Source organism: Parasteatoda tepidariorum, chromosome 5 (assembly GCF_982258835.1).
Source record: "Parasteatoda tepidariorum strain Cologne lab strain chromosome 5, Ptep-v5.0, whole genome shotgun sequence".
Classification (NCBI taxonomy): Eukaryota; Metazoa; Arthropoda; class Arachnida; order Araneae; family Theridiidae; genus Parasteatoda; species Parasteatoda tepidariorum.
The window spans coordinates 81,552,715-81,787,765 of NC_141759.1; the positions used below are offsets into that span (position 1 = coordinate 81,552,715).

At 28.7% G+C, this 235,051-nt stretch overlaps 8 protein-coding genes across 13 annotated transcripts; 5 read left to right on the forward strand and 3 right to left on the reverse strand.

The window, feature by feature from the left end:
- Positions 1-50,738: 50,738 nt before the first annotated feature.
- On the reverse strand, positions 50,739-126,295 carry LOC139426428 (thyrostimulin alpha-2 subunit). The gene is made up of 4 exons (XM_071185292.2): positions 126,173-126,295; positions 94,432-94,587; positions 74,997-75,172; positions 50,739-50,925 (listed from the first exon to the last, which is right to left on the reverse strand). Exons 2-4 carry the CDS (start codon positions 94,535-94,537, stop codon positions 50,833-50,835), a joined length of 375 nt encoding a protein of 124 aa, XP_071041393.1. The 5' UTR covers positions 94,538-94,587; positions 126,173-126,295; the 3' UTR covers positions 50,739-50,832.
- LOC122268864 (zinc finger MYM-type protein 1) lies at positions 117,548-118,780 on the forward strand. The gene has a single exon (XM_071185845.2). The coding sequence runs from the start codon at positions 117,548-117,550 to the stop codon at positions 118,778-118,780; it is 1,233 nt and encodes a 410-aa protein (XP_071041946.2).
- A 6,160-nt stretch (positions 126,296-132,455) lies between the features above and the next one.
- Positions 132,456-147,736, forward strand: LOC107447709 (putative GTP-binding protein 6). 5 transcript variants are annotated; one of them, XM_016062702.4, is made up of 9 exons: positions 132,456-133,091; positions 136,000-136,181; positions 139,485-139,574; positions 141,417-141,528; positions 142,548-142,668; positions 142,788-142,996; positions 145,125-145,273; positions 145,783-145,938; positions 147,557-147,736. In XM_016062702.4, the coding sequence occupies exons 1-9, from the start codon at positions 132,669-132,671 to the stop codon at positions 147,717-147,719; spliced, it is 1,605 nt and encodes a 534-aa protein (XP_015918188.2). In that variant the 5' UTR covers positions 132,456-132,668; the 3' UTR covers positions 147,720-147,736. The 5 variants fall into 5 exon arrangements, with proteins under 5 accessions (XP_015918188.2, XP_087020524.1, XP_015918190.2 ...); XM_087164398.1 differs by lacking the exon at positions 147,557-147,736 and adding an exon at positions 146,761-147,075 and having other exon boundaries at positions 132,502-133,091; XM_016062704.4 differs by having other exon boundaries at positions 132,503-132,846.
- Positions 147,737-158,395: 10,659 nt separating this feature from the next.
- On the reverse strand, positions 158,396-177,259 carry JMJD6 (Bifunctional arginine demethylase and lysyl-hydroxylase PSR). The gene is made up of 8 exons (XM_043039576.3): positions 177,013-177,259; positions 174,430-174,650; positions 171,957-172,109; positions 170,175-170,371; positions 168,146-168,293; positions 166,671-166,859; positions 165,737-165,918; positions 158,396-160,639 (listed from the first exon to the last, which is right to left on the reverse strand). Exons 1-8 carry the CDS (start codon positions 177,086-177,088, stop codon positions 160,594-160,596), a joined length of 1,212 nt encoding a protein of 403 aa, XP_042895510.1. The 5' UTR covers positions 177,089-177,259; the 3' UTR covers positions 158,396-160,593.
- A 1-nt stretch (position 177,260) lies between these two features.
- mRpS18B (mitochondrial ribosomal protein S18B) lies at positions 177,261-178,295 on the forward strand. Its single transcript, XM_016062709.4, has one exon. The coding sequence runs from the start codon at positions 177,536-177,538 to the stop codon at positions 178,217-178,219; it is 684 nt and encodes a 227-aa protein (XP_015918195.3). The 5' UTR covers positions 177,261-177,535; the 3' UTR covers positions 178,220-178,295.
- A 2,903-nt stretch (positions 178,296-181,198) lies between these two features.
- Positions 181,199-199,312, reverse strand: LOC107447710 (queuosine 5'-phosphate N-glycosylase/hydrolase). Of its 2 annotated transcripts, XM_016062707.4 has the most exons (9): positions 199,052-199,312; positions 197,650-197,736; positions 196,577-196,801; positions 193,865-194,014; positions 192,616-192,739; positions 192,427-192,541; positions 185,587-185,657; positions 183,383-183,450; positions 181,199-181,563 (listed from the first exon to the last, which is right to left on the reverse strand). In XM_016062707.4, exons 1-9 carry the CDS (start codon positions 199,076-199,078, stop codon positions 181,408-181,410), a joined length of 1,023 nt encoding a protein of 340 aa, XP_015918193.2. In that variant the 5' UTR covers positions 199,079-199,312; the 3' UTR covers positions 181,199-181,407. The 2 variants fall into 2 exon arrangements, with proteins under 2 accessions (XP_015918193.2, XP_042895509.2); XM_043039575.3 differs by lacking the exon at positions 196,577-196,801 and having other exon boundaries at positions 199,052-199,300.
- Positions 189,037-189,677, forward strand: LOC147809607 (52 kDa repressor of the inhibitor of the protein kinase-like). The gene is made up of 2 exons (XM_087164399.1): positions 189,037-189,351; positions 189,459-189,677. The coding sequence occupies exons 1-2, from the start codon at positions 189,177-189,179 to the stop codon at positions 189,638-189,640; spliced, it is 357 nt and encodes a 118-aa protein (XP_087020525.1). The 5' UTR covers positions 189,037-189,176; the 3' UTR covers positions 189,641-189,677.
- A 237-nt stretch (positions 199,313-199,549) lies between the features above and the next one.
- ergic53 (lectin, mannose binding protein ergic53) lies at positions 199,550-229,557 on the forward strand. The gene is made up of 15 exons (XM_016062691.4): positions 199,550-199,803; positions 206,505-206,561; positions 207,532-207,629; positions 208,807-208,914; positions 209,999-210,060; positions 212,219-212,318; positions 213,765-213,888; positions 217,507-217,565; positions 217,734-217,822; positions 218,489-218,552; positions 219,814-219,970; positions 222,158-222,278; positions 223,597-223,771; positions 225,587-225,693; positions 226,924-229,557. Exons 1-15 carry the CDS (start codon positions 199,656-199,658, stop codon positions 226,958-226,960), a joined length of 1,506 nt encoding a protein of 501 aa, XP_015918177.1. The 5' UTR covers positions 199,550-199,655; the 3' UTR covers positions 226,961-229,557.
- The last annotated feature ends 5,494 nt before the right edge of the window (positions 229,558-235,051 follow it).

Genomic DNA, 235,051 nt, shown 5'->3' on the forward strand with positions numbered 1-235,051 from the left:
TGGATGAATTAATCTTTAGTTAAGCAAGGAATAATTTGGTGCTATAGAAACATTCCCACTTATTTATTCATTCTTATATTCTATTTATTTATTTATTCATTTTTGATTTTTGCTTACAGTCGAAAAAATTAAATATGCTTCAGATTCAAACTTATACGTTTATATCGTTCATAAACTAGTTTAACGATTACAATCTTTAATATCTTTATTTTAAGGATCCAACTACAAATTCGTAATAATAGCAACAAAAAAGTACTTCATTATTAATTAATTTTTGGAAAAAAATACTTTAGCATAAAAAATTTCGGTAACGAAATAAAGCAGTTGATTTTGGGTTTGGAAAACTTATTTCTCTTTTGTTATTCCTCATTATAACTTTAGATGGGAGATTTTAATAACAAATAACAGTATCACAGCTTTTGAACATGATAAGAAACATACTTTTGTCAAGCCACACTTACAAATAACCATTTTAAGCAATGTAAGATCTTGCATAATGCCGAGTTGTTGCAATGTGTAGATAAAATATTATTTATGTCAAGATATAAGTACGATTTGTGTTCAAAATTTATTCAGCATTTATTAGTCATTGCTAAGAAGGTCTAATTTTTTTAACTAGCTTGGTACTGATTATAAACGGGAAGGATGTAATGCTTAGTAAGTAAATGTTGTTTATTGATAGCAAATTACCCTGAAGTCTCTGAAAATTGTTCAAACATAATCGTAAAAACATCAGTATCAGTAATCAGTAAGAAAATATTCAAATGTAGCAACTAATTTGGGAAAGAAGGAGTAATTCTTATGTACTTTTTTCATAATTACAGATGTCTTGCAAATGCTGTTTCGTTGATTTTGATTTTCAATCATTTTCAATTTTCTAATTTCATATGGTTACCGGACTGAAACAAAAATAGATCTACTGATTATACCACCAACAAAATTCCTTCAAAACAAATTTTAAACGTACAATTAAAATGTAATTTTATGAGTTTCTAGCAACCACGTATGTTATAGTTTGTTTTTCTTTATCGATAGTTGAAATAATATCTTCATAAACAGTAGCTCTTCCATTAAAACACACAAACATAGTACATTTATTTCTTCACAAAATGCATTGTCCATACGTATTTTGTAAGTTTTATGATTAATGTTTCAAAAATCTTCAGCTCTTAACATATTTTTAATAATCTTTATTGCGAGACAGAAACAGGCCACAAATAAACAAAGTTGAAAGCAAAAAATTTGTCTCTGATATACTTTAGCTTCAGTCATTTAAATTTTAAAGAAAAGCTTACCAGAAAAGTATTAAATCTAAGTTATGAGTTCTTACATTACAATTATAGTGTCTGTTATATGTGGTTAAAATTAATTCAGTTCATTTTGAGAATTATTTAAAGATAACCGGTTTAACCATTTAAACCCCTATGATTCATTTTTAGAACATGCCCCTTTTTCAAAATTTTAAAGAAAATCAAACCGAAAAAAGGTGTAAATCTAAGTTATAAGTTCTTACATTAGAATTATAGTGTCTATTATTTGTGGTTAAAATTAATTCAGTTCCTTTCAAGAATTCTTTAAAGATAACTGGTTTAACCATTTAAATGTCTATGTTCCATTTTTAGAACATATCTCTTTTTCAAAATTTTAAAGAAAAGCAAACCAGAAAAGGTATAAAAACAAGCTATAAGTTCTTACATTGCAATTATAGTGTCTGTTATTTGTTGTTAAAATTAATTCAGTTCATTTTAATAATTCTTTAAAGATAACCGGTTTAAACGGCTATGTTCCATACCTCTTTTTCAAAATTTTAAAGAAAAGCAAATCAGAAAAGGTTTAAATCTAAGTTATGAGTTCTTGCATTACAATTATAGTGTATGTTATTTGTGAATAAAATTAATTAAGCTCATTTTAAACCTTTTTTTAACGATAACCGTTTAAAAGCCAACCAGTTTAACGATTTAAACACCAATGGTCCATTTTCAGAACATACCTCTTTTTCAAAATTTAAAACTCGGTAACTTAAATCTTTCCTTCTTAGCTTTCACAACTGGAGAAGCTGAACATTCTTATCCACAAAGATATTTTAATAATACTAAATTATCAAAATCATAATAATATAATCAATATAATAATATATACAATCAATCATAATAATATAATTAACATTATAATATAATCAATATAATAATATAATCAATATAATAATATAATGAATATAATAATATAATCAATCATAATAATATAATGAATATAATAATATAATCAATATAATAATATAATCAATATAATATTATAATGAATATCATAATATAATCAATCATAATAATATAATCAATCATAATTATATAATCAATATAATATATATATCAAAATCATAATTATCATAATAATATTAATAATATAAATTATCAAAAATCAAGCATTCATTGTGTTTTAAAACCTAACGAGAAATTTTTGAATTAAGTTTCCATTTAATTTATAAACAAACCATATGCCACTCGTTTTTACAACGGCACTGTTTTCATTAATGTTAAATAAGAGTCCGGCATGTAAATGGTTAAAATAAAAGTATTAGGTTATAAAAATTTTAAGTTCTATGTTCTTTTCCTTAGTTATTTCACTCGTTGCTCAAAAAATACTGAATCACAAAATCAGTTATTTATATTTAAATAAACGAAGTACCTGTAACATTTTATTCGCTAAGAATAAATACATACAATCTATTAAAAATAAAATTGAAAAAAAATTGAACATTTATTAGAAATGCGTCTTAAGAGGTATGTGTTCAAATATAATTTTATGAACACTTATGGCGTCACTCTAAATCGTTAAGTTCCAGTCTCTCGTGATTTTGCTTCAACATAAATGTAAAACTTTCAACAAATAAATAAATAACATAGTGTTACATTTTTAGATATAATGTAGCAGTAGCCTTTTTTCAATATTGTTTTGAAGTACTCATTATCTTTTCCGAAATCGTTTTTTCAATAAGCAGCTATAGATAAATAGACTTCTCAATAAACAACTATATCGCTTCAAACTTCTCAATAAAAAGATATCTCAATAGAAACCTCAGTAAACAGTAATTAATAGACTTCTTAAAAGGTCTATATCTCAATATCTCAATAGACTTCTCAATAAGCAGTTATATATCTCAATCGACTTCTCCATCAACAGCTATATCTCAATAGGCTTCTCAATAAACAGCTAAAAGTGAATAGACTTCCCAATAAGCAACTATATCTCAATAAACAGCTATATCTCAATAGACTTCTCAGTAAACAGTTATTTCTCTTCAAACTTTTCAATAAACAGCGGTATCAATTCAACCTTCTCAATAAAAAGCTATATCTCAATAGACTTCCCCAAAAAGAGCCTTATCTCAATAGACTTTTCAATAAACAGTTATATGCCAATAGACTTCTCGATAAACAGCTATGTCTCAATAGACTTCTCAATAAACAGCTATAGGTGGATAGACTTCTCAATAAGCAGCTATCAATCGAGAGCATGATAAAGCAGGTAAAAGTTCAAACACGAAACAAAATATATATTAATTCGAAGTTTTTCCTCGTTTCTAAGTTTTCTAAAATAATTATTGCATTGCACTTGGTTGGGGTCGCTACCGCTGAACAAAAATATAGTTAGGAGTTGATCCTATCTACAGGTTGATTATTAGTCAATGAATACTAATATTGTTACTTATGAAAATTTAGTTAATTATCTAATTGTATCATAAAATGTAAGGACACTCTAATAATTATTTTATTTATATTTATATATTTGACTTATATTGAAAATGTTAAAACACAAGATTTTGTTAAATAAGGATCCACTACATAAACAATTACATAAATCTCTTCAAATTCTCCATCCAAAAATATAAAAAGGAAATAATAAATTTATTGCTTAAAACGTCAAAAAATTTTCTCTTGAATTGAAAGCTTTCAATAATATATATTTTTATTTTATTTTAATTTAATTTTTTCTTAAGAATACTAAATTAGGTTGCTTAGCTCCAAATTTTCCTTTAAATTTGAGAAATAACAGGATGTACAGTTCAAGGGATATAACAGGATGATCAAAAAATGATTCAAAGCGGTAACTTTAAATATGTTATCAGTTAGATAGTGCAGGCGATATTTGAAGTAAAAAAATGAAACACAAAAATGTACTTTCTCTGAATAAACATTTCTTTTCGATTTATTCGAATTTCTAAACCCCCAAAATATAGTTCCAGAGAAATCGAATTTTAAAAATAAGAATTTTTAAAAAATTCAATTTATCAGGAACTATTCGACCAATTACAATCAAATTTTGTATATTAACACGTGGAATTGCATTCTTTAAATAAACTAATAAACTAATAAAATAAATAAACTAATAAAAAATACTAAATATTTAATAAAAGCTATTTTTAGCAAGGGGTTGTCCGTGGGTAAACGAATTTTATAACTGTGTGCAAAAAAATTTCAATTCGCTTAAAAAATTATCAAGATATGGCAAAATACTCAAAAAGTAAAATTAACATAAAGGGGTCGTAAATTTTGACCACTAAAAACTACTGAGATCATGTTTTTCAGATTTCGGCTACCCCAGTATTTTGAGGGTCAAAAATCCTAATACGTCGAAAAAAGGGTATGTTTATTCAGAGAAAGTATATTTATGGGTCTTATTTCGTAATATAAAATATCGTATGCACAAATTAATTAGCATTTTTGAGTTCACCTCCTTGAACCATTACGATTGAGTCTTAAAACGTTAAGATCCGATCATTAGATCAAAAGTTATTCTGGTTGGTCCTTTTTTTTTAGCACTGTACTTGAAATTAATTATAGATTCTAGTGTCTTGGTAAATCTACGGCAATTTACCAAAAATTTTACTTCTTATGACAACATTGGCAATTTATATTAAAAGCTGTTTATACTATGAGGGTAAATTTACGAATTACAATTACAAATACTGGTTAGAAGACATGGTTTTACACTACAAACAATTTAAATACCTTTTGAAATTATCACGTTTAATTCTAAATTTTATTGTAGACTCTTATATAATTACCGATTAGGAAATACAAGTTAATATTGAAAGGGGAAAAGGGCAGGCAGAGTTCTGAAATGAATTTTAATTGAAGCCCATTAAATATTTTCAGCAAACTAATCTTCATATAATTCAAATTTTCTTTACATGGGAAGGATTCTAACTAAACAGATTCTGAAACATTGTAACAAGTGCAAATTAACTTTATTTCAGGAAATTAAAATTTGTGGAATGTTAAAACATATAAAGTTTTTTAGTTGTAAATTCTTAAGAACACTTTCTCAACCTTTACTGTTACTATAAAAACAACATATAAAAAATAAAATGTTGTAACGCATGCTACATATGCTTTTATGAGTAATGCTTTATTTTTATTTTTTATGGATTAAAAAACGATGTAGAAATTATTATAGTATGAATAAAATATTTATGTTACAATTTTTTTATTTCAATTTTTTTTCTCATTATTTATCTTATTGTCTGGATTATAAAACAAAAGCTTACTACTTTATTTTCAACATATTTTATCATTAATAAAACATATAAAGTCCCATTTCCATTCATCTGTGTTGTTATAAATGTATACATTTTTAGAGTATTAGAAAAATTTAAAGTGAATATTTGTTTCATTATATGTATAGAAAATGTATAATGATATTTAACTAAATATAGTTATGAAATTATTAAAATGTTGAATTTATTTCAAAACATCATTCAATAATACTTATAAAATACGGCAGCAAGAATTCAACATTTTTTTATAATTTCATATGACAATCATATTCTTTTAAAATGTCATGTAAAATTCTTAAGTAAAAATTTTATTTATATACAATAGTATCCGTGTATTTATTTATGTTATTATTATTTTTAATGTGTACTTCTAAAATACACTTTTTATTTTGTATTGTTGAATAAAATGCAAATCTTTAAACTTGATTTTATTCTTTTTGAAAAAAATTAACACTGGGGAACAAATGTTTTGTTGCGTGTATACAAGTAATAATTCTTGCCTAATTCGGGTGTTGAGATTTAAAATCTGAAATTAGTTTTGCTCTTGAAGCTACAGATTTCTTTCAGATGACATTGCATAGGAACCCACGCCTGAAAATGTCCTCGGACGCTCCTAGGGGCGCTTTCCTTCTATGGCCTGCTCAAAAGCGCCCTTAGCGGGGTATGACGATATTTCTTTGTATAATTTCCTACACAATTTCTATCCTGATGTATATATATATATATATATATATATATATATATATATATATATATATATATATATATATATATATATATATACATATATATACATATATATATATATATATATATATATATATATATATATATATATATATATATATATATATATATATATATATATATACATATATATACATATATATATATATATATATATATATATATATATATATATACATATATATATATATACATATATATACATATATATATATATATATATATATATATACATATATATATATATATATATATACATATATATATATATATATATATATATATATATATATATATATATATATATATATATATATATATATATATATATATATATATATATATATATATATATATATATATATATATATATATATATATATATATATATATATATATATATATATATATATATATATATATATATATATATAATCAGGGAAAAAATATTGTTTTCTCAATTTGAAATAATGATATTTATAAGCTTTAAGATCTTATTAACTATTAACAACTTTTCTTTTGCTAATTTACACTTCAAAATTTTTTGTTTCGATCTTGTAAAAGCCAAAATAAGTAAAACTTCACCAAATGAATTCGGGTAGTTTATATTTTGTTATTACCTTTCAAAACCCTATTTTTGATTTGATTAAATCTTATATTTGTAGAAATTTAAAAAATTTGTTCCCATCAAAAGATTAAAAGAGTTTAACATAAGCTATTAATATGATAAAACTCATGGTAGAATTTATTATAATGATATTATTAAAATTAATGGAAAATTAATATGTCTGATTATGAATGTTACAGTGAAGAAGAGAAATATTTTGAGTTTGTTGATAAACATCATATGCATATTATTACAGGTAATTTTAAATGTTATAGAAATCTTAAAACTAAGAAATGTAATGTTAAAAGACACAAAATTTAGACTCATTTATCATGTATCAGTTAAAAATATTCTAAAATACTTTCTTGATGATCTCAATAAATTTTGTAAAACTTTAACAAATCGTTAACAGGGAAATCGAAAGGGGCAATACTTTAAAAACTTTATTTTTATTAATAAATAAAATTTGAATAACAGTTAGAATTCCAGAATTTTTCCAAAATTGATCAATCAAATAAGCAACGATAAGAAAAATATTATAATTACCCCCATAGACAAAGCTAATAATATTTACTAAATTTTTTGTAAAAAATTCTATATTTAACTTTTAAATTAGAAGTTAAATAATAGTAACAATTTTAAGCTTTGTAATTTAAATAATAATATTACCATTAAAATAATTAGCTTAATGTAAGAGAGTTTTAAAATTAAAACTAATAATATACAATTTTCATACTTAATAATAAGTCCAAACTTTCATAAAATTCCTATTACGTTTAGAACAGGGATGGACAAACTTTTTTGGTCGAGGGCAAAAAATCGAGGGAAAAAAGATTGGTGGACTAAGTAAATACTTCTAAAATAAAAATAAAAAGATGTACAAGTTTTAATTTAAATATTCAATGAGATGGATGAAAGCGCGATTTCCTTTTTAAAAGTTCCTTACATTGAGGTTCCAAGTGAGATATACTTATTTTAAGGAACGAGGCTAAATGTTTGCTTGTTAGTCTACTTCAGAATTGATTTTTTTTAAGGCTCATAGTTGAAAACACTTGTTCACATATGAAGCAAACATAGCACTGATTTTCTGGGCATGAGATATTAAATTTGGGAACGTAGCTTTTAATAATGGTTTGTAAAACTGAAACTATGGCATATTTAAAAACAACTGCTTCAGATAACGCCAATCTACTGCTATTCCATAAAGAACTTCTGCTTTCAAAATTTTAAGTATTGAAGCTGTTTGTGCTAGCTATTTCCATCAATTATGTTTTGCAGAAGAGAAATAGAGAAAGTAAAAATGTCATCAATACTTTGTTAAAAAAATAAAGAACAAAAATAGCTTTAAACAAAGTAGATAAGAAAATGGATGTATATTGTTTATATTTGCCACTGATCGGCAAGTTAAAATTCTACTCGCGGGCCTGATAAAATCTTGGTCCGAGGCAGTAGTTTGCCCTTCCCTGGTTCATAACAATCACTTATGGGTCTAATTCTTAACTAACTAAACCTGCCACCATTTTCTCTCACTATTTAAATGTTGTTGTTTTTGTTGTTGCTTATGCCCACTTGACCAACAGAAGCATTAAATCAAGTCCATGAACTCATCCAAAAGGCTCCCAAAGCTACGTACTATTGCAGCAGGGTTGGAGACCAGGTGGCTCTTCTGGCAGCCAATACACAATAGGATGTGGGCAGGAGCAGGCTGGTTCACATTGCACTTAGAGCAGGGTGGATAGACTTTAAGGCCTGCAACGTGACGTTGGGATCGAGTGACTACTATTGCAATGTAATATAAATGGACTATGTACGGCAGCCACAAGAGTGACACTTGATCAGTTGCTGGACTTGGCAAATCAGCACCACGCGGAAATTATTGCAATACAAGAGTCAATACCTATCAAACACTGGAGGAATAAGTCTTTCCAGACGTGTACAGGATGTCATCTATCTAAAAAGGGAACCAACATCATGTTAATATGCTCCTCGGGAAGCTCTATGTCCATACCATGGTGTGTGCGGATACTTTTGAAAAGATAGTGTAGCATTACCCTTTCTAAAAAAAGATGTTCTTTTGAGTTATCACAATGATTATAAAAACATCCTTAATTGCGATTTTAATTATTGGGAAATTCTAATTAATTTTTGTCTTTTTAATTAATATCTTTACAATGGAAAAAATAGTTTTGCTTAAATTGATGGAATACAACAAGGATCTAATTATTCATCACTATCACTCTTGGCTAAATTATTTTTACACTATTGTGAAAAAAATTATACTCCTAACATTAAATTTGTTTTTAGATTTGTTGATGATTTAATTATCTTTAATTTTCAGAATTATGCAAATTCGTTAAATAATATTGACCCCGTGGAGTTAATCTTGCTTCGTAATCCTTGACGATGATATTAATTTTAATTTTTTGGGATTCGAGTATTAAAAATGAAGAAAATATCTGCATTGTTGATTTATACGATAAAAGAAATGATTTTAATTTAATTTAAGTAAATCAATTACATGGAATTCTAATATTTCAAGACACATTTATTTAAATACCATTTTTTATTCAAATGAGTGGAATTAAAAGAAATTGAAATAATTTTTATTTATCGGAAAAACAAATAGACGAACTCTTCTTGTTACGAAAACATTTTAAATTATTTTCTAAAAATGTCGGTAAGTGTGAGTACATTTGAATTCACTACTCGCTGTGTATATTACATTTTGTTTTTCATTCTGCATTTTCATGATTTTTTTATTTTATATGTTTTGCTTGATTGTTTTATTTTGCATTTTTTTGCCTTATAATACATTTTTTGCTGAGTATAAGTTCTTAAGTTCTATTTTCGTTTCAGTTTTTGGCGCTCCTCTTACTGTTGTATTCATATATTTCACTTTGGCTTGATTAATACAGTATTGGAGAGAATTTTTTTCAGATATAATCATGTAAGCTGATGACGATATTATGTACTTTCCTTGCCTTGTTTCTCCGGGTTTTTTTTTCATAAATTTTTTGAATTTTTTTAAAATAACTTTTTTCTTTTAAAATAACTATTTTCTTTTAAAATACTCTTTTTCATTTTTTTAATTTATATTCATATATATATGTTGTAGTTGCACTAGAGCTGCTCAATGGGCTATTGGCGACGGTCTGGGAAACATCACTGTGGATGATCCGAAGACATACCATCACAATTTTGATCCTCCGCAGAGAGGATGGCAGCCCCGCTTCGGTAACCCGATGGCCTGCACTCGAAGTCGTGCACTTTACGGTAGAACAGTTTAACGAGGACCAATACCGCAACCCTCGGTCCCTACGCAGACTGATCCAAGTGGTCACGTACCCGCACACTGACCGCAGCCAGTAATGCTTGATTTCGGCGATCTGCTGGGGACCGTGTCTTAATGTTAATGATCAGTCCACTGCGGGACTATATATATATATATATATATATATATATATATATATATATATATATATATATATATATATATATATATATATATATATATATATATATATATATATATATATATATATATATATATATATATATATATATATATATATATATATATATATATATATATTAATTACGCCTGTTTGTCGACTTCTATGACCGACACGTGTGATTTCATCATTGCTCCTTTGTCATTTCGCCTTTAGGTGTAACTTCCTTCTTCTCTAACTTTTCCAAAAGTCAAAATATTTCCAAAAGTCAACATAAAATTTAAGTTGGGCAGAAACAGGCTCGTCAAGAACATTAAATTTGTGGAAAAAACAAGGTCTTGAATAAATACAGAGTCAGCCTCGTGACGAACACATTCCCACATTAACCATCATGCCTTTGCTTCACTTTTAATTCCACCTTCCCTCCTTTCCCACTTTGCTCCTAAAGAAGCGATGGCGTCTCATCACAGCATTTTATTTTTAATGCCGGGCTCTTCATTTGATGTTCGTTTACCAACGTTTTGAAAGCCTCACTACAAGAGAAAAACATATACCACTGCAAGAAATTTTCTTTAAAAGCTTGGAGATTTGGCAGCCATGCGCAAGTGAGTTAGGCCTAATGTTTCCTTACAAACATATTCAAAACTACATGATTTTTTAATTAGAACTTTTTATAAAATTAGGAAGTAACTTAGTCTTGAATTGTTCTACCCTAACGAAATACATTTATCCCTACAGTTTCAAGCGTTCTCAAAACGCTAAAGACAGGTAGCAAGATTTTTAGAGCAATATTCGAAAACTCTCTTCTTTACATTCTTAATCTAAATATATATGTATTTGTAAAGAATATCTACGAAGATATTTCTATTCTAAGAACAAAGATGCCAACTGCTCCGGACACGCCAAAATAATTTTAAAAAAAACGGTAAACAAAGTAAATTTTGCAAATATTTGACTCTTGCTTGCTTTTTAAAAGGTATTGCATGACATAAGTACTAAAAAGTGGCGAATTACATAAGCCTACAAATTACTTAGAAATAGTGGTGGATAAAAATCTACTAAATTGAATTAATTAAACCAAAAATCACAATTGATTAACTACCACTTCAAAATATATATTTGCAGTCTGGAGCAAGTTGGCATCTCTGTAAGAATATCAATTTAGAAAGATAAAGCAGTTTATATTCCAAATGTTTGCATAAAAATTTTATTAGTTTTTTAGTTTCCTATGGGCATTTTTTTGGCAAATGATATTTTTAAAAGGAATAACATACAAAACTTCCAATTTTCTAATCTTTTTGTGAAATTTTATTTAAGTGGTAACTACGTTTTTGGTTTTTACATAGTAATTTTTGTTTTGAAATTTTGATAGTTATTTCCACACCACTGTTTGTAAATGTTTCAAAAAGTCATAAAGAGCCGCGATCAATAGTCAATAGAGCATTCGCCTTCATATGACAAGTCATAAAGAGCCGCGATCAATAGTCAATAGAGCATTCGCCTTCATATGAGAAGTCATAAAGAACCGCGATCAATAGTCAATAGAGCATTCGCCTTCATATGAGAAGTCATAAAGAGCCGCGATCAATAGTCAATAGAGCATTCGCCTTCATATGAGGTGAACCAAATTCGAATCCCATGAATGGCTGGGATACGAATTCCGCAACCGACTTGTAGTGCTGACGTGAAATATAATCAGTGGTAGATGGATCATGGGTTGGAGTCCCCTTACCGTCAAGCAAACCGTGGGAGGTTCTCGTGGTTTTCCTCTCCCTGTAACTTAGTTCCATCAGAAAGTCCTCCACGAAAGCAAATTTCTCCCAATACTTGATGCAGGAGTTCCCTTGTCTTCTCGATTAGGTTCAAAATTACATGGCTACGGAGTTCAACATTAGTAGTCGTAAACCCAAAATTGGGTCTGCTGTTTAACGACGGTTATAAAAAAGTAATTTGAAAATTAAAATAAAATAAAAAATAGTTTATAAGAAACGCCACTTTCTTCAAGCACTCTGATGACAAGGTTTTTAATACGTTAGATAATTACCAAATATTCTGAAAACTTTCGTCTTTAATTGTTTACCACTCTATAAAATATTTCATAAGAAGCGGAACAGTTGCCAGTAATGTATATGTAAATTTTATTAAGTTTAATGTTGAAAAGATTACGATTCATTTACTATTTAATTCGATACGAGGTCAAAAAACATGTTTTTTTTGGAAATTTTTTTTTTTTAAATGAAAGCTAGAAGTCCAAATTTTTCAATGGTATAATAAAAATTAACAATATCTAACCCCTTTGTGCCCGTACATCGCGTCAAACTTCACAAAAAATTAATGCATAAAAGTAGAGATTTTAAGCTTCAAAATGAGCTAATAAAGCAGAAGCATTTTTGATCATTTTAAAGAAGTTATGACACTTTGAATTTTGCCATTTTTTTATAAGTTTCTATGTGTACTGATACTTTTGAGCGGTACTGTATGAGGCATAAAATGTTTAACATCATTTTAAAGAATGTAACTTAACAAAATACAAAATTGCAGAGATATCTATGGAATGTTTCCTGAAGAATTGAATTCTTAAAAAGTCGTATATTTAAAATTCGATTTTCAAAAAAGCGTATTTTTCCTTTACCATGTGCTTAAATTTGTGTACCTTACAATTCAAACTTTTTTTTTTGACTATTATCAAATAAAATAATAAATATAACTGAAATTTACTTCCTGCATGGAATTTCCTTGAGATAAACGAATTTTATAACTGTGGAGAAGCGTTTTCGAATCACTTAGCAAAGTTCTCCAGATATGGTGAAATACGCAAAAAGTAAAATTAACTTTAAGATGTTGAAACTTCGGTCCGGTCTCCTAACCAAACTATTAGGACTGCGGCTATGCCCTTTATTTTGGGCATCAAAAAATCGAATCCGTCAACAAAAAAAAGTTATGTTCTTTTAGAAAAAGTACGCTTTTGTAACTTAAAATTTCGACTGCACTAGCATATTTGAGGTCACCCCCTCGAACCATTAAGATTGTGCCAAACGCGTAGGTCCGATCATTAGATCAAAAGTTATTCAGGGTGGTCTTTTTTTTGGGGGGGGGGGGCATTGCACGTGCGCTTTTGCGCCATATATGCTTACTTATTTAAGTTAGGCATTACCAATAAGTTAAAGAGACCTTAAATTACATTATGAAATACTGTAGAATGAGACGTATTGCTAGCTTGGTGCAACATCTCTACATCACTCCTTAAAAAACTCAAAATATGCCAGAACAAAATCCTCAGGAAAATAACAAAAGCAAGATGGTTTATCCGCAATAAAAACATACATAGCGACCTCAACATAGATTTTTTAGATCATCACATTGCAAAGCAAAACTTCAGATTTTTTGAAAAGACCATATATTGTGACACCGCAGGATTCAACGAAATTTTTACTTTCGAAAACTTAAGAGAAGACATAAACCTCAGGCCGATTGCAGCTCATTTTTGTAGTGACATAATTTTAACTAAAATACAAAATATTTGATTTCCTTTTATTCCAATTACCAGAAAGAACCACCTTAAAGATTAAATACAAGATGAATGGGGAAAAGGCCGCTAACGGCCCCAGGCGCCCAGTTATATTTCGATGATGATGAGACGTATTGCTGTTATAGTGTATTACTGTAAAATGAGGCTTGTACTTTCGCGGAGAGAACTTTCCAGTAGACATAATGTTCACAAACGAAACGATATTTAGAAACAAACTCCGAGAATTAAGAAAACATTTTATAAATTTTTTCTATTTTTCTAAGAAGCTTAAAAGAGATTGAGGAAATTCTTTTATTGTTTTCTAAATTTGTTCTTAAATAAATTTTTGGTGAGGACATTAACATTACTTTTGTGCAATTAATTTTTTAATTATTAATTTTTATGTATGTATTAATGCTAGATTATTGAGCTATGAAAACTATTAATTATGTGTTAACGTTTTGTTATGTCACTTTTTTTTTCTCTCATCTCAGAGAAATCGATAGCTGCAAGTACGATTTGAAAGTTTAGAATAAACAATTAGAATTGAATATAATTAAATTTTGTGGTGCCTCAATTTTAAGATAAATATAATCTATATATTTATTTAAATCGAAAACAACTCAAATGATATGTTGTTTTTTTAATTTTAAGATTTCGCTTTGATATTTAAGGAACAGTGTAAAATCATTAAATGTAAATGTTTTGTAAACTTTTCACCGTTAATCAAATTAACAATCATCCTAATGAATTTTTATAAACCTGATATTTCACTTTGTTTATCTCATTTGCAGCTATTTACATTAAACTCTACCCTTAATGGTTAAATGCCCATAAATTTCTAAAACCAAACTTCCGTTCTAAATTTAATTAGTTTGAAGTATTAAATAAAATCCTAAAAGGAAAATTCTTGGAAATTATTTCTAAAAATGGTAATTGGCTTTTAATGCATTTAAAATATTTTTCTTCAGTTGAAAATTCCAGAGATTACATATTTTTGGAGCAGGAATAATTTCTTATGAAGACTTATTATAATTATATATAGAAATTAATTTTATTTACTACGTATCACTAATTCGTCTAATGTCTTTTCCTTGAAAAAAAGCATTTAGTTCTTAGAAATTCATCTATCAGTTTCTAAAAATATTAAATGCTACTGACCTTAGCAAACTATGCATTCTTATAGCTAAACATAAGTTGTTACGAAATGTTATTTCTTTGTTAAAACTAAATTATTTCACTTGTAGTTAGAGGGAAAATTGGCGAAATAAAATATTGCAAACTATTTTTCTCTTCATTATTATCACTTCATTGTCTTGGGTTCAAGAACAAAAAAAAAACATTAATTTTAGTTTATGCTTTCAGTTGTAATATTTTTTCTCTCAATTATAGTAGCTAATAAAAGTAGTGGTAATGTAACTAAATAAAAAACATTTTCCGGTATTTACCTTAATATAACTTATTGTCAAATCTCATTTCTTTCTTAAATTATTTCGCTTTCATTAATAATTTCACTTAATTTCCTCAAAACCAAATACTTTGATACATTCTTACTATCATGTTCTTTAAATAGTTTTTTCTAATATTAATCGAATTTAGTTATCAATTTATTTAATTTTCCCGCATTTTTTTCTATATCAGGGAAGTTTTTCAAGAAACAGTAAGGTATTTATTTCCGTATCGGAGTTGCTGTTAGATATTAAACTAAACTCAATGGCGCGACAGCCCATAGAGGGCCAAGGCCTACTGTGCCCATCTCAGCTTTCTTGACCTTGGGCTCTGGTGTGCAGGAGCAGATGTTCCGGTCAGGTGGTCAGCCGAACGCGGAAACCCCAGTGTTTAGTTCAAAAGCATGCTTGGTACTCATTTATCGACCCACTGAAGGGATGAAAGACTGAGTCAACCTTGCCCGGCCCCAGGATCGAACCAGGGACCTGTGGCAAGGCAGCGCGAAGCGCTACCGCTCAGCCACCGGGCGTCGCTGTTAGATATTAAGTTTGTAAAAAATAATAATGGGATATATATAATAGTAATGGGATATAAATGTTACTGTGATTGACCGAAATCAAGAGAATGTCGACTTTCACCGGTGAATGTCAACAATCACGTAGTCGCTTTGGTGAATGTCCGAAATATTTGTTATATTCGATTTGATATTAATTCAATTGTTGATGTTATTACATTTATTCGATATTTTAGGATGGATTAGGATAGTGTTCGGATTACCGATTAAATGCATACTGGACTGTGGCACTTGACCTTAAAAAAAATTGATGTAGGACTTACCGGGCAAATGTATACCGGTTGGGGCACCGAACCTTAAAAAAACATCAGTGTGTAGGGCAGTGTTTCCCAAACTTATGACTTTTGTATACCCTTTCTATATATTTCGTAACGCTGTGTACCACTAATAGAAAAAATGAATGTATTTTTTAAAAACATATTTATTTTTCTTTTTTGATACAAATTTTTTTAATAAGTTTATTTGCATCAGTAAGAAGGATGATATTGTTTTTGCTATGATAACAGTTCATCATGATTTGGTTCTCTTGTGGTCAATTTTAGTCTGAGATGTGATTCCACGTCCAATAATCAATTTCCAAGAATGCTGAAAAGGCGACTTATACATAAATATGAAGCTGGAAAAGGCAAAATATATTTCACAACTTTTTCTGTTAAGACTGGATACATATTTTGCATTTGCAGCCAGAATGATGTTAAAGTTCACTCCTCATGTTTATTTTTCATGAATCCGTCTGAAGCCAATTGCAATAATTGGTCTTCTTCCGCCTACGACAGTCCTTCTGGCATGGATGTTGTATTAATATTAAACGGATATCTTATCCATTTAATACTTTTTTTTTAAATCGGGGCGATAGTTTTTCAAGTTTAGTTGCAAACTCTCCAAACGCTGTGTTATGCATTTCAGAGTATCAGCATATCCAGAATAGACAGTAACGGAACTTGTTATAAACTCATGAAGAGAGGGAAACGAATTTATTTCTCCATTAGTAACTCTTCTTTGCCATAAACTTAATTTTGCGTTTTCTTTACCATGCACATTGAACAATGTAATTTCTTTACCTTGTAAAGATAAATTCAAACAATTTAAAACTGAAAAATATCAGCTAAATATGACAGTTTACTGAGCCACTGAAAGTCATATAAACAACTCCTTAGTTCCAAATTATCTTTAAGGAAACATTGAAGTTCATGTCTCAATTCAAATAGTCGACTTCAAATTTTTCCTCGTGATAGCCAACGAACATCCGTATAAAAAAGAAGCTTATTTATTCGCACATTAGCGAAGAAAGTCGTGTATTCAAAGGACAAATTCTGATAAAGTGAGCTATTTTCACGCTTTCATCCAGAATTTTCTGTAGATCAGCGGTCATTTTAATTGTGGCCAAAGCCTCTCTGTGTATGCAACAAGGTGTGGATATGACATTTGGCGCAACATTTTTAATTCTCGCAATAAGTCCTTTATTAATTCCGACAATACTTTTTGCTCCATCAGTATTCCTTATTCCTACGTATCTATTCCGAGCTATTTCGTTCTCTAGCATAAATTTATTGATGCCATTAAGGATATATTCTCCTGTTGTGTCACCTAATAAGGGCTGACAAAATAAAAAGTCATCATGAATTTCTTGTTGTTGTTGTTTTTTTTTTGGTATCTAACAAAGTCCATAAGATTTGCAAAATTCATAATACAGTGGACTCATCGACTTGTAAATCATAATAACAACTTTGAGAAATATCAGATATTAACATCTGTTTCGCATTATTAGACATATCAATGATTCGTCGGTGAACTGTATTATTTGAGAGAGAAACGCGATCATACGCTTGTTTCGCTTTTTCTCCTATCATTATTTCGGCCATTATCTTGGCTGCAGGCTTGATTAAAATTTCACCAATGGTTTCTGCTGCACCACAGTTCGCAATTAATAGCGACACACGATAAGAAACTTCTAATATTTTTTTATTGTCACCTCCTGTCAAAATCAGCATAACTTTTTGAGATTTATTCAAATCCTTAAGTTTAATTTCAAAAAAATCTATCGATTTATCTTTGTACTTATTATGGTTAGTTTAAAAATGGCGCTTCAAGTTGGACGGTTTCATGCGTTTTTCAAGACAAATGATTCTAAGTGGAATAGGCTCATTTTCATCTCCACTCCATGAGAATCCAAACTGAAGATATTCTTAGTCATACTTGCGTGTTTTCTTCACTTTTTTTCTTCACAGGTTCTTTCAGTTGATTGTTACCATCAACATTACGTGTTGTAGCTACTAACCAGCGATCCATATTCTATGCTAGGGATAAAAGTTATATTTTATGAAAATAATCAAACTAAGACGAATCTATATATATATTTCTCTTACACGGCGATAAAAAAAGCCTCATTACAACTCCCAGAATGGCAACGCTAGAAAATCGACCAATGATTGCCACTAAAAATGTCACATGCCAAATTTAGGTGAGATGGCTCAACATATAGCGCTTTTAAAAACGGAAACTGAAATAACCAGAGATAGCATAAGCTAGGCAGAAGTGAGTATGTCGACAGATCTCTATTTTAGTATTTTGTCGAAAGCGCTTTTTTTCACGAATTTATATATTACGAATTTATTTAACGATTTTTGATTTATATCTCGAATTTATTTGTTTTAATTCACTTATTTCAATTTTTAATATACTTAATTATAGCCAAAATTTTAACCTTTTTAAAGAGATATCAATTTTAGAAATTTTATCTTAAGATTTTATATTATAGCGCATTTCTAATAGGTTTAGTGAATTACATGTCATTTATTTGAATTCAAATTTATCTTAATGACTTAATATTTATTAAAAAGATGTAATTAAAAAAAAAAGTTGTTATATGGATTTGAATGATTGTTTTGAATTCTTAGAATTTTGTGCATTTGTAATGCACCTAAGTTAGTAGCGAGCGAAGGCAATTTCGCAAATCGTCAAATATTTGCGAAATTAACTTTGTAGTTGTTTACCGTTTTTTAAATTATTTTCTCCGTGTCCGGAGCAGTTGGCATCTCTGTTCTCTAATATGTTTGATGGAATTGTGGAAAAGTTGACATGTGTGGATGCAAGCCTTCCTATTACTACGCTTTCTGTAAATTTTTTAATAGAGTGGCAGATATTTACAAAAACAAAGCTTTCAGAGTGTTTTGGTAATTTTGCCAGCATTTCAAAAGCCACGCCTCGAATACGCCGGAACAAGGTGGCATTTCATATAAACGTTTGAATTTATTTATCTACAGTGGGATGGAAAATAAGTTTAAGTGAATAAAAAAATAATACATTAAAACGTAAACTTAGCCACCACTAGAATAAATTTTAACGAAAAGCTTGAAAAGTTAGCAGACCTGTGGCTGTATAAAAATGTTAATGTCATAAAAATAGCTTTAACCCCTTGGGGACGGGTGATTCAGAAAAGCATTCGTGCAAAATCAGAATCAAGTTGTATTTAAATAAAAAACGGTAACTTAAATGTAGTCGTTGCTGATTTGACAGACTTACTTTGCTTTTACTTTAATTATTGTTAGTTTAAACATATATATAATCAATGTTAATTCAAAGTATAACTAAATAGTTTTATTTTGAACAAAGTAATGGTGAATTAAATAAATCAAACAATTATAACTCCGCCCACAAATAAACTGCTAAAGAAATACTTTGATTACCAGTTTTATATTTTTACCCTGATTGATACGGTCTTATGCTGTCACGTATTTGTGACAGTCGGCGCGAAAGGGTTAACAGTAAAATCTCATTTACCTACTCTTTTAACGGAGAATTTTCACTAAACATATTTTTCATTCTACTGTATTAATATATATCAAAATAAGTGAAAAACATTGTATTTAGCATTTAATACAGCATCGGACACCGGTATGCTTTTTTGCATTAAGAGTAAAGTTTTTCGAAACTGACACACTTTTAAATGATAATTTTATTATATTATAACTTTTGAATTACTTTTTTTTTAGATTTATGTTTTAAAACAAACCTAATACAGATAAGCTAACAGTTTTTTAGTACATATTTTATAATTTTATATTGTTAATGATTTATATTTTATATTGTTTTATAACTATCATTGAAGAGCCGACCCAATTTCTTGGATTTCCGACTACTTGTGTGCAACTCCGTAGTCTAGTAATTTTGAACCCAATTCAGAGGACAAGGGAACTCCTGAATCAAGTACTGGGAGAAATTAACCTTCCTGGAGGGCTTTTTGATGGAACTAACCCGCATTTGCGTTACATGGAGAGGAAAACAATGAAAACCTCCCACATTTAGCCTGACGGCAAGCGGACTTTCACCCATGATCCGTATACCACGGAGGATATTTTTACGTCATCACTGTGGTCGGTACAAGCCGGATGTGGAGTTCGTATCGAGCACCCATTTCTGGGATTCGAACTCAGTTCACCTCAATAGAAGTCGAGCCTTTGATCCATCAAGGCTGTGCTTTATATAATTAAAAATTACCAGGATTTATTTTTATTTTTAATAAGAGCGTCAGAAAAAAAATCCGTAAAAGTGTCCCATCTTCGCCAAAAGGTTAAAATAAATACCTCTATTAACCAAATGGGTTAAAAATAAATATTAAGATTTAGCTAAATATTTAAAGTATGATTTGCAAGTTATTTAAAGTGTACATTAGTCAGGAATTAATGATGCAACTCTTATATGATAGTTTGATGTCGATAATATTTACTTTGAAGTCATCAACCAAGGTATTAACTAATTGTCGGAAACTTTTATTTACACTCTGTTGTCTTTAGACTCCATTCTAATTAGAAATTATTTACAGAGATGTAAATTTGAATTAGTAAAGACGTAATGTGCGAAGATCGCTAATGAAAGATTGTTTCTCCTAAATCAGATAAATAGATGGGACATCATTTACTCGATGGAATATTAAGAGAATCTTTTCTATTTTAAAATTCAATTTTAGACAGAGGTCGAGTCAGATTATTTACTGTTTACCTTACTTGGTCCTCATTGGATCAGGAAGTTTGCGCCAAATCAATAAGCCTTGGGTGTAAAGAAATCGAAGATGAAAATAACTTCGCCTACTTTCAGGAAGAATCTCATTCCGAACTTCATCTACAAATATTGAAATTTTTTTTTTCTTCCTCTTAAAAAATGATGTCTTTTTTTAACTGTTTTTAAAGTCAGAAGATATTCCAGTTTTTTAAATTTGTATTTTAAGTTATTTGTAATTATTGTTTAAATTTACTCAATTATTTTTCAACTTATTCGCCTCTTTTTACGATAATCCAAACTTCATCAACAGATATTGATATTTTAAAAGAAATCCTTCACTCATTTTAAGTGTTTCATGTTGTTGCTGTTTTCGTATACCTGTTAAGTCAGAGGGGTGCGATAGTTCTTGTTTTCCAGTGGCGCCATCTAAGGCGGCAAGAATTCGACTTCTGCCACACCCATACTCCACACCCGTTTATAGGGCGGACCCATTCATACATCCATTCATCCACAGATCGTAATTTTGACCTGAATCAGAGAACCGTTAATCTCCAATTCAGTACCTCCAGAGGTATTGATTTGTTATGGGAACATGGAGGACTTTGCGACTCGACAGATTTAACTTGAATCAGTCACCATTTACTACACGGGAATTCTTCGGCCGGTGGAGTGCGAACCCACGAACTCTCGGACATGGGCCCAGCGATGGTGGTATTCCAATTTTAGTCTTTACTTTATAATTATTGGTAAAAATTTACTCAATTTATATTGCTTGCTTTATCCCTCTCTGGTATAGAATATCCAGCTTATCGTCGCTGATTCAAAAAAATGCTACAAACCATTTGAAATGTAAAACTAATTACTTTTAAACGTTTAGCAACCACTATTCTTTAGCAACAAAGTGATAAACTATGTCACTTAGAATGTTCTGTGCATGCTCATATTTCACAGATGCCAATTTGCACCAGACAGCTGATAAATATTTTCAAGTGGTAGACTTTTAATGTATGATTCTGGGATTAGTAAATTCGATTTACAGGATTTTTACTTACCACTACTTCTAAATAATTCAAAGGTCCATATTCCACTTTCTTACGGTAACAGAGATGCCAACTTGCTCCGGACAGCAAATAAATATTTTCGAGTGGTAGTTTATTAATGTATGCAGAGATGCCAACTGCTCCGGACATGCCAAAGTTATTAATAAAGCGGTAAATAATTACTAAGTAAATTTTGCATATAATTGACTATTTCTGCTTGCTGTTTAATAGGTATAGCATGACTTAAGCAGATATGCCAACTTGCTCCGGACAGCAAATATATATTTTAAAGTGGTAGTTTATCAATTGTGATTCTTGGTTTAATAAATTCAATTTAGCAGATTTTTATCCACCACTATTTCTAAATAAATCGTTGGCTTATATAATTCACCTTCTTTTAGTACGTTAATCATGCTATACCTTTTAAAAAGCAAGTAAAAATAGTCAAATATTTGCGAAATTTACGTTGTAGATATTTACCACTCTTTTAATTATTTTGGCGTGACCGGAGCAGTTGGCATCTCTGCTTAAGTACCATAAGGGGTGAATTATATAAGCCTACGAATTATTTAGAAATAGTGGTGGATAAAAATCAACTAAATTGAATTTATTAAACCACTAATCACAATTGATAAACTACCACTATAAAATATATATTTGCTGTCCGAAGCAAGTTGGCATATCTGATGTATGATTCTTGGTTTAAAAAGTTCAATTTATTAGGTTTTACAATTCGCCACGATGTGTTACTATAGATGTGCTATACCGTCTAAAAATAAGCAAAATTAGACAATTTTTAGTTTGTAGTTGTTTACCGTTTTTTAACCCTTTCGCGCCGACTGTCACAAATACGTGACAGCATAAAACTGCATCAATCATTGTAAAAATATAAAACTGGTAATCAAAGTATTTCTTTAGCAGTTTATTTGTGGGCGGAGTTATAATTGTTTGATTTATTTAATTCACCATTACTTTGTTCAAAATAAAACTATTTAGTTATACTTTGAATTAACATTGATTATATATATAATTAAACTAACAATAATTAAAGTAAAAGCAAAGTAAGTCTGTCAAATTAGCAACGACCACATTTAAGTTACCGTTTTTTATTTAATTACAACTTGATTCTGATTTTGTACAAATGCTTTTCTGAATCACCCGTCCCCAAGGGGTTAAATGATTATGGCTCGTCCGAAGCAGTTGGCATGTCTGCGTTAAAGCCGTTTAGAACCCTTTAAAAAGTTCGCCAAATTATCCGTAGAACTACGAAATAGACGGCAGCAGTAGATGCAGACAAATCTCAAATCCTAATCATACAAAAAAGAAGAATGAAAATACTACCACAATGCAAACTAAACACGTTCAATAACCGAACACCAATAGTCAAAAAAATCAAACTACCTCGGCCTTATAATAAACAGCAAGCTCAACTTGAATGACCATATCAAAAATATAATAGATAAAGCAAATGCATCAATCCACTCATCTACAACCAGAATGTTTTATTAAAACTAAGAAAACTGCTATTTACATCAATGATCAGACCAATTCTCACATATGCCTCACCTGCCTGGACAACCATACCGGAACATCTCATGAAAAAACTCAACCCATGCCAGAACAGGATACTCAGAAAAATCACCCGTTCCAGATGGTTCATCAGAAATGCAAATATTCACAAAGACCTCGAGATCCCTATCTTATCCCAATATATCCACAAATTAAATGTAGATTTCTTTGATACAGTGAACTTCAACCAGATATTTAACTTTGAAAATTACAAAAAAGATATAAAATTCAGACCAACAACTTCTCTATTTACATTCGACGCCTCATATCACAAACATCAAAATAAATAAAAACCTCAATAAATTAATCACGGATCCACCCATAGTATCAGATTCAACTACAACGATACTGACAACTCTATCAAGCGTTTCCCCACGTTGACCATCAATCTACATTCAAAGCCACACATAGTTTTATTTTATAACCGTCGTTGAACAGCCGACCCAATTTTTGGGCTTACGAATACTAGGGGAGAGTGGGGTCAATTGTAACAGGGTACGATTGTAACAGAGCAAAAATTTCGAGTGTCGGGTTTTAGATTTGGTTCTTAGGTGGCGCACAAGGTGTATTTAATAAATCTACATGTACACCCCTACTGGCAACCATTTCTAGGTACTTTTGAAAGAGTTACATCACAAAAGATATTTTCACGCTACGCAAGTAATTTTTTTTGGTATTAGAATATTATATTGCAACAAAGTAATTTTGTTTAAATAAATAAAAATTATTAACCGAATATGTAAGTGGACACCTTAATTAACATTTCAGAAAAAAAAGGATTAGTTTTGTTAATTAACTAGCATTGTTTTTAACAAATGAAGCTGAAATGGCGTCTTGGGGACAATTGTAACAATAAGTGAAGGGACGATTGTAACAGCTGAAAATAAATAATCTTATGCTTACAAACAATTACTTAACTCTTTAAGAACCACCAATAGTTTCCTATATCACTTATATTATGTTGCATGTGCATTGTTTTATTTGTCACCTTTCACAGCATAAATTAAAATTTTTAACCCCTTAAAGTTAAAAGTTTAACCCTTTAGGTCTCTGCTCATTATTATTTTTACTCCTAAAATATCACTACTATTTTGATCAATAAAAAAATATATCACAACTATGATAATATGTATAATTAACTATGTTTTAGTTGAATTTATGAACTGTTACAATTGACCCCGTAAGTGGGGACAATTGTAACAAGTGCACGACTGTCGAAAATTGTTAATTACTAATATAATAACATTTAAAATAAGGTAATTATTTTTTTTCTAGTAGAGAATAGTCTATTTTACTCGTCTGTCAATTAATACTGATAACATATTGGATTTTTTGTTAGTTAAAAATAGTTAAGTAAAAAATGTTACAATTGACCCCACTCTCCCCTAATGTTCAACTCCGCAGCTCTGTAATTTTGAACCCAATCCAGAAGACAAGGAAACTCCTGAATCAGTACGCCCAGAGGTATTGATTTGTTATTTGTTCGACTCGACAGATTTAACTTGCATCAGTCACCATTTACAACACGGGAAGTTTTCGGCCGGAGGGGATCGAACCTACGAATTCTTGGACATGGGCCCAGCGCCCTGCCGACCAGGCTATCCCGGCCCCCTTACATAGTTTTTTTTTTATAACCGTTGTTGAACAGTTGACCCAATTTTATGGGTTTACGACTACTAATGTTCAACTCCGTAGCTTTGTAATTTTGAACCCAATCCAGAAGACAAGGGAACTCCTGTATCGAGTACTGGGAGAAATTTGCCTTCGTGGTGGACTTTTTGATGGAGCTAATCAGCATTTGCGTTACATGGAGAAGACTACTAATGTTCAACTCCGCAGCCTTGTAATTTTGAACCCAATCCAGAAGACAAGGAAACTCCTGGATCAGTACGCCCAGAAGTACTGATTTGTTATTTGTTCGACTCGACGGATTTAACTTGCATCAGTCACCATTTACTACACGGGAAGTTTTCGGCCGGAGGGGATCGAACCTACGAATTCTTGGACATGGGCCCAGCGCCCTACCGACCAGGCTATCCCGGCCCCCTTACATAGTTTTTTTTATAACCGTTGTTGAACAGTTGACCCAATTTTATGGGTTTACGACTACTAATGTTCAACTCCGTAGCCTTGTAATTTTGAACCCAATCCAGAAGACAAGGGAACTCCTGTATCGAGTACTGGCAGAAATTTGCCTTCGTGGTGGACTTTTTGATGGAGCTAATCAGCATTTGCGTTACATGGAGAGGAAGACCACGAGAACCTCCCACGGTTAGCCTCTGCTTCTTTTAATTTCCGTTATTTTCAATTACTCAAGCAAAGTGCTTGAATCCTGTTAACGCCTATCACATACATCGCTGACCACCAAGAACTAAATCAAAAAAGAAAAATACATGATAGATGGGATAGGAGACGCTGCGCGGTCCAGATGTCCAGCTCACAATTCAGGACAAGAGAAGACAGTAAAGCCGTGTAGAACCCTTTAAAAAGCTCGCCAAATTATCCGGAGAACTACAAATTTTAATTTGTATTTTCTCTACCGTTTTTAAAAATATTTTGTCGAAACCGGAGCAGTTGGCATCTCTGATTTTTGCTAATGTGCTTGCCTTACTAAAATCTTTACTCCAAATTTGCAGTTCCGGAAGCTAATTTACAATCCGACAGCCTTTGGTGATTCGCTTTCTTTTTTGGAAATTTTTCCTCTAGACTGTAGTTTATCACAATCATAATGTCAGATTTTATTTCTATTAAAATTTGTTGCCTGAACTAAAAAAAAAGGAAAAACTCGTAGATTTCTTTACTTAAAAAAATGCCAAACAGGAGAACGGGTCGCCAAAAGCCACTGGATTGGAAAATCGCGTTCCGGAAGGGTTTAATGAACGTGACAATGCAGGACAAAACAATATGGCTGTCTTTCGATTCCAGCCAGGCATGAGGCAACAGTTTCACTCAAGAAAGAGTGAAATCGAAAATCAACAGACCAGAGGGCTGACGACAAGTACCAAATCTTCCCAATAACTCGTGAAAAAGCCCTGGAACCATTGTAAACAAAATCCATTGCTGTTGGAATAATGAAGCGCTGTTGAAATAATGTGTAGTGAATTTCCCTGGAGCTTATTTTAAAGTTCAGTTGTCCTCTGAGTTGGCTTGAAAATTTTGAAGACACGGAGAGGAATGTTACCAATTAAAATTAACTACTCGAAAATATTTTTTTATTAATTATAAAAACTGTGTAACACTAATAACAACAGAAGCAATAAATGTCTGTTATTTTTTTTAAAAAAATACATAAAAATTAGTTATAGTCCATTAAAAAAGAATAATACTTTAATAAATTAATGATGAGTAAAATCAATAAATAAAATAGATATAGGCTAAAGAAACTATATTGATTTTCAATTTATTCAAATGCTGTATTATTAAACGATAGGTTCGAACTTTACACAACACCCACATGAACTGCATCCTTTTCAAGATATATCCAAAAACTAAAATAATTTACGCCTTAATCAGTTTTCTAATTTTGCGAAATTCAACGAGATAAAATTTAATGAGGTATTTGTAAATAAATCCTTCAAAGACTTTGAAATCAAATGATGATTAGTTGAATAATCATTTACCAACAAAAGTTCAGAAAATCAATACTGTAAATTGAATTTAAGGGTATTAACCATTTCTAAAACTTGCCGCCGTTTTATGATTTAATACGTTTTCAGTAAGTCGGTAAATGAGTTACATAAAACAGAAGAAACCAAAAAAACTCGTATTAATAATTTTAAATATTCTCAACTAAAACAGTTCTTTTAAAAAGGATTTAGAATTTCATATCATTAACTGAATCGGAATTAAGTAACTGATATAATAATAATAATTGTATTTATTATCTAGTTATTTGAGTTTAGATTAATATTTTTAAGGGTTTTGGAAAATATGCAGGTCAATGACAAATATATATCATATTTCAATCCCGTTTAAGCTCTCAATTAACCTTTTAATGAGCCATTTATTTCTAGTAAAGGTAAATTAAAGTATTTTTAGAATTGAAATAGTTATAAGAATAGTAATTGATGTAAGAAAAGAAACTCATTTAGTTTATAAAAATGCAATTTATTTTGGAGGACAAGTACATTTAACACGACCTATTAGGAACTTATTGACTTTTATTTTTTTTTTTTTTTTTTTTTATAAAATAAATTTTACAAATGTTACAATCTTCAAAAGGAATAATGCGTTTTATAACTTTTATACGTTTTCTTAAACTAACAAATGGTTGTCAATTTTATTCAAACGCACTTCAAGCAAGCTAAAGTTATCAACTAATGAAAACCTAAATTTAAAGTGGTAAAAAAGTTCACCATAGACTTTAAATGGTGGTAAGTAAACTTACCACGGCTTAAGAAGGGGTTGAACTAAAAAAAAATAGATGGCGTTGGTTATGATTCATTAATTTTAGTTATAATCGCAGAACTATTTGCTCTGATATTACAGAGATGCTTACTTGCTTTGGCCAGCGAATAAATAGTTTCCAGAGGTAATGTTTTAATGTATAATTCTTGGTTTAGTAAACTTGATTTGTAGAGATTCTACTCACCATTTCTTCTGAGTTATTCAAAGGCTCATGTTTTGTGCTAAAGTGTTTGTTTATGTGCTATAACGTTTTGACAAAATAAATCTTAAATTCAAAAAAAAATTTCTACCTGCCACAACAAATCATTAATTTTAAAACAATATGAAGATCCAGAAGTACATATATAGTGTTTTACACAACTCAAGACGAATGAAAAAAGCCGCTAACGGCCCCAGGCGCCCAGATAAATATTGATGATGATACAGTGTTTTAATGTATGATTCTTGATTTAATATACTTGATTTTTATAGGGATTTTACTCACCATTACTTCTGAGTAATTCAAAAGCTCATGTGTTTGTGCTATAGCATTTGTTTATGAGCTATAGAGGAGCTAAAATTGAGCTAAGAAGGCATTCCACAACCTCATCGAAGCACCACACAGATCAAGCTCAAGATGAATAGGAAAAGGGCTGCAAGCGGCCTCAGGTTCCCAGATATTTTACACAGCTCAGTTCAAATTTAAATCTTCAATTGAAACATTCGAAAGAAATTTTCTACCCACCACGACAAATCAATAATTTTAAAAAAATATGTAGATCTAGTGGTAGTGTTTTTAATGCATGATTCTTGGTTTAGTAAACTTTGTTTATAGGGATTTCAATCACCACTACTTGTAAATAATTCAAAGGCTTGTGTGAAACGCGACTTTATTACAGATTTATCATGTTCAGCTTTTTAAAAAGCTGGCAAAATTCACCAAAATTTTGTGAATTTCAATTCATAGTTCTTTATTGTTTTTTCTTTTATAAATATTTTATCGAATCTGGAGCAGTTGGCATCTCTGATATTATTGAGCTACTCTCCATCTACACAGCTATGAATTCTCTACGACTTTTAGAAAAATTTCTTCTAGTAGTAGCTTATTTCATGTTTTGATTTTATTGTTCCTTGTTTTGTAAATTTGATTAAAAGTTATTTTCGCTTGTGCATGTAAATGATTCAAAAGCTTATATGAAACTCACTTAATCCTAGATCGTGTGGGGAGACTTTTAAAATGTTGGCAAAATTAACAAAAATTCCAAAATCTTCAGTTTTTAACCGTTTACCACTCTATAAAATATTCTACAAAATTCGATGTTGTTGGCTAAATTGCATCAATAGTAGTAGTACATACCTGCCAACTTTTAATCCTTTCCATTATCATTTTTCCCAGTGGTATTAAAATGGAAATAAAACTTCAATTTTAAGCTAACAAATACGTTGTATTTGAGAAACCTTAAGTTGACAACCATAATAGTAACGCATATTAATATATGTGCTTAATTTTTGTAAGAATAGTGGTGATCAAAATCATTTAAAAATTAAGTTTATAAAAGGAAAAAAAGTATATATTTACTATCACTTTAAATATAAAAATAAAATCTTCCGGAAAATCCGGAAGAGTTGGAAGGTATGGTATTATAAGTAAAACTAGGTGTGCTAATGCCTTAGTTTTGTCAGCACTTAAAAACTTTATATTATGACGAGGTCTGTTCTGGTATGTATAACTGGGTATCTGAGGCCAAAATTGGCCCTTTTCCCATTCAACGTGCGTAAATGAATATCTGTAAAAAACTGGTAGCATAATGGAACACAAATAGCAAAACAGAGAGTTAAATGAGAAAATGGCACTTGCCACTGTAATTACTGAATAAAAATATGAAAGTACAAAGAGAATTATTTACAGAAATACGAATAGAAAAACAAGTAGAAATTAAATGCAGAAGTATTAAAATTACAAAATTCAGTAATTACCATTAAAAATAAATACAAAAATATTTACGAATGAGCCAATCAATACATAACTGCAATTAAAACTAGTAATTGCTACTTGTGCCGCTTTGCTCCCTACCAACGCCTCCTATAGTAAATAGCCTCCACACGGTTATTTGTAGGTAGTTCGATCGAACCACTATGAAGGTAAACCAGTTTAGTAAGGAGTCCTTTAATATAAAAACTAGTAAAAATAAGAAAGTGGTAGTAAATCTATGTCTAAAAATTTTTTTAATTTATGAATAGGATTGGTATATCTTATTTACTTGTCTACCACTACAGATTCAAGTCTCAAATATGTATGATAAATTGTTACATTTTAAACAGCTTGCGCAGACTACTTATAACAAATCTGTGAAAAAGCAGAGATACCAACTGCTCCGGACACGCCAAAATAATTAAGAGAACAATAAATAACTACAAAGTAAATTTTGCAAATATTTGACTATTTTTGCTTGCTTTTTAAAAGGCATAGCACGACATAAGTACTTTACTTACTTTATTTAAAATAAATTGGGTGCCTAGGCCGCGCAGCGGCCTCTAACCCGTCCATCATGAAAATAATACAGTGTATATAGTCATTTTGAGTTATATGATAGTATGGTTACATAATAATATTGCCATGACTAGAAAGTACAACTAGATCGAAGGTTTACATGAATTGCAAAGAAAATTGAAAATAGCCATGATTAGATATGAAAACATGATATACAAACTTCATCTGTGATATTTACATTGATGATCAGTAGAAATTTGAAATTGAGTGTTTAATGTTGATGATAGCGTAAGTATATATAAAATCGGGAGACAAATTGATGAAAGCATAAATATTTACAGAGCCAGGAATCAGAGTTGATGATAGCAAAGAATATACAAAATCGGTAATCAGAATCAGGAAGAAATTACAAATTTTGCGAAGCCTTAGTGGCGTAATCTAGTGTGAAGCATTCAAGATTATTAAATTGTAATTTATAGAGATGCATATTTAAAGTCAGAGAAGAGTTCAGTTTTAGTCCTAAAGTGAAATTATTCCGTAGTAGTCTCCCTCATAATTGTTTGCAGCAGTTGAAATACATCTCGGTTTTTTAAGAGTTCTTTAAGTTCTTTGATAATTGATGCAAGTCTATGGGCTTGACCTATCGTTCTTGATGGGATTGTATCAGGAGTTGCAGGAAGGCCTCTCCTGGGGGGACGGTTGCTGCAACCTGTGTAATTTGCAGTATGTGCGTCTCCGCAGTTGCAACATTTAGGTGGTGAAGTTTTATCCTTATGGCACTGATAGGAACGGTGGTCGGCGGCACATTTTAGACATCTTGGTTGAGATTTGCACATTCGTTGTGTGTGGCCGAAATTCTGGCAGTTATAACATTGTATTGGGCTATTCCCTCCACGAAATCTTTCAATTTTCACGGGAAGGTCACAAATATTGGTTACTGAGTAGATTTGACGACATAAGTACTACGAAGTGGTGAATTATATAAGCCAACGAATTATTTAGAAATAGTGGTGGATAAAAATCTACTAAATTGAATTTATTAAACCAAGAATCACAATTGATAAACTACCACTTTAAAATATATATTTTCTGTGCTTAGCATGTTGGCATCTCTGAAGAAACACCAAGATAGTGGAAGAGACACCTAGACGAGACAATTATATGATTGTTTTAGTTATTTATTTAAAATGGTGGTTTAAATTATTTATAATTTTTATTATATTTATAAAAAAAACTGAAAGATGACATGAATTTCGCAGCTATTTTAAATATAAAAATAACATCTTTTGGAAAATCCAGACGAGTTGACAGATATGTGAGAGTAGAGTTGACATAACTACTTCTCATGAAGTTCTAATAAATTGGTAACGAATCGAATTGCAAAACGTTTAGAACGGGGGATGATTACTCCTACTTACTAAAACAATAGCCATGAGATACATGCCTGAACTGAACTGTATAAAACATCTGGGCACCTGAGGCCACTTGCGGCCCTTTTCCTGTTCATCATTAGCTTGAACTTTGTGGTGGAAGGCAAATGAAATAATGAGATGCATGCCATAAAGTTGCATTTTATATGATACTTCAAATTTCGATATGAAAAAAACTAAACTAAAAACAATTAAAATATCCTTACCACTAGAAAATATTGTTTTACGATGTTGAGCAAAGATTGGTATCTCTGCTGTATTGTTATATTTATTTTGGTAACACTATGCACTACCTGTTTTTCTGTTACGTTATGCCATCTTATTTCATTGAACCTCGTAAAAACATATAATGACACATTCTTTCATCTAAGCACTCCTTTCATTTATAGCTACTATAGTCGTTAAATGTTAATAAAACATGTCTCAAATATAATAATATTACCAATTCATGAGAACATATTTAGACATTATTTGAATTAAGGTACAACTTATGAAGGATTTTCAATGAGCGACGCTTTCATGCTCATACAATTCATTCCTATTTAATTTTAAAATTTTTACTCCTCCGGCTTTTTTCAGGGCTGCTTGTACACTAGAAGAAGGAAATAAGTGGTAGTAAAACCATTTTATTTCTAAATTGCTTTCGCAAGAAATAAATGGTTCCTGGTTGCAAGACTTATTAACGTTATTTTCTGCTGAAGGAAACATTTATTTTCAGGGAAAAAATGGTAATTCAAGAAATGGTAATCGAATAACAAAAGTGATATTTGTATTCAAATTTCGTCAATGCCTAAAATTATTCAAATGAATCTCGTTTCTATTGGTTTTTGTTCAAAATTCGTAAAGTCAAATAATCAACAATTATTATTATTGAAAAAAATCAACTGTTCCTGTCGACATATCTCTCAATTCTTGCCAACATATATATACTTATACAACATATATATATATATATATATATATATATATATATATATATATATATAGTAGATCGCCGATTATCCGAACTGCTTGGGACCGAACATGGTTCGGTTAATGAAAAGTTCGGATAATTGGAAAGTTGTTTAAAATCTAGTGTAATAAATTATTATTATTTATTCACTAACTTCCCTTCGCACTTTTTGTAGGCTTAGGACTGGCAGTACTATCTAAAATAGTTCTGTCGTGTTTCAAAGTTTTTTTTTTTTTTTTTATTTAAATATTTATTTATTTATTTTTTTTTTCAACTTTTTTTTTCATTTCGAATTTTTTTAATCATGTTTCTGCTTTTTATAATTTTTTTGTCAATTACTGATTTTACCACATTTTTCTTTATTTTCCATGGCAAAAGAAGTCCAGCAAAGACTTTTGTTTCAAAGAAGATGCTTTTTTTTAGCAGCCATATCCCTTATTCTTTTTAAATAAATCAACTGAACTGGATCAACATCATTTTGACGTTCAAGCCAATTCATTGCAAAATCTAATGAATTGCATGCCTCTATATGAGAAGGTCAACTATCTTGAACTTGATCACCTACCTCTTCCTCTTCGCCTGTGGAATTCCGACTTTCATTCAAAATTTCAGCAACAATTTTATCATTTTCACCCGAGAGATCTACTGGTTCAGAAACTTCAGTTTCGTTTGTTTTTCTGTTTAGAATTTTATTCCAAGATTTAAGATTCCAAGCACTGTAATCACTAGTCTTTAACCATAAGTGACAACTACCTATCCCCCAATTGTAGAACTTCAACACTTATCTATTTATAAACTCCTTCCGCATTCCAACCATTGTAGGCTGTCAAAACGAAGCTCGAATTCTTGAAAGATAATTTTCAGTTGTTTGAAGAGGGCTAAAGGTGTATGTAGATTTTACTCTATCACAATACATGTATGTATGGCTACAACAAGAAAACTGCTGAAAAAGGTTGTAAATTAAATATGGTCTTCAGATGTAGGGGATATTATTTATTTTTCTAAATTTAGAAAAATTGTCGAAAGGTCAAGAAGTATTCAAAACTTTAGAAAAAACGAATTCAGACATAGTTCGGATAATTAGACGTTGTAGAACAGTGGTTTCCAACTGGCCGTCCGGGGGCCGCATCCGGCCCACGAAGTCTTTTTTTGTGGCTCGCGAACTAAAATATATTAATAACTAAAATATATTTTTGCGGACAATTTTCGTAAAAAATCTGTACGGGTTTAAAATACTTTTCTCGTTAATAAAAACCTAATTTCTTCGTTTCTGTGAAATTTAACATACCAACGGTGCAAAAAAATTTATTTCTCAGGTTTTGCATCCAAGAAAACTTTTATTCAAATACAAAAATAGTCGTGTATGTTGTTCTTTTTTATTTCGTGTTATTTTGTGAATATAATTTAGCATGTGCGTATCAGAAATTTTCTCTAAGAAATTCTCCGATTTAAGATTTTGAAACCACTCATTTTGGACGAAAATATTAACACACACATTTGTAAATTTTAAATTTAAAATGTAAATATCTATTCTCCGGTGGTTGCAGCAGACAAACCTCAATTTTCTCATTGAACATTTTGTGGACTACTACGTAAGTTTTAAGACCAACCTTTTTAAAGTTTTATATCTTAACAATTAGATATCTGTTGCGCATTAATTGTTTAATACATTGTGCACATTTGAGTTATTGTAGCTCAAATTTTTTAATATGCAATTAAATATTTTTAAAATCTACTTATTATTTTAATTTGTAATTCAATACTATTGTTTTGTACAACTTGTTAAAAATCTGACAGTAATATTTAACGTTCCTTCAAACATAAAAGAGTCCTACATAAAATTTTGATAAAGTTGCGGCCCGCCATTTGATTTGTGTTTTTAATTGTGGCCCCCGGCCTCATGCAAGTTGGAAACCCCTGTTGTAGAACTACGTATAATAAGGGTTCGGATAATCGGCGCTCTAATATATATATATATATATATATATATATATATATATATATATATATATATATATATATATATATATATATATATATATATATATATATATATATATATATATATATATATATATATATATATATATATGTCGCAAGTCTTATCCTTATGCGCATTGTTCAAAACATAATCAAGTATCTATATGTATATATTTGTCTTACGAATGACTAAAAACAAAAATTCTTCTTCGATGTAAGTTGACAACACTTCAGTTAGGTGTAAACATGACTACTGAGTAATACGTCTTTTGCCTTTTGCGAAATATTGGTAAACAGTAATGAAAAAAAAAATCTTTCAGAATTTTTGGTCATTTTGTCATTTTTGGTAGTTTGGTAAGCATGTTAAAAACCTCACCATGAGACAGAATCAATGGTAATTCATGCGAAATTTGAAATCATTTATACGTATTGGTGGGAAAAATAATTTTAATTCATGTTCTTAAAACGAAAAAATCATTCATTAAGATTTAAACTTAGCCGCACCGTGGAATTTTCCTAAACAGCTTAGTTAGTTTTCAGACCTAATTATGGTTGCAAAAACTATCTTGTTTCCGCAAAATAAATTCGGTTAATAATATACAAAAAAGCATAAAAAGTTTGCATCTCCGTTCTTCCGTATTTTAAACTTTTGTAATTAAAGATAGTAACGGAAAGTTTACTTTTTAAAAAAAAATTAGCTGAAAATAATAATAATCACTTCATACTTTCCGAAATGTTTATGGAAATTGACAACCCTGCTTTGATCCTGCTTAATATGTAATATCACTGTTTCTTTCAAATGCTGATGTGCATTCTTCCGACAAATGTCAGTCTAATTTTAGGCATTTGAGGTAATTTTAGTTTTAAGACGGAAATTAAAATGCATAGCTGCTGTCTCGTGCTCACCTTACGTCATTTCCGTTTCTACTTAATTTCCCTTTAAGTCTGGTCATTCATAAATACTTTTACTTCTAAAATAAAAAATGCTACTACGAAATAATGAAAGAAGTTTAAAGTTAAGCATGGTGGATTTCAAAGGTTTCTGTTTACAAATCGATAGGACAGCACGAGTTCACGAGTGAAAATTTACTGTACGAAACAAAAAAAGTTTTTATTAAAAGTTATTCGAATAATCTTTTACAACAAAAATAATGATAAAATCGATTTTTTTTTTTTAAAAATGATTGATGTCTATTTTATATAATTCAAGTACTACCTAAACTAAACAGAGAGAAAAAATCTCAGTCTAAATTCACTTTGCTTTCTTTTAAGAAATCAAGAGATAATATCTCTTGATTACTGGTATTGTGGCAAAATGGAGCTATCCACAATGCCAACCTGTGGCATTCAAATTTTATTTCAGGATTGGTTTAGATTTAGCAAGTTTTATATAGTAATGTTTAATAATGGTAGTGGTAGTTACACCACAGTATTATTTAATTTGAAACATAAGCAGGACAGTTTATAAACCGGGAAAGATTTAAAACTTCTAGTAAAATCATTTCATATATGGCTTAGTTTTGGAAAAATTATAGAAGCTTGACTACCAGGACGTATTAAAAGCTATAATAATTTGCTCCAGACAGTGAATAAATATTTTCGAGTGGTTTTTCTATTAGTGTATGATACTTGTTTTAGTAAGTTCGTTTCATAGGGTTTTTTCTCACCACTTTGTTACAGTTTAGCCTTCTTAGAAAATGGCAAAATTAAATTAAAATCTGCAAATTTTAGTTTGTAGTTCTCTACTGTGCTTTGAAACATTTTGTTGTCAATTCGCTATCCGGAGCAGTTGGCATCTTTGTCTACTTGCCGGTCGAGTGGTTAGCGTGCCTGACTAAGAGTCGAACGGCTGCTGGTTTGAATCGCACTTAGAGCATGGATGTTTCTCTCTGTGTGTTGTCTTCTGTTGTGTGTGAATGTAACCTATCCTATGATCGAGAATATAAGGCAGTGGGGCGTGGATAATGTTGCTCAAATCCGTGACTTTGGTCACAAGGTGCTTACCAGACAACGCAAAATGAATTATTAAATAAATAAATAATATTAAATAAATAAATAAAATATCCGTTTACTTTGTAAAAAGATATCTTATTGTGGTAACTAAGTTACTTTTAGTTTAGCATTTTGCATTTTAAGTAATTTTTCCGCCACTACATATCAATTATTTAAAGTTCCATATGAACAGAAACTTTATTGCAATTACCTTTGGGCATACCCTCCAACTTATGAGGATTTTGAAAATAATTCTTTCTGGTGGTAGCAAACCAAAGTAGAAATTTTTAAAGCAAATGGATCTCTCATAAAACTTTTATCAGAACTTAAGAATCTAGCCATATGGCCTGCACTTTTATAAGTAATAGTGGACAAGTTACGCTAAAATTATTTTTTTTAAATATTAAGACATTAATCTTGCTACCGTCTGAAAAGAAGATTTCTGAAACTACGGAAATTCCGTAGCAGTTGGAGGGTATGCCTTTGGGTAACACTTTTAAAGAGTAGACATAATTTCCCTTATACTACAAGTTTAACTATTTCATTCGCTACCAATTTATTAAAGCTTTTGCAGATAGCGGAGCATTTGGCATCCCTGTTAATATCATGGGGAGGACAATATTTGAGTTGCATTTGTACAAGCTTCTGATTTTAGCCATTTGGAATCAGGTGTGAAAGCGAGACGGAAAAGCTGGTAGTTAAACTATTTCGGTTACAAATAGTTTTCGGGAGAGTCAAATCTATTCTTTTTAATCAAACTATTGAACATTATCTATTTATTCGCGAGAAAGAAGCAGTTTAATAAATATGCTATAATTGTAAAAAAAATCTTGTAGTCACGGATATTTCATTTTTCTCGAAAAATAATGCTACAATTAAATGTCTTTCGTACCAATTTATGCTCTTTTCCATCTTGATATATGCCTTCAGCCCTGATTGGGGTGTTGGGATTTCAAATCAAAAAGTAGTTTAGTAACGAAAGTTACAGATCTTCACAAAATGATACTTTTTGTTTAGTAGAGATTCAACTGGCACCCATCTTCAAGACTCGCTAGACCCGAATGAGGAAAATAAAGGTGATTATAAATTAAGGTGAAAATAAAAGTAAAAGATTTGAAACTAAAAACAATAAGATGCAAACGAAAGAAGTGGAAAGTAAAGGTAAAAAACAAAGCTGGGAAAAAAACGCCATAGAAGCTAAGAGTGATACGGAACATAATAAATAAATAAATAGGAAAAAAATAAAAATAAAAAAACCTCAAAATGATAGCAAAAACGCATTTTCAAGTGCTTTGTAGAGGTGGTGTGGAACTCATGTGGTTAAGTAAAAAAATCGGTATTCATATGAATGAGACTATCATCAATTTTATATCAAGTATATCTTTCCGGTTCAGATTCATGAAATCGTTCATGTAAATATATCAACTCTTATAAATGATTTACTTTATAACCGGCGAGGAACAGCCGATCTAATACAGAGTTTACAACTATCAGTGCTCAACTCCATAGCCTTGCAATTTTGAATTCAACCCAGAAGACGAAAGAACTCCTGGATCATGCATTGCAGGAAACTAGTCTTCGTGGAGGGCTATTTAATGGAACTGACCCGCAATTGCGCTACGTGGAAACACTCGAAAAACTCCCATGGTTAACCCGATGGTAAGGGGATTCTAACCCATGATCCGGTGAGGATATTGCACGATAATTGGCAGTACAAGCTGGGAGCAGAATTCTCACCAGCCAGCCATCGGTGGAACTCGAACCTGTGTCACCCCTTTCTAAAACAAACACTCTATATCTAATCTACTAAGAAAAATCTACTAAGTGCGACAAAATCTACTAAGTGGAACAAAATCTACTAAGTGCTACTCACTCCCATCTTCCCACACATTTACTTCAAGCCAGCTTGACTCGGAAATGTTAAGTAAAAAATTGAACCTTTAAAATATTCTTCATTTCTCAAAAATATAAAAACGTGGAAGGTCAAAATTTCTGAGAATTATAAATAAATCATTCAAAAACTATGAAATCAAAATAAAACAAATTCACCCTATGACTTTTTAACGTAAATGAGATATGTCTGATGTGAGAAAAAACTTTCAACATTTTTCGGTAAATTGAAAGCTAAAAATTAATATATTTCGATACAAAGTAATAATGGTACCTTAATGAAGAAGCTTCGAAATGTTTTTTTGGAAATTTATTTTATTTCGTTTTAAAAAATGTTAATGATTCTGAATAATGCTTAAAAAAATTAATTATTTTTGTACAGTATCGATTATAACTTTTTGTACTCCTGTAGTTCTTTTTTGCACTTTTATACTCCTTTTTATTCTTTTTATTTATTAATTCCATTAAAAAAAAACTTTTCTTTACATTTAGATAATATACGCGGTTGAACGCACATCATGAAAATTTATCCTTAATTTAATACTTTTTTAAAATTTTAACTAATAGTATATACCCACCAAATACTACATAATTTCCGCTGATTTCAAAAAATATTTTTCCCAGATATAACAAAGTTAATGTGGCTTTAATTAAAAGAATGTTGAGTAACATTACGTATAAAAACATTTTAATGAACATCCGAAAGTTCAAACAGACCAAGTTTGATCGGAAGTTTTGATAAAAGGATTAAAAAATATTTATTTACCTTAAAACTTATGTACTTTTCCCTATCACCTGGAAAATAATTTCTCAATTATTCTTCGATTAAAAAAGTGGTAACCATCTGTGCTCATCCTGAGTGGAAAATTTCTATTATTAGTTACCACATTCAGTTTTCACAAATTGCAACGTCATTATGTGAAATCAATGTATTAAATTTTATGCTAATATCACATCTTAATTAACACGATCACATCTTTATTTTTTGAAATAAATGCTAAAAGGGAAACAATTTAGTTCCCTTCTTTATATTTTAAAAAACGAACATGATAACGAAAAAGAGAACGATTTCTTTTTAAAAGATAAATATGAAACTATTTTATTTTTATTTTATATCCGGCATTGAACAATGGACCTTATTCTGAATTCACCACTCTTAATGTTTAACTCCGTAGCCTTGAAATTTTGAAGCCAATCCAGAAGACAAGGGAACTCCTGGATCAAGCATTAGGACAAACTATTCTGCTTGAAAGTCTTTTTGATAAAACAAACCCGCATTTGCGCATTCTTTTCAAGCATAAAATATCAATCTTTAATTTATTATTATGAATATAAATTATTATATTATCATCATCATCATCGAAATATATCTGGTCGCCTGGGGCAGTTAGCGGCCTTTTTCCCATTCGTCTTGTTAAATCATTATATTAAAAGAAGTTGAAGCCTTAATAATTTTATTTTCTACCAAATTAGCGGTACAAAAATAGATGTTCCAAATATCATGACACATTTTCCGAAGACATATTTCTTTTAAAATATAAAATATCAACTATTTGCTAATTTTATTACAAATTATTATATTAAAAATATAAAACCTTAATATCTTATTTTTAGAATAATATGCAATAATACATAACTGAGTATTTAATCTGATCAGTAATATTTTTGAAAATTGTAATTTTTAAATTTCACAATTTTAATCAACATAAATAAAGTAAAACAAAAATGTCATAGTCTTATTTATTCAAACACAATATTTACATGAAAGTTCTTATGTAAAATTTTAATTTAATATTACTTATTAATAATTTATGGTATAAACACACCAAACCTTTTAAATATTTATCTTTAAGTATTTGAGTCTAGGTATATTTCCATATTTCCTCTTTCTTAAAAAAAATGGTTTTTTCAAAATATTGATGAATTTTCTACCTAATTACTGAAATTGATGCTTTTTTATTTCAGAAAAAAAGATTCTCTGAAACGAGTGGGGAAACGGACTATTTATATCAACAAAAGTAGGGAAACATTTTAGAAGAAAAGGACATTTTTACATCTTGTACGTGCAAAATTTATTACCCAATATTTTATACTGACAAAACTCTAAATAAAAGACATTAAATTAATATACGAAGAAATGAAGATTTACCTTATGACATTTTTTAAACATGAAGATAAATTTGAAAATTTTTTTTAGTAATTTATTAGTTTATTTTTGGAAATATTTTTTACAGTTTTTATTTAATTGAGTTTTCGTTATATTTCATATTTTAACCTTTGACACAGATGGGAATACTATGTCCTTTTTATGTATTTAATTTCTAAAGCTCTAAATGCAAGCAAAAATATATTTTGGTGCTTTTTAATTGTAAAAAACAATCTAATAGTTGATAAAAACAAAATTTTAGATTATTGGAATTATATTTGTACTAAAATATAAAATCTAAAAATAGTAGTTTGAAATTTTGTTTCATTTTTATTCAAAACGTAATCAATAATTGATTTGTTTTGTTCAAGAATTTTTACGAAAATAGCCATTGGAACGACAAAATATGAGAAAAGTTTCGATTAATATGAAATGCCAATTACTGGAAGAGCCCACTTTCAGTTTAGGCACAAAAGTGAAATGGAATTAACCCCTTAACGCTTAAAGAAACCGGCCAAAAAAATCAATTTTTTTATACAAAAAAACAAATTTTAGAACATTGTCTTTTCTTTTGGAAGACAATTTTGATATACTGCGCTTTTGTTCCGTGGAAAAAGGCTATATATTTTATCCTTGAATAAATAAGAGTTATATCTTACAATCCTATGTAAATGATAAATATCAATAAAAGATTCTTATTCTTAGCTTTCCCACTGTTATTTTCAATTCTCGATTATATTCGAGTGTGAAAAATTATAGCAGCATTGAATACTACGCCGCTCGAATTATCTCGAGTGTGCACAGTTTGGCCTGTTTAGCGCGCTCTTAAGGGATTAATCACAAGCAACAGTCCACGATTTAATTCAGTAATTTACATATCTTTTGATAATATCTATTATAATGATGATCACGATTTTAAGTATTGGCGAAATAGTTAACGCTATTCGACACACTAGATTTGAAAATTCTTCCTTCTCTAATTGTTATTTTGCTACTACTTTGAAAAATGGAAGTTGGAAGCTGTACTACCACTAACAAAAACGTTTCTCAAAAAGTACAAAAACGAACATATGTTTTGGCGAGCAATAGTTTATTGTATTTAAGAGTTATCGTTTTCTGTAATAACTAATAACCGGAACCATTGTCAATTATTTTTGGCATCAATTTTTTCTTCAAATAAAATCGATAAAAAATGGTTGATTATAGAATTAAAGCCAGAATCAAATCCTTAAAAAACTAAAACGTGTACCAGCTGTTGAATGACTTTACAATAAAATAATACTTCGAAACGTAAAAAAAGTATTTTTACTGAAACCATTAGCTACGCCTTTGCTGTTATGTTGAGGAATTAAAAGAAATTACCGAATATGGGAAAAGTTGCAACTAATACGAAATGCCACATAAATTCCTGGAGAAGCCCACATTCAGTTTAGGCACCAAAGTGAGATGAAATTAATCACAAGCAACAATTCTCGATTTCATTCACTAATTTACGTATCTCTTGACAATATTTATGAGATTGATAATTACGATTTTAAGTATTGACGAAATAGTTAAAAGATTTGAAAATTCTTCCTCTTCTAATTGTTATTTTGCTACTACTTGGCAAAATCCGAGTTGGAAGCTGTGCAACCACTAACAAAAACGTTTCTCAAAAAGTACAAAAACGAACATATGTCTTGGCGAGCAGTAATTAATTGTATTTAAGAATTATCTTTTTCCGTAATAACTAATAATCGGAACCATTGTCACTTATTTTTAGCATCAATTTCTTTTTCAAATAAAATCAATAAAAAATGGTTGATTATAGAATTAAAGCCAGAATCAAATCCTTCAACAACTAAAACGTGTACTAGCCGGTTGATTAACTTTACCCTAAAATAATAAAAAATTCTAAAATAGCCAAAGTGAGACGGAATTAATCACAGAAAACAGGCCATAATTTAATTTACTAACTTATATATCACTTGATAATATCTATTATATTGATAATTACGATTTCAAGTATTAAAGTTTTGAAAATTTTTCCCTTTCTAATTGTTATTTTGCTACTACTTTGCAAAATACAATTTGGAAGCTGTGCTACCACTAACAAAAACGTTTCTCAAAAAGTACGAAAACGAACATATGTCTTGGCGAGCAATAGATAATTGTATTTAAGAGTTACCCTTTTTTTGTAACAACTAATAACCGGAACCATTGTCACTTATTTTTAGCATCAATTTCTTTTTCAAATAAAATCAATAAAAAATGGTTGATTATAGAATTAAAGTCAGAATCAAATCCTTCAACAACTAAAACGTGTACTAGCTGTTGATTAACTTTACCCTAAAATAATACTTCGAAACGTAAAAAAGGTATTTTTACTTAAACCATTAGTTACGCCTCTGTTGTTATGTTGAGGAATTAAAAAAAAATTACCGCTGTAACGACAAAATATGAGAAAAGTTGCAATTAATACGAAATGTCACATAAATTCCTAGAAGAGCCCACATTCAGTTTAGGCACCAAAGTGAGACGGAATTAATCACAGAGAACAGCCCACAATTTCATTTACTAATTTACATATCCCTTGATAATACCGCAAAAAATACTACCTCCCACTTCTAATGAATTGCTGTGTTCTAAGTTCTAAATGAGGAGAGCAAAAAAAATTATTCTGTTGTTATTCTTATCTCAAATGTAAAAGTTAAGTTTGGAGACCCGCTTTCCGTAGTTTTTTTTTTTTACCTTTTTTTTTACTAATCAGAGTAGTTTTGTGAATGAGTTTAGTTCAAGAGCTCCGTGTTATATGCTCATGCGTTGAGAACATTGTTTAAAAACGTTTATTTAAAAGAGCAGAAGCTGTTAGGATGATAATTGTTTGTCATTAACAACCTGCATTTAAACTTTTATGACAATGTACTTCTATCATCATAAATCTTTCCCAGTAATTAGTTCAATTAAGATTATCTTTTCTAATATTTTGTGGGGTTTTCTGCTAAATTTGAAAAATATTAAATAAAAAATACGTCTATTTTTTTGAATGTAAAAAAGGACATTTCAATTCGAAACAATTGTAGAATAGGAGTTTTTGTAAAATATTTTGGTTAATGAAAAGCTTTAAAAAATCATATTTTATTATTTTTTTTAAAAAAGAAAATTCGAGAATCTCGAATCTATTTAGAATAAAGTATTCTAAATTCTTCGAAAAAAATCCATTAATATATCTCGCTTGATTTAATTGCAATAGCGAACAAATTTTTTGTTGCATTTTTGCCAGTACATGCACGATCTTACAGGATTTCAAAATTTTGAATATATATATATATATATATATATATATATATATATATATATATATATATATATATATATATATATATATATATATATATATATATATATATATATATATATATATATATATATATATATATATATATATATATATATATATATATATATATATATATATATATATATATATATATATATATATATATATATATATATATATAGTACACTGAAAACAGAACCGAACCAAAAACAGAAACAAAAAGTAATAGTAGATAATATCAAGCGCTAAAGCTGCTTTAAATATAATCACTATAACATAGCACAAAAAAAAAAAGAGAAAAACGAAGAAAATTAATAAGTTTTATTAACTGCGCATAAGCTGCAAGTATATAGAACTCATAAAATAAGCTAAAATATTGAAAAAATATGGAAAATAATAAAAAATAATGACAAGGGACGAAAATTATTAAAAATAATTTTTCAAAAGTATTTAAAAAAATAATTTCCGATATAAAAAAAAAAAATTTAAAAATCTGGAAATCAAAACAAAGAAAAGATATATACTCTTCATCAGCCCACACGATTATATCCGCAAAAAGGAGTGCTTTCTAATATTGTATTAATATAGCCAAAGCAAAATATATCAATACAATAGGGTGAGGAGCACTCAAAAAAAATTCAATTTTTTTTTCAGTGCTCCTCACATTATTTTTGTTTGTATCTTTGTTTTGATTTCCGGATTTTTAATTTATTTTTTTATATCAGAAATTATTTTTTAAATACTTTTGAAAAATTATTTTTAATAATTTTCTTCCCTTGTCATTAATTTTTATTATTTTCCATATTTTCTCAATATTTTAGCTTATTTTATGAGTTCTATATACTTGCAGCTTATGCGCAGTTAATAAAACTTATTAATTTTCCTCGTTTTTCTCTTCTTTTTTTTGTGCTATATAAATATATATATATATATATATATATATATATATATATATATATATATATATATATATATATGGGTCATTCTCACGAAAACTGTCATTTTTCAGTTCATAAAATCCCAAAAAAGTAAAGTGAATAAAAAGCTCTGAAACTTTTTATATTAATAGAAATATGTAATGGCATTATAAAGAAAGTATATATCCTATAAATTATACTTAATATTTAAATTAATTAGTTTTTTAAATAATTAATTTATAATTAATTAATTTATAATAATTAATAATTAATTAATATTATAAATTAATTAATTAAATAAATTAATTAAATAATTTAATAAATTTATTTATTAATTTTTTAATTTATTTTTCAAATTAATTAATAAGTAAATTAATTATTTTCACTATTTAAAAAGTGAGGGAATGACACTAATAGTGAGGGAATGATATTTTATTTTAATACATGTTTTTATCTAAGTTACATCTACCTAAAGTTTGAAAATTATAACATACTAAGTATATCTAATATTTATTATAATTTAGTCTTATATATTTAATAGTTTTTACAGGTTTGGGAAATAAAATTGGCTGGCACGATTGAACAAAAAAAAATTTGATAATATACTCATCTTGAATCATTCCCTCACTTTATACACTAGTGAGGGAATGACGAATTCAATAAAATTTAAAAATAACAGTTAGGCCTAATTAATTTCTGAAGTCAATCGCATACAATTATATTCATACAAGAAAGCAACATATAATTATCCACTTTCTCGATGAAGTTGTATTTTATTTTACTCTAAAAAATGACATGAGGGAATGACGAATGCAAAAAATTTTACCTGGTTTGATTCATTCAAATTTATTCCACAGCAAAGCTTCTTTAAGTTGAAGATGGAAACATACTGCAATTTTGCTCTATGATGCCAGTTGTTAACTTCTGAAGTTTTTATTAAAATATTTTTATTCTAAGAAGATTGCAGGTGATAAGAACATTGTTGTGAGGGAATGACGCGAAACACTGGGGACAAAGTTTAAAATATTTATCCTTTTTTTTCCCCTGTTGTTTGTTATTTTTTTATTATTATTTTCACCCCCCCCCCTTTTCATATGTCTGTACTTTTCCTTTGTTTTATCTTCATTTCAAACTTTTATAATTTATGTAATGTGTTCAACTTTTCGGGAAATGTGTTGAAATAGAAATATTTTTTGATATATGTCGATACGCGCTTTTCATTCATTTTAACCGAAAAGAATCTATCTTCCAAGTTTTATCGCCAAGAACTCACTTAGCAAAAATGCATTTGCTTTAAATTTATCTCTGTATGTAATTCAACTCGTTAAAAAAGTAATGCCTTAAATAATATTTTTATGTATTTTTTTTAACTTTCATTAATGGTATCCCACTTAGGATTTGACAGAATCGTACCTCCAAGTTTCTGTTGTTCCACACAAATTCTGATTCTTTACAGGTTAATAAAATAATTTGACCGTCTAATATTAATCCGAAATTGTAATATAAAAACCATCAAAATAAGTAATTATTATTACTATTATTTCTATATTGATTACACCAAATTGTAGAATTGCCTCGGGCAAATAAAATGCAAAAAGTAGTGTCTAATAAAATTCGAAATTTTATTAAAAGTGTTTCAAATTAGCAACTTCTTATAGCATATTTGTTTTCAGTTAACTATTGAAAATGAATGTTTTTACTCTAAAAATGAATAATTTGAAGTGTAAGTCACGGGGGTAGTTACCATTTAATAATTAAAGAGATAATAAATAAATAAATATTGAGTCTCTACCACTTTTTACAGTTTAGTCGCCTGCAATTCTTAGAAATTGTGACTTAAATTTCAAGTTTCCTACGCAATCATTTCTTTTCTGCAAAATCTGTATTTGAATTGTTTCATAAACTTTTTCTAAAATAAATATCGTGTAGAAAAGAACATTATTTCTGCAATTGTTTTACCATTCCTCTTAATTTTCCATTAATGAATTTAAATTGAAACTTAAACAAAACATTTGATTTTTTTCTTCTACATTGTTAAAACTGTCTCTTAGATAATCAAAGCATTCATTTGTTTTAAAATTGATATTGAAGTGTTCCCTACAGCATTAATTATCTCATTTTGTTTTAAATTCTTTATTGACTTTGTAAAAATGAATTAAAATATCAACAACTGTTGGGGGGAATTATAATCTTTTTATTCGGAAGTTTTTTTCAAATACTTTACAGTGTTCGGTGATGATGTATTATAGTCTTAGCGGATTTTATGTATCATAATCCCTTTCAAAGCAATTTCTATTGCAGAAAAAGTTAAACCTTCTAATTAGCACTTTTCTAATGAAGATAGGTGAAGGAATTTTAATGATAGAAACTTTTACTTTTGGTAAAAACAAACATTTCTTTTTAGTTAAGACAAAGATTTAATACGAGCTTAATTTCTAAATTGTTTGTTTTGCAGCTGTAATAATTGTGCTCACGAATAATACGAGTTTGCTGTGTTTTAAGCGTGAACAGCACCGGTTTTTTTTTTTTGGTCCCGCAGTGGACTGATGATGAAGAAGCGAGTTCCCAGTAGAACACCGTAGTCAAGCATCACTGACTGTGATCAGTAAACAGGTGGGTGAGCACTTTGATCTGCCTGCGTACGGATCAAGGGTGCGCGGTATCGGTCCTCGTTAACACCAAGAAGGAGTCGTCAAAATGAAACGAAATTTTAAATACGTAATACTTTGATATAAGTAAATGATTGGAAAATCAAAGAAAAACCAAATCTCCATTTCGGCGTACATGATGTGTATAGTTTGTCTAAGCTAAGAGCACCTCCCGCCACAAAGTCTGAGGCAGTCTGGTGCTATGGAAACAAGAATGGCGCACTTTAGGGAGGGTAGCTTCCCTCTAGGACTAACACAATAGACAGAAGAAAGAGACCCCCTTTCTCTCGAACCACTGCAAAACTCTGACCTTGCTTGAAATAGTCATACCTTGTTACCATAGTCACCGCCACAAGTCCAGACGAATGTCCGGAGGAGTTCTTATTTTAGACAAACTATACACACATTGAACCAAATCTCTATTGTGGTGCGGATGACGTGTTTATACACCGAATCAAATCTCTATTGTGTTGCGAATGACTTGTATACACATCGAACCAAATCTCTACTGTAGTGCGGATGACGTGAACACATTGAACATAATTTATATTGTGGTGAGGATGACGTGTATACATATCTAATGGCGTGAGGGCGCGAACATTTTTGTTTTTAGAAAACTGTTCGTCTATTTTAAGTATTATACATAAATTTATTTATAACTATACATAGGTAAGAAAATAAATGTGCATAGGGGAGAGTGGGGTCAATTGTAACATTTTTTGCTTAACTATTTTTAACTAACAAAAAATCCAATATATTATTAGTATTAATTGACAGACGAGTAAAGTAGACTATCCTCTACTAGAAAAAAAAAACCTTATTTAAAATGTTATTATATTAGTGATTAACAATTTTTGACAGTCGCGCATTTGTTACAATTGTCCCCACTTACGGGGTCAATTGTAACAGTTCATAAATTCAACTAAATCATAGTTAATTATACATATCATCATAGTTGTGATATATTTTTTATTGATCAAAATAGTAATGATATTTTAGGAGTAAAAATAATAATGAGCAGAGACCTAAAGGGTTAAACTAATGTATGCTGTGAAAGGTGACAAATGAAATAATGCACATGCAACATAATATAAATGATATAGGAAACTATTGGTGGTTCTTAAAGAGTTAAGTAATGGTTTGCAAACATAAGATTATTTATTTTCAGCTGTTACAGTCGTCCCTTTACTTATTGTTACAATCGTCCCCAAGTCGCCATTTCAGCTTCATTTGTTAAAAACAATGCTAGTTAATTAACAAAACTAATCTTTTTTTCTTAATATGTTAATTAAGGTGTCCACTTACATATTCGGTTAATAATTTTTATTTGTTTAAATAAAATTACTATGTTACAATATAATATTCTAACACCAAAAAAAGTACTTACGTAGCGTGAAAATATCCTTTGTGATATAACTCTTTCAAAAGTACATAAAAATGGTTGCCAGCAGGGGTGTACATGTAGATTTATTAAATACACCTTGTGCGCCACGTAGGAACCGAATCTAGAACCCGACACTCGAAATATTTGCTCTGTTACAATCGTACCCTGTTACAATTGATCCCACTCTCCCCTATATATATATAACATTTAAAATATATGAACAGTTTCATAAAAATAAAAAGTGTGCCCCCCTCATTCTACGCCTATGTATATTGTGGTGCGGATAACGTGTACGCGTGTCGAATTGAAAACTCTATTGTGCTGCGAATGATGTGTACACACATCGAACCAAATCTTCGTTGTGTTACGGATGACGCGTATACTCGTCGAGTAAAATAAAAAATAACCTTTAACTATCAAAACTGGAATTTTCAATCGAATAGAATAAGAATAGTATTTGATGGTATATTTCCCTTATTATCAATAGAGCTGATACTGGGGGCGTAGTTCAGATTCGTAGCCTGAAACCTATCACATACGTAAGCCATGACTTAAGACTGAATAAGTCATGACTTACGCATGTGATAAGTTAAGATTAGCGTAACTTAGGTAGATCATTAGCGTAACTTAGATAGATCGTGATGCGTGAAGTCACAAAACGAGTGTCGTGGCCCCGTGAACTAATAACGCCTCCCTGACCCCGGCCTAAACACATACTCGTAATATTTTGCCAGTGTTAAGTTAGCAGCGCCAGAAATTATTAAAACAAATTGAATTTTTGTAAAACTTTTATCAATACTTAGAAATTACAAAATTTATCTTTCTGACCTTTAATGTACCTGTTTAAATTAATATATTAATGAGCACATTTTGTTTTCTAATACTGAAGCTCAGTATCAGGTAGATGATATTTATTCACTAGTTGCAAATTTTTTATGTTGCATGCATTTATAAAATTAGTTATGAAATCAACTGGAAAAAAATACAAAAAAGTTTTCGAAAATTATAAATTTTATTTTTGATGTTATTAATACTCCACTCCTAAACTTTCCTGAAAGGAACTTGTCTCATTAAGCACGCTCAAAATATACTTTTATTGGTAGGAATTAATCCAATATAGCTGATTGGCGAATTAACCAGTGGTAGTTTGAAGCAGAGCAGTTTTATCAAGCTGACACCGGCTAATTAAGGCGCTTGAACACAGAGGACAGTGCTTGGATGCCGACTTAATCCGGCATTCGTACGCATTTGGATACCGGCTAAACACGACTCTCATACACATAGGATTTTGCATGAATGGCGTCTAAATACAGCCCTCGTACACAAAGTTCATCGCGTAGATGCCGACTTAATACGGCACTCGTAGACACAGGACATCACTTGATGCCGGTTAAATACGGCACCTGTACGTAACGTTCATGGAGTAGATGTCGACTTAATACAGCTCTCCTACACACAGGGCATTGCTTGTATGCCTGTTAATTACAACACTTGTACACACAGTGCTTGGATTCCGGTTAAATATTTCGCTCGTGCACACAGTGGATCATTAGGATGACGACTTAATACGGAGCTTGCACCCACAGGACATCAATTGAATGTCCGGCAAATAAGGTGCTCGTAAAGAAGGGGTTAAATATTTCAAAGTAATATTGAAATATTAACCGTATCCTAAATCTAAGCTAAAAACTAAGTGAACATAATATTAATAATTTTTATTTCAAATCATATAACATCTTTTATAGATAAACAACAATAAATAAGTGTGTTTTGGAATTTCACTACTTGACACATTTTAATTAAGATTTTTTACAGTGATAACAGGAGCATGTTTTTGCTGATTTGAAAACAAGATCTTTCATTCCACCTAAGCACATGACTTGCACAAAAAGCTGAAACAGAGAAAGAAAATTAATGAAATTAAGTCTACATAAATGTTTTTAAATAATTATCAGAAAAATATGCTCTAGATTTTTAATAAAATTAAATTTTCATTCACAAGTTAGATTACACAAGACCACAAAATTGAAAAATAAAATTACTACAGTATTATTTATATGTTAAATAATGCATGTGCTATGTTAAATAATGTGTTTTTTCTTACTTCAAATGTTTTTAGAAAATTATACAAGTCCTCATATGCAAAACAATATATATATATATATATATATATATATATATATATATATATATATATATATATATATATATATATATAACTATATATATATATATATATATATATATATATATAACTATATATATATATATATATATATATATATATATATATATATATATATATATATAACTATATATATATATATATATATATATATATATATATATATATATATATATATATATATATATATATATATATATATATATATATATATATATATATATATATATATATATATATATATATATAACTATATATATATATATATATATATATATATATATATATATATATATATATATAAACGTAAAAAATGCTACATTCGTTTCTGCTTTCAGTGATATAGTGATAACTTTGGTATTTTCAGTGTGAATTTTTGATGTTTTCATGAGTGTCTACCATCCCTCAAACGAGTTAGTGGGTTGAATTCCCATTCTAACGATAGATGATAGCTGAATATGTTGTAATGATTATTTTGTCAACCTCGTACGGAAGCTACACTAATGGGTCATTTGTAACGTTTTATGGATTTCTCCTTAATTATGATCTAAAGACAATACTAGGACGTGCGCACAGTATATTACTGTAATTTAGAGCAGAGAGAAAATTGTATTGTCAGCACCCGACCTTCTCACCACATTCCTCAACCTCCCAACAAACATGAACTTTTCTGGCTCGGAAACTTCCGGGGACATTATACCAGACTTGATTGCGAATTATTAAGAAAAGATTGCATGAAATGCAGTTTGATCAAATACAAAGCCATTACCACGGTGAATGGAACCTCACTTGGTTGACACGGAGTATTGGTAGACCAAGTCTTAACCCACCACACTGGCTGTACGATTAACCCATAATGTGTTGGTTATTCTTTCTTTGTGATGTCCTTCTGTAATTTGCGCAATTCGCCTTTTAATTATTGGTTTATTATTGGCTCTAAATTGGCTTATCAATAGTTTTTTGTGTTGCATTTAAGCTTGCCGATTAATATTAGAAAAATAGTAATTGAAGCTTACTCGACTTCGCAAAGTGGTAAACACGTATGATAATTTTATTGCATAACACTTAGGATTTTAATGATTCAAATAAGCTGTTTCTGGGTATTGTACGGGGAAAATTACTGAAAGAGATATCTAGATCTAGTTAAAATTCTGAAAATTTGTATAGTACCTATCTAGGAAGGATACAAAAGTTTAATGTTGAAATGTCACTCAGATGTCAAAATATGACTACACATAATATCAGCTTAACCCCTTCACTCCAACTTATAATTAAAGTTGAAGTGAATATTCGCTAATAGATGTATCGTAAACTAATAGATTCGTAGATATCGTAGGCTGGTTGCTAATAGATTCGTTAACTAACCAGCGTCCGCAGAAAACTGAAAAAACTGGTCATAAAATTTCCTATAGAACATTGAGAAACTCCCCTCTTCACATTTAAAAAAAATATTTCTATCAGAGAATCTCTGTGAGGGTTTTCTTTTCTCAGAATATTAAATTGGAAGGGTAAAGCAGTGAGTTTTCAAACATCAATTTATATGTTAGTTTTTTTTAAAGCTTTTTCAGGACGATGATCAGCTATTAAATTCATTTCTATTATTTATTATTTACATTATTATTTTTGTATTCATGAACGAAAAAGAAGTGCTAAGGAAAAGGCATGATAAATAATTAGCTTGAGGAAAGTCCATAAAGTTTTATTTCAATAATATTTACACTTGTTTATATACTAATCAAACGTTTCCTTGATAAACACATGCTGTTATTGTCTTATGCCACTTCTCAATGCTGACAAGCCTATTTAAGGTAGAGGGATGGGCTTCCTCTTGCTCTACAGGGGGGCCATCTATGGCCAAGAATTCGAATTTCGCCACCCACACATACGTTACCCCGTTTTATAATGAGGACATAATCACTCATCTCCCATCCACTGGTAGTGATTTTGACCTGAACCAGAGCATTATCAATCTCTGATTCAGTACCCCCAGAAGTAATGTTTTGTTATGGGATTTTGGAACCCGACAAATTTAGCATACATCAGTCACCAGTTTTTACACGGGGGTCTTTTTCCCATCGCGGATCAACTCACGACCTCTTGGACATAGGTCCAACGTCCTATCAACCAGGCTATCTCGGCCTTAATAAGTATATAAAAGCAATGAATAGATAATTATTTAAAATCACTGATGATGATGACCACAAATTCTCCATCAATTTTTTTTTCACAGCCAGCAAATCAGTCACATTTTTGTAAATAAGAAAGGCTTACTGTTTGACAAAGCAAAGTAGCTTTTGAAAAACTGTATTTAACAATAATAATAATTACTATTATAATAATAATAATAATTAGCAGCAAAATTTCTTCCTTTGAAATCAGTTATGTGATAAATAGCGGTATAAAACATTCAATGGCATATTCAGTTAAAAATATTCAGTGAAACTAACGCTCTACAAGTCTCAAAACACCTGTTACCGTTCTTTGTAGTTTGTAGTGCTACGCATTACTTTTTGAAAAAAAATGGATTCGTGAGTATTGCTATACCGAAGAAATAAATGTAGCTTGTTGCAGTTTTTTGTACTATTTTTAATGTTAATTTAATAAAGAAACAATGAGATCCAAACGCAACTAATCTTTCAAATCTGATTGGTGCAAATCTTACTCAGATCCATCAGCGAACGCAATAAAAATGCCCTCAATGCTGTTAATTTTTTTTTCAGTCTAGTTAAGATTTCACCGTTTATGGAAATCACAAATGATTAATAATTCTGCATTCTTTCAATTTTATAACTGATTGTAAATCGAATCCTTCAGCAAAATTCATAACCAATTTTAGTAAATACTATAAGGTCACCAAACAAAAACTTTTTTTAAAATAAAACCGTCCTAAGCAATTTTTTACGAATTTAATCATTCGATACTCATTTTTTCTTTAATTTTGTAATTGAGTCCTAATAATCGAGTAATTGAATCCTAAAGCAAAATTCCTAACCTAAAAATAGCAAAATAGGGTACCACACAATTGGCGCATATTTTATAGGGTTACCACAGCAAGAAGTTAAACCCGTTCTAAGTCATATTTTACGAATTTTATCATTCAATATTCAATTTTTTTTAATTTTGTAATTGAGTGTAAATAGAATCCTCCAGCAAAATTCGTTCCTTTAAAATAATTAACTAGCAACTATATTTTTAATATTCGTAACAATTACAATTTTTTTAAAAAATAGTAGTTGTTAATTACAAAAAATGTAATTCCGATTACTAAATATCAGTGTCCCAACATACTGCCGTGGAATTCAAAAAAGAAAAGGAAAAAAACTGCTGTATTTTGAAAAAAATGGCTCGACAACTATATTCGTTTCGTTGCTAATTATCAAAGTTAAAACGAAATTTCAAAACACTGATAAAAAAAAATTTTGATTTTTAAGAATTTTCTTTTTTGCAATAAATAGCTTATCATACAAAAAAGCCAAAGATGTAAGTATCTCAATTTTTTATTTTTTGTCTGTTACGTGGATTTTACTATAACATAGCAGAACAAAGCTTGTATGCTATTTTAATAATTCCGCCTGTATTATGAACAATTTTTCAGATAATCCTCGCACATCGAAATACTAACAATGAAAACATATGAAATGAAAATCATTTTTGAAACCTAACTACCTATTAGTGTATTTCATGGTTTTGTAAAATATAGAAGACAAAGATCATATGGTGTAAAAAAATATTAAAGTTTATGAGAGATGTTTGTAATACGTATAAAGATAATTTCTCTGTAAAATAATACCTTTCATTTGAGAATATCATTTTCACAGCCCTCACATTAGAAGAATGAGGAGCTTGTGTTTCGCATTGCATTAAGTGAGTAATTCAAATTATGAATAAATTTATTCAAAAGACATATTTGAATTTCAATCATTATTTTAAATTTCTGCAGCTGATAGGAGATTACATGGAAATTTGTACAGTAACTAAATATGGTAAAAATATTTCAAATATAGTTTCAATCATTATTTTAAATTTCAGCAGCTGATAGGAGATTACATGGAATTTTGTACAGTAACTAAATATGGTAAAAATATTTCAACTATAGTTTCAATCATTATTTTAAATTTCTGCAGCTGATAGGAGATTACATGGAAATTTGTACAGTAACTAAATATGGTAAAAATATTTCAACTATAGTTTCAATCATTATTTTAAATTTCTGCAGCTGATAGGAGATTACATGGAAATTTGTACAGTAACTAAATATGGTAAAAATATTTCAAATATAGTTTCAATCATTATTTTAAATTTCTGCAGCTGATAGGAGATTACATGGAAATTTGTACAGTAACTAAATATGGTAAAAATATTTCAAATATAGTTTCAATCATTATTTTAAATTTCTGCAGCTGATAGGAGATGACATGGAATTTTGTACAATAACTAAATATGGTAAAAATATTTCCTAAATCTATGTTCCTAACATATATTTGAGTTAATTTTAGATGAAATCAAATAAATTAACCATGAGTACATCAATCAAATATGAGTTAATCAAATATGATAAATCATACATGAGTATATCAATAAAATATGAATAAATCAAATAAGATAAACCAAATATGAGTATATCAATCAAATATGAGTAAATCGAATATGATAAATCATATGTGAGTATATAAATAAAATATGAATAAATCAAATATGATAAAACAAATATGAGTATATCACTCAAATATGAGTAAATCGAATATGAATAACTTAAATTATGAATATATTCATTGAAAAGATCTTTGTTCTTAAAGCATATTCGCATTGATTTCAGAAATTAAATGCGCATCCAAATATGCGCATAGCAATCAAATATGAGTAAATCAAATATGATAAATCAAGCTTGAATAATTTAAATTATGAATAAATTCATTCAAAAGATCTTTGTTCTTAAAACATGCTTGCGTTAATTTCAAATGAAATCAAATAGATCAAATATAAGTATATCAATTAAATATGAGCAAATCAAATGTGATAAATCATATATGAGTATATCAATAAAATATGAATAAATCAAATATGATAAAAAAATATGAGTATATCACTCAAATATGAGTAAATCGAATATGAATAACTTAAATTATGAATATATTCATTCAAAAGATCTTTGTTCTTAAAACATATTCGCGTTAATTTCAGATGAAATCCAAATATGCGTATATCAATCAAATATGAGAAAATCAAGTTTGAATAATTTAAATTATGAATAAACTCATACAAAAGATCTTTGTTCTTAAAACATATTCGCGTTAATTTCAGATGAAATCCAAATATGCGTATATCAATCAAATATGAGTAAATCATATATGATAAATCAAGCTTGAATAATTTAAATTATGAATAAATTCATTCAAAAGATGTTCGTTCTTAAAACATGCTTGTGTTAATTTTAAATGAAATCAAATAGATCAAATATAAGTATATCAATTAAATAGGAGTAAATCAAATATGAATAATTTAAATTATGAATAAATACATTCAAGAGACATATTTGAATTTTATCATTATTTTAAAAATCTGTAGCTGATTGGAGATTATATGGAATTAAATATGGTAAAAATATTTCCTTGATCTTTGTTCTTAAAACATGCTTGCGTTAAATTCAAATTAATCAAATATGTGGTCATATTTTTATAGCATTCGACTATTTTAAAAAGAAACCTGTATCCAAACTTGACTTTTAATTTTAATAAGTCTTTTTGCCATTTAAGTTAATGTTATTTTACTTAAGCTTCTGATTATTTGAGAAGTATTAGAAAAATTTATATTCAAAGAAAAGAATCACTGTAGCTATAAAAACATTTCTAATCTAACGTTTTTTTATTTCTGCAAAATAGAGATCCTTTTAAAAGAAAAGCTCAAATCGTATTGAATTTATTTGAAATTTTTGTATGTTATTATTAAAAATATTATTCTGGTTTGATATGAGATTTAACTGTATTTTTTAACCTAAAAGCTATTAGAGTAAATCAGCATATGCATTTAAAGGAGATATTAATGTTAGAGAAACTTCAGAAGTACTTGGGTTAATTAAAATATTCGTTTTGAAAAAACTTCTTAGTTTTAATGAAATTTTAAACTATTTAGGCGAATTCGGATATGCTTATTAATTTCAATGTTTGAATAAACTTTAAACAATGTAGGATAAGCTTATTAAAGAGTAAACTTTAAAATTATTTGAGCAAATAAAAACACACGCTCTTTTTTTTTTAGTTTTTTTTTTCTAAAAATACGCTCTAGTAATATCAAGTGCTACTTAATGGATGAAAAGTAATTTAAGAATTAAAATTTTAAATATTTTGAATTTAACCTTTTTCAAAATCTTTGTTTCTCAGTTTCTTTTTTAGAGTTCAATATTGAAATTTTATCAGAAGAAATGTGTTTCTTTTTACAATCATATTTTACTAAAGCGAAAACAAAATCCACAAAACGATTGCGAAACTGAAAAGAAAATTAGTTAAGGTATCTATAAACAGTGGGATGCTTTAAGACTTAGTGACAAATATGAAAAAGAAAATCTAGGATTTCCTACATATTAGTATGAATGAAAAATTAACTATCTAAAAAAATCGATTTAATGACCTCATTTTTTTACGCTGCTGTGGACGATACTCGTGTAATTGGATGATTAACATTTTTTTACAGTTTATCAAAAATTTGCTTTGAGAATTGCTGACCTCATTTTTAACACGCTGCTATTGACGATACGCGTGTAATTGGATTATTAACTTTTTTTTAAACAATTTATGAAAAATTTGCTTTGAGAATTGCTAACCTCATTTTTATCACGCTGCTATTGACGATACGCATGTAATTGGATGATTAACTGTTTTTTAAACACTTTATGAAAAATTTGCTTTGAGAATTGCTGACCTCATCTTTTTCGTGCTGCTGTTGTTGATAAGCATGTAATTGGATGGTTAACTTTTTTTTAAGCAATTTATGGAAAATTCGCTTTGAGAATTTTTGACCTCATCTTTTTCAAGCTGTTGTTGTTGATAAGCATGTTATTGGATGATTAACTTTTTTTTAAACAATTTATGGAAAATTCGCTTTGAGAAATTTTGACCTAATCTTTCTCACGCTGTGGTTGTTGATAAGCCTGTAATTGGATGGTTAACTTTTTTTAAACAATTTATGGAAAATGTGCTTTGAGAATTGCTGACCTCATCTTTTTCACGCTGCTGTTGTTGATAAGCATGTAATTGGATGGTTAACTTTTTTTACCATTTATGAAAAATTTGCTTTGAAAATTGCTGACCTCATTTTTTTCAAGCTGCTATTGACTATACTCATGTTATTGGATGATTAACTTTTTTTTACAATTTAGGGGAAAAATTGCTTCAAAATCAAATTTAATGTTAAGTACTATCTTAATTCTTACTCTTAATTAAATTATATTAAAATATATTTAAAGCCTTTGAATAGAAAGTAGAGCAAATAGTAACAATCATTAGTAAGTAGTTAATTTATAAATATTCTCAATCCTTGGTTTTAAAATTTTCTTTTTCTATAGAATTGCTAACTATTAATACATTCTTAATCGAAGTTAAACATCAATGTTAATGTATAACACTTCTATCAAGCATGAAGACTTAATATTAAGTACTTTTTTATTTTCTAACATTTGAAAGATTTTCCTTACTTGGCATATTTGCATAACATTTAAAGTAAAATTATTCCAACCATGAAAAAAATATTACATAAAAATTCAGGTTTAATGTCACTTGAAAAATAATGTAATATTTCAGAATTATGATGTATTTTTTAAAGAACATTTAAATGAAAATCGTATATTATTCAGTAACTATGTATGCAAATAAAAGAATCAAAAATTATCTATTAAATTATCACTAACATTAGAATAATGGAAATAATTAATCATATTACTTAAAAGTAGCACGGAAGTGAAATATATCTATATCTAAATATACAGTAGGACCCCGATTTAACGAACCCCTATTTAACGAATTTCGCGATTTAACGAATTTTTTTTCTGTCCCAGCAAAACCAGAGTCAAAAACCCCTAATTAACGAATAATTAACCTCGAATTAACGAATTATTTCAGCATCCGGAAAAAATATTTCTCATTAATTTTGATCAGAAAAATATTGCATTTTTTTATAATTGGCAGATTCTAAAGGGAAAAAAATCTTTCCTGGGAGGAATAAAATAGAAAAAGTACATATTCGTCTCAAACAAAAGAAAAGCCCGCAACAGGGAAAAACAAAATTCGTCGTGGGTAGGTGGGCAGAGTCAATAAGACATTACACTTGTAAGGTCATTTTCCGGGGGTTTGTCACGTGGACTATGAGTCAAACAGGAAATTCCTTTCTTATCTTAGATAGTCGTTTATAACTAGTAATTTTTAATAATACATATGTACAAAAAAAAATTTTTTTTAAACCCCGATTTTACAAATTACCCCGATTTAACGAATAAAATTTCAGGTCCCGATGAATTCGTTAAATCGGGGTCTGACTGTATCTATCTATATATAACACAATAAATAGACAAAAGCAATTATACATGCTTGATATGTTCTATTTTCGTTTCAATTTTTTTGATGCTCTTCAAACTATTGTACTGATATATTTCCTTTGGCTATATAAATACAATGTTAGAAAGCACTCTTTTTTGCTGATATAATTGTGTGAGCTGATGATGAGATTATATCTATCCTTTTTTTTCGGCTTTTTAATTTAATTTTTTTATTAATTTTTAAATATTTTTGAAAACCACTTTATTTATTAATAATTTTTCTTCTTCTTCTCTTTAAGACCATATACTTTTTCCCCCATGTTTTCTTTGGTATTTTATCTATTGTTCTATTGTAATAGAGTTTTAAGTATTTTAGATCAGTGACAATGCAATGAGGAATTCAACGTCCAAAAATTTATTTCGACATGCGATATTTATTTGACAAAATATTTTTCGGCCAAAAACTAAATTTACTGTAGAAAAAGTGTTTAAATTGAATACTTAATCAAGTAATCTTAATCAAAGTAATACTTAATCAAGTACTTAATCGAGATAAACGAAAAAGCTTTTTAAAATTTAGGAATGAGACTACTGAGGAAGACTACTTAAAAATATAAAAACCTGTTTAATTGTCAGAAAAAAGCAAAAAAGAGTTGATTATAAGAAACTCCTCCAAATTTTAATAGGTAATCAAATTGATTTTTATGAAAACAATATTCTTACATATTGTACGTAAAATCGTACAATTTTAGATGCGTACGTACATAGTATATACGTGCTATTATCGTAAATTTATACAATGTATGTACTTAAGTACATTAAAGCATGCTAACGTAGAAACATTATTTTCATATATATTGTCTATGTATACGAAGATACAAAACATTGCATTTTCGTACAAACTAACATACATGCGTACATGTATCATAAATGCATAGAAGAAGACTACTTAAAAATATAAAAACCTGTTTAATGGTCGGAAAAAAGCAAAAAAGAGTTGATTATAAGAAACTCCTCCAAATTTTAATACGTAATCAAATTGATTTTTATGAAAACAATATTCTTACATATTGTACGTAAAATCGTACAATTTTAGATGCGAACGTACATAGTATATACGTGCTATTATCGTAAATTTATACAATGTATGTACTTAGGTACATTAAAGCATGCTAACGTAGAAACATTATTTTCATATATATTGTCTATGTATACAAAGATACAAAACATTGCATTTTCGTACAAACTAACATACATGCGTACATGTATCATAAATGCATAGAAGAAGACTACTTAAAAATATAAAAACCTGTTTAATGGTCGGAAAAAAGCAAAAAAGAGTTGATTATAAGAAACTCCTCCAAATTTTAATAGGTAATCAAATTGATTTTTATGAGAACAATATTCTTTCATATTGTACGTAAAATCGTACAATTTTAGATGCGTATGTACATAGTATATACGTGCTATTATCGTAAATTTATACAATGTATGTACTTAAGTGCATTAAAGCATGCAAACGTAGAAACATTATTTTCATATATATTGTCTATGTATACGAAGATACAAAACATTGCATTTTCGTAGAAACTAACATACATGCGTACATGTATCATAAATGCGTAGAAGAAGACTACTTAAAAATATAGAAACCTGTTTAATGGTCGGAAAAAAGCAAAAAAGAGTTGATTATAAGAAACTCCTCCAAATTTTAATAGGTAATCAAATTGATTTTTATGAAAACAATATTCTTACATATTGTACGTAAAATCGTACAATTTTAGATGCGTACGTACATAGTATATACGTGCTATTATCGTAAATTTATACAATGTGTGTACTTAAGTACATTAAAGCATGCTAACGTAGAAACATTATTTTCATATATATTGTCTATGTATACGAAGATACAAAACATTGTATTTTCGTACAAACTAACATACATGCGTACATGTATCATAAATGCATAGAAGAAGACTACTTAAAAATATAAAAACCTGTTTAATGGTCGGAAAAAAGCAAAAAAGAGTTGATTATAAGAAACTCCTCCAAATTTTAATAGGTAATCAAATTGATTTTTATGAAAACAATATTCTTACATATTGTACGTAAAATCGTACAATTTTAGATGCGTACGTACATAGTATATACGTGCTATTATCGTAAATTTATACAATGTATGTACTTAGGTACATTAAAGCATGCTAACGTAGAAACATTATTTTCATATATATTGTCTATGTATACGAAGATACAAAACATTGCATTTTCGTACAAACTAACATACATGCGTACATGTATCATAAATGCATAGAAGAAGACTACTTAAAAATATAAAAACCTGTTTAGTGGTCGGAAAAAAGCAAAAAAGAGTTGATTATAAGAAACTCCTCCAAATTTTAATAGGTAATCAAATTGATTTTTATGAGAACAATATTCTTACATATTGTACGTAAAATCGTACAATTTTAGATGCGAACGTACATAGTATATACGTGCTATTATCGTAAATTTATACAATGTATGTACTTAGGTACATTAAAGCATGCTAACGTAGAAACATTATTTTCATATATATTGTCTATGTATACAAAGATACAAAACATTGCATTTTCGTACAAACTAACATACATGCGTACATGTATCATAAATGCATAGAAGAAGACTACTTAAAAATATAAAAACCTGTTTAATGGTCGGAAAAAAGCAAAAAAGAGTTGATTATAAGAAACTCCTCCAAATTTTAATAGGTAATCAAATTGATTTTTATGAGAACAATATTCTTTCATATTGTACGTAAAATCGTACAATTTTAGATGCGTATGTACATAGTATATACGTGCTATTATCGTAAATTTATACAATGTATGTACTTAAGTGCATTAAAGCATGCAAACGTAGAAACATTATTTTCATATATATTGTCTATGTATACGAAGATACAAAACATTGCATTTTCGTACAAACTAACATACATGCGTACATGTATCATAAATGCGTAGAAGAAGACTACTTAAAAATATAGAAACCTGTTTAATGGTCGGAAAAAAGCAAAAAAGAGTTGATTATAAGAAACTCCTCCAAATTTTAATAGGTAATCAAATTGATTTTTATGAGAACAATATTCTTACATATTGTACGTAAAATCGTACAATTTTAGATGCGAACGTACATAGTATATACGTGCTATTATCGTAAATTTATACAATGTATGTACTTAGGTACATTAAAGCATGCTAACGTAGAAACATTATTTTCATATATATTGTCTATGTATACAAAGATACAAAACATTGCATTTTCGTACAAACTAACATACATGCGTACATGTATCATAAATGCATAGAAGAAGACTACTTAAAAATATAAAAACCTGTTTAATGGTCGGAAAAAAGCAAAAAAGAGTTGATTATAAGAAACTCCTCCAAATTTTAATAGGTAATCAAATTGATTTTTATGAGAACAATATTCTTTCATATTGTACGTAAAATCGTACAATTTTAGATGCGTATGTACATAGTATATACGTGCTATTATCGTAAATTTATACAATGTATGTACTTAAGTGCATTAAAGCATGCAAACGTAGAAACATTATTTTCATATATATTGTCTATGTATACAAAGATACAAAACATTGCATTTTCGTACAAACTAACATACATGCGTACATGTATCATAAATGCATAGAAGAAGACTACTTAAAAATATAAAAACCTGTTTAATGGTCGGAAAAAAGCAAAAAAGAGTTGATTATAAGAAACTCCTCCAAATTTTAATAGGTAATCAAATTGATTTTTATGAGAACAATATTCTTTCATATTGTACGTAAAATCGTACAATTTTAGATGCGTATGTACATAGTATATACGTGCTATTATCGTAAATTTATACAATGTATGTACTTAAGTGCATTAAAGCATGCAAACGTAGAAACATTATTTTCATATATATTGTCTATGTATACGAAGATACAAAACATTGCATTTTCGTACAAACTAACATACATGCGTACATGTATCATAAATGCGTAGAAGAAGACTACTTAAAAATATAGAAACCTGTTTAATGGTCGGAAAAAAGCAAAAAAGAGTTGATTATAAGAAACTCCTCCAAATTTTAATAGGTAATCAAATTGATTTTTATGAAAACAATATTCTTACATATTGTACGTAAAATCGTACAATTTTAGATGCGAACGTACATAGTATATACGTGCTATTATCGTAAATTTATACAATGTATGTACTTAGGTACATTAAAGCATGCTAACGTAGAAACATTATTTTCATATATATTGTCTATGTATACAAAGATACAAAACATTGCATTTTCGTACAAACTAACATACATGCGTACATGTATCATAAATGCATAGAAGAAGACTACTTAAAAATATAAAAACCTGTTTAATGGTCGGAAAAAAGCAAAAAAGAGTTGATTATAAGAAACTCCTCCAAATTTTAATAGGTAATCAAATTGATTTTTATGAGAACAATATTCTTTCATATTGTACGTAAAATCGTACAATTTTAGATGCGTATGTACATAGTATATACGTGCTATTATCGTAAATTTATACAATGTATGTACTTAAGTGCATTAAAGCATGCAAACGTAGAAACATTATTTTCATATATATTGTCTATGTATACGAAGATACAAAACATTGCATTTTCGTACAAACTAACATACATGCGTACATGTATCATAAATGCGTAGAAGAAGACTACTTAAAAATATAGAAACCTGTTTAATGGTCGGAAAAAAGCAAAAAAGAGTTGATTATAAGAAACTCCTCCAAATTTTAATAGGTAATCAAATTGATTTTTATGAAAACAATATTCTTACATATTGTACGTAAAATCGTACAATTTTAGATGCGTACGTACATAGTATATACGTGCTATTATCGTAAATTTATACAATGTATGTACTTAAGTACATTAAAGCATGCTAACGTAGAAACATTATTTTCATATATATTGTCTATGTATACGAAGATACAAAACATTGCGTTTTCGTACAAACTAACATACATGCGTACATGTATCATAAATGCATAGAAGAAGACTACTTAAAAATATAAAAACCTGTTTAATGGTCGGAAAAAAGCGAAAAAGAGTTGAAAGATGATTATTAGAAACTCCTCCAAATTTTTCTTACCAGTGATTCGGTTAATTTCGAATGCGTTTTTGTTTCCTTCAATATTAATTATTAATTTTCGACTTATTTACATGATTATTTTTCATCAGTTTTGATAAAGACTCTACAAAAAGGCCGTAGCTTTGGAACCCATGCATAAAGTTGCTTTTTTACCCAAAGGTTATTTTTAATTTTCAAAAATATATTTATTTTCTCTTTTAAACTGTTTAATTTAAGAAGAAATTTAGAAAGACCACTAAAAATATTTAAATGCCCTACAAATTATCTATTCTTGAAACAATTAAGTTTTCTTTGCATGAGTAGTTGTCTAAAAACTTTCACAATTCTGAAATGAGTATGTAATAGTACAATTTTATTCTGAAGTTATTCTTTTCTACTTGAAACTCAAGATATCTCTAGTGAATGAAAAAGTTTATTATTCTGATGGATTCTGTCCTATTTAAAATGTATTGCAATACAAAAATAAAGTTATCAAAAACTGCTTTATAGTATTCAAATGGTGTGCAAACTTTAGTATGCATACTAAAATAAAACAAAATAATTTGGATTTCGAGGAGATATTTAGCTGCCTTTTTAAAGAACTCACAAACAAACTTCAAAATTCTAAACTAAAGTTTAGTTTAAAAGACTTAAAATTCTTTTAAAGTTTAGAGAATTTCTTTTAAAAAAATAATAAAACATGTGCCCTTAATAAAAAATATAAGTATCTGTTCTAACAAATTGCACCTCTTCAGTTTTACGAGAAAGAGTTTTTTATTCTATTGATTCTCAAAGCTCAATTTTGAAAGTTTGATTAATAAGTTTAATATTATGTTTTCTTAATTGATAAAAATCATTCAGCTATAAACGTTAACGTAAATATATACGATATTCTTTTGCATACTATATACGTTATAGGGCAAAAATTATTTAGGCACCCCAATGGTACGGACACGGAAAGTACTGAGACATTTATTAATATGATGTTGGTCCACTTTTTCTAGCCATGACACATATGGGGAGATTCTTCGCCAGTTTTGATTGGTGGGCATACAGGACAGGTGACCAGTAGTTTATTTCCAGGCAACCATCACACCTGAAGTAAGTGAGGGTGGTTGATTTGGATGGCTATGTAATCTGAATTCTAATTAATTCTAAAGATGTTCTACTCTTCTTAGATCTAAGAAGGCCCAGTCAAGATTTTGAACACACATTTATAATTGCGCTTAGGTTTCGATTTGTGAATGAAGCAATTATCCTGCTGGAAGAAAAATAGACCAGGTCAAATCAAGAAAAGCACCCACCTACACAGGCAGGATCAATTTCTTTAAGTGGATCTTCGGTTATCGGCCAGGTAGTATATATATATATATATATATATATATATATATATATATATATATATATATATATATATATATATATATATATATATATATATATATATATATATATATATGGGTCATTCTCACGAAAACTGTCATTTTTCAGTTCATAAAATCCCAAAAAAGTAAAGTGAATAAAAAGCTCTGAAACTTTTTATATTAATAGAAATATGTAATGACATTATAAAGAAAGTATATATCCTATAAATTATACTTAATATTTAAATTAATTAATTTTTTAAATAATTAATTTATAATTAATTAATTTATAATAATTAATTAATTAATTTAATAAATAAATTCATTAATTTAATAAATTAATTTATTAATTTTTTAATTTATTTTTCAAATTAATTAATAAGTAAATTAATTATTTTCCCTATTTAAAAAGTGAGGGAATGATATTTTATTTTAATACATGTTTTTATCTAAGTTACATCTTCCTAAAGTTTGAAAATGATAACATACTAAGTATATCTAATATTTATTATAATTTAGTCTTATATATTTAATAGTTTTTACAGGTTTGGGAAATAAAATTGGTTGGCACGATTGAACAAAAAAAATTTAATAATATACTCTTCTTGAATCATTCCCTCACTTCAGCGTCATTCCCTCACTTTATACACAAGTGAGGGAATGATGAATTCAATAAAATTTCAAAATAACAGTTAGGCCTAATGAATTTCTGAAGTCAATCACATACAATTATATTCATACAAGAAAGCAACATATAATTATCCACTTTCTCGGTGAAGTTGTATTTTATTTTACTCTAAAAAATGACATGAGGGAATGACAAATGTAAAAAATTTTACCTGGTTTGATTCATTCAAATTTATTCCACAGCAAAGCTTCTTTAAGTTGAAGATGGAAACATACTGCAATTTTATTCTATGATGACAGTTGTTAACTTCTGAAGTTTTTATTAAAATATTTTTATTCTAAGAAGATTGCAGGTGATAAGAACATTGTTGTGAGGGAATGACGCGAAACACTGGGGACAAAGTTTAAAATGGTGCTGTGTTAATATTTTTATCAGAAATTCAATTTAAAATTGATTTTCTGAATTCTATATTTCAGTATTCTGAAATAAAAAACACGAATTTGTAAAAAAAATTTTTGTATTTCAGAAACAATTTTTTTCTTTTTTTAAATCAGCAGTGGGGACAAGTGAGGGAATGACATATTGGTATATTTTAATTACCTAAAATAAATAAAAAATAAAAATTGATAATTTTATTTTTATTCTTTTGTTAGCTTGCATTCTGAAGGACACTTTCCCTGAATTTCTTTTTTTCGTAAGCTGTAAAACAAACTTAAAATATACTGGGGACATGAAAATGACTGTTTTTGTGAGAATGACCCATATATATATATATATATATATATATATATATATATATATATATATATATATATATATATATATATATATATATATATATATATATATATATCGCACAATAAAGACTAAAAGGAAAAAGAAAAGAGAGAAGGAAAATTAATAAGTTTACTCACACTATAGTATTGATATATTTTGCTTTGGCTATATTGATACAATATTAGAAAGCACTCCTTTTTGCGGATATAATCGTGTGAGCTGATGAAGAGAATATATCTTTTTTCTTCAGTTTTTAATGCTTTTTTAAATAATTAAAGAAATATTTTCTTAAAATATTTTTTAAAAAATTATTTTAATAATATTTCTTCTTCTCTTTTCATTAATCTTTTCCATGCTTTTCAATATTTCAACTAACACTGGTGTGCAAAAAAATAAACAAGCCACCCTGAATATTTTTTTCAAAAAAAAGTCATGCTTTTTTAATTTAATTTCTCCGGAACCAATTTCCCCCAAATTTTGTATTTCGCCACGTTTTTAAAATGATGTAAAAAATTTCATGCCTTACAATTAAATTTCTTTCGACTAAATAAATAAAATAATAAAAAATTATAACTGTTTACTAAAAGCTACATTTTGCCTAGAACAATCTTTGGATAAGCGAATTTTATAATTACGGACAAAAATTTTACAATTCATTTAAGTTTTGTCGAAATACTTAAAGGAATTGAAACAACATTAAGGTATCCAAGCTTTGGACCGCTCTCCCGATCAAAGTAATGAGACCATATTTCCCAGATTGCTGCTACCTTCTATATTTTGGAATTCAAAAATTAGAATCCATCAAGAAATAGCTATATGTTCATTCAAAGAAAGTACATTTTTGTGTCTGATTTTGTTACTTAAAACATCGTCTGCATTAATTATTTAGCATATTTGAGGTCACCCTCTCGAACCATTAAGATGGAGTCCTAAGACGTAAGAGCCGATCATTAGATCAAAAGTTATTCAAGGTGATCAGTTTATTTTTTTTGGAAACTGTAAATTCTAAATGTGTAGCTTGTTTTATTATAGTATTTTCGCAATTTTATTTAATTATTTACGGAACTAGCATGTGTATAAGATTACTAGATTTGACTGTTTAAATTAATATAGGCCATTAATGTACGTTATATTAACTTTTTAATGTTATTTTTATAAATTATTTCAACTATTCATTATATTAAATTTTTTATAGCTTTTTGCTCAACCAAGCATACTACAAATTTTTCTATAAGTGTAAAAACTTTATTAACCGTCAATTCTTTTAAATGTATATAAATGGAAATTTTTATATATTTCTTTTTTGCCTTCAATTGTTTAAAGAAATTATTTACTATATTAAAAATTATTTAAACCATCTATTCTATTAAATTTATTTATAGCTCTTCCCTTAGACATGTATACTAAAAACTAAAAATTCTTCTATATAAGTATAAAATGTTTATTCACCTACCATTCTTTTAAAAGTATATGAATAGAAGTTTTTTTTTTTTTTTGCTTTCAATTATTTAAAGAAATTACTTATTATATTAAAAATTATTTAAACCATCTATTCTATTAAATTTATTTATAACTCTTCCCTTGGACATGTATACTAAAAACTAAAAATTCTTCTATATAAGTATAAATTATTTATTCACCTACCATTCTTTTAAAAGTATATGAATAGAAGTTCTTATTTTTTTTTATTTTTGCTTTCAATTATTTAAAGAAATTACTTATTATATTAAAAATTATTTAAACCATCTATTCTATTAAATTTATTTATAACTCTTCCCTTGGACATATTACTAAAAACTAAAAATTCTTCTATATAAGTATAAAATGTTTATTCACCTACCATTCTTTTAAAAGTATATGAATAGAAGTTCTTATTTTTTTTATTTTTGCTTTCAATTATTTAAAGAAATTACTTATTATATTAAAAATTATTTAAACCATTTATTCTATTAAATTTATTTATAACTCTTCCCTTGGATATGTATACTAAAAACTAAAAATTCTTCTATATAAGTATAAAATGTTTATTCACCTACCATTCTTTTAAAAGTATATGAATAGAAGTTCTTTTTTTTTTTTTTTTGCTTTCAATTATTTAAAGAAATTACTTATTATATTAAAAATTATTTAAACCATCTATTCTATTAAATTTATTTATAACTCTTTGCTGGGACATAAATACTAAAAATTCTTCTGTAAGTATAAAAAGTTTATTCACATACCATTCTTTTAAAAGTATATGAATAGAAGTTTTTATATAGCTTCTTGATGCTTTCAATTATTTAAAGAAATTATTTACTATATTAAAAATTATTTAAACATCTATTAAATTTATTTATAACTCTTTGCTTAGACATGCATACTAAAAATTCGTCTATAAGTATAAAAAGTTTATTCACCTACCATTCTTTTAAAAGTATATGAATAGAAGTTCTTATATGTATCTTCTCTTTTCACTTCCAATTATTTGAAGAAATTATTTAAATTATTAGAATTTTTTTTAACTATTTATTCTATTAAAACTATTTATAGCTCTTTGCTTGGACATACACACGAAAAATTCTTCTATATGTGTTAAAAGTTTATTCACTGTCCATTCTTTTAAAAGTATTTGAATTGAAGTTCTTATTTATCTTCTACTTTTGCTACCAAATAAATCTTTAACACATGATCCATGAACTGAAAAAACTCAGAAAGACTTCTAAAATTATTAAGTATACGTTCAATGTCTTCATAAAATGAAGAATCATTTTTGCTTTCAGAGTTTTTGAGGTAAAAAAAAACTACTTGCAGTCAAATGTATACTTAGATGACTTTTTCACACTCTTCTAGAGTTCTTTGAACAAATTTATAAAATAAATTTTGTCGGGGGAGAAACTTCCATTTATTTTTGTTTTGTTGTTCATATTGAAAAAAGATTTCGTATGAATACGTTTGCAGCGCCCCCATGTGGTAGGCTGTGGCATTTGAATAGGAAAATTCATTTAGACTTTTAAAAAAACTGAGTTATTCTATATTCCAGTTCTTATACTTTTTTTTTTGAAATATCTGTGAAAGGTAAAAAAATGGGACAAAAAGAGCAATTGAAATGTTATTTTAGTCGAAAGTTTTTTTTTTTTTCTGGTTTGATAATTTTTTGCTATCTACCCCAAAACTAATAAACTTGAAACTCGCTGGGTAATTTTTTTTAATTAAAGCAATCGCATTAATACGTTTTTCAGAGAATTCAACTTAATGATTAAATTGAAGTAACCTAAACCAATGAAATTAAGTAGTTGTAAGTTTCCTTTAAACCAAATTTTAGAATATACTCTTTTTTAGAGATCATGAAAAAGCAATGTAAATTAATGCACAGGTTTAGCTGGAAGTAAAATTTTAAAAATTAACAAATAATAAAAATAAAAAATTTATATAATCGATCGAAGAGAATTTATTGAATGCTATTGATAGAATTTAGAAAAATATTCAATATAAATTTAAACAAATGTTAAATTGTAAATTAATGTTAGTAGTTAATAAAAATTAGCAATTTTTTATAACTGACTGCAAAAAACTTATTATAAATACTATTTTTAATGATCAGATATTTATTCAAATATAAATTTAAACACGGGCTTAATCAGAATAAAAATTATTATTTAGTAAAAATTAACAGTTTTTATTACGGACTATAAGGAACTTACTCTAAATACCTACTGGAAAGCATAGCATAGAAATATGTCCCAATGTAAATTTAATAACAGATAAAATCGAAAATTAAAATTGATAATTAAAAACTTACCAATTTTTATAACTGACTGCAAAATTTTTTCTCTAAATGCCGTTTTTTGAGATTATATATGTATTCCGATATAAATTTAAAAACTGGTTTATTGGAAATGAAAATTAAAATTCAGTGAAACTTAGCAATTTTTATAAAGAGCAGCTACTCTGCCCCTTTGTTAGAGTTCAGAAATATATTTCAATGCACATTTAATCACAGGTTAAATTGGAAATTAAAGTTAGCAATCAAAAAAAGTTTACAATTTTTATGACTGAATGCATAAAACTATTTCTGGATATTTTTTTTAAAAAATCAGATATGCATGCTAATATAAACTTTAGTCTAGATTTAATTGAAATAAAAATTACAATTTTGCAAAACTGCACTATCTTTATAACTGACTACGACAAACTTTTACTAAATATTTTTTGTAAGAGTTTAGGAATAAACTGTCATATAAATTTAATTAAAAAATCGGAAGTTAAAGTTGATATTTGATAAAAAATAATTTACTTTTTAGTACTGACTATAGGAAACTTTTTGGAAACCTTTTGTGAGAGATCAAAAACGTATTCCAATGTATGTTTAATTGCAGGTTAAATTAAAAACAAAAATTATAACTAATAAAAATTAACTATTTTTAAAACTAACTACAAGATACCTTTTTGTAAAAGATATGATTGATAGATATGACTGGAAGATGCATTGATTTGAAAAGATATTATATAATTTTGAAAGTTATTTCAATTTCAATTTAAGCTGTAAATGAAACTAAAAACTCTTAATTAATTAAAAATAACATTTTTATGCCTGACTTTACGAAACATATTGTTTTTATCTTTTGTGGGAGATCAAAAATGCATTCCAATGTAAATTTAATTGCAAGTTAAATGAAACTAATAATTAAAAATTAATTAAAAATACCATTTCTATGCCTGACATTAAGAAACATATTGTTTGTATCTTTTGTGGGAGATCAAAAATGCATTCTAATGTAAATTTAATTGCAAGTTAAATGAAACTAATAATTAAAAATTGATTATAAATAACATTTTTTATGATTGCCTTTAAAAAAACTAATTCTAAATATATTTTGTTGGAGATCAACTATGCATTCTAATGTAAATTTAATTGTAAGTTAAATGAATCTAAAAACTAATAATTAATTAAAAATAACATTTTTTATGACTGCCTTTAAAAAACTTATTCTAAATATCTTTTGTGACAGACTAAAAATGCATTCCAATGTGCATTTAATTGCAGGTTAAATAAAAATAAAAAATTTTAATTTATAAAATCAAACTGTTTTTCAAACTGACTTCAAGACACTTATTTTAAATATTCTTTTATAAGAGATATAATTGATTGATTTGATTAGAAGATATAGTAATGAGAAGAGATATGTTCATAAAATGAGATGATTTTGAAACATATTTCAATTTAAATTTACGAATTTTTAAATGAAATTAAAAATTAATAATTAATTAAAAATGATAATTTTTACAAATAACAACTGCGTTAAGAGACTTATTCTCAATATCTTTTATGAGAGATAAAAAAATGTTTTTTAATGTAAAATCAATAACAACTTAAATAAAAAATAAAAATTATAATTAATAAAAGTTAACTATATTTAAAACTGACTACAAAATACTTATTTTAGATACCATTTTGTAAGAGATATGATTAATTGATATAATTAGAAGATATATTAATATGATTTTTAAAGATATTTCAATATGAATTTAAACTGGTTTAACTGAAACTAAATATTAATAATTAATTTAAAATAACAATTATGACTGCCTTTAAGAAACCTATTCTAAATGCCTATTTGTTGGTGAATAGAAATATATTCATATCTAAATTTAAGCATAGGTTTAGTTGGAAATGAAAATTAATACGTAATAAAAAGGAAATTTTATATATTAAATTTAAGGTGGAAGTCAACAGGTGAATGTGGTCAGTCTATGAGCTCGGATGCGATTTTCTAATCCAACGGCGTTTGACGACCCGCTCTTATTAATGCCGATTGGAATTTTCTTAGTAAGAAAAATAAAGAAAAAGCTTAATTATTAACTTTTCTTTAGTTCAGATAAAAAATTTAAACGAAATAAGAGCTTGCATTGTAATTGCAACCAACTACAACTAAGAGGGGAAAAAACCTTTAAAAATGAGAGCAAGTTTTTAAAGCAGAGCTCATGATTGTAAACTAGCAGGGCGGACATTATTTTTTGACTCAGGGATTTGACAATCCGCTCTCCTGTTTGGCATTCTTTAAAATAAAGAAAAACATGATTTTGGACTTATTTTAGTTCAGGTTACAAATTTTAAAAGAATTAAAGGCCTGTATTATATTTGCGACCAACTATAATCAGGAAGAAAATCTCCAAGAAAGAGGGCGAGTAGCTAAAGGTCGTTGGACTTTATTATTTCTTATTATATAACCGTCGTTGAACAGCCGACCCAATTTGTGGGTTTACGACTACTAATGTTCAACTACGTAACCCTGTAATATTGAACCCAATCCAGAAGACAAGGGAACTCATGGATCAAGTATTGGGAGAAATTTGCCTTCTTGGAGGACTTTTTGATGGAACTTGCGTTACATGGAGAGGAAGACCACGAGAATCTCCCACTGTTAGTTTGACGGCAAGGGGACTCTTAACTCATGATCCGTCTACCACTGAGGATAAATCACGTCGGTACTTTGGTCGGTGCAAGCTGGATACGGAATTCGTATCGGCTGGAATTCGAACCCAGTTCACCTCATTGAAAGCCAAACGCTCTATCGTAAATTAACAGCCTGGTTGTAAATTCGCCTCGATTATAAATTAGCGGAAAGAACTACTTAAAAAATTGAGCTAAAAAAAGAAAGCTTTTCACTTTTTTTTCGTTTAACTGTAAAAGACCGCACAAAAATTCAAAATTCTATAAATGCCTAGGTATTTTTCAGTTAGTAAGCTTTTGTGATTTTTAAAACAAATTTTAAAAAAAGTCACATTTCTGGAGAGAAGTCCTTAAAAGAATTAACCCTCTTGAAGGCCGTGGTAAGTATACTTACCACCACGTTTTACAACTTTTAATTTTAGGTTTCCATTTTTCAATAACTTCAGCTTTCTTGAAGTGAGTTTGAATAAAATTGGTAACCATTTGTCACTTTTAAAAAACGTATAAAAGTTATAAAATACATAATTCCTTTTGAAGTTTGTAGCATTTAAGGAATTTATTTTATAAATAAAGAAAAATAAAAGTCCGTAAGTTCCTAATAATTCATGTTAAATATATTTACCACCAAAAAAATGGCATTTTTATAAAGTTTTTTTTACATCAATTACTGTTCTTAAAACAATTTCAATTCCAAAAATACTTTAATTTACCTTTACTAGAAATAAAGGGCCCATTAAAGGGTTAATCCTTTTACTGCTTTTAAAATCTGGAGGTAGAAAAATTAGCATAAAAATATTACGAATTTAAATTATGGGTTTAAAAATTAAAACGATAAAAATTTAGGATACAGAATTAAAAACTTAAGAGTTAAACTAAAAAAAAAAATTAAATTGAGGTTTACTCATACATCTTCAGTTTCCATGATATTGCAGCACTGTCCAACTGACCATATAGGTTGCTTAGAATTAGACTGAAGTACCCACTCAGGAGAGGGAGTCGAATAAGACGAGCAGAAACCTCGACATGCATTTGTACTGATGTCAAATTCTACACAACCTGGAATGCGTATTTTTCTCGTGTGACCTGTAAAAAATAAATGCAGTATTTCAATTTTAATGATTAAATAATGAATAAGAAATTTCAAAATATTCGGTGCAAAATATAGTAATTTTAAAATAGAGTAAAGTCTCAATTTCAGATACTGAACTCTCGTCTCAGATACCATCTCTAAATATTTGAATAATGAATAAGAAGTTTCAAAATATTCGGTGCAAAATATAGCAATTTTAAAATAGAGTAAAGTCTCAATTTCAGATACTGAACTCTCGTCTCAGATACCGTCTCTAAATATTTGAATAATGAATAAGAAGTTTCAAAATATTCGGCGCAAAATATAGCAATTTCAAAATAGAGTAAAGTCTCAATTTCAGATACTGAACTCTCGTCTCAGATACCGTCTCTAAATATTTGAATAATGAATAAGAAGTTTCAAAATATTCGGTGCAAAATATAGCAATTTTAAAATAGTGTAAAGTCTCAATTTCAGATACTGAACTCTCGTCTCAGATACCGTCTCTAAATATTTGAATAATGAATAAGAAGTTTCAAAATATTCGGTGCAAAATATAGTAATTTTAAAATAGAGTAAAGTCTCAATTTCAGATACTGAACTCTCGTCTCAGATACCGTCTCTAAATATTTGAATAATGAATAAGAAGTTTCGAAATATTCGGTGCAAAATATAGTAATTTTAAAATAGAGTAAAGTCTCAATTTCAGATACTGAACTCTCGTCTCAGATACCGTCTCTAAATAATTGATTAATGAATAAGAAGTTTCAAAATATTCGGTGCAAAATATAGCAATTTCAAAATATAGTAAAGTCTCAATTTCAGATACTGAACTCTCGTCTCAGATACCGTCTCCAAATATTTGAATAATGAATAAGAAGTTCCAAAATATTAGGTGCAAAATATAGTAATTTCAAAATATAGTAAAGTCTCAATTTCAGATACTGAACTCTCGTCTCAGATACCGTCTCTAAATATTTGACTAATGAATAAGAAGTTTCAAAATATTCTGTGCAAAATATAGTAATATCAAAATATAGTAGTCCCGCAGTGGACTGATCGTTAAGACACGGTTCTCAGCAGATCACCGAAGTCAAGCATCACTGGCTGCGGTCAGTGTGCGGGTGGGTGACCACTTGGATCAGTCTGCGTAGGGACCAAGGGTGTGCGGTATTGGTCTTCGTTAAACTGTGCTACCGTAAAGTGCTCGACTTCGCGCGCAGGTCGTCGGGCTACCGAAGTGGGGGTGCCATCCCCTCCGCAGAGGATCAAAATTGTGATGGCATGTCTTCGGATCATCCTCCGGGATGTTTCCCAGACCGTCGCCAATAGCCCATTGTGCAGCTCTAGTGCGACATAAATTAACAACAACAACATCAAAATATAGTAAAGTCTCAATTTCAGATACTGAATACTCTCGGTATCTCAAAGTGGATTGTTGTAGTTCATTTACGTCACACTAAAGCTGCACAATGGGCTATTGGCGACGGTCTGGGAAACATCCCTGAGGAGGATCCGAAAACATGCCATCACTATTTTGATCCTCTGCAGAGGGGATGGCATCACCTCTTCGGTAGCCCAACGACCTGCAAGCGAAGTCGAGCACTTTACGGTAGCACAGTTTAACGAGGACCAATACCGCACACCCTCGGTCCCTAAGCAGTCTGATACAAGTGGTCACCCACCCGCACACTGACCGCAGCCAGTGATACTTGACTTCGGTGATCTGCTGGGAACCGTGTCTTAACGATCAGTTGACTGCGAGACATCTCAAAGTGGAAGGGACGCTAAAAAAAATTTCGTGACAGCGAGTTTTCGAGATAACATGTTCTAAATAGTGGAAAATTACATTCTAAGACAGTGCTCTAAAAAGTAGAATCATGAAACATAAAAATAACTGTTAATAAATTTGTATGTAATGATAGTTGATTGTAAGTCGAAATACAGTGATGATAATTTCATTTTCAAAAGTAAGACAGAAATAATTATGCTAAAGCATAATTATTAGAAAATATAAAGCATAATTAAAAGAAAATAACTGGCTTACAATAAACTTACATTGTGAGTTTTCTGAAGAAATTCATTTTCTATTTCGCAAAATATTCGGCATAACAACAATTAACAATATAAAAGTCCCGCAGTGGACTTATCGTTAAGACGCGGTTCCATAGGTGAAAGCCCTTATTGAGAAAAACCTGGTACGTAAAACATTTCATTCCAGCATTTTTTTCGAAAAAAATGAAATATCTGTAACTATCAAGATTTCTTTTGTAATTCTGGCATATATATATATAAAACTGCTTCTTTTCCAAGATAAAGTAGATATTGTTGAAAAATTTAAAAAAAGAATAAGTAAACTCCTCCCCAAAACTAGCTATAACTGAAATGGTTTTACTACCAGCCTTTCCTCTTTTCCGTCTCGCTTTCACCCCTGCGCGGTTCCCAGCAGATCACCGAAGTCAAGCATCACTGGCTACGGTCAGTGTGCGGGTGGGTGACCACTTGGATCAGTCTGCGTAGAGACAGAGGGTGTGCGGTATTGATCCTCGTTAAACTGTTCTACCGTAAAGTGCTCGACTTCGCGTGCAGGTCGTCGGGTTACCGAAGCGGGGGCAGGGGTGAAAGCGAGACGGAAAGGAGGAAAGGCTGGTAGTAAAACCATTTCAGTTATAACTAGTTTTGGGGAGGAGTTTACTTATTCTTTTTTTAAATTTTTCAACAATATCTACTTTATCTTGGAAAAGAAGCAGTTTTATATATATGCCATAATTATAAAAGAAATCTTGATAGTTACAGATATTTCTTTTTTTTTCGAAAAAAATGCTGGAATGAAATGTTTTACGTACCAGGTTTTTCTCTTTTCCGTCTTGCTATATAAGGGCTTCCACCCATGAGCGGGGGTGCCATCCCCTCTGCAGAGGATCAAAATTGTGATGGCATGTCTTCGGATCATCCTCAGGGGTGTTTCCCAGACCGTCGGCAATAGCCCATCGTGCAGCTCTAGTGCGACGTAAATTAAATACAACAACAACAATATAAAAACTGAGGGGCCTGGGTGGCCGAGCGGTATCTCCCGCCATACGCTGGGCAAAGCGTAGAGGTAATAGGTTTGAATCCCGCTGTTACTCTGGGTGTAACTTTGTGCTGTGTTTCCTTGTATTGTGCTATTTGTCCTTCTATTGACAAAAGTTTATGTGCCTAAATAGAGCCCACAAGCCTGTAAATGTGTGAAAATCCAATAAAACAATAAAAACTGAATCGATATAACTATATAAAAATTTAGAAGAAACTTTTTGATATAGGAATTCAAATTAACATTATGCGGATAGGCAATGGGAAGGAGAAAAATATTTTTTCGATAAAACAAGGTTTTCGAGATATAGAAGTTCGAAATATCGAGAGTATACTGTATTATAAAACTTTGTTAAAAGGACAATTGCTCAAGTGTTCGACCACGTTATGCTTTGTTATTTTTTTACACCCTTACCCTTTATGAGGTCATGGAAAATATATTTTTCGCCAACTTCATTAAATCTTAAATGTTAAAGGGAAGCTATTTTCCCATCTGTGCTTTATAAGTCCTATGCTGCTAACTTCAGAAAATACAGGGGGGGGGGAATTGAAGGCCTTTGTTTGCATAAATGTGAGCAACAGTAAAGTTTGTGAGTGGTCAAGAAGAGATTATTATCTATTAAATGAACGGTGTTTAATATGCGATAGCTTACTATTATGCAACACTCCTATAGTAGCCGAAGGACATTTGTAGATTGGTTAACATTCTTTTTTCGGAAAACACTGAGATGCTTTTGACGTTTGTGAATTTTGCCGATCCACATACCCGCCAACTGATGAGGATTTTGAAAATAATTCTTTCTAGTGGTAGCGAACCAAAGTAGAAATTTTTAAATCAAATGGATCTCTCATAAAACTTTTATCAGAACTTAAGAATCTAGCCCTATGGCCTGCACTTTTATAAGTAATAGTGGACAAGTTACGCTAAAATTAATTTTTTTTAAATATTAAGACATTAATTTTGCTACCGTCTGAAAAGAAGATTTCTGAAACTACGGAAATTCCGTAGCAGTTGGAGGGTAAGCCGATCCATAATGATTTTAGCACCAGTCATACATACCTGCCAACTCTTCCGGATTTTCCGGAAGACTTTATTTTCATATTTAAAGTGGTAGTAAATATAAACTTTTTTTCTTTTATGAATTTAATTTTTAAATGATTTTGATCACCACTATTCTTACAAAAATTAAGCACATATCTTAATATGCGTTACTATCATGGTTGTAATCTTAAGTTTTCTCAAATACATCGTATTTTTTTGCTTGAAATTGAAGTTTTAATTCCATTTTAATACCACTGGGAAAAATGATAATGGAAGGGATTAAACGTTGGCAGGTATGAGTCATACATGGCTTAAAGCCCTTATATAGCAAGACGGAAAAATACAAAAACTGGTACGAAAGACATTTCATTTTAGCATTTTTTTCGAGAAAAATAAAATATCTGTAACTATCAAGATTTCTTTCTTGATTTTAGTCTATATGTAAAACTACTTATTTTCCAAGGATAAAGTAGATATTGTTGAATAGTTTTAAAAGGAATAAGTTAACTCCTCCCAAAAACTACTTATAACTGAAATGGTTTTACTACCAGCCTTTCCTGTTTTCCGTCTCGCTTTCACCCCTGCAGTCATATTAGATATAATAATGTTGAACAGCATAACAACTGCTAAGTTTTAATCTTAATTTTAAAAGGATTATTCAATATCAGGAAAATTTACCAACTCACATAGCCAATTAAGAATTCATTTACATCCTGAAACCAAAAAGACAATAGTAATCAGCAATTTTGTTGTAATTTAATACATAAATTTGCAGCTTTGCCGTTGTAACGTAAAAATCATTTCACAAACATTCTGTCTAAATATGATTGTAATTTTGATATGCTTCCTTTAACGTCCTATAACCCTTTGACACAGAAATTTTAGTAAACATATTTTTCCTATTACATTATTATTTAATTGCATCTAAATTTTAAAAAAAAAATATTTACATTATTTTTTTTTTAATTTAGATGAAAAATAAGGGGGAAATATTATATTTAGCATTTTAATAATTTTTAGTTATGAAATGCAAATGAAACAACGTTGTCTTTTTCTGCGCTAAGGGTAAAATTTTTCAAATTCTTACTCAAATTACAAAAAATATTTTTTTTTTTAAATTTGCGCTTAGCAGTTATTTAAATCTAAGCAGTTATCGAATTCTAAGAGAAAATATGACACGAATCAAATCACTAACGTGTCTAACATATAAAAGCTTTTACATTATTTTTGAAAGCATGTTTGTATAATTTGAAATAGTCATTCATAATTGAAATTTCTTCAATTTTCAAAATCAACTATTTATAAATTTTTGAATATGAATGAAAAGAAAAATTTTCAAACTGCTTTTTTTGGGGGGGGGGGATTTTATTCTTCAGTACAAATATAAATCCTATATTCTAACAGATTTTTTAGTAACTATTAGACTGTTTTTTATAATTAAAAAAATACTAAAATATATTTTTACTAGTAATTAGAGCATCGGAACAATATGCAGAAAGGGGACATTTGTGTCGCATCTGCGTCTGAAGCTAAAGCTACTATAACACTGCAATGACCTGATATGGGAAAGTTAAATTGTAAAACTTTAAAAAATCAAAAAATTCAAACCTTCAAAAAAATCACTCAGTGTGTAAATTGTTAGGTAAAATAAGATTTAAAAACAACTTCAAAATCAAGTACAAGAATTCAAAATGCTCAAAACAAAAACAAAATGTTTACTTCGCATATTTTTAAACATAAGCTCTCATTTTATTCTCTATTTGAATATACAAAACAAAGAATGCCATGAATAAAAATGATGCTTACTTTAAGAAATTTATAGGAAAGCAAAACGAAATTCAAAATGGTGATAGTTATCGACACTAAAATACGAGCTTAAGTTTTAAGATTCTGGATAAACAAGAAAATGTTTGTTTTTAAGATCATTTCCATAACGCGCAAAGTACAATTTTAATGAAAACGCTACTCAGAAACTGAATGCTTAAAACTATCATAATATTTTATTTTAAACACAGGTGCTTTTAAAAGTAAAACGAAATTCCCATAAAACTAATAAAGATAAAATGTGCCTAGCAAGAAAAAAATATTTCAAAATGATAACTACGATTTTATCATTATATAAATTTAAAAAAACAATAATTTAAAGATGACAAACTTGTTTTTATATTATTTTCTGATAAAATAATTGTGTTTCGCTGGTATGCGAATTTCCTCATTTATTGAAGTTAAACTTTAAAAATTTTTATCCAGTGGTTCAACAATGGAGTTTCGAGGGTTTCTTTTTACAACCAGTGATGATTTTTAAAACCTCAGATTATATTTATATCCAACCTATAATTCATAATTTGTTTAATCTTTAGGTTGCCTTTACGAAATTATTTCAAGTAAAATGCCAAAGAAATAAAAATGGCATTTTTTGATAGAAAACATAATATTTTTAATCAATTGAACAAATTATGAAAAGAGCAAACATTTATGTTGCTGTTGTTGTTTCTAATGCTACTTGCCACACGGACAAGCCTGCTTGGTGAAACCGAGCAAATTTAAGGCAGAGTGTGCGTTTCTTGTTTTTCAGTGTCGCCATCTATGGCCAAGAATTCGACTTCTGCCACACCATATGTCGTACCCGTTTATAGGGTGGACCCATTCATACATCCATTCATTCATTCATCCACAGATCATAATTTTGATCTGAATTAGAGAGCGATCGATCTCCAATCCAGTACCCCCAGAGGTATTGATTTGTTATGGGAACATGGATGACTTTGCGACTCGACAGATTTAACGTGCATCAGTCACTTTACTACACGGGGAGTCTTCAGCCGGCTGGGTTCGCACCATAGAGTTGAAATACTGGGTAGAGAGAGTAGAATAACCCCCGACCCGTGGACAAGATAAAGTCACGTGACTGTAGCCCAAACTCGCCCAAACTTCACTGAGACCGCTTCGATTCCCGTCCATTCGTTTAGCATTGCGATCGTCTGATGCAATTAACTGTCTGTCTTTTTAATTCAGAAATAAGAATGGTACTAAAGTCCTGAGCATTTTGCTGCACGGAGAAGTTTTCTAGGGACTGTCCGATAACTTTTTACAAGAAAGGGCGACATTTTTTTTCCACTTTTTCTATTTTAAAATTGATTTTAAAATTTTTCGATACTCAGTCATACTCTGATAATCATGTTTTATTTGCTTTAATAATCAATTACGCTCGTTTTTGCTCACTTTTTTTGCATTTAACATAAGTTTTTATTGTTTCATAAACTTTAAACTTATAATGTTTTAAGTATATTTCAATATATACTCTATTTTTAGCTGAAATAGCTGCAAAGCTTTGTTGGCTTCCTTGGCGAGATACTTTAGCGCCAAGGAACAGTTGAGTAAACTTTCGGTTTTGTTTTAGTTCTCTTTAAATGTCGATATCATTTCTGCATATTCTGAAGATTTTGTATATCTTTACCTCTTGATCACTAAAACCCAATATTTATCTTGTTCTGAAATGTTTCTTTTAAATATATATATTTAAATAAAAAGTATGGTACATAAGAAATTGTGTTTTTTAAATTACATTGGAATGCTTAAAAAACCAATTATTTATATATTCTTATGTGTTTGATGAATAATTAAATTCTATGAATTTAATTATTCATCAGACACATATTTATAAAGAAAATATACTAAAAATATACTAATATTTTTAGTATTTAAATATAAAATAGTGTATAGTAGTCTTAGTGTTAATTTTTAATAAAATTGTATAATTCTGTTACTATGCACAAAATGAATACAAATTATGTACTATTTAGAAAATAAATTAAGGAATATTTAATATAATCATTAAGTACTTGTTTATCTTCTTTTTATTTAAAAATAGTTGCTATATTGGAAATACTTTATTTTACTAGTGTATTAAAGTGTAGAATTAGTTTGATTTAGTGCAACAAATTTAGAAAACATAACATAGAAGTGGCTAAGTTGTATAGGAGTAAATTAGTGCAGTAAATTAGCTCATGTGATGGATTGTAATGGAATAAACTGTTCAGACGGCCAAGGCTAACAGCTGGCTGTGGTGCAAAGATTTAACATCGTGAACCTTTCTTGTAAAATTTCAACTGTTTTTACCTTTGTATAGATTGTATATATTTTATTTGCTAGCTGGCTAAAAGATGTAGTTTTAAATGCGCTTACTATTTTTAAGAAAATTACGTTTTTTATGGAGGGTCATAGTAATTTTCTTAATGTCCATAAAATGATTATGGTTTCTTTATTTGTAAAATAAATTATTTTTAACTGTTACTTTTTAAGTTACTGGTTTTCTGTATAAAAATTATTAAATATATATTGACCTATAATAGTTGCGTAAATTTACCTCATAAAAAGTTGCATAAATTGCAATTTCTATCACAATAAAAGTAAGGTATTTTAATTATAAGTTCGTTATTAGTTTCAATCTACATTTAGTACAAAGAAAAAATTCTAATTGCTTTCTCTTTTATTTAAGTATTTTTTGTTTAAATTTCGAAAGCTTTTCTACTAGTCGCTTTGTGTGTACAATTCAATTTTCCTTGTAATTTATGGAATTACATTGTACGTGAAATACAAAGTAAAATTTCTAATTAAACTCTTTTATTATTATTTTTCAATTAGTTTAATGCTTTTAATCTTATATTTTTCACTATTCGGCGCTGAAAACTTTCATATTAGAATAAATATTTTATTTCATATTTAGACAAATTGTTGAGTATTAAGTTAAAATGCAACAGTTGTTTATTTTTGAAAATATCTATTTTAAGTGTCAGGAAAAAAAGAAGTCAAAATTCTAATTTACTAATGTAAATAATCTTTATTGTAATAATTAATATTGTAAATAATTTTATGTATTTAATATATAAATAAAATTCTAAACGTAATTAAATTTAATCAAAAATATGTTTTCTAACTAATCTATTCTACTAAAAACGGGTTTTATTTTCCTCGAAGCTATTTTTCCCGAAATTTAATATTACCTCTCGAGCAGTCTCTTCGTGAGCATAAATAAAAATGATAAAAGTGTTGCAACATTAACGTTATTTCTAAGCATCGAAATTTTTTCAGACAATCTGTTTAATTTTACAATTTGTTTTATCTAACAGTGACAAAACTTTTAAAACGTAAAGATCAAATTTATTTTTTAAACGAACTTATGTTTCATTAAAAAAGAAAGGCAACATTTTCAAATTCACATTTTAAACCCTGGTAGGTGTAAAAAAAAAATCGTGATATTTGAATCGAAGTTATTATTTTTTAAAAAAAAAATAACAATAGTTAAATGTAATAATAGTTATTACAATATATGTTGTTAATTTTTTTTAAAAAAATAGGTCTTTGCAATAAAAACATTTACAAATTTTTTTTCTTCTGAATATAGTAAGAAATATAAATGGTGCGGAATATCGTTTTTTATTTTTATATAATGAATAAATTTTAAGGAATAGTGTTAAGGGTAAAGACGAGAACTACTTAAATTTTTTTAATAAAGGCAGTACTTTAATTAAAAATTATTTGTTAAGAAAAAAAAACTCCTTATGTTTTAAAAACCCATTTAATAATATTAAAGAAATGTGATGAACGAAAATATTTTTTTCTCTCTCTTAAATGCTGCGATTATTGTAATAATCGGTAATGCATCGGTATTGCATCGGTAATATCGAAATAAAGCTGTTTAAAAAATTTTGTGCGCCAACATTTGTGATACTGCGCCAAGTATTGCACTCTTTCCATCACGTGATTGTAGCTCTTTGCTTGCTATCTGTGGCGTGTCTTTTCGGAAGGAATAAAGCGAACTTGGTTTCTCTACCTACTATTTCAACTCTATGGTTCGCACCCACGAACTCTCGGGCATGGGCCCAGCGCCCTACCGACCAGGCTATCCCGACCCACAAACATTTATAAAATATTGCATTAGCAAAGATGCCCGCTTGCTCCGGACAGCGGATAAATATTTTCGAGTGGTAGTCTGTTAATGTATGATTCTTGATTTAATAAATTCGATTTATAGGGTTTTTACATACCACTACTTCTAAATAATTCAAAGGGTTAAGTTACACGCACCTTTGCTGCAGTTAAGCCAGTAGAGCTTTTTAAAATGTCGGCAAAATTAACCAAAAATCTTGCAAATTTTAGTTTTTAGTTTTCTACCACTTTTTAAATTATTCTGTCTTGTCCGGAGCAGTTGGCATCTCTGTTTTAGTATTTCTTATTTCTCATTAGTATTTCTCTAGAGGTCTGCAGGAATGATTAAAAACTTGGAATAAAAAATTTAACCCTTTCGCGCCGACTGTCACAAATACGTGACAGCAAAAAACCGTATCAATCAGGGTAAGAAGATAAAACTGGTAATCAAAGTATTTCTTTAGCAGTTTATTTGTGGGCGGAGTTATAATTTTTTGATTTATTTAATTCACCATTACTTTGTTCAAAATAAAACTATTTAGTTATACTTTGAATTATCATTGATTGTATATATGATAAAACTAACAATAATTAAAATAAAAGCAAAGTAAGTCTGTAAAATTAGTAACGACTACAATTAAGTTACCGTTTTTTATTTAATTGCAACTTGATTCTGATTTTGTACGAATGCTTTTCTGAATCACCCGTCCCCAAGGGGTTAAGGCCGATATTTTTTTTTAATTGGCAGAAACAATTTGACGTAAAGAAGCATAAAATAATTGCCATTTTGATAATTGCAGGTGCTGGAAAGCCGTGCCATAAACGTCATTATACTTTTGTCATAAAATCGGCAATGACGTAGGCAGGAAATTATGGCGGAAATAAAAAAGGTGCTTGTGGTTTTTATATTTGAAATTATAAAGCTGGAATCCGATTTCTATGTTACATTGAGCATTTAAAGCCTCACAGTTACATTTGACTGTTCTTTGCAACACATAACCTTCCTAGAAAGAATTATTAACTTATATTTCCACCTTTCTTTAAAAAAAAATTTAACTTATATTTCTATCTTCCTTGAAAGAATTATTAACTTGTATTTAAACCTTCCTAGAAAGAACTATTAACTTACATTTCCACCTTTCTTTAAAAAAAAAAACTTTTAACTTGTATTTCTATCTTCCTTGAAAGAATTCATAACTTATATTTAAACCGTCCTAGAAAGAACTATTTACTTATGTTTCCACCCTCCTTGAAGGAACTATTAACTTATATTTTCACTATCCTAGAAAGAATTGTTAACTAATGTTTTAAAAGATACGAATGCAGTTATGACACATCAAAATGACATTAGACAACTTTAACTTTGGACAGTTATAATAGTTATCAGAGGTCTGTCCAGACATTTTGTGAAGGGTCCTGTTTTTGTAAAATTGTGAAAAAAAAAACTACTCATAATTCGTGAATATAAAAAAAGCGTTAAGTCACATTCTTTCTGCCAGGATCCTGCTTTTGTGAATTTGTGCAAATAGGGTCCTGTTATTGCGAAAATTGCTAAAAACCTTTTCAAGAAGTTTTTAAATTGCAAATAGATACAAGATTATGCTCAACAATTGCTGCTACTAAATTAGAGATGCAACATACAAATATTTGGTATTTAGCCTATACTGTTCAACACAGAATATTCATTTCGGACTAATAATGGTAGCAAATCACTCACATTTTTAATAATTTCAATTGACATATTTTAAATAACACAACTTAGTTATGTTTCACTTTTAATGTATTACGCATTAAGTAAACTTAAACAAAAAAATAGCAAAAAATTTTTAATTTAATATGAATAGGAATGTGGACACGATGTTTGTAAAAGTAGAAATAATTTCTTAGAATACAACATTTTGGATTTAAACTTAGGGAAACTTGGAAAACTTAGTTCGTATCGAACCGGGTTTTTTTTCTCCAGGGGAAGGGTTTATTCAATTAACAAAACAATAATGAAGATAAACAAATTTGTGAAGAGTGTGATTAAAAAATAAATTATTTTGTGAAGGGTCCATTTTTTTGAAAAGATATTTTGTGATGGGTCCGTTAACTTACCCAAATTTCCTCTAAACAGACCCCTGCTAAGTACTATGATAAGTTATGATATGATAACTACGTATTATGATATACTATGCTATATACTATGATAACGTCATACACTATGATAAGATAAACTTTTACTTTATGTACTATGATTAGATAACTTTGGACATTTATAATAGTTACTTTATGATAAGCTAACTAACATTCTCAAGAAACTAAAAAAAAAACTGATAGTAAAATTTCCATAGGAACATTTGAAAACTAACAGCTTCATATTTCCAAGTTAATACTCTTAGAGCAGAGATCTCTCTCAGTGATACTCTAAAAAAACTAAATTTTTAAAAAAAAGTTCACGAGGTGAGTTTTCGAATGTTCTTCTACAAATTTTGCTCCTAGTTTTTTTTACTTTTTAAGGATGTTGCTCTACTCAGAGTGCGTTCAAAAATTCCCCCCTATGAATTGGAAAAAAAGATGTGCTGCTCCAGGAAAAGTATGATTCTCCGCCAAAACAAGCATATACAGCGACGGTTACAGTTTATTATTATCCACTTTACAAAACATTCCCTTGAGATGTTGCCACAGCAGTTTAAAAAATGAAAATCTGACCAACAAATGAAAAATTATTAGGGTGATTTTTTTTTTGCAGCTGTATAATTTATTCGCGTCCACTTAATATTGGAGAAACAGAAAGTCATTTAATTACGCATTATTTGTAAAAACCGAAAGTGATCTCAAATAACACTACTAACAACAAATATTTATTAAGTTTAAGTTAACACTTAATGTTCTTTTTTCGTAGAGGCATTCATGAACTTCAATTGCTGTTGCCAAAACTTAATTTGAAGAGACTATAATTTCGTTTTCATGATCTAATTCGAAAAACGTTTATGTATCCAGTGCAATAAATTTAATTAAGAAGCTAATTTAGCTAGATATTAACAATAAACATTGTAACTATAAAAAAGTCGCAATTAATAATCTAAACTTATTAAATAGCGGCAAAGCAATTGCTTTTATCATATAATAATAACCGTTTTTACTATTAATAAGCCATTTTTGAATTAGTTAGCAACAAGTTATGATCAACAAAACAAGCATTTATCTATACTAAATTGAATTCTTTTATGGCTAAGGCCCCCTAATGTTATTAATTCTTGCAATGTTGTCAAATGAATTATTTTTAATACCTCAAAAAAAAATCAAATAATTGTATTCCTTTGATCCATTTGTTTGTGTATCAATTTCTATTATCATGATGAGTAATCACGTTTTTTTATATAGCTAGCATTGCCAACGATCGTTAAGAAATAAATGAAAATATTCTTTCAGTAGATATCCGATCTGTAAATAGAATCATTTCGGCTTTAATTAATTGAGTTGTAAGTGTTAATCCGAAGGGAGGAAATATATATTTATGTACATGAAAGGATTATTATGCTTCTCTTTCTGCAAAACATTCATCGCAGTTAAAAACATTTAAAAAGTATTATTTGGATATAACAAAATCTAATTAACTTGCGACGCTTAAGTACTCTTCAGTATAGCAAAATGCTTATGAAAAGTAATTACTCTCAAATAAATATTCGATTGTCCTCTCTAGTGTGCAATCGTAAAGTTATTTTGTAAACGTTTTTGTTGCCAACTATTGTCGAATTGTATTTCTGAATTTTATTTTGTCATATTGATACTATCATTGTAATTGCTGTCGTTCATTTACAAAAATTTTATCGTATCATTTGCAAATTTAATTTAGTTGTAAAATTAATACAAGGCAGCAGATAATCCCTTTGATGAACTAAATTTGCATTTAAATTAATTATGTACTTCGCGTTCATAGTAATGTAATTCTTATACCAAACTGCCATTTTTTACTGCAAATTGCTCATTTGGAATTTGTTAAAAGAAAAATTAAGTGATTAATATAAGTGCACCTAAATAATTTTTTTTTTCATAAAGGTGATTTTTCACCATTGGAATATATACATAAAAGACGATTCTTAAACTTTCCCGACGCAGTATCGCCAGTCAGGCAATACTCATACAAAAAATATTATAAACCACTAAAAATTTTAAAATATTTGCTTCTAAACGTCCACCATTTTTAATAGCAGCTCGTGTTTAAGCAATATGAAACTCAATTGAACTTTACTTTGATATGAACTATACGCGGTCTACGAAGGCAGTTGCTACTGTGCTGTCTGTCCAAAATTTTCGACAACGACACTCAATAAACTTGTAGCATTTTTTTTAATTGGTAACCTTAATTCTGCCTAGGGAAAACGAAACGTTAAGTTTACCATTATTGCCGAATCCTTCCCACGCCATTAAAGAGCCTCCATCTTGTTGTCCATTGGAAAAGATTACCTTTTCTTCATCTGCTGTTTCATTTTATATAGCGTATAAATAATTTGAGATATAAAAGAATTTATCGTAAGTTGAAAGTTATCCTCACTCATTAGAGAGTGAAATATTTCTTTGTATGATCTAGACAGCTTCGTGTGCAATTTACGTGGCTGATATTGAAAATAAGAGGATTTTTTCTCCATTATATAGCAAAGTGAGGGCTAATGAAATTTGTGTGAAAGGGATCAACTTAACCTGGTCTCTTTTCAATGCCGCCTAGAGATCATCGATTATTTAACGAAAAAGCTAGAAACCTATTTATTGCCCTTTGTAGAGAGAGTTGGTGCTTAGAGAGAATAGAGAATATTGCGGGATGATGTCACAATTCAATTTACGTTAAAAAATAGTCAAAATGGTTAGTTTTGGATGAAAGTGTACTTGTCGTGAATTGGTGTGTACTTTACCTTGGCCACGTTGAGTGCCATAGGGGTGACCGGCACTGAGTTTGTTCGTAGCGCCACGGGCGTCACCGGTGACCGGCGAAGACAAGATTATTAGAAACACATAATTCGAGTACATTTTTAATTTTTTTATATTATTATCGTTACTAAAATGGTTTGAAGAAATTAATGTAATAGAGAACACCAGAGATGCCAACATGCTCCGGACACGCCATAATAATTAAAAAAGCGGTATTAACTACAAAATAAATTTTGCAACTATTTGATTATTTTTTGCTTGCTTTTGAAAAGGTATAGCATGACTGAAGTACTAACAAGTGGTGATTTATATAAGCCTACGATTTATTTAGAAATAGTGGTGGATAAAAATGTACTGAATTGAATCTATTAAACCAAGAATCACAATTGATAAACTACCACTTTAAAATATATATTTGCTGTCCAGAGCAAGTTGGCATCTCTGGAACACACAAAAATAGTTTTATTTATATACACTGAGATGCCAACTTTCTCCGGACAGCGAATAAATATTTTCAAGTGGTAGTTCATTAATCGTGATTCTTGGTTTAATAAATTCAACTTAGTAGATTTTTATCCACCACTATTTCTAAACAATTCGTAGGCTTACATATTTCACCACTTTTATCAGATACGTCATGTTAAACCTATTAAAAAACTAGCAAAATCTGTCTAATATTTGGAAATTTAGTTCGTAGTTATTTACCATTTGGCCAGACCTTGGCCAAAGAATACCTGTTCGCCAAGGGCCAGACGGGCAAGCCATGTAAAATTTGCGTGGTATTCAACCTGTTAACTTCAATTTTCGAAAAAACGTTGCGGCTACTCTCAATATGGCTGTATATACCAAAAAGGGATAAAAATGAAGCAAAATTGAAACCTGTGGCAGAATTGAAAGCTACCATCATTTAAAATATTGATGGTACTTTCATCCAGCATGGTTTCCCTTCTTTTTAACTTATTCGATTTTTTCCCTTTCGGGAAAACAAGGAGTGATTTACTCTTTCTAAATATGCGTTTGAATATCGACTTACTTAAAATATCCGTTCGTTCATATTGGATTTCTTCGCGTCCTATTATGGCACAAAATCAAGGTGGCTTTATTTAAGTGGGACGCACTATATAAACAAAACAGCTTTAATTGCATTTGATGTTATTTATTTCACTTACTTACTTTATTTAACAAATTTGGGCACCTCTGGGCCGCGCTGAAGGCCCCTATCCCATACATCATGAAATTTACAGAGAATTATAATGAAAAACATTTTGAGTTCAGCAGTCCGTGTGGTGGGTTATTTATTTCAAATAACATAAGTATAAGGAGTATATGAAAGATTTAAAAATGAAATGGTAAATTAATTGTTTTTGCTCTCCGTCTTACACTTTAATTATATTTTCCAGTGTTACTTATCGTAAGGTATTTTAATTAGCACGTTCATGCCGAGGTGACCCACCGGTGGGTCACGCTAGATTGTCTCATCTTGGCAGCTTACCGGAGTAAAAATTAGTAACAAAAATTTCATTTTTTAGTTTTTTTCCGGGAATAATAAAAATTCATAACTACCAATTGTTTTTAACGGATGCAATTTTTATATTGAATTGCTTCTTCGCCGTGATTAATTTCCTTACAGTGAATTGTTATTGTTGAGAATAGATTATCTAATATTGAGATAGTTCGTCTACCAGTATTTTCCCTTTTCCCGTACCAGTATTTTCACTTAAAAGTTACGTGTTAAAAAGTCAATCTCAAACTACTGCTTCAGAAAGTATGTCTGATCAAATCGCGTTAATTTTAAAAACTTTAATTTTTTTTAAAGATATTTTAGGAATAGATGGAGAAAAAAAACACATATTCTAAACATCCTTTACTTCAGTGAAAACACACCAGATTTAAGAGTTTTTACTTAATGTGGAGCGCGATCAAAAACCAATGTGTTTATTTTTTTTCTAAATAAAAATATAATCCGAATGATTAATGAGATGTTTTTAACTAAAACACTTTGAAAAAATTCATTGTTTGAATTTAGTTTTAAAAATTATTAATGGCGAAAAGTTTTGAAAGTGATTCCTTTATTGGCTTAAATACTGTATGGATTATCCATAAACTAAAAAACTTTTTTAAACGGAGTAAATTTTTTAACGCAAAATGACGTTGCCAATAACTTCCATGACATTTTTTAAACGTATAATAATTGGCTGACAATTTTATTTCCCGAAAGGTACAAATAAATTTTCAAAATTGAATAACGAAGCGGAGAAAAAATTGACATTTTAATGACTTTCGGCATCCCCTTAAAAATTAAAAAATGATAAGTCAATTACCTAATTTTTTGCCAATTTTTTTGGATGAAACAAACTTTTCTGATCATTAAAACTTTTCAATTATTTCAGAGATCATATTTAGTGCGAACGCAGACAGTGCGTAGATATTTTAAAAATAAAAAAGAAACAAAAACTGAAGTATTTTGATAGCAATAATTGATAGCCTTTTAAATTTTTTTTTTAGTATTTACAGGATTCTGTGTCTTTTTTAGAAATATCTGTAAAGGCTAAAGCTTTACAGACAAACATTTATTCATAACAATAGTTCAACTTTCACAGGATTCTGCTAACCACGTAACATCTGTAAAGGCAAACGTTTCATAAACAAACATTTTATTATAACATTATTTTATTTTTTACATGATTCTGCAACCACTTAAAAACATCTGCAAAGGCAAATATTTCATAAACATCTATATATATATATTTCTCTTATACGGCACCAAAAAAAAAGTCTCATTACAACTCCCCGAATGGCAACGTTAGAAAATCGACCAATGATTGCTGCTAAAATGTCACATGGCAAATCTAAATTATTGGGCTCAACATATAGCTCTTTTAAAAACGGAAACAATAACCAGAGTGAGCATTATCAGGTTGTTCAAGTGTACGTCTAAGTGTTTGTATTGAATGCATTGAATTTTTTTATATTTCGCGTTTATTTATGCATTGAATTTTTTAAAAATGCAGAATATTTGTGAAGCTGCTAGGGCTTTTAAACGTAATGAAAGAAAACGCGTTCGAAGAGCCCAAGAAAGTGTTGAGGAATGTTATGGAAGAAGTAGATTGCAGAGATCAAGTGCAATAATAACTGTTCAAGATGTAACAGTAGATGTCGAAGAGTATAATATTGGCTCAATGACGGAACAATGTAGTTATTGTAATGCTTACTTCTGGGCCAAAGAAAGAAATTCTTCTGGCATATATACGAAATGCTGCCGCGATGGAAAAAGTAATTTGCCTACACTAATGGACATTCCCGAGTTGCTGCAAAAATTATTAAGTGATTAGGTGAGTAACTGCAATATTTGATAATTTATTTTGCTAATATGTTTCTCATTTAGCTAATGATTTGATTTTTTCACCATGTACAATGCAGATAGCTAATATACTTTTTTAAAAGCCAATAAGAACATTGATAGAATTCTTCTACATAAGTACAATACTATGTCTTTGATGATAAAATACTATGTCTTTGATGATAATATACTATGTCTTTGTGCTAGAAAATTGTGTTCATTGGCGAGCGAGCGCAGCGAGCCATGGTTCACGGCGTGAACCACATAGGATTGCGTAGCAATTCTCGGGGGTTGGCGAGCGTTAGCGAGCAGGGGGCGGAGCCTCCTAGTTCATTTTATAACTCTAATTTATTTTTTACAAGATTCTGCAACCACTTAAAAACATCTGCAAAGGCAAATATTTCATAAACATTCATTTTATAACTCTAATTCATTTTTACAGGATTCTGCAACCGTTTAAAAGCATCTGCTAAAGGCCAACGATTCATGGATAACAATTGGATTATAACTCTAATTTCATTTTTTCAATATTCCGAGACAACTTAAAAATGCCTGCAAAAGGAATCGCTTCACACAAAAACATTTAATTGGGTATAATATGAAAAAAACACAACTACTTCGATTTAGTAGGAACAGCATATGACGCAATGCTAAACGAATGGAATTTAGTTGTTGTTTATTTAGTTATTGTTATTAATATCTGTTGTTATTTGTTTTAGTTGTTGTTGTTTATTTAGTTTCAATAACTTTTCTTTATAATGCAATAAAATCTGGCGAGCAGCTATTTAAACGATCGAACACTTCGTTTGTTTATTTGTGGATTGAAGTTAGGCTCGCAGAAAATGCCGTTCATGGGTTAAATTTAGTAGGAACAACACAACCTGTTACGTAGGCTATATTATACCCAATTTTAACACTAACATTAATTTGCTCAGCAAAAGCTAAAATAAACTTAAATTATAAAACAACATTCTTTAACTTACCAACTTTATGACAACCAGCACTGTCCCATGATGTGGCTAAAGTATTTGATGTGAATAATAATAAAGAAAAGAAGAAGCAGAAAAATTGTTTATTTAAAGAGAGCATAACTTCAGCTAGAATTTGCTAGTTGATTTTTCTCCCGTCAATTCTCCCACCTATAAAAGAATTTAAAACTTAAGGAAAAATTCAAACTATTTGAAAAAACATAGAGAAATATATTTCTTTTATGAACTACGAGCTTAATTTTTATCTAGAAGGGCAATGCAAAATTCTATTAGAAAAATGAACTATATGAGCTGTAGTTAAAAATTACCCAGCCGCACTTAATCCAACTACAAGCTATTCTCAAATCGAAAAAAATATCACATATTGGTAGGGCACTGGACCCATGTCCAAAAGTTCGTGGGTTCGATCCACGCCGGCCGAAGATTCCCTGTGTAGTAAATGGTGACTGATACACGTTAAATCTGTTCCGGGGGTACTGATCCAGGAGTTTCCTTGTCTTCTGGATTGGTTCAAAAATTACAAGACTACGGATTTGAGCTTCAGTAGTCATAAACCAAAAATTGGGTTTGGGTGTTCAACGACGGATATATATAAAAAAAATTTAAAAAATATCACATGGGTCAAAGTTGAGTGCCTGGCCCATGCTTTCGTGTAACTAATCAATTCATGGATGATTTTATAACATAGATAGGGTTGCCAACTACTGTATTTCAGCAAAATGTACTATAGAGATGTAAACAATTAAAAACAAAAGCTTTCAGGTTATTTGGAAATTTTGTTTACATTTTAAAAAACTTACCACGAGGGAGCTGGAACAAAGTGGTGTTTTTTTTAAACTTTTGAATCACTATATGTAATGGTGTGAAAAATAACTTTAAATCAAATTTACAAAACAAAAAAATCTATATTATATAAAACGCTAATACGTACGTATGTATGTATGTATCAATAAAACCGATGATATTTCTTTTCTCGCGCTGGCAACAGTTTTCATTTTTAATTGATTGGATTCGGCGCGCAAGAGCACGTAGTGAGCAACCAGATAACAATAACCAGAGAGAGCATTATCAGGTTGTTCAATTCAGATTCATGCACTAAAAACATGACAATATTTAATTTAAACTCAATTAGGAATTAATTAATTAATTGAAGTGAGAATGCTTTAAAAGGCCGCTGTTGAATTGATATTTTTCTACTGGGAGCTACCTAAACGTCTAAGAAACTTTTAAGTGTTTGTATTGAATGCATTGAATTTTTTTATATTTCGCGTTTATTTATTCATTGAATTTTCACGCTTTAAAATGCAGAATATTAGTGAAGCAATATTTGATAATTTATTTTGCTAATATGTTTCTTATTTAGCTAATGTTTTGATTTTTTCACCATGTACAATCTAAATAGCTAATATACTTTTTTAAAAGCCAATAAGAACATTGGTAGAATTCTTCTACATAAGTACAATACTATGTCTTTGATGATAAAATACTATGTCTTTGATGATAATATATTATGTCTTTGTGCTAGAACATTGTGTTCATTGGCGAGTGAGCGCAGCGAGCCATGGTTCACGGCGTGAACCACATAGGATTGCGTAGCAATTCTCGGGGGTTGGCGAGCGTTAGCGCGCAGGGGGCGGAGCCTCCTAGTTATACATTAAAACATGAACTTAAGCTACCATTCGAAAAAAAGTTTCTCACAATCGTAGAAAGTTGGCATCCCTGTATGGATTTTGTTCGACTTCATGTAAGAGTTGACTAAAATTAAGGTGATGAAACGCATACAAATCTAGAACCAGTAAGGCAACTCTCGACTCCTACACGCTCAAAAACTGTGGTAATAATAACTTTCTGAATTTGGTGTAAAAATTCCGAAAATCAAGTTTATATCGAATCAAACATTAAAACACACTTTTACAGGTAGTATAGTTGAATCTTAACACCAACAATTAACCCTTTCCACTCGAGAGGTGACTGTCAGTCACCTCTGAATATTTAGTTACCTGATATTTAGTTATCACTTCATTGAGTGATATCTGAGTATTATATGGTAAGTTAGTAAAAAATCTTTCAAAATTTTAGTAGTTGAGTCCATCTTTTTCAATTGTTGAAAGGACTTCGAGTGCAAAGGATTAATAAAGCTTACACCAACGTTATATTACATACCTGCCAACTTTTCCCAGTGGTATTAAAATGGAATTAAAATTTCAATTTTAAGCAACGAAATACGTTGTAATTGAAAAAGCTTGAGCTGATATCGTTGAGAGTAACGCATAGTAATATATATTCGTAAGTTTTTTAAAAATAGTGGTGATCAAAATCATTTAAAAATTAAGTTTATAAAAGAAAAAAATAGTATATATTTACTACCAGTTTAAATATAAAAATAAAATTTTACGCCAAATGCGTAAAAGTTGGCAGGTGTGTATGTATATATATATATATATATATATATATATATATATATATATATATATATATATATATATATATATATATCATTGCACGAAACTTTGTATTTTATTTTATTGTACCTTTTAATTATAATATTTTCTTTATTTTTTATCATTTAGAGATAATTATTGCGTTTGTAATTAGTGTTTCCATAGCTGTCAACTTGTACGGTGTTGAAAAATAATTTTCCTACTGGTAGCAACAGTAGCATTTTGGCGTATTAAATCTTGAAGTTTAAAGCTTCAAAAAAATCAATATTCTAAAAAAAAATACGAATCAATAATTTTAAAAAAATTATCTAGATTAGTTTGATTTGTTGGTAAATTATACATATAGTTGTCGTTATAGTTTTGCTTTTAAAAAAATTCTTCCAAACTTAATAGTTGGTTTACTACCACTTTATAAAATCTTTTACAACGTCCGTACAAGTTGGCGGGTATCCGTTTAAATACTGAAAAAGCGAGTTTAAGTGATAATTGGCTATCACTAGAGGGATGCCAATGGCTACTAAAAAAGTTAACAATGGTGATTCATATATAGCAAAAATCTGTTATATGAGGTTCATTCACAAACTTTTTTATTATTCTATTTTTTTATACTATAGAAATTGCTTGAAAAAGATTTTTATAGAATTTTAAATATAATTTATGTTGGTTGTTACGATTGAATAATTAAATAAATAAAGATAAATTGAGTTTCTGCCACTTCCTACAATTTTAGTAACCATGGCATCCCAGCCACTGTGTAAAATTTTCCCCAAAAAACTCCTTATAGTTGACAGTTACGGTATATTCCTTAAACGAGAAAAATCTTTTAGGATAAATTTCAAGAAAATCGTTCCTTACACAACAGTAATTTACAAATCACCCAGAAAGTAGAAAATCAGGTAACTAGTCATCTAGAATTTTGTTTATTTTCCCTTTGTTACCACTTCACGCACTCTATAAAAATCCCCAATTCCCAGACTGATCACAAAAATCCCCCTTTTATCCCTAACCTCAACAACACAATGAACGATTATTGTTATAATACAAGCATGTAAACAGAAAGTCAGCAAAATTTCCGTGTAACTGCTGTTATGCATTGCTGCCATTTTAGGTAGTCCCTTTTTCGGGGGTTGGTAGAAGGGGGTGGGCACTGTTGGTCAGAGCGTGGGAGGAAGTCTTAAGATGTTGCGATTTATTACGTTACCGAGTGGTTATTCATGGTTTGTCAAACATGGGACAAATAGACCGTTAAACAGAATTGACGCTTGTTTGAGTAGAGACAGGTAATGTGGATTCCGAAGATGTTACGATGTTTCCCTACCTCGAATTTAGTCACTGCAATAACAAATATAATTTGTTTTCAACGTATTCTCATAATTTAACTCAAAAAGCACTAAAAAACAGAATTAAATTTTTACTCAAGTCAAACTTCTTGAAATTTTAGATGTCTCGGGACTTAAAATTAAAAACAATGACCTAAGAGTTCATGTAATGAGTACATTAGTTAATTCACTTTTATTTAAGTATATGGCTAGAAATTATTGATACCAATATATAGCATCATACAAAATACTATTAAAAACATTATTCAAAAAAAGTTTCAATCAAATTGAAATCTTAATCTGTCTAAATATTTTTGAACACGAAAATATCTATGTTTATTTTAGGGTTTATGTTCACAAATCTTCATTAGCATAATATTAAGGTACCGTAATTTATTTGAACATATAATATAATGCTATGGTATTATATATAATATTATATTATATCTGTATATTATAATATATATATATATAATATTATATTATATCTGTATATTATAATATATATATATATATATATATATATATATATATATATATATATATATATATATATATATATATATATATATATATATAATTTAAGAGGAAAAATCAAATTTTTCGTCGTTCTAGTCCCTTATAAGAAGTTAAAATGTAAAAATAATACTTTTTGATTCCAAGAATTATTGAAAAATTACAAATTCAGGCCGTCAATTTACATAAGAATAGAGTTATTTTCATAAAAAAATGCCACATTGTTTCCAAGTCTCAAAATATTTCTAAGTAACACTTTTCTAGAATCTTGAACATACTATCTAAAATCTTAATTTTAAAAAAATACTTTAAGAAATTTAATTTTTTAATTTAGTTTTTAAATTTAGCGAAATACATTTGTTATCATTAAATTTTTTGCCGTTTTTTCTAGCTTTCAAAACCAGGATTCGTAACTTGAAAGATTCTCTTTATTATCAATGTTTTATTTTTTTTAACTCAGCGAAAAAATTCGATATTTAACAAGCCCTGTTTTTTTTAAAGTGTTAGTGTATTCTAATGGTATTCTAAAATGATGAAATTAACTATTATCAACTAATAGTTAGTTTTTCTGACGCAAGATGAGAGAAATATACGTTTGTGAAAATTATATCGCCATTTTACAGCGTAATGACAAAAGAAAAGGCTTTTATTCAACGAGTTTATTTCCACAAATTGGCTTTATTAAACTTTCGATTGTGATACGATACGAATAAACTGTTAATTGTGTGATAAAAAGTTAGTTTTCTTGCGAAGAAATCATTTTCAGTGTAAATTTTTTTAAGCAATCAAAAACTCAAGTTCATGTTTATATGTAAAGAACTTTATCTAAACAGCTACAATTTGCTGTACTGTGGGGTAGAGAGCACTCTACTGTGGGGTAGTTCTGTCTCTTACAAGGGAAACTAGGGAAGTGTGACTCGCCAATTTTAAATTAAACTAGTGGGATGTATGCCTTATGAGGAATAATTTTAGGGGGCAACATTCGTTTCGGCCCATAGAAGGTCCTGTGAGAGATAAAAAATAATTAAATATATAGAAAAATCGGTATTTTATTACTTCAATGCAGACTGTTAGTTATTGTAATTGTCTCATACTCCAATTAATTTGTAATTGATTGGTTAATTAATTAACATAATAATAAATTAATTAGCAAATTAACTGATAATTAATTAATTAATTATTAATTAATTATTAAGTAATTATTAATTAATTAATTGCTTTGCAATTACATACTCCAATTAATTTGGAAAATTTCTTGAAAAAAATAATTTAAAAAAATTGATGTTAAATTTTTTTTTTAAATTAACCTAACAGGTTTTTCTGAAAAATTACAGACATATAAAATTTTCGAAATCAATTTTGACAATAAATATGCATTATATAGCACGTGAAAGCACCACAAAATTAATTGGAGTATGAGACAATTACAATAACTAACAGTCTGCATTGAAGTAATAAAATACCGATTTTTCTATATATTGAATTATTTTTTATCTCTCACAGGACCTTCTATGGGCCGAAACGAATGTTGCCCCCTAAAATTATTCCTCATAAGGCATACATCCCACTAGTTTATTTCAAAATTGGTGAGTCACACTTCCCTAGTTTCCCTTGTTAGTTGGAAGAAGAAAAATAAAACGTAAGGTAATAAAATATTGGTACTTTAGCAACAAAGAATTCGTTGTATATTTCAGCCTACGGAATTTCAAAACAGACTATTGATTCATTAATTTTAATTAGCTATACTTATTTCTCATTGTTTCTATTTATATATTGTATTTATTATTATTTTTGTTTTTATTTTCCGTTGAATAATTATGGAACTTGATATTTTAAGCATTTTTCTCGTTGTATTCGTATTAATCTTATATTTTTTTGTGACTGAAATCTTATATTGTCTTTTACTAGAAATGTAAACTAGTTTGTTTCACATTTACTCTTAAGTTAAAAAAAACAATCGCATTGAATTTCGTATTAATCCTTTATGCCTTATTAAATAGAAAAGTCCTGGTTGTTATTTTGAATTTAAATTGAAAATAAAAATCTGAACTGGGTATAGTAAGATATTCTATGAAATAAACTTGTATTGTATTAAATTCTTCTTTAATGATCAATTTTAAGGTTCTTTACTCTACTAAAAAATTATTTTAAGAGAAATTTTCCAAAATTAGTAACTGTTATGCGGAGACAAGAATTTTTAAATATTCTTTTAAAGTTAACTCAAACTCCTGAATGTAGTTTTATTTAATATACAATATAGCTACTTTTATAAGAGAGTAGTTTGCTTGCAATTATATCAGTTTTATTATCGAAATGATAATAAATCATTTTATATATGCTATGCATAGCATAAAATGCTGTATGCTAAATAATGTACTATTGTTAATAAACTGCAGAACTCTAAATATAATGAGTGTTGTTTCTTATGATATATTTTTTATTATCAATATTATAAAAAAAATGTTGTTACTATTTACTTCCTCTTAATTTAAAACTTTTTTTTTTGAATTTTATGACAAAAATATTTCTTCACATTCAGTAAGCACAAGAATATGTGGATTTTTATAGAGTTGTTTCCATTTAGAATTGAAATTTATGATAAAATTATTTGTTATAATGAAATGACAAAAATTTTTTAAAAAAACTATATTTCTTCGCAGCAACTGAAACACATCATTATTCGAGAGAAGTTGAATAGTGATTATCGGCACCACCGTTCCTGTTTTAGGTCTGGCGAAACATTTTATGTCTGTTAATGTTTTAAAGTGGTCTATAAATTTTATTAGCAACATTTACAAAATGTTTGAATTGTCATCATACACATTGCTCCAGTTGAAATTTGAGCACTCTAGCTAATCGGAAAGTGGTCAACATAATTATTGGCTGCAAAATTTATTGGTTTTTACAAATTATGACTGTAGAGGTCAAGAAATGATCAGTGCCAGCTTTATCACCCTACACAGTTCACTTTTAAACCTTTTAGCTAGTTGAAAAGTGGTCGAAATTTTTACTGTCGATAAATTCTTTTTAGTAATAATATAGCTATAGAATCTGCATGTAACGGCCAGGAAATGATTTAAACTTGAGCAGTCATCCACTACAGAGATCCATTTGTAATGTAAGCACTCTAGCAAATCGGCAGTAATTGAAATTTCGATTGCCTATACATTTCTTGTAGCAATAATATGGCAATAAATTAAGTTTCTGGCAAAGTTATCAAAGTCATTTAATTCATCCTCAGGGTCGGAGGTTGAAACACTCTTGTCGAGGTGTAAACACTCAAGTTTTTCAGAAAATGGACAAACTTTTTACCTCTGATCAATCAATTTAGCGAAAATATGGAGATAAATTCCAATTATAACGATCAGGAAATGATTGAAACTTTCATTATCATCAGGCACAGAGGTAATTTTATAAAAAAAAAACATTGTGGTAAATTAGAAAGTGATCGTAAATTATATCACGATAAATTCTCCTTGCCAGGAAATAATTGCAAATCGTATTGTAATCCAACACAGAGCTGCAGTTAAAATTTAAATGATCTAGCTCATTTTAATGCGGCCAGAAAATTTTGGTTCACGAGAAATTCCTTTTGGTATTTATATCTAAAAGTAAAAGTTAGATCATATAAGTTCATTTCAATTTATCATTCATTTTAACCCTGGAAGCGTATCCTTGGAAAGATTTTAAAATTTAATAGCAACTTTTGCATTAAGGTGCTGAAACTTGTATTTTACTCAAACTGACTCTGATATCTGTGTTTCTTAAAATTTTTATCTTATTTTTAATACCTACGAGAGGGCCTGTATAGCCTGGTCGGTAGAGCGCTGGGCCCATGTCCGAGAGTTCGGGGGTTCGAACCCCGCCGGCCGAAGACTCGAAGTGACTGATGCACGAAGTGACGAAGACGAAAGTGACTGATGCACATTAAATCTCTCAAGTCGCAAAAGTCCTCCATGTTCCCGTAACAAATCAATACCTCTGGGGGTACTGGATTGGAGATCGATCATTCTCTGATTCAAGTCAAAATTAGGATCTGTGGATGAATGAATGGATGTATGAATGTGTCCTCCCTATAAACGGGTGTGACGTATGGTGTGGCAGAAGTCAAATTCTTGACCACAGATGGCGCCACTTGAAAACAAGAATAATCGCACCCCCTCTGTCTAAAACAGGCATACGTCAACAACAATACCTACGAGAACGTTTAATCCTATTCTGCCCTTTATGAGAAAAAATAGTTAAAGTTGATAAAAAATCAAAGTTTTTATCATCTCGAATCGGTTACTGAAATTATGCAGGCTGTAACTATTAATATTAAAATAATTTTTCCTATTTCCTACATTTTGACTAAATCTTTACATCAGTCTAAGCCACTTTATATTTCCTCCTTTCTCTTAAATTTTTAATAAGGTGTAAACATCCCTTAACTCCTTACGAGAACATAGAGAGGAATACTTCTAGTCGATTTCATTAATTTTTAAATTTCAATATAAAGCTGTTTTTCCAACTATGATAATTAAGGAATCTGCTGCTGACTTCGGAAAATACAAAAAAGAAATAATAATGTATCAAATAAAAATCTTATTTACTTCGTCTTAACAGTAAAGGTAAGTGTGGGGTCAAGAAGAAAAGAAGTCAACACTGTCTCTCTTGTACGTTATACGATCATTTTTTATCGTGTGTAATTGTAGTTATAAAAAGAGAATGTATAAATTTGATTATTTAAAACCACAGAAGTTTTTATAGCCAATTATTTTCAGTAGATAAAATTTTGAAACTCCCACCCTTTTTTAAACCATAAACTATTTTTAAAACCAAATTAGTTTTAGGCAATCAACCAAATTAGTCACGCGTATTTCTTTTTTAGGAATCAATCTCAATCCCAAAACTCTTTTAACTTAATCAGAAAATGAAAAAAAAAAAAATACTGAACTTGATAATGAAGTATGAATGAGGGTAACAGTAAAGGTGAGCGTTGGGTCAAGAAGAGAAGAATTGGTATTTATAACAGAGGATATATAAATTTGATTATTTACAGCACGGAAGTTTTTATGACCAATTTTATACAGTAGATAAAATTTTATAACTCCCACCGACTAACGTGATTTGTTTCTAAAACCAAATTAGATTTAGGTAATCAACCAAATTATTTAAATGAATTTCTTTTCATGAATCAATCCCAAAAATCTTTTAACTTAATCAGAAAATGCAAAAAAAAAATTTAAAATAATAAGCTTTATTTTTATAAATGAGGGTAACAGTAAATTTAAGCGTTGGGTCAAGAAGAGAAGAGAGTAACAGAGAATATATAAATTTGCTTATTTTTAAGCACAGAAGTTCAAAATTTACGCCAATTTTTGCAGTAGGTAAAATATTGAAACTCTTACCTAATTTCCCAACAAAAAATTATCTTAAAATCATTCTAGTTTTAGGGAATCAGCTAAATAAATTTCTTTTTATAAATCAATCTCAATCCCTAAAATATTTTAACGTAACATTGCTAGACCAAAAAAACAAATGGCGCAATTAAGGGTTATATAACTATATCATAAATTCCTCAACTCGTATTGAAAATATAAGATATTTTGAGAAAATACGAAATATCACTAAATTTTGAAGTGAAAAATATAACTAAAACTTTCAGTTACGAAAGAAACAAGGATATATTCCTTTAAACAAAATGAAAGAGTGAAATAAAATGTTTTACAAAAAATACTGTAGGTTTTCGAGAAGGTATGGGTAAAATGTGAAGAGGAGTTTTGGGCACATCAAGAAATGACAGAGAAATAGATGCCTAGAGTGCGGTTTCGGGTATTTGTTCCAACCTGGGAACAATAATTCGATTTAGAACATCACATTGCACTGTTCTTTTCCTGATGGGCAGAAAAATACCTATCTAGAAAAAAAGAACATAAAACTAAAAAAAATTCAGACTTTTATTTTATTTATTTATTTTTTTACTTTACTTGGGGTCAACAAAATACGCATTTTTCTTTTTCGCTTGTAATGGAGTTTAAATTACAGAAAAGAATTCTTATAAAATATTATTTTTGATATTGAACTTTAGAATTATCAAGGAAAAAGTATGTTTAGATTTAGAATTTTAACTTTTTGTTGAGACATTTTTAAAGTAGTTTTTATTATTATATATCATAACCACAATGTATACTATAATAACAATATATAATAGTAATAATTTATTATAAATTATTATACATTTTTATTGTTGTTATAGTATTACACAAAGTAAACTATAATAGTAATATATATATAATAATAATTAATTTACAATATTATTATATATTTGTATTATCATATATTTATATTATTATATATTTATATTATTATATATTTATATTATTTTATATTATTATGCATTATTACCACAAAATAAGTATTTTTCTATTGGTGCATTTTAAATTACAGAAAAAAGTTCTTATAAAATATTTTTTTTGATATTGAATTATCAAGGAAAAAGTATGCTTAGATTTGGAATTCTAACTTTTTGTTGAGACATTTTTAAAGCAGTTTTGTTGCATAGCATTATTATTATATATTATAACCACAAATTATACATTATTATACATTTTTATTGTTCTTATAGTATTACACAAAGTAAACTATAATAGCAATATATAATAATAATAATTAATTTACATTATTATTATATACTTATATTATTATATATTTATATTATTATATATTTATATTATTATATATTTATATTATTTTATATTATTATGCATTATTACCACAAAAAAAGTATTTTTCTATTAATGCATTTTAAATTGCAGAAAAGAGTTCTTAGAAAATATTATTTTTGATATTGAATCTTAGAATTATCAAGGATAAAGTATGTTTAGATTTAGAATTTTAACTTTTTGTTGAGACATTTTTAAAGCAGTTATTATTATTAATATTATATATTATAACCACGATGTATACTATAATAACAATATATAATAGTAATAATTTATTATATATCATTATTCATTTTTATTGTTATTATAGTATTACACAAAGTAAACTATAATAGCAATATGTAATATTAATAATTAATCTACATTATTATTTTATATTTATATTATTATATATTTATATTATTATACATTTATATTATTATATATTTATATTATTATATATTTATATTATTATATATTTATATTATTATATATTCATATTATTTTATATTATTATGCATTATTACCCCAAAATGAGTATTTTTCTATTAATGCATTTTAAATTACAAGAAAGAGTTACAATGAAATATAATTTTTCATAAAAAATCTTAAACTCAATCAAGAAATAAAAAGTTAAAATTTAGAATTTTAATTTTTTATTGAGACATTGTTTAAGTAATTTTTTGTACATTATTATTACTATTATTATTATTATTACATGTTATTATTATGTATTGTAAGCAAAAGGTAAGAATTCTATAAATGCAATTTAAATTACAGCAAAGAGCCCTTATAAAATATCATTTTTCATATTTCATAATGACTTAATCAAGAAAAAAATAATTTACATTTATAATCTTAACTTTTTGTTGAGACATTGTTAAAATAGATTTGTTTATTATTATTATTGTTATTTATACTGCACTAAAAATATACTATATAATAAAAATATATCATAATAATAATTTATTATATATTATTATACACTTTTATCGTTATAGTATTACATAAAGTAAACTATAATAACAATGTATTATAATAATAATTTATTTCAAATTATTATTATACAATATTATTATTTCACATCATTATATTTTGTTAACCCAAAGTACGCATTCTTCTATTTTACTAATAATTAATTTTAAATTACAGGAACGAGTTATTATAAAATATTATTTTTGATATTGAATCATAAAATTTATCAAGAAAAGAGTATGTTTAAATTTGGTATTTTTACTTTTTGTTGGGACATTGTTAAAGGATACTTTTTGTACATTATTATTAATGTACATAATTACTATAAAGTATATCATAATAACAATATGTAATAATCATAATTTATTGTTTATTATTATTAAATGTTATGGTACATTTTTATTGTTATTATAGTATTACGTAAAGCAAACTAACAATATATAATAATAATATTATTATTATATATTATTTTGTTATAATATAATAAATATATTGTTACACAAAGTATACGAAAATAACAGCATATAATAAAAATTTATAAAATATTATTCATTATCTTATCTACTTAGAGCATCAATAACCGATTAAAATGCTGAATATATGTTTAATAGTAAACGTTCATTAAACCAATAAAAAAAACTATCACACATTGCCTGAAGTTCAAAATAATGTTTCTGAATTGTAGTTTACTTTACGACCGGCGTTGAACAGTCCATGTTCATTAGTCAACATCTTCATTAGTCAACAGTCCATGTTCAACAGTCAAGGTTCCAGTTACATGTTCAACTCCATAGCCTTGTAAATTACCTGGTATCCAACCCAGAAGAAAAGGGAACTCCTGGATCAAGCATTGGGACAAATTAGCTTTGGTGGAGCACTTTTTCATGGAACTAACTCTCATTTGCGTTGCATAGTGAGGAAAACCACGAAAACCTAGTACAGTTAGTACGACGGCAAGAGGATTATAACATATGATCTGACTACTACTGAGGATATTTTTACGTCAGCACAGTTGTCAGTGCAAACCGGGAGCAAAACTACTTAAAAACCAGTCACCGCTGGGATTTGAACCTGGGCACCTCAAGTTGGGGCTAATGCTCTACCCTCTGAGCCACCGCGACTCTTAATTATAAAAATTATTGTTAAAAAATTATTAAAAAATGCTCTCGTTTATCTAAAATGAAATTATCCTACTATTTTGGTCGTCTCATTTGCTAGATTAAAATGAAATACAGGGAAAAACTGTCAAGAAATAATAATGTAGTGACAAAACAGCGAGACTTCAAATTTCATTAGCTCTTTTAAACATCAAGCTATGCTTAATGTATATATTTGAAAGATTTAAATATCTTGGTGATCAATTTTATTTTAAATCAAATGGTGAAACATAAATTTTGCTATCTCTTCAAATATTTTCGAATAATTCGGAGAAGAAAAAAAATAGATGTTGGCAGGTCTGATACCACCAGGTAGTTCGTAGCTAAAATAAATAAGTTTCACGTCAACCAATCTTAAGATATGAAAAAAGACGCTTTATCTAACTTTCCAAGACGAAAGTTTAGAAAAAGTGTTGAGATGTCGTCTGCGGATAAACAAAGAACAAAAAAGAACTCCTTTTTTTCAGTTATGCCCATTCTCATTCATAAAATATACCTTACACTGATTGAAATTGAAAGTCAGAAAAGGAAAAGTTAGTTTTCTTGTATTTTTCTTTGTCTTCAACAAATATCAAGCAAGTTTTGTCTTCTGCTTCTACAGCAAAAGCTTCAATTGAAGGCTATTTCTTATTTTACCAAAAACTTTTTGGTTAGCTTTTTTTTTAAATAAAACATGACCCAAAATACTCTTGTTTTGGTTATTGAAAGGAAAATGTAGCCTTTCTACATTTCTCGAAAAAGAACAAGAATGGGAAACCCGTTACATATTTTGAACTATTTATAAAATTTCTGTTCTATAAGCAATCTGAGAACGTTTATGAAATAATGTTAAAGAAAACTTTTATAATATCAAAGCTACCAACTTCTGCATTTTTTTAAAATATTTACTAAATAATATTTACTTAATAATTGTAAAGAAAACTTTCAAAATATCACATTAGCCAACTTTTGCATTTTTATTAAAAGAACGTTTACTAAATAATTGTAAAAAAAACTTTTATAATATCACTGTACCCAACTTCTGTATTTGTAAAGAACGTTCATAAATTAATTTTAAAGAAAACTTTTATAATATCATGACAGCTAAATAATGCATTTATAATGGAACATTTATTAAATAATTTTAAAGAAAACTTTTATAATATCACAGCAGCCGAATATTGCATTTATTAAAGAACGTTTACTAAATAATTGTAAAGAAAACTTTATAATATCTCAGTAGCCAACTTCTTCATTTTTTAAAGAACGTTGATGAAATAATTTTTAAGAAAACTTTTATAATATCACAGCTGCAGCTCCTGTATTTTTTTAAATAACTAGTCCTAGTGTTTTGATTTTATTGGGCGACCCCTATCCCATTCATCTAGAATTTTAACACTGTTTTGGTTGAGCATTGAGGTAAGCAGGAAGTGGAGTTACTTTTATGAATGTTTCAAGCACTTTGCTTGAATAACTAAAAAGGAATCAAAAAACAAAATGAGCAGCTTGCTCTATAATTGTGTTTGTTTGATTTTGGAGTTGTTCAGAATTGTATCAGCATGAGGAAACGTTATTTTCAGAAAGGTTAATGAAATTATTTGTTTTGATAGTTATGATATAAGGCGTCGGAGGCGAAATGTGCAGCTATTGGTCTGTAGTTCTTATCTTTGATATAATTTTCAAATTTAAAGATTTCATTAAAATTTGCTGTTTTACATTCTATGGCTTTATCGAAAAAATTTGCGTTTAGCTTGTATATATGCTGTGATAGAGTTGGTATTTTGAGGTCTGTATGTATATTGGTATTCCGGATGAACCATCTTGCACAGGTTATTTTTCTAAGGATCTTGTATTGGCATTCGTTTAATTTCTTCAGTAGATGTTGAGGTATCGTTGTCCAGGCAGGTGAGGCATAGGTAAGTATTGGGCGGATCATTGTTGTGTATAGTAGCTTTTTCAGTTTGAGTGACATATTCTGATTATATATTAATGGTTGTATGGCTGTTATTGCTGCATTTGCTTTATCTAGTGTGCTTTTGATATGATCATTCCAGGTGAGTTTGCTATTGATTATAAGGCCAAGATAATTTAAGGCCTTTTTTAACTATTGTTATTGTTATATTGAACATTTTTGGTTGAAGTTGTGGAAGTATTTTAATTCTTCTTTTTTGTATAATTAATATTTGTGATTTTCCAGCGTTTACTGCAGTTTTTCATTTTAAGCACCAGTCTTCTACTTCATATGTATGGTCCTGTAGTTTTTGAAGAGCATGATTTGGGTTTCTGGATTTAATAATAATACCGGTGTCATCTGCGTAATAGGCTGTTATGCTGTTATAATCGGCTTTGTTTATAGGAAAATTATAAGTGTATAATACGTATAAAATCGGTCCCAGAATGCTGCCCTGAGGTACTCCGGCTGTGATGTTTCTCACAGCCGACAGATTTTTTTTTTTTTTTGATGGTGACTTGAAATGTTCTATTAGAAAGATAACAGGATAGGAGTTTGATTATGCCGGGTGGAAAATTTAGCTGTATGAGTTTATATATTGCGCCAGTGTGCCATACTTTATCAAATGCTTTGGATATGTCGATCATCAGGAAGGCTATTGTTTCTTTATTTATGATTGCTCTGCCAGTATAGTCTATTATTCGGAGTAACTGCTTGGTGGTATCTAGTATTTGTCGGAATCCATACTGTTCGTCGGGGAGGGCTGTAAGTAGTGGTTTTAATCTGTTGTAGATGATTTTTTCGTATATTTTTCCGATCATGTTAAGTAGACTGATTGGGCGATAACTCTCAGGGCAGCTTGGGTTCTTGTTTTTCTTGAGAAATAGTATGACTGATGTGTTTTTCCAGATTTGTGGGTAGTAATTATGAGCAATGCAGGTTTTAACCCTTTCGCGCCGACTGTCACAAATACGTGCCAGCATGAAATCGTATCAATCAGGGTAAAAAGATAAAACTGGTAATCAAAGTATTTCTTTAGCAGTTTATTTGTGGGCGGAGTTATAATTGTTTGATTTATTTAATTCACCATTACTTTGTTCAAAATAAAACTATTTAGTTATACTTTGAATTAACATTGATTATATATATGATTAAACTAACAATAATTGAAGTAAAAGGAAAGTAAGTCTGTCAAATTAGCAACGACTACATTTAAGTTACCGTTTTTTATTTAATTACAACTTGATTCTAATTTTGTACGAATGCTTTTCTGAATCACCCGTCCCCAAAGGGTTAAAAATATGCGTGATTTTGCAGATGTAGTTGTTTGGTAATAGTTTAATCATTTTATTCTTTATCCCGTCCTCACCTGGAGCTTTATTGTTTTTCAGTTTTTGTATGATGCTGCTAACTTCTTGATAATTTTTTGAATTTATTGCTTCTGGGATAAGGTACTCAATTTGAAAATTATTAACTTCTTCTGTGATGATTTTGATCAGAGTTGAAAATTGATTTTGAAGTGAATCTGTGAATATTTCGATTTTTTCTGCTAGTGTGTACGCTGTGCCTGATGGTCCATTTATTGGTCTGTCTATTTGAGGAGTTGTTTTCAGTTTCTTGGCCATTTTCAATATAGAGTTGTCGGTAATGCAGAGGGAGGCGACTTTTGATCGCCACAGCTGTTTTTTATATTTTTTACTGTGTTTTTTAATCTGGTTATTGAGTTGTTTTATTTCGTCCAGGTGTGCTGGGTCGTAAATTCTTTGGTACCATTTCCTGTGCGAGTTCCTTAATCTTATTATGTTCTTTATTTCAAGTGGTAATTTGTAATGATGGGCAGTATACTTGGTTTCTGTGAAAGCATTTTTAAAAGCATCTGTTATTTCATTCTGGATTTGCTGTATATAGTTTTCTATTGCAGTTTCATTATCTAAGGATGGTATGTCTGTTCCATTGATTGTAAGTTTTTTAAATAACATTTTCCAAGTAAGAGTAATAATACTTTTTCATTGAAAACTGTAACGGTGATCACAACGACCTAATAAAAAAAATTGGTAGAGAAATACGACACTTTTTGCCTATCCTTGAGTGAAACAAGACGTATTATCTAAATCGACAAGTTTATAATTTAAGTAATAATATTTAGTTCTAAAAATGACAAAAGAATTGCCTTAAATTAAAGGGAAACATAAAAATTAAACATTTTATTATCTTTAAAACTAAATTTATTATTTAAAGTTTAATATAAATTAGTTATTACATTTTCGTTTTTTCTCTGCTCTGTGCTACATACGCTAGAATAATTTTTCTTAAGCGCCGTCAGCGATTTTAAATTTTTGGCAACTCTTAAACCACATTATCAAACAATTAATAAAAGAATTATATTGGTAATTAATATAGTTTAAGTTCTAAATAATAAATAAGCACTTTAAATAGGAAAAGGAATGAAAGTTACATTTAAAAGCGATTATAACATATAATCAATAAATAAGTATGTCAGGAAATTTAAAATACTCTTAAATTTTATTTTTATAGCTCTGCATTTAAAATTTTTCAACGTTTTATTTTATGTCAGTTGTCTTTTATACCTGTACAATTTTCAAATCGACCTTTTCCTGTAAGGCTTAAATTTCGGTGACATTTTCCAAATAAGAAAAGTTTCCTCTCTTAGTTTTTGCCCCGTTGCGCTTGCATATTTTCTAGTCAACTAAGTTCTGCTGCATTTGTCTGAAAGCATGAAAATAAAAGGGAACTCTTTGTGTCAGTTTTAAGCAAAGCACATAATTTCTTTTTATGTAAGCTACTTATATTTATTTTGACATTTACATGACGTTTTATTTATATTGTTGCATGTACTTAACAAAATTCATATCAACGCACAGCTGCCAACTTTTACGATCGTTGAATAAGATTTTACAAAGTGGTAGTTAAACAACAATTAAGTTTGGAAAATTTTTCTAAAGACAAAACTTTTAAGCTAACTACCACGTATTTCGCAAAATATTTTGAAGAGTAGTAGACATTTACAAACCAAAGTTTTCAGAATTTTTGCCAACATTTGAAAATGCTCGCCACTACTAAACTGTTTTTTTTTTCTTTATTTAAAACAAACTGGGTACCTAGGCCGCGCAGCTGCCGCTACCCCAAACATCATGAAAATCATGCAATGAATAAGACATTTTGTTTTTGTGACATTGTGGTACTACTAAACTGGGCAAAGTAGCTTTGCATATGAACTTTTAAACCATTTATGTGTAGTGGTGTGGATAATAAATTTAAACCTGTCAAAAATAATATAATAAAATATTTACTTAGTTAGGGTAAACCAACCAGTGAAGGAACATTTCATATATACTGATTAAAAATAAGAATTAGAAAGTGTTTCTTTAGATTGATTGGTAACAATAGCTTACTGCCAAGCAATAGAATGTCATCTAGCAATGTTTTGGATTACCTGGTCAAATAGACTTCTCTGGAAAAATTTTTGAATTTGTTATTATCGCTGCAACACCTTGTTTCTTGGAAAAAATTATCAGGTGAGTGTTTGTATTTATATGTTTGAAGTGGCATTAATTGCATGTATTAGTTTTATTTTTCTCACTGTGAAAAAGAGAGTTCAAAATATAGTTATTGAAGTTACGTTTCATTTTTTTAAAGCATCATAGCATAATAAAGTACTGAGATAAGGGGGTGTTTATTCACTGGATCACCAAACGATGAAAAACCAGTGTTCCTTTACTGGGTTTTTTTCTAAGTTAATGAAAATAAAAGATAAACTTTAATTTTCTTGTACCTTTAGTGATGTTCCGCATCAAAAGTATGCTAAAAATACTAAAAAGAACTTCTAATCAGTGAGGGAACAGGCATGTTCCTTTACTGGGCATAGATTTCCCAGTGAATGAACAGTATGTGTTAATATGTTGACACTTTAGTTTTCAATTCATGATTACAAAAAAAAGTTAGCATTTTCCAACAAGTATTTATATGTTATAATTTCAAGAATAGGCTGGTTTTTAAATATTTGTAAGGCTTATAAATTCATAAAGAGCATTAAAAAATAACCAAAATTAGGTGTTCCTCTACTGGGTGTTCATTCACTGGTAAGAGCTGTTCCTTCATTTGGTCTTCTTACTACTTGTTACTTGAACCTCCAAAGCTTTAAAACAATACTATGTAAGTTCTCTACTTTTTTTTTACGTAATTTGCAATTAGTAACAAATATGTTGACACTGTCGTTTAACTAAAATTACGAATTTTGAAATTAATAAGATTTTTTTAAAGGCAATCGAAGCTTAAGTGTTCCTTCACTCGTTAATTTACCCTACCATTAAAGTAAATTTTGACAAAGAGCGTTGTAAGCTGGCAGCTTTGCCTAAAGGCATTTCTAAGTATCATTAATCATCATTATCATCGAAATATAACTGGGCGCCTGGGGCCGTTAGCGGCCTTTTTCCATTCATCTTGTATTTAATCTTTAAGGTGGTTCTTTCTGGTAATTGGAATAAAAGGAAAATGAAATATTTTGCATTTTAGTTAAAATTATGTCACTACAAAAATGAGCTGCAATCGGCCTGAGGTTTATGTCTTCTCTTAAGTTTTCAAAAGTAAAAATTTCATTGAATCCTGCGGTGTCACAATATATGGTCTTTTCAAAAAATCTGAAATTTTGCTTTGCAATGTGATGATCTGAAAAATCTATGTTGAGGTCGCGATGTATGTTTTTATTGCGGATAAACCATCTTGCCTTTGTTATTTTCCTGAGGATTTTATTCTGGCATATTTTGAGTTTTTTAAGAAGTGATGTGGAGATGTTGCACCAAGCTGGAGATGCATAAATTAAGATGGGACGGATCATCGAGATGTAAAGTAAACGTTTAAGTCTGAGTTCCATTTTAGGGTTCTGAAGAAGGATTTGTAATCTGTGGCAGGCTGTTTGTGCTTTGTTGATAACTGTTTTGACGTGATCTTTCCAATTAAATTTGCTGTTTATGACCAGATCAAGATATTTTGCTGTTTTGACTATGGGTATCGTTTCGTTAAAGAGAACAACTTGATTTTTGGCGAGGATAGTTTTTCTTTTATGTTGAATGATTAGTAGTTTCGATTTTTGGCCGCTCACTTTAAACTTCCAGTCTAGGCACCAGGTTTCTATTTCTGTGAGCTTTTCTTGGAGTTTCTGTAAGGCAATGTTGGGATTTTTGGACTTCACGACAATTTCTGTATCATCTGCGAATAGAGCTGTGATGCTATTAAAATCTTGTCTGTTGATGGGAAAGTCGTAGGTAAATAATATGAATAGTATGGGCCCAAGGATGCTTCCTTGAGGTACTCCTGCTGCTATTTTTCTGTTTGTTGATTTCATATTTTTAAAATTAACTTGAAAGGTTCTATAAAGTAAGTAGGCCTGTATTATTTTAATGCTACCAGATGGGAAAGTATCATTAATCAAAAATAGCTTTTATTTATATATTTTCTTTAATCATTGATTCGTAGTGGTAGTTTAATTTTTTTAAGCTTTAAATTTCATGATTTAATACGCCAAAACGCTGATGTTGCTACCACTTGGGAAGTTATTTTGCAACGGACGTACAAGTTGGCAGCTATATAAACGGTTTTTTAAAACATTCATATTTTCATAAAAAGGAAGTAACACAAATGTTTTGATATTTAAATTTATTTTGATGAAGCAAGATAATTAAAAGATATTAAAGTAGAAGTCCATTAGTCCGGCATCCAACAGTCCGGAATGCCCGATAGTCCGGCATCGCTCCGGAAAGTTGTAAAAATTTTGGTTTTCTCCAAAAGTGTGTCTTTAAAGCAAATAAAAACGCTCGAGAGCTATTCGGAAGTTTTCGGGGTAGTTCGGGATTATCCGGAAACGCTCGGTATTGTTCGGAAACAACAGATGCAGTGCAGCTCCGTTAATCAATCACGAAGCGTCTTCGCCATTTTTTTGTGCGTTGTTGTTTTGTGTCCTTTCACATCGCAGTAAACGCAACTTTTGAAACTGCTTATAAAAAAAGTGATTTTCGTTCTAACTGTACAGTGACCGTGTTTTCAAAACTTAAGCCTTCGAGTTCAAAAGGAGAGAAACGAAAACACGTAACACTGACTCCAGTGGCGTACCTAGGGGGGGGGCGGTGGGTGCGGTCCGCACCGGGCGGCACTTACCTTGGGGCGGCATTTTTTATATTTACTTATAGTTGTAAAAAGCAACTTATTCATTTCATATTTATTTTCTTTCTTGAATAATAAATGATTATTATGATTATTATATTTGGTTTATATAAATTATGATTAACTATATGATTTCGAATATTATTCCTCGGTGTATATAAATGCATTTTAGTGTAAATTTTGAATTCTAATTCAAGAACAAGATAATAATTTTATTTTATTGTATTCATTAAAATTCGTTGAATTCGTAAAAGGATCTTTGCGATTTTGTTCGGCAATTTTTCCTAACTAAAATTTTTTGATATCAGTTTATAAATGTCATTTCTTTTGAAAAGTTTATATGATTACTTTGAAGTGATATATCAATATTTTTTTAAATCATCGATTTTTCTTTTGAAAAGCAGGGCCGGCGGAAGGCGGTCTAGGCGGGAAGGCGGAAGACCTAGCAGACCGCCGGTCTGCTAGGTTTGCAAAGCATTAGGGCGCCGGCATAAGAACTATCTTTTTCAAACAACAAAATCTAAACGAGACAAAACAAAAATACTGACGAAGTTACCATTTCAGGAATCGCAAATAGATAAATATAGTCAGTCCGTTTTGAAGAATTGTATTTGGAATGATAAATTGCTTATAAACCATTTTGTTCATTCGCGATTCAATCTTTCAACAGTGAAGAGTGAAACAAATTATTAGGGTGCCAGTGCATTTGGAGAGTTTATTATAGGTAAGTATATAATATTACGTATTATAGATATAGATGTTATTCTAAATGCTATTCAGAGTAGTAAAATGACTTTGCCGTTTTCTATACATAATATACTATTTATTTCGACAAGTTATATTTTTATTATATATCCCTAGGATGAAACGAGTAAAAGAAAGTGGTGCGTCATTTAGAAAGAAAAGGAAGAGAAGGGAGGAAATACAGACTAAAAATACTGGAGCATTACTCAAATATATCTCCCATAAGTCAACTTCTAGTTCTTTTAGTATTGTTGCCTCAAATACGGGCGAAGAAGCAGCCCTCGAAGGCGAAAAAACATTTTCCAATGTTGTTCAAGAGGAAAGACCTGCTTCACACACTGGCGAAGAAGTAGAAAGTTCATCAAGTTCTGATGAAGAATCTGCTGCACAAATTATTCCGTCTATTTCTATGAAAGATTGGATTATGGCCTAACAAAATTGACGACAATACAAGAGTATTTCTGGTACGTCAAGGTCCCTTTGCAATTCAAAATTTGAAAGCCGACTTCAGCGAAGGAGTAAAACGTCCTAATAATACAATCAAAGCCAAAGGTGAAACAAGAAAACTGAGTCAGGACTGGTTTTTTCAAATTTTGCCTAATGGCGAAAAGCTCTTAAGATCGTGGATGGTATATTCACCATCGAAGAAAAGTATTTATTGTTTCTGCTGCAAACAGTTTGATAATCTTTGTCAAGCAGGTTTTAATACGGAAAATGGTTTTAACAAATGGTGGAAACTTAATCCCAAAATTAGTCAACATGAGGTGAGTCCACTGCACATTCGATCATATTCCAAATGGAAGGAATTAGAAATAAGACTTGGACGTGGCGCAACTATTGACAAACTACAACAACAGAATATTGATAAAGAAATAAAAAAAAATGGAAGGAAATTCTAACAAGAATACTTGATATAATTAGATTCTTAGCAAAACAAAATTTGGCGTTTCGAGGACATCGTGAAAGTGTTCATCAGGAAAACATCGATTCAATGGAAAATAGAGGAAATTTTCTTGAGCTTGTTGACTTATTGGCTAAGTACGACCCAGTATTACGAGAACACGTAGTAAAATTTAAGATGGGTAATAAATATAGTATCTCTTATTTGTCGCCGAAGATCCAGAACGAATTCATAGAGCTATTGGGGGGCGCAGTCAGAAAAACAATTATGGATCAAATAAAGCAGGCTAAATACTTTTGTATTATATTTGACAGCACTCCTGACATTTCACACGAAGACCAAGCCAGTCAAACTATTAGATATGTAGTTATTGATGGTAGCGAAGTTAAAGTTGTAGAATCGTTTATTGACTTTGTAGAAACTAAAGGAAAAACTGCTGGTGAAATCACAGATATGATTTTAACGAAATTAGAAAATGACGGTTTAGATATAAAAAATTGCAGAGGACAGGCTTACGATAATGCTGCCGTCATGGCAGGAAAGCACAGCGGTGTTCAAACTCGTATTAAAGAAATAAATCCAAATGCAGAATTTGTAGCATGTACAAATCATTCTTTAAACCTGGCATGTTTACACGCAGCTTCTACAGCTATCAATTCCATCACATTTTTTGGAACTATCGAACAGTTGTTTTCGTTGTTTTCTTCTTCCACTCATAGATGGAATGTTTTACTTTCTGTCACTGGTCAAGGAGTTAAACGCAGTGTAGAAACTCGCTGGAGCGCTAGAGCTGCCGCGGTAACTATAGTAAAAAAACATTTTTTTTACATTTTAAGCGCTTTGGAAAAATTGACATCTGAAGAAGAAAATAGTAAAACGAGATCAGATGCTGGAGTATTACTCAATTCTATGCAATCTTTTTCTTTTCTATGTTACCTTCATTTATGGGAACCCGTCCTTTTGGAAATTAATGACGCTCAAAAATACCTGCAAATAAAAGGGTTAAATGTCCACCAATGCCATATAAAACTAAATTCTTTGCAAACACATTTCATGGAACAAAGAGATACGCTAGTACAAAACGCTGTTATAGCAGCCAAAATAATTTGTGAAGAGTTGGAGATATCGACTGAGCGTCGAGTTAGAAGGAGAAAAAATATGAGTGGCGAAAATTCGCGAGACGTGGGGCTATCCTTAGAAGAAGAAGTACGAAGAGAAATGTTTTCATCTATGGACAGAATTATAAAGGAAATAAAAGAACGCTACGATCAGTTGCATAGCCTTGTAAGAAAATATTCGTGTATAATACCGTGTAACCTACTAAATGAACAATTTGAATGTCAAATAAATGACTTGATTGACATTGACAAAGAACAGTTCCATATTGAAAGAAGAAGGATCCAGGTTTTTATGGCTGTTACTAAGAGATTACTAAAAGATTACCAGGTTACTAAAAGAAGAGGCAAAACCTTGGAAAGACGGGGAGAAGGGCCCTCTTGATCTGCTAAAATTTATTCAGCAGTATAGGTTGGAAAATTCTGTTCCCAACATTGTAATTTTGTTAAGAATTTTTTTAACAATTTCAATCAGTGTCGCTAGTTGCGAAAGAAGCTTCTCAAAATTGAAGTTGATAAAAAATTATCTTCGTTCTACAATGAGTCAATTAAGACTACAAAGTCTTGCAATATTGCCAATAGAACAAGAAATTACAAATAATATAAATTTTGAGAGACGCCCGGTGGCTGAGTGGTAGCGCTTCGAGCTGCCGTGCCACAGGTCCTTGGTTCGATCCTTGGGCCGGGCAAGGCCGACTCAGCCTTTCATCCCTTCAGTGGGTCGATAAAATGAGTACCAAGCATGCTTGGGAACTAACACTGGGGGCTCCGCGTTCGGCTGACCACCTGACCGGAACATATGCTCCTGCACCCCAGAGCCCAAGGTCAAGAAAACTGAGATGGGCACAGTCGGCCTTGGCCCTCTTAATGGGCTGACGCGCCACTGAGTTAGTTAGTTATAAATTTTGAGAGCACTATACACGATTTTTCTAGTATGAAAGCTAGAAGAGTAGATATTATATAAATATGTTTACGAGTGCATACAAATATGTCTAAAAAAATTTACTATGTGTATTAATTAATATTGATTAAACAACTTAATAATTTATTTATGTGTATTAATTTATAAAAACCACTATTTGATTGACTTATAATAGAAAGGGCGGCAAACTGGAGATCGCCCCGGGCAGCAAAAGTTCTAGGTACGCCACTGACTGACTCTCAATCAGAAACTAGAAATCATCAAACGGCTAGAAAAAGGCGAGAATAGAAATGTTTTAATGAATGAGTTTAACATTGGCTCATCAACTATTTATGACATTAAAAAACAAAAAGATGAACTAATGAAGTTTGCTTCTCAATCGGTAACAACTGAAAAATTGGCTTTTAGACAAATATTAAAAAAAAAACTGGAGCAGCTAGATAGTGTATTGTTCAAATGGTTTAGTGTAGTACGTTCTGAAGGAAAGCCAGTAACAGGGCCAATGATTGTTGAAAAGGCAAAGAAATTCGGCTAAGATTTAGGAGTTGCTGAAAGTGAATGTAATTATTCCGATGGTTGGCTCAGAAACTTTAAGTTTCGGCATGGAATTCGGAGACTTGATGTAACTGGAAAAACACTTTCAGCAAACCAAAACTCTGCAGAAAAATGCAAAGACGAGTTTGAGAAAATCGTGAGGACATTATCAACATTGTAGTTAACCCTCAGCCTACTCAAAATCTTGAAGAAAGTGTCTCAGATGCAGAAACGGAAGAAAAGGGAAAAATCAGCTGGCCATAAGCTGCAGAATCACTAAATAAGTTTATCTCTTTTGCTGAGGCTAGTAATTCAGAAATTATTGATTTCCATATCATTAAAAATAAATTTTATACTAAACGCCAAAAGTCAAGAAAACAAAAAGACATTCGTGACTTTTTTAAATCTAAGTGAAATATGTTTTACAGTACGTATACATATATTATATGAAATTTAAAATAAACTTTGTTGTATGCATTTGCATACTGTATTTGTAGTTTAAATATTAACCTAATTGTTCTTATAATTACTGCCCGATAGACCAGAATTTTCGGTAGTCCGGCACCGAGCCGGTCCCGAACGTGCCGGATTATCGGACTTCTGTAGTAATATAAATATTTATATTTGGATCTATAGTCATTACATAGTACAGTTGTTACCGTGATTAACCGACTTTCACTGGTGAATGTCAACAATCACATAGTCGCGTTGGTGATAGTCAGATTCGATATTAATTTATTCGTTGATATTATTATATTTCTTCGATATTTCAATATCTGTTGAGGATAGATTAGGAGAAACATCAGTATTCGGAAAACCGGTTAAATGTATACTGGGCAGTGGCACTTGGTCTTACAAAAAACATTGATGTAGGGCATACCGGGCAATGGTATTGAACCTTAAAAAAAGCCTGATGTAGGCACGGGGCAATTGTTTACCGGGCAGTAGCGCTTAATTAGACCTGCGTTAATTTTCACTTAAGTTTCAAAAAATATTGCAGGTTGTTCACTTCCCTCGGTGAATATCGACAACAGCTAAGTCGCTTTGGTAAATGTCCGAAATATATACTAGGTCTAGGTAAGAATACCACTGCCCGGTATAAATTTGCCCGGTATGCCCTACATCAATGTGATTTTAAGGTTAAGTGCCACTGCCCAGTATGCATTCACTCCAAAGACTGATGTTTCTCCTAATCTACAACTGACTGAGCAAAACTCATAGGATACCCACCTAATACCTAGTCGGGCCCCCTCTGGCCCTGCGGAGTGCAGCGATACGGCGAGGAAGTGAGTCTGCAAGGCTCTGAAACACGTTCAGAGGTAGTTGGCACCACACATCCTGCAGAGCGGCAGCCAATTGTGGCCTGTTCGTGGGTTGAGGATTCAATGCCCTGAGCCTGACGTCGAGGGCATCCCAGATATGTTCAATGGGGTTCATATCAGGACTTCGAGATAGCCAATTCAGTCGTTGGATCTCACCTGCATGCTCGTCGAACCAGGCACGAACGATATTGGCGCGATGTGGGGCTGTGTTGTCGTCTTTATACACCCATTCCATTCCACGAAAATGCACCCACACCATGACTGATAGGCCACCGGCCTGGACTGTGCCCACTTGGCATGCTGGATCCATCGCTTCGTGCGGTGTGCGCCATACACGGTACCTCCCATCATCATGGAACAATTGATAACGTGATTCGTCAGACCGGATCACGTTACGCCACTGTTGCAGTGTCCATCCGTGGTGATTGGTGGCAAATGCACGCCGAATTCTCCGATGACGCTGGGTTAGCAGTGGCACACGTGTGGGGCGACGGCTCTCATACCCGAGAACACGCATGTTCCCACGGATTGTCCACTGGGACGCGTCTCTATCACGGCCAGTGTTGAATTCAGCCGTGATTTGTTGCACATTTGTTCTCCTATCTCGAGTTACCACTCGTTTCAGGTTTCGCCTGTCTCGGTCATTTAGGGGCTGTGGACGCCCGGTATGGTGTCTGTTGTGGACTGTGACACCCTCATTCACCCATTCTCGGTAAACTCTCGACACGGTTGACCTTGGAAAGCTGAATTCCTGAACCACTTCCGAAATGGAATGTCCCATGCGTCGGGCACCCACAACCATGCCGCGTTCGAATGCCGTCAACTCACGACGATGCTGCATTTTACCTGATCACTCACACAGCCACTTCAAGCAATGTCTAGCACACAACTGAGACAGTCGCGGAGGCCACCAGGTGGCGTTGGTCACACGTGCTGTCCATCCACAAATCAGAGCCCTGCTATCCCATGAGTTTTACTCAGTCAGTGTATCTTCAGCAGATATTAATTCAACTAATAAATTTATATCAAATCTGATATAACAAATATTTCGGACATTTGGCAAAGCGACTATGTGATTGTTGACATTCACCGGTGAAAGTCGACATTCTCTTGATTTCGGTCATTCACAGTAGCATATATATATATATATATATATATATATATATATATATATATATATATACCGAACAGCCATTACATTATGACCACCCTCCATCTATAACATTGAGCTCACCTAGGTTTTCATGGTTTCTCGCCCAGGAACAATGTTTCCATGGGGCACATTAGGAGCCATGATCCTCATAGAACAATCCCGGACGTCTGTAAGCTACTTGAACATAGTTGCAGACCAGGTTCACCCATTCATGGCAACAGTTTATCCTGCGGGGGATGGTGTTTACCAACAGGATAATGCACCATGTCATAAGGGTCGAATCGACGAGGAACATTCCAGTGACTTTCAAGTCATGTCTTGGCCCCCAAATTCACCTGACCTTAATCCAATAGAGCATTTGTGGCCCTACTTGGAAAACCAAATTCGCGCTGCCACGCTACCCCCTGGCAATGTGAGGGAATTGCAAGACCAGTTGGTGAGCGCTTGGTACTAGATACCTCAGACTACCTATCAGCACCTTGTGGAATCAATGCCACGGAGGGTGCTAGCAGTTTTGAGGGCTAAAGGTGGTCTTACATGTTATTAGCATGGTGATCATAATGTAATGGCTCTTCGGTGTATATTTATAATACTACTTACAAAACGTCCAGCAGTCTCTCAAAATTATTTTATTATGCTGGTATATAAACTTTTATCTTGAAATATATTACATGTTTTTAAGAAGGTAATACAAAACATTCCTGATCTCTACCATAATTCGATAACTCAAACACATATAAAGAATTATGTTATGAATAAGGTGAAACTTGATAGCATTTACAGAGATTCAAACTTGCTCTAGATAGCGGATAAATATTTTTGAGTGGTACTCCTTCAATGAAAAATTCTTAGTTAAGCAAATTCGATAAATAGGGTTTTTATTCCCTACTACTTCTAAATAATTCAAATGCTTATGTGACGCGCTCTTTTGTTAACAGTGAAGGAGGAAATCTGTAAATGGACATAACCGGAAATCTGTAAATTTTTGTTTGTAGATCTTTTTACTTTTTTTTTATTCTTAATTCTTCTTTTTCTTTTTTTCTTTTTTTTTGGCATATCGGGATTAGTTGGCATCTCTGGTTAAAACATAAACTAGCTACCACCAGAAAAATCTTACCATAAAGCGCACGGAGTTGGCAGCCCTGCGGATATGTATTTATTGATTACAATTCGTTCAGACTTTCCTTGACTCAATTTTTTCATTGAAGCGGCATGCCCTAAAAGGGTTAAACTAAGCTTGTAACTCCCAATGTGACGATCACTAGATTCCTGAAAAATACTCCATACGCATTACTCCATATTTTAATTTGACTATAAATATATTTTATCCAGCAATCCCCTGAAGCTATTATAGTGGTATCATATATTCATATCATATCATATATCATATTTCATCTTTTTAAAAAATAACATTTATGTGTAGTGAATTCTTTTATTTGTAATGTATTTTATTTTATTTTATTGCATTATTTTAGGTACTTTTAAGCTTTGTCATTAATTAAAATAAATCTTGTAGAGAATAAGTAATCAGGACAATATTTTTAGACTAAAATTGGTTCCACTTTAATTTAACTTGTTTTTTATTAACAGCAATTGTTTATTTAATTGTAGCCCTATGATAAACTGGGACACATTGTCCAAACTAGCCCCTTGGGAGTGGTGAGGACAAAGAAGTTATATTTTTTAAGAAAAAAACTTTAAAAAAATCTATATATCCAAATTAGAGTGAGTATCATTTAAAAGAAATTTTAATAGAAAAAAATACTAGATATGTTATGTTAGATATGATATGTGTTTCCCAAATGAAAGTGTCATAGCTGTAATGACTCAGCCATATAAGTAACTTATAAGAAGTCATAAAAAAGAAGGCATAAGATTTTATGGCTAATTTGTCGTAAAAACTGCCACTGTATTTTGCCATTAAAATTGCCATTCTATATTGCCATAAGAACTTATGTTTTTATGGCAAATTTATTAAAATCGTTTTCATAAAACTATCATTGTCTCTTTCCTATATGAAAAGTACAAATTATAGTCTAAATAAACTATTAAACTTGAAAAATAACGTTAAATTTATATTAATCTAGTCATTTTTTTCATATTTGATATAGAACCTGTTTCAAACTTATCATTATTAAATAAATAAATATATTAAATAATTTAAGACTGAGAAATTATTTCATAAAAATCCGTAATAAATATATTTTTTTTACTAACTATCTTTAAAAAAATTTTATCAACTTCAATAATCACTAGCCGCCGAATAAGTGATTGAATTTATAAGAAAAATTTTTTTTTAATATTTTGAACAAAATTAAAATAAATTAATGAATTTAATAAAATTTGTAAAGTATCAAGCTTTTCATATTAGAAATGGAAGTTGTTTTTTGGCCTATAAATAACGCTATAAAGGCAAATTAATTTATAAATTGAGGAATAAACTCCAAATTTCAAAAGAATCCTTCATAAATTTAACACTAAAAAATTTTAACGTTTTTAATTATCACGTTCAGTCGAATTAGTAATTTAATATACGTGAAAAATTATTACACAAAAACTAAAATTATTAAACTTGTAACGAAACTGATTAAATGAAAATTTATATTATACTTTCAAGGCATTTAATATTTCATATTATAAATAAACACTGTTTTAGGATTACTAACTATATAATAAAAGAAAATGAAAATTGATTTATAAACTTAGGAATTAACGTCCAATTTCAAAGCAACCCTTCATAAATTTAGCATTAAAAAATTTCAACATCTTCAATAATCACTTTTCGCCGAATTATTAATTTAATATACGTGAAAAATTATTATACAAAACCTAAAGAAACTGTTAATATTTTAAAAACTGGTTGATTAAAAATTAATATTTTATTAGCAATGCATTATAATTTTCATATTGTAAATAGACACTGTTTTAGGATGACTAACTATGTAATGAAAAGAAATTCAAATTATTTAATTAATTTATAAACTTAGGAATAACGTCCAGTTTCAAAAAAATCCTTCATAAATTTAACATTAAAAAATTGCAACATCTTCAATAATCACATTCCGCTGGATTATTAACTTGTAAAAGAGTGGTTAATTAAAAGTTGATATTTTATTTACAAGGCATTATAATTTTCATATTGTAAATATACACTGTTTTAGGAATACAAAATTATATAATTAAAGGAAACGCAAATTAATTTAACGCCTAATTTCAAAGAAATCCTTCATAAATTTAAGATCTTAATCATTAAATCTTTTAATTAGCAGCTTTAACCAACATTTTCTGCCAAAAATTAACTTTATCTTCAGAGAAAAAATCTTCAAAATCTGAAGAAAATGTAAAAATTTAAATAAAAGTTTTCATATTAAAGCTGATTTAAGGTAAATATTATAAAGTAAAAAATAAAATATGCAATAATTTATGAACAGAGAAACCAACGTCAACTGTAAAAGAAAAGAAAATTATTACACTTATCCCAAAAAATGAAAAAATATTTAATTAATAACAATAATGCTTATAATAATACTTATAATTACTATATAGGAGTTATGTTTTTCCTTGTATAAACAATAAAAGGAAATTATAATAATAAACATATAATTTCTGGTTTTCTGTATATAAACAATATAAATATAGAATTTTTTTAAGCAAACATAAATTATTATAGTAATTATTAAAAACAGCATAACAGTTTTCAAATAATTCAACTATTCTATGAATTTCAAACGTATATTTTAACAACTTTTAATAATTGCGTTAAACAAATATTATAATTATAAATAAAGTTATGCTTTTTCAAAAAAAAAATCCATATGATTTATTAAAATTTTATAAATATCCTACCTGTAATGGAAAATTCTACCCGTCTTTAATATCTGCTGAAACCAAAATTTAAACCTGCTCCAAACTCGGCGCGCACTGGTTGAGCACCACTTCTGTATTTCACTGACCGAGCGAGCAACAGGCGCCAAAAAAGACTCATTAATAACAGGTGGTTGTGGTTTCTTTATTCACTAATAGAGGGCAGCAGCATTCTTGTTAAGAATTCACTAAAATTGCAGGCAGTGGAATATGGATAGGAAGCAAAATTGTTTATTCAATGATGTTATGTAATCAGAAAGCTCATTGCGTCTGTTTTAAAATAAAAATATTGTGTTACAATTGTAGTTTATACCTAACCGAAACGAAATTATTCGCTTATTTATTTCATATAATTACTATTTTCTCCCATAAATTCAAAATTTTATGAACTGAATTTAAATTTGCTAGAAATATTTTCAAATCGTGAAGGGATTGTTACTGTTGTTAATACTCAAAATTAGCAGTATGTACAAGAGGGAGAAAAATTTCATGCAATTAATTATTTAAATTAGATTTGTATTAGTAATTTAAGTAAAAAAAAAAAAATTATTTCTGACTTGCATATTCTACAATCCTCACAAAATATTAACATGTTATAAGCCTTATGTAAAATATATAAAATATAACGTGTCGAAGTTGGCATAATAGTTGCAGTCAAAAAATCATTAATAATGGCATAACTGTACTTTTATTATTTTTTTTATTCGACTGTGGCCAGGGACCTCTACTTACATAAATATAGCAGGAAGAATTTTTTTTACATTTAAAACTGTCGCAAAGCTTCTCTGCTTAATTATTGACTTTAAAAATATTATTTAAAATAATTTTGACTACCACTTCAAAGAAATTAAATATGTAATTATAAACTATTTTAAGTTAAACTGTAAAAAAATACAAAATATTCCTGCATGACATTCGGTTGTAACATTACTACCAGTTCGAAAAATCATCCTAGAAGAAAATAAAAGATAGCCAGTATACATATAATATTCTTTACCGAAACAAAATTCATTTGACTACCACTAAATTTTAAAAAAAAAGTTTTTAGAATTATGCATAGAATTATTTGCAGTTCATTCAACGCTAAAAAATGCCAAAAACGTCTAACAAAGTAAGAAGTGAATTCATTTTTTTTAATTTATTAAATTGCTCTATCGTAATTATCACCCTGACGTACGATGCGCCGGAAAAAAAGACGAACAACACTAAATTACTTTTGATCTAACGATCAGATCTTCACGTTCTAAGACTCATTCTTAATGGTTCTAAGGGACCTCAATATACTTATTAATTAGTGCAGACGATATTAGAAGTTACGAAATCAGACATAAAATCGTACTTTCGTTTTTTTTTTTTTTTTTTCTTAAAGTCTGAATAAACTTACCCTTTTTTTTCAGGAGTTCGGATTTCAGACCCCAAAAATATCTAGCAGACCCAATCTGCTAAATATGGTCCCCGTAACTTGGTCAGGAGAGTAGTCTAAAGTTTAGACCCCTTAACGTATTTCGCCATATCTCGAGAACTTTTTTAATGAATTGAAAACTTTTTGCACATACTAGTCAAATTCCTTTAGCCAAAGATAATTCTTGGCAAAAAATAAATAAATTTTAGCATTTATTTTTTTATTATGTTATTTAATAACAGTCGAAAAATTTCGAATTACAAGATCTAAAATTTTTTACATCATTTTAAAGTATGTAATTTTGCGTGACAAAATATAAAATTTAAGCGAAATGGTTGAATAGTTCAAATCAAATCAAATTTTGAATATACTTCTTTAAAATTCTATTTGTCAGAAACTATTCAACCGATTTTGCTCAAATTTTGTATATTGCCATGTAAAATTACATACTTCAAAATGACGTAAAAAATGATGTGCTTTATAATTAAAAAAAATTTTGACTTTATTAAATGGAATAATAAAAAATCATTATTATATACTAAAATTAATTTTTCATAGAATTATCTTTGAATAAACAAATTTTATAAGTGTGTGCACATTTTTCAATTCGCTTAAAAAGTTCCCGAAATATGGCAAAATACGCAAAAAGTGAAATTAACATTTAATGTTCCAGACTTCGTACTGCTCTCCTGACCATTTTTCCCAGATGACAGACACCCCTATATTTTTGGAGTCAGAAATCCGAAGTCGTTGAGAAAAAGGTATGTTTATTTAGTATATTAGAAATCACCCCCTCTAACCATTAAGAATAATTATCATACAATCAATCAATTATACAATCATGCAATCAATCCATCCATACTTACATACAATCATCCATCCGTCCATTCATTCAATCATATAATCAATCACACAATCATACAATCATTCATGCAATTAATCATACGATCAATCATTCATACAATTAATCAATCATGAAATCATTCATACAATTAATCATACGATCAATCATTCATACAATTAATCAATCATAAAATCATTCAATCAATCATACAGTCAATCATAAAATCAATCACACAATGATACAATCAATCCATCTATCCATCCTTCCCTCCGTTCATACATGAAATATGATATCTCTGAGTGATCAATCATACAATCATTACATCCATCCATTTATTCATACAATTAATCAATCATACAATCAACCATACAATCAATCAAACACACAATCAATAATTTAATTATGCAATCAATCCATCCATATACCCATTCATTTATAAAATGAATCAACTAATCGAACAATCACTCATACAATTAATCAATCATACAACCAAATAATCAATCAATCATACAATCAATCAATCCTATAAAATAACTTATAAATTCAATGGAATTTTGTTTAATTCCAATGAATATTTATAAAGTTATAACGAAAAAATGAATATTTTATAAAAAATGTCCATTTTTTCATAAATATTTACTCTTGGCTTACGAAACTTTATGGAGTTATTAAAATAATAACTAAAGCAATCGATACAAGTTAGAAGCTTATTGTTTGATTTTCTGGAATAGGGTGCTCAAAAATAGCTGTTTTCTATCGTAATTTATTTATGGGCCTCTCAATGGTCTGAAAGCTTTAAATTTAATTGCTAAATTTGAAATATGATATGTATGAGTAATCAATCATACAATTAATGATACAATCAACTATGCAACCATGCAATCAATCATACAAACATAAAATCAATCTATCCTTTCATCAATCATACAATCAATCCTTCAAGCAAGCAATCATTCATTAATCAATCATGCAATCAATATCACAATCAATCATAAAATCAATTAATCACGCAATCAACAAATCCATCCATTCATAATTTCAATTAATCATTCAATCAATCAAACAATAATGTAATCAATCATATAATACAATCAATCACAAAATCAATCATACAATCAATCGTACAATCAAGTTAATTTTTTCGTCTTGCGTTTTTTTTCTCCTTTTTGCTATAACTTCATTCTTAAATGTTCAATGGAATTAAAGAAAATTTTTCGAGAAACTTAGGATAATATCGTAAATTTGACGAATAAAATTGTGTTTCGGCGAATTCGCGATCGCAACACTCGAATACGCCATCTGGGGAGAGACCGGTTTCATGCTTTTAGCCCTTCTCCCTTCCCTCTCCTCCTCTTTTCAGTTGTATAGGAATGTACTACGATATTTTCCCTTTTCTTAATATTTTTCCTTTTTATTTAATAAGAATATTTTTTAAAATTTCCATAATACTTTTCTTTAGAACTATGTTTAATGTAGTTTTGAGTTCCATATAGTTTTTCAAGTTAAAGGATTTCAATCTATATGAAAATCAAGAGAGAAACTAACGTACTTCCTTCCTCTATGACTTTCCACACGCTAATGGGGAAAGGATGTGAAGTGTTGCCATAGGAAAAAAGTTCTGCTCAACGCCACCTGCAGCCCATTTCGATTGCCAATTATTTTTTCCACTGGAAAGAAAAATGTGTATTCAACTCGATCCTCAAAATTATGTCAAAATGATTTTTTTTAAACAAATCAATATTTTTTATTCGATTAAAGTAATTTTTGGTAGTCGCGCTGCATAATAATTAGAATTGGGGCCAAATAATATAAGCCAGAAACAAAATACACAATCAATCATACAATCAAGTTAATTTTTCCGTCTTATGTTTTTTTTTCTCTTTTTAAATATAACTTCATTCATAAATATTCATTGGAATTAAAAAAATTTTTTAGAGAAATTTAAGATTAATATCAAAAATTTTGATTTTGAATTTAAAAAAAACAATTCGTTGAAAACTGTTCAAGATATGAATTTTTAAGCTATTTCTATTATACTGAGAAAACGTAGAAAATATTTTAAAAAAAAAAAAAAAACAATTTAATATTTTTTTAAGAATTGTATTTGGCAACTAATAATAAAAACTTTATTTGAAAATCTTAAAAATTTAAAAAGTTTCGAGCAATTTCCTAAGTAGTTTTTGCACATTTTGAAGGAAAGCACAAAATGATAAGGGATTATCCACAAATTTCATTTTGTACTAAACAAGATTTTTTATAAATGAGTCCCGCATTGTCGGGGATCACCTCCTTACTTCAATTTATGGATGGGTGGTCTAATGTAAACAATAACAAGCGTCCTTAAACCGGAAGAAATTTAGAAAATTTCCGGTGTATCCCTCCGCTTATGTTATGACTACGAGGCGATGTGTGAACAAGCCTAATATTCTATGCAGTTTTGTTATTGTAATTTGGGTTCAAATCTAAACATAATTGTACCATTCATAAGAGCTTTCAGAAATGTATATATTCTCAGCGGTCGTAAGGCCAAAAATTTTTTTGGAAAGTTAATATCTCATTGTGAATAATTCTTAAGGTTTGCCATGTTTTGTATTTTATCCCTTATTTGGCTACATTTGAATAAAATGTCGCCAAAAATATCTTTGAAAATATCTTTTTAAGTTAACCTAATTAGAAAATATTCTAATGATTTTAATATTAATATGAATATTAATATAATGCTGAAGTTTAAAGGCTGAAAGAAAGAACTCGGTACATGTGAAATACTGCAAAAGATATGATGCAATAATATGATGTCGCGTTTTTTCAATCTGTGGCGTAAAAATATATCGGAAGCAGTAACCCGGAAGTCTGGAAAGAGCAATTTTCACTAGCGCCACCACCCTTAGCTTTATACGATCATCCATCCATAGCATCATTGTGAATCTTAAACATTTCCATCGCTGCTTTGCAAACTGTAAGTCAATTCAAACTTGTGAGAATGTTGTCCCGCAGTGAACTGATCGTTTAAGACACGGTTTCCAGCAGATCACCGAAGTCAAGTATCACTGGCTGAGGTCAGTGTCCGGGTGGGTGACCACTTGGATTAGTCTGCATGAGGACCGATGTAGTGTGGCATTGATCCTCGTTAAAGTGTTCTAGTGTAAAATGTTCGACTTCGCGTGCAGGTCGACGGGCTACCGAAACGGGAGAGTCATCCTCTCTGCAGAGGATCACAATTGTGATGGCATGTCTTCGGATCATCCTCTAGGATGTTTCCCAGACCGTTGCCAATTCCCCATTGTGCAGCTCTAGTGCGACCTAAATGAACTACAAGAATAACCTGTGAGAATGTTGTCAGTTTTGCATCAACTACTGATTGATTGTTACAACGCGGTTTTGCATGTTCTGCTTTTTATTTTGAAGAATGAAGAGAGAAGCAAATCGTTTCATTTTTGGTGTTCAAGTGACGACTGTTCCGTTATAATTTTTTACTACCCAAAGGGTTAATCAGTTCTCTAGTAGTAGTAGTAGTAGTTCATTTACGTCGCTCTAGAGCTGCACAATGGGCTATTGGCGACGGTCTGGGAAACATCCCTGAGGATGATCCGAAGACATACCATCACAATTGTGATCCTTTGCAGAAGGGATGGCACCCCCGCAGTGGTAGCCCGACGACCTGCACGTGAAGTCGAGCACTTTACGGTAGAACAGTTTAACGAGGACCAATACCACACACCCTCGGTCCCTACGCAGACTGATCCAAGTGGTCACCCACCCGCACACTGACCGCAGCCAGTGATACTTGACTTCGGTAACCTGCTGGGAACCGTGTCTTAACGATCAGTCCACTGAGGGACCAAACAGTTCTCTAAATCTGATATTTGAAGCTTAACTTTATTCATCAAAAGACTAGTGTCAATGCTTCACTTTAACAGTGATAGAAGAAATTAACAGTTAGCAACTGCTAACGGTGACATTAATTTTTCACTCATATTGCCATATATTAGCAGTAACTGGTGAAATACAATATAAATTCACTTGAAAAAGCTAAACATAAGGTAGATAAGTGAACAAAAACTGATAGCCGGAAACTGTCTAATATTTTTAAAAATAAACAAATCAAATTTTATGAACTGCTCTATTGAAACTGCGCTATTTTCTAAAATCTCTTTTTATGAACATTTAATGCTTCTTTTAATTTTGCCAAGAAAAGTTTTCGTATTTTTCAGTGAAAAATTATATATAAAGCAATGCCTCTTGTTAGTAAACTAAGACTGTGCAAACTACATCATCTTCTCAAATTGCATTTCCCTTACTGTTGCATGCATTCAAAACCCTCATTGAAATTATCCACGAATGAAATAAGGACAAGAGAGATGTCGTGCAAATTTAAATATTTTCGTGGTATGCTATTTTATGGAGAAATCGGTAAATCATTTAGTTCTAAAAACGGATCGAATAATGAAGAAAAAGATTTAGATCTGCCAGGGACAAATGTAGATTATGTAAATAAAGAACTATACAGACATCCTGAGCAAGGACATAATGTACTGATAATACAGCCTCGAGTTAAGCAGGGTCCAGATGGGGAAAAAAAGTCCATTGCAGAGTTAAAATTATCTGAAGCGGTTTCGCTTGTAAAAACGTTGAAAGACTGGAAAGTTCATGAAGATGTAAGGACGCATTTCCGTATCGTAATCTGTCACGTAAACTGCAATCGCTAAGGTGCCAAACTGATTTAAACTTGCAATTTTCGAAATTAAAAAAAAAAAAAAGCTTGTATTGGTTAGATCTATTTATATCCCCCCCCCCTATATGAAGAAGTTACTGTGAAATATTTTCCTTCGTTTCTCATGGGACGATTATTTTGGTGTAGATTACGATACGGAAATCTTCCCTAATGTTAGAGTCGATTTTATATTTATGCAATGTATAGGGTGACCTGGGGTAATTCCTGATCAAAAAATGCAAACATCAATTTTGTAAGAAAACTATTCAAGATGGAATTATAATATTTGCTGGAAGTTTGAGGCTATATGAGATTAGTCCTAGGCTACCTTGTATTGTTTGAAAATCTAATTAGAATTTTAAATTTTTAGTGATCAAGAATTACCCCTTCTCTTGATCTTTTCTGGGGTAATTCCTGATCACTTCTGGGGTAATTACTGATCACCAGTTTTAATCATAAAGGGGCTATTTAAAAATAATTATACAGTGGTAATTAACAAATAAGACATCAAGATCAAACAAATAAACCTAAAATATATGTTTAAGCAGCTAACAAAACGATTTATTTAAAAAGCAAAAATAAAGGTTAACACTTTCCAAAAATCTTTGTATTGTGCCATACATTTTAGGCAAGCAGCCAACTCATTCTCATGTTCTGCTGGAATATAAGAAAGAGTTCCCACATGAGTTACTTTTGCTGGATTTTGTAACTTCATTAAGGGAGAGTGTAAAGTTAAGTAAGGTATGTCAACAGCTCTCACACTGAAATTTTCATTTTCAATCACTAAAAGAAATTTACTAATTAAGAATTTTAATTACTAGAACTAATTTTGCTTTCTAGAAGCTTAGTATCCTTTTTAGGCTTATAATTTCTCACCATATTTATATTAGTCTATTTTATAAACTTAAAAATTATTCTAACAATGTACGCACATAAAATTAAGATAGAAGCAAGGTAAGACAAATCGGAACACATTTGTCTAGCATACAGTTAAAAACAAATTTTGTGATTAAATTGGGTTAAAATATATTTTATAGTCGTTCCACTTGATAAATATGAACTGTTACTTAAGAAAAGACAATTAGCTATTTATTAGCTTATTTTGATACTATTTATGAAAAGAAATGACAATGATCAGGAATTACTCCAGTGATCAATAATTACCCCATCTGTAGGGGGCAACATTTGATATAGTTTCCTATAATCAATTATAATGTTTACAGTAGATGTGAAATAATTAAACAAGAGCTTACACTATTTTCATATCAAAGAAAGAGAAAGTAACTCAAAATATTTATTATTAAGAGAAGGAGGGAGATCTTTGCAGAAATGTGCACTTTTTGAAATCCATCTTTGAAATTTAAAATACAGAAAGCAGTTTAAAAGATGCTTATTTTGTTAGATTAAACAAAAAACTATTATTAAGTAAATGTAGTTATACCTTAGTAAAGTGTACAAGCATTCTTGTCCATGTCTCAAATTTAGGAAAAAATTATTTTTTTAAAATAAAACTTAGGTGTTCATTGTTTACCCCAGAAACAGAGTGATCGTGAATTACCCCGGGTCACCCTAATAAGCTGAGTGGCCCTAGAACAGAGAAAAATTAGAGAGTTTTATTAAACTGGAAAATTATATATCAAATTTCAGGAAATTGCATACATTTTCTACTAATTATTTAATATTTTATGCTGAACGACAGGTGTTGTTTTCATTTTAGTTTGTTATCATAGTGTTAATAGTTTAAGTTTTTATTTTATTTTGAGTTTTGACTCTTTTGGTGCCATTGCCCGGTTACCCTGTACTGATGTATTTTCAAGGTTAAGTGCCACTGCCTGATATTTTCTACCATACTATGCTGTAGTAGGACCACCTATTAATTCATAATGTTATTATATATATATATATATACACCATATATATATACCGTGACAGAAACGGAGCAACACGGCGACATTGGTGCAGAACTTTACAGAGTTCTTGCATAAAGATTTTCTTTCGAAAAGTAAAAAAAATCTACTTTTCTTTTCTATAGAAGTTTACCCATAATATTTTAATCATACATTTAGATAATCACTTTTTGACACGCTCAATTTATGCCGATAGTATTATAAGTCGATGTAATGTTTCGATTGTATTTTTAGCACATGGTTGTTAAATATCCCGATATATTTCGAACAATATGGAAAAATACGAATCATGCACTTGAATATTTACTTTTTAAGGCAATAATTCTATTGAATTTTTGACAGTTATTGCTATTAATGTCTTGTTTTTAAATTCGATAGTTTTTATTACAACAACCTAATCTCTAAAAGAAACACACGCATTTGAGAAGTCTGATTTGGGCGATTTCGTCGGCAATCTTTTTTTTCGGCAATTACTGGATCAATTTACAAAATGCGAAGAAAAAAATAATTTTTGCGCTCCCCCACCCACCCCCCCAACAAAATGTAGGAATATCACCCTTAATATTAGAATAAAATATTATTGCATGTTCAACTTTAAAAATTATAGCTTTTTTTTTGTAAACACAGCGCTTTTGTTATTTTAAATTAGTAAATTATTAAAAGTATCTTTCAGAAAGATATTAATGCTAGAGAGTTTTGTCGCAGATAGCTCGAAAAAATTATGCCACTGGGTATCTAAATAAATGCATACACTTGTCAATTTATTGCTGGAGTAAGAACCTGGCTCATACATGGTGTGTTTTGTTATCCAAATTCAATGGGTGCAAACGGGAACCAATATGGAAATATGCTCTTGTTTAATTGTCTTTTCTAATTTTTATTGTCTTATTTAAAATCTATGTTTCAAAATCTAACCTTTAGTTCTTTTCTAATTTTTTTATCTAGCATATAATTCCGGTGGCAAGTTTGAAGTCTAGTCTCCTTTTTGGAAAAGGAAATCTGGAAAAAATTAAGATGATCATAAGAAGAAATCCAGCAATTACAGCAGTTTTCATAGGTATTGATGTTTTAACTGCTGTTCAAAATGCAAAATTAGAAGACTATTTTAAAGTACAAGTATTTGACAGGTTTGTTTTATAAAGTAGCCTCTAAACGAAACTTTTTTTCCATTAAAATTGAAACTGGACATATTTACATGCCCTCTAATTACTGCAGATTTTCTACAGTTTCAGAAAATATTTTTTCTTGGTGTTAGCGGTAAGATAATGTGGTGATATAAAATAATACCGAAGAGCACCTGTTTTATTTTTAGGGAGATCTCTATTCATGTATACTTCATAAAAGCGTTCATAGATAAAATTATCTCAATAAAAAATCTTGCTCAATATAATTTTCCATCTGTTTCTTTAGAGAACTCAAAGCCTCTACTGTGCATTATTCTCATACTTTTAAGTTCTGATAAAAGTGCGAGGGAACTCTTTCTGTCTTAAAACATTTTTCTTTAAATTGTTGCGACTGCAAAAATTATTTTGTAACAGCCTCAAATTTTGGGGATATGTATTTAGATAACCTTTCAAACATTATATTCGAAATGTAAAAAATTTTGCAGAAATGTATAAAAATTTAACTTAAAATACAGCTAAGATTTCCTGTGACATATAGATTATTAGTTAGACATGAGATTTTGGACAAATCTCATGTCTAACTAATTCATCCAATTAAATTTTCATCAGCATCCAGGATATTTTGTCATCTTTACAGTTCTTTCTTTTTATATATATATTTAATTATTTTGACTTCTTTGTTATGTTTTCAATGTTGAAAAATAACCACACTAGTAAAAAGTAATTAGTGCTTCTTCAAAATGTATTAAACTTGTAAAATTTTTAATCTATGAATTGATCAAGATTGACGTAATGCGCTAGAAATTTAAACTTTTGGACCATACATAAATAATGCCACAATTTTTTTTCAATATTTTTTATCCTCTCTTTCACTTTGTCACACTTCACCATATCTCTGTTTGACCCTTGTCACTCTATATTATAAAAAGATATGTAATCACTTAAACATAACCTATGTTATATATCATATTTCATTTTTAATTTTAAACTATTTTTTTTCCTGGCATTTGTGAGCATAGCAGCAATATTGATTTAGGTGTGTATACTCATTTTATCAGGGATGAGATTTTTCCGCTTTTTAGCGGATTTCCACTTTTTTCATTTTTATCTCTTGAATTTCAGTTTTTTTTATCAAAAATTCAGATTTTTCTAAAAATTTCACTTTTTTATATAAGTATTCCGCTTTTTCAGAAAATTCACCAATTTTCAAAGAGAAACAGAAAATTCAAACTACATAGCTCAATCCTTTCTCATTTTTACTTATTATAGCTATTTTCTCCCCTTTTACTCGCAGCAGATAAGATTTTCCGAATTTTTTACCCCACCTCCAGATAAATCCTATTTTTGTAGCTCAAACGACTCTGCTTCTGACAAGCCTTTTAGAGGTCCCAAGCCTAGAATCTGCTAATATCTCGATTCTTATTCACACGATTTTAATATCAAGCATAGCTTTTCATATTTGCGTGTTGCGATTCTTATTCACGCGATTTGAATATTGTACGTTGTGATTCTTATTTACAAGATTCAAAAATCCGATATTGTGATTCATATTTACGCTTTTTTAGAAACCTATATAGCGATTCGGATTCACTCAAGTTTAAAATTAATGTCTAGATTTGCTCATGTGGTTTATAATATCAAACATTGATTTTCCTATTTATACATGATTTTAAAATAAGGAGTTGGGATTCGCATTCACGCAATTTAAAACTTATGCATCATAATTCTTATTTATGCAATCTAAAAATTACGCATCATGATTCGTATTTACGCGATCTAAAAATTATGAATCGTGATTTGTATTTACGCGTTTTAAAAATTCTATATCCCAGTTTGTATTTCCTCATTTTCAAAATCGGATATCTAGTTTTATATTGATGTGATTTCAAAATCCATAATTGTTATTCATATTTACGCAATTTTAAGATCAATTATCGCGATTCTTGTAAGAAGTAAATTTTTATTTTAATTAGTTACTATAAAGGTGACTGTTTTTCTAACGACGATTATTAGTATATGTAAGTGTTACAACATCAGAGAAACTGGAAGGGAATATATTCAAAACTTACATTCTGTGCTTGCAAAGAAGAAAAAATAGGATTTGTCACAAGATGTTTGAAAATGGACTAACGACTAAATATAGCAAACATAAAAGATATAGCAAACAAAAGCAATCACTTAAAAAGGGATTTAATTAAATTTTTTTTTAGAAAAAGGGTTAATTAACTCATCATCAAAATTTTATTTATAATTGCTGTTATTTATGCTTTAAAAGGCAAAATTCTTATCAAATAAAAGACAATTATCTAAACAGTTGCTGATTGTCATGTAATTTTTCAAACTGAAATAGCAATTTTTGTATGTTAAGGAGTTACTATATATTTCTACTTCACTGTTATTAATATGTTTCAAAGGGCTCTAGTTAGATTAGACTATAATATGAACATAATGATTCGATCCATTGTTAAAGTTTTTTTTCCAATATAATTTAAAATATAATATTACTGATATATTTGCTATACATCACATAACAGTATTTATTAAAAGAAATGAAATATTAATGTATATTCTCAGTAGTTTTAATTTGCTAAACCAGGTAGTTTTTCAAGTAATAATTGTCTCTTATGTGAACTAAGGTAAAATATATTTCCATTGTCAAAGTTTTTTTTTTCCAATATAATTTAAAAAGTAATATTACTGATATATTTGCTATAAATCACATAACAGTATTTATTAAAAGAAATGAAATATTAATGTATATTCTCAGTAGTTTTAATTTGCTAAACCAGGTAGTTTTTCAAGTAATAATTGTCTCTTATGTGAACTGAGGAAAAATATAATTTTCAGCTTTATTTTTTCAATTGGTAATTTTTATTTTCACAAAATGTTAAGTAGCAATGTAATCATTTATATAATAATAGATTAGTACACAATTGTATGTCAACACATTATTTATTACTTTAAACTGTCTGGAATTTATTATTAAAGGGTTGCGCTTGCGTAAATTTACGATCGTGGAAATTCAGCTTTTTTGCCTTTTGGCTAATCTCATCCCTGTTTTATTGAAAATATATACATTTGTAAATATTTATACACAGTGGAACCTTGATTTTATGTTAAAATTTCTTCTTCTGAAATTGAATTTGTAGAAAATTAATTCATCAGAATTACTTTATCACTATTTTGCTAATATGAATCAACACTTAAAGCTTGTTCATTATATTCAATGGAAAAAAATTGCACTAATGGAGTTTTATTTCTTGTTTATGTTTACTTGCATGTTAATGTTATTGAATTGCTTTTTAGGTATCAAATAATTCTGCAGATTTTTCATGAACATGCTCATACCAAGGAAGCTAAGTTACAACTTGCTTTAGCAGAAATACCATATTTAAGGTGAGAGATTAAGTCAAGTATCAACTAAGGAGTATGTTATAGTGTGGGAAAAGGCTTCATGAAAAGTTCTATTTTGCTTGCATTAGTAATTTAAAGTTCAAAGTATTAAAAAAAGGGAGTTCAGTTAAATCATAAAGTTTTAAATGCTAAAATTTTCTTTGCAAAATATCAAAATGCAAATAAATGATGAAAGGATTATTTTCCTGATGTGTAATCCAGAGTAATCTTGCAATAATTTGTATGCATTTTGATATTTCGCATTTTGATGGTATTCACTTAATTTACCTGAACTCTTTTTTTTTTTTTTTTTTTTTTAAAGTTAATGTAGGAAAAACAAAATTTGCCATGAAGCATTTCTACTATTCTTCTTCTTTCAGAGGGAATACTATACTGCTGTAGAAATTTTTAATGTCAAATTCTGTTTTACCTCTATCAGTATTCTAAAATTAAATGTTTATAGAAAAAGGAACAACTCGAATTTTATTCTTTTGCCCAAGAGAGGGCGCTCTGAACTTTAATGTTTACTTCAGATTGTAAGAAGGTTTCAACTGGAACAAATGTAAGTGTTTGCTCTGATTGTTATTTTCCGTTAGTTTACATGTGTTAAATGTCGTCCTTGTCAAATAAAATGTGAAGTCCTAAAATGACTTATCTAAATTATTACTAGTAAAGAGCAACTATCTCCAAAATTCATTAGAAAAGAACCAGGGTAAACAGTAAACCATGGAGTTTCCAATGTTGAAATAATGTTATCAAAATGCAAACAAATTATTGCAGGACAAGTTTTTTACTTCTTAACCCTATGTTATCCTGTCATAATTTCTAAGCATCATGATTTTTTGAAAGTCTTTTTTTAATCAGTTGAATCTTTCTTGTTTACTTTAACTTATTTTTTCTATACTTTAAATTTTCAATTACTTTTGTAGGTGAAAGAAATTTTGCATTTCGAGATTTCTTGGCTGCATACCATCCTCTTAACTATATACCGTATTCTCCGAATATAAGCCATGAATTTTTAGCAAATTTCCAAAAGTTTAAGTTGGGGATCAGCTTATAATCGGATGCACTAACTTTGAAAAATTCCTGATGGACATCAATATTTCTTCTTCTGCCAAGCTTTAACGATAATCAGTAAACATGATGAAAGGTTCATACAAGACATAAAAGTTGAAAACAGAATGCCTAAATATAAAAATTGAAAAAGGAACACATAAATAGAACAATTTAAATGGAATACTTGTATTCTTTAATCTTCTTATTAGAAAATTGGAGGATCCATGCTTCTTTTACCCACAGTGCAGCCCTTTCTAGATCTACCATTATTAACCCCTTCCTTCTCGCTCCCGTGAAAATGATGGGTGAGGTTTCACCCTCTATTTCTCGCTCCCATGAAATTTCGGGCAGGAGTGTTCAGTAGTAACACGCCAATAAGAATAAAACTAATTCATTTCTTTTGCCTGGAAAACATTTTATTTCTCATTTTACACACCAGATGGCAGTAGCAGGATATTTTTAAGGTAATTGTAGATAATTAGTTTATTTTAAACTAGATGTCAGCACTAATCAAATATATGTATTTGTGATTGGATAAAAAAATAAGCACTTTTATGAACGTTTTCTTGAAAATCAACCGATCGTTAAGGGGTTAAAAGAGAGGGAGCACATTTTTATTTCCAAGCACAGCATTCCTTATTTTTCGTATGTCGTCTAATATACAATTTTTAAATTTGGTTGAATTTCCAAATAGATAGCCTACTCTATGGCTTATACATGAATAAGCTTATATTTGGAAATATATGGTATCCATTATTTTCTTATCTTATTTGCTATGTTCAATTTCAGGATAAAGCTTGCTATCCATGAACATACACGATTTTCAACTGTGTTCTTTGGAATGAATCATGTAGGAGGGGAAGGCGAGACATTTATGGAAATGCGTAGACGCCTTTTGAATGTAAGTTATTTTATTGCTATAAAAAAAAATTTTTTTTTTAAGTTTTCTGTTTTTATTTCAAAAATTCTTATTTAAAAAATTTTTTTGACTGCAGTGTTCTCCATAAGCATTTTTTTAAGGCAGTCCACCCTGCTTTCCCTTTGATCCCAATAAATGCACCCTCTTTTTGCCCTTTTTGTAAAAAAATGCCGCCATCCCTCAAAAGCACTTAATTCACCATTTATTATACATTGATAAAATTATATGTGTTTGTGGGTTTAATTCAGATTAGTATTACAAATATTTACTTTGTTAGGATTATTCTCAACTGGTGAAACCTATGAAAAAAGTGTCTTTTTTCGGGGAGATATTAATAAATTTTTTAAGTAATTTTAAATTTTAAAACTATTTTTAAACAAATACCTTTTTTTTTGTAAAAGAAAAAAATGCTCCTTTAAATGTTCATTCTCTCATAGTTTTCAGTGTAAAATATGGAAAAAAAGACTTTCACATTCTTTACCAATAAATCATTTTTTGTTTTACTTTTTTGGAGAAAAAAAAATGAAGATATTGATTTTAGCATGCCTTTAATTATTTTATTATTATTTTAACTAAAAAAATTTCTCTTGTTTTACTGAGAAAAAAATACTTTTTGAAATTTACAGATAATATAGTATAAGAGGGTAATTTAAAAACTTTAAGAAAAAGCTTCAGTTATTGCATAATATTAGGCATTTTCATAAATTTTTACTGTGTTACGTGAGTGCCCTTTCAAAACTCCAACTGCCCTTTTCAGAGAGGAAGTGCCCTGCCCTTTTTTGTTCTTAAAGAGAACTCTGATTCGGGCTTTATGAGTAATAGCAATGAGAAAAAAACTGTTTGACCCTGCAAAATTATGTAATCAGTTGATAAATATTGTTTAATGCTTAAAAATAATCATTTTTATAATAAAAGTAATTATTAATAATAAACATGTTCACTAAATGTTGTCTTTAAAATGTATAACGATGAAAAGTTACATAAATATTTTATCTATCTAGGAGCGAGAATTAAAATTGAAAAAAGCTCTTGAAAAAATTAAAAATCAAAGAGAGTTCATAAGGAAAAGTGAAAGTAGGAATGCCCTGCCGATTGCTGCTGTAGTTGGTTATACAAACTGTGGTAATTACTTTGATGTATCATTAATATCACTATACTTGCATAGTATTATTTTTTATTGAGAAAATGTAAGTTTAAGTATATTCTTATTCGTATGACACATATTTTCTTAATGTTTATAGGTAAAACAACATTGATTAAGTCATTGACCAATGACACTCGTTTACAACCTGAAGATAAACTATTTGCTACACTCGATGTAACACTTCATCCAGGTCTACTGCCGTCCAATCAAAAAATTCTTTTTATTGATACTGTTGGATTTATTTCTAATGTCCCTACAACTTTGATACAATCTTTTAGATCTACATTGGAAGAAATAGCATTAGCGGTATGTATTTTACACTTTTCAAGTTCATAGGAATCTTTGATTATTGTATGAATAAAGGGACGGAATATTTAGCATGTTCTGGTGCATCTTTATTTGCTAGAAACGTTCTAAGAGAAAAGGAAAATTTTATATAATTGAATTTTAGAATTATTAACGAATTGGAAAATAATAAATTTGATTATTTTAATTTTGACTATGTAAGGCAGGGGTGTCAAACTCAAAAGCTAACTTGGGCCAAATAAACAATGCTTAACTTTAGGTGGGCCGCAGGAAGAAAAAAAATATCAATCTTCATAGAAACAAATATTTTTATTTTGAATAGCACATTGTAGTAAACATATATTAAGTTAAATTATTGTTTGATACTTGACATCTCTTCTCTGCTACTATCTTTCCTATTTCGGGAGAAATTTTTTTGGCTGAGACTACTTTCAAAATTGACCCAACATGAGCGTTATTAATACGGTTTCGGACAGGAAATTTATTTCCATTCATAACAGAAAATAATTGCTTGCACTGATAAGTACTTCCAAACATGGAAATAATTTCATATGCGAATTTTCGAGTATTTTCAAACCTTGCCGGTAAATATTTGTAAAATTCAGACATAACCACTTCAATGAATTTTGCCTTCAAATTTGAGTCGCACTGAATCTCAATCACTTCCATTTGCATACTACTGGAGTCTATATTTATTGAGAATAGGGATGAAAGCAAACAAAATTTGTTTTCCGAGGAATTTAAATCTTTAAACCTTGTTTCAAATTCCGTTCTAAGATTTGAAGTTTTTTCTGCGTATTTTTGATACGATGCAGTATCCCTAGAATGGCAGGTGCCGCAAGCCAATTAGAATTTTGCATTTTCGCACGTACAATTTAAAATGATCCGTATAGTTTATAAATAAAGTATATTATAATTTCATATGCTAGTTTCCTTTCTAATTTATTTTTACTTTGCATCGGATATATTGACTGGGCCACAAAAATGTTCATCTCGGGCCGCGAGTTTGACACCCCTGATGTAAGGTATAAAAAGTTCACAATTTAACACTTTTGCTGCTGAACTGCGACCAGTGTGAGATGATGCTTCACTGCCTAACATGAGCAGCATGTGATCAAAATATTCTGTCTGGAAAATTCTAAATATTACTCAGTATTATATACATACTTATATTTTTTTTACAACTTTTCAATCATATAAGTGTGATCCATGGTGGCTCAGAGGATAGAGCGTTCTCCCAATGAGGTGACCCAAGTTTGAATCCCAGCAGCAGCTGGTTGATACGAATACTACTTCTGGTTTGCATCAACCACAGTGCTGACATAAAATATCTTCAGTGGTAGACAGATCATGGGTTAGAATCTCCTTGCCGTTGGGCTAACCATAGGAGGTTTTCATTGTTTTCCTCTTCATGTAATGCAAATGAAGGTTAGTTCCATTGAGAAGTCCTCCACGGAGGTTAGTTTGTCCCAATGCTTGATCAAGGTGTTCCCTTGTCTTCTGGTTCAACGCTGGTTATAAAATTTAAAAAAAAAAAATCATATTGTAAAATATGATTTTTTTTTTTTAATCATAATTGTAAGAAAGTAAGTGGCTTAGTGGAAAATCATCTCATGATGTCCATTCTGTTAATGGAATAAAAGTGAAATTTTTTCACTAAAAAATTTAACAGATTAATTCAGATTTCCTGATCTGTATTATTATTAGAATGTAGAAAACCTAACAATTTTTTAAAAAAAGAAATTTTTTTTAAATTTTACCTTAAAAACTACGACAAATCTTTGGAGGGGTTTTCTTCTTAATATTTTATACATTGTGCAAAATTTAATAAAAATGTTTAACTAGTGTATTACAAAAAATAAGTGTGGAGTTTGCCTCAACATTATTAAAAGTAAAAGGAAGAAATAATAACCACTTATCATTTTAATTTATTATAATCTGTAACATATTTTGTGTTTTCAAAGTATAGTGCATGGCATATAATTTAAAGTTTTAATTTATGTGTTGTATTATGTGACTTGTTAAGCCTTAATATAAAGTTTCTTAATATTTTGCTTTCTAAGATAACTGTTAATTTTGAACTGCATTGCTGTCAATTATGCATGTTAATTTTTTTTTTTTTTTACAGGATATTGTCATTCATGTCAGAGATATTAGCCATCCTGATACAGAGGCTCAGAAAGAAACAGTTCTAAAAACTTTAGAAGAGTTAAATTTGCCAGAAAAATTGATGAATTCAATTATAGAAGTTAGAAATAAAATTGATTTAATAGATGAGTAAGCGGAAAATTTTATTCAACTAGTTTTATTTTCATCTATTAGAATTAATAATGTGTAATTTTTTATATTGAAGATAGTTTTTTAACATATACTACATGCAATATATCTTAAAAAAACTATAGTGCATGTTGTGAAAAGCAAGGGAAAATGGCTAAATCATCCTTCAAATTACAGAACATTTTTTATGATTATTTAATGTACTATTTTAATCACATTGTTTTGTTTTTTTAAATTAAAGTTAAGTTTTTTTTTAAATTTTTAATAATTTAGGTCTTTTTAAAGACCCTGGAAAATACCTTTTTAAATATTTTAAGCTATTAATAATGGTACTATAATTTGAAAAACTCTATATAGTTGATTAAACTATATTATTGAGTTATTTCCATGTTTCATTAAAGAAGGTATTACTGCATATTAATATTTGTAACATTAGCTTACTTTTTAATTGTTAATTTAGATTGCAGTAAAATACTATTTAAAAAAATATGAATTATTTATTTTTTTAGCCCCAATTTACATCAGGATTCTGATGCACTATATATTTCTGCAACTGATGGAACAGGACTGCCAAAACTTTTAGAATCCCTAGAACAAAACTTGTTTGAAAATACAGAATTTGATGTTCAACTATTGAGAGTGCGTAATGGTGGTAAAGAGTATAGGTAATATATTTCTCATTTAATCATTATATTGTGTAATTAATTTAATTTAAAACGCATTAAGTGGATTTAAGTTTCTAAAGATTTAAATTATCTTATGTTACTAATCAAGCTAAAATTCTTGAAGTTATCTGTGTGAATTAAATTGTTTATATGTTAATGTACTACCAACACAAAGACAGGGCCCAAAGTTATCCTTAAAAAAAGAAAGTGCCCTTAAATGTCCTTAATTATTAAAAATTTCAATAAATGTCCTGAAATTTTCGGGATTTTTTTTCCAAATTTTTGTTGAAGTTAACAGGAAGAAAAAATATTATTTATCTAAAAAAGGATTTCTAATTCAAAAACTATGTTATATGCTAGGGGTGCATAACCTTTCTTTTGAGTGAAGGGCCACTTGCACAGCAGGTAGATTAATGAAGGGCTGCACTCATATTTAGTCATGTTAGCATCAAATATGATAATTTTTATACAGACATTAGCGTTCTAAGCACTAAATATTTTATCAGTAAACTTACTAACATATTTTCAAAATATTAAATACTTTTAATTATTTGAAATTATTTAAAACTAAAAAAACTGATTTTAAAAATAAAATTTTTTCCATTTTTTACAATAATTAATTTATCAAACATATATATATATATATATAAATATTGAGAGGGTGGTATAAATTCTAACCAAAAAGAAGGTTGCAGAATGAAAGTGCAAAAAATGTGTGCATTTTATAGAGTAATATAAATTTGAATTAAATATTTTAATTAAAAAATGTATAGTGTTAATGAAAATTTGTAATGTTAAAAGAAATATTTTTATTGCGTTCAGAAGTTCCCCCAGGCCGCACATCAACAGTCTGCGGGCCGCAGGTTGTGCACCCTTATTGTATGCCATGAAAAAAAGTAAATAACAAAATGAACAACATAGCTCATCAAGTACGATATTAATCCACTTCCAGTATTAGAGACAATTACCCTTGATTTGATGGCATAAAAACATTCGATGTTGGAGAAATATATAATAAGTTCTTATTATAAGTTAATTCTTCTCTCTACTTCCTTCTCATCACAATATCATACTCTACTGTTTTTCACTAGAGAATCCTCGTATTTTGCTACTACTTTTCCATATTTAGTCAACTTTTTTTTTGTATTAAAAAAATTGCATAACTTTTACAAAAAAACTAAGATTTTTTTTTAAAAAATGTTTCTTTTTTCACTTAAGTGCAAGAACTACTAAAACTATTACCAATTGTATATCTGTGAATCCATGCTGGGATTACAAATTGCTCCCATTAAAGAATCAGCATCCTTAAGTTGTCTTTAATTTTAGAGGCAATTTTGTCCTAAATTTTATATTTTGGACTTCCAGCACTGCAAAGAGGGCCCAATCTCTTCTCAGTATTGAGTTACTTTTGCTTTATTTTGTAAATAATTCCTCTAGAAAAAGGTTCATAACCTTTAAAAGCATTGTGAAAATTAAGGAAGAGGATACTCCTGAACTTTTGCCTCCCCCCTCCCTTTTTTTTTTCTTCAATTGGAAATAATTTTTATAATAGCAAATATAAAAATTTAAATAAAATATGTTTAATTTTTAACTGATTTTTTTTATTATTAATTTATAGTTGGCTGTTAAGAGAAGCAGCAATAAGAGATGCAATGGCAGATACTGATGATGCCAATTACCTTATATTAGAAGTCATAATCTCATCATCAAATTTATCCAAATTCAAACACGAGTTTGGAGATTTAACAATACAAATTGAAGACTTGAAATGCAATAAATAAAAGTTTCTTTTCATTTTTCTGATTAGTATTCTTTATATACTTGATAAGACTGATATTTATTCAGATTGATGCATATAGGATGATTCATAACAAGAGGAACTGACAAGAGCTTCTAACTTCTAAAGCAGGTAGCGAACTATGATCAAAAATGTCATTTTACGCCACAATAGGTACCTCCCAGAGTTGGCCAAAAATGTAATCGATTACATTTTTTGATTACAGTAATCAATTACTTGTAATCATGATTACAATTTTCAAAAATTTTGATTACAGCTGTAATCATGATTACAATATTGATTACAGTAATCAATTACTTGTAATCGTGATTACAAAGTTTGATTACAGCTGTAATCATGATTACATAGTCGATTACAGTAATCAATTACTTGTAATCATGATTACAATTTTCAAAAAATTTTGATTACAGCTGTAATCATGATTACAATTTTGATTACAGTAATCAATTACTTGTAATCATGATTACAAGTAATTGCGATTACAAGTAATCACAACAAAAACGATTACAAGTAATTATGATTACAAGTAATCAAAATATATGATTACATGTAATTTGATTACATGTAATTATGATTACATGTAATCTAATTACACGATTACAAGACTATTGTATTCTTATAAATGATTATATTTTACAGTAGATAGTAGAATGTATTTTATTATGATACATTTTGCACGTATTAACATGTACTGCATTTTGTACGTATTTGTATACGTACAAATGAATGTAATTAAAATGTATGAACATATGATTTTATCTAGTGCATATGTTCAGACATTTTAGTTTCGCACACATGTACATACACTTATATTGTAGGTATAAAATATACGTACGTATGTATATAGATAATAATTACGTATGTATGTGCAAACAATGTAGACATGTACATTTATACACAATGAATATATGCATTTTATGCAAATATTTGTGTATGTAAAATGTATATCTATGTTCATGTACGCATGTATATACAAGTACTTGTGTTTGTACGAACATACATACATTGTCTGTACAATGTATGTCCCACGCATGTATGTGCAATTTATTTATGAACAGTACAATATATGTATGCATGTACAATATAGGTATATCTGTAGGATGTACAATATATGTATGTAAACATGTACATGATATGCATGTCCAGTGTATTTATGTACATGTACATAATATGTTCATGCTCAATGTAAGTATCCAAATATGCATAATACATTTGTGTACGATTGTACGTACATTGGGCGTATTTATATTTCACATATATTCATACATGCATTCGACATGCATAACGTACGTACATACACACATTTGAGATGCATATATTGTACAGATGTATATACATATAGCGTACAGATGTATATACATATAGCGTACAGATGTATATTCATATAATGTACATATGATGAAATGAACATATAATGTTCATATAATGTACATATGTGTGTACATGTACAGTACATATGTGCATAAATATATTGGGCATAATTCTTTCGTACAAATTTTACATGTGTACATGCATGCTATCCCTATCTATGCATATGGTGCAATGTATATATGTCCAATGAATGTATCCACACATGTACAATACACGTATGTTCGATGTATGCATATCCATATGTACTATATATGCACGTACAATACATGAATGTATGTACATACATTGTACATGCGTACATACATTACACGTATACATATGTACATTACATTTATGTCTAAATATGTGTACAATGCAATAAATAAAATGCATGTAAGATAACTTTTAATGACTCAAGCAAGTTAAATGACAAAATCAAACGATATTTAAATTTAGTTTTCAGCTTTAATTGTTCTATATCATTTTGAAATTCTCTGAATAAAAAATTATTTTCAGGTACTTTCATGAAATGTTTGACAATATAGATTTATTTTTTTTATAACATAATGCATGATTCATAGAAATTTTTTAAATGGTAAGAAAAACGGTAAATTTTATGTGTGGAATTAATATTTAGAAATTCCAAATAAAATTATCGTTTGCTTTCTAAAAAATATGAGGTCGAGTTTCATATGCCTTAGAATAAATTTTAAAACAAATTTTAATAACTTTACTCATATAAATTTTTTTAATGTATGCACAATGTATGTGTATATTGTAATTACATATATTTAAATGTACGCATGCATTTGTACATTACTTGTAATTATGTACATGTATACGTTGTATGCACATGCATACATTGTGCATATAACTATTTTTTTGTACATCCATGCATTACATGCGCATGAGTATTAACAAAGTATGTAGTTATACAAGTACATACGTAAGTTGTACATAAGTACATACTTTGCGTAAACATATATCGATGTACATATAAATATGCATGTATACATGTACGCATTTTATTTACGCAACTATGTGCATATATTGTACCTTTAAATAACATTCTTGCATATTGTTCGCAAATACGTACAATTTTATATACAAACGTACATTGCATATACGTGCTATTATCGTAAATTTGTACAATATATGCACTTAAGTACATAAAAGCATGCAAACGCATAAACAATAATTTATTTTCATATATGTTCATACATACATTGTCTATGTATATAAAGATACAAAACATTGTCTTTTTGTACAAACTAACATACATGCGTACATGTATCATAAATTCATAATTATATGTACTAAGCATATGCGCATTGCATTAAGTATATTACAATATAATTATGAATATTGTACGTACAAACAACGTTTGTGCATACATTGTATGTATAGGAATCGCAAATTGTACGTTTATGCGTGCGTACATTCTATGTACATAAAAATATGTAAACACAGGAATACTTACATAAAAAACTTGACTATATATACAATCATAATAACTTGTAATCGTATAGTTTGATTACAAGTAATCACAATTACATGTAATCAAATTACATGTAATCAAGATTACATGTAATCATATATTTTGATTACTTGTAATCATAATTACTTGTAATCGTTTTTGTTGTGATTACTTGTAATCGCAATTACTTGTAATCGTGATTACAAGTAATTGACTACTGTAATCAAAATTGTAATCATGATTACAGCTGTAATCAAAATTTTTTGAAAATTGTAATCACGATTACAAGTAATTGATTACTTGTAATCGTGATTACAAGTAATTGATTACATAGCTGTAATTATCTGTAATCAATTACAGTTGTAATCGATTACTGTAATCAACGGCCAACTCTCCTCCCTTATATAATTTTACTGTTTATGTCCCTTTGAACCACTACTTTTTAGTTAAATTATATTAAATTTATATTTCATAATGACTGTCGAAAAATGCACTTAAATTATCCCAGCTGTAAATAATAAGAACGAAATTCTGGAATCTATATATATATTTCTCTTACATGGCGACAAAAAAAAGCCTCATTACAACTCCCCGAATGGCAACGCTAGAAAATCGACCAATGGTTGCTGCTAAAAATGTCACATGTCAAATCTAGCTGAGATGGCTCAACATATAGCGCTTTTAAAAACGGAAACTGAAATAACCAGAGAGAGCATAAGCTAGGCAGAAGTGAGTAGTCTTTGTTGATAGATCTCTATTTTAGAATTTTGTGGAAAGCGCTTTTTTTCACAAATTTATGTATTACGAATTTATTTGACGATTTTTTATTTATGTTACGAATTTATTTGTTTTACTAGAATTTATTTGTTTATGCTGGTTTTTCCATTGCAATTCACTTAGTTCAATTTTTAATGGACTTAATTATAACCAAAATTTTAACCTTTTTAAAGAGATATCAGTTTTAGAAATTTTATCTTAAGATTTTATACTATAGCACATTTCTAATAGGTTTAACGAATTACATGTCATTTATTTTAATTCAAATTTATTTTAATGACTTAGTATTTACTAAAAAGATGTAATTTCTTTTTTAAAAAAAAGTTGTTATATGGATTTGAATGATTGTTTTGAATTCTTAGAATTTTGTGCATTTGCAATGCACCTAAGTTAGTAGCGAGCGAAGCAAACCATATAAGATTGCGCAGCCCACTAGTATCTTTTAATTATGCTTGCATTGAGTTACAACTAGGACTGGGCTATAAATCGATGTATCGAGACATATCGATTTAACGCATATATCGGCACGATGATACAGCTACTTTCATTCAAGGCGATGCATCAGAAATCTGATTTAAGCCGTCGAGTAAAGACAACGAGCGCAAAACGATATAGCGATATAAGACACGCAAGGATATAAGAAAACGATATAGCGATATAAGACTCTTCTCTTACGTTCCGATGTCGTCGACTCGCGCTGTGGAAGATGATGTTCGTTTCGTTATGTTGAAATGGCCTTGATTGGTGAGCTGTAGAATCAGAATCAGAGTTTTGGGAACACATATCGTTATATCGCATGTTCCTTTTCGCACCTCTTAGCTTTTTTTTTCTTTGTCGCGACTTTTCTTGTAGATTATTTTCACTGGGACTAACTTCGTGATCGCCGATGTTACCTTGTTCTGAAGACAATCTATTATTGAAAAGAATATATAAAGAAGAGTTTCTTCATTAATTAGATAAGTTTTTTTTTAAAAAAACTTCTTTTTATTTTTAAATGTGAAAATTATCGGCAATCTAATTTAGGCGCCCATAAAGAATTGAATTTGTTAGGTTATTTTTTTACTTTCTTTTAATTTATTAAAAACTTTTTGGATGAAACTTCCAATAATTTAATGAATTTTTATTACTGATTTAAAATTTATAAATCTTGTTGTTTTTATTTTAAGAAATAAAGTTAAAACAAAATTTATTTTTGTCATTTGGATTTGGACATAAGTCAATCATTTTTTTTAAATCATTTAGCACTTCGTTTTATTATAGAGTATAATAATTTCTTTTAAAAAATATTCTTTTTGTATTATTTGTTAATTAGCTAAATATATCATCGAATATCAAAATTTTTTTATTTTTAAGAAATTAAATCTTACTTTGTTTTTCGTTCATAATTCGGTCATTATTTAATTTAATTTAATTATTTATCTGAAATGATAAGGTCCTGCAGTGGACTGATCGTTAAGACACGGTTCCCTGCAGATCACCGAAGTCAAGCATCACTGGCTGCGGTCAGTGTGCGGGTGAGTGACCACTTGGATCAGTCTGCGTAGGGAGCGAGGGTGTGCGGTATAACTCGTTAAACTGTTCTACCGTAAAGTGCTCGACTTTGCATGCAGGTTGTCGAGCTATCGAAGCGGGGGTGCCATCCCATCTGCAGAGGATCAAAATTGTGATGGCATGTCTTCGGATCATCCTCAGGGATGTTTCCCAGACCGTCGCCAATAGCCCATTGTGCAGCTCTAGTGTGACGTAAATGAACTATAATAGAACTATAATAACTGAAATGATAATAATAAAAAATAGTGTTTTAAAAGCGTTTTTTTTTTTCTAAAATTTATTTAGCACTTTGTTTTAAACATACAAATAATTTTTAACGTTTCATTTTGAAATTGAACATTACGATCGAATTTAATAATTATGTAATTATTTATGCATAATAGTACAAGAAAATATTAATTTGTAAAAAACGCTTTAGAAAAAGTTTTTAACACTTTGTTTTACGCATATTATGAATTTCTAAACAAACATTTCAATAAATATTTTAAGTAAGATTTGTACATTGTAGTCAATTTGTTTAATATCTTTCTTAAGCAAAACATATATATCTTAAAATTTATAGTTTGATTTAAATCAATCTGAGTATGAAGTTTTGATAGAAATCTGACTTTCTGTGCCTTACAAGTAAATGAAATTCAAAAATACTATATCGCGATACATCGCTATATCGCGATGCAAAACTGACGATGCATTGCGATATATAATTTCTAATTTCGCCCAGTCCTAGTTACAACTATTCTATGCATGTACTGCAGCTGATGCATTTATGCTGATTCTATGCACAGCATATTCTCAACAAGTTTAAGATTTCCTTGAAATAAACTATTAAGTTAAATTACACCTGGTATAAGTTTTAACTCGCTTTGGAAAGGCCGAAATTGAAGAATTTTAATCCGAGCCCGCCTGAGTTGTTATCTATCTCTATGTGTCTGAAATACATCACTCAATTTTAGAAATACAATTTGACTTTACCAGGAAAATTTAGATGTATAATTTTTATTTGATAAGCAATTCAATTCATATCGTGATAGAAAATATGTTGAATTTTACAAAAACAGAATTTCATTAATTGATTTAACATAAAGAGTTTAGAATGCGCAAGTTTATAAATTATTGATAGAAGTGATATTTTGCTAAAAAACTGGAAAATGAATATATCTTAGTTTAATAAGTTTCATAATTAAAGTAATCAGTCATCATAGATCTGATCTTATTTGCGATTGAGTTCCAAATTAATTTATACGGAAATTTTTTTTTAAAAATAGTACTATTTAACTGCAAATATTAAAGAATATTTAAACGAAGTAGTTTCACTAATTAAATTAATTCTAAATTTAGCATTGCAGTATTTTACAAGAAATGATAAAAATAGATGTTAAACTAATTTATTTTGAACCTCATTGGCTATTTGTTGGCAAAATCATATTCCCTGTCAATTCCAGTTTTCCTCGATCCATATACCTTGCATGGAGTCTAAGATTCAGTCTCTCTACCCAATCATTGATTTCTGAATAAGAAAATAATTTTAACTTTTCTAACACTATCTAGTAAAACAAAAGAAGAAAAAAACTGGAATGGCATTGTTGAATTGTCACCAACAGATAACCATATTAAGAATTATACTATATTAGAAATTTTTTTGTATCATTTGATTTAATATTTTAATTTTCATGCTTCATATTTTTTTATGCATAACCTAGCAAAATGGATTTTTGTATAATTGCCTACTTTGATTTTAAAAAAAATGATAGAATGTAATCAAGAAAACAACTTTCAACTAATGAACCTGCATTATGCTAGGGCAAAGTCTGTCTCATAGCTCTTCATATTTTTTTATGCATAACCTAGCAAAATGGATTTTTGTATAATATCCTACTTTGATTTTAAAAAAAATTGATAGAATGTAATCAAGAAAACAACCTTCAACTAACGAACCTGCATTATGCTGGGGCAAAGTCTGTCTCATAGCTATCTCTATACACAATAACTTAGAACAGATAGAGAAATTTTCGTTTTTGACTCTTGAAGAATTTTTTACGAAATAAATGGGACAGACAATCTTCAGTAATTAAATTATGCATAACTCTCATACACGTAATTGATAAATCACACAAATATCTGTAACTTTTTATATTTTAATCATTTATTATTTTCAATTTAATGAGCAAGAAATCAGCAATGTGCTGAATTTTAAAATCACCTCAATAAGAATTGAAATGTTTGATTTGTCATTGGACATTCTGATACATGTTTCACAAACCAAATTAAGGTCTATCTTAGGGGTACTCAACCTATGGCCCGTGAGCCACATGCCGTCTTTGTTTAAACATTGTAAATTTTCTTTAATTAAAATATTTAATTCAAATTTATATCACTCTATAAAATGCTTATATTTTTTACACATTTATTCTGTAAGCTTCTTTTTGGTTAGATTTATATCACCCCTCCCAATATTCATGTGTGTATAAATATATATATGATAAATTAATTATTGTGAAAAAAAATTCAAAAATTTATCAGCTTTTTTAGGTTTAAATAAATAAAAGTATTTAATTTTCTACAAATATTCTATTAAGTTAACTGATATAAATATTTAGTGCTTAAAACACTAATGTTTATCTAAAAATTATCATATTTGATGCTAACATGACTAAATATGCGTGTGGCCCTTCACCCAAAAAGGTTGTGCACCCCTAGTCTGATTCATAAATCACAGTGATATGAATTACAATATCAAAGTGAGATTCATTATTGCAGTGTTTTCACTACAGCGCGAGAATCTCGCATATTTTTTTCTTTTCTCGTATTAAAAAATGATTACCACGAGAAATTCGCGCATTCTATAAATCAATTTCAAAATTCGCGAATTTGTCGCATTTTGGAGAAAGTTTCGAATTACGCCATTTAGAATAAAATCGATTTCACTTTTCTTCCTGGATCTTTCATTATTTTCAACAACTGCCTCATTATCTAGCTTCCCTATTTACCAGTATTGTTCAAAACCTTTTCGAACAACAGAACACAACCACGGAACCCCTTTCAGAACACATTTCTCTGCAACTACGAGTTTACTGTAGGTAAGGTTTCTTCATGTAAGACGTTCAAATTTTTTATGCGCTTATGTAAGATGGACAAATACCTTGTAAAGGCAAAATCTTCTATGATGATGCACCAAAAATATTCAATGCTTAAAAAATAGAAGACATTAAAAATTTATTATAATTAAAGGTATGATTTCTTTTTTAGGAGTTTTTTGAAATCTCACCCTGTTTTTGAGAAAGGGTGAGAAATTCTAACCCATTTTTTTTCTAGTATGAAAACATTGCATTATTGAGTCAACAAGTGATACAAATAGTTAAGTGTGATTTCTAAATTGAGTTCATACAAATGGTGATAATATAAATAACAATGAGTGAACTAAACAGTAGATACATAAACAGTTCTCAGACAATAAAAGCAGAATAACTAAAAAAACAGATTTCCGAGAACAAGGTGAATTTTAATTTTCCGTTTTTAATTTTATTGTGATAAGAAACCGCAGATATTATTTCTTTGTATATTAAAAATTTGCGTGATTACAAATCAAGAAAGCATTGAAAACGAATGAAGACATTCCAAATTTTATTATGCAAATGATTACAAATACTTCCCATAATGGGAATGAAATGGAAGCATATATATATATACACAACACAATTTACTTACACTTTCAGTAGTCACACACTTGTACTGATAGTTATTTTTGTGTTACGGAAGAAAGTAAATTAAAACAGAAACAAACAATGCTTTAAATTTTGCACATTATTGATGAGTGTTGAAGATAACATTTAAATACATACAACAGCAGCAAAATACCTGAAACATTACCCACAGTATATTATATATAGCTTGTTTTAAAATGCATTACATTTTTCAATTAAAGTAAAATACTTAGTCAAATAAAATCATGTAACTGTTTACTGTCGCAAGTATATATACATATAAAATCTTTCTACAACAAACATCATTCATATTCCTTAAGTAAAAAATAGATTAGGTAATTATATAATAATTTTTTTTCACAGGTTTAAAGGTTCAGTTGTAAAATAGTATTAATGACTCCAAATTTTTGTGAGTGAGGGCTTAAATTATGCAATTAAGTTTATTGTGTGATGTTTATTCACTTAATTCTATTCAGAAAATCAAAAACAACTCTAATCCATTTTCAGTGGTTTTACAAAACATGAACAAAATTATTTCTCATCTAGCAATAGGAATTTTTATAAAGAATCAGATGTCCCTGGTCATTTTAAAATAGTTAAAAGCATGGAATTATTTCATAATATTTGGAAAGAAAAAAAATGGAAAACTGTGCTTGTTATTTATTAAGTTAAATTGCTTTCAAAAATCACACATATATAAATATAAAGCTTCATTTTCTTCACTAATAATTTTTAAAAATATTCTCAGTTGAAAGAGGGGATTGAGCAAGTTCTGAAATTAGATGCCTTGGTTAATAAAGTACTTAAAAAAATTTCATTCTGTCTTTAAAGCTTCTTTTGCTCTCTAACACAAGGTTAAAATCTTCCAAACATAAATAAGAAGTTGTGAACAGTTTAAATTTCAAATGAAAATATGCACTTTCTTCTATGTAATTTTAATCATAGAAATGCAAAACAATTTAAGAGCTCATTTTCTTTATATTTAATATGAAAGGGGGTTTTAATTTATCTTAAATAGATTCTTAGTCTTAACAGCATGGCTGCTAAATAAAACTGTTATTAAATTAATATTTAATCGCATTTTTTTAACAGTTTTAATTTCAACTACAACAGTTTATCTTATTAGATAAACTGTTTCATTGGTTTTAGTTTATCTTAAATAGATTCTTAGTCTTAACAGCATGGCTGCTAAATAAAACTATAACTAAATTAATATTTAATCATACAGATCAAGATAATTATTTAAAAGTAACAGAAAGAAAAATGTGTTTTTTTTAACAATTTTAATTTCAACTACAAGAAAAAAATTACACACAAATTATCACATCAATGAAACAGTAAACAAAAATTAACACCATCCTTCATCATACACAACAAAAACAAATTATTCTACATACTTATTGCACATTTAACACTTTCCTTTCATAGCTCATAGCAATAAATAATCCAAATTTTAAGTACATAAGTTAATACACTCCTTTTAATTTTAGTTATTTTTATGCATATCTTTCATGAGTTGCAACTAAACATTTTTTTAAAATATTAATTTTTTAGCATTAAACTTTTATTTTGAATAATAATTTATTTAAATTTTATTCCCATTTCTAAGATAAACACATACTTGATTACAATAAGTTAATACACTGAGCTTGCGGATTTGTACTAAGCTTTGTTGTAGAGCACTTAAATAACCTGCATAGAGTAGTGCAGGTACCCGTATTAAGTCAACACACATCTGTTATGTTTTTATTATTGATCATTAGTACTACAATTTTAACATAAATGGATTGCTTAAATCATATATTATTTTTTTTTTTTTTTGTACTTTTCAGTTAGACAAATCCTGCCAAGGAATAATTTTTTGGCAATGCTTAGGAATACTTTCATAAGTGATCAAAACAAAATGGCCATCACCTAAAACAAAACCGAAAACATTCATCGACATACAAATACATACATGATATTCATAGTGCAGACCTAAATTATTTAAAAAAAAAAAAAAAAAAAAAAACAAATTTCTTTTGCACTTGGTTAATCAAAAAATATTTTCTTTTTGAATTTTCCAATTTATAATTTTCTGGAACTTCAAAAGACTTTTCATTTAATTTTAAAATCAAGATGTATAAACTGAACTGGATACTCAGAATTTTTTTTATTTTAAACCATTTACTTTTATTATTAATTTTTTAACACTTATGTTCCACCATGGGTGCTACGGAGATTAAGGCTCAATAATTTTGTTACCTACAAAAAGATGTTGGGGATGTGAATATTTTTTCTCACCACTTAAACTTCTTTGACTAGCTGATACCCAACAATACAATTATTGGTGAGCTTAAAATCACCAACACAGATGGACCTCGGTCATTTCATGACAGCTGATTGGCTGAACTTCTATGCTGCTCTAGCAAGCTGTAAAGCTCTTTCAAGTAATACAATATAATAATATTTTAAGTAAACCTCCAAGTTAATATTCCGTTAAGAAATTATATTAAAACACAATTCTCATCAAAACATATGTATTCCACAAACATTTTTTTAAACATCAAAAGTGAAAAAAAATTCATAGTACAGTACAGAACCCGTTATCCGGAAATCAAAAAACCGGAACGAAATTCGATAAATTTTCTCGCCATTTAAAAAAAAAAAAAAACATTTTCCTCATAAGATTTTACAATCTTTCTTTCTTTTTTTAAAGATGTTTACCTTACCATCATTTTGGAAATAATCATCAGTGTATTACTTCATCGTTTTTTCTTATTTTAAAGATTATTTCAAATTTTTTTTTTTTTTAGTTGGGTTTAACAATAAAAAAACGGCTTTTTGTAGCGATTCAGAAAACCGGAAAAATCAGTTATCCGAAATAGCGATGGTCCCGTCATTCCGGATAATCGGTTCCCTACTGTATATGCAAAGACTTTCTTTAAAATTTACACCTGCGAGACAAACAAAAATTTATAGCAATTACTAATTTAGAAATTCATATGAAATTTATTAAAGCCACAACAATCAGCTCAGCATAATTAAGTATCAAACAGTGAAAAAAAAAATTTCTGTTGAAAATAATTGTTCCAATTTTTCCTTAAATGTTGGTTCTATACAAATGATTAAATACATAGTTTTGGAAGACTAGAATAATGAAATATGTCAAAATATTTCATTTATGGGATGTCATAACTTCCTTCCAAAATAACATTCTTAAAAAATAAGTTTAAAAAACATTTTTCTCTCAAAAAGATATCAATAGCTGATCTCCTATATCACATAAGATAGCGTACTAATCACAAAATAAATAACACGATACCCAGTAAATCAAGTACAAAAATTTAAAGCAACTTTGTGAGCAAGTTGGTTTTTAATTGATACTTTTGGCTCACTTAACGGTGCTTTTGCAATGTGAAAAAATGAATTTTTTTTTTATCTAATTCTATAACTGTGCTGTTAGAACTAGGTTTAAAGCAATTAACTAACAAATGTCAACATTATGAAGCTTAGCTTTAACTGAAGAAAGAAACATAAAATTAGTAAAAAATAATCTAACAGGATAAAAACAATATGTTTTTTCCCATTTAAAAAACCAAATTAAAAATTATTTGTTATTTACAAGCAAATGTAAAGAATATTATTTTAAATCATTAACTCTAAAAACTGAAATAAAAACCTTGTATCTATTTACTTAAGTGCATGTGGAAATTTAACTTATACATAACCGTTTAAATGTCAAGTACATTTATAAATACTGATGAATTGTGAATATCTATGTAAAAGGTAAAATAATGCCTTAAAACTGAACACAAAATTATAACATGCATAACTGAAAGTATTGTAAATAAAACTAAACAGCTTCATTAAAGTCATGAGTCAATGGAGTTTTGTTAAAAGAATAAAGCAGGCACATGCAAACAAAGCACTTTCTCATATTTTTAGTACACTTTGGTGGATTTAAAGAAAAATTCCATGATAAAAATGATTTTATTCTTTTAGGCTAGTATGTCCCAATGTTATCTTCTAAAACGTTTATTCTCATTTTCATGATTAGATCGTTTCCTATAAAGAGAAATAAATAAAATGTTACTTTAAATTAATAAAACAAAAAAAAATTTAAAACAAATAAAATTACTAAAAATATTTAAAACCAATTTTATACACAAATTATTGGCGATTATTGTACAAAGAGCAAATATTTCATTTTGATAGTTTTTTAGACAAAATTTTATTTACTTATGATAAAATTTTATGAAGAAAAAAAAAACACACAATTAAGACTAAATTTCTATTCAATCAACTTTATGCAGAAAATATTACTATTTATTATTTGGAGAGCAAACATTTTTCAATACTTTTATAGCCAAAATACGGTTTAATTTAGGTATTTACTAAAAAAATTTTATGAAGAAAAAAAAACACACAATTAAAATTAAATTTCTATTCAATCAACTTTATGCATAAATTATTACTATTTGTTATTTGGAGAGCAAACATTTTTTAATTCTTTTGTAGCCAAAATACGGTTTAATTTAGGATAAAATTTAATGGAAAAATTGCACAATTGAGATTAAATGTTTAGAATGCTAAATAAGTGATTTTGTGCATTGATATAGAGAGATTGCACAAAATTATGAAAATGCTTCTATACTAACTCAATGTAAACAATCTTTTTTTTTTTCACAGCAAATACTTTGGAAGATTTGCTGTGAATTGTAGTTGTAGTTGTCATGGCAAAATTGTTGACACAATTTGAAAGATTCATGCTTGAAGCTTTTAGAAATGTCATTTTTACCCACTCAAAATTCGGATCAACTAAAATGAGAGAAAGTTACTAACTTCTTTCTAGCTTTAATACCAGCAATTCCGAAATCATGTTATAGGATAGCGATATTTATATAAGAACGTTTTTTTAATTATTGAAATTATTAGTATTGAAAAGAACAAAAGCTTTTATCTCCATGCACTTATTTTGGTCTGCAAATTTTGTATAGTTGAAAAGAACACCATTTTAAATTTTAAGCGTGATTTTTTTCAAATTGTGGCAACAATTTTGGCATGTAAAGTCATCCAAAACATTTGATGCTAAAAGAAATATTGTTTACATAGAGTTAGTTTAGAAATATTTCCATAATTTTAACTGACCCCTGTATATTACTTATAGTTTTATAAATAATTAAATAAGAGGTGTTTTCTTTAAAATTTTGAAACATATTTCAGCAAATTAATAATAAAAACTTTTTTGCAAGGAAAATGAATCATTTAGTGGAAATAAACAAAATATGCAGGTAGATAATTAAAGAATCTACATTTTAAAGGGATAAAATATTCAGAGGCACTTAAAGCAGCAAATCATTGAGGATAAAAAAAAAAGGGCAGGATGCTTCCTTAACAGAAAAGAGCATTTTGAAAAATCACTCACTTAACACCATAAAAATTTCTCAAAATGAACTGAATTTTATCCTTAACAATTTTTAAATTATCCACTTACACTATTTTATGTGTAAGTTTCAAAAAGTAATTCTCACTCATTATCAAAATAGGAGAAAAACTTAAAGCTTATGAAAAATAATTAAAAGCATGCTTAAAGACAATTTGTGAGCATACATTTTTTTCGAAAAAAGTCAACTAAAAGAATGATTAAATAATAAACAAGTCAAAAGAATTTTTTTCTATAATTTAAACTAAAATTATGAGAAAATAATCATTTAGATTTGCATCTAAAAAAAGGGTATTTATTTAAAAAAATAATAATTTTAAAATCACTTTAAAAATTTATTCATCAAAATATATCACCCTCCTAAAAAGATAGAAACTTATAAAAATTTAACCAGCTGAGAATAATCAGAATTAAACCTTTAAACAGAATTTTACCAGCATGTAATTTTTATTGGAACAGTGAATTACTTTTTTTAAAAATATGAATAAAAAGGCAATGTTTATAAGGGATGGTAGCTTATTATTATTATTATTTTTTCTTTTTTCTAGAAAAAGAGCATATTTATAGGGATCAAAGGGCAGGGAGAACACTGTAATTATAAAAGCAATATTTGAAGGATACTAAAATATAAATATCTATTACAAATTAAATACGATATTTATTTAAGAAGAAATAGAAAAGTCTCAACATATTAATAAAACTACACTACTGATAATAATGCAATGATCAAGCTCATGTTGGTATTTTAAACTACCATAAGCAAAATAAATATACGTAAATAGACATGCAATGCAATAGATTTTCACTGAAGTTTTAAAGTAACTTTAGGTAATAATAATAAAATAAAATAGAACGCTTGAAAATTAATATTCTTAAAAAAATATGATAAATGAATCTGTTATGGGGGGAAAAACTGATTAATCAGCAAATAAATATTTGAACAGAATGTTCTTTTAAACATTCACAGTAAGTTGGTTCTGTTATATTTTTAAGCACATTTATTCACAAAATTTCTAATGTATTCTATCATGTTAGTAGTGAAACTGTGAAAAAAGCAACTAGTTTGAGCCTAGAGAAAAGTAACATAGTCTTAGCAATCCTACACTTTTTCTCTTTCCTTCATTTAAATTAATTTCTTCACTTGGCATCAATATACAATTGAAGTGATCATTGTTAAAAGGGGGTATGTTACAAATCTGCACTTTCAGGAAAAAACAAAAAAACTGTGTCAATTGTGGAAAGATTGTTATAATTGCTTACAAATTGTTGGATTTTCATTTTTGGGCAATCTAGAAAACTACTCGATATTTGATAATTAGTATTTTTTTTAAAACAACAAAAAACTCATTTTTGTAAAAATGTAACACCCCCCCCCCCTATGTATCATTGACCGCAAAAATGTAACATTGACCGCTTCAATTTTAAAACACTAAATGAGACATTCTAGAATTGAAGAGATAATCAATCAATAAAACAATTATTTGAATAGAACTAATGTTATAGGGAAAATAGCTCATGTCTTTAAAAAAAATCTGAAGAGAAATTTAAGCATAAATTAGAATTTAGTAATAAATTAAGCATTAAGAAACAATTTTTTTTTATTATTATTAACATACAGAGTTAAGAGGTTATAATTATGTGTGCTATTTTTATAACATATTTATTACTAAAATGGTATTTTGTATTTTAGAGCCAAAACATGAAGCTTCAGTCAAATCATATATAAATAATCAGCACTTTACCAACTTTTTTATTTTTCAATTATTAAAACCTGAGAATCTGAAACAATTGTATATCGACAGCTGTAAGCACAATAGTGTTGTCAAAAAATATAAGTCAGATAGAATGAAAACAAATAATCCAAGTTTTAATAACATAAGTTATAAACAGTAAAATTTGTCACAAATTGTATAAACAATAACACTAAAAACCTTAATCCACTTGACTTAGTATAGTAAATGAACTTCAAATGATTATGTTAACAATAAATGAACTGCAATATGAAAACTTCGATTTATGTCCATTACATACTTAAATTTTACCATTGAATAGTAAATGATATAGAATTCATTAATGATAGTTAGCATAGTATGCAAGTAAACAATAAGCACAGTAAAAAAAATTTAAAGCTTTTTTTCTTTTCAAGTTTCAATTAAAAATAGAATTCTAGATAAAATCAGGAGATGGAGAAAAACTAGGAAAATCTAGTACTCTATGGATTTTTCAGTAAGGTAGACAGTTAGGCAAAGAGAAAGAAGTTTTCGAAATTATTTGTCAAACTATTTTGCTCTTTTTGTTTATCAATTTATTCAAGCAGAGGTAAAATAAGCGAATTTTTAATGTTCCTCACAAATGTTCGATAATTGCTTGTTTTGTTATACGGCATACATCAAGTTTGAACGGTAATTCCTGTCAAACTTTGAGCAGCATGTTTGTAGCAATGCTGGCAACAGCAGCTATGATACGAGCTCTGGTTGTTGGATCTGAAAGCACTTGCACAGAAATATTTACAAATCCCCACAGGAAAAATCGCAGGAGATAAAATCTGGGATTCAAGGCAAGAGTGCATTTATGAAAGAGTAATTTTTGACCAATTTGTTTTCACAGTTTGGTAAGTCTTCTAGCATAGCATCATCAATTGGCAGCAACTCATTCAAAACTTACTTGAATTACCATTGAATGTAAGTCTATTTTAATTAATTATATGACGCATAGTAAACTTACAAAATTAGGGCATTCATTTTACTTTTTATACATTGTCTGTTGTCTAAGAGATTCTTTTAGTAACAAAATATGAATACAGTCTCTCTCTCTCATTCAGAAACAGTTTAAATTCAACAATGTCAAGAGTAAGAGATTATTTTAATTACAGTAGAGCATCGTTTATACGACGCCGAAGGGACCACCAAAAAACGTCGTATAATCGATTTTTACTTCTAAAACTGAAACTAACTCTGTTTTCAGTTAATTTTAATGTTTAACGTGTTGATTTACATAAATTTCTAAATTAGACAAAGCAAAACAAACAAATAAGCAAAGAAGAAAAACTGCAGTGAGCAATTTGAATGTATGTTACCTTTAATTATATTTTCTTGCTATTAGTCTCTACAATGCTTTGAATAGCGAGTTGAACTTACTGCTTTCTGTGATGCAAATTTAGATTTCTAATCACGGCCAAATCTAATGGCTGAAGCGCACTTGTGCAATTTGCAGGAAAAAAGAGAGCTTTTACATTTTCCAAAATAATTAGTATCGATGGGTGCGCTGGGCATTGGTCGATGAATAGCAAAATTTTTCGTTATTGCCTCTTCATAACATTGTCTAGTTTTTTCAGTCATCTAGTAAAAATTACGGTCGTCATCCAAGCATTCTTGTTGGCACCCTTTTCTGTATCATTCATGTTGGCAAATTTCGCTTTTTTTTAAAATACACAAGAAAAAATTTAATAAACATCAACAAAATCTAAAAACCGACGTATAACCGATACTGTGCGGCGTATAAACGATATATTTTTACATTAAAATGAATAGGAATGATTTGGGACCACACTAAAATGTCGTATAAACGATGCTCCACTGTATTCATCAAAAGCTAGATAATAATGGCCATACATTGTTTTTACTAATTTCAACAGTCAAATGCAAGAAAAGTATCAAAATGCTTAAAGTTAATAAAATATAAATTAGAAACTATCTCTGAAAAATATATGAGAACAGCACCTTTTCTTTTTGCGATCAGTTATACTAGCTTTACCAGAATCATCACTTTCAGAACTAGAGCAAACAGATGATTCATCTGATGAAGATGATGAACTAGATCCACTCGAACTGTCCGAAGCTACACCAGTATTAGCATTTACATCTATGCGGTCAGCAATTGCAGCTAACTCTGGTCTTTTTTCCTGAATAAATAAAGTTTTACATTGGAAGGTTGGCAATGCAAAACAGGGTTCATGATTTTTTTTTTTATTGAAATTGAATTTTTTTTTTTAATTTAAATCGGTTATTTTTGAGTTTTATACAAATACTACACTGTAAGAACTTTGATTTATGATTTAAAAAACTTTATAAATGTTTAATCAAAATTAAATTAATATTAAAACTATATTATAACAATATTTTAGAAGCTCTAACTTCCTAAAACAATTTTTCATTACAATACATAGCTTTGAATGCATAGCAACCATTTTTAAACAAATGCATGATTGAAATTTAAAGACTAGATGAAATAGAGAATTTAAGGAATACTTTAAAGTATTAAGACAAAATTTCAATTAGCAAACAAAATTTCAATTTAAAATTGTTTTTTTTTTCTCTTGGTTTTTAAAATGGCAAAATAAATGTAACAGATTGTGTTTATAATGTAATCATTCATCAAAAAATAAATAAATATTTTATCTATTTATTTCTATATTAAAATATTCATTTTTAATCCTATATTAAAATAGATAAGTTAAGCTGTAAAAAAAATAATTTAAAACAAAAGAAAATGATAAAAGTATCAATAATTTAAAACACTGTTTTTTAACTTTCTAAATCAATATATATATATAAATCAGTTGATTTATATCATGATTTAAATCAAGCTGATTTAAATCAACAAACCCTGATGCAAAGGAATCTGGGAAATGAAATAAATGAAAACAAAAATTACCCTTAAAATTTTATACCACTTTCTTGAGAGTTTAGGTCTTCCTCTAATAGTTTTATGCCACACTATAGGAAAATTTGTAAGACTACAAAAGTTCTGAGTCACTGCAATGGTGGTATCCATGTTTACAACAACATGCCACCATCCTCCAGGCACAAAAACAGTCTCTCCAGGACCTTGGAGAAGTTCCAACTGGAAAAAAAAAATTGCCAAATTGGTAAGAAATTTTCAAAATATCGAATAGTTAGTAAGTTGATTATTAAAAGGTTAAAAATATTATATATTATTGTTAATCCTCCAAGCATTAAGCTCCTGGATTTGCTCCTGATCTCTAATAGTGAAATTTTCCTGGATTTCCATTGAAAATGAAAACATGAGGAATGCTGAATGTTTAAGAAAAAAAACAGGATTAATAACACTCAGGGGCATGATAATGCCTCATTATCATAATTTCTTGCGTATAATCCACACAGGGTGCGTAGACAGATTTTTCACACAAAAAATAAGCACTTTTAAAGCAATTTCCAAAAAAAAAAAACATAATTAGGATCTGTGCGGTAATAAAAAAAAAAAAATTTCTATCGTTTAAAGTTATAATTTATAAACATAAAATCAGTGAAATTCAAAAACTTTACATAATCATGATAAAATAACTAGTTTCTGATAAATATTGCTGAGAAAATCATGCATTTTAAAAAATAGAAAATTAAGCACTTTTTACAAACTCCAAATAAAAAAAGCACCTTTAAGGGCTTTAAAAAAGTACTTTTTAAGCACTCAAAAAATATTTTAATCACTTTCCAAAATCATAATTAGGATCTGTGCATAAATAAAAGTAATTGTTTTCTATCGTTTAAAGTTCTCAATTTATAAAATAAAATCAATGAAATTCAAAAACTTTACATAATCATGATAAAATAACTAGTTTCAGATAAATACAGCAGAGAAAATTGTGAAAACCATGCATTTTAAAAGATAGAAAATTAAGCACCTTTTAAAAATGCTACACTCCCTGTATACCTATTTTATTTTATAGTTGTCGCTATTTTATAATCACCGACTCAATTTTGTGTTTCTGAAACCAATTTTGTTCAACTGCGAAGCCTTGTTATTTTGAACCTACGATCTGATCAGCAGCAGATTATCTGATGAAACCACGAGGATTCATCAGATAATCTGCTGAAATTATTTTCCAATCATAAGACATCAAAAAAATTTTATTGATTTTCGGAACTGGACATAAAAAATTTTTGGATGCAAATTGGGGGCAAGGCTTTATTGATGAAATGTATTTTATCAGTGAAAAATTTGCTAATCAGGAAATTCCCATCTTCACATATGCAATTTTTTTTTTTATTTATTTATTTGTTATTATTATTTTTTTGCATCTAGTTCAAGATCCCTTGGTTTAAAAAAAGCAAACCAAATTATATTTTTTTTAAAAAAACTCATTCATGGGTAAATAAAAATATTATTACGGGCTTGCAGTCTTGTGGCCAATCAGGTTGTTGAGTTCTAGGATATATGTATTGGAACCAAGTAACAGCTTCATCTCCTTGTTTACCACCTTCTTCTGGTCTAACTTTGATCATCTCTTTAGGAGTATGAGTTGGAAACAAGCACCACCTTAAAAAGCAAACTGCATTATTAACAAATTTTGACTGCAAAACTATTAAAAGAAATTTTTTCATAAAAAAAGAAGAAAAAACTACAAATTAATAGAAAATATATTTGAGATAGAGCATATTAAACATTTGGAAAAATAATTCTTTACATGTCTTAGGTCTGTCTAGGAATAGAAAAAAACTTATTTAAGACAATTCTTTTCCTAGTTACTCATGAAAAAAAAAATCTCTTAAGGACAAATTACAAATAACATTTTCAACAAGCAAAGAATTCCTGCCATATGTTACAATACTCAGGGGTGATTGTGAGCCCAACTCAAAAATCATTTCTTGAGTAAAATCATTAATGAGGCATTTCAAAAAAAAAAAAAAAAAAAAATTCATGTTTTCTTAATTTAAATCATTAATATTGTAAAAACATGAAATTCTAAATAAATTATATGCAGCATAACTTAAATGAATAATTATGTATAAATTTACTTTTATGTCTAATCACATTTATTATTCTAAAAGAAAAAATATTTACAAACAGATTACAAATATTTAAAAAATAAAAGTATAAATTCTAGTTCTAATATCTCTACATAAAATATACAAGAATTTTTAGACATAAATGTGATCAATGATTTCTTGAAACTTCCAGACCTTGGATTTTTACCACAGCACAATCATCTCTGAGTACTATACACGGAACAGTATTTTTAGTGAAAAGGTTATAACTGACCATTCTTTACATGTATGGACACTAATAATAAAAAGCTGCAAAAAATATATATATATACATATATATATATAATCTAAAAATAAATAATAGAAGGTAATAGGTAAGGAAATATATAACCTAAGGTTAGATATTTCATTCAAGATTCTGGGGAAGTTCTTTTTCTTACTCGTTCTTGTAGCACAACACAATGTTAAAAAGAAATGATAATACCAACAAAACTAAGTTTCAAAATACAGTGTCTGTTGTGTATTAATAAATCACATTTATTCTGAGAACAATAAGTTATATTAATAAAAATTATAAGAATTATAAAAACAATTAATTAATAAAAGTAGAAAATAAAATAATGTAAAGATATAATGTCATCATAGCTCATACAATTATATCCGAAAAAATTGCGCCTCCTAATATTGTACAGTACAAAACCTGTTATCCGGAATTCAGGAAACCGGAAAACCATAAAACAGAAACAAAATTCGGTAAATTTTCTCGCCATTTTTTAAAAAAAAAAATTCTTTTTCCTCCTAAGATTTTAGGATTTTTTATTGTTTCGAAAGATGTTTACCTTACCATCATTTTGGAAATAATCATTAGTGTATTCCTTCATCGTTTTTTCTTCTTTTTAAGATTATTTCCAAAAAAACATTTTTTTTGTTAAGTTTAACAATAAACTAACGGCTTTTTGTAGCGATTCAGAAAACCGGAAAAATCAGTTATCCGGAATAGCGATGGTCCCGATCGTTCCGGATAATCGGTTCCCTACTGTATTAATGCAGCCAAAGCAAAATTTATACATTAAATAAAGAACACAAAAATTCAAGAAAAATACAAATAGAAACATATAAAGTGAAAATGGACATTATAAACTTGCAAGCATTTTGTAAAATAATGTAAAAATATAAATAAAAAGAATAAATAAAAGTTAGTGGGATATATTTTTAAGTTCTTACTGAAGTACAGAACCACATGTGATTAGTCTGTTACCTTAGATGGGCCCAAAAATTGGATTTGAGCAAGGTAATAATAAATATTATACTGGATGATTTGAAGTTTATAATTACTAAAAGTTCAAATTTAAAACACAGCTATTTTAATTCAATGATTTTAAGAGAAAATGTTAACATTTATTAAAAAATATTAATTGAACATTGGAAATACCTTTTATGTCCTTCGATAAGAGAATTCCAAGCACTGGTGCCCAGTGGATCAATATGAATTCCTGTTCCAGATCTAGCAGATCCCATGACAAACCATCTATAAGGTGGCCTCCTCTCTTCACCAGCATATTTAAAAAGATCATCTCGGAAGAACTTGGGAATATCATAATCGTCTAGCAACTTTTTTCTGCGAGGGTGCTACAAGGAAATGTGAAAATTAGTACAGTACAGAACCCGTTATCCGGAAATCGGAAAACCAAAAAACCGAAACAAAATTCGATACATTTTCCCACCATTTTTTTAAAAAAAAAATAAACTTTTTTTTCCTCATAAGATTTTAGGATTTTTCTTTCTTTTTTGAAAGATGTTTACCTTACCATCATTTTGGAAATAATCATTAGTGTATTACTTCATCATTTTTTCTTCTTTTTAAGATTATTTCCAAATATTTATTTTTTTTTTTAGTTGGGTTTAACAACAATAAAAAAACGGCTTTTTGTAGCGATTGAGAAAACCGGAAAAATCAGTTATCCAGAATGACGATGGTCCCGATCGTTCCGGATAATCGGTTCCCCACTGTATTAGGAATAAAAAATAAAAAGAAATTTTTAAAAAAAATTTCAAGAAAAAAAGGAAAGAAAGAAATTTAAAAAAAAAAACATTTTTTTAAAAAAAACAGATTTAATAAGTATTTTTATAACAACTAATTTATCTTTCACGTACAATGAGCAAAATAAAAAATAGACAACCCTGAATAACTTTTGATATAATAGGATTTTCAGGCTATTAGACTCTATGTGTTTCAAGGGAGTGATCTCAAATATGTGAATTATTAAGTACAAACAATATTTTACGAAATCAGATCTCTGTGCATCACTAGATGCCCTAAACTGAATCAAACATTGCAACCACATGAAATTCCAAGTTAACTTGTACAGTTATTTTTAAGCAATAGTGTAAGGTTGATCTGGTATGCCAGGCAATAGCACTTAATCTTAATAAAACCACAGTTTATGATATACTGGGCTGTAACGCTCAACTTTAAGACCGAACCTAAAACTCAATTATTAAAAAAATAAATGTCTATTACATAGGTATATTGCATAATTAGAAAATACCAAACTATTATTTTACAATGCTAAACATGTTTTCTTATATTTCTGCTGTAAGTTTTATAAAAATATAGCAATATATAAACACAAAATGATGTTAAACAGACATAAAAAAAGATACTATAGTAAACACATTAGAGTTATTACTTATGACAGGTGTATCAAATTTTTTTTTTTTTAATCACCTCGAAATTATACCAAGACTACTTCATTAAAAACTTTGTTTACCTTTTCCAAATACATAATAGAAAAGTAAGCTAACTTCAATATTCCATTTCCAAAAAAAATTCCACTTCCAACTACCCTTTGAACTTTTTTTTAAAATGTTTTTAACTCTAATTTTCCAATAATAAAACAATAAAATGACAAACATGACGAAAATGTGAAGAAAAAAATTCGTTAAGCAAGGTTACTAAATAAACAAGGCAGAAATGCAGTGTTCTGTTGCAAAAAAAAAAAGAACTCCAAGCTTCTTGTAAAATTTGATGTTTGAAGACAGATTTTTAGCATTGACTAGAGTTGCCCTCTAATTGAAAACAAATTATTTAATGATAATGTATTCCTTTTCAGCAACAAAACCTTTAATTGGAAATATCGAGTTAACTACATCTGATTATAAGCAAAGAACTTTCAATAAAATTACTCATAAAGTATCAATAGTTAAAACATACTTCTCCAAAACTGCTGTCAAATATATATAATGGACTGTCATCTTTGTTATGCTCCATGTAATAAATAAAATATTTCATCTTTAGTTTCACACTGTAACCTTCATTGTCTTCACCACATTTAAATTTTTGATTCCGATATTTTCGAACAAGGCGCTGAAATAGAAGAGCACAAAATAAATCTTTTAAAGATAAGCTTCAATTAAAATTAACAGAATTATTATTACATTTTTTTTTTAAAAAAAAGTCAATGATTTAAACTTTTTTTAAATCAACAATCAAATCTCTTTCCTTATGAATTGTAACATCTGACTAACAGTAAAATGTCTTTTATTTTAGTTTTTAACTAAAATGTATTTAATTGAATTACTTTTTTAACTGAAACTGTTTTAATAGTAAGGGAGTAATTCACCAGATCATGAAATGTCTGCATTTCGTGTAAATGAACTAGGTCATGCTTTATTGTATTATTTTTTATTTCTATTAAATGTGTATAATTCATTTCGTAATATGAGAATATTTAAAGTAACTACAATAAAATTGAAATAACTAAACTTATAATAAAATTGTTTTTAACAAACTACAAGCCAACAATACAAGTTGGGAATGGAATGAGCATTTACTCTAAGAGACTAAAATATTGTTAAGAAGCTAACAGTTAATTTTATTGAATCTTCATGCATCATTCAAATAAAAAGTAGTTAAATTTTCTTTTCTTAGTGTTTGAATAGAAGAATCAAAAGATAGTTACTTGAAATAACTCAAGTCTTATTTTCTTTCCAGTCCTTCTATTTATGTCAGTATAGTATATAAACAGTTAGATCCCAAATGATTTGGATGACTAAAATTCTTACACCCTTGAAACACGCAGTTGATAGCCCAGGAGGTCTTGGACCCATTGCAGAATCATGGTGACACAGCAACATTGTCACAAACATTACAGAGTTCTTGCAGAAAGATTTTTCCTTCGGGAAGTAAAAACTTTTGCGTTTCTGCAGAAATTTTCGAAAGATTTTATCTTTTCCTCACAATTATATTCAAAAGATGCCTTTCTCAAGCATCGGAGTGGGAAAAAAATGCTTGTTATTTTTCTTTTCCCATTTAAGAATAAGAAAAAATAAAGAATAATAATGTAAAAAATCTGGGTTTTTTTCTGTAGAAATTTTTGTCCTATTTTTTTATGCAGTTATTACTACTGATTTCCACATAGCTTTTAAAATCCGATATTTTTAATACAATATTATTTATTACAACAACCGAATCTCCAAATAAAAGCACGCATTTAGTAACCCCTTTATTTTTTGTTTATTTTTTTAATGGCGGGCACTTGGAACTATTGTCCATTGGCCACAGAAAGTGCCAGAACTGGCAACTCTCTTTTCGCTACCCAGTGGGCACCTGTGGCAAAGCCACGGTGATGGAGCAGCATCGCCCACGTCACTCTAACACAACCCGTTTATAGGGCGGGACACATTCACTCATTCACACACAAAGGAGAAGGACATAGAACACAGATAGAGAGAAAGAAACATCCATGCCTTGCCCGGGATTCGAACCCAGAACCTTTCTGATGCAAGGACAATTCCCTGCCCCTTACACAGGCCGGTCGGCTTAACTCCTTTATAAAGAGTCCAATTCGCGTTATTTCACCTTCGATCTTTTTTTTAATAGTTACTGCTATGGATTTCATGATTTATTTAATGTGATGATAAATTACAAAATGCAAAAAAGGAAATAGTTAGTGTGTTATTCCCCTACAAAATGCAAGGATACCACCCATAATATTAGAATTAAAAGAAAATTTCATATTCAGTTAAAATAATTATTTTATTTAAAACAATTTTTTTGTTTTTAAGTTGACACTTCTGTTATTAGTAACATGTATATTTGCTTTTTTTTTATATAAGTTTCTCGCAGGAAGATATTATTAGAGAGATATGTCATAGAAAGCCCAAAAAAATTCTGCCACAGGGGTTTTGGATAACTTTGAACATGGGGGTCAAAGACATGGAGGTAGCAATGTGGTCAGCATTACACCTCAGCAAGCTAACACCCATCAATGTGAAGGTGCGTTTGCTTCAAGCTAGATAGAACCTGGCTACCATGCAATGGCAGCCCAGTACCTTAACCAGTTGTGGCATTTCAGTATTTTATTTGGCACATGCAAAAAAATATATATATATATTAAAATTAAACTTTTAATAATAATATATTAAGCTAAACATATTTACAACACACTAATCAAATGTGTTCAATTTGTTTTTAAAACATAATAAAAAGTCACTAAAAATTTAGTGAAATAATTAAGCTAATTTTATAATTGTAAATAAACATGCTTCTTTTGTACCAACTAAAACAATACTATGCATAGGGTAAAAAAATAGATAAATATGAATATAACATTATTTCATATTCTACTGAAATTTTAAAAGTAACAATAATACAATGAAATTTAACAAAATTTATAAACATTTACAGGTAAATTCCATTTGTATCGAGCCTTCCATTCGTCTGTGCTTCCAGTAATGACAACGGGCTTGTATATTTTCTCATATTTTTCAATAAATACATCCGGGGATACATCTTTCACATGAATTCGTTCAACATTATCTTTAGCTCTTACAGCATTTAAATCAAGTTCAAACTTTTCTGCATAATTTAATTTAGTCCATCCATTCCCTTCTTTATCGTTTAATTCTGAAAAACAAAATTATACATTTTTAAATTATATTAGTTTTACTTTTAAAAAAAATTAACATACTGTACATAAATACGAAGACATGCAGAATCTTTCATTAAAGTTTGGGGTCGTTACGGCAAAATCAGAGAATTGGATACAAATAAGTTTGAATAATTGTACAACTGGTTGTTAATTGTAAATTGATTGTTGGATCATTGATGAATATGGCTAATAATGTGGTGCATGAAGTGGTGACAATTTAAGCACCCTTAAAATATCCAGTAAGATTATGATGCCCTAAGAACTTTCACAGTCATACAAGTAAAAATTTGTTTTTATGTTTTGAGAAGTTTTATGCTTTTTTATACACAGAAATTTTTTTATTTTCTATTATATTATACGCATCAGAAACTTGTTGGTACCAATAAATTATAATTGTTACTCAGAAAAAATTATTTTATAGACTTGCCGAAATATAGGCAATGCCAGATACAGGATTGGGATATTTCCATGTTGTGATCTGCTACCCCCAACTAATTAAATTGGTTTTAAACAGGTTCTAAATTGATTTAAAACAGAAAAAAATAAAAAAACTATTTAACCAGGGTTGGTCACAAGTTATACCTTTCATGTTGGTCCCTTTTTGTGATTGTTTTTTTCTTTTTTTTTAAGATTCTTGAGGGTCACTGCCAAGACTTGTCAATTATTCTTTCACAGATCACGACACAGAAATCTCCCCTAAACAACTTTTTCACAGTATTTAAATTTTAATCATAGTCTGATTTTTTGAATTGCACCAACCAGGGGTCTGTCCAAACATTTTGTGAATGGTCCAGTTTATGTAAAATTGCGAAAAAACTATTCATAATTTGTGAATATAAAATAAGCGTAAAGTCACATTCTTTCAACCAGGGTCCTGCTTTTGTGAATTTGTGCAAATAGGGTCCTGTTACTTGGTATTTAGCCTATACCGCTCAACACAGAATATTCATTTCGGACGAATAATGGAAACAAAATCACTCACATTTTTAATAATTTCAACTGACATATAATACATTTTAGTAATCAGGGGTCTCTTTAGGTTTTTCTGAGAGGTACCTATTTTGTGAAAATTTAGACATAATTTGTGAAAATTAAAAATTATATTAAAAAACCAAGACAAAAATATGGATTTATCGTTTCCAACGAGATACAAAAAGAAAATTTTAAGAAAATTTATTTTGTGAAACTACCGTTTTTCCTAAAGTAGAATTTGTGAAGGTCCGCCAAATTTATTACCGCTAAACGGTAATAAATTAGGCCCGGACAGACCCCTGGTAATGTATCACTTTTAATGTGTTACGCATTAAGTAAACTTAAACAATTCTTAAATTTATAATATTTTTATTTTATTTAAAAAATTGCCAGAAAATAATTTTCATTTACATATTACTAATTAATTTTATGAATAAATATAAATTGATCAATTACTTATTTAAAATATTTTTTTTTTAAATATTAATAAGAATGTGCACACGATGTTTGTTAAAGTCGAAATATTTTCTCAGAATACGACATTTGGAATTTGAACTTAGGGAAACTTAAACTTAGTTTGTCCCCTTCCCCTCCGGGATGGGTTTATTTGTTTAACAAAACAATAATGAAGATGAACTAATTTGTGCAAGGTCCCATTAAAAAATCAATTATTTTGTGAAGGGTCCGCTTTTATGAAAAGATATTTTGTGAAGGGTATGTAAATTTCCTCTACACAGACCCCCGCCAACTCAAACAGTTTATCTTGTCTGCTGATTATGCACCATTTGAAAGCCAATATATTGGCAGGATGTATGTTGTTTAGTCAAAATTAAGAATATTTCGAAAACATAAAAAATTAAAACTTAAATTTAGCACAATTAAACAATTTTAAAAATAATTTTAACATATAAACTTTGTAATAATTCAAAATTTCAAAAAGAAATTCTCGTTAGCCAAGTTAGTACGCTCGTGGGTTTAAACTAAAATCAACATATAAATTTCTAGAAAAATTTTTCTAAACTTTTTAAATTTGAAATAGTTCCATAAATGAAGAACTTTTGAAAAACACGTATGAATTTTTTAATGAGTCGAAATTTTATTGATAGTCACGCTAAATGAATAACAAACTATAGAAAAAATTATGTTTAGTTAAATAAAGTATACGTTCTTAACAACACTTATTTTCAACTATCGGTCACTGACCGGTGTAATGACAGGAAGAGCTTCAATGGAACGTTTGCATGAAAATAAAATAATAACACTTAACTATAAAAACAACATAAAAAATAAATTATATAATTAAAACAATGATCAAACAATTTAACAAGCAATGTTGCGCAATAACTTTAAAATACAAAAGACAACCTGGCCTTGCTCTGATCTTGGCATCATCGATTCGTTTGAATGCTCTCCTTAAAAACTTATCAGCATCTAGATCCATAAATTAATAAAATAAAGAATTATGATTCAAAATTCACAAATTTTATATAAATTACTAAACAAAAATATTCAGTTTGTAGAAGAATATAACAAGAAACGCAGCTGATTTCCAAATAAACATTAAAACAAAATGAAAACTGAAATTTCGAATATAAAATATTCGAGTTGAGTTGTAAAGGAAATATTTTTATATGAGATGACTTCCGGGGCATTTTGCAGATTAATAATGGAAAATTATGAATTTAAATTGCTAACATATGATATAAAAATTTATTAAAAATCACTCAGGATTCTCATTTTGAGATATATTGAAGAAAGTTTTAATTTATGAGAATTATTTAGTCTGAAATTGGACAGAAATTGGCAGTTGACATTGCTCTATCGCAGAGTTCGATTGATAAATAAACAAACTTTTGTAAAGTTTTAAGTGCATATTTTTACTTTCAAAATGTTTAAAACACTTTTAAACCGAACCAATTCTTTATTACGAAATATTGAAAGTGTTCGTAACTTAGCAAGACTTTCCCATACATATTATTGCCAGCCCCTGTTATCAAATAGCTATGCACATCAAAAAACTTTAACATACGAGCTTCTACAACACTCTAAATATTCTGAAAGATACTTTACAACAACATCTGCAAATTTTTCCGAATCAGAACCTGTGGAAGAGTCTGATGATAAGAAGCCTGCAGTTGATCCAGTGAAGGACAGAACAAAAAAAATTTCGCCAGAGACTAGTATTCGATACTTAAAAAGTTCTGCCTACAAAGAAACATACGGAGATGAGCCTGTTTGGGTTAAGTATCGTCGAAATTTCAAAGGCCCATTTACTCCCAGAAAAACGCGTAAAACTTGTATAAGGGGCGGTGTTTTAGCAACTGGCAACCCATGCCCCATATGTAGAGATGAATATCTTGTTCTTGATTACACCAACGTCGATCTTTTGAAACAATTTATCCACCCACAAACTGGTGAGATAATAGATTCTCGTAAAACTCATATTTGCCAAAAAAGACTTTTGCAGTTAGAAGTGGCTGTGGTGAAAGCTAAGTTCTATGGTCTTTTGACTCATGAAGTTCCATTTAGAGAATATGATTATAAAGAATATTATCCTAATTGGAAGGAATAAGGAATTACAATGTAGAGAATCTACTGCACAGTTTGCAATAAAAATGTTGTTTCTTAATAAAAAGATAAATACTGTAGTTGTGGTGAATTATTTTATATTCTTTTCATTATATACTCTTAATGTAAGAAATGAAAAACATTGTCACATATCCAGACATTTTATTATTTGATATATATCTTCTTTTTAATTATGTTGTTAAATTTTCAAGAGAAATTTTCTGGATAAGTGACTGCTTTAAATTAATCCCCAAGTTTTTGAGTAAAGCGAGCAATTGCTAGTAAGAAAAATTCGAAAAAATTCACCACTTAGAGTGAACTTTGAGATATCTCTGTACGGATGGTTGATCTTGTAAAGATAAGCACAGATGGCGCTGGGTGTTAAAATTCGACACAAGATTTCCGGGTGATCTGGCTTCTAATTGATTTTTTCGCCTAAGCTTGAAAAAATGTGTCGTCCAACATTATTATAAAAGTTGTGTGCTCAATTTAACAGATTTTTTCAATTTAGCTTTCAATGAAACAGACAGCAAACCAATTTGGGAGACTGCAAGCTTATCATGATGTATACCAAAAAAAATAACAAATGGTTCTATTTTACCCAAATAAGAGATAAAATTTAAAACCTTACACTTAATTTATGTTGTAATATTAACTTTCTTAAATTTGCTTTAAGCTCACGACCTGTTAGAATTTATAAATTACAGAAAACTCTTATGAATGGTAAAAGTATGCAAAAATTCAAATCACAATTATAAAACTTCTAAAATTTTAAGCCTGTCCACGCATTGCCTCATAAGCAAAATGTACAGAGGATTACACTGGAAGTTTTCTAAATTTCTTCCAGTTTTAGAAAGCTTGTTATTGTTCACATTCAGACAACCATTCATTGGTTGGTGCCTACAATTGCCATAGTGTCAAATGATGTTTAAACTTGTAAAAGTTACAAAAAAAATATGTTGAGTTTGGTCCTGGTATGCCTACAAGTTCTATCCCTTCGAGTTGGTCCTTTCTGAAATTGTTTTTTTAGTTTCTCTCCAGTCATTTCTCAGAAGTTGCCAAAACTTATCTTAGTAATTATTTTAGCATCATTTTTGGTATTCTTATGGACCCCGTGGCAGAATCACGGCGGCATTGTCGCAGAATGTTACACAGTTTTTGCATCAAGATTTTTAATTTGGGAAGGGAAAAATTTTGGTTTTTCTTTCTGCGTAACTTTGCGATTTTTTTTTTGTGCAGAATTTTTTTCATCAATGTCTTTGTGCATCAGAGAAGAAAGAAATAAACATGATTTTTCTATTCACATTTGAGATTTTTTTAAAAATCGGTAATGACTGGCTTCAACTAGAATTTCAAATTAATAATATAAAATTTAAAAAAATCAGAAATCGCGAAAGTTTAAAAGATAGTTTGCTCTAGAAATGATGATCTTTCTTTCATTATTTTTTTCTTTTAAGAGCACCATATTTTACATACACTTATTCGAGTATCTCTTTTTCAAGGAGTCCTATTCGCGTGATGAGGAAATAATTAGTGCATTTTTCCGCTTTTAAAATGTGAGAATATCGCCTATTTTATTAGAATTAAAAGAAACATTTTTGCAATTAAAATTTTTTAAACTATAATTTCTTCTGTAAACACAACATTTCTGTTATTTTAAATTAGTAATTGTTATAATTAAAAGTATCTTAAGGCAAAATGTATATTAGAGATAGGGAAGTTTGTTGCAGAAAGCCCGAAAAAATTCTGCCACAGGGGCAAAGCTATTCAAATAGTATACTATTTTTATAGTTTATCAGAGAAATAAAAACTAAATAGACTTATATATACTTATAATAGAAATAAAAACTTAATACAGTTTCTTAACTATTTCAAGTTCAAATCAAAAAGAGTTGGAGTTTATGTAAAAAGGAAAATGTCAATTCTTATCCACGTCTGATAAGTGGATTGCTTTGGTATTGAACAAGATAGTTTGACTATAAGGTTATTTAACTTTGCTATTTCGCTAACTGAAAAAGTCTTTAATATATCTTTCTAAAGGTGAAAATATATCTTTCAGAATATAAATTAACACGTTTTAGAACATAACAAATATGCATAAAAATGACTTCAAATAGTGTATAGTCAGGGTCGGACTGATAGTTTGCGTCCCAAGGGGGCACTTGAATTAGGGGCCCCTTGTAAGGATGAAATGTCGTCAAATGTTTGGAAATATTAATAAAGCGTTATTAATTTTGCTTAGTAACTTAATTTACAAAATTTATAAGAAATTTTAAACAATCTTTAATAAGCACTTACTTTGTAGTTGACATAGTTTATTTTAGAATTTGTTGTAAGAAACTTAAATTAGTTTTGTTAGTCCTTAGTTTAATTATTATCAATAAAATATATGGCAGGATCCATCTCCTTCCAAAAATGAATTTTATTTTTTTTCTCAAACTTAGACTTTCTAAACAGTTTCAAATGTTGCTTAAATTATTTTAACCCAAAAAATTTTAAAACACGCTTTGTTTTTACTCAATCAATATTTAAATTTCCTGAAACAAAAATTTTTGTAATAAATTTTCCAGTGAGAGGTGCATTTCAACTATTAAGAACTGATACGTGAAAACTATTTTTTTAAAAAAAGAATTGTAGCACAATAAAACTAATGATCTTTTGAATCAGCAAAAAATTTTTGAAATGCATACATTGTTGCGAGTGTTATGAGATATTAGCATTTAGGTAACTACTTTTCGCTACATAACGAAATCAGCTAAAATCGGCTAATTTAGTTCAACCTATTTCATTACTTCGAGATATTGCAGTAATTTATTTGCAATTCTAAAGTTTTAGATGAAAACAGCTTTGTTTTCAACTCAAATACAATTTTTAGCTGCATAAGAGCAGTGACGTACATAGATTTAGGTGCGCCCTATCTTAAACTTAGCAGAAATTAATTAAAATTATAGTACGAAACAAGCACAATGAAGAGACATTCAGGTATTTATAATCATTCATTTTATTTTATTTTATACAATGTAAATTTAATGAAACTGTATAGTTGTAAACAAATTTAATTAAACAAAAAATTAAGGTATAAAAATATCAAATATCTTTTTTTGGAGAATAATAATTTTTTCATTACGTGATTCAAAATATATGTGTGCTCATCAACTGAAATTTTTGGTACAATCTTTAATTATAATACAGTCAGTAATAGATGCATCGAACTCTGTGAAATGGAGTTGAACTCATTTCTTCAGCATGTTTCCGTCTGTGTTCCCACAAGTAGTGATCAATCAATATAGAATTGAAGAGAATATCTTTTCCTTCAACTTCCAACTTTTTTATTCTCTGAAGGATAAGCTGAAAAATAAAATAATAATTTTGTTTTTAATTTTGAATGGAAATAATTGTTTCAAATGGCTTTTTCTGCTTAACCGAACTCACCCATCGAAAGTGTGGAGGAGACCAACGAAAATTCTAAATATGCTTTTAATCCTCTTTACTTAATTTTAGCAACAAAAAAAAAAAAAAAAACAATAGTGAAATTTAACTCTAGTCAGTATACGTAAATTAAAAGCCTGCCATCTAATCAGAAATTCAGATATAAAATGGGCAGTATTTTAAATTTTCTATATATATAAATGTTTTCAAACAAAATTATCTCAACACAATTCTGCAGGTTTTGAAAGGTCTGTTTTTAGATTTTCGATAAGTATCATTGTTTTCGTGCAATTAAAGTTAAAAGAATTTTTTAAAGTCATCCAAATAGATTTTCATCAAATTAAAGTGTAATAAAATTAAATTTAAAAAAAAACTGACAAATGAGTAATTTTAAATCATTTACTCAAAACCGCAAGTTACATAATTTAATTACTTTAATATTTTGAGGAAAAATGCATTGTTTAGTATCATTGTTTTTGTGCAGTTAACGTTAAAAGAATTTTTTAGAGTCATTCAAACAGATTATCATTAAATTAAAGTGTAATAAAATTAAATTTTAAAAAATAAAGAAACTAACAAATGAGTAGTTTTAAATCATTTACTCAAAACCACAAGTCACATAACTTTATTACTTTAATATTTTGAGGAAAAATGCATAGCTTATTATCATTGTTTTTGTGCAATTAATGTTAAAAGAATATTTTAGAGTAATCCAAACAGATTTTCATCAAATTAAAGTGTAATAAAATTAAATTTTAAAAAATAAAAAAACTGAGAAATGTGTAGTTTTAAATCACTTATTTAAAACCAAAACTCACATAACTTTATTACTTTAATATTTTGAGGAAAAATGAATAAAAGTTTCATAAATTATCAAGTGCTACATTTCTTTATCTAATAAAGCGAAACTTTCATTTCTCACGATTTTTTAGAAAGGTAGAAAACAAATGCGAAAAAAAAAAATCAAGAAAACCCAAATCAAAAATTTAACCAATAATCGAAGGTGGTGAGGGCAGGGGTTCCTCAACTGCTTTTCTAATTACCCTGAGTTATCCCAGGTTCGCATATATTGCAATTATTTATTCCTGAAATTCCTAAAAAACTCGGCATTAAAAACAATAAGTTGTTTTTTTAACATTTTTATTTGAAAAATAAAGACACAAAATATTCAGCTTTGATCAACAAACTGTTGATCAAACTAGTTCAACTATTTATTTAAAAATTACAAAATTTAAATTTATTTATATACTATAAAAAATGGAAATTAAAATAAATTTTTCCATTAAGAAAGTTGATTTTATTAAAGAAGACAATGTGCACAAAACATAATTTTGTTTAGTTGCAAAATATTATGCATAGACTTAGCCTCTAATATTTTAAGATAATATGGTATTTTTATTACACAAGAATAACTGATTTAATATTAAATTATAAAAAAACAGCATTTATTATGGATCTAGAAAGCCGATTTTTTTCTGTAACTTTCTTTTCAAAAAAAAAAAAAAAAATTGAGCAGAAGAAAAAAAAATAGAAGTAGAGAAAAATAAATCTAATTAATATTTTATGTATCCATATTCACAACTTTCAAAAACAATAATAACTGCTATGCATAACTGCATACGAGAAATAAAAACCGTTTTGCTGTAGCAATGTTAAAAGTATGTACAATGAAATTTATTGACAAAAACTCAAATATATCAACATTAATTGGAAATTCCTTTGAAAAAGAAAATATTACCTCAACAGCCCAAATAGTGCAGCCTCTGATTTCAACTTCCTCACTATCTCCATTTTTCATTTCTATTCCTATTGAAGTTTGAGTTATCTTAATAATCACGTTATAAATAAAATGCACTGTACTTTATATGTAGAATTCAGTTTGTAATATAAACAATAGAGTCTCTTTGTAACAAAATTGAATAGCTCCAGTTGAAAAATTTTCTATGATGAAAATTCTTTAGATTGAGGTCTGAGCTGTTTGCAATTATTCAAGCAAATGTTGCAAAACTTTTAGTTTTTGTAATAAATTCTAAATCATACAGTTATGACATCTAATAAATAAAGTAATACATATTATAAAGGGGTGTTTGAGTTGAAAATATGAAATATTTTTTAAAGAAATCTATTGTTATGCATTATTGCTGGAAAAAATTATGCGATTGGTACCAGGAAAAAAAAAGCGTTTAAGAAAGCAAGAAAAGCAGAAACAAAAAAGTTCACAAAAAAGAAAAAAAGACATCTCAACTTTATTTTATTCATTATGCTCAAAACTTTGAGTTCACTATAATTTTATTTTCTTAGTTTCTTCTTTGGTCCAATTTAGTCAATTTTATCTAATTTAGTGACTTAATTTGGGGGACTGTGCAATAAGGTGGAACTAAAGTATGAAAATTTTCCCTTCAACTTTTCCGATTAAGAATTCAAAATTAAGGTTATTCAGGAAACTATTATACAGCCTCTAGATGTGTAATTCTTTTTGTGAAATAAATCTAAGAAAAAATCAACTATGACGTTCAACAACAGCACATATAAAAAGATCATTCCTTGAAGTTATTTTGTTTCTTCAAATTATGAATGAGATGAAAAGTGATGGTAAAATTTGAAATAGAACAGAGTTCAATAGAAGTTCTGGATAGAAGGTGTTGTTTTATAAGTAAACCATTTTGTTCTACATTTTATTTTAATTTAAAATTAATTAATTTATTTTAAATTAATTAATTTTAATTTAATTAATCTTCAATGATACGACTATCAGGTGTGTATCGTGGCATTTTAAAGTACAAATATCCCTTTTTACCTACCTAATGCCCTTGTTTTTCACTTCTTAACTTTTAAGCATTTAAACTACCCTTAATAAATATCTAATTTAATAGACACAGGGGTGATTGTGAGCCCAACTCAAAAGTCCTGAAACTTTCTTGAGTAAAATCATTAATGACGCCTTTTAAAAAATTTATGACTTTATAAATTTAAATCATTGATATTTTCAAAACATGAAACTCTAATGAAAATATATGAAGCATAATTTAAATAAATAATTATTTATAAGTTCACCTTTATCTCTAATCACATTTATTATTCTACCGGAAAAAAATTATTTACAAATGAAACATTCCAAGTATAAATTCTAGTTCTAATATTTTTAAATTAATTTTTTATATTTTAATGTGATCGATGATTTCTTGAAACTTTTGGACCATTGATTTCCGGAAACTTCCAGATCGCAATCAGTGAAAAATTCAGAAATCCGGATTTTTTCCGGAGCACAATCATCTCTGTAGATAAAAAACTTTATTAAATATATTATTTGGTATTAAATATACTATTTTATAGCATATATATATATATATGTAACATCTAAAATAATAGTTAAGTAGAATTAAAGGGATCTTAATCGTATTTTTTAATTGTAGACTAGGTTTTCTAACAAATGAGAACTTTAAATAATTACTTTCACGTAATTAACTAAGCACTTCTAGTATATATTGTCGATAATTAGTTAGAAATGTAATCTTTATTTATAAAATGAATCCATGCTGAGCGTCTTTATGAAGCCAAAATTCCATTCAATTTAATAAATATTCTGAAATTTTAATATATCATCAGCCGGTCTTACGATTACTGCTTGCAACGTTATATCACTGTTTAACATATTTATGTGGCTATTCAATCTGTCACCTAAAAACGTTGTCACTCTGTTTAGGTGACAATTAAATATTATAAATTTAAATAACAGTATAATATTTAATTAAAAATGCTTAAATATGTTGGAACTGAAAAAAGCACTCAGAGGTTCAAGATTAAAAATAAATTCCCTTTTGAATATCAGGTTTGTGCTAGTGCCCCATTTTCCATTCCGTTAATTGAAACATACTTTATTTCCAATGACTTCTATGAAAACTGAATTTCAACATCACAAAATATAACGAAAGACATTGTTACCTTTCTCTAGTTTCTGATAGAGATCTTCAGAATAAATTAAAACTTTCATATGGGCCAAGACTTGAGGAATTCTAAAAAATAAGAACACTTTCAATTATATTTCAAATAGACAAATTATGCAAAATGTGAGAAAAGCTTAAAGTAATCTTAGTTGATAAATCAGATGTGATTAATCATAGTTCATTAATCACATCTGCTAATTTTCAAATCACACTTAATTTGACACACTGCACATTTAACAAGATGTAACAAATTGAATTTTTAACTGATTTTAAAGAAAGCTGTCAAATAAAAAAATTTTTATATGTAGTACTTTATTTACATTGCACTAGAGCTGCACAATGAGCTATTGGCGAGGATCTGGGAAATATCGCTGAAAATAATCCAAAGACATGCCATTACAATTTTGATACTCTGCATAGGGGATGATACCCCCACTTTGGTTGCCGGAAAACGTGTGCAAAGGCAAACGATTCACAGTGGAACAGTTTAACAAGGACCAATACCACTGACCCTAGATCCCTTTTCAAGCTGATCACCCAGCCGCTCACTGACGTCAGCCAGCCAGTGAGGCTTGACTTCAGTGATCTACTGGGAATTCTGTCTTACGGGACAAAACAAGTTCACAGTGGGACTTTGCTTCATGAAATAACATTGATTGTATATGTAAATTTTACATATAGGGTATCAAAAAAAAAACGTAGTAAAAGTCTAGAAATATCAATGGGATTAAAAAATATAGATCTATGCAGTAGGTTGAGAAATAAGTCAAATTTCAAGCCAAAAAATAATAATTACTCACAAAGCACATTTAAAATTTTATAAAAAGATTGAAGGGGTATAAAGATTATTTTGTTTATAAATTGTTGTATAAAGTGTTATTTTGTTGTATAAAGATTAAATCGCCCTACAAAATATAAAGTAAACTTGGTCTTTGATTGTCTTTGTTAGGTTTGATTAGATTGAAGAGGAATGAAAAAAAAATGCAAATTTTTTTTTTTCATTCCTCTAGCGAAAGCAGTGGCGTAGCTACCAAGGGGCTAGGCGGGGCAGTGCCCCGGGGCCCTCAAGCTCAGGGGGCCCTCGAATCCTTGCCAGAAATCTCAATCGAACTGAACTTTTGGAAATTTCTCCCATTTTCAAAATAAATATGACAGGTTGCAACCCCACTTTAATCATGACAACTCAGTTGAGAGAAATTCAAAAGTTATGCCTAGGGACAAGGGCCGTTTTATCCATTAGGTACTGTAGGCAACTGCCTAGGGGCCCCGCCTCGTTCAGGGGCCCTGTGCTACAGAGAAAAAAATTGACAATGTTTCTTAAACAGTAAAAATTTAATTCGAAATTTCAATGACGATTGTCTTGCTCTGTACATTACATCGATGCTATTTTAGTACATTTCCGAACGCATTCCAAATTAGATATTAATATTATGGTAGTTAGTTCATATATAACGCAGTAATATAATCGCAAGCAATTTTATCGCGGTAATTTTAACGCCGACTAATCAGATGACAATGCAGGAAGAGCAGCTTTTTTAACACAACACGCTTGAAAAACGCGCAAAATTCTACGTTGTGAATGCACACTTACTGTTCTGGTACCTACCATAGGTCAGTATATTCTATGGCCAAGCTACCAAAGAGTATGAAAAAAATAAGGTTGGCAGTACTGGATGTATTAGAAAAGGTTAACTTTCAGGATATCTTGAACGATTTTGTAACAAAAAAAGTTAGAAGAGTTAATATTTAAGCTTATTGTATGATTTTTTTTAAATGCATATATTAATTACTTATATTCTTTTCGTTTGATTCAATATTTTTATTGAATAATGTGATAATACACCTATGTAGTAAAAAGCAGCGTAATTATGAATAAAGTGTTGTGTTAGCGAAAAAATATATTAGGAAGTTAGAAGACGGTAGAGGGAGGGGGGCCGAGACGAGCATTGCCTAGGGGCCGCAACATGCATAAGCCGGCCCTGTCTAGGGAATTCCCCTAAATTCTTTCTGTAGGTTGGCAGAGTTGTCAATTTGACGGATAGTGATATGTGCGTTTTATTCATCGATGTGCGTTTTATTGTGAATTCGAATTAAGATTTTTTTTTCGAGAACGGTTAAAAAATTAAAGCTGCGTCAGGAGTAAGTAAGCTACTGTCAATAAACTTTTTTGTACTGGTCAATATAGTGGTTCAATTTTATTTGATTTTACCACTCATATTGATCTCTGTTAAGTCAATAAATTGTGTCAAATCTATAGATTTCGGCTACAGCTCATTGTATAACGCGAAATATCGTGATAAAAGGCAAGTCACCTGCAGTAGGTACATTAATTCAGGTCCGTGGGCAGGAGATCGTTCATGGTCTCTGTAATGCCTTTCCTTTCCAATAAATAAGCAGACCAGATTTTTAAAACAATAAAACTTAACTTTATTTAAAAACAAAAGAAATAGGCATTGTTTTCCAGTAAGAGCTTCCAGCTCTTAGAAGACCAAGGAGACCCTCTCCCGATTATATCAAACATACATCTACCTTTCTCTCTCTCGCATCCCTCCGACGGGATGACAAAATGCGCCAAGTGCGTCTTAAAAGATCGCCTAACAGTTGCCAACCATTACAGTCTCCACCGTTAAATGTGGTAACACTAACGGCGATAATTGTTTTCCGGGGATTCCCCAACGACACTTGTGGCGTAGCTTTGTGTTTCTCTTTCCTTTTATTTTACTTTTAACGTCGTCAGTGAACAGTGAGTACCTACCTACTCGAGCACAATCTAATATTGTATTGTTTAAATAAATTAGAAAACTAAAATTATGGATAAGAAGAAGAAACCCAGTGGTGCATTTAAACGCAAACAACGCCAAGAAAGAGAAGGTAGTAAACAAAAATTGCCCAAAATTGACAAGTTTTTTAGTCAGCCTTCTGCAAGTACATCTAGTCAAAATATTTCTATTGATAGTGACTCAAATAATGTGGTAACTGCAGTGTTGCTTGAGAAGCCTACTGAAGAAGATTCGACAATTATTGCAGTTTAAGATACCTAGGCCGCCGATCATGTGAACGTGGATGATGTTTGCATGACACACATAAGAGCGGAGGATTTGGAGGAACCACAGACCTCTACATTTTTCGAAAATGTGTACGACAAATTTTCTTATGAGTTGGGAAACTTCACGAAGAAGATATTAAGTGATAACGAAAAACGTCAAATTCTTGATATGGGGCCTTTACAGCCTTCAGGACCTTTACCAACAGACATCAACCAGAACAATAGGTGTTTTTCAAAATCGTACTACGTTTCATGTTCTAAATATGGGCCAGTTAATTGTTTTTGGTTGTGTTATTCCAAAATACTAAATACTAGACGTTGCCTATTGTCAACCCTGCTGGTTATTTGCTTCACAAAGGAATAATGTTTGGTGTACGGGAATTCGAGATTGGAAGCATTTATCAGAAAGAATTAAACAACACAGTTGTTCGAGTGGCCATTCGGAAGCATGTGCTGTGTAGGAATTTTGAGAAAAAAACGATACTAATACTATCGACAAGGAACTTGAAAATGAAATTCGAAAATAAGCATCATTGTGGAAAATGGTTCTTCAAAGGTTATTCGATATCATACTTACCCTAGCAAAGAGTTCTTTGGCTTTGAGAGGACATCAAGAAGACTTAAGTCAGAAAGGATACCACGGAAATTTTCTGTCCTTTGTAGAGCTTGTCGCCCGATATGATTACATTTTGCGGCAAGTTTTGGATATGCCCAAAGGTAATAATAATTATTTCTAAGTTTTTTTATCTTTTTATTTTGTTTATAATTACTAACTGTTTAATATCAGGACTTTTTTGAAATTGTGTTTTTTTTAATGTTTTTAGGATCTACAAGATATCTGAGTGCAACAATTCGAAATGAAATGATTGAGAGCTTGGAAACCAAACTCGAAACCCATCTACTAGAACAAATTAGAGCGTCACCGTTTTTTGCCATCATAATGAATACGACACAGGATATATCGAAGGTAGATCAGCTAAGCATTGTTGTGAGGTATATGCAGTAATAACCAGATCGGAAAATGGACAGCCAATAGATATAGAAGTAAAAGAAGTGTTTCTAGGCTTTTATGCAGCCATCAAACATGGCGCAGTAGATTTAGTCAACCAAGTGACAACATTATTCATCGACAAAAATATTGATTTAAAAAAATGTGTGGGGCAAGGCTATCATGGCGCCAGTGTGATGAGTGGTGTGTATAATGGTGTACAAAAACATATTAAGGATATCCCGCCTAACGCAGAGTACGTACATTGTGCCACTCATAATTTAAATTTGGTGATAAATGATGCTGTTAGCAGTTGTGTGGAAATACAGATTTTTTTCGCAACGTTGCAAGATTTGTATAACTTTTTCGGAAACAGCATCAAACGTTGGGATCTACTGTCAAAATTCATTGGCGAATCGGACACCACTCTAAAAAAACTAAATCCGACTAGATGGTCCAGTAGGGTCAATACGATATCTGCAATAAAACTTCGTTATTTTGATATTATCAAAGCATTATCAGAAATAGTTCTAAAGAATCCTAATAAAGATGAGCGTAGTGAAGCAGAGAGTATTAAAACAAAAATGCTAAATTTCGAGTTCGTGTTGCTTTGCGAATTCATGCACAGTGTATTGAACGACATCAATTATGCATCCAAAACTTTACAAAAATGCGTCATCAATTTGGGCGAGGCGAGTAAAGTTTTAGCAGAGACCAAAGCAAAGTTGCAAATTTATAGAAATGATTTCGAATTATTCAAGAGCAAAGCCAGTGAAACTGCAAGAAAATATGGTATTGATACCCATTTTCAAGAAAAAAGGCAAAGAAAAGTTAAAAAACATTTTGATGAATTAGCTGCTGATCACCGATTTCCTAAACGAGAAAAAATATTTAAAATTGAGATTTTCAATAATGTACTAGACACAGTAATATCTCAATTAGATACACGTTTTATTGGTATGAGTGCAGTCTGTCATATATTCGATTTTATAACACCAACATATTTATTACATGTTGATAAAGCAACTTTAGTACAAAAGTGTGACGAGTTCCAAAAAAAAATATTCAGATATAATAGGGCCCAGTTTTTCACTTCAATTTATTAATATTTACCACCTAGTTTTACCTCAACTAACTCAAGCATGAACTGTTCACCAATTATGTAAGGAAATAATGAGCAAATATGGAGTGCTAGAATGCGACCTAACGGAAGTATTTACAGCAATGTTATTATTCTTTACAATTCCTGTCACTTCTGCAGCAGCTGAAAGGTCATTTAGCAAATTAAAAATAATAAAAAATTATTTAAGAAATAATATGGGCCAAACTCGACTCCGACATTTATCGTTAATAGCAATTGAAAACAAAACCGCATCAAGCCTGGATTTAAACGAAGTCATTGATACTTTTGCGAAAACTAAAGCTAGGAAAAATTTTTAAATATAATTATTATTTAGTCAGTTGGTAGGCCCAACCTTTATATAATAAACCCTTGAATCTTCTCTATTTCGTTTTATTAGCCAAACCTACACCAAGTATTAATTGTAATTTATGTTGTTATTGTTTAATATTTTTATTACCTCCCTGCAGTGCACAAAAAAGAGCTTTTGTAGCTTAGCATTTTTAAAGTATTTGTATATTTCATATTTTTATTTGATAAAACCTAATCAGTTTGATAAAAAGCAGTGGGGCCCCATTTTTTAATTTGCCCCAGGGCCCTTAGTTACCTAGCTACGCCACTGAGCGAAAGGTAGGTTTCTCATAAACTGATTCATATCAATATTTAAAAATTCAACAGATATAAGGGTAATTTAATGAATTCGTTGCCATTGGGAAACTGAAAAAGAAAAGAAAAAAGTTGAAGATGTAGTTTTTAAAAATAATTAAACACTTACACTTCTACATTATTTAAGTTTTTTCATACAATTCTGTTTCCCTTCTTTTAATTTGTATTGCTTTATACTGTTTTGCTCAGATACCGTGAAAGTTGTTATCAAAGTCTCTATTATTTTCCCAAATTATACATCCTATATAATTTGAAGATTATTTAAAATTAAATATATTTGTAAATTTATGTTTATTTTTTTTAAAGGAAACTTTATATATTATCATGCTTGTTGCCAAGTTTAAGATGACTATATTGAGACAGGATAACAAACACTGTTCATGTCATTTTTAAGATTTAAAATTCCGGAAGATAAATAACCCAATAGCATAAATAAACATTTATTATGCATTACTTGCAGCAACAAAAAAAAAAAACAGGGCAAAAATAGCTTGCTAATAAAATTTTTTGTTTCACTAACCAAATAAACAACATATGAGAGAGCTGCTTATATATATATATATATATTTTCAAACTGCCATTACGGATAAACAAGTGTTGCTATGCACAAATTCTGTTAATGTCTAACTTTAGAGTATTTAACAAAATTATAAAATATGACAGAGATTGTTTTTTGTTTCTGGAAAATGATTTAGGGATTTTGAGATTACATGTCTGTGACTATCATATTTTAAGTTCTCTTTACAATGTCTTAAAACTTCATATTTTTTGAACTTGATAGTTTCCACTAAAAGTCCCAAAGACGTTCAAGAAAAAATATTTTTCAATTAGATATCAAATAACATCGAATTATGAAAATGAAATTATTAAATTTAAAACAAATATTATAAAACAGATATTATAAAAAAAATCTATAAAACAAAAGAAATCCACAAATTCTATTCCTTTCAATAAAGAAAAAACAAAGCAAAAATGAAAAATATTTGTTGATATATAAATAATAAATCAATGTAATAACCTGTAATCAGCAAATATAGCCAGATTATGTATATCTTCAAAATATCCTAATCCTTGTCCTTCAAAACAAGCCCAAATATCTCCTATCAAAATCTGTGCTCTCTTGTAAAAAGAAACTAGATATTTTTGTTTTAGAAAATTATGAAAAAGTTTTTAAAACAAGAAAAAAAAGTAAATTAGAAAAACTTACCTAATTTACCTTCATACAATGCTTCGTCTTTGTATGATGGAAAGTTTTCTATTATTAAGTTTAAAAGATTCATAGCATTATTTTTGCATAATTCAACGCAGTTTTTGAAAGAGTCACCGAATTTCTGAAAAAGTATTACATTTATTTTGCGAGTAAGATAAATCTCTTTTATCAAATTCATAAACAAAGGCTCTGTAAAAAAGCAAGGGGTATTATATGTATAACACAATATTCATGCCATAAAAAGAAATATGATGTGCACAATGGTTTTTAATAAAATCAAAATAATTTACACCAAATCTGCACACATTTACAATTATGTCGAATAAGGGAAGGCTAAATTGGTGCTGCCAGCTATCGACATACACCTCAAATTCTTTTAAACAATATGATATTCACTCGGTTTAGATATGATATTCACTCGGTATAATACTCACTATAGTTTTTAATAAAATCAAAATAATTTACATCAAATCTGCACACATTTTCAATTATGTCGAATAAGGGAAGGCTAAATTGGTGCTGCCAGCTATTGACATACAACTAAAATTCTTCTAAACAATATGATATTCACTCGGTTTAGATATGATATTCACTCGGTATGATACTCACAATAGTTTTTGTTAAAATCAAAATAATTTACATCAAATCTGCACACATTTCCAATTATGTCGAATAAGGGAAAGCTAAATTGGTGCTGCCAGCTATTGACATACAACTAAAATTCTTCTAATTAATATGATATTCACTCAGTATGATACTCACTATAGTTTTTAATAAAATCAAAATAATTTACATCAAATCTGCACACATTTTCAATTATGTCGAATAAGGGAAGGCTAAATTGGTGCTGCCAGCTATTGATATACAACTAAAATTCTTCTATACAATATGATATTCACTCGGTTTAGATATGATATTCACTCGGTATGATACTCACAATAGTTTTTAATAAAATCAAAATAATTTGCATCAAATCTGCACACATTTTCAATTATGTCGAATAAGGGAAGGCTAAATTGGTGCTGCCAGCTATTGACATACAACTAAAATTCTTCCAAACAATATGATATTCACTCGGGGGAAAAAGATAAATTTCATGTATAAATTTATAATAAAGACTTCAGGATAACAAACTTAATGTTAACGGGCCTGATTTACTTTAACGATGGTGTAAGTATTTTTTATAGGACGATTTAGAGAAATAAATAATTACATGTAGTAATTTGATTACTTGTTTTTGACTTACTTCAATTAAACATCTGCCTGTTTCTATTAGAACTTTGTGCCTTTCTTCTAGCATGGGTATTTCTTTTCCTGAATCCGATCTAAAGATATGTTTCAGAGTATCCATAGACACTACAGAATAAAACTTTGGAGACAGAATATCAAAACCCTCCTACAAAAGAAAAAAAAATCAATCACCAGAAATACAAATAGGATAATCAATGTAAATAGAAACATTACAAAAACATAACTGTTGAATATCATTGACCTGGTCGCCATTCGAGACCAATAAATTTTGTGAGGCAACTTTATTTTTAGCTTTTCAATTACAACCTGACATTTCTTTGATATTTTAATAATTAGGTGAAAAAAATCAGTCCTAGAATCAAGTTTGAATGATATTTTTTTAAACATTTTCGTTATGTTTCCTACAATCAATGGAGAAATCTAATTTTTTCCTTCTCTTTGTGCATTATTTAAATTTCAAATTTTGTGTATTATAATGATATTGCGAAGGGAAAAAAACAGGAATTTAAAAAATCACGTTGATGCAAAATCGATCTAAAGTGATTGAAAATTGATAGGTGATAACTCACTTGAATGATTCGAGATTCATGAGTTGTAATAGTTTTGTTTAAAAATTATGTAGGTATTTGTTGGCATAACAACCAAAAAAAAAAATTATAAAAAGAACCATATGAATGCACGACAAAAATGCCGCAAGTCAAATAAGAGCTTCAAAATGTTATTATTCAAATGACCATCTTGAAATTCATCTGCTGTAATTAATAATATCCCATTAAATATATTGGTAATTCAAAAACCCGTATAGAAACCTATAATAATATTTGCTGAAAAACCACATACAAATAACTTACAATAAAATTGGTGTAAAATCAAACTAATATGGCTGACAACGGACAAGTGATTATTTACATGCGTGATTCTAGATGCATGAGTCACAATAGTTTTGTATTAAAAATATTTGAATTTTAAAAACTATGCAGCAATCCAAGACCAAAAAAGCAATAAAATAATCATAGAAACTTACAACTAAATCAGCGCAAATTAAAGGTGAATGTCAACAATTTTTTTTCAAATTCAGGATTTGAAAAACAACTGCAGTAATGACATCCTAACAAAACAATTCTGATTAAAAAACCATGTAGAATTCTGTAACAATAATCACTAAAAACCCAAATGGATTTACAATGAAATTGGAGCAAAATTTTTCTTGGGAAACAGTGATTACTTAAAAACATGATACAAAACTTCTATGACGTTTTAATTCTGTATTAAAAAATTAAATATAGTGTTTCATTCAATTTTATACTTTTTGTCCTACTCTGATCACACGATAACAGGTTGAGACCTTTAATTGGTATTATTTTTTATTTTGTTGCCAAAGCAATGAACAATATCCTACAATTCACAATGTCTCTTTTAATTTTCTTTCAGTTTTTCTCAGTTCAAATATTTTTTAAATAATCTCAACCCTCTCCCCTCATATGAGCATATTTCATAATTTTTTCAATATCTATTACATCTGCTTTCTCTTAATTGTGATGTAAGGAATTTCATCTACAGAGCTATGTTCACAAAGCAGAAGTATATCTAAAACCTATTTTTTAAGAAACAAAAAAAAAATTTTTTTGAACGCTTCGTTTCTAGAAAAGGAAAATGTCATAATGCAAAGCCACACATTTTAATGAATCGTAATTACATGAACAATTTAAATTGATAATAATTTCTAAGCAATTTCATTTTCTATAAATGGAAAAATTGTGTTTTAAAATTGAAGTAAAAAAATCACATTTAAAATTTTTTCCTACAATTGTTTTTTTTTTGTTGTTGTTTTTCAGCAAGCCTAGACATCAGCCTAGTTGCAGCAAAGAAGTAAAATAGAAAATAAAGTTTATGATATATATATATATATATATATATATATATATATATATATATATATATATATATATAGCATAATAAATAAATACAAAACGGATAAAAAGAAAAAAATACTAAGAAAATTAAGAAAAACAATAAGTTTTATTTTACAGTGCATAAGCTGCAGGTAAATAGAACTCATAAGTTCAAAATGCAGGGAAAACATGGCAAAAATTACAGAACAATGAAAAAAGGGAAAAAGAAAAATAATAATAATAAAAAATCTGAAAAAGGGGGGGAGGAATTAATAAAAATACGGAAAATAAAACTACATTTTGAATTAATATTTTTTAAAATCAGTTGGATAATAACAATAAGCCATTGGAAGTTTTTCTAGGTAACATTCATAAAATTTAATGCAACTGACTCCATTTGTGAGATTTATTATATTTTGCTTAAAAACACTTTTTGTATAAAATTAATATCGCTCCATCTTCAAACATATTAAAGACCGTAGCCTTTTTCAGATAAACCAATGTGTACATATATTTAACCTAGGGATGCTGGAGAAGGTAGGGTTGCCTGTGTTGCCTCAAATCATAATTGCCATTAGCGAATATGCAGGCAAGATATGCATTGCTAAATATAAACTGATCTAGTTCAGTTTTGTAAGTGGGACAGTTAGAAATGTAATTAATGTAAAGAAATAAGTAATGAATCTCTAAAAGAATATACAATAAATCTAATAAATTAATTTAGAAACTAGAAAGCAATTAAATTAATTCTGCATACATGCTAAATATACCTAATAGATCAAAAGAATAAAAATAAAATTAAATGATATAAAAACCTCAATAGCTCTATTCATGGCAGCACATAAGAACCAGTAACCAGTGTAAGTTTTTCCATGAAAGGTAAGTTTACATTGTTCATTTTTAGACCAGAAGGAAAAATTCAGAGTATCAGCAAAGAATATCCAATCTATAGTAGAGGGGTGATTAGCGTCTTGAGGATTTAGTTCATTTAGTTTCCAGCTTTTTAAAGAAAACTTTTCTTCCTTGAATCCTTTCAGAATCTAAAGACATTCCGAATGAAAAGGGAATAAAGTATAAGTGTAAATTTTTTCACAAAATTTATTCCGATTTTTAAATATAATTTATAAATTAATCTTAAGAAATATAAATACTCTTTACTTCAAATCAGAATTCCTCAAAAAGAATCAACTTTAGAAAAAAACTTATTTTCTAGATTGGCTAAAGTTGATATAAGAACTACAAAGAAAAATTATAACATTAAACTCTCCTTGTGTTAAATTTTTAGGTTCATTTCTTGCCATTAATTCATACAGAAATTTACATTTTCAAAAGCATTTACAAAAATTGTGCTTGAGAGAAAGTAAATTTTCTTGTTCAAATTGTTAAAATGCAAACAAAATACATTACTTATCTTAGAAAAACGAGATTTTGAAGTTTGTTTGTTCTAGAAATTTATAGTTCTCAAAAAATCTGTTAAAGGTCGTTTAGAACTCTGTGATGGGGTTAAGTTAAAGGACCTCATTTAACCCTAGATTGATTTTGTTATTAAAATAATATATCACTCTTTTCTTTTTAACAATTCTTGTACATATAACCATTATAATCATTAAAATGAGAGTTAAAAAATAAAAATGCATAACTAAATGAACATAGTTTGGCTGATTTAATTTTTTTTTTCTCCTCTTCTTTTTTTTTAAAATACAAATTTTTCTACTTTTTTTTTCAAATTGGATGATTTAAATAACAAATTGAGGGTTAAACTAAGTTGAATTGGAGAAACAGGGCAGCAATTTGTACAAAAATACTTATTTTTGATTATTTGAACTGTTGAATTAAATTAAAATATTTAATGAATGAAATAGTTTATAAATAACTTAAAAACACTTACAGATTCTGCAGCTTTTTCTACTCCAATGTCACTTATGGAAACATGTTTTGCATTTTGTGAGATAAATTCTGCAGATTCTTTAACCATCTAATAGAAAGAAAAATAAATTACCTTTAGATACTGTGTGAAAATGTTAGTTTGTGTAAGTATTTTAATTGCTAAATGTTATAATGCATAAAAAAGAAAAAATTTCCATTCATTTTCATATTCCAAAAAGAAAATTAGTAATAATTATAGAGAGATGATGTATAACTACACAATTATTATTTTTATTTATCTATTTTTTCTTCTTTTCTTGTAATTTAACAATGTTGTTAAAAAATGTCAAATATAAATGGAGAAAAATTTTTTTTTCTATAACATTAAACATAAACCATTCATTTTCACATTCCAAAAAGAAAATTAGAATTATTATAGAGAGATGATTTATAACTACACAATTATTATCTTTTATTTATTCATTTCTTCTTCTTTTTTTTCTGTAACTTAGCAATGTTTTTAAAAATGTCAAATACAAATAGATACGTCTAATACAAATAGGGGAATTTTTTGTTTAATATTTTTTTCTATTTTACAAATTAGCACTGTATTCACTTATTTAGAGCACTTAGATCCACAGAGTATAGAGTATTTTGAGTGAAAACTATAAAGCAAACATGTTTTAAAAAGATGTCCTCAAATGATGGTTGTGCTAGTTAATAGATTATGAATTTATTAAAAAAATGGAATCCAATAATAAAAAATACTTTTTAAAAGTACTATTAAAAAAGAAAATTTGCTTTTCACAGTGTTTAACACTAAAAGCATGACAAGAATTGTTAAATACTGAAAGATCATTTAAAATCTTCAGTCATAGTAAAATGATGTTTTAGAAGTAAAATTGCTGTTATCCTAGAGGCATGCATATAGCCAGAAGAGGCTTTTCTAATTTTCTTTTAGGATGATATAAATACTAAGCATAATAATTTAGGAACATTATAAAACTTTGGACTTTAAATACAGTTAATTTTAGACAACAAATTAATTTTTCTCGAAATTTTATTTTTGCTGGCTATTTATATATGTTTCGCGCACAAAAATACTATGACATGGTCCATCTGATAGCAAGCTTAATAATTAAGGTTTCCAATACATGGTTACAATTATGATGATTTGCATAAAATTTATTTTTGAAATATTTTTTTTACATAAAAAAACATATTATTTAGTTATGTAATTTTAATAAGCAGTATAAACTGAAAATGATATATTTCTTTATTTTCAAAATGCATAACTGGGCTAAATTTATCAGTTTCTTAATTTATATTTTTTTATCTAAATTATTATTATTATTTTCTAAATTATTTTATATATTAAATTATAATTTTCTGAAACCGGGCATAGAGGCTAACTATTCTCATACCATCGGCTTTTGCTCATTGCCGGACATGATCTTGCTTTTATTTCTTAGTTTTCTTTGATTTAAAACAAAAAATTATCACATTAAAAAGGTATTCCTTTTATGTAGATTTTTCCTTTCTATAAAAACGGAACTTTCTTTTCGATTTATTATTAACGTCACACTAAAGGGGATCCCCCACTAAAGATACAAGCAACAATTAGCAAACTTCTTCAACGCAGTTTCAATTTTAGCGAATTTCTTGAGAAATATGCAGGGATGCGCAATAGGTTTCGTATGCTTCACTCTATAATTATTCAGGTTATAGCTTGCATTGATAATATTTCTTAAAATAGTTTCCTTTTCATTTCGTTTAAAATTAAAAATACCCCTCCTCTACCAATAAGTAAATTTTAAACAATTTTTAATCATTATTTCTAAATAGAAAAATAAGCTTTTAACTTTATTTATTTATTATGAAGGTAAGCATAAGAAGGCATTGAAATGAAGTTTAATTAATCCATTGCTGACGTAAACAATGCTCATAGGCAGAATCCGTAACTAGAAGCAGAACTGTTGACAGGCTGTCGGCTTGGAGTTCATTTCGGCATCTCCAATATTTATAAAAATGTGGCTTTCGTTGTTATTGTTTTGTTTTCAGTTCATATTTATTTACTGTGAAATCCCGCACCACAAATTTGAATACAAATACAGTTTTAAAGGTCCCTACTTAGCTCAAAAGGATGGAACTGTTCCGTTTTGGGAGCATTTTGGAAGTGAGTGATAAATTCTGACCCGCATTCATGGCACACGTGGCTTTTTCCTTTACGTTGAAGGCATTTTATTCTTGAAAATTAGAATTTAATTCAAATGTAGATTTCGTTGAGATATATATATATGTATATCTAAATGTTATAAAATAACTTTTTACCTCCAATTTCTCGTGTTTCTTCCTTCAAGCCATATGGTGAAGATCAAAGTTTTTTGTGAATTTTCACGTTAAATAATTTTTTAAACTGTTGTAATGTAATTTTAGACTGTTTGAAAAGTGAATATAATTATTTTTAGATGCTGAACTGCTTGTCCCTATCATAAAGTTAGATGATAACAGCTCTCTATAATAATACACTATTAAATTTAAATAAGTGAAAAAAATTTCTAAAACTAACAATTTTAATCTTTTCTCTTAATAGAAGCTTCTGCTGGAGTAGTTGCATCGAAAAATAGTAAAATTATATGATATAAAAATTATTAAGTAAAATTATATGATAATCCTTAAATTGTCAATATTTAGACACTTTTTTTTAAATTATATTGTTCGTAAGAATTATGTATAAACAGTAGATACTTTGCAGAAATTCAAATTTTTTTTTTTGCATTATAATTTTTTTTCCCTGTAAGAAAAAGCCACTATTTTATTGGTGAACAAGAAAGAAAAGTTCACACATAAAAAGGATAAGTTCTGCAAACTTACAATTATGGTTCAAATTTTGGATTATTTAAATTAACTCTTTACTATCACATTGATTAGTATGTGCTATTCTGCTTTAACATAAAAGAGTTTTAAAAGTAGAAAATAACATTATGGAGCTTAAGCATGATTAACAAATTTATACAACAATAATTATTTAAAAAAATTGTGTTCCCATAAAGAAATAAAAGTATAATAGAAGCAATTTTGATTAGGCACAAATCACTTAAATATTAAAATTATGTCACTAAATATCATAATTTTTTACATTTCAAGCACAATTCACTAAGATATTATAATTTTTTTATGAAAAATAAATTTTTTAAATTGTTACAGATTTTGTAATGAATATTAAAATCTTGAATGTGGCAACTGTTTGATATTCTGCATACATTATTGTTTTATGAGTCAGAATAATTAATAATAAAAAAACAAATAGTGTTAATTTTTTTATTAATATATAATTTGTCACAGAAAAGAGGAAATAAAAATTATTCTTTATTTTAATTATGTTTAGCTTTTTAAAATAAGCGAACATGAAAAGTAAAATTTTTAAAAATTTAACTAAATATTAGGTGAGCTCAATTCATTCTGAACACAACATTCTAAATTTTTAGAAATTGTTAAATTCTACATGAAAAATAAACTCTGTTTCATGGAATGTTTTAAAAATTACCATATCATTTTAATTTTCAAAAGATAGTAAGGAGTGGAAATAAAACTAGTCTCTAGGAGAAAAAATGATTCATGATCAATAGGTAATAAATTCTCTAATTCTATATCTATTAATTGATATTCACATTTATCACTTTTCTACTTATTAATAGATAACAGCGTTAGAAAGTGTGTGGGGAAAATTTAACTGGTCACTTGAACTTGTGAGCATCATTATTTACTGGTCCATAAACTATGTAAAGTTACATAGTTTATGGATCTGAAAATAATGAGTGAACTAGTTCTAGTTCACTCAAAATTTAATATTTAGTATATATGTACAGTGTACAAATATACTAAGCAGAGCATCCTGAATTATTTTTAATCTAAACATCAGATCTATTAACTTTTACTTGTCACTTGGTTATCTGTTGTATTGGATTAGTCACTTGAACTTGTGAGAATCATTATAAACTGGTCCATAAACTACGCAAAGTTACATAGTTAATGAACTAGTAAATAATGAAAATAAGAGAACTAGTTCTAGTTCACTCAAAATCTAGCATTTACTATATTTGTACAATGTACAAAAAATTAAACTGAACACCCTGAATTATTTTTAATCAAAACATCGGATCCTCATGGTCAATGTAAATGGAATGGTTTAAAGAAATTTTATGGTTGTCTAAAAGTATTTAAAATGAAACAAACACGCTATAACTCAAAATAAATTATTTATTACTAACATTAGGAAAAATAAATTTTAAGTAATGAATTTTATATTGTAAATAATTTTTAAAGTTAATACAAATTTAGAAATAAAGTTAAACAGTGAACAGTTTTTTACCCATGTTCAAATTTTGCTTGCTGTAATAATGTATTAAAAATTTAGAGAATGTATGTCATAAAACCATGAGGAAATGAGTCGCAATAACTAACCAAAAAAAATTTGTACAATAGATTGACGAGGAAATCTGCACAAATGAACTATGCAATATAGTAGGAAATTTTATTATATGCCTTCATGATCAAAATAAATCTTCTATTCTCTATTATTATTTTTTAATCCGTGTGACAAATTACTTGTTTCAGAAAGTTTAACTTTTTGCATTTCTGTCTTAAGATTTTTGGCATATTTAACACATTCTTTTCTGTAAGCGAAATCACTGGCACTACACTTTTTGCATTGTGACTAGCCCGTATAATTTTATAGTCTAGAATCTAACTATGTTAAAAGGTATGTTTAATTAAAGAAAATATGTATTAATGTCTGATTCTCATTTTAAATATTTATAAGCTTTAATCAGTTAATTTGCAATTAATACTTTAAACCATTAAGATTGAGACTCGGCTCAGTATGTTAAAATATAATCAGTTAAATAAAATTTATTTAGAATTTTTATTTATTTTTTTCAGGGTTGGGTTTTTGACGTCAAAAAGTGGTTTTTGACATGACAAGGGTATAATACTGGTTTAAACCGACAAAAACCCGTCAAAAATGTCAAAAACTAAAGTTTGCCAAAAAAATATATAAACTTCAAAACTACCAACAGTTGCCATGCATTATATTGAAATTTAATTATACTATAGGTAATCAGCAGGTTTTAAAATATTTTTTAATTAAAATTAAGGTAAAATAACAGATTTAAAATCTCAGAAATTTATATTCAAATGCATGTGCAGAAAAATTTTGCACAAAATTTTTTTAAATATTTATATTTTGAAAAAAAAAATTTTTTTTTTTTGATACTTAAGAAAATTAAAAGTTTATCACTATGCATTTTTGACATATAAGGAACATATAACTAATATTTATAAGGAACTTACAAGTTATGTTGTATAAATACAAACTTGATACAAGTGTATGAAAAAATTTTTTAATGTTATACCGAATATCTTTATTATCCAGATTGTTAATTTGAATTTAAAAGTAGTTATACTTGTGAATAATGATAAATATAATTCATATTGTTTATTATATTTATTTATAATTATTACACTTATCATTTTAAAACAATTTTTACCTCTTAATTTTTTCCCCCACTTGTATTAAGAATACAAATAATGCATATCTTGAAAGCAAGAAGTAATTATTCAACAGGTGAATATTTAGATATTCAACAAAACCATGTATATAGTATTCAGCAAAATGAAATTCACAAGTATTTGGATAAACTAAATTTTCAGCATAGTAAATGAATAGGCTGAATATACTGTAAATCGACACTAACTACTCTGTGTATTTAACAGAAAGCACTTAAATTTGTATTGTCTTATGTTAAAAAGATTATTAAGAAGATTTAAAAGAATATTAAAAAGATTTTTCTTTAAAAGATGTCTAATGTGCAAAACTGCTAATGTTTATCTTTAAAAATGTCTAATTTTTAGTATAATCTATACTATACACTAAATTTGGTTATAAATAAATTTCTTAATAATATCACTGCAGATTTTCAATAACACATGAAAATGAATATATAATATTACAAAAGATGTGAGCTTTCAAAAGTACAAGATTTTGGTTACTATTCAAAATATAAGTGTTTCTTCAAAATTTTAAATTTATTTTTTCTAGAACATATTTAGAAACACTATCCTTTATAAAAAATATATAAATTTCATGTATTAATTAAATTTCACATATGAATATAGGTTTTTGACAGTGAGGTTTTTGACGTGACGGTTTAAACCATGGTTTAAACCAGTGATTCTCAACCTTTTTTTTGGGGCGGCACACTTTTAACAATTTCGAAATTTGACGGCACACAATTAAAAAAATTCGTTTAAAAGTTTACATACCTATAATACACTGCGTTAAATAGTTTGTGATAATAATTTTGAATGTGAAATAAAATAATATGTACTACAAAAGCACGTTTATTAAGGGATTAATTATTTCTCTCGACTAATCTTTTATTGGTTAGTAACAGTTATTTATTTATTTTTGACTAGTTACTAATTGTTAGCTTGTTTTCTATAGCGATTAACTGTTATTTTTGTGATTTCTTGTCAACTAGTTTTTTTTGCTGATTATTAATTGTTAGCTTATTTTTTGGTTAGTTTTCCTTTGTTAATTTGTTTTTATAACTTATAATTGCATAACTTACTTTAATGATTAGCTTTTATTTAAGTTTGAAAGTCAATATTTAGTTTGCTTTCCTTCGTTCATTAATAATTTTAATAATCATTAAATTCCCCACTTAGTTCACCATTTTTTTAAATTGTCAGAGACAAGACAATCGCCGACAAAGATGTTCACACGGTTAAAGCAAGGAAAAATTATAAAATGTGTATATATTTATATAACACTTTATATATATATACACTTTTTTTTAATTTAAACTTTACTCGTAATAAAAAAAAGCATTATAATTTTTATTGTATCATTTCTAATATTTGGCGGCACATTTTTAGAATTTGGTGGCACACAAAAGTGCCGCGGCACAGTGGTTGAGAATCACTGGTTTAAACTGTCAAAAACTGTCACATGTCAAAAACCTGCCAACCCTGATTTTTTTGCTTCTTATACACATAGCTGCCAACTGTACTGGATTTACTGAATTTTACCATGTCTACTGGTTTAAGAAAAATTCTCGTTTTTTTTTTTTTTTTTTTTTTTTTTTTTTTTTTTTTTTTTTTTTTTTTTAATTTTATAAAATTCCCTAAAATTGAGTAAGTTTTTTAAAAATATCTCTATTAAGATAGAATTTTTACTCATTTTTTTTTCCTTGCTGGAATACTTAAATAAGTATTACTAATACTTATGAAACAGCCTCATTTATAGTAATAAATTTAAAAAAAAAAAAAAAAAAAATTCTAAAATTTTCATTTCATTTTTATTCAAAGCTCCCTTTTTAAATTAATTTTAAAAAATCTTGTAGCAGTCAATAATAAATTGATAGTCTATTTCTATTCAAAATTATCAATTAATATAATAAAAAACATTTCAATGTAAAGTTCATTTAATGTCAATCATAAATGGAAAATATTGCAGACCATTTATAGTTATTAGTGTAATAAAGTTTTTGTCGTTTGATGACAATAAAAATCCTATATGTTAAATAGTTAGTATATTATGCAACAGTTATCATGAAATTTATATTCTTTTGTAAAATCTACTATGGATTTTTTCTATGTTGGCAGCTATGAGTACATTATTTCTATGGATCTACTTATCAACCATAATAAGTTGGTGACACCTGATTTGAATGTTTAAATATCTTAATAAAGAGAGAACTTAAAAATAATAATAATAAACATATGCACAACCAAGATATTTTTTTCCTAAACAAGGGAACCAAAATAATAATTTTAAAAAAATCTAGAAATTACTAGACCAGACAGAAACTTTACCAAATATAAAGTTGAAAAGCAGACTTTTCTATGTTTAGAATTATATTTTAAAATTAAAATGATTTTCAAAGATAAAATTGTCTGTAGTGGTAAAAAAAATATCTATGGGGTTGTGAGAGATGGCCAATATCTTCCTCCTTTAATTTTTTGGCTTCTGTTTGTTTGGCTGTAATAGCTAGAATCATACTAAAGAATTCTTCATTTTATTGTATGTTCAGTAGCAGAATTTGTAGAGTGCATTGGCAGCATTATCTTTATAAATCCAAATTTGTCTGACTTAGTTATAATCAGACAAAGATTATCATTGTCCAAATTAATATTAATCTAAGATCGTGGAGCAAAATTTAAAAATATAAGGTGTTTCTACATAAAAACTTAGTTGTTTAAATTAAAGTTGAATTTTATATGATACTAAAGAAATGGAAAAATCCCTACACATTTACTTCTGTAATATAGTAAATGATAAAAATAAAATAAAATTTTTTTTTTCAATTCAGCTTTTTAATTTTTATTAGAAACAAGTTAGGATATGTTTTATAAAGGAGTCCAAGCAATAATCTGCCAATCCTGTAACAAACTGAATTGTGTGCTGTCCTGCTGAAGGGTGTCTGTTACCAGAATTATGTATCTCTCTTTTTTCCCCTTTATGATATATGTTAAACCCACCCGATAAGGCAATTGTCACTAAGTTTTTTAAATTTTGAAATATTTTTAAGAACTGATATTTGAAATAAATTCAGTATAGAATTTTGCCTTGTCTGTTAAGTGCTAAAAATGTGAGAAATATATTTTTTTAAATGGAAGAATTATCTTCTCATAAGTGGGTCGCGCTTACTACTCCTTCCGATTTTTCTAAAAATATTTCTTTACCTAAATTTTCTTTTATTTAATTGTTGAATTGCTTTTTACATGTTCTTCAAGTAAAAAAAAAAAAAAAAATTAAAACTGGAAAGTTGTTTTGTGTTTTATTCTAATGTTTTATTTTTGTTTGCTATATAGATGCAATAGCCAGTGAAGAAATGGTTAGAATTACTCCATCTTTACGAAGTAAAAAAGGTATGTTCTGTGTCAGAAATTAACTTCTCTTGTTATGAGTTGTATTGTAATAATTACTATGCAAATATTGTACATGATTTAAACAGTGATTAATTAATGAAATGTTCCCAATAATAGAAAAAGAAACTTCTCCCAGGATTTTGACAGTTTGTCACTTTTTGAAGTGTGAAAACCCCAACCCTAGTTAATGGACTGGTCACAAAATATTTTATCACAAAAATAGCTCTCACAATTTTATAGCTCTTTTGGAAAACAAAGTCAGTGACATTTAATAGCTTTAATTCATAATTTGAAAACTATAACTTCTTAAAACACATGTTTTTCCCATCCACAAAAACAGGGTCTTATTTTTTCATATTCATAATATTGGATTTTATAAAAAACCGGTCTACAATATTTTAAATTTTAAAAATAATGAATAACTGGTTTTTATGATTTTTCACAAAATTAGATATATCTTATTTTCCATCAAAATGGGATATATCAGTTAAATCCATTGTCGTGAAGTCACAAAATAGGTAGATTTTTGGCAATTTCATGAAGACAGGACCTTTCACAAAAAGTCAGAAATAATATTGCTAATTTTTTTTTGAAAGAAAAAAAAACTTTTTAATTCTTTTTCTAAGATTTTTATTTTGAAATTAAATTATTATGCATCTCAAATAATAAACATTAGTGGAAAAGTATGATATTATTTGTTTTTAAGATTTAAGTATAATTTAGGAATAAAAATCAAGTAGGCACCTTTTATTTATTTTTTAAGAAAAAATCTAGTGCTATTATTATTGAATATTTCTTCAACTAAGTGTTGAAATTAGCATTATTTTTCTTATAGAAGGTAGCTACAAAGTTTCTCTTTATCTTTCTAACCTTTCCTTTCTCTTTTCGATTTAAATTTGATTGCCTTTCATGTTTATTCTGAATTTGTAGTTGGCAGTAGTACATTTAATCAAATCTGTGTCTGTTTCAGGTTCAATTTGGACAAAAAATAAGACCAATTTTGATTGGTGGGAGGTAGAAGTAGTATTTAGAGTAAATGGTCGTGGAAGGCTTGGTGCTGATGGTTTTGTAAGTCGCTCAGATTTCTATTTTTTAAATTATGTTTTATTATTTCTATTGTAACTGTTCTTGAATTACCTTTTATACAGATGCAGCAAAAAATTTATTTAGCCTAATATTCAGCCATTATATTCGAATTTCTGAAGAGTAGTTGTTAAGAAGCAAACTTATTTTTATCGAGCAGCAAAATATAGTTTGCATTCTAGGTGTAATTTTTGCAAATGTTAGATTCTTGTGAAATTTATTTAGTTAGTCCCTTTGATTTTCAAGTATTAAAAACATTGGATGTAGTCCATGCGAACAATAGCTTTGAAATTTGCAGGGGAGCGGGAAACAAACAAGCAACCTGATATTGTTAGTCATGAAATGCAATAGACTGTAATGGCTCGGACATTTATTTTGATTTAATAATGAAAACCCATTTAAAATTAATAATTAATTTACCCATTTAATTATCTCATGGGAAACATAAAAAGAGTCAGACGACCACATTCAACAGACTATAGTGCTTTGAAAGAGACTTAATTCTTATGCGATAGTAAAAAGATTAAAATATTTAAATTCATGAATAACTAGTAGAATATTAATGAATGAGATCAAACTGTGTAAGAAATTTGTTACTTGAATGATTCCTAAGAACTTGAACTTTGTCTTAATGGTTTACTATACAGGGGTAGAAATTTAAAAAAAAATTTAATGGTCCATAGGACCAGTAACTAAAACATTTTACTAGTCCGCACAAAACTTTACTGGTCCATCTACGCGTTCCTATTAGCTGCAAATAAAAAAAAAAAATTACAATTTTTGATTGAAAAAATCATGATTTTTTTTTTTAAAAAAATCATAAATTTTTTATTTAAATCGCATTTTTTTGATTAATATTAATTTTGTATAAAAAATTTTTTAAAAAAATTGTGAATAAGCTCTAAAATAGTTTTAAGTAAGATCGTTTAAGTTTCGTAAGATCGAGAATAGATCGGCTGCGAGAATAGATTAACGGAGATCTGCTGCGGCGGATGGTGGTCCGGCGGACCACTGTTTATTATTTTATGCTGGTTCGACTCCAATTTTAGTGGTCACGGACCAACAGACCACCGTTAATTTCGAGCCCTGCTATACAATATTTTACTTCAATGGTGTTTGTGTTGTGGTAAACGGTATTAAAATGTTTTTTTTTTATTTTCAGGCCTTTTGGTACACAGACAACAAAGGTGTAGAAGGCCCTGTATTTGGAAGTAATGATCATTGGAATGGTTTGGGAGTATTTTTTGACTCATTTGATAATGATGGCAGAGTAAGTTGTTTTTTTTTCCCACCTATTGAAAAAAATTCTTCCTTACATTTTGATATATATAAATAAATTGTGAATATTTAATGTGAATAAATCAATTTTAAAATTCATATCATCATAATTAATTTCAGGTTTTTAAAATTTCATGTGTTTTAAAATATATATCTGTATATACTGTGTTGTTTAGAGTGTACTGTATTTGTTGACTGTTCAGATTTTTGATACGTATAGTCTGTATGTATGCAATGCATTGCATTGCATTAATAAATCAATAGCAAATAGTTATTACTCAAAAGCGAAGTTTAAGTGTCTTCATAGTTCAGGGTATGTAGCGTTTTTAGAAAATGCTTCATTTTTCCTTCCAAAATGAGATTTTTTTTCTTAACCATGTTGATTTTCGGTACATATTATGTAAAAGCGTGTTTTCTCATTGTTCTATTCAACATTTTCACAATTCATTCAACCACAATCTATTGCGGTGTACTCTCGGTCCAATGGCGTATGAAACCGCCCATCATTTTATATGTTAGATGAAATTCTTGCGAGCATGCTTGTGCTGAGTTTGGTGAGATTATTGCACTCTCATGTGCAACTCTGTTGCATTTTGAAAGATATTCTCAATTTCAGGCTTCATTTTTCACCCTCTGATATTGAGTAGAAAAATCTCTTGATCATTTTATAATGACTTATGTAATCAAGAAAAGAGTCTTTGCCAGAAATTAGTTATTTTATCACAATCATGTGAAGTTTTTGAAAATTATTTTGCATTTTGTTAATGTATATATTCCTTAAAAATATTTTTAGTGCTTAAAAAGTACTTAAAAGATGCTTGTTTCTTGTTGAAAGATTTGGCTATGCACCCTGATAGAGTATCATGTGTAATTAAAAATATCAAAATATGAAACACGACTAAATATGTGAAAAATAATTATCGGAAAATTGTTTAATGTGTGGGTTGATCCAACAGTGCAAAATGTGATAAATGAAATTCAAAATTTGTGTTGTAATAACATCATTGCTGCTGTTCCATCCATGTAACTATGATATCATATTGCTGTATTGCAACTAAACAAATTTTTATGTATAGGGAAACAACCCATATATCATGGCTATGTACAATGATGGAACTAAAACATTTGATCATCAGAGGTAAGAATGAAATTTTTTGCTTTTAATTTAATGTAGCAAATTAATAATAGTTAATTATATATTTAAGTATTTTAAAGGGAGATATATTATCTTTCCTAGTTTAATTTTCATTAATAAACAGGCTTTTCAGTTTTAAAAAAAAAATTGGTTTTAATCCCCAGAGTACGAGATATGTACTGGGGGAGTATTCCAGACTAGCTGGACACCAATGAAATTTTAGAATTAGCATATTTTTTGTGTTTTGAATTGTTAATTACAAGAAAATAATATTTAATTGCCCTTTTTGTAGATTTTTTCCCCCCTGTTTATTCCTTATAAAGTTTGATTTGCAGTTTTTAACTAGAGTAAATATTTTTTGCCCTAGAGATGCATTTAATCTTATGACCCTTAAATGCATTATTTTAGTCTTGAACTTTAAAAATCATTTTTTAAAAGAATGTTGTCTTATTCTGTAAAAATAAAATTGATTTGTCTCTTAAATTGAAAATAAAAAAACATTTTACCGAGTTTCTTATGAGAACCAAAAGGATTATTTGAAATTTATTCTTAAAAGTAACTCAAAATGTAATATAAAACTTACTAAAAAATAAATTAAATAGCTCTTACAGAAGCAGGGTTTGGTGATTTAAATTAACTGATTTTTTTTTTTTTTTTAAAGAAATAGTCAATTTAAAAATTTGCAAAGCATTTTAATGTGAGAATGAATTTTTTATTGTTTTTAGATTTAAAATTAGTGTTAAAAATGTTTTGTTGTGACAAATTTAAATTATCAACATTTTGTTAAGACTTAGTTTATAATAAATTTGCAGCACTTTTGAAACAAGAATGAAAAATTTATAAACTCTTTTAATTTTTCTAAATGTAAATAAAAAATATAAGAAAATTTAATGTTTTTTTATACTTTTGCTAAAATTAGTTATTGAATATGGATATTTTCTGAATTAGAAAATCTTATTAAATATTGAAAATCCAATGGTAATAAAAATCCTACAAATTCTAGTTATAAACCTAATTCCATTTTAATATTGCAAGTATATTTCTGAATCTTTAAATATATACAATTGAAAAGAAAATTATAATTATGTGGCATAAAAAAAGCTGTTTAAAGTTAATTTATTTCCATTTTTTAATAGTGTGGTATTTTTTTAATGGTTAAATTATTATATTAAGAAATTTTTGTCAATCTGCAATTTAGATATGGTTTCACAATTTATTCTGTTATTTCAAAAATTAAGTCCCTTTGTCAGGAGTTGATGTGTAATACTTTCTTATTCCATTTTAAATAAATTTGGTTCTTGCATTTGTATCATAAAACAACTTTTTTTTTTTCAGTAATATATTTTTTAATGTATTGTTATTTTTTTTAACAGTATTTCAATTGCAACTACATTTATAAAATTTATTTATAAATTAAAATTCTAAAAAAATTTTTGAAAATATTGAGAAAAAAATCAGATTTAAATTTTTAAATGAAAAATCAGAAACACTTACACAGAAGTCATCCAATTTTATTCATGTTTGTGTGTATGAATTAACCTATATATTATTTTAAGTTTTTAAGAGTTTTTTGTCAGATGCAGTATATTCTTGTTTTAAGATAGTCAATGAAATAATGTGGTTTTGTATTTTTCTTTGGCTTAAGTCTTCTCTAGATGTTTTCTCATTGCACCTCTGCTTTTGGTGACTAGTTTTTAATTATGATAGTGTTCAGGTTTCTAAAATGCAATCACTGCATCTCCATTGGTGCTGCTTTTCATGGTCTTTGCATAAAAAGTTTGACATTCTGACCATGTGACCAACTCTTTTGAGTCTTTGTTATTGCATGCTTTTTATTACATTAGGTTGTCTGTAGAGTTATGTCTACTGAGTATGTCTTTTTCTTCAGAACTTCCTCATCACTTAAAGTCAGTGCATAAAAGGGTGGATTTAATAAGAATTTTTTAAATAAGCAGTTTATTGATTGAAAGGTTTATTTTTGTTCCCCGATAAGCAACTCTTTTTCAAATTTAAAATTTTTAAGTGACTGGAAACAAGGTCGATACTTAGTTTTAATTTGCATGTTAGCTAAATCTCTTACTATTGCCTTTTTCTGTTAAAGGGTCTTTGTTATGAATGCCTGTGTTTATATTTAGAAAATAAAAGTATTTATTGTTTTCAGTGATGGATTATCTCAACAACTTGCTGGATGTCAAAGAGATTTCCGCAATAAACCATTTCCTGTCCGAGCTAAAGTTGAATACTACAAAAATGTTTTGTCCGTGAGTATAATGGCATTTCTTAAAATGGCACAAAAAACAGTTATGGAGAGGGGAAAAAGTCAGAAAATTTACGTAGGTTAAGAAAATACCATTGACACTTGATGTAATGACTCCTGTTGTTTGTGCAAAAACTGTGATTATAGTCTATATTTTCACCTAAATACCTTAAAATTTTCATAACTAAACAAATTGACTATTTTTTTGCCATGGCAATACCTTATTATATTAAGAATTAGGTAACTAGCAGAGAAACGGATGTTTTTCATTATGAATATATTTGTAAAATTTCTCTTTAAGTATTTTATGCTTTAAAATGCAGTAAAAAATCACGCAATGTACCTTATAACTAATTTCACCTTTTTAATGCTTTCTTTTAGCTAGAGCTAGGTAACTGACATTAATCAGTAAAAAACAACTTTTGTTTTTTATGTAAAAGTCCCCTTACAAATATTTCAAGCCTGAAAAATGCATTAAAAATAAAATACTCATTTGGAATCGCTTTTATTGTATTATAATATATAAGGGTTTGACAAAATAATGGAAACACTCCCATACAGACAAATTTTTTGAAATTTCTCAAAAATTACTTAGAGAATCAATTTGTAATTTTAGAAGTGTTAAAAAAATTTTTTCTTCATTTTTGATTTTCCTCATTTATTCAAAGTACCCATCGTTTTTTTTTTTTTTTTTTTTAAATGAAAAAACTTTTTTTACAATTTATAATCTTACATTAAAAAATAATAATTTTTATTATTAATATTTTGTATTATTCACGATTGTGGCATAATCTATTGAATATCAAATAAAAGTTAAATAACTGTATAAGAAGTATTATGGACGTGCAATGCATCTTGGGAATAAGAGATCTATTAAGGTGCAATTATCAATGTGAAGTAATCTAACCTTCTCATTTTTTTACTGAAGATCATGAATCGTGTAGGTCATATCACTCTCCATTCATTCAAAAGGAAATTTAAAATGTTTTGCATTTCATGTGCAGTAACATACATAAAAAATAAACTATTTCTTTAAAACTTTTCTTTTCTTTTTTTTTTAAATTTCAAAAAAAAAAACTTATATTTTTGTTAATTTTTTTAACTGCCCAAAAGATTATTATCGATTTTGACAGCTTTTTTTTAAATTTTGGCAAAATTACAAGACATTTTTTTTAATAGGAGTTGGAAAAATTTGTCTGAAAAAAATTAAACTGAATTTTAAAAGAATTAAATTGAATATGCGTAAATTAATGGAATATGTATTTTTCTATTTTTCTTATATATATTTTAATTTTCTTTTTATTATTTATTTTCTTTTGTTTAAGTTTCTTTCCTATATGGTTGTAAAACATGTTGGTGCATAAACCTTAATTGTTAATTTTAAATGCTGGTTTAAAGAAAATATAGAGAAAAAAAATTTGTTAAATAATGTATTTTGATTTGATTATAGATTTTGTTTCATAATGGGAATTCCAATAATGATGATGATTATGAGTTATGCCTAAGAGCTGAAAATGTCTATCTGCCACAATATGGGCACTTCGGTCTTTCTGCTGCCACTGGTGGTTTAGCTGGTAAGTTGACATTTTCTGATTAATGATATTCTGACTAGCATGACTATGTGGGGAGCAGTGCAAAATATGATTTTTAGGGTTTAGCTCTTATCTTGGAATTTATTATACCAAGAAAGGAACTAAATCCCAACCTTGTGTTTGAAATTTATTTTACCTATTCACTTTTCTTTGTTTGCAACTTGTTTTCCACTATAACTGAAACTTTCCAGCTTTAGTCCTTGGGTTCATTCTTCTGACACCTTTTTCTTGAGCTAACCCACGGGCAGCCTTTGATCAAAGGTTAACCCACGGGCTTATGGCCAATCATATGCCTTTTAAAGGTTCCGTTATTGTGAAATTTCTAAAATTTTTCGTTCAAAAATTACTCCTTTATTTTAATTATTATTTTGTTTGTTCTTAAGGGAAAAAAAGATTTATTCTTTTAAGTTTTTTCATATACAGTAAGCTCTCGATACCTCAAAGTTGGTGGGATGCTAAAAAAATTAGAGATAACAAGTTCAGATCTAAATACATTTTAAAGAGTAGAAAAATATATTCTAAAATATTACTCTAAAAAGTAGAGTCATGAAACTACTACTAATTACTATGAATAACTACTAATAATTGTGTGATAGTTGACTATAAGTTATTACAGTTATGTATTAAATAGAAAAGGATTGGTTTACAATAAACTTAATTGTGATTTTTTTTAAAAAAATTTCATTTTCTGTTTTGATTTATAATTTTTCTTCTCTTTAAAATTATATATTTTTCCCTTGTTTTTGTGTTTTTATCTTATGTATATATCAGGGATGAGATTTTTCCGCTTTTTAGCTGATTTCGGCTTTTTTCACTTTTATCTCTTGAATTTCAGCTTTTTTATCAAAAATTCAGATTTTTCTAAAAATTTCACTTTTTTTTATAAGTATTCCGCTTTTTCAGAAAACTCACCCATTTTCAAAGAGAAACACAAAATTCAAACTACATAGCTACCAATCTTTTCTTATTTTTACTTATTTTAGCTATTTTCTCCCCTTTTACTCGCAGCAGATAAGATTTTCCGAATTTTTTACCCGCCCTCCAGATAGATCCGATTTTTGTAGTTCAAACGACGCTGTTTCTGACAAGCCATTTAGAGGTCCCAAGCCTGGAGTCTGCCAATATCTCGATTCTTATTCACACGATTTTAATATCAAACATAGCTTTTCATATTTGCGTGTTGAGATTCTTATTCACGCGATTTGAATATTGTACGTCGTTCTTCGTATTTACGCCTTTTTAAAAACCTATGAAGCGATTCGTATTCCCGCAAGTTTAAAATTCAATGTCTTGATTTGCTCATGCTGTTTATAATATCAAACATTGATTTTCATTTATATGTGATTTTAAAATAAGGCATTGGGATTCGCATTCACGCATTCTAAAAATTATGCATCATAATTCTTATTTATGCAATCTAAAAATTACGCATCATGATTCGTATTTACGCGATCTAAAAATTATGAATCGGGATTTGTATTTACGCGTTTTAAAAATTCTATATCCCAGTTTGTATTTTCTCATTTTCAAAATCGTATATCTAGTTTCATATTCATGTGATTTCAAAATCCATAATTGTTATTCATATTCACAAAATTTTAAGATCAACTCTCGCGATTCTTGTAAGAAGTAAATTTTTTTTAAAAAATTAGTTACTATAAAAGTGACTGTTTTTCTAACGACGATTATTAGTATGTATATGTAAGTGTTACAACATCAGAGAAATTGGAAGGGAATATATTCAAAACTTACATTCTGTGCTAGCAAAGAAGAAAAAATAGGATTTGTCACAAAATGTTTGAAAATGGACTAACGACTAAATATAGCAAACATAAAAGATATAGGAAACAAAAGCAATAACTTAAAAAGGGATTCAATTTAATTTTTTTTTTTGTTGGAAAAAGAATTAATAGTTAAAAGAGTTAACTCATTATCAAAATTTTATTTGTAATTGCTGTTATTTATGCTATAAAATGCAAAATTCTTATCAAATAAAAAACAATTATCTAAACAGTTGCTGATTGTCATGTAATTTTTCAAACTAAAATACTAATTTTTGTATGTTAAGCAGTTACTATATATTTCTACTTCACTGTTATTGATATGTTTCAAAGGGCTGTAGTTAGATTAGACTATAACATGAACATAATGATTTGGTTCATTGTTAAAGTTTTTTTTCCCCAATATAATTTAAAAAGTAATATTACTGATATATTTGCTATAAATCACATAACAGTATTTATTAAAAGAAATGAAATATTAATGTATATTCTCAGTAGTTTTAATTTGCTAAACCAAGTAGTTTTTCAAGTAATATGTGAACTGAGGAAAAATATAATTTCCAGCTTTATTTTTTCAATTGGTAATTTTTATTTTCACTAAATGTTAAGTATCAATGTAGTCGTTTTTATAATAATAGATTAGTAAGCAATTGTATGTCAACACATTATTTATTACCTTAAACTGTCTGGAATTTATTATTAAAGGGCTGCGCTTGCATAAAATTTACTATCGTGGAAATTCAGCTTTTTTGCCTTTTGGCTAATCTCATCCCTGATATATATATATATATATATATATATATATATATATATATATATATATATATATATATATATATACATATACACAACGCTAGAGTTAAAAGTTCAAGAGGAGCAATGAAAAAAAAAATTTTTTTTTTACAGGAACTAAAATTATTAATTTCTGTCTTTTAAATGTGTTATATATACACACAGCCAAACCCCGCTATAGTGAACGAAAGGTTCGGTCCCGTGCCTTGCTATGCACATATAATGTTTTTTGTGGATGAGAACTAAAAAAGTGACGAAGTTGGATATAATAAACATTTGTCTCTCTTTGATTGATTTTTTTTTGTAATAATTTTGAAATTTCTACTTCAAAATAAATACATATACCGACTTTTAAAACCATGTATAGAGGGGAATGTAGCGATAAGCATTTTTTCTTGCTTGCTTGCTTTTATTTCACTTTCCCATCCCTAAGCAAACCAAGAAGATGTTTCGAACCCAAGCAGATGATGCACCTGTAAGGTGTCAGTGGGATCAATATGCATTTTCTGTCAGAGGGAATGAGTAATTATTCATTATTGGTCAAAGGGTTTGACACTAATCTGTGTTTATAAGGCCTTCATTATCTGAGAGTTGGGAAGTGTTACCATATCTGATGTTGAGAATTGCTCATCTGCTAAAGATTACTAATTTTTTTCTACGCAAGACGAAGAGTAATAAAAAATAATGCATTTTTTGCTACTACATAATATTTTCAGTCATTTATTTGAATAATTTGTAATAAAAGAGAGAAGTTTGGCAACCATAAGTTAAATTGCCTGCGTGACGGATATAGTGAACTGAAATTTTGGTCCCTTGAAGTTTCACTGTAGCGGTTGACTGTATTTATATATATATATATATATATATATATATAATGTGCTGTAGGATATATATCCTACATTTAAAATAGGTGTCTATTTATCATTATATTTATTTTTTAGATGTTAAGGAGCTTTAAAATTTGCTTTATGAAATTGGTGGTGCTGGTTAGTCTAACAATTGTTTTTTTTTTTTTTTTTTTTTTAAGATGACCATGATGCTCTGAAATTCCTCACTTACAGCATGTATCCTCCCGGCACTCAACCAGTAAGTATTTCCAATCCTTGTTCTGAAATTGATACGATTTCCAATCCTTTTGAAAATTTGACGGATTTATTTTAATGAAATTGACGAACGATTTGATTAAAATATAAAATCATGAATGGAAGTTTTATATGTTCGTCATTTTAATGTTTTCTTTTCCTTGTCTCTTAGACTTCACAAAACATTGGAGATGCTGAAAAGGAGAAATTTTCTAAAGAATATGAAGAATATAAAGAGAAGTTAGAAAAGCAAAAAGAGGAGTAATTATCACTTTTATTCTCTTCATTGTGTATATTATTCTTAGCCACAGCATTAACAAAACACTAAAGCTAAATTTTACCGTTAACCAAAAAGTATGGCGTAGGCGCTAAATAAAGCCTGCCAATGTTAAAAATTCACTTCATTTTTATGTATATGGAAATTAAAAAATTATTTTTTTGGCTTAATCTTATTAATTTTTTAGCAATATTCAATTGAGCAATTGAAGCAATTCTATAATTTTAATTTGATTTTTTTGTCTGTAATAACATAATTCTTAAATAAAAATATGGCATATAATGAAGCTGTTTCTGTAACAAATTATTTGACAGAAGCTTTGTTTTAAAAAATATAAGTGTATAGTATAAGTGTATAAGTGTAAACATAAGTGTATGGTATGTGGTTATAATCGAGAGGGGAAAAGATAAATAACTGCCGAAAAAGCTATCTTAAGTAATGGAATGGTTGATAATTAACTGCATCAAATAGGATTACTCTAGTTCAAAATTGATCAATATGTTAAAAATATTTAAATTGAAAAAAAACCATGTGAAAATATGTGATCTGTTGATCAGAAAATACACGATATAATTAAATAATTCAATTGCTTACTATTTATGTTTGAATTCATGAACTTTTGTGTAGACTTCTGATTTCGTACTCGATAGGTATCGCAAAGAGCACCCTGACGAAGCCAAAAGAAGAGAAATGGAATTTAATCCAGATGAGCAAGTCAGTATTTTGTTTCTAAATTCTTTTTGCTTTTACTTTAATATATTTAATTATATTTAGGAGAATAAGTTAGAATATGTAGCCTAAATGTTCTCTTTCAAAAGAGAATATTGGTTCCCTTTTTTTTCCCCTTTTAAACATTACTATAGAATCTCAATTATCCCTAGTAATTGTAACTGTAGTATAGAAACCTGCTTAGAGTAGTCCATCATTCCATAGCTGCCAGATTTTTCTGAATTTTGTATCTCCCAGACAATGGAAAACTATTCAAATCTTCTGTTGTTTCTTTTTATTATTTTTAAAGCATGAGACAATTTTTTAAAAATTTTGCAATATATATTACATTATTGAATATGTAAATTATATAACTTTCTGAATGGTTGAAATTTATAATTAGAATTATTTTTGAATGAAGACACGTTGAAAGTTTTAGAATTATTAGAATAAAAATAGTTTGAGCAAAAAGCTTTTGGTTCCATTCAAGAAAATGTATTAGATTTCTCTTCTAAGCCCAAAAAAGCAAAGTTAAGTCATAAATGCTAGGAAGAGGGTTAACTTTCAGTTATCAAAATTCAACAAAAATTTATTTTTAAAAAAAATTTACTTAGATTTTGATACTATTTCAAGCATTTTGATTCTCACAGCTTTTCCAAAATTTTTAATTTTGTGGTGTATCCAATGGTGCAGCTTTTCTGATTAAAATTTTTTTCCTTATTTGTTAAATTTTGAGGGCTCTACGTATCTTCGTCAAATTACGATTTCTATTTAATATGTTGTAAGTTTTCAAATATTGTTATTACTGATTCTGTTTTTGAATTTTAACTGATGAATGAATCCTCTTTTTTTATATATATATTTTTGTTTTAAGAAATTGTCAATTAGTGACTTAAAAAAGGAACATCTTTTCTTTTTCTTCAAACCTGCAATTAAGCAGAGCTGATTGTGCTCCGGAAAAAAATGCGGATTTTTCGCTAACCGCGATCCGGAAGTCCTGGTCCGCGAAGTCCAGAAGTTTCAAGAAATCATCAATCACATTTATGTATAAAAATTCTTGTATATTTTATTTAAAAAAACATAACTAGAATTTATACTTGGCATCTCTTTCATTTGTGAATATTTGCTGATTTCTTTCTATTTGCAATTTTTCATTACTCTCCATCTTTTCTGCCTAATATTGTGCTTATGTTTTTTCTTATGTGTGATTCACACCATTTGAGAGGGAACTTCATCTTTTCTGGCTAAAATTATCCTTTTTTTCCAGTATGAATCTCATCAGCAGAGAGAACTCCAGCAAATATTTCAAGGCCAGAGCTCCATATTTGAAATCTTAAAAGGTCTTCACAGAAAGATAGATGAAGTTATTGGAAGACAAGAGAGAGCACTCTCAATGCTTTCAGCTGTTTCAACTGGAGGAATTGGTAGAGTATTTTCTATTTGAATGCATATTTATTTGAAAATCAAACTATGTCTTTAATAAATTTTAGTATCCCTTATTTTCACAAATTCTTGAGAGCCGTACTAAATAGGTGTTTTCTGTAATGTCAGACCTGCCACAAATCTACTAAATTCTGCTTTTTTGTCTTTTTTCCATTATGAAATAAACTAACAATTCCTGTTTATTATATGTTTATATTATATACTAGGGACCTTCTCCAATTTGTGCATTGGCAGGAAACTTATGAATTCTAACAAATTTGTGGTTTCAGGATTTTTAGGACTGTTGATTTTATTATAAAGGAAGAGAAAAAAACTCCATTAAATAAAATTTTGTTAATATCTTATAAGGGATAACTGAGGTCATATACTTATTTAATATATTTTAAAAGATGAAATCACTTTTTGTATAATGAAGATTAATTGTTTTAACAATTTGATGTCTTTGTCCTGTTCTATTAAAATAATTTGAATTCGATTAATTCATTGATCCCAGAATTTTTTTAATGTTTAGTTACATTTTAAGTTAGTGAAATGCTTTAATTAAAAAGATTTGTTCTGAAAAATTTGATCAGATTACAATTTTATAAAGAGAATATTAAATCTGTTAATTATTGTTGTTAGAAATGGTTCTAATCAAAAGGTCAAAAAGTAATGACATTTTAGAACAACAATCCAAAGAAACATGAATCTATTGAATATATTTATAAAATAAAATAACTTTGCATTTTCTTTGGTAAAATTACTTTTAAATAGTAATTTTTGCAATAGTTTAATTTGTAATTTTGAGATCTTGCTTCTAAACTTTTGTCTTATGCTGAAAGTTCATCTTTTTTTTCCAAAACTGTTGTGGCATGTCTAATCAGTATGAAAATCTAGCAATCTTTTTGAAGTTAGATACCATTCCAGAACTTTAACCATTATCTTCATTCATTTTTATTTTATATATATCCCATTATTTATTATTTTTTTTCTCTTTAAAATATCAAGATCTTGTCCTCAATTATTGCATATGTTTCTTTTCTCCAATTTCCATTAAGTAGATATAAATATGGGTGTGAGATGCTTTAAAACAATGAAAATATGTAATAAGGGTTTATTTGCAAATAGTTAAAAAATTTATTTTAAGTTTTTAAAAAAAATCCTTAGGTCATAGTTCATAGGAAAATAACATGAGAACAAGGTTGTGAAGCTTTTCGTGTATTTCCATGGTACCAGAGCAATCATTAATTCGAGTTTAATCACTTTAAAATTTTCATTTCACTTTTACTCATTTGATTAAATAAAAAAATAGGAATTAATTACAACTAAATAATTGTGTGAGTTTGTAAATGAGAGACTATCTACTAATCATATAAAATATTATAGATTTTCATTGTAGTCTCACTTTACCGGATTTCTTAAAACTTATCAAATACAGTAAGAAATATTCAATTATTTAGATTTGTCATTTCAAAAAATTTCGTTCATATCTTTATCATATGACTTAAATGAAATTAATTCCATTATCTCAGTTTTGATAAACAAATTGAATATAGGGACCACCTAATAATTATCGTCCTTTAGAAATGTTTCACAGTAATACTAACTGTATTTTTATTAGACAATTTCCCAAAATATTTCTTAAAAATTTTATTACAGAAATATTGAACTAAATTACATTTTAATAAAAATTTAAGAAGCCGTTTACTAATTTACAAAACTGTTTTTTGTTTTTTTAATTATAATTATTTCTTTACAAATTGTATAAAGTGAATTTAAAGAATAGAACTCAATTTTGAATATATTTCATATAGTGGATAAATTGTTTTTATGGTGGCTTCAAGAATGGTTTGCAAGAAACAAGTTATCATGATGATCGAAAATCTTAGATTTTTTTTAGATTCACTAATTTTATGTACTAAAATATGAAGAGATATTAATATAAATTTAAAATATGAAGAAGTTCCAATAATAGGAAAGAAAAAAAATTATTAGTTGTATAGCAAAATTATGAGAGTTAGAATTATGAGGCTTAGAACAATCCAGTAGTTACTTTCTTTTTGATTATTAACTGTTTATATATTTCCTTAAATTTTGTTTTAAAAAATTTTTAGCTTATGTTGATTATCCATTATTTCTTTTTGCATTTTCACTGTTAATTGATCATATTTTTTGTTAAATATTTTTAGCCCAGCATCAAGGAGGTCAAGGCATGCCACCACCACAAGTAGGAGGAGGCTTAAGTCGTCATGAAATTGAAGCTTTACTTGGAGGGCAAAGAGAATTAATCCAAACAGCTCGAGATACAAAGTAATTTTAAAATTTTATCTACTTAAAATTTTAAACTTCAGATTGATGGGTACCAGTTTGGCTGGAAAGTAAAGGTGGGCTGTGTGTAAAGTTGAGCACATTGCCACAATCATGCCATCTGTCATGAAATTGTGGTATCTTGACCCATAATGTGCTATTGCACAAAATGCTTTATTTCTTAGAAATTTTAATTAGTATTTCTTTCAAAAATGTTACTTTATTACTTAGCAAATTTTTAATTGTGAAATCTGGCACAAAATGTTTTAGTCTATCTTTGATTCTCCTGTACTTAGATTTTAAGTCTTCTGAAAGAAGGCTGCATCTCATCTTTTATACGTTGATTTAAAAAATAATAATTTACTGGTTAGTAACTAATTGTGTTAAATGACTTACTTCAAATTTTCAATCGAATATTTAAAACTAAACACTGAACTGATGTCAGTACTGAATTTTGTTATTTGTTTTGAGATTGAATAATATAGGGTTTCCTCCTACCTGTTTTTGCCATTTTTTACAGTACAGTTATTCACAATTGCATTAAAACTATGCCTAAATATTTGTTAGTGGTTTCTCTCCTTTACATTGATAGCAAAATCTTAGCAGTAAGACCTTTGCACAAAAGCATGTCAAAACAGAGTGACATTAGAGATTGATGTTTTAACTGACTCGTAACTAGGACAAATTAGTACCAAAATTTCCTTTTTAATTGTGGTATCTCCATTAAAAAAAGGAAAACAACCAGGTTGCACATCTAAACTGATTTCAAAGTTTAGGATAATTTTTTATTCAGTTAAAAATAAATTCTAATTTTAAAGAACTAAGGACAAGAATATCAAAATTCAGATGAAAATTATTTTTTTCTGCAGTAATTAAACTAAGATTTTAAACTCAAAGCTGAGTTTGTAAAAAAATCTGAGTTCTTTATATATGTGTAACTTTTAAATTTCCTTTTTAATCATAGTAGGGTGATTAAATGTATCACCATTAAATAAAGGTACAGCAAGCAGGTTGCATGTCCAAGCTGATTTCCAAGTTAACAGTTGAAGGGTTTATACTGTTTAGGCTAACTTTTTTTAAAGTTAACAATAAATTCTAATATTAAAGAATGAAGGACAAGAATATCAAAATTCAAATGAAAATAATTTTTTTCCCACTACAATTACACCTAGATTTTAAACTCAAAGCTGAATTGATAAAAAGAATCCAACCCTGTGAGTTCTTTGTAGCTATTAGTGTAGCTTTTAAATTTTGAAAACTATTCAGTTTTTCTTTGTTATGTAATAGAATAAACAATTAATATGTTTGTGAATTGTTGCAGGTCTTTCCTCACTGATATTCATCAAAAAACTGGGACAATCATTGCAAAACAAAGTGAGATGAAGCCATCAGGGGGAGGAGGTATAGCCTTTGAATCACAGACACAATTCCAGGATATAAAAGATTCCCTAAACCATGTCAAAAGGGAGCTTGCTACCATGGCTGCTAAAACACAGGTAATTTGGTTTATCTCTCACTTACTTTCTACCAGTTGACAATGTAATTTCTGGATGCTATTAGGCAAAATTAACTGTTTTGCAACAGGGTGCTTAAATGTAACAAATGGTGATTCAAAATCATTTGCCAGTCGTCACCTGATTACCACTTTTTTCATCTAAAAATGCACTCCATATGCACATTATTTTTTTATAAATATAAAATTATTGAGAATATTTTATATCTTAAAATTTATTTAATTTCAGATCAAGTCAAAAATATAAGAATAAACATAGAAAAAAAATGAAGATTTTCCAAAGATGAGAATAATTATTAAATTTTTTAAAAATTCACAAATGTTTAAAAAAAAAAAAAAAATTAAGGAAAAGATATAATCCTGCCACCAGTCTACACAACCATATTTAAAAAAAATAGTGCTCTCCAATACAGCCAAAGCAAATCACATCAATACAAGTCAGTGTGAAGAGCACCAAAGAAAATTTTCTTTTGTCCTTTTTGTCTCTAATATATTATCAGCTATAAATATTTTTTTGTATTAAAACTAATAGAATTCTACATTTATGCTGTCTTAGTCATACCTTTAGAAATAACGAAATGACAAAATTTTGATCTCCATCAGCTCTATTTAAAAAAAAAAATTTAATCAATGATTACCAAGTTGCTACCAACTTAAATGATAAATAAGGATAAAACTTATACTCCACGAATAATGAGCTTACTCCATCTCTGAACAGTTTTTAGACACTTTTTGGTCAAACAAGGTTAGACAAAACTTGATGTAAGTTAGTTCCAATTTGTGATTGCTAAAATTTTATTTCGTGAATGTAAGCCTAAATATATGTGTATTTTATTGTTTCAAACAAAGTTATTAAATTACAAACATCAAAAATTATTACATTAAAAAAATCATTTATGAAAGCAAGCAAATGTTATACACAAAAATCATTAAAACTCCTCTTTTATAAAAGAGATAGAACAGTCAAATAAATAGACCCCTCAAAATTTTATAATTTCACTAATATAAAGATTAAGTAACAGAAATACTCATTCACTTAAATGTCAGTTCATATGTGTGTGTAATTTAAGAAACTTTTTGTCCTAAAGTTTTTTCTTGAATTAATAATGTGGAAAAAAAATTGATAAATCCAAAATGATTACTAGTCAACAGTACTGAATTGGGAAAGAACCAACAGCTTAAAGAGATTCTCAATTTTTTTTGTAATTATTTCCCCATTCAAAAATTTGAAATCATGGTTTATTAATCTTAAGATAAGAATGCTGATTGAATAGCATATGCTCAGTTCAGAGTTATTTTCATACTAATAACAAATCAAAATAGAACTAATGAAATTGAAATATAGTATTTCTGTATAATATGAAATAGTTCATGTTAAAAAAAATTATTATTGAATCAAAAATAAATTTTCTATGCTCATTACTTTATTTCTATGCTCAACTCCCACAATTCTCATATTTAGAGATAGCTAATTTTGAGTTGCCTTCTCTATTGAAAAGGGGAATAAATCAAAGTTTTGTAAACTTATTTCAATGCGTAAGAGAGGTTCAAGTGTTTGATTGAAGCTGACTGGTTGAATTCTTATCTCATTCAATACCTAATGCAATCTCTATCCTGAAAGGGTGATTAAGTATAGTAGTTTTGTGTCTAACCATATGAGTAGTAGGACGATTATCTATTTATTGTAGTAAAATACATCTTAAATTAATGTCATAAAAATTTAATCTTTAGAAGAAATTTATTAACTTCTCTATTTCAAAGAGGATATTCTCAATCGTTTTTTTTTTATCTTTACTAGGGTGGACCATGTCCTGTTGTTCAACCTCAGTCATGCCTTTCCCCCAGCATTTTCTTCATATTCATGGGTGTCCAATTAGTCATACTCATCGGCTACATTACTTACCAGTAAGTATTCCTCTTATTTTTCTCTTTCAGTCAAACTTATTTTTGTACTCTGGTTGAATAAAAGATTTGGATCAAGTTGGAAATAACTCCATTTCTCCCTCATTATCCTATTACTAACTATTGACTGCATAGCTGGCAACTGTTACAATTAAATCATATTTGTAACGATTTTTTAGCATTGTTTCGAAAATACGGTTTTTGGTAAAAGTGTTCTGATTTTTCGGTATTCTAGCATCTTTTCACTCCTTATGCCGATTTTCTTTCAACCCAGGGCAGGTCTAAAAATTAGAAGCAGGGCATGTGATTTTTCCGCAATTATCGCGGAATTCTGCTTATCTCTAGACCATTGGTTAGTGGACTTTAAAAGTTACGCCTTGCGTAAGTTATAAGTAGTTTTCACACGAATTAAAAATTGTACATCGCGATTCCTATTCACGCAATTTAAAAATCCAATATCCCGATTTGAATTTACGTATTTTTAAAATCCCAAAATCTAGATTCATATTCACGCAAGTTTAAAATCTAATGTTATGATTCATATTCACGCAATTGTAATATTAAACATCTAATTTCGTATTTATACATGATTATTCATATTTGCACTTTTTAAAAATCCAAATTCGCAATTCATATTCATGTGATTTTAAAATTTAGTATGGCTATTCATATTGAAGCAGTTTTAAAATCCAATGTGGCGATTCTTGTAAGGCATAAGTTTTTTCTCGAATTAATTTATATGAAGGTGTGATATTCTTCATTAGTAAGTAATTTAATTAAAACTTCATATTTACATGTTTTAAAAATCCAAAATCATGGTTCATATTCACGCAATTTTAAAATTTAATATCGCGATTCATATTCATGCGATTTTAAAATCCAATAACACGATTCTTGTAAGAAGTAAGATTTTTCTTGAATTAGTTACCATGAAGGCGTGATATTCCTCATTAGTAAGTAATTTAATCAAAACTGTTAGCTCAAAAAATTACGTTAAGTATGAAACTTGTGTGGTTTATAAATTGCTATTTCGATATTAACATTTTGACTTTTGAAACTTTGTTTTCCTCTTTGTGTCATAATTACCCCCGATTTGCTTTTAACAAGCTAACAGCTATGTTAACTGTAACATTTATAAGAAAAATTTCAGATAATTGACAAATCTCTCAGACTGCTTTAAGCCGATTAACACTGTTATAAACCTAGCAGTTATTTTTTCTTTTATTTTCACAGGAGCAACAAAGAATCACAAGCGAAGAAGTTTTATTAGGTAGTAGATATTTTTTCAGTTTTCCAACATTCCAAGTGAGAAGAAAACAAAATTAGTCACATCCTATTGGATTGTGTACATGGTTATTTGTTTTATGAGATGTGGTGTGAAAAGACTGATGTTGGATGCATTCAAGCTCATACATATTTCTGACGTATACTTAATGAAGTAATTATTGAGAAACAAATTGTACAGTTACTTGTATATTAACTAAAAATTTTATACTTTTCTTCCCTATTTAATTATTGTGTTAAAAATAAATGTAACATCTTGTAAACTGTATTATCCCTCAACAGTCTAGAAGTATTTATATCACCAAGTATAATTATTTAAAATGAAATTGTTTTTATTACAACAATGAAAGTAATAAAACAATTGGCCACCTTATACATGATTTTAAACACTGTAAGTATGAGTGTCATGGTGGTAAGGATTTATTAAAGAATCAAATTCATATTTCTGGCTGACTCTATTTTTTTATTTGAAAGAATCGAAGAAAAATAGTTTTAACTCTTGCAACATAATTATTTCTAAACTATACTCTTGATCATTATTTTTAACATTTCAGTCTTCCGACTGTGTTGTAAAAACTATACATCCTATTATTACAATGCATCCTATTATTGTTCAAGTAAAGTTAGACAATACAGCCTATTATTGTTAAAGTAAAAATATCTGATTTTCATTGACGGCAATTAGTGGATTTTAATTTTATCAAAAGAATTACAAAAAGCTTCACAAAAATATATATTTGCCACATATTATGTAAAGTCATATTTTTAGGTAAATTTCTTTTTTACTTTGTAAGCAATTTCTTGTTTGTTACATAAAATGGTTACAATATTTCCTATGTTTTTTGTTTCTGCAGGCATCCCAACATTTAAAATATATATATATTTATGAGTAATGTGGCATATTATACTAAAAATAAAATAAAAAAACATGAGTAACACATTTCCCCTGATTAAAATTTCAGTCCAACTGATAACTCTTATGCATACTTCTAATTAACAAATGTTCCAACTATCAAAATAAAAAAACGCACATTTTCTATTAAATAGTTTATATTCTTTTTGCTTGACTCTATGATTGAAAACATATGTACCCTATTTTGTTTATTTAAGTGTTCTATAGATTTACCTTGTATTTTATATTTTTTCATTGGCCAACTATTAACAGTATTATCTGCTTGTTCAAAGTAATATTGTAATATTTTTGAAAGAATCACAAATATTTATAACATATCTGTATTTTCTCTGTCATTCTTACATTTGCCTATGTTCCTCTAAATACATTGAATTTCTGTTAAAAGTTAAAAAGTTTAGTGTGCATTGTATTGTGCTATATGTAAAAAGTTAGTTGCTATGTAAAATATTTCTCTTTGAGATGTTAGTAAATATGCAAATTGGTCTTAATTATAATGCAATTGTGTTACATTACTGCCAGTTTTTCTAGGTTTTAATGTATTTCAGAAAATTTATTTAATTACATTAGATTAAATGCATTTAAGGAATACATTAAATACACAGAAATACAATTAAACTTCATAATAGTTTTTTTGCTCTATTTATTGCTTGTTTGAGGATTTTAATTAGTGCTGTGCACTGCTCAATTTAAATGTAAATGCTCAATATAAAAGAGTAAAAAATTTAATATAACTCAATCAGAAAGTGAATTCTATTTCATTTATTATAATCACTTTTTTATTATCAGAATTGTAAACAATTGAAAGACTAATATAAAGATTAACTACACTTCTTGAGAAGTGACATATTTACACCAAACTGCTCCTTAATATCCAGATGCTTACTCTACTAGTTTCCTAAATTTCTGTTAAGTGACAGCTAAATACATGGAAACACTTTGCTTTTAAGGAAATACACCTAAAATATTAGAAATTGTGGCTTATTAGACTGCATCAAGCCTTTCAATTGTTATTCCACCCTTAATTATACTCATAAACACCTTTTGGTTTCATCCGTGTAAGAAACTTGTAATTTTGTTATTGAATTATCTTTTTTTATTTAATTTTGAATTGTAATCCTTCTTGTGTTGCAATTATTTTATTTTTAATAAGTAAAAAAGTCTATTTTGCATTATGCCAAGTGCATTGATCTTATAAAATTTAAAAAAATATTATTGTAACTGACAGAAAAAAAAAATTTCTTCTAGACCAGTGCTACGACTAAAGTTTTCTTTTTTTGGTGTGTGTGACTTGAGTATGCAATCTACCATTTTAAGTCCTTTCACTGAAATATATCATTTTTTAAGAGACCTTAAATGACAGAAAAAAATGTAGAGCTTACAAATATATATACCGTACTCCAAACAATTTTTTGTTAACTGAACAATAAAAACTTTTAATTTACCAAAAACATGTAACTATTTTATCAATTATTTTTTACAGATGCCAACTTCTTTTTATATAAATATTCTTTTTTTATTATTATGGGTGTGGTTATTTTGATAATTGTTTTACATTGATGAATTAAAGATTGTGAAACAGTATATCATCGCAAAAACTCTCATTGAAATACAGTGTTACTGATTTTCCATGTTATAAGATTTTATTAAAATGTTTCTTAAAAAAAAAAAAATATTTTTGTTTTGCTTTGTCCTATTCCCACTCATTTAAAAAAGGGAGGGGGAAAAAACAAAAAAGTTGTGATCGCCTTATTACGATCACTGGTTACTAGGACTGGGCTATAAATCGATGTATCAAGACATATCGATTTAACGCATATATCGGCAAGACGGTACAGCGACTTTCATTCAAGGCGATGCATCAGAAATCTGATTTAAGCCGTCGAATAAAGACAACGAACGCAAAACGATATAAGACACGCAAGGATATAAGAAACCGATATAAGACTCTTCTCTTACGTTCCGTTGTCGACTCGCGCTGTGGAAGATGATGTTGATTGGTGAGCTGTAGAATCAGAGTTTTGAGAACACATATCGTTATGTCGCATGTTCCTTTTCGCACCTCTTAGCTTTTTTTTTCCTTTGTCGCGACTTTTCTTGTAGATTATTTTCAGTGGGACTAACCTCGTGATCGCCGATATTACCTTGTTCTGAAGGCAATCTATTATTGAAAAGAATATATTAAGAAGAGTTTCTTCATTAATTAGACAAGTTTTTTTTTTAAAAAAAAAACTTTCTATTTTTAAATGTGAAAATTATCGGCAATCTGATTTAGGCACCCATAAAGAATTGAATTTGTTAGGTTATTTTTTTACTTTTAATTTATTAAAAACTTTTTGGATGAAGCTTCCAATAATTTAATGAGTTTTTATTTCTGATTTTAAATTTATAAATCTTGTTGCTTTTATTTTTAGAAATAAAGTTAAAACAAAATTTTTTTTTGTCATTTGGACATAGGTCAATCAACTTTGTTTATACAAAAAAAATTTGAAAGGTTTGCGTATTTAATTCATTTTTTTAAATCATTTTGCACTTTGTTTTATTAGAGAGTATAATAATTTTTTTTAAAAAATATTCTTTTCATATTTGTTAATTAGCTAAATATATTATCGAATATCACAATTTTTTTATTTTTAAGAAATTAAATCTTACTTTGTTTTTCGGTCATTGTTTAATTTAATTTAATTATTTATCTGAAAGGATAAGGTCCCGCAGTGGACTGATCGTTAAGACACGGTTCCCAGCAGATCACCGAAGTCAAGCATCGCTGGCTGTAGTCAGTGAGCGGGTGGGTGACCACTTGGATCAGTCTGCATAGGGACCGAGAGTGTACGGTATTGGTCCTCGTTAAACTGTTCTACCGTAAAGTGCTCGACTTCGCATGCAGGTCGTCGAGCTGCCGAAGTGGGGGTGTCATCCCATCTGCAGAGGATCAAAATTGTGATGGCATGTCTTCGGATCATCCTCAGGGATGTTTCCCAGATCGTCGCCAATAGCCCATTGTGCAGCTCTAGTGTGACGTAAATGAACTATAATAGAACTATAATAACTGAAATGATAATAATAAAAAATAGTGTTTTAAAAGCGTTTTTTTTTTTCTAAAATTTATTTAGCCTTTGTTTTAAACATACAAATAATTTTTAACGTTCCATTTCGAAATTGAACATTACGATCGAACTTAATAGTTATGTAATTATTTATGCATAATAGTACAAGAAAATATTAATTTGTAAAAAACGCTTTAGAAAAAGTTTTTAATACTTTGTTTTACGCGTATTATGAATTTCTAAACAAACATTTCAATAAATATTTTAAGTAAGATTTGTACATAGTAGTCAATTTATTTAACATCTTTCAGCAAAACATATATATCTTCAAATTTATAAATTGAATTAAATCAATCTGAGTTTTGATAGAAATCTGACTTTCTGTGCCTTACAAGTAAATGAAATTCAAAAATACTATATCGCGATGCAAAACTGACGATGCATCAAGATATATAATTTCTAATATCACCCAGTCCTACTGGTTACCCATTGATTAAATGCTTTTTCTTTCTGGTTTGACTTCGTTAAACGCAGCAGCATTTCAAATCATGGGCTGCAAAAACCGTCGGATTGATTTTCATATCCTGTCTATGTACGTGTTTCAAGACTCACAAAATACTTTTCCTTCTTCAGTATTCATACTTATATTAAAATCACCGTCAGGTATTATATGTTAATAATGAAAAGAATATAAAAATACTAAATTATTATGTAAATACATTAAAAATGCCTGCTAGTGAAAAGAAAAACAGCAGCGGCCGCCATAGCAATGCATGCAATGACGACGCATGGGTAAAAACAATACACTGGATAAGTCATAAAAGTACTTTGGTGAAAGTGGTTTAACGTGATTTTACACAAGTACCACTGAGGCTAATGAACCCTGTTTAAGTTTGATTGGTTTAACAGTTGGTGCCTTTTCCTTGCTGCAATCACAATTATTTAAAAGTAAGCTAAATTAAAGAAAGAGAAAATACACTTGAATGAGTTTTTTGTTATTTATATTGTAAATAATTGGAATATATCACTTTTATACCCAATGATTGTTATTAATGTTTGCTTGTCGGATGTACAGGGTATCCGCGCACCTGAAAAGTCATGAATTTCAGTACTGAACAAAATCTGTCATGATTTAAAAAAAAAAAATTTTTAAAAAATCATGACAAGTCATGAATTTAGGTCACCGAAAAATCTAATTTTTAAAATGGAATTTAACTCCCTCTCCCCAATTTTACGGTGTTCCGAATATCTGAATTTGTAACAAAATCAACACTCAAAAGTCATATTTTATTAAAATATAAAAAGTTTTTATCATGTTCTTTAAAAACTATGGTGTTCTTTCAAAAAAATGAAGGAAAAAACATTATTTCTAGAATGAAGTACTTTTTAAATTTCAGTTATTTCGGAATTATTATTATTTATTTTATCAATTTAATATTCTAGCTGCAGCAAGGCAGTCATTGGCAATTTTTTTTTTTTTTTTTTACTCCGAAATGAGAACAGAAAAATCAGGAGTATTTCTTTCCTTTCTGATAAACAGGAAAAGTATATTTAGAATACAATTCTACAGGGGGGAAAAAAATAATATTTACTCAGCTATTTTATTGCTTCAACTCTTTCTTTACTCTGTTTTTTTTTTTTTTTTTTTAATTTAAAATCAATAGATATGAAGATGTAGAGTATAACAATTTTGGTTCTACCTATCATTTTAATTAATATTATTATAATGCTTTTTAAATTTATTATTCTGTTTTTGTCGGAGAAAATAGTAACTTCGTTAAGTCATGAAAAGTTCATGGAATTAGACATGAAAAGTCATGAATTTGAAAATCTAGAATGTAGCAGATACCCTGGATGTAGTTTTTCATGCTGAATTGACAGAGATAAAATCAAAGTTGTTGAAATAAATAGCGTTGAAATTATAAGGAACTTTTCAATAATAAGTATGACTCAAAAAATACTTTTTATATATATATAAAAAAACTACTACAACGTTTGAAATTAGTCCTTTTGGTTTCTGTTAGTTTATATTCGATTAAGGGAGGAAAAAAATACAGATTTAAACAAGACCTCACTTGTCTGTATAGCAACATGATATCTGTATACAAGTGCAAGTACAAGGTTTATCTTATTGATTCCTGTTATATCTCCATCAATTCAGCATAAAAAAGTACATCGGAAAATGTTCCTTACCTGTTCAGACAGCTTCTACTTAGCAATGTAAAAAATGCACATAAGTACATGTCAAAATAAGTTCTTTTAATACACAAAAACCCTTTTAAATTTTGAGCTATCCATTCTATTGACTTGAGTATAATCTCGTTCTATGCAGTGTGAAAAAAATATAAAGGAAACAAAATACAGTCTGACCTCGATATAACGTCACCCCAAGGGACATCGCAACTCAGGGCTCGAAAAACCGTCCGCCCGTGCTCGGCGATCAAAAATTCCCCGCGGACAACGAATTTCTCGAATCCGACGTCCGCGCGGACGGCCATTCTCCCGTTAATGTTCGTGATACATTCTCAATTTTTGTTATCCTACAAAAGTCTACCGCCTCACTTCTAAAATGACCCTCTAATCTAGATATACAGCAATATATGGAGGAATTGATGTTTCCTCTGTACCTTTTTCCTTAAACAAGTAGAGTTATAAACGCAATTATGAATCTCTACCTAAATGGAAAACCTCTTTCAGATTTCTGTGCAGAAACCTCAGTAAATCATTGACTTGATTGTGGAACTGGCATACGTCATATTTGATTCATTTAATAAACGCAGTACCCTCGGATAAATCGACATTCCAGATAACTTGACCTTTGTCATTTAAATTATTTCATAAAAGAAATACTAGGTTACTATTAGTAACCTAGTATATACTATATAATGTAATGCGTATTACTGTATAATGTGATCCTAGTAACTACTAATTCATTGTGCAATTTATATAAATGTTTGTAATAAATAAGAAAAAATTAGATTTTTAATTATTTAGAAGCGACAGATTAGTTTCAAAGGAGGACGGGTACATTGTTGGACAAGCCGTCCTCAGAGACGGGTAAAATTTCGGAGTTTTTTCGAGCCCTGTTGCAACTCATAAGCGGGGTGACCTTATATCGAGGTCTGACTGTATTACTCTTAAAACAGCATTGTCAGTTGCGTAATTTGTACCTTTTTTTTAAAATAAAACCTTTCTAAACTATTTGTCTGACAGACTAAAAATTAGTTTCATCCAATTTAGAGCAAACAAAATAGATAAGAAATGATGTCTGAAGTCACATGAACACCAAGAAGCTCTATTGCTTTTTTAGTTGCACTATTTAGAGCAAGGTTGTGACTACTCCTTACAATTTAAGTCAAAAATATGAATCCGTTTTAAAGTGTTTTTCTAGAGAAAGTATAGTAAAAGTCCTTTATAACTAACTTCTTTTCATTTATTATGGGCAATTATTTTGATTTAAAATACAATACAGATCTATAGAGTTGACTGTTTTTGTCTAAAGATTCTGGAAAATTACATAGATAAGTAGCCTCACACCTTATAAAAGACAAATTTCTAGAACATATATATATATGTGTGTGTTTCAACAAGTTTCCAAATCGTAACAAGTTTTTGTAAAAAGAAGGAAAAAAAAGAGAGCAAATGCCTTTTGATGTTATTAATAGCAGTGTGAATGTTTATTTTAATAACAAGTTGTAATTTAGGGAAACAAGGAGCATGATAAATGGTAACAAAGGTGCATTTTTTTTTTTGAAGTACGAATTTAAAAAGTGGCACTCAATTTTTTCTTTTGTTGGGAAGAAAATAATATATTTTATGAAGTCTGTTTTTATCTCACTTTTATGTAATCACATTTTCGTTTCAATTTAAATAAATAAACTGGGTGATATCTCCTCCCCTCTTTTTTTAAAAACCTAAACCAATAGTAAGTTCCCTATTTACATAATTTCCACCTCCCATTTAGAAATGCGTAAATGGGATGTGGAAATTATGTAATTAGGAAAGTTAGAATCCCATTAAAAATACTTAACCACTTTAATCCTGCAATCAACCTCTTACTGGAGAGGGGGTGTTCCTGGGCAAAATACCTCAAGAGTGTATTCTCCTTGTAGGGTCACCC

Bases quoted from the DNA above. Each gene is read 5' to 3' on its own strand.
- mRpS18B (XM_016062709.4), top strand. From the start codon at position 177,536: ATGTTTAAAACACTTTTAAACCGAACCAATTCTTTATTACGAAATATT.
- LOC139426428 (XM_071185292.2), bottom strand. From the start codon at position 94,537: ATGCTCTCTTTAAATAAACAATTTTTCTGCTTCTTCTTTTCTTTATTA. The intron at 75,173-94,431 runs GTAAGTTAAAGA...TATTTTTTACAG, and splicing joins TGCTGGTTGTCATAAAGTTG to GTCACACGAGAAAAATACGC. The intron at 50,926-74,996 runs GTATGAGTAAAC...TCTCTGTTTCAG, and splicing joins ATATCATGGAAACTGAAGAT to CTTTTTGTGCAAGTCATGTG.
- LOC107447709 (XM_016062702.4), top strand. From the start codon at position 132,669: ATGCCTCTTGTTAGTAAACTAAGACTGTGCAAACTACATCATCTTCTC. The intron at 133,092-135,999 runs GTAAGGACGCAT...TTTTTTATCTAG, and splicing joins ACTGGAAAGTTCATGAAGAT to CATATAATTCCGGTGGCAAG. The intron at 145,274-145,782 runs GTAAGCGGAAAA...TTATTTTTTTAG, and splicing joins AAAATTGATTTAATAGATGA to CCCCAATTTACATCAGGATT.
- LOC107447710 (XM_016062707.4), bottom strand. From the start codon at position 199,078: ATGTCCGGCAATGAGCAAAAGCCGATG. The intron at 197,737-199,051 runs GTATGAGAATAG...TCTTTCTATTAG, and splicing joins GCAATGAGCAAAAGCCGATG to ATGGTTAAAGAATCTGCAGA. The intron at 183,451-185,586 runs GTAACAATGTCT...AAACTTCAATAG, and splicing joins CTATCAGAAACTAGAGAAAG to GAATAGAAATGAAAAATGGA.
- JMJD6 (XM_043039576.3), bottom strand. From the start codon at position 177,088: ATGGATCTAGATGCTGATAAGTTTTTAAGGAGAGCATTCAAACGAATC. The intron at 170,372-171,956 runs GTATGTTTTAAC...ATTTCCTTGTAG, and splicing joins TTGACAGCAGTTTTGGAGAA to CACCCTCGCAGAAAAAAGTT. The intron at 160,640-165,736 runs GTGCTGTTCTCA...TTCTCTTTATAG, and splicing joins ACTGATCGCAAAAAGAAAAG to GAAACGATCTAATCATGAAA.
- ergic53 (XM_016062691.4), top strand. From the start codon at position 199,656: ATGTGGCTTTCGTTGTTATTGTTTTGTTTTCAGTTCATATTTATTTAC. The intron at 207,630-208,806 runs GTAAGTCGCTCA...TTTTATTTTCAG, and splicing joins GGCTTGGTGCTGATGGTTTT to GCCTTTTGGTACACAGACAA. The intron at 219,971-222,157 runs GTAGAGTATTTT...AAATATTTTTAG, and splicing joins TGTTTCAACTGGAGGAATTG to CCCAGCATCAAGGAGGTCAA.
- LOC147809607 (XM_087164399.1), top strand. From the start codon at position 189,177: ATGGTTCTTCAAAGGTTATTCGATATCATACTTACCCTAGCAAAGAGT. The intron at 189,352-189,458 runs GTAATAATAATT...TAATGTTTTTAG, and splicing joins AGTTTTGGATATGCCCAAAG to GATCTACAAGATATCTGAGT.
- LOC122268864 (XM_071185845.2), top strand. From the start codon at position 117,548: ATGGATCAAATAAAGCAGGCTAAATACTTTTGTATTATATTTGACAGC.